The following is a 222,557-nucleotide window of genomic DNA, read 5'->3' as shown; positions in this document are numbered from 1 at the left end:
CCCAGGGTCTTAGTCCCTACAAATGACTAAGCACACAAACCTTGTGTGGTTTTAATTAAAATTTCATAAATATAAATAGTTGTACAGTCATTTCTGTGTACTTAATGAGAAAGTGCCCCTAGGGACCTGGAGGTTGTGGGTTCAAGTGACTGTCTGTGAGGAGTTTGGTGTGTTCTCCCCGTGTCTGCGTGGGTTTCCTCCGGGTGCTCCGGTTTCCTTCCACAGTCCAAAAACACATGTTGGTAGGTGGATTGGCGACTCAAGATTATCTGTAGGTGAGTAAGTGTGTGTTGCCCTGTGAAGGTCTGGCGCCCCCTCCAGTGTGTGTTCCTGCCTTGCACCCAGTGATTCTTGGTAGGCTCCGGACCCACCACGACCCTGAACTGGATAAGCGCTTACAGACAATGACTGAATAAATGAATGTTTAATTATTTGTAAAAACAACTGATTCTGTTCCATGTTGACACAATGAACATTACGTTCAGTAACTACAAATGTCATGTATAATCCTTAAAAGGATCTTTTGCCTGGTGTCTATGAACTATAAGCTGGTTCTTAGGTTTATGCTAATGTTGGGGGCTAGTAGCTCATAAAAGATAAGTGAGGAAGTCTTATCTTCAGTATGTTAATATGGAAATCAGAGTCAGAGGAATCAAGACTGCAGCTTAAATCTCACAGAAAATCCCTCTTTATACCGGTTTATACCAGTAGCGTCTATACTGGTTGATACTGTGTGTCTGAAGCCTGTGGGTGGTAATGAACCGTCTTCTCTTCAGGTGATTTGACATTAAAATGCCCTTGTGTTTGCATCTTTCCATTAGATTAATTATGTGATGAAGGGTAAAGATTATTTTATATGAGCCTGTATTTATTAAGTGAACGATGTGCTGGCCAGATCTGTACCCACTCAGGAAGTGTACTGCACTAATTTCAATCAACGAAAAACAGGCTCCAGGATCTTACTTGCTGCTGTTTGTTGATTCTGATTTTAAAAGAAATACATAAATTAATGAATAAACACACTTTGACACACATTTATTACATAAACATTACTCTGCAGTCAACATTCTCATTCAGTTCAAATCAATCAAGTTGATTTAGGTTTTAGCACCAGGGAAATGTTTTACAGAACAAGTCCACAGGACTTTTATACAAACCTTACAACTTACCTTCAAAAGTGCTTTTGCTGAGATCTGTGTTCAAGCAGCAAGAGTGGAGCACAAGTTTATGAACTTCTTGCCAATTTGATGTTGACTGTTGTGATGGCCTTGGTCGTTGTCATGGTCATTTTTGCAAGGAATTTTTGAAGATTTGGTTTCTCTTTATCTTTTAATCATTTTTAAATTCCATTGTTGGAATCTTCAGTGGTCTCTGACATTTGCACTGTAGTATATGTGAGTCTAAGTGAACTGATACTTTAATCAATATTTCCCAACAAAACACAGATTTCACAGAGATTATATGTAAGCAGACTAGCAAACAGAGAGTATCTGTGGGTGTGGTTTCTCAGACTGGCTTTTGACAAGGGGAATGTTTAAATTTGAATTATGCTGCTTGGATGGAAATTAAACAAGTTCAGTCAGGGCAGAAGAGTGCCTGGAGCTCCTGCCGCTGGTGATTAAAAGCATGTTGCTCCTTCAAGCCCTTTTACTGACTGCTGGAGAAACACACTTTTGGAATGTTAAAGCCAGCAGTTTTTAACCACTTTAAGTGCAGGCTTCCTCTGTTATTGCCCAGTAGATATTAAAATTATATTCTTCCCAAATTCTCATTCACCCCAAAAGTTGTTTGATTTTTAGATATATATTTTTTTATTTAACACGGAAGCAAAACCACAGTTGTTGCTGTAAAGTTGGGGATCTGGCAAGCGTCTGCATATCTACGTGTTAAAGACGAACTTATTGCAGAGATGAGAGCAGACATGTCCCTATTATATAAAGTTGTGTTGTTTAATGCACGTCATTGCTCGAAATATTTTAGACCTCAGGATTAGTTGCGCTGGCTGTGATTATATTCACTGGCCGTCAAATCTGTCACTTGGCTTTCTAAACTACAAAGCATCCTTAAAACGTGGCCAAAACCATGACTTAAGAACTTTGTTTTTGTTTGCTGATGTAAGTTTACTTGTATTTTTTAAAAAAGTCAACAAAAGTACTATACTTTTTAAAAGTACTAAAAGAACCAACAAGGGAGCAGTGAAAGAAAGGGACTATATATACACAAAGCATTGACAAGGAACACCTCGGATTGATAATGAGGGGGCAGGACTATAAAGGAGACACTGACGAGAGGGTGGAGCGAAGGCGGGACTAGGGCAGAGACAGGAACAATAATAAACAGAACCAAGTGCAAGAGCACATGGTGGAGAAAACATGGTGGAGAAAACCACAACACAGAAAAACATGGACAATTCAAGCTGATTGACCAGAATCTCCTGTCTGTTCAGTGTTGTGTTGAGCAACACTAATTATTTGCCAGGTAAGTTAATGCTAGCATAACCCATTGCATGTCTGTATCAGTTTATTAAACTTGTATTGGGTGGAAATTTGATTTTCTGGTTTTTAATGAATCAGGGCGCTTACGTTGCTTTATGTTGTTCTCCATATCATCCAATATGTATCCATATCTTTCAAAGGTAAAACTGCATTCCTAGTAGAAGAGGGAAAGGACAGGGTTAAAAGGAGGCAGATGACTGTTTACAATTTGCTTACTCAACAATATTGGCAGTTATGCCATTAGTTAAGAGTAGGGCTGCTCCTCTGCTATTTTTAGTAAAATATTTAATATATTTTAAGTTCAACACATTCATTTTTGGGCAGCACGGTGGCGCAGCAGGTAGTGTCGCAGTCACACAGCTCCAGGGGCCTGGAGGTTGTGGGTTCGATTCCTGCTCCGGGTGACTGTCTGTGAGGAGTTGGTGTGTTCTCCCCGTGTCCGCGTGGGTTTCCTCCGGGTGCTCCGGTTTCCTCCCACAGTCCAAAAACACACGTTGCAGGTGGATTGGCGACTCGAAAGTGTCCGTAGGTGTGAATGTGTGTGTGTGTCTGTGTTGCCCTGTGTAGGACTGGCGTCCCCTCCAGGGTGTATTCCCGCCTTGCGCCCAACGATTCCAGGTAGGCTCTGGACCCACCGCGACCCTAAAATTGGATAAGCGGTTACAGATAATGGATGGATGGATGGATGGACATTCATTTTTATATTTTCAGTTTATTTTGGGGGCACCGCAAAGTTTGGCTCCACAGTGTAGAACAGACTTGCAACGTTGCTATAACATAGCCTTCCATTACTTAGCCTTTAACCTCACAGCTGCAAAACTAAAGCAGTAAAAACTATGTCTGAGGTACAGGGAATTGTAAATTGTGTATATTGTATTTCTTGGCCAAACCGGCAGTTTAAATGTGTAGTAGAAAAAAAAAACTTGCTTTGTATATTGACTATGTTTTATTTATAACCTTGTCCATTACATATTGTACACAGACTACAGACAGAGCAAACACACAAGATCAATGATGCTGAGTTACTCTGACTTGAAGGAGCGGCTGAAGGTTGATTTGATGCCTCTAATCAAAGTATAAGCGCTCATTGTCAAGATTATTAGGAATGAATTATAATAAATGAAGTGTAACATTGTCATAAAGGTGACTGGCTAAATGAGAGGCAATAACATACTCCATAAAAATAGTGTCATCAAGTTCTACTGACGTGCTGCAATGCTAATGCGATGCTACGTGTTTAATAATAGAATGCTTAGAGGTTTGACAGAGGTTGTTATCAGAACTTGGTCTCAGGCTTAATCTCACTTAGAGCTGATTAAACCGACATGTCCTCTGTGTAAGACAGGATGGGTCCAGTGATGTACCATCCATCATACACTTCAGCCACTTGATGATGAATGTTTTAAATTCACAGCATGAGGATATTGAAGGAACTTTTACTAAATAGTATCACTGTCTCAAATTGATCGTATAAACCCTGTTTCAGGAAAAGTTGCAATACCGTGTAAAAAACAAGAATCTGTGAACGTTTATTCTCTTGAAGCTTTCTTTAACTTAAAAGAAAAACTAAAATTTCTTAAACTTAAAAGAATACATTAATAGTGTTTTCGCTGACAAATTTGATTGCATTATGTAAATATAAACACATATTCAATTTAATCATGTGGGAAATGAGGATACAAACTAAATGTTTGCTCATTCTTATTGGATACAAGGCTTCAGATGCTTAGCAGTCCGTGGACACCGTAGTTTGATTCTTCTCTTGATGACGCAGTTTAACAGACAGATCTGGACTGAATGTAGCTCAGTCAAACATATGTACTCTCTCTACAAAGCTAATGCCATGAGGCCTAGCATTTTCTTGCTGAGAGAACCATGGACTTCCCAGGAAAAGACATCATAGCCTACGTAGCACGGAATCTTCTGACCACACCACACCACACAAATCCAAACTGTAGTTTGTATGATCATTTATTGTATGGTGTATATTAGAGAATTGGAGTTTTGTGGTATGTTTCAGTTATTGCATTCTACCAAATGATATGGTAGGTAATGTGGTTCTTATTTGCAACCAATTTGGTAGGGAAAAAAACAAAAAACATTTACATATTACATATTGAGTTTGTGAGTATGTGGAGTCCTGTGATGGGAAGGTGTCCGGTTCATGGCGTGTTCCTGCCTTGAAACCATTGATTTCTTGTAAGCCCTGGACCTGAAGTGGATAAGTGCTTACTGACAATGAATGAATGAATGAATGAATGAATGAATGAATGAATGAATAACTCGTTAGGTTTGGCCTAAGCATAAAACTCACTGTATTAACCCATTGATCCACTAGGGGGCAATGTCTCTCCGAGCTTTTTTATAGACACTCTCATCTCAACCTGAATTGGAGGTTTCACACATTCTATTTTTACTCCTCTGAATAATTCACCACAGAGCCATATATGATCAGTGACATTTCCTCCCCTCCAGCTCTGTGACAGTGCGGTTGCATCACTTGATCCTTGGTCTGAAGTCTAGAAACTGATACACTGTAGAAAAAAAGTGGTCTTGCTATGAATAGTCTGTGCTGGGTCAGAGATTGACAGTGATGTATAATCTATAATGCACACTCTGACCTAAAAAGGCTCTTCTCTTATTCACTGATGTTCAGTTTGATTCGCATAATCGGAATGATGCAAAATGATGCTGTCGCAACACATTTCCTGGAGCGCACATTGTAATGGTGTGCTGCAATAATGCTGAGCACTCTCTAGATCAGTGACACTGGATTCCATGATTAAGTTCCAATTTCATATCGGCTGTATGCCAACAAGGAGGGGAATATCAATAGTAACTGTGTCTCAGGTCAAGTAGCTATGCTTTGCACTAGCCACGTGTGGCGATAGAAAGCTCCCTGTGAACACAAAGACATTAAAAAATGTAATGAACACTGGGGATGTCATAATTTTGGGTTATATTTTTAATACCTCTTTCTGTGAAGGCTCTTTGCTGTTGCATAAAAGACATCTGTTTAGAACATGGAAATCCCACTATTATGGGAACAGAAAATTCATATTTGATGGGTGTTTGAATGGTGACTAAATTTAAATGGAAACCAGACTAATGAAAACGAGTTAATTAAGTCAGGCCAGGTTGGCCCTATAATGAGTCTGGTTTGTCCTGTGCTCATGGGGTTTCCAATGGTTTGGCCTCTGGGTAAGGTGATCAGCCACAACTGATAAATATAGTGTGGAATGTTTCACAGGTGCAGCATGAAGTCACATCAGTGTTACTCCAGAGTCATCTGCATTCATGGCTCACTGTCTGTGAGGAGTTTAGCGTGTTCTCCCTGTGTCTGCATGGGTTTCCTCTGGGTGCTCTGTTTCCTCTCACTGTTCAAAAACACGTTGGTAGGTGGATTGTCTGTTAAATTGTATACAGGTGCGAGAGTGTGAGTGGCTGTGTGAGGATGTGATGCCCTGTGATAGACCGGCACCCACTTCCCAGCTGTGTCCCTGCCTTGCGCCCAATGATTTTGGGTAGGCCCCCGACCCACAGTGACCCTGAACTGGATAAATCAGTTACAGTTAAGGAATGTTTCACATGGTCAGGAATGCCAGTTACAAAATATTTTAGACCATAAATTGCTGAAACTTATATAAGCGTAATTTCGCAACAACCAATATTAGCTTCGAATTTTCAGATAGCAGAACAGCACTGACAGCTAGCCCATCAGTTTTGCCTGATTCAGTTTGGCATGTTTTTTATTTATTGCCAACTAAAATAACTTCTGCATCAGTGATTTTAAAAACATATGCTACGCATAAACATCTTGCATTTTTAAATGGCATATCTTAAAATTTATCATTACACAACAGCAAGCTGATTCTCAGGCTCTGCCATATTGATTTTGTGCTAGTTCTGGTTTAGGGTCGATACAGTTAGGGTCATGTTGTACTCCTACTGCTACAGAATAGCCAATCATAATAGGCTTAATGCACTGCCATGTAGATTTTCACCATGTGCTATTGAGATTTTGGAGGTGTGTATGCCTTGACCTCTGCCACCCTCAGTGAACTACTCATAACCATGGAGTTTTCTGTGCACATCAGTGCAGATATTCTACAATGAAGGCAGTTGTGTTTTGCTCACTATGACAACAACAATAAAAACCTCATAAATCAAGATGTAGTAACTGGACTGAAACAGTGTGAAGTACACTGAACAATCACTGGATTAAGGATACCTACCTTGTATCTACATTCATTGTCCATTTTAACAGCTCCACAGACCATACCAGAACACTTTGTAGTCCTACAATTTTTAAACACTGTAGACCACCTTTTTCTCTACATAGTTGCTAATCCCCATGCCACCCTGCTCTTCAATGGTCAGGACCACCACAGGATTACCACAGAACAGGGGCTGGATCATTTTCACCATTTAAAATATACTGACGTGACAGTGGTGTGTTGGTGTGTGTGGTGCTGGTAGAAGTGGATCAGACACAGCAGTGCTGCTAGTTTTAATGTCCTCACTATCACTGCTGATAGTGGTTCAACAACAAAAAGATCCAACCAACAGTGGGCTGTGTCCCTGTGTCTATTGATGAAGGACTAAAGATCAAGCAACACAAACTGTGCAGCAACAGATGAGCTGTCTCTGACTTTACATTGACAAGGTGGACTAACAAGGTAGAGAGGACAATGAGTGGACATAGTGTTTATAAACCTACAAATTAGCTAGACTTAACTAACTAACTAACTTGACCTGGATCCATATTTTGTGATTTTCAGCCTAAACTAGAACAAAAGCTTTTAACTTCCAGGTTTAGCAGTTGTGGGATAGAAAGGAATTATAAACTTTACTGGACTCTTTCTGACTGCATGTTATTACTTAAGAATGTTTTTTCCTTCTCCATTAAAACTCCTGTTAATTGGGGCAGCACAGTGGTGCAGCAGTCACACAGCTCCAGGGACCTGGAAGTTGTGGGTTCTAGTCCCACTCCGGGTGACTCTCTGTGAGGAGTTTGTTGTGTTCTCTCTGTGTCTACGTGGGTTTCCTCCGGGTGCTCTTGTGTTCATAGGTGTGAGTGAATGTGTGAGTGTGTGTCGCCCTGTGAAGGGCTGGCACTCCTCCAGGGTGTGTTCCTGCTTTGTGCCCAATGAATCCAGGGAGGCTCCGTTCCCACCGTGACCCTGAATTGGTAAAGCGGTTACAGATAATAATGAATAAACGAATGAATATTTTTATTGGACAGCAACAACATGTAATTTGGATGAACAGAGATGAAAATATTTTCAGGGATTAAGTCAGTGGCCCAGTTGGGACGTTAATATTACTGGTGTTTGGTAGTTAATGTCTGGTACATTTTATAAATTCAGTAGCAAGGTACATAATAATGAACCAATCAGTTTGAAATTTCAAAATGGTCGTCACACCAAAGGAGACCACCACTATGGTGTACACATGGGATTCACCTGTGTTTGTTCAAGCAGAGAATTTTGAGAGAAATTGGTGGCTGTTTGTGTGAAAACCAACTGCGTAAAATTCAATGGCACAAGGTAGTGTACTTTACTGTTTGTCATTCTCTTTTAGGGCAAAATGTCAGAGTTGAGTTTGAGACACTTCCACCATATTTGCAGGCATTAGATATTGATGTCCATTGTGTGTACACTAAGGGTACAGTGTATAGTGCCTGAATTGAGACACAGTATAAATCAGAACTCCAGAGAGGTGGAAAAGAGCTGCCGAAGCTGCTGGCTCTCTAGTTGTGGATGCATGGCTGTGGCAATGTTTTACAGAAATGACTTTAGTGAGTATCAGGGGAGTGATCCTGTGCATTAAATTTCTGCTGCCACCATCTCGCTCGTGCACGGGGTGATCCTCCGACATGTGAAGTGCTGTTGCTATGGAAACGTCACAGTTCATCAAGGTTTGGAACAATAAAAAGAGTCAAAGTCCCTGTTGAAGGGAACATGCTACCACAACCGCTTCACACACACACACACACACAAGTAATTACTCATATTATGTAATACCTGAGCAATAACAGGCTCTTTTCATTCATTGAGTCATTAATGAAAAATTACATAGACATTAGTGTACACCAATGATTTTGAACCTCTTCACTGAACTTAAGCTAATAAACTACATTCTAAGGTTTGTCGTGCTGGCTTCTGTGTACTGGGACCTGTAATGTAGCAAAACAATTTCTTAAATTAGTTTCTTACAGTTCTCTGGATAAACATTCAAATGTTAAAACATTTAGTATGATGCCAGGACATAACGCCTCCTGTCATTCCCCTCCTTGCTGAGCATCAATATGGCAAGACAATATACTTGCTGTTTTGTACAATGCTTCTTTCAAGGGTCTTTTCCAAGAAAATAACTTGGTCTATAACACCAGCCTTTTGGGAACGACCTCTATTTCCTGCACTGTAGGACACAATGAACTCTTAAATGAGACAAAAATCGAAGTAGTCATCTTCTCAGCCCTGCTCTTCACGGAGACATTAGAGTGAACCACAACAAATAGAATGGAACTGAAATATGTTACATCCTTCCACATTGTTCATAGCTATCCCTAATACCTTCAGCCTTTTAGAGCAGTAACAGGAGAAACACTGCAAAGTAATGGAACGATGAATCTGAAACTACTGCACGTGGATAATTCTACAAAACACTGTGAACGTTACATTCTCTCTAAATAAATACACAAGATATCCTAATGTTTGTAGGCACCTGTTGTCGTTAGTGAATCCAGCAAATTTATGTTCCACCTATTGTGTGCACAGAAATTCAGTTGTGCTGGGCAGCAGAACAGTGAAACTGCTTTTGCTGGAATCATTACCTTTCCATTCATACCTTTGGGTTGGCTTGGAGTGGCATTTCAGATCCAGAATCAATACCTAGTCATCCAGCATAAGGCCCTGACCTCACTTCAGTGTTTATCTGACTGAATAGATCATTTTTGTGTTTGTAAACATAGAAGATGTGTTTTATGGGCGGAGCTTAACTGGTGGCAGAAAGTCACAGTTAGCATAGCAGTGTCAAGTGTAGGAAAATGGGATGCTTTCCCCAGTTATTTTATTAGCTTACCAGTAAAAGACTGGTTGCCCTACACTAATAAGCTAACTCAGTAATAGGGTGAGATTTCCTGACCTATACTCACTGTCGGTTCAGTGGGTCAAGGTACCCACTAAATGGCCAAAGTTACAGTGGCCATCTTCATATACCTTGTGGAAAAACCCAGTGTGTATACAAAAGAATCACTCAAGGTATACAAATCTCTCAATGCCTACAATTCTGTATTTTGCGGTAATGTCCAGGACAAGTGAATACCAAGATTTAACGGATGGTTTTTGTGTTTTACGGACCGATGTACTGCCTAGCCAGTGACAAGGAAATAATACGTAGCTATACAAGACATGGGCAATTATCAACAAGTTAAACCAGTTATATTGTTTCATGCACTGCAGAGATGAGAATTTCAGATGATTTCATCAGTCCAGTCTGTCCGTTCAATAGCTTGTATCCGAAATGTCTGCACATAAAATTCTTTGATGATGGTATTCTATAAAAATGAAGATCATTTGATTTTCCATTCGGATTCTAACATCCAACACATTTGTCCTTATTTCTTGGATCTCGCCCATTTCACTACACTTGTTTATGCTGTTTTACTGCCACCACAATGTGCACGCAGCTGGCAGTGATGTAATCATGATGTCCATTCCAAATTGGTCTATGCTTTAAGATATGGACATTGTTAGACCTGTTTTCTTTCATTTTCCACAATGGTACTCTCTGCCTCCATATTAACAATGTAATGAAACTTGGGCGCACTAGGACCTGGGGAGCTGCTGCTGTTACTGCATGTCCAGTTGACCCTATTGGCTATCGGTCTGTATTGCTTTCTTGACAGAATACGCACACATAGTCAGGGGCCCCATGTGAGTGGAGGGCCCTTGAGGAGTCTAGAATATAATTTTCCTTTAAATATTTATCTTTTAAAGATCCTAATAAATTTATCTAACTTATGTTAATTTAATGTTTGGGTAAATAAATCCGTTGACTGATGGATTTAACTGTGTGTCCTAGCCTACATAGAGTGTCTGAGGACAGACACCCTCACCCCTTGCACGAAATGGTTTAGTCTGCCTTCACCAGGCTTTTTAACTAGGCACATTTAACTTGGTGTTCATTCTGCAGAAGTTGCAGTGTGCATTAATCCGTGCCAAGGCATGATGCCCAAGACAGCTAAATCCAGTTTTCAGAAAAGTAAAGAGAGGCAGGAAAGAGACAAAAAAGAAATGAGGGAAAGCATCTGCTAACAAACTTATCTTCCAAGAAAGGTGAGCCCAAATGTGAAAGCAAATGGCCTACATTAAATGAACTGAGGTTATAAAACGCTTCAATACCACCGCAATTGTCCTTGCTAAAAACCACAAAAACACAAAATTATATATAATAAAATGCCTTATCTGTAATCTGTAAGCTCTAAATACATTTAGTTTATGCAAAAGTGCTCAATTGTCATGCAGGCCTATGATGTTAGGTTACCTTTGGTGGCATTTACTGTTATAGCTTTTGATCAAATAAAACAAAAAAAAAAACAAAAAAAAAAGTCTTGTGTGATTAGGCTATTTTTTGTTATACATTTAAGATTTGTTAGATTGATGTGTGGGGGAGGGCCCATGGGCACAGCTTGTGCATAGGGCCCAGGATTTGGTGCTACGCCCCTGCACGTAGTGTTGCCAACCCTCCTGTAAAATATGCAATAGTCCTGTATTTGGACACTAAAATACGTGTTACGTATTAAACAGATATGGGACACATTTTGTTCTGTATTTTGAGGTCACACTGTTATGGCAATGGTTTGAGACAGAAACCTGCAGCTCTCCCTCACCCCCTGTTCACACTAGCAAGGGACAAAGCGTCCAGTAATTTCCTATGGAAGAGCGCAATTTGTAGCCGTGATTCAGCAACAAGCAACATGGCAACAGAGTGACAAAGTGACAAATCAAGTTGAGATTTTCTCAACTTTATGCAAATGAGTTATGATACGGTGAAGCGACATTCTAAATAATTGGCTGCAAGAAATTCTTTTAACCAATCGTAGACACAGGGTACGAAGTTTGGCCAGCTTCTGCTCTCTGAACTACCCATCCACCGAGACACCAGTAGCGGTCTCAACATACCCACAAGAGACTAACTTGGGGCAATGTAAGTGACTTGTTGCCTGCTACTGTGAACACACGGTCAGTTGGAGCGAGGGGCAGATGTTATCTCTCCATCATTCAGTGCTGCAGCCAATGGAGTCACAGTCCCTCCTACAGGGGTTTGTGTTGCTTTGGCTCTCAGAGCAGCATGTCAGTGCTGAAAAACTGGGATCTACAGCTTTGCTTTCAGATAAAACTAATGTCCTACATTTCATTCTCCCTCAACACATCACAGATGAATTTTTTTTCAAAGTAATTATTTACATAACAAGAGCAAAGGGTAACTAGGCAAGCCTAGTTTTGCAGGACTGACATTACCTATGTAGCCATTGTCACAGAGGTGTTTCTGTCATTTCAAAAGCAGGAAAGCCCAAAATAGGACTAATAAATGCAGAAATGAAAAAAGGAGAAAAAAAAAAGTTTTGGTCATAATATATTACACTGGCATCTGTGTTTTTCTTGTTCATTTTATTTAAAGAAAAATACTAGATGATCTACCATCAAAGAACAAAGAAGACCAAGAATATCTTGTTGACTTTAAGAATTACACTTATTTATTCAATGTAACTGGTTAGAGTAAACCACACGATGTTTAAGGTGGCTGTGTGCAGTTGTATGGAGATTTTTAAACACACTAATGCCACAAAATGTCTCCCCTCCACTTCCCTTTACAATATTTGAGGCAAAGACACACATTCGTGTGAAATAAGACACATGGAGTCGTGCCAAACACAGCCCCAGAAGCACACACAAATAGTGCGTGTTCCTGTTTTATTTCCTATTATTCAACCACGGTTCATGCTGAAGAACCTACTGTTCTTTGGTTCTAGCTGGGAACTCATTTTTCTGGTTCATGAACCAATTCATGTCGGTGGAAACAGACCGAATGGTCCACGAACTGGAATGTGAAATATAGCTGAACTAACAACAAACAGTGTCATAGCGCCACCTTAAGTTCTCTGTGAAATATGGTGCATGTGTGTTTCAGCACAAAGAGTCAGTCAGTAAGTGAAAATGCCTCTTCTAGGCTGGTCCGGTAGGCTGCCCAGCAAAAATCACAATCGATAATTTCATATTGATTAACAATTACATTAACAAACTATTATTAGAGTGTAAGACAATTGAGTCTTAAATAAGCAATTTATTCTATGATATTTTGACTGTAAAAAGGCAATAATATAATGAGGACGGGACTGTCTTTTAGACTCTTAGACCAATACGATTCTTTCACTTCAGATCTTATTGTAATTAATGAACAATTTAAAATAATAGTTATTTTAAACCGGCAATAGAGTATTTGCAAAATACATGGACAGATTCTACTTTGCCATTGTTCAAAAAGGCTACTGACAGTCCTCATGGCAGTTAACTTAATGAATGTCCGACAACCAAAATGTTTAATCTGGTTTACTACAGTCGAAAAGGATTTACGGAGGCATGCTGGTCCCCTGGCCTCGGCATTCCTCATTTTGATTTTAGGAAGCTGACAACCCTATGCACACGGTGTATGTGGGGAGAAGGTGTAGTGAGTTTCCTGACAGTGAGTGTCATTTTAGGACAAACATAAAGAAAAAACATTAATCGAATGCCTGTAACCATCTATAATTAACCAAATTGAAAAGCCACAGATTCACTAGTTGAAATAGCATTATGCTAGCAGAGGAAACATGATTATTGATGAATGTAAAGTAAGCCTGCTGAAAAAACAGTTAAAAGGTTCATGCATTAAACACTGCAGTATTTAGGGCAGACAGACCTGATGTTTATGTTCTTTCCTAACATTATGACTGTATATATTACAGACACCTGTATATAATGAGTAAAGGCAGCAGCTCCTTTTGGCTTTGCTTAATCTGTACCTCATCAAAGAAATTTGCTGCTATGAGGTAATTACCCCAGACCCCCCTGGTTAAAGCTTAGCCCCCCTAAACATTAATCTCTAGTGATGGCCCTGCCTCAACATGCTCACAGAAATGCTCCAAAATCTTGTCTAAATGTTTCTCTGAACAAACATGTTAAACGTGCCCTAATTTTAGTATTTCTTTTATAGTGCAGCTTACATTTATTTATTTTAAATATACACATGAACCCTGTTTCACCTGAATCTCAGTGAGCATTTTTTTTTTCAAAATGTTGTTTTCAGTGCTGTGTTCGCGTTTGCTTTCAATGCAATGATCGTTATATGATCCTTGTAGCTTGGTTGCGTATTGAGATGGAATGAGTTGAATTTTAAATACAAATGCCAGGACAAAAAAAAAGAATATTATTAGCAACAGTGACTCTGGAGGCTGAATAAATCTTGCTTGCATAATTCTCTTACCATCCATCGAATTCAAGTACACCACATTCATAGATGCCAAGCAGCTTTATGGTCCTGTTGCCAAGATTCTGCACATTATGAATGAGAATGGTTGAGAAAACTGGGTCAATAAAAGGGAGGTCAAGGATCATTCATTCAGGGTACATATGATGGAAGACCACATGCAGAAAAAAAGACTGTATAGGACTGTTATTGGATGCTGGAGAATGTATTACAGTATCTGCAAGGGCTTACACATCACATTCTGTTAATACTGCATGATAACATGTAGCAGATGTATGTGTGTATTGTTGGCACAGTATTATATTATACATTATATTGTACACTTTCTACTCAAAAAGGCAGTTGTGCATATCACCGCTCCTGTTATATTCTATTAAGCCCAGGGCTCTTCATTTGCTGCCTTAGTCCAATGAGCTGACATGAAGGTTTAATAATAAACATGAATAATCTTCATCCATTATAAATGCATGCTGTTTAATTACTGCGCACCATAATCTCCATCATGTAGTCTCACCACTATCCTCTTAGAATCACTCTCTCTCTTTCTCTCACACACACACACACGCACACACACACACGTCTGCCCTGCAGTGACCTCACTCCAGAGAGCCAGGCAGCTTTCGAGGGTGAAAGAAGAAAGAAGCAGAAGATGGATTAACTCGCACGGTCACTTTCCACAGTCGGTCCAGGGGCTCCTCTATAAAAACTCAAGTCCACCCAACCCCCCACTGCTCTCTCCATCTGTTCCACTCATCTTTCCCCCTCAGTGGGCAAATCAAAGGGTGTCTGGCCTGTGACGTGGTTTGATTCAAGAGAGAGGAGGGTGGCAGGTATGCAGAGGTTCAGGGAACTCGTCTTCGCTCTGCTATATAAATATCGATCTTCCAAACCTGAGTGTTTCTTTCTATATTTTTTAACAGTGGCACTATCATATATCAAAAACAAACATTTTGATAATGGACCATGAGGTATATCGCCTTCAGTGTATGGACCACCCTCTCCAGTTTCCACAAACTGTATGTCATCAGTTCTGTTAAACCACTGGACTGCTGGTGTCATTTAAGTGCATTACTCCAATCCATGCTAGTGGCCATCAAAAAGTGCAAATGTGTCTAAATTACACCTTAACTCTAGTATTATTCTAGAAGCAACATGTTTTACATCTCAGTAGTATATCCTCTTAATTGGCTGAAAACATTTTTCTTTATCAAAGAAATCAAAACAGGATTACAGTTTTTGCTAATTAATTGATAGATGTATCATAACTTCAAATAATGGTTGGTGGTAATACCCTAAATATTGTAGGCTATTATATAAAATAAAGTACAGTGTTTTTTCTCAAAATTTCCAGCTATATGAATGTTGTATTTAGTAGCGTACATAATTTGGTAATTTGTTAAAAATTAACTAATAATTTTAATGTAGCCTTGTCTTGAGTCACTATCTGCAAGGTGTCTGGTGTCTCCCTGTGACTGTGAAGGTTTCCTCTGGTTTCTTTGTTTTCCTCTCACAGTCCAAAGAACATATCTGTAGGTGGATTGGCTGTGTGAAATTGCCCACTGGTGTGAGTCTGTGAGTGACTGTGAGTGTGTGATGCCTCGTGATGGACTGGCTCCTTGTGATCCTGCCAACCACAACCCCAATCACAATGAAATGGATAAAGAAGATGAATGAATGAGTTTTGCAGTACTTACAGGCAATATTTGGTACATATATTGAAAATTGGACAAGAAAGTAAATTAATTCAATATAATTACATTGGAAAATCAAATACAATGCTTACGTTTGTTTTTGCACAATATTTAAACAGACTTTGTTCTCTTTCTGCATTATATTGTACCATCCCATATTTCAAGCACAAGTTGCATGGTGGGTAGTTTAACTGTTTAACAACTATGACTGAAATCAGGGTGCGAATTATACAATGACAACATCTTACAAATTTTTCTTCAGTACATAAGTCTTACAATCCTTACAGTTTTGCTTGTTACCTGTAATGTCTGTAGTACATTAATGATAAACCCATTACACCAGCTAATATGCCACATACAACACAACAACCTTTGTAGACAGGGGTCACCAACAATATATTCATTCATTCATTATCTGTAACTGCTTATCCAGTTCAGGGTCGCAGTGGGTCCAGAGCCTACCTGGAATCATTGGGCCCAAGGCGGGAATACACCCTGGAGGGGGCGCCAGTCCTTCACAGGGCAACACACACACATTCTCTTACTCACACCTACGCACACTTTTGAGCCAATCCACCTACCAATGTGTGTTTTTGGACTGTGGGAGGAAACCCACGCGGACACAGGGAGAACACACCAACTCCTCACAGACAGTCACCCGGAGCAGGAATCGAACCCACAACCTCCAGGTCCCTGGAGCTGTGTGACTGCGACACTACCTGCTGCACCACCGTGCCGCCCACCAACAATATTTTACAGAGCAAAATCACACAATGCTATTGGTTACTACCATACAAAACTTAGGCCTCTACCTGACTATAATTAAAGGCACAGGCGCAATAATCAAAATCTGTCAGCAGTTTTCTTGCCCTGAAAATGAGATTCATATTATACAGAATCTCTTCCACGGGAACCATGTGTTAATTCATTTTGAATAAATGGGAGTAATGTCACTGAAAGTCACTGTAGCTTAGGCTTTTGTCCTATCTCATCCATTCAAACTGGGAGCGATACAGCCTCTACAGTGTGAAATGTTAAGGGGAGAGTGGTGGAATGCCTTTATATAAAAGCTTGGCTATTATTAGTCTCCAAAATAAACTCTCTTTTAGTGAATCACATTAAGTGAAAAATTTTAACCAATGTGCCTCAGCCATGTACTTCAAGTTCAATGTATTGATTCACTGCAATAATATTAGTGTTGACTGTAGAGCTAATCACAGCAGCAACTAATACCTCTCTATTCATCCAACAGATTATTATTTTTTAGGTTCTTGTTCGATTTTTCCCGTCCACCTTAAAATGGTGCATACATTACATTGAGTTTGCAGTAGATGCTAAGCACCAGCTATATGAAAGTGTCAAACAAATAAATACAGTCCAATTTGAGTTTCTAACTTATGTTTATTGCTAGTCAGAAAACATGTTATTTCTTACAAATTCAAGGAATAAGGTTTAAAAGACCATTGGTGCACCCCCCGGAAACTCTAATAGGCGTCTTGCATGTGACGTAGTTGGTGGACAACAACTCCAGAAGTCACACTTAATTTAATGCAAAATGACGAAAAGGTGTGTTGTTTTTGGCTGTAATAATTCAATGTACAGAGGGACATCTGTGCACAAATGGCCCAAAGATCCCAAAATATCCAGAAAATGGACTAAATTTGTCAACTTTAAACGGGCACTTTGGAAAGGACCCTCCGCTCACTCCGTTATCTGTAGCTCATTTCACTGGCGGTTTTCCAACAATATGGGCATGTAAGGACACCAACGAAAGGTGTTCAAGAGCCTCTGTAACATGGAGGTAAACAGGGTAAGGACACTCACTTCGCCTGTTTTAGTTGGTGTTATTTAACGTTAGCTTTACTTGTTAAACTCGGTGGCTCAGATTATACTCGGCTACGTAGCTGCATTACGGAGGTTTATAGTGTTCGACTTCGATCACATTTACAAGAATAACGGTACCTCTAAATTTGAGTTTAGCTTATTGCTAGGCTATTGTCATGAATAACAGTCAGTCAAAACGGTGTTTTACCGCGGCGTTGTTTAGCTGTTGTCCACCAGTGACGTCACAGTTGCGTTCAATAATTTCCGTAGCGAGCTCGGGTTTTTCCGTCAATGTAATAAAATTGTCAGTTTTAAAGCAAATTAAACATGCTATTTTCATTTTAATTTATACTTATACATGTCAGTAACTAAACTAATGTGAAATATTCATGGAGGTCCATTAAGTGGTTCTTAGCCTTTAAGTTCTTGGTGAGTTTTATATATTTCTGCTTATGTTGAGCATTCCACATAAAAATATTAAATAAAATAAACCTGGCTTGTTATAAACCTGACGAAGTTACATTCAAAGCGCTTAAAAACACCCTGAAACCTGTGCGTCGCCGCTACAGCATTTAAGGTGGAACAGTACAATTTATCAAACTAACATCAATAACAGAGATATTCTGAAGGCAATAAAGTGTTTTTAAAAACTTAGATAGCTATCAGCTCCTTACACGTAATGTCTCCTCTGGCTTGTTCAGGTGCTACTTTAATGAGGGCCCAATCCACATGACCACGTAATCTGCCTGCCTCACACAATGAGAGGTCAAATTTAACAAGGAATATTGTGGTCCAGTGTAGGGGTGTCTGAAATCGAATTTCAAGATTCTTCCAGGCATGGATATTGTAAATGTATTGTAATTTTTAACATTATAGGTAAGAAGGATATATGTACTCATATGTGTACTGAGATTTTACTTCAGGTAATCTGTTCTTATTTTCAAGCTAAGGATGGGGTCAATCAGAACTTTTTAAGGTTATGTAACTGATTTAACTTTGCACAAAAAAGAGTAATCATTATTACAATATATTATCCCCAAGCTAAAGTGTAGTCATTTCTACCTTTTCAATAGATTATTTTTGCAAAATAAATTATATTCAGGAGTATCAGTGCCGCTTGTATTATTGTCATAGAAGTAAACAGAAGGTGATTCAATGCTTAAAGGTTATGTTCCTTTAAAAGTATGTAAAAATTTTTTTATAAAATACAGAAAATGTATGCTCACCATTTGCTAGCTCTCCACTCTGTTTGCGGGCTGGAAGTCCCACAGTCTAATGTGTTTATGAAACCCTAGTTTCAGTAAACGAATGAACAAACAAAGGGATCTCTGTCAGAAATGCTAGGCTTCCTCTCTGCTCACAGCAGAGAAACAGCAACGCCTATTGACCTCCAAACATTTGAAAGCGAAAATTGAAAAGAGATGAAGATATTGCTTTATTCCTGCTTCATAGTTCAGTTAAGTTTTTTGCTGTTTCAGATTGTTGAAGTTGGAACTGACTCTAAATTCGGAAGACTACTAACAGTATAAAAGTAAATAAAAGTGCTCGTTACAAACGAGATTGTTTAATTGAAACAATGAATAAAAACTTACAGACAAGTTAAACTTCAGTCATGTACAAACAGTTGTTTTTCTCCTCAAACATGCTGTTCCACCTTAAAAGACATAGAGCTTCTGAATGTGATCAAACCAAAGAGAACTGCAAAAAAAAAATTCCTAAAATTGAAGATGTTGACTTTTGAAGAGATATTATTTACTGCATTATAGGCCATGACTAAACACCCAATGTAGCTTATGCACCATAACAAATCTTTCAGCATGATTTGCCTCAACTTGTAAATAAAAATACATTTAATATTAACTGTAGGTAAAAGTAATTGTTTACTTTTTTGGGTAGAAAAAAGGCTTTTCAGATATATCTTATCTCAGATATCTTAGTCCCATTAGGCTGATGGACATCTGTAATCAGACTTTTATTAAAAGCATGGTATTAAATCCAGCTTGGGTTATCAGTTGCAGACAGCTACAAATACAAACAATAATGACTGTGTTGTTTTTAATTAACTTTTGTATGTTTATACAAACGAGTCACATCCAGAGTAACTTCTTGATAAATCTCAAACATGGATTAAATTAAAATATCAATAGACAGCTAAGCACCTAGCTGTTAACAGTGATAATCCAAAGTGGATGGAAGACTGGGTGACTGGTTTATAAGGGTGTTCATTTTTTTGTACATTGAAAGTGGTTTCAGATGATGAATGAATGAGTGAACGAATGAATGTATTTATTATTGTTTTTTTGTTTGTTACATGGATTCAACATCCCCTCTAAAATTATGTTTTGTGCATCCCAGATACTGTACTGATCTTTTAGAATAGACTTCAACATTTACACTAATTTCAATAAGTGAATGAATATACACTTTTATGCAGCAAAATCACAAATCATAACTGAACAATATGTACCGTGTACATTCTGTACCCAGCAATGGATATACACTTTAGATTTGAATTCATCACTGGGGATTTCATAGTGATAACTCTGTAAAATGGTTGTCATAAAATAATTCTGTATGAATTAAGTTATTTTCAGTGTGTCCTTTTGAATTATCCTTGCCATCCCATCTGTGTTTGCTCAACGGATGGTAGAGTATGTGCCAGCACAATGAGGACTTCTGGTTGTAAGGCACAGAAATAAGAACATTTGCACACATGAATAATCAAGCTGAAAGGCAGCTTCATCTCCCTTACACACATCCAGGGCAAAAAGAATGGAGATATTATTTTTTTTTTTTACATTGAGCTAACTTAAATTGCTTTGGTGAATGTGTTTTACCACCCACTGCAGTTCTGTGATGTGTCTGCAGAAATGTCACAGACACTTACATTTAATTCATAGTTTTGTAAAATGTACAACTGAATGAAACTAAACCCTGGAGATACCTGTTATATATATATATATAACAGTTCACAATAATAATACTAATAGCGTTTTGTGGAAATAGGCTCTTGAGTGCTGGTAGTCATATCAGTAGACAAGTCCGTCATTGCTTCTATTGACCAAAACCTGACCTATTTTTTCTCAGAACTACATTGTATACTGTGTAGTCTCCTCAGTCATGTGCTTAGTTTTATTAGTGGTTTGTTGTAAAAAAAAAAAAAAAATAAAGATTCTTTATAATATGTATATAGTCTACTGTTCTTTTTTTTGTTGTATTTTGCACAGCTGTCTACTGCCCTTCTGTGATAAAACAGCAAACCTCCAGGAGTAATCTCCAAGGAGTCTTGAATATTTGGCTAGTTATTTTAAATGGGAAGTGCATATCTTTTTTTACTCTCCTGTGAAGTTGGTGCATCCAAAAAAGTGTGTAAAATTCACCTGGATTTAGATTTTTTTTTGTTTTTTTGTTTTTGTTTCTGTTTTCAAATTGATTGTGAAAAACATGTTGATTTTTAATTTTTGTGATACATTTTAATGTAGAATTTGTCATAATTGGATGCTGTGTTGGAGAAAAAGCAGCTACAAAACAGTGTTTTCAACTAAGAATCATTTTCATAAACAATACATGGCCTATTTAACAATGAAAATTTTTCCTTCTACTGTACTCCCAATCCGAGTACCACTTGGAGACCTTTGAAAAATGGAATTTTCTTCTCACTTCTGATATTGGAGATTTTTACAGGAGCAGCAGAATCTCTGTATTGAGGCTTGTGTCTCTCCACAGACATGTTCACCTCCATTGCCTCTGTTCCTCTGCGGCTTGCTGGAATTGTCAGCAGCTACAAATGAAAAGCAGGGGTCACGCTTGTGTGGCAGTAAAAACAGAAGGGTAAAAAAAAAGAAGAAGCCATGGGTAAAGAGTCCCCTCGAAAGTGAGGTATAAATCTTGAAAGTGGTCCACCTTTAAACAGCATTCAGCATGCCTGGAGGCCTTTTATCTGGCCTGTCTGCCTTGGCCCATCACTTCTCATTATCTCCCTCTGAATATCACAATCTAGCCAATTCTGCCCTGAATAAGTTGCTTCCCACTCTCTCTCCCAGGGTTTATTTACCCGTCACACTTGCGAGCTGAGAAGAGGCCAGATATTGCTGGTCATTTCCTGCACTACTTTACGGACCTCAGATGTACGCAGCCTCCAGTTTTAATGAGCCCCCCGACAGCTACTGATAAATATTCTCACAGTATGAGGCCTTGCTTTGGTCCTAGAACTAATGCATAGTGTACAGATACGAGAGGAATTGCTGTGGGTTGAGGAGAAACTAATTCCAAGATGATAATTGTGCTTTGAAAACGAGCAACATGCATCCTTGTCATTAGGCAGGACTCGTGTGCATGGAGCTCAGCTTTTGCTGCCTGGAATCAATCTGGATATTTTATTAAAATGTTCAGGTCTTTTGGGTACAGTAGGCTATCGATCTGAAGTCACTTTTTGACAATGTCTGCATCTTGAGTTTGTATCTAAAACAGGCTGCCAGAGGGGGTGGGGGGGTCTTTTTTTCTTTAAGTGTGAAGGTCATCATGACCACATATTGATTCTGAAACTTTCCTGCCTCTAGCAGTTAGCTGAGGCCTACGCATTTAGCAAATGCATATTGAGCTGTTAATGGGATCCCAAGGCTTAATAACATGCACATTGACTGCTGAGGAGAGTGGCCATGAAACTTGTATGAAACCTTGTATGTTTTTTTTGTCATTCTGACCATGATTAGCAGCTAGTGTAAAGAAAGATAGCGAGTATTGTACTGGGTGGATCAGCTGCAGGTGCTCTTTAGAAACTTTGGTTAGTGCTGTTCTAGCATTGTCGAGTCTGAAAGCACTGTGGGTAGTCTGACTCTCTGAGTGAGCGGGGTCAGATAGATTAAACCCTGCTTTGAAAATCCCACTCTTCGGCAGCCATATCTGCAGGGGAAACGGCTGCCTCTCTGATAGCTAGCTTTAAATGAGATGTAAAATTAACTTCCACTCTGGCATGTGAAGGTCAGACACTTCTAGTGCTTCTTTCACTGGAACATTGTCTATTTTCACTCAAAAAGATTCCCCCTGGGCCAATGATGCAAGGAAGAGGAAGAATCCCGCTAATGTAAAAGTTTCCTTTTTGTCCACATGTAATAAATACAATGATGGATGTTACTCTGAGGAAGCTTCAGCGTTTTGTGAGAATCTGAGGCAAGGTAGCAATTCTCACTTGTTTCCTTTTCTTTCTTTTTTTGGAATATAGAATATTTTTGGCCTCTGGAGGTAGGCAAAGTGACAGTACACCAAAGGTATAATATCTGTGCTGGTAAATTGAAGTGTTATGAAGCGATAAATGTAGAAATCAAAGGGAAAAACCTGATTATGGCTGTGCATCTCAAGCAGGCACCCACTGTACAGCTCTCTGTGAAACTGTGCCAGGGGAAGATGATGCAAGCTTGGCTTTTAGAAGCCCATTGTGAATAAGTCACAGCACCTGCCAAATTCTCAGCATAAATGTATCTCAATGAGATCTGAGCAGTAAATAACATTAATCAACCCCGTAAATAAGATCATTAATGTTATGGATTTGTGTTTACATTATCTTTGATATTACAAGGCTTCAGCTGATAAAACGCATCATATCCACTGGAAATAATTGAAATATTTCTGTTTTGTTATATTTATTTTTAGAAAATGTAGTAGTAATAGTGTAAATTGGGGAAAGTAGCTTGGATTTGCTAGATCGATCCTGTGAGCAAGATTTTTCTGCACTCAACTGTACTTTCCTATGGTCTGCAAGCATTTGGCATAGTTTGAATTTAAATGAGAAAATGTATTGATTTAAAAAAAAAAAAAAAAAATCTATATATATATATATATAATATATATATAATTTAAAATACTTGAATATATACATAAGAGTGACAGTGGTGTGACAGATATATTTGTATGTTAAAATACCCATCTGCTTTAATCTGTTACGCCTATATAACATCTGCTTATCAGGTCTGTCAGCTGTATCATGTTAAGTAATGTACACTAAAGCACTGACTCTAATGATATATGACTTTTAAACTGATTACCTTCATATCCTTTTACTCTTTTCTGGATGAATATCTTGGCTTTCTGGCAGCTTCAGAGCTAATCTCACACTTCAAAGGTGCTTTTCAACAGAAATCAACCCCTTCACTCTCCACCCGGCATGTTTAAAGAGAGGGGGTTTCTCTAATGACCCTATTTGTCACCGTTTGAAATATCTTAAAGGTCAGTGTTGAAACTTCAGATTAATTGAAGATATAAATCAAGTATTTAAAAGCGAACAGAATTCATCTTCTGCTTCTGTGTAAATAGCAGAGTTCGTCCCAAAGTAATTACATGCCCTTCTCAAAACTAGTGGAACAAAATATACTATAAATTTCATTCAAATTAAAAACATGGAACTGATGTTTTTGTTGGCTGCTTGGTCAAATGAAAAAAACTACTTGTATATGGTTAAATTAGGCCTATAATGTCTATAAAGATATATAATATATGCCCAAAGGTTTGTAAAAAAAACCTGCATATCTGATGAAGGCATTTATAGATGTTTTGCTGCGGTTATTAATCTAAGGTTTTTATATTAAATGTTAAATAATTTTGTGAGGATTTGATTGCATTCTGCCATGAGGGCATGGAGTACAGATGTTGTACTGATTAATTCTAGATCGCAAATGCCACTCCAACTCATTACAAATGTATTAGAATGAGCTAGATTGCCCTAGAGAACATAGTCCCACTGCTCCACAGCCCAGTGCTGTGGAGCTTTAAAGCTTTGTCTTTGATACATCACATCCACCATCATTTGTAGTTGCTCCAGGACATTTCATTCCATTGGCAGTGCTAATATTATGCCACCACTTTTGCAGCAGTGGGTGCCCCTTAAATTCATAATTAGAAGGGGTATTCATATACTTTATGAAATATTAAGTAAATACACATTAAGTTATATTTTACATAATTTTTATATACATTTTAGTAATTGGAAATTTATATTTTGTTTTTGTTTTTTAATGCAGTAATCAAAGATTAAAGCACCCAGAATTCGTTAAATATTCACATGATTTAATATTACCATAAACACTATGGTGAACAGTTTTCCTTAGTGAGATCTGAAAGGCTGCAGGTATGAAATATACAACATTTAAGATCAAGCATGTACACTAACTGCTCCTTCTTCTGTTGAAACTCTTTATATAAGAATTCAAGTCCGGGTTACTGTAACGAGTCAACGTCCATAAGCAAGGAAGCCTGTCATCCTTTTCTGCTGTTTTTTTTTTTTTATCTTGCAGCTCGGTGGTGTTGGCCACTGTTCTTGTATTAAACCTAATGGCTGTGGGAGCACCAGGTCAAAGCAAATCAGCCAATTAAAAGAGGAACTGTTCCCTGATTGGTGGGTTTCAATATGAAAGCACATGACATTTCATTACATATTTCAGACTCTCCTTTTTTCACTCCAAAAGTAATGAGGAGCAAAAGATGTCACATAAATGAAGTGGAGTCAGAATTAAGAGATTCTACTTTGAAGAGAAATGGAGACAAAGCAAAAAACAAAAAAAAGTTTCAGAAATGAGATTCTCTAATGAACTTCACAGTGGTGAAACAAACTTAAACCATTCCACAGCTACATGTAGTTTGATCAAGGACAGTACAATATTAAATGTAGTTTTGTGTATTTCTGCTTTGGTTATATGCATCTAACACCAACTTTATTTATTTATAGTAATTATTATATTTTCCCATTTAATTTAATTACGGGTTTGTTTTGTTTAAAACTGATGATCATGCGATAAACTAAGGCTTTGTTTTTTGTTCATACTGTGGCTCAAACCTGACTTATTTTTTTGTCTTAGTGTGTCTGCACTGTAAATTACAAGTGACTAAATCTGATTTATAAGGTCTGACTATTGCTCCATTTGTTGACTTAGCCAAATTGGTTGCCATAGAAACGATGCAGATGTGAGCAACTGAACATTGGAAGACAAAAATGATGAGAAAACTAATGAAATAGGATCTGACTGGTCAAACTCACACATGACTTGAAATAGATGCAAATGTAGTTGAATCCGACTGGAAAAATGGGATGATCGATACCATCGATTTCCTTTCTGATGCGCTACTGAGTAAAATTTAGGCTGGCATTGGTGATACAGATCTGATACCAATACTTTGTGCAAATACACATTAATACAAATATTACCAACAACTACGAGAGATATAATGAGTATAAGCCTGATACAAAATGATTATGCTGAAAATTTTGTGCTGGATTAAAATTATTAACTAATTTAATTTATATAGAATAATAAAGAACCTAATGAATAAAAAAATTGTAAGTTGGACTGTTAATGGAAAAGTGCTAAAATGTGGTTTTTTTGTCTAAAATTCTGTTTAATCACTAGTTGCTTCATAAAGAATACAAGCCATGAGAGTAATTTACTTATTTATTTATTTATTTTAAACTCTGAAGTATACTGAGATAGTGACCTCATTTACAATATGGATGCGCTATAATTTAATGACACCTAATCGATGTAATTCACTTTAAACAATCAATTCTTTCCTGAATAAATCTAGGATTTTTTTGCCCATGTGAGATTACACATTATTACTGAATTCATGCAGCTATTTGTTGAAGCATGTATTTATTTTATTACTTATTTTCTTAACCATATTTATTCATTAGAACAAATCTAAAAGCAACAATGTTTAGCTCCACAGATTCTTCCTCTGTAGCTGGATAGTGCCTGCCTGCAGCACTGAAGGTCTCCACCAGAGACCGAAGAGAAACAGAGCTGTAATAGTCTACATATGACCCTGTTTACACTCTGCCACTGTGTCTGTCTACAGACTGAGTGACTGACTGACTGAGAAGTGTGCTGCTGCACTTCCACATTACACACTTACCCAGGCGGAAGAAAAAGTAGTTCCCAACAACTGCGTATCATTTAGACAAGATCTCAGTCATTTAGTTATTTTCCACTGTGTTCCTGTTAATGATACACATTACCTCAAATGGCTGAAGTATCAAAAGTATCAATATTTTTATTTGAGAATCGATTTTAGAGCATAAAGTTCTGGTATTGGAGGTATCGATATTTCAGTATCGATCCGTACATCAGTACTGGAAAATATCACATGTGGCTTTTTTGTTATTCAGTCTGCAGAAAATTTGTCCTGCTCAAAACTGCATATGCCAAAAAATGTAATCTGAGCCACCTGTCTGAACAGTGCCATTTTAATACAGATTTATGCCCATACAAACCCAGAGAAGTGTAAGAAGTGTAAAATAAAAGACATGGGCAATAACAGGTTTAAATCCATTAAGGTATTAAAACGTGTTGCTCTCCACCATTGTGCAGATAAACTGTCCTGCCAAATCATGGCCAAGTCTTTATACAGTTTTAATCTTTATTCTACATTTGTTTTTAATATGTACAGGTTTTTGGAATTTTCAGCTTCAGCAGCTTTCCCTGAAAGCTTTTTTACTACACGGCATAGCTGTCATCATCATGTGAAATACCCCCCAATTAAGCCAGCACTAACTTATTTATTTATTTTTAAGGGAAGCTGATTTGCATATTTTCTGGAAAGCTTTTTTTTTTTTTATTTTTTATCTGCAATTAGAGGGGGGTGTATTCATGAGCAGGTGGACAAAATAAAGGAAACACGGTATGAAAACCGCCTTGCAAAATGTAAGTAATTAAATATAACAGTTATATGTTCTGAGATTAATGAATATGGTCTTTATGATAGTGTAAATTCAAATGGGCTAAGACATAAATAGCACTTATGTGGACTTGTGTGTGTGTGTGTGGTTAGTTAACTCATCCTTTAACATTTTTCTTTTTTAACATTTCAAATGTTTTTAAGCTTGGAGAAAACCATGTGATGCTTTCAACACACAATGTCTGTGGCCAACTGTTAAACATGATGGCATGGACACCCGTCTCTTGGGAGTCATTAAGTCCCATGATTGCTCTGTGTGGCTGTATAACGGCCAAGGAATATGAGAACGATTTGCAGCACCAGGTGCTCCCCGTGGTGAAAACACTGCTCCCTCATCATGCTCCCATATTCCACAGTGATAATGCCCCTATACTCACCGCTTAACAAACACAACACTGAAGTCAAAACACCTTCCATCAATTCCTACCAGCTCCCGTTAGCTCCCGCCAAACCATACACCCAAACTGCACACACTAGGAGGACAGTGGAGCTCCTTCAGTCTTCAGAGAACTAGAGAATTTTATCAAGACATCATGACATCATCATCATCGAAATATTCGACTATTCCACTACTGTTCAGTACTCGTCCTAAACACTGAGCCTGAATTTTAAAGACAACAATCCACATAGGGAGACTGTCTGTGAGGAGTTTGTTGTGTTCTCCCTGTGTCCGAGTGGGTTTCCTCCCACGGTCCAAAAGCACATGTTGATAGGTGGACTGGCGACTCAAAAATGACCAAAGGGGTCTGTGTGTGTGTGTGTGTGTGTGTGTGTGTGTGTCGCCCTATGAAGGACTGGCGCCCCCTCCAGGGTGTGTTCCTACCTTGCACCCAGTGATTCTGGTTAGGCTCCGGACCCACTGTGACCCTGAAATGGATAAACAGTTACAGACAGTTCATGAATGAATGAAGATATAAACAAAATAGACAGAATATAAATGATCACTGTCAAAAACAATTCATTCATTAATTTATTATCTGTAACCGTTTATCCAATTCAGTTAAATTTATGTTGTTATATTGTTTTTTCCAATTCTAATTTCCAACTCTCTAGCATTTTATGTTGATGCATTTTAATGGATTAATTTTGATTATATTTCAGTGGTGGAACCAGATGAAAAACCTTCAGAAGAGGACCTCTTAATTATTCTTAAATGAAGAAAACAAGTTGAGTAGTGAATAGTTAAAGAATGTGGACTACAGCAGTTTCGAAGACCAAACATAAGTCTCATTCAGTAGGCCACAGAAGGTATGCCACAAGAAATGTCTACAAAGATCCTCAACAAACATAATAATAAATGTGATGAATAATGTACATGTTTAAAACATTATTAGTGCAGTGTGTGGAACTGAGATTAGGCACAGCTTTTATTTTAGATAATTAGTCATTTTATTCAGAAAGAACACTTTTTTTTCTCGGAAAGAATGTGGAGTATTATCTCTCATTGAATGTGTTCTCATTCATGATAGTTACGACTAAGAGAAAAAGAAATACAATACAGCCCCACTGTATTATAGTGGCTTTTATCTGGGGCATTTTTCTGTAGATGTTAAATATGAAAAGCTGCCATTTCCCCCTTACTGTTCCACAGTGCATTGTTGAGAACAGGATGTAAATGTAATTACAGTGGGCTTCATGCACAGTTTGATTGGATTAGAGCTATTCAAAGACCACTCCGCTGACCAATACATTAGCACCAGGCATCAGCATAGGTTTACAACCAGAAAAGCTTAAAAATCATTTTTGTACTAGGACTAGATGCTAAATATATATAGTCATGTTCAAAAGTTAGGACCGTGTATACATGTTTATTGCTTTTACTTTACAGTATTTTCTAGTAGATTTAAATCCACAGTTTCTATTTATACAAGAAACTAAATATTAAATATATCGTTCACATAGACAACATTCACTTAGACCACAAATTTATAGCAAGGGACAAATGCTCTTATCTAGATCAATTTACAGTTTTAATGAAGTTGCAAATAGTTATATTGTGAAAGTATTGCCCAAGCATTATTTTTTGTTTTAATGTGTGATATTCTTATCCATGAATCGGACAACAGACTACCACATGGAAGTGAGTGATGCAAAGCAGTAGTATGTCTGGGCACCAATATGTTAAATACATCAAATGAACAGTAACACTGAGTGCATTAGGCTTTGAAAAAGTATGGCCCTTTTAGGGGCAGGAGAATGGCACAGCAGGTAGTGTCACTGTCACACATCTCTAGGGATTGTGGGTTTGAGCCCTGCTCCAGGTGACTGTCTGTGAGGAGTTTGGTGTGTTCTCCCTGTGTCTGCATGTGTTTCCTCTAGGTGCTCTGGTTTCCTCCCATGGTCCAAAAGCACATGTTGGTACGTAGATTGGTGTAGGTGGACTGGCCATAGGTGTGAGGGTGTGAGTGAATGTGTGAATGTGTGTCCCCCTGCGAAAGACTGGCACCCCATCCAGGGTGTGTTCCTGCCATGCACCCAATGATTCCGGGTAGGCTCCAAACCAACTGTGATCCTGAACTGGATAAGCAGTTACAGACAATGAATGACTGAATGAATGAATTAATGTTCCCTTTAGAGGGCAATGGGCACCCAAAGGTTTACACATAAGGTATTGCTGATACACTTTCTGTAAATTGTAGACTTGTTAATATGCCTTTGTTTAGTTCACCATTATAAGACCACTGTAGTTAATTAATTATTTATTTAACTCTGGGCTGAATAAACGCTGCAGCACACTAATGACTAGCTGTTGGCACAGTAATTGAACAGCAAAGGCTGACTATGTAAGTTCAATTTAAATATAGTATGGAGCAAGGGGACACTGGCAGCAATTATATCTAATGACTATCAAACAATTACAACCTAACTTAGTCCTATCCAATTAAGAGAAAACACTCAACAAATACATGGCCAACCTGCTTTTTAATCACTGTCTTTTCACTAATATACTCAATATATAGTCACACAGTCAGTTATAAACAAAAAAAAAAAAACCGGCTACAGTGATAATACACAGCCAAAAAAAAAACCTTCCTGGAGGTCATGTTTTGTGATGTCACAAAACCCATTTTTATATCTTCAGCTTAGAAATGTTTAGCCCCTCCCATTTAGATTGATAAGGGTCAATCTGGTCAGAACCCAGAGACGTACCACTGTCTTAAAAGCAAAGTAACCAATAACTTTAAAAAAAAAATTTATAAATCTAAAAAGAAGTTGAAAAATGATCATTTGTGTCTTCTTTTTATATAAATATATATATATATATTTGGATTATGAAAGGGTGGCACGGTGGCGCAGCAGGTAGTGTCGCAGTCACACAGCTCCAGGGACCTAGAGGTTGTGGGTTCGATTCTCGCTAATGTAAGCGGTTACAGATAATGAATGAATGAATGGATGGATTATTAAACCACACAAAATATCATAAGCAAACCTCAGTGGGAAAATGAATTACAAGCTGTGGGATATGGCCTTTTTAAAAACAAAGAGAGGATTGTAGCAGATAAACGTGATCAGTGTGAGGTATAAACAGTAATAATTTGCAGAATTTCTTTTGAAAATCCTGCAAAAGCTGTTTTCAGTTCTGCCAATCTGGCCACATAAAGTGAAAGCAGGGAAACAGACAATGACAGTAAACAATGGAAAGCAAGTACATGAAAAAATAATGAACGCTGAGGCGACAGAGATGACAGAGTGCTTCAACAAAAGAAGGGCCAACAATCTCGCAAAATGAATTCAAGATAATGAGATAATAAGCATGTGGAAGGAAGGACGGAGTCAGGGAAAACAATAAGCATGATACTGGTTGACAACCACCTTGACCAAAGCTCTTCCAATCACAGTTCAGTGCTGTGGAACCATGCATCAGAAATTATTAGGAACGCAAGCTTGATGTATGTTTTTAAATCCACATTAGAACCACATTTGCTCAGGCTCCCATATGCCTACTGGATTGGTTATTGGGAAATTTTTATTTATTGTTTTAAATTAAACTGTAGTGTTTTAGCTTTGTAATTTGCTTATTATCTTGCTCTATGAAGCATATTAATGAAAGGTGCTATGTAAATAAAGTTTCTTACAAATTTTTAGTTATTGTCAATGCAGGTGGCAGCCTACTTTTTAGGCCTCACCCAGTCACACAGCAGCACATACGTCTTTTGGACCATATGAAGCCAACCACAGCTTCCAAAAATGTCATAGGAGAGTTCAACACACTTGCTGGAGAGCAGTGAGTGCTCAACTATGTTAGCTAATACCATGTTGAGTGATGGGTAAAAGGGAGGGCCATCCTACCCACCCAGAGAGTAAGAGTCAGACCAAAGTCAGTTTTCTACTCTTTGACTCATGGTCTATGAATGACTAAGGCATCATGGATATCCAACTTATAACCTCTAAATGATAGGACAAGTTGCCTTGATTGTTGTTGTTGTTGTTGTTGTGTTGGTGGTGGTAGCAGTAATGATGTTGCCTAGCCTAACGGTGAAATACCAGTGTACCACAGAATACCCAAGGACTGAGTATATTAGACCTAGAACATTCACAGCAACATCATCGTAAAATAGACTTTATGTTAAGCAAACAAACAAGAGCGGCCCATGCAATATGACTGTGTAATTTATAAGTACATTGTGCTGGATTTGGGGATTTTGCTTACTGTGCAAAAAAAGAGAGAAAAACTTCAAGTCACTGATGCAGAAAATTGCTTTTGCTTGTTAATACTCAACGCTGATTCATCACTGAAGGATATGTTACACAGAATGATATCTCGCATATGGTTCTCTCGTAGGATATAGGCTAAAGCATACAGTGCATACCTCATTTAATATACTTATATGTACAGAAAATGAAAGCTAATACGGAAACATTGAAAACCAGTCTGAATCTTGAATCTTGAAGTATAAAACTTACTTCCTTCTTCTGTAAAGTTATTACTTTTGAGATACAAGTTATCTGATAACCCGTGAAAATATACTCTATTAGCCACAGAGCTGTAAGATAATAAATCAGATACATATAGCAGTAGGAAATCGACCAGATGGCTAATGTGAAAATACTATAGCATACAATAATAAAACTTCTTTGGAGATCAAATGATTTATGCTCACTTAACATTTCATTTCTTGAACAAATTGACTTAAATATAGCATCTCATTTGTATTAGCAGGCTATTTTACGTTAGCCATGTTCATTATATCTGTCGCCAGAAGCTTGGTGGAGAAAATGTGGCCAATTATTTTAAAGCACTGTGTTAATTTTGCCTAGAAAAAGCCACTGAGTTGGTGAAGACCATTTTCCCCAGCACCCTGAGCTAATATTTTATGCACAGCTGATTGGCCATGGGCAGTGCACAGAATCTGAGAGTTTGAAATCCACAGGCAACCTGCACTACAAACAGAACCCACTGCCAGAGCTTCTTAAAACCTGACATTTTTTGATGAGCCAGCCATTTTCTCACACATTTGTCTAAAATTAAGAGTATTCAAAGGGAGTTTTGTGCACTTTGCTGCAGTAACACATTCTACTCTTTTTGGAAGGATTTAAAAAAATATGTTGGAACATGTCAGTGAGAATTTGGTGGCATACAGCCACAAGAGCATTATTTATGCCAGGCGCTGATGTTGAGGATTAGTTTTGGATCCCAAACACAAATCCAACACATCTAAGAGAAATGAAATTGTGCGTTAACATTAGAGAGTATAGTTCCATTGTTGATGAGGATTTAAATCTATACAACTGACACTTACCATGAAGTGTGGTGCCCTTGGGCTCATGTGCAGTTGCCCACTTTGTCTCATGGTTTTCTATAGAGATTATTCAATTATTCAATGTGCACAACTGAGCATTTGGTTCTACAGTTTCCAGTAATCTACAGGCTTAGTCTATATCTACCAGCAGCTAGTGGAATATTCAAAACTGTAAAAAGGTTGTGCCATTCCATCATGTTTAATCATCAAATTTGATCAGATTTTTAAGTCTTTTTTTTTTTAGTTATTTTGGTCACATTGCCATGAACTACATGTTTAAGAGATGCTTTGTTACTGATTAATCTATTTCCTTCTTCCTGCATGAAACATCTACCCAAGTCAGGGGATTTTTTCTCATCTTATTCTTGATAATAGTCACAGCACAAGCTGGAAACCTGGAACCATCCCTTTTCCCATATGTGTCAGATCATCTAACTGGTGTAAATGTAATAACTGCAGGCCTACAATCCAGAAGTTGTAGACCATAAAGCGTAACCAGGTCTTTCTAGTCAAAGTTATTAATATAATGAGTGGTTACAAGCATAGCAAATAGGCTATTGTAAGAGCAAGTGTGTGGTAATACTGTGTTTCCCAGTGCTGGTCCAGGAGTAATGAGCTGATCAGTGGAGTCAGGGGTGCTGGAGCTGAGGAATGTACCAGTGCAGGTGTTCTCCAGGTCCCTGACTGGGAAACACAGACAGAAAATTGAATTCACAAACTGGGATAGATGCAGCTAAATATGTCACAATTTTATTACTATACTCTTAGCTGTAAGCACAAATTAAACAAACAGACAAAGTAACTTAGTATGGGATACTTTTTCATTTGATTTCTTTACAGCTGTCAAGACAGATTTTTACAGAAAGAAGAGTCAGTGTTGTTCCGCTCAGCATTTATGGATCCTAACAGTTAGAGAGTCATTAAAAAACATTTCCAAGATACAGTGTAATTACTGTGAGAGCAATCATTGTCTATAGGATGTAAATCTGGACTCTGACCAGAAAAAAGCATCAGCCTGATTGTGGTTGAACAAATAAATAAATAAAAAAGCTGGCCATTTCTCTTTCAAAAAACAACTTTTCAGTTGTAGGAAAAAAGACATGTCAGCAGTATTTGATTCTATATGTTATGTTAATACAAAAACTGAAAGATTTACAAATTTGGCCTTGGCGTTTTGCATGGGCATGCACTCTGTGTACCAACAACAGTCATCTTGTTGTCAATTAATCAGTGAGTGCCTTCATCTATTGTCTGGTTGGGCATCTGTGCAATGTTCCAGCATCTATTTTTGTTTGCCCAGGCCAGTGTTTCACAAATGCTCCCCTGGAGGCCCACCTGCACTGTACACTCCCTTTCTCCCTGCACGTGAGACACATCATTATCTAATGATGAAGTCCTTCTGCACCTGAATAAGGAGTGTCTAGGCAGGAAACAGTGCACTGCAGGTGGGTCTCCAGCAATGAGTTGCATCCTGAAATCAAGCACTACTTACTTCTATCTATAGCAGTAGAGTGGGTGTGAAACCATGTCATAGCTAAACTTTTCATGATGAACATCATAAGCATTTCAGTTTTTGTCATAAGAAAGTGAATGCCATTTATATTGTTGTGGTATAATACCAACATGTGGAATATAATAATCACATATGCTGTGTTATTAAGAATATCTGTCATCTTTTCAAACTAAACTGACCGCTTCAACAGTCCATCTGTTCAACTGTATTATAGGATTGAACACTGTCCAGTGATTTTGTCCAGCATGTTTTATAACCACTGTAGTTTCAGACAGTAATTAGATGTGATTTCAGACAAAACCTGCACTTAGTCAGATAATTATAGGAATGTTAACTGCATATCTATATATTATGCTGATAATTTTTATATGAGGAAAACTTAAGTTTTATATATGTATTGTGATGGTGTAACCATGGTTACTATAACTCTCTAAAGGACCTGCATTTCTTGGAAGAATAATTATGCTAATTGAGTAAATAGAATAACTAATTGACTTATTGAAAAATATGCATTTTAAATGTTTAGAATTGTTTTGGATGGAAGCAATAAACAACAGGAGCCTACAATACAGTGGTATTTATTGCGGACAATTGCTTCATATACACGTAGGCTAACATTACCTAACTGCGATGATGGGACTGCTAAGCACTGGCTCTCGTGGATTTCAGGCAAATAATTGTCATTTACTAAATGTATCAATGTATTTATTTATTTCAATAATAGGCTGGTTTATGACCATCAGTCACTGCTTCTAGAATATATATATATATATATACTCAATTACTCGTTTGTGAGTCAGTGTGAAGCTATTACACAGATAATCTAAAACAAATACACGGGTGAGGAATGATGTGGAGATGTGGAGGCAGGAGTGATGACGCTGGGTTTGATTCCTCAAAGGGTTAAGTGCTCCATCGTGAGCTACAGGGAGCAGGTTGCCTGGGAAACGGCCGCCTGGCAACAGGATCAGAGCCCGGGGGGTGGTGGGGTGTGTGTGTGTGCGCGCGCTGATCTGCTCCCATTCTCCATTTCCTCACTAGATGGTGTGTGTGAGAGCCGCTGGAGAGCAGCAGAGCCCCAGCCTCGCTTCCCCGAGCTCGCACACTCACACACACACACACACACACGCGCGCGCACTCTCTATCTCTCCCTCTCCAACCAAAACAAACCTGGAAAACTACACGGAGCGCCATCCATTTTTCGGGCTTATAAGCAGAGCGCAGCGGGATTAATAAATACGTGTTTGGTCCACTTCCCATTCTCTGTTTTTATTTTTGTTTTGTTTTTTTGGACCTTTTCTGCTAACGGCGCGGAGAAGCCAGGACTCGGCGGTGATGGACGTTATGATGGCCGTGCAGGATGCGTGTGTCTCCGGTCAGTGGCTCACCGCTATCATTCTCAGTTTTTGCTGCTTTTTGCCTTCGTGCTTGCCCGCCGGACAGACAGTGGACTATGCCTCCAGTGAGAGTGTGGTCAGCAGACAAGGGGACACGGCGCTCCTGAGGTAGGAGAAACACAGCAGCCTATAACTAACACAAACTCCATAAACTTAGAGCCCAAAGCCCATCACAGCGTTAGTGCTCTCCGTCCATCAGCGTTAACTGGGTCAGCCAACACACAGCCAGCGGTCTGGAGCGGTGTTCCTCTCTCGCTTTCCTCTTTATCCCCGGGGCACTCTTCCACACTTAGCCTAACGTTAGCTTAGCCAGGGGGTGACGCGCTTGTGATAGTTGCTTCAGAGTTTGGGGGGGGGGGGGGGGTTCTTGAAAAACGAATTTGCCTCTAAATGAACAGTGTAATTTTCATCCCTGGTCATTCAGAGAACAGGTTCAGTGATTGTGTAACAGGGCTGAGTGAGGGGTTTTTTGGAAACCGCGCCAAGAAGAATGTTTTGTCCAATTCGGTTACAATGAACTCATTCATGATCTTCCCCGGATCCCCTGAAAAGAGAGCTGGACTTGCACAGAGAGCTGGACTTGATAAAGAAAGCCGGACTGGTATAGAGAGCTGCACTGGTTCAGCCCAAAGCAGATGAGCCCAGTAGATAGCGGGATATAATTGAATATTAACCCTTTAAGCTTTTTTTCTGCACGGGGATTAGTCTGTATGAAAGCTGCCCGCAGGCATCAGAGCATCGGTCGTTTTCAATCACCAGCATCATCATCATGTTGATAAGGGGCTTAATTAAGTAGCCTACGAAACTGAACTCATCAAAACCTCTCCTACACTTCTGAAGGGACAGTTTCCCTCAGATGGCAGAGAAGCAAAGAAAACAGCTGGATCTCCCACTGAGACGACAGTGTTGTCTTTTATCTCAAAGAGGCATTGGGTGTTGCCTAAATCAGGGTTTGCTTCAACTTTGCTCTCCATGGTGCCGTGACCTGCTGTCTCCAGTGTCATGCTTGCTTTTCAGTTCAATTAGGACTAACCTGAACACGTTTTGGTTCAGGTATCTACTTATTTCTCATTCTTCCAGACACTTCTGAATCTCAACAACGCTGACAAGCATCCCTTAGATTGCCACCACCCAAAAAAAAAAAAAAAAATCTGCTCTTGGCACAGCTCACCCTCATTTTGATTTATATATTACATTTCTTTATCTCTTTAAGGTTCCAAAGCATTGTTGTCAAGCCGTAACATTTCTTTTCCATAGCTCTTTGCCCAGTATTTATGTATATGTAGCAGGATAAATGCAAATAATGGAGTAGAATAGAGATCTGATAAATTCCCTGTTAAACCCCCAGTGGTTGATTGATAGCAGAAAGTCCTCTTCGTGCCTCCTGTGGTTATTTGACTTGCTAGTTGACTGACTCCTATTTGAAACCTGCTCCCCTGTCTCCCTGTGGAAGGCTTGATTCCTGTTTTAGTGATGTATAAAACATGCAAGTTGGGTTTCTGTACTATAGCTCTATTAAAGGAACGAAATAATGCAGTTATATGAAGTTTAATATCAGCTTGTGTGGTGGTATGGTGATGCTAACCTTAACCTTATAAAGTCCTATTTCTCTCAATATTTGTTCACATTTAGATATTATTTAGAATATTATTTAGATGACATGTGTATCCAGTGTTCTGGATGAATCTGGCTTTTAGAATTACCTTTCAATGTTACACTACAATGTGTAATCCTGTATTTCAAATTTGTAGTTGTTAGTTGTCAGAATAATTCACACAACGTTTTAATTTAGGTATTTACCAGGTATTTAACAAATGTTAAGACAAAAGAAAAACACAGCCCTGTCTTTCTGTAGTAATTCTATACCTATTTTAAATATGCATAAAAATCTATTATGGGTTTATGAATTTTTGAAGGCCTCTTCTGAAGGCCTGTTTCAGCATGGTCAACGTGTAGAGAAGGATCACTAATCTCTTCCTTAGGTGGTTGTAAAGATATTGCCAAACACGCTTGCAGCCCAGTTAAACATCTCAGCATGCTTGCAGGAGAACACTTAATACATGACAGCAGACACCTAACCTTACATAGATGTGGTTGAGTGAACTCCCACCGTACTTTAAACCCTCTGAGATCATTATGAGCTAGACCCTTGAGGCCCCCTGGTTATAAAAGGCCTGTTGGCACGGATCCTACTATAACGTAGGTCTCTGTTCCAGAGCTTAAAGCCCTAGGGATCCCAGATCCATGATTGCTTTATAATTAGGTTAATATTGGGCTTGTGGGCACACAATATGCATGTACAGAGTAGGCTGTGTGACTTAATTGCTGACTTCTCAATGTCTAGATGCACTTTATCAGATTTTCTCCATTGTCAGTGTAGACTGCTGGGCCCAAAAGCATCATAAGGCTGATGTTGCTTGTCGCTCCCATAGCTTTTATCAAAACTACACCTTACTGCTGGAACAGTCTCCGTTTCTTGGAGTCTATCGAGCAGCGGCTAACCTGGCCGCCATTGACTACTGCGACTAATTTAATCACTATCCATTAACACTGGTTATCTAATGTTGGATCCTCAGCCTGATTCTCAGAATCCTCCATAGGAACGTCTGAGTATAGAAATTCAACACCTTAATGGTGCAGACAGGAGTACTCCAACACTAGTGAGTATCGAAAAGTTCTGTGTCTCTCACTGCCAGATGTCAATACCTAAGTAGTCAGTCTCAGCATCCAGGAGCCAATAGGTATACTTAGTTCAAAATTTAGACTGCTGATTGCATTCTGTATGGATGTTAAGGATGTCAATATTTCTTGATTAGTCTGCAGTCCATTACAATCAGTAAATACACTCTCACTTCTAGCACCTCATTTCTTTCTGATTCAGTCACATTCCTTCATTGAAAACTGAGTTTGTTACTGAAATCAAAGGTTATATTCCCAAGTTGAGACTTATTTGAAACTTCTTTGAATCCACTTCAACATATTCAGCTAATTTTAAGCAGTGCATATCATTTTTTGTTTTGTTTTGTTTTTATTTTATAAAACTTTGCTTCACGTTCAACCCTCTTGTGTCTAAAGGCATTGGCTTGATTTGTTTGCATATGTTCTTAATTTTGCACATTCAAATGCACTTTATACCCATCTGTTTCATACCAAAGGTTCAGAACAGTCTCAGATCTTTCTGTAATGAGGCCCCAATTGACCTAGAGAACAGAGACGTATTCATTCATTCTTTTTCTGTAACTGCTTCATCGTGTTCAGGGTCGTGATGTGTCCAGAGCCTACCCACAATCACTGGGTGAAGGGCCACACTGCCAGTCCATCACAGACAGAGAAAAGAGATCATTTGGCCTTAAGGCTAAAAAGTTGAAGTCCAATTTTAGAAATCTTTTGTGACAATATACCTTTACTCACGAGAGTCCACTGGTCAGATTCACACAAAATGTCAGACACAAGATTTCACCAGTTACTCACAGCGAGAGGCAGAAGATGTGTATCTCTGCAGTTCTTTCTAGCCTCATAACGTCTGGTACAATCTCGCAATGGGCAGACGTTAGAAATTCATGTTTGAGCCATATTTCTGTGAAGTATTATCGCAATTACATTAATAAAAGCTTTGACTAATGTCAACTTTGATGTATGGATTCATGTATCTTAATGGTAAAGTACACAAAAACATTAATACTTTACACTAGAGATTACCTGACATGTGCTTTACTGCCCTTGAGAATCAGAAAAAAAGTTCACAGCTCGGGTATGTCAGGTTTCTGAAGGTCTTCATTTTACTGGTTAAATATGAGCTGTAAATTCACTGCAGATGAATGGAGTTGGACACACCCTCATGTTGTACAATTTCTTTAAGTGTTTTCAGCTTATGTTGGGCAAGAGAGGTTGTATTTAATGCAAATGATATTTTATGTAGCTAGAGAGATGTCGGTATCTGTTCTTACACTCTGGAAAGCTACATACCTCCGTGCTATAGTTTGTTTTCAGTTACATGATTCTGACAGTGCACTCAGTCCAGATGGAGGGCAGGAGGTGAAAAACAATGGAGCAGATTGAGGTGCTGAGCCTGTATTGTGCTTTGGTAGCAGGTACCTGCCTCGGCATTTAAGGTGACAGTTTACTTGGGTGTGCGGTCTGTGAGGAGTGAGTATTGTACTTCGCTTAGTTCTGTGGGTCTGCGTCTTTTTATGGATTAAAACCCAACATTATGTTAAGTAAATATCGTTAATCTTGGCATTGAATGGTTTTGTTGCTTGGTTAATTTACATTCTGCTGCACTATTTAAGGTGGAATGATAACTGTTTGTGAGGAGTTTGGTGTGTTCTTGGTGCCGGTTTCCTCACGAGATCCAAAAGCACAGATTGGAAGGTGGATTGGCTACTCAGAAGTGTTCCTTTGTGTGTGTGTATAAGCAAATGTGAGTGTGTTGCCCACTCCAAGGTGTGTTCCTGCCTTGCGCCCAGTGATTCTGAGTAGACCCACTGCGACCCTGAACTGGATAAGCGGTTACAGACAGTGAATAAATGAATCATAAAAATGGGGAATAAAAAGCTTCAGATCCATGCACTTGTGAGAAGCGAGATGTATTTTGCACAGTTCTGTTGGTGCTCTGGCTGTGTGCTGATGATAGATTTAAATCAGTGTCTACAAGGATCAGCACTAAATACGAACAAGAAACTTGTGAATTGGGAGCTGCCTTCAGTCTTGTCCTGACCATAGAAGGAAGCTCCCAAGCCAAATTTGCTGCTGTTTTTAAGTCACATTCCTGTGTATTTTCTCCCTTGTGGACAACAGCATATGGTTCATCAGTTGAAATGATTTTGAGCAACGGTAAATAATGCAAGCTACAGGCATTATCAGAGTGTGTGGTAGAGCTCCCTGTGTATTAAATCATTTCCTGCCTTCAATCTGCAGTTCGTGATGTCATTTGCAAACCACCCGTCTTATTCCCTGAAATACCTTCCCAAGCCATGAGGTCACCACCCAGGTCAGCAGGTATGCATGATGAAAGGGCAAGTTGAGCCCGGCTGATTACTCAAGCTCCAGAATATCTTTTCCCTTTCATGGTCACTAAGGTCTGTTCTCGCATTCATACAGATTAATGAGAAAGACCATCAGACCTGACCAGCATTCTTATGACCCTTATGATCCTGAATATTATTTGCTTAATTAGCAGAAGAATCACATCTGTGCCCATGGGTCATGCTTTGTAGACCTGAGCTACATATAAATGTTTGGCCACATCTCTGTCCTCTCGAGTTGGTATTCAGAAAACGTTTCTTGCTCTGTTGTGAAATATATAGCTTATTCACATGTAGGCCAGCGTGACATTTTAAAAATGATGTCATCAGGAAGGGCAATGCATTTTTGTATTCAGAAGTGTATTCACATTTGTCGCCAGAAGTGGATGATGAGTCTGGGTCTGTTCTGTGCCGCCAATATGCCAGTCACGACCGTCCCACTAGCCTAGCTGATATTAGGAGGTGGTCTCAGAGGGTGGGATGCCCTTTGGCCTGCGGTTCACGGTGATCCCACCTCAGTGCTTCATCTAAATGTGGGTGGTGTCTCCTCCCTCCTAATGCCACACCTCGCTCTGTTACTGCTGGTTAATTGGTATGGACTGTTTTCTTTATGCCTTTTACTTGTTTTCCCTAAAAATGCCAGCATAACAGTACCTCTATTAAAATCTCATATAAGCATGTTTTTATCACCGACGTTGCTCAGCTTGGAAAATATTTTGCTGCCGCACACTTTGTCATGACAAACTCTGTGAAACAAGCCGATAGACCAAGAAACAATAGTTTTGCTAGCAGCGTTCAATTTTAAATTAAAAGGAGAACTTTCAGATTGTGTCAGACGGGACCTCTCCATGCACCCGGAGGATCAAAGTGATTCAATTTTGAATGTGGAAATTTTGATTGGTATCAGGCCAGCCTCAATTTTCACCCCAATTTTCCTTCATTTCTTAAAGTGCTTGAGTGATAAGCAGGCTTGTTTCATGATTTTTTAAATGGTCTTCCAGCTGCAGTGATCACACAATGTTACAAGCGGAAATGCATTTAAAATCTGTTATTTTGCGGCTTGCTTATTTCTAACCTCAGTTGAGCTGACTGTAGGATGGCGAGTCATTCCTTCTGCAGTGGCATGTCCGCTGTACACCAAGCAAGTAGACGACTCTTGCTGCTGAACTACTTTGTATTGTATTGCAGAGACCTGTGGTGCTGTCTTCATTTGAAATGGGCAGTTGTTTTATATAATTAATAAGTACGGCCTTAATCATTAATGGAAGTAATTATGGAGTGCAATGAAAAATGCATGTTTATAGTTCAAAATACTGACCCTTTCATTAATGATTAAGAATTCATTTTGAAATGGGCATACAGCTGTGTAAAGCCCACCACAATTGTGCCTGAGCTGATAATCCAACTTTATGTAATTAACAAGGTGAAGAGTGCCTCTGATTAACCCTTTGTTCTTTCTGTAATTATCTAATGGCATTTAGCAACTTTCCAAGGTGGCCCGATGTGTACTCAGTGTGTTCCTCCATCATACTCTTCCCCCTCAGCACTGTACCTTCCCTCAAACTGACACTCCTTTTAAGTTTCACTCCCACGTGTCCTTTTCAAAAAAAGTAATAGGAGGTTTTGGCAGTGAAAGATTTGGGACAGCCTTGACCCCCACTCTGTGCACCTGTCCATCATTACTGAAAACGTGAAAGATTCCTTTTTCTGTTCAGAGGTCCACCATGGGTTCTCCAAGTGCTGTCAAGGATGTTGCATTAATATTTCACTTCTAAGAAAATCTTTGTAACAGCATTGCCTTAGTGATACTTTCTGCCTGTAATTATATGGGTATATATCACTAATTTAAAACATGATTGATATATGAAGTAATTGTCCGATGTGAGGGCAGTAACTGAGTTTTGTTATGGAAAACGATAAGGTGTTTTTGAAGAGATGACTTTGAGGTTGGGCTTAGAATTTTTTCTAGGGCACCGGAACATTAATCCCCTAATGACATCCCACAGTGCACCTCAGATATAGGGGACAAAAGTGTGCCCATCATGATCTAGTGTACCCCAGATTGTACTGAAAGCCCACCGAAGGGAAATATTACTGAAGATTAAGACAGTGGACTGTTGTGGACAGTGGAAAAAACCAAACACTACAAAATTCACACAGGCATGTAGTGATTGACCGATATGGGTTTTTTGATTGCCGCTGTTTAGACAGCAGTAGTGGCCGATATTCCTCAGGCAGTGATTAAACTAGAGGCATTATCGTGATTTATTGTTACAGAAAACCCTTCAAATTTGTAAAAGAAATCATTTAGAGGTTCTGAAATATATATGAAGTGGTCAAAAGCTTATGAAAACCACAAAAAAATGTACGCGCTTGTCTTATTTTTGAAATAAAAAAAATGTTAGTGAGTTCATGAGTCCCATTACTTTTTTCTTTTTAAAATTGTGTCTCCAGGGGTATACTTTCATCAGGTAAAATTTGGAGTTGATACCTCCTACTGATATGAGGTTATTCAAGCTGCAGCAGACAGATGGCCTCTCCAAGTGTCTCTTTAGACCCCAAGCTCTTCATAAGGAAACTGATTACTTTTACTGCAAAAATACAGTGTATATACCTTGTCTAGACCTAATGTCAACAACTTAGTGTTTTTCTTTACTTTCTATGAGAAACTCGTCTTCTGTCCCTCACCAAGTGGCCATTTACCCCTCACCAAACAGTAACAACTCTTAGTTATGGTGTGTTTTATTCTAATATACTGATTTTATTTCTGATGTTTACACTTGTTTCTCACCGACTACAGTGTTGCTTTAAATGACTGACTTGTTAAAAGGCGAGAGATGCACTCTGATTGGCTGTAGAGTAAGGCAGCCTCCCACACACCCCCTGCTGCATTTAAATGTCCTCAGTGGGGGAAATGTAAGTAGTAAAAAACATCTAAGCTTTGAAACATGTTTATTGACTTGATTATTGTTTGTGGAGCTTGTGGCTGCCAAATAGATCCGTTTGAGCCTCTCTCGCTGTGTCTGTTAAGTGCTGAAAACATATGTGCTCTGCTGCACGTTTGTCCTTCCTCCTTGGGTGCGCATTGTCATAACTCTGCCCCTGATTGGTCTACAGACTTGACTGACATGTTGTTGAAAAGCTGAGAGCCTAAGCTACGCGGCAGTAGGTGTGACATGGGTCCAAAGGGTTCATATTTTAATTATTTTTTGAAAATGTGTACTATTTTTTCGGCCAGTACTCTTGACACAAACTTGAGGATTACTCACGAACGGTTTGATGGAGAGACTCAGATTTAGTCTTGTTTTGAAGGGGACTATCTAAGGTAAGCGCTGTTGTGCTCACTTGTGTGTGAGCTGTTGTGGGCTTTTCAGGCTTCGAGAAGCAGCGGTTTTGTCATGATGAGGAAGAAACTTGAAGTTTGGATTTTCTTGTTTTCTTGGCTTTAATTCCATAGTCCTACATTTTAGCATATATCTTCATGATCCTGAGAGTCTGCCTGTTCGATCGGTGTATGATATATATACACATTACTCAAATATGGTGCCGTGAAAAATCTGAAAATCTGTACTGTCACTAATATTTTTTCATAAACATTTCCAGTAACAGCAAAAATACTTATTTATCAAGTGAGGTTATATATAAAATGATTAAATAAATGATAATCAGTGACTTTAAGCTTTAATTTGGTATATTAACTGTCAACTTTGGACCTGTAGTACTTGAGATATACTGATGGATATAACAATGAGTGATTTTTTTTTTATAGGCGCCGCCGACTAATGAGTGAAATAAGAAGCTAAATACCACTGGGTTTCTAAGTTACAACTATCAACTCGTTTATGAGCAGATTATTGAGTGTATGTTACAAAGAGCAGCCAGTAACAAATAGTGAGAGCTGAAGAAGAGAAAATAATTTGTACCGTTTTCTCTGATGAGACGGCATGCAGCTACATGTTGGAGGCTTGTACTCCTGTACTTGTGGTCAATGATGGCTGTCTGTAAGATGACAAAATGGACACAAGGGGCGCTCTAACGGCCAGAATGACGGAGCATTGCCTGTGTGCACTGTGTAAATATCGACCTCTTGCACTAATATATCGGCCGATGCCGATTATATAAAAGATGCCAAAAATCGGCCAGATTAATTGTCCGGCCGACATATTGGTTGATAACTACAGGCATGTATTTTCTATAAATCTGATTTGTGTAATAAGCTGGCAGCCTTCAGCACTCTTTTACCATAGGCTTAATGCAATGCAATGTGTCATGTAGTTTGTTAAATATTATGTATTTTCCAAAGAGTTAGAATCCCAAATTGTCCTGAAATATTCCATATTTTAATTTAGAAACCTGGGTGGGGTCATGGCACCCCAGGTCTTTGGGTCCTGGTTTTGGAGTGTTCTCCCATGTCTGCTTGGGTTTCCTCCTACAATCCAAAAATACATGTTGGTAGGTGGCTGTGCGGTGCATAATTGTCCATAGCTGTGAGTGTATGAGGAGTGACTGTGTGAGTGTGTGATCCTCCAAAAATAGACTGGCGCCCTGTCCATGTGTGTTCCAGCCTGGGGACCAGGTAGGTTCCAGACCTACCTCAACCCTGAACAGGATGAAGTGGTTACAGAAGATGAATGAATAACAAGACCGTATATTGTATACCCCACTTACCCGATACATTGTGCAGGAATATTGCTAAGAATGATTTTCTTCCAATTATGTAGTGAATTATTTAATGTTTTTAATATATTATAAAGCCTTGAAAGTGTTCTGTATGTCATCGAACAACCAATTTTGGTTCCACAAAGAACAGTTATTTTAAAGAGCCATTCTAAGTGAGTTCTGCAAGTTGAGAACCTGTTTAATATAAAAAAAACTTCCACATAATGGAAAGCTTCCGTAGCAGTTGAATTTCTTTCTGTTTTAAACAAAGACCATTGAGGAACCTTTTATTTTTAATAGTGACTGTGAGTGTGATTATAGTGTGCAAGAGCTCTGGCCATTGAGAATGACCCTCTTATCCCCTTTAAAAAGTGCTGCAGTTGCCATAATGATTTGGCAGCGTATCAGGCAACTATATATGAGCTTAATCAGGTAGACAGATATTCAGGATGAGAAGTAAATCTAGATTGCTTGATGCACTGCTGCTTCATTTATTTATTTATTATTTTATAAAAAGCAGTGCAGTTGTTGACTCAAAAAAAAGGTGTCCCTAAGTGTAAGTGAATATGTGTATGTGTGTGTCACCCTGTGAATGACTGGCACCCCCTCCAGGGTGTGTTCCTGCCTTGTGCCCAGTGTTTTCTGGTAGGCACTGGACCCACCGCCACCCTGAACTGGATAAGTGGTTACAGATAATGAATGAATGAGTGCAGTTGTTTTGCAGTTGTGTTGTTATGAAAAAAAAAAACCCTTGGCAAGACCCAACTTTCTATTCTTTGTAATAATGTGGGTAAAAGTGACAATGTGTCTATTTGTTAATTACCTTAAAATTTAAAAATAATCTAAGATTAACCTAATCCTAGCAAACATCTATTGACAAAGCAAAGCCGTTGTGACACAACGAGCGTCTGAAGGTAGATCCCTTTGCAGACAATCTCTGCCAAAATATGGCTACAGAACAGCTTGTGACAAGGAAGCTTTCATGTGTTAAGCTTATATTGTCAACTCCTGTTCACACTAATGAATCATCAGCTTTCACTCCTCTTATTTACATGCCTGTTCTGTCTCGGTGTTGGAAAGGCTATAACTTCACAGAAGATCAAGCTTTTAGTGTTATTTCACTTACAAGCCTATTTTAAGCTCTCTGCTCTGTGGGTGTGCTATCTGTTATCTGACTTGTGCTCTTGCAAAAAACCTGCAACATTCCAGTGGTTCGTGCTATGACACTCAAGATAACAGACCATCGACCATAAATAGGTATAATACATGGTGTCACATAACTGGTAAAGCCATCTATTGCTGTATAAAGTGTAGGGATGAACTGTGTGCTAGTGGTGATTTTCCCTCCTGATTCTGTTGTTGGGATATATTATTTGTATTGAGAATAGCTGTTGCCAACTCCTATAACACAGGGCCTATGGCCACATTGATTCACATTTTTGCCAAAGTCTCAAGTGTCCCAAGTTGGCACTTTAACGTGTCATGGCTTAATTTCCATTCATACACAATATACAATTTACACATTTAATAAAAAAGCCAACCTTAAGTATGGTCATGTGTGAGATCAGTTGTCCATTTCACTTGACATGGAATTAGCCGCATCAACTCAGATTTGGTCAGAACTGGCTAATAGTAACCTTACCAGCACATTTAGCAATTAGTATATAGATGTACACTTCTACAACTCAGTCTTTTTGTTGACTTCTCTGATGACTAGTTTGATATAATATAGTGTCAAATAGCAGTCCTGACAGTAAAAATGATTCAGATAATGATGACTACAAAATAATAATAACAATTATAAAAAAAGACACTGGAAGGTTTAGGGTGAAGTGAAAGAAAGAATTCCTTTGGCTCGGGTATGTTTTTGAGAGGGGTGTGATGTTCTGTCGAGCATGTCACCAGTTTCCACACAGGCATACACTACAAGCTCATTCTTCACCGGGAGCAACTCAGTGAAAAAACAATATTCAGAAACATAGCCACAGCTTTCAGCACGAGCGCTGTTACAGCACTGTGATCTGCAGCCATCCAAATAATAACCCAGAGGGGCCAGTTGATCACAGCCTCATAAAGATGGACTTGGGAGAGGCGGATCAAATGATAAAAATCTTCAGTCTGGTTTAATATACTGTGGGAAGAAACATGTAAATATTGATAGTTTGTTCTTTGGAAATACGACATATAAACTATAAATATAGTTGAGATATATTGGCCACAATTACTTAATTTTGGCTGTATTGTCGACCCCATCCTGAGGCATATGTAACATTGTGCCTGATCTGGATACTCTACATGAACAGATCATTTAAATCCAATGTCTAATGTTTCCTACCAAATTCCAGAAAGATTTCTACATGGTTGATATTGCTCTGCTACTGTACAAATTGTTTGAAAACATCTGTGCTTATGGGTGGTGGTAAGCAAAAAAGAAACAGAATTGTTAACCACTATTTTAAATTTTCCTTACCATGACTTACAATGTCCAGTCTTGCTTTTGTTGTAGTGAAGTATTTTTGTTGTAGTGCACCTCTTTACAATTTAGAGCATTACATTAGCGACGGCATGTTTTAACAATTCTCATGAAGGAAAAAATGAATGATAAATAATGTCCAAAATAGCAGTAAGAAAATGGTATTTTTTTAAAAAAAGGTAAGAATATTGCTACCTGTCTAATGCATAATTATGTATGAAGTACTGCTTTCCATTTGCTGGAGGTGAAAGGACTGTTCTTATGTGTTTGACAGTTTCTCTCTCTTTCTTTTTTTTTCTGGTGTCATTTTCATTCTGTGAACTGTTGTCTAATCCCTGGCTGGAATGACACCATTGGGGGAAAATGTGAAAGCTCTAGTGATTAACACGAGGATTGAAAGTACACACGGATGATTGGGATCGTGGTGAGGGCACAGTTGCTGAGCACTGCAGGCAGAGTGCCGCAGCTTAAACATATATTCAGCTTCCTGCATGTAAAAATATATTTTAGCTGTGGAATTAGGCCAACAGTAGGCAGGGCTGTTGTAACACTCTGCGAATGTAGGCAAGCTCTAGAGTAGTTTGACCACAAGGTGTGAACGCGTTTTGGCTTGATACAGAAATACCTACATGCGGCAGGCAGTGGGTCTCCAACCATCAAAGACAACATCTAGACTTTCCGTTAGAAGCATGAGGCTGTGTAATTAAAAAAGCAAGCAATCACATACTGAGTATGAATATATTTATATTTATAGAACACCTGCTTGTCTAATGGAGGATGTTCTTTTCATCCGTTTCTTGAAACTCTTGCCCAATTAAAGGAATTGGATTTTGCTGTGCTTTGACACGGTATGTAGATACAGTTACAGTATATGTCCTGAACTTTGCCAACACCTCTTATAATGAGTGAATTCAGCTACGTTAAGCTGTATCCTTTGAGGGCACAGATTGTCAGTACTGCACACAAAGCTTATATAATCTCCACACAAAATAATGGATTGAAATGGGTTGATCTGAAGCAGCTGTATATGAGCTTAAAGAACAACACCAGCAGCTTGTTATCTTTACCTTGTTCTCTGTAGTCCTTTAAGATTTTGGGTTAACCGGATTTTGTTAGGAGGGAAGTTACAGATTCATTCCATGACAACAGGACAAAATCGGCAGCTAAGACCCGGTGACGTGACTTAAACTAAATGCTATCAGAAGTACACAAAATTAACTACCATTTTTTTGAAAATGTCACTGGTGTTCCTTTGTAAATTAATTATGCTCAATGCCGAGGATCAGCTAGAGGGGTATAAAACCCCCAGCACTGAGCCGTGGAGAAATATTTGATAAGCAGGTGTCCAAACTTTTGGTCATATGTTTAGATTTGTATGTGTAGCAGTCGAAGGCTTTCATAAAATTCAAATCTCTCCTTCTTTAAGGGTGCATTCTCAGCTGAGTAGGGCTTCCTCTTGTAGCTGAGCATACATTATGAGAAATACTGTGATCTCCCTGGAGGGTAGTTCATGGGCTTGGTGATTGATAGTGCCTCAATTTAATAAAAATGCATAGGGAATACTGTGAGGTTTTATTTTTTTCCAAATATTATGCTCAGTTTTGTGACTTCACTGCAGCAGGATAATCTGATTTGAGGAAGGGTGGATGCTGTGAATCTTGTGTATAAGAGCTGGGGGAAATGCTAGCCCTTGCAGTACTGCAGTTCTGTAGCACTGGCTCTAAGGAGCACTTGTTTAATGGACCACTTACCTGCACAACGGCTAATATTCCTCTGAGTGTACAGTTACGTTTGAAAGCACACAGAGAGGTTCTAGCTCTCTCTCGTTAAAATGCTGCTCTGGTTAAGTTTGCTGTGTTAACAGTCAGGAGAGGCTCATCTTAGCAAAAATGCACTTTCATGCTTCCAGAGTGTGCAACACAGTGTCCAGCAGTGGTCAGCAGTCATGAGCACAATACCAAGGCTTAGTGTGGAAAACGGCTTGGACTGGTTCCAGAGTGATATGTGCTCCTTTTAAGTCCATTCTGACGAAAACTCTCGGGGGCGGGGTAGTAGTTAACTTTTCATGCATTTACATTAAAAGGAAACCCAATCTTAGTTCATACTGGTTGAGTCGCTCATGAAATGTTTGACATGTATGACGAAATCAAAAGATGCAACAAAAATATCGTATTAATGCCCATAGTTATGGAATGAGATGTCCAACAAGCTCATATAACATCGATGGTCCACATAGTTTTGTCCATATTGTGTATATCAGTGTTAAGTCATTGCGCTTCCTTAGTTGTAGTGCTTGACAGTTTTATCACAAATAAAGGCTCAGCGGAACTATTTCCTGCATCATGTGTCCTAGAACGTGATTCTCTGGCAGTGCTGAAAACTACGGCCCTCACACAAACCTTCATAAATAAACTGAATTTCATCATCAACTTTAACTTGACACCAGCTATTTAGGTTATTAGTTTGGTGACACATTGTTTCATATTCCAAAGGTATTGCTATAAAATATTTACTGTTTTCAGTGTTTTATCATCATTTCCAAAGTTTATCTTAGGAATGTGCCTAACTCAGCAGACTGTACGAAAGTATTTTTAAGCCTAACAGCTATATTGGGTGCTGTGGACAGTAATAGGTTAAGAAAAAAAAAAAGCAGAGCCCAGACCTTTCAGCTTTTCAGTGGAATGAAATGCCAGCTTTTGTTTAGGTCCTGCTACTATAAAACTTTACGATGAAAAATAGTGCAATATTGTTTTAAATATTTGATGATCCCCAAAAGCTTTGCTGACGGCATAGAGAAGTCTATGTTTGTACAGTTCTGCACTTTTGAACTGTAACTGAAACTTTTCTAGGTTTGGTCTTTACCTCCATGTGGTTCAGTGTTTCCTTATCCTAAGCCATGGGTTTTTACCGCTAGACTTTGATTCTTATTTCAGGTCCTAGATTTTTAATATTTGCATTTAGATTTTGTCAAAGATAAATGTTGTTTCAAGTCCAGGCCTGGGTGTTCATTAAAATGCACAGTCTGATCCAACTCATGAAAGAATCAGGCATTATGCTTGGTTGCCAGTGAGTTACATCAAATTTGAATCCTTCTAAGCAAGACCTCTGCAAGACTGGTGCTTTCAAGGCTCAAACAAGAATCAACGTCTTTAGCATGAATGGGCCATTTAACTGAAGTAGAAAACAGTGTAAAACAAACTTTTTAAAAATGACTCAAAAAGCATACACAAAGTACATGAGGGTATCTCGCTTAAGAGCATTTACAATATATCAGAGAAACGGTTTTTCCATCAAACTAATAAAACCTAATGAACAGAAATCAGAATGTAACTATGTTTCCAGTAGTATGCCTGGTACACACTACAAGATTTTTTAAAACCTAATTGATTATGAAAATGAGAACACTTAATACCAGATTATACCAGTTCTTCAGTCTGCAAAACTCCTGTGTTCCCCCAGAATGAACCATTATGCTCTTTTGGATTATGTCAGTGGCCCTGTCTCTAAAACAGACCTGGAAGACAACAGCAATGCACTGTGCTAATGATTGTATTAGTATTTTTCAGTGTTTTCAGGCTAAAAATATTAAATATTACTTACGTAAAAGCATCAGCATTGTCTTATTTATATGTATTGAAAAATATTTTGAAGAACATTCATTCATTCATTGTCTGTAAGCACTTATCCAGTTCAGGGTCGCGGTGGGTCCAGAGTCTACCCTGAATCACTGCGCGCAAGGCAGGAATACACCCTGGCGGGGGCGCCAGTCCTTCAAAAGGCAACACACACTCACTCATTCGCATCTAACCAATCCACTTGCCAACATGTATTTTTTAGACCGTGGGAGGAAACCCACCCAGACACGGGGAGAACACATCAAACTGTTCACAGACAGTCACCCGGAGAGGGGCTCTAACCCACAACCTAAAGGTCCCTGGAGCTGTGTGAGACCAACACTACCTACTGCACCACTGTGCCGCTTGACCATAACTCAACCATGACTCGACTATAAGCAAATTAAAGAGGGGTCAAACTTGGATTTTGCATATACTACACCACAGGATAATATGGGATGATAATCATTTCAAACCAGCCTGAAATCAGGGCACTTATTGTGAATGCAGAAAGGGGCAGTTGGGATCAGAGTCAGCATAGTTTTAAGCCATAAAGCTATCTCTGTAGTGTAAGCTACATGTAGATGCATTAGTTTAATGTAGATTACTTGTAGTCGCAGCCTTAGACACTCTGCCCAGGAGCCAGTTAGCTACTTTTTAGCACAGTCATCCAGATTCTACTGCAGTATTCCCCAAATTCAAAAGCAGGTCTTGAGCTTGGACCTGCCTGCAGCTTCTGTATATTTATATGTATTGTATTATATCACAAAAGCTCCACAACAAATTAAGCTTTTTTTTCCCATTTTACATTTTCTGGACTACAATGAAACAAAATATGACCTTATCTGGATATCGTTTCTCAATTATTACTACAGTATTGGACTGAAATGCAGTTAATTTAGTTTATTTCGATTAAAGAAGGTTGTTTTAAAAATGTTTATTTTTAAGGTATGTGCAGAGAGGGTGTTATTGAGGTCTTCAGCCACAGTCTGGTGTGCTGATAGGCCTCTGGCTCAACTTCATTTGAGAGGTGAGGCGATTTTTACGGATATTTTACAGGATATTTACGGGTTGAGGAAACGCCTGTAGGGGCTTTCAACTCACTATTGCAAATCCAGTTTCAGTTAAGTCAGAGTTGTCCAATCTCACCCGTAAAGGACCACTGTGGCTGCAGGGTTTTTATTTAAAGAAAGCAGGAGTACATATGATGACTGAGACCAGCTGATTGGAGGAGTGGAGTTTGATTGGAAACCTGCAGCCAAACTGGCCCTTTTGCAGATGAGAGCAGACACCCCAATGTTAAGTCAATGCACATTTGTTAGGTCAGTTAAATTGTCATTGTTCACTTTTTTTATCCTCTTTTACTCAGAGTCTGCCTTAGTGTTGTATTTATATGGTTTGATTCTTTCTTATTTCCTTTTTCTTTTTGGAAAGGATTTTTGGTTTCTAGAAAGCTTGGAATAGTTTATGCAGCACATTTTTGTATTTGCAATAACATTTTTGAACTCTTCTCAAATTTTCTGTTCGGTTTTGCGGTCCTTCTACATAGACCCTTTGTTGTTGACTGGTGTACAAATAGTTTTAAAGCCAGCAAAATAGATGGTATACTTTGGCAAAGCCCTGGGCGAAGAGGATCTCACATTGCTGTCCACAGAGTAGGCACGGTTGCCAGCACTGTCAGTGTGATGGACCTTTTCATTTGCTGACATCTATCTGACATGCACTCTCCGACATGTTTGAAGTCTAAACTTTACCAACACACAAGAGAGTAAAATCTGTGATAGGCCCATTCTTCTTTTTTTTTTCACCCAGAGTAAGCTCCTGCAGACAGTTGTCTCTGTCACTGAGATGGATTAAAATGCTGTCAATCCAACTGCAAAGTTTAGGTAAACGGATCCATCTTGTACCAACCGTCTGTTTTTTTTTTTTGTGGGTGGTTAAATTCCTCATTTGAGAAAAACTGAATATGAATGTCCATTGATTGTGCATTAATGGTGCTGAAATCATCTAATAAAAATACTTTACAGTGGTTAGCAGTACTATTTCTCACTAATGACTGTTATAATGGATATAATTTTGCTGAAATTGAGCCTTTACTGGCACCCAGCTGTGCTTTGCAGCACAACTGCAGAATTTAAATGGAAATTCCCAAAGTAGGCCCTCTTGCCTGTTTTAGAGAGAGGTCATGAGTCAAGATGAAACATGGAGAATAATGGTCGGAGCAGCCACAAAATTGTAGGCCTAATCTTCAGAGTAATTCAATAGGCAAGCACCACTGTGAACATTCTGGGCCAAGCATTGGTCTATTGGTATTTTAATGCTCTGTTCTAAGTTCCAGTGGTATTTTATATTTAAGAGACTGTTTCAAGTATAGGAATCACTTGGTTGCCAGAAGTTTATGTTTCATCCAGCAGTGATTCTGAAGTAAAGAGCATTAGTTGTAACACCCCCTGGTCTCTGGCAAGGCTTTCGTCTATCTGTTGGAACATTGCTGAGAGGATTTGATTTTATCCAGTAGGAGGGTCTGGTACTTGTGTTGGAGTGAAAGGTATCGGATGAATCTCCATTCCCCCAAAGAACGCAGTTCTGTTGTTCCACATTCTACCTCTTTGGTAAATATAGCCTCATGTGAAGCTACTCCAATAGGTGCACTCTGAATTATCTGAATTCACTGATTGTAAGGGGTGTCCAAATCTTATAAAACAAAGTGCAAAAAAAAAAAACTGTCTCCCTCTGCTTTAATAGCATTTCAATTCTAATGTTGAGCTGGTACTAGCAATTAAACCTGTAGCTCTTTGAAGACAGACCCCCCAAAACAAACGGAAGTTCTTTGAAAGTAGATTTAAGCTCACCTCTGCACAGTCTGTCACTGTTTTTAGTGGCTTTTGATGAAGCAAACCCTCTAAATACCAGATAAGCACCTCTGCCTTTACCCTTGCTTCCAGGCATCCGCTTTTTCTCTCACTCTGGTAATAACACTGTACACTGCCTGGCCTTCTATCCAGTCCTTTAATACCCTCAATCCGGTATTCACTGAAATGAACTTGGCCGTTTTTTTTTTTTTTTTTTTTTTTTTTTTTTTTCTCTAAACTGAAATACTGTAAGTGAATACAATGCGCTCTTGTCAGATGCTGGTCGCCTGCCGCCACTTCATATAAACTAAAACTACCTCTACTCAGCCACAAGGAAATGGCGTCTCAATTTACTTGACTGTGCATTGCCATGTCTACAAGATTCTAAATAGGGTCCCATAAGCAAGCTTTGAATTAATTCCTGTTATTTGCATAATGAATCAATGTGTGTGGATTGCACATGGTTGTAAATGTAAAAGAGCTGAGTAATTGGAAGGGCAGCAGTGGTAATTATTGGTGAATGGAATACAAAGCAGTTTAGCAAATCAATAACCATAGAGGCCCTCTTTCCTCCTCGGAGAGTTCGTTATAAGATCTCTTTATTATTATTGCCTGAAATTTTACTTGTATTATTCGGCCCATAAATGATATTCAAAATGAGTACATTACAGCGAGGGAATGCTATAACCTTTCCACAAATGAGTTCTCACCATATAGACCAAATATCATTTTTCCACCCTGTTGCTGCAGTTTATGGATTTCAGTTATATTTCAGTATGTAAAAATCACAAGGGTGAACACAATGTAAGGTGGTTTTAGGTTGGCTTGCATTATTTAGGACAATATCATTTGCATTTTCAAATGTTTAGATTGTTTATAACATGCATACGAATTCTGTGATGTCCTTCTTGTTAGAGAGCCCACACTGTGACTTTCTGCAGCATCAGTATTACAGATGTCATTGCTGTGGTAACAGTGAACACATGGTATGTTGTGACTTGAGTGTATTGACATTTCTGATAAGGCTCTGTACACTCTAACAATGGCTGTATTGTATTTTTCCTGCTTGTGTGATTTCACACTTCTTCATTGTTAGGTAGAATTACAATACACTAGATAATGCTCTTTGTTTAAGATAGGACGTTAAGCTGAAATGTGAGAAGAATGTGAATCAGAATAATTTATCCTTGTAATTAATTACATGCATTTCACTCTTGCCATTGGAAGGTAATTTATTCTAATACAGGGGGCGGTAGTTTATCGCTTGCTTCTTAAGCTTTAAATTGAAGCACTTATTAAGACCTAATTTTATTACCGCACTAAATTCTTTTGACTTGTGCACAGGCTTCTTCATTATTTGGCAATACTTCAGTATAATATGGGAAAGATATCTTAGTTAATCTCTGGCATTGTTGCCAGTCAGATACAGTTGCTTAATTTTAACCCACAGATTTGTCACAGAGATATAGTAGAACAGCATTCTCCTGCTTTATTTTATTATTTGTTTAATTAATTAATTTATTTACTTTTTATTATCATTGTTATTACTTTTTTTGCAAACATATGTTGCTGTTGCTTTAATCATAATTTATTATTTGGGTCTTTGAAGAACCAATAACAGGGGTCTTTGAGATTGAATGGCTCTATTTAGCACTGCTATTAGTGATGTGTATTCCGCATAACTTGTATATTCGAGTAAGAGTTAACAAGCGTTTAACCATTCCTACAACAGGGGGAGCCCCACAGAGGATCACTGTGGAGCAGTGTTCTTTCTGTGCAGCGTCGTTCTTCCAAAGAGTCTAACGGCAAACAGAATTTTTCACTTTATACTCACATATGTAATGACAAGTTATTAATAAGTTTCATTTTCGTGTCATTAGCTCTTTTCTTGTAGCCTTTCTAGTCTCTTTGTTATGGTAATATTCTGGCTCATTCATTGGTTTTTAAACAGCCTTCTACAAAATTGAGGGGCAGCATATCTCACTGCCATTTTTGTGATAAGTTGTTGTATTTTAGAGTGAGGGAATCACATTTTCGTGGTCTGGAAGTAAACATTGTCATTGACATATGCTTAGCTCTATTTTCTCCTTCTGCTGGATTAAGCAGGATGTTTTAGTTTTCAGTGAATGAACATAGAACTCATCAAACTGATTTAAGCAAGTTTGGTGCTCTGTAGGGTGCACATCCCACTGTGTTGTCCAAGTGCTGTCAGACATCATTTCTCTTTTTTTAACGCCATGTTTTTCTGAATGTCTTTACAATATTCATTGGTAATGGATACTCAGATAGTGATTTCATTATTCAAATACTGACACCTAAACTGTTAACCAAGTACTCGAGTACCCATGCACATCCCTAACTGCTATTATTAAAGAACCCTTAAAGAACCATTTTAATGTTATACTTAGAATCTCTAATGAAATGTAATTGTAGACAAGCATCAATTACACTGGTTGTTGAGAAGGTCTACTGTCCAGTTTTACTTGAAGCTTACACTTTCTCAAAACATGATTCAGTTAAAGGGGCTGTCTACCACTGTGTGGAAATGCTGTCTTGTCTGGTTTGTTTGCATTTAGTTCTCTGCATTTTTTAAGGTGGATTAGTATGTTTGAGGAGAAAAATGACTGTTTGTACGTGGCTGAAGTTTAATTTGTAAGTTTTTATTCACTGTTTTAGTTACCAGAGAGACAATTCTTTATTGCTCTAGTTGTTTAGTTTTATAGAAGTATGTATATTCTATGTTTACTTTCATGTTGTTAGTCCTTAAAAATCAATTGTTCTCGTCTCAACTCAGCAGTCTGCAAACATAAGTGATTGATCAGTATTTTAGATACCCAGCGTTACTTACAGTCGGCATTTGTTAATGGGAGATTTCACTTGACAATTTCATTAACAGTCCGAAAGTTAGCATTAACATTATACTTGCTAACAGCACTTTGGGGAAATGAAAGTTATGTAACATTCTACATACAATTTCTGTATTTTGCGCATGTGCGTCTGTGTTTGTGTGGGTGTGTGTGTGTTTGTGCATGCATCAGTTTTAACGAGATGCTGGAAGAACTTTCAATGATGGTGGGGCCATTTATGAGAAGACTGAAAACTTTCTTTGCTGTATTACATCTCGCTGCTGTTAACTGGGACTGTGACTGAAAACAAAGTTTTTGCTACTTCCTGGTGCTCCAGTTTCCTCCTATGGTCCAAAAACACATGTTAATGCCTGTCGGTGTGAATGTGTGAGTGTGTGTCGCCCTACAAAGGACTGGCGCCCCCTCCAGGGTATGATCCCGCCTTACGCCCAGTCATTTTGGGTAGGCTCCGGACCCACGGCGACGTTAAAATGGATAAGTGCTTACAGACAATGAATGAATAGTTTGAAGTAAATGTAATAAGCTGTATTGCTTTTAGACACTGTGACACTGGTCCCTATCACCACCCTTGTCAAGAACTGACTACAATGCAGCATTTCATCAAAGCACAGCATATTCTCAACCAGTAATTCAGATTCATAGATGTACAATGGCAAACAGTCTGTTGCTAGGTGGGTTGTTGTTGTATATTATGGAGAGTTCAGATGTACTCTTCGCAGTCTCACACATTAGCCCCAAGAATGTAAACATTTATTTCACTCCAGCTCTTCACACCTGTGTTATACACAGTGAGGAAATTACTGGCAATAGCACATTGTCTTGACATTGGTCAGGTCTTATTAATCTAGCTGTACTCAACTCCGATATAAATACACTGAATGTCTTCAATCTACAGTGCTTCGTCTGGATTCAGAAGTATTAACAGGACATTTTCAATCTGCTGCAGTAAAACTTTGAATCTTCTGAGAATGCTTTAATGTAAATATAGAAACATTGCATCAAATTGATTGTACCCAGCCACAAGTGCATTAGTGAGGTTGATTAATGATGCTGATGATTAGTTCTAGATCACAAATTGTTCTACAACTCACCCCAAAATGCTGTATGGTGCTCCATCACTCTGGAGAGCATCGTTCCTCTACGGTACCACCCAGATCTGAGGGGCTTTATACCTCTCTAATCCACACTTGGCAGTGAGCATGGTGACTATAGACTCATTTGCAGCTGCTGTAGAGCTTTTCGTTCTACAGGCAATGATTTGCAGGCACCATGGATTATGGAGACACACAATTCCATTTGAATGCCTCAGAATTGGGTGCACCTTAAGGCAGCTGAATTGCACTAATTTGAATGTTTCCAGATTCTTTTGGAAATATGGTTTATGCTCAGTGTTCTTTGATAAGTTACTAGAGAATAGAGGGCCTAGAACTTGAATCCATGAGGAGCAAAGGCTTTTTTCCCCAATGCTTTTCTATGGAGATTATACAAGCTGTTACTATGGAGTTGAACATTTGTGAATATATAAATAGCAACAGCCTGTGTATATAATGGGTGCTCCTTAAAGTATGCAGAATATTCTAATTAGAAGGTGTCTGGAAACTATATAATATACATGATGTTTTCAATGTTTAACTAGGCTATTGGCAGTAGAACTGTAGAATTGTACCAGCAGTTCAGTTATTATTTATACATGTTTGAAGTGAAAGAAATGATGTGTTGGCACCACACTCTGTCCCCAGAAAGAGCAGCAGCAAACCCTGAAGCCCGTACACCAGCATCGCAGAATTATAACATGGCTGTGAAATAAAGCTGCTATAAAGATCAGATGCTAAGCCTTTGTATACCAGCTACAGAAAGAGAGCATACAAAGGCATCTTACATGCACAGATCACATATATTAATAATCAAACCTGAATGAAGCAGATGAAAGCAAATACACCGGAGACCTTGGAAAAAAGTGCAGACCAATGTCATGAATGATAAAAGTCTTTCAGTACATGTACCTCTAACAGGGGTCTGCAGAAGCCCAATCTCAGCAGCACTGCTGGGTTATACTATTTGACAAATGAAACGAATATGCTGTTGTTTATATCTTAAATGTACAGTGTTAATGGCCCCCTTTTAAGGTCCATTTGTTAGATGTGTGTGGGTTCTGTGTGTGCAAAAATAGCCCTGATATTTTCTATGCCACCATTTTCTTTTTATGTGTATATTAATGGTCTGGTCACATTTAAATAGTAGTCTAAACGTAAACACTAAATACAGCTGGGATGGGTAGAGCTTAACTGCAGTAGGTTCAGTAGAGATATATGTAAATGCTGGTTTTCATGACATCCAAGAACTAATTTTAAATGTAAATGTATTTGTGACTGACTTTATTTAGGCTGGGGTTGAAATATCATGCTTTAAACCAGAAATGCCCTGTCTATGATTCTGGACGACAACTATTCTCACAGCAAAGCAAACTCATCTCTCCTGTCAGTGCTCCTTCAGTAGCTATGCCCCCAAAGACATTGCAAGGCCTGAGTATGCTTTTTTTTCTTTTAAGGGGGAGGGGTTAGGTTTGAGTAAGAAGCTGACTGTATCTTTTTCATAGTTGAATATGAAATTGCCTGTAAGCTTTTATACATTGTTTGAATAACCACAGAACACAAGCTGTTAAAATTATGCAAACTTAACTATGGTCCTCCGAATTGTGAGTCTGTTCCACTTTAAGTTATGTAACTAGCTACATCTGTGAAACAGCAAAAAAAAAAAAAGTCCTCATCCCTTTTGCTGTCATTTAAGGTTTGGAGGTTCGCCTCCAGATGCCGTTTCTCAGGCCGTATCTCTGATAATCCATGTAGTCCAACTCTGCCCTGGTCCTCCCCTTTCTTTGTCTGGTGCATGGTCAAGAACACCCACTGTTGCAGATTGGTTGGAGTAGTGTTTTGTTCTTTGTTCTGAGGAATTTGTTTGTTTGTTTAGTTTTTTTTCCCCCATCTACAGAGTCAGGGCTGAGTATAAACACTTGAGTTTTTTCCTGCATACGAACAGATCACAGAGCTCGCAAACTGTAAGGAAACATTCTCTGAATTTGCCTTTTGGATTGTAATCGTAGACAGTGCCTTTAACACTGTTAAAAGCCACACCACAACACTTGAAATAACAAAAATGAGGAAAAAATATGTTTTTTTTTCATTAAATAAGCCCTTTAAGTCAATTCAAATAGCATTTCAAGTAAAATCAGAAGGCATGTTTAGTGAAGCATTGAGCCAAACACAGTTAAATGGAACAGAAAATGTCTGGAAGAATATTTATTTCACAGATAAACATTCTGTCAAACATGGATAAACAATGAAATGAGTGTTTGCCTAGATCTGATCCAGTTGAACTTTAAAGCATGATGAAATTTGGATGCAATTTTTTTGTTGTTGTTGGCAACAGCAACATTTCAATCTAAACATGTCACCCTTAGAAAAATGGCAGTTACTCAGCGACTTCACAGATGCCATGAAGTCTCTAATTAGACATTTTAAAAATGTCTTTTAAAAATGTGACTTAATACCAAAAATCTGTTCTTGATTATGATGGGTCAGAATGACTGAACAGTAAATAAAAATAACTCTTTCAGGAAAAAGATTTAAGTGTTCAGTTTTCACATCTTAAAAGGATTTGTTGTTGTTGTGTTAGTAATTGTGCATTATCATGCTGTGACTAACTGGTAAAGCTTTTAAATATTGGTGTCTAATTAGCTTCATGAGTGTCTGCAATCAGCAGTAAAACAGCCTCTCAGATTGGTATTGACATTTTGTTGTATGCCTCTATTTAAGGGATAGAATTTAAGGGATCATTTTCTGCTCTCTTCTTATTGACTGGTATAATGGTATAGATATATGGAATAAGGGATTGTCCCTGCCACGTCTTTTTAAGGGAGCAGTCATTTAGCATCACTGTGCCTGTTTTTCTTTTAGCTATTTGTGTGGTTGAAACGTGATTTTATGGCATTCTGACACATCAGTCTTCGTATTGGGTAGTATTTATTTCCTTAACATTTGTGGCTGTTAATTAGACTCAAGTTGGTATTTGAATGTCACAAAGCTCAGGTTAATTATTAATAATATCCTGATTCGGGGTTAATGACTGACTTTGGGTTAATTGTTCAGTCACTGTGTTGTCCACAGTTCTGAGTTCAAAGCTTCAGATTTATAAGGCACTAGCACTCCTACTTTACTGAGTTTATTAATAATTCTGTGCATAAAGGGCTTACACAAAACTATCCACTGATTTAAAATAATTACATTGTATATGGAGAAAACATTTAGAGGAAAATATGCAATGCTCTGTCAACACAGAAATACACACTGTGGTAAATATTTTGTCGGCAGCTTTTCATCCGTTTTTTGTTCAGTGAATGGTATTAACAGGTAGTTTGTTTTTTCCTTTTCTGAAGTTTGTGCTCCCCTCGGAAGGCTTTATACTAGATGTTGGAACATTTGGCAGTGAGGATTTGATTACATTCGGCCACAAGCCACAGTGAAGTCAGCTCCTGATGTTGGAAGATTAGTTTTGAAACACAAATGCCACTCCAACTCCTCCCAAAGGTATTGGATGATGCTTCATCATTCCAGAAAAGAAAATTCACTGCTCCACAGATCTAAGCCTGGAGGCCCTTTAACCCTCTGGCCAACATTTGCTATTTGGACTGTTGGCCTTAGGCTTATATGCAGCTGCTCCAGAGCACGCCACAAAAACTTTCATGTTTTTATAAATGTGTAATATGCAAGCTGTGCATACATAACAGGTGCACTTTCAGGGGGATTAATTGAGTGATTAGAAAGGCATTCTGGACAAATACCAAAAAATATGTGCAGCAGTATTTGACCATTTTAGTGGGAAAATGAGTTCTTGGAATAAAACAGAAAAGACTTCCTGATGTCCTTCATACCTTCCAGGGTTATGCAGTGGCCTCCACGATATCTGTAATATCTAAATCGACCAGCTATTTCTGCTCATTCATTGAACAGATTCAGTTATCAGTGGCTTATATAGTGGACCATGGTCTCAGAGAAGGAATTTGCAAGGTTGTCTAATTAGCAGTGAAAAGTGTTGGGCTGTGAGTGTGTGTCAGCAGGGAAGAGGGAGCTGGTGGAGGCGTGTCATCAATCATCTCTACAGCTTTACCTCTGCTTTCCTGACAGAATGAAGGTCTGTTCAGCCGAGGAATGACTCCTCAACACCACACAACATCAATGCCCAGGGTTTTTATTTTCCTGTTAGTTTTGTGTTTTGCACTCATGTAATGTTACCCTACCCATGTTACTGTTGCAGCAGGCTTCTCAGACCAGTTTGGGCATGGTTATTGCCCAGGTGGCTCTGTAATTGGTGTATACACCAGCAGGTAGCATTTCAGAGAAAACAAAACCAGAATATAATTGCTTGAGCCTTGCACTTAAGATGTCTTTATTCAGTTTATTCAGCATTACTCTTTGCACATTAAAAACAAACGGTAAACATCTAGTTTATTTCATATTTATTCACTTATCTGATGTCTCACTTCAGTGTACTCAAGTGTTGGGCAGTGCAATGTAATACCATATACCGCAGTATTTAAAAATATGGATGGTGTCTTAAAATAAGGGCAGTATTTATAACATGTGTATGGTGTTTCTGTTCTGCTTCTTTAAGTACAATGCCAAAGAGTTAATTAATGTGCATTTAAGAGAGCTACAGAGAGGGTGCGCTGTGGGAGCTCACTGACTGGAGATGTCACTCTGAAGCTCAGTAACCCACAAAAGTTGTGAATTAGTCCTGAGTTTGGGTTAAAAGAGAGAAATGAAGCTGAAAAGAGACAAAACATGCAGAAGTAATTTCACTAATCTTTATGCTCACAGGTTTTATCTGGCTTTATCCTTTAAACATGTGTGTTTTGAGCCTCAGTTCACAGCACTGGTGTGCTAAACCACCAGTGGCTGTTAGCTGGCCAGCTATGCTTCTAAACAATGTTGAACCCATCTTATTTTGCTTATTTTCAAACATTTTTGAGCACCAGTTGCTGTAATTTGCTCTAAGAAACAGATTTTTTACTGTCAGCATGTGTCAGTGTGCACTGTTGGACTGTGCTGAGCTGAATGGCACAGCGCCGAAAACCTTTCACTCAACCGACACTCACAGATATGAATATTTTGGGACAGTATTAAAATGTGGGTACCGCCAATCCCTAATGTACACTCATGGTTGTAAACTACCTCTTATTAATGCACAATATTGCCAAAAGTTTGTGGGCACCTGCTCATTAAACATTTGTTCAAATCAAGCGTATCAAGGAAGTTTAGCAGCCACTGCTTTAGAATTGGCCTTAGGTACTGAACATTTACTGTGAGGATTTCATGGCATTCAGTTATGAGAACACTGGTACTCCCATGGTTGAATGCCATCAGGTCCTGGATGATTAGTTCCAGATCACGAACTCTACTTCAACTCATCCCAAAGGTATTGGCTTCACATATCAGTGGGTTTGGGTTTGTATCCCTTTAGCTGACTCCTAATGTTTATATACAGACTAAGAGAATTTGTCGCCCTTTGCTGCTATTAACTCTTTCCACAAGATGTTTCTAGTCGTAAGCTATGATGATTTGATTGCATTCAGCCATATAAGGTTGTTCTGCTCAGAGGTGGAACGTGTACTAAAATATTCTCCTCAAGTAAAAGTACTGTTACTCTGATGAAATGTTATTTAAGTACAAGTCAAATTACTTGCATAAAATGTACTCAAGTAAAAGTGAAAAGTAGTGCATTTGGAATTTACCCAGAATCACTGAGCAGGAACACACCTTGGAGGGACGTCAGTTTTTCACAGGGTGACACACACTTACACATGCACTCACACTCTCACACCTATGGAAACTTTTGAGTAGCCAATCCACCTACTAATGTGTCTTTGGACTGTGGGTGGAAACTCGAGCACTCGGAGGACACGGGGAGAAAACTCCTCACAGACAGTCACTCGGAGCGGGATTGGAACCCACCACCCCAGGATCCTGGAGCTGTGTGACTGCAACACTACCTGCTACGCCACTGTGCCTCCCCTATATTAAATATCATATTCCTATTAAAGGGATATTCCTGTTGTTTTGAAGTGGGTATGTATGAGGTACTTGTACCTAGTCTGTGTATTACCTACAGCAGACAGCGTTCACCTTTCTTCCAGTTCATAGTCTTCTTCCAGTCTGCTCCTGTCCTCCAAGATGGATAATACACCTACTTATATACCTCATACATACCCACAAAAATAAAAATAAACACATATATATGAAATATATTGTTATAAAATAAATGAACTACCACTTTAACTTTCACACACCAAGTCGATCCTCTATATTCTTTTGATCACGTCATGTAAAAGCATTTGCCTGATTAATAATTCATTACCAGAAGCTGCTAGCTAGATAGATAATTTTATGAATCCCTTGAGGGAAATTAAGTTGTCATAGCAGCAAGGTGCTTTTAAATATAGAGCTATAATACCTCAAATAGAGAAATGTGCAAAAGGATCACTGAAGTATGTTAATACACACTTAGAATACGAAAGTATGGGAGATAAATAAAATGAATTGGTGCAGACTGAGTCGTAACAAAAAGGCCAATAGAGGTGACAGTTTGATAATACCAACCAACACACACTGATGTATTTTTGGCTAATATGAGCCTCTTACTAAAATAGGAAAGCTTATTTTTTACTACTAATGCAATGGTACAATATATTTTTACCTACCTGTACATGCTCTACATATGCAGGTTTGATGTTTGGTTGTTATAAGCTGACATTTCTCTCTTGGCAAACACAGCTTACACTCCATTAGAAAGATGTCACCTTTCTTGCACTCGAAGCCAAAGTGGTCCCTTAAATATGGCCAGGCTTCATTTCCTTCCAGAGCAACGCAGAATTCGACCGAGTTTCGCAATCAGCTGGGTCTGCACCTGTAACAGACTTGTCCGTCTCCATATTTCTTGTGAGTTTAGTGGTAGATTGCTCTCCAGTCCATTATTCCCTCCTGTACTGAATTTATTTTTTCTTGCATTTTCATTTACATTTTTACTCAGTAATGGATGTGATTTTAAATGTAGTGAAGTACAATACTTCAAGCAAAATGCACTTAATTTAAAGTAAAATTACAGATTTTTAAAACTACTTTAAAAGTAAAAGTACACAAACTGCTCAATTACAGTAATGCGAGTAAATGTAATTCATTACTTTCCACATCTGGTTCTGCGGAACTTATACAAGCATTGCACGTGCAGTTGAACAGTTGGACAGCAGTGGATGACTCTTAAAGACACAGGGAGTAAATTAATCTGTATGTTCTTTCAAAGTAGGTTAATGTTGTTTGTGTGGGCACTAATAATACATGCATATGTCATGTGAATAACTTAATTAAAATAGCTAGTGTATTTTGAACATATGTAATCATTACCCTGACCAATCACAAAGCTGGTGTGGTTCATCCTGCGTACACAAAACTTCAACATAATAATTGTTCCTTAGAATCTCTTTGTGTAGAATTCAGAACAACATGCAGGCAGAAAGCTAATGACCTAGCAAAAACAAACCTAGCAAACATAACTGAGCTATGAAGCTAGCCCATCTGTCTGCCTGTTCTCTGTCCTTTTGTTTGTTCAGCCAGCCATGCTAGCATTCCCAGGATACAAATCCATCCCTAATGTCTATAAGAGCCTTACCTTCTTTAAGACACTGCCATATAAAAAGCTGGATAATGTTTTTTACTGAGCAAAGGATGGAATAGGGATGAATTGTGACCTATATATGTAGAGCCATTCTCTCCTGCTTATGCTGTTGGGTTTAGTTCTGCCTCAGTGGTATAGAAGGATTATGAATATTCATTAGAATATTAAGGCCACGCCCAGACAGTACTGAGATGAGTCAGATAGATGTTTTTTAAAACCCTGTATTATTACATTTATTATGCTATTATTTATATTTGTATTTATTTTACACACAAATACAAAGCCTCCTAAAACACACTGCATTTCCCCTGATGCAAAAAGGACCTGAGATATTTTAAAGAAGTATTGGACAAAAGCACCAGGAAAATGAAAATATGTAAAACCTGGTTATATGGAAGTATTCTTTGGTCTATGTAAGACATTTGAGAAAACATACGATGTACTTCAGAGAATCAGAGGGAGCTAGTATCCTGTTGGGCTAACTATCTAAATAGCCTATTTATTGTTCTGTGTAATTATCTCGTTTCTAAATTAGACTAATGTTGATCGGTCTAATTAATTTGTTTATTAATTACACTAATATAGATCCAACAAAATCGGCAGCTCTGGCCTGACTGGGATGTGCACGGTGATTGATGTCTCTAATGTGCTTGCAGCACATAAATAAACTCAAAGCAAAAAGGAATTCAGCCTCTCGTTGAACTAGATGTGTTCTGTGCTTTTCATTTGACAACACATCCAGTTCACTCACTGTTCTGTCTGCTTCAGAGCTGAAAAATGGTGTAAAATTTACCTAAAGAAGTGAATTATTACTTCTTATTTATTTATTTGACTACTATGTTGCTATTACTAGTACTACATCTACTTTTACCACTATTGCTGCTGGTGCTACTAATACTAATATTAGTTATAATTACACAAGCAACATTTGTCTTCTGACAGATTTTAGACAGCTTCTAACTCAGAAGCCCTCATGGGAGCAAGAAGAGTAATAGCAATTAGAAGCTTAATCTTGTCACATAAAAGACCATAATAAATGTGCAGTTCAGTAGAGATTGTGGATGAAACATATCGTCATCTTTGATTGGGCTAAAGTGTAATCTAGTTAACTAAACAGAATACTGAATGTAACATACGATTTACCACCTAATGCTGTAGCCCTGAACTGAGTTTGATTGTATGAGAGCTGAAAGGTGAGTGATTTCCTAAAATATAAAACTGTATAATCTGATGTTTAAATGTGGGGTTGTTGTCTGAGGATCTGCTAAAATGTTTAAAAAAAAAAAAATATATATATATATATATATATATATATATATATATATATATATATTAGGCTTGACGTATGCCAGTAACACTGATCAATTTCAAAGAGTGTAGCTCAACGGCAGCAATTTACATCAACTTTATCTATCCTGGGTGCAGAAAATGCTGAATAAACAGAGGGTAACCCATTACCCATGCTATAGTTTAAAATAAATTAATGCACAACTGCTGTTAAGTTGTGAGTTTGAGTTTTACCATCAATGGGGCTTTTACTACAAGTTAAATGTAACCAGACACAGTCCTAAATGTTTCTAATGTTCGTCCAGCAGTGACTGTCAGACCCCAGCTGGTGACGTCCCTTCAAAATAAATTAAGGCATGCGAAAAACTTAATAATGCGTGGGAATGATTTTAAAATGCTTGTATTTCATATTTTATATATTTAGATTATATATCTAATAGAATACTGAAATCTCATTCCAACATTTTACTGAGTTATTCCCATGCCTTTTTTATGTCCTTAACATGCCTTAAAAAAATCCTTCCCTCTCATAAATAAGTCATTCCCACTGCTTCATTTATTTTGAAGTGATGTCACCAGAAGTGCTCTGTACTGACCAAACTCACTCAAACCAAAGGGGAAGTAATTCTGTATCTGGACTATATTTAAAAGACAAGGTTCTGATGAAAGTAGAAGTGTGTAATATCTTTCAACTGGGATCAGGTATCTCTGGCATCTCCAGTTTTCCTCTAAGTGTTGCTTAGATGTGAGTTGCCTTGGCTACTCTGGCAGTATGCCACACTTTTTTGATGCCTGTGATGGCTGATGCATCTTTACAGTCTACTGCAGGTGGCTCTATTTCCTTGGAGTTTTACAGCCGATAATGAAAGTCCTGAAGCTCTCTACAAAGTAGTGCGTTTAAATTCAGCCTTTTCATAAGGCCACAGCCCTGCTGGGTCATTGTCTTGTTGCTTTGCATGTGAATCTTCATTTTTAATCACATTGATTACATTTTAGTGTTACTAATCCCCCTGATCTGTGCTCACATCTGATTGAAGCATGGCCCCATACAGTAGGTGGTCTATGAATGCAATTGTGCTCTCAAATCACATTTATGAATCAAAAACCTTTGTGGGACAGATGTTAAGAAGGCCATAATCCCTGCCAAATGGTCTCATTGAGAGCTTAACCCAAGAGTCCCAGCTATCAAAAAAATGTCTGTATTTTTGAAAGACAGCATTCATGGAATTCTCACCATTCATATGTTCTCTCACTGTTTTTCACTCAGACAAACATTAGTAAAGAGGGTCCTGTCCTGACTGGAACACAGTTCTTCAGCCCTTTTAGAAATGGCAAACCCATGCAGTTTTTTTTTATTTTACTTTACTACGTCACGACCCATCTGTGAGGTTGGCCACCAAACAGTGTGAACTTTCATTAGGAAGCCTCTAGGCCTGGCCTGAGTAGCATTTTATAGGCTATGAATATGCCTTGCTTTTCTAAACGTGTATTCAGATATTCGTTCCTAATACAACTAATAAAAACAACAATAGTGGCAATAATTAATTCAGTCATTTGTTTTATAAACTTTAGTTTTTGAATCAAAACATTCCCTTGTGTTTATTGTTAGAAAAACGGTTTCTACACATTGATATATTGCTTTTTACTGTGGATGTCTTAAAGGCATTGAGATACAGATGTGCTCTAACGTTATGTCAGATGAGGAGACTGACTGGATCTCTGTTACCGCAGACAGCAGCAGTGATTCAGAAGGAAATTCAAGACTGAAATCTTTTAAAGCTTTTGCTCAGTGATGTTTTTTCATACATACATATTCTTTTCCATTTCTCCACTTCAGGGTCGCGGTATGTTTTTTCATGTTAAACTAATTTACCCAATGGAGCCAAGTTAATTTTCCAGGACTAACTAAGTTCTCCAAGTTTCACAATCAGCAATTAAAGATCAGTCATGAGTGGGTGGAGGGAAGAATAAACAAAACAAATAGAAAGAGGAAAACAGAAAAACAAGTATCCTGTTCAGGACTAAAGTCTTAACAAGATGTTTAATGTTTTATGCAATATTTTTAGATATGTTCACATTTTACAGCTCCTTACACCTTAGATAATGCACTATATTGGTCATGGAGTACCATGTCAGTTTCATATTTCAAGACCTGTGTGGTGCACTATATAGAAAGTTGTTAGAGACTGGAGATTCCACCTGTTTCTCAGCCCAGCTCTCACCAGCAAACGATTAAATGTATGCCCAGGTTCTTGCCTGAATGTCCAAATAATGATTTCTTTATCATTCTGATGTCACACTCATAGTTAAGTATGTGCCTTTCTTATTATCTCATATTAATGCCACACTTTCATTAATGCTTTCATTAATTCATCTTCTGTAACCACTTTATCCTGATAATGGTTAGAATGGGTCTGGTGTCTACCCACACTGGGCGCAAGGCAGAAACACACTGTGAACAGGGCGCCAATCCATCACTTGGCATGACTCACTCAACACACTCACTTTATGACAAAATGTTTTGTTATATAATTTTGTTATATAATAACGTATTCTAGAATTGAGGGAAAAGCTTTATAAAATACTGAAAAAAAAAAAAAAGTTCACATTTGCTTTATTCACACCAGCCTTAGTAGCCCCCTGTGAGTGTGTTTACTTTCTATATTAGACTTAATTCTGAAATCACTGAAATGTCTTTAATAGAAAGTAGAGTGACAGCTTTTCCCTTTAACCTAGTTCTTCCGCTGAATTAGGTAGAAAAGAGTATGTTAGGCTCTTAGAAATGAGCTGCTTACAGAAAGTCAGCAAACACAAATAGGGCATGCAGAATATGGCAAGGTCCCAGTGGGCCCTCCTACACATAATTATTCCAATATTTGTAAAGGGGAGATAGCATTAAAGTTCAATGGGATTTGCCTATCTCTGTTAGCCAGGGTGAACAAGTGCACTTCCGTGAAGTTTGGGTTATTCTGTAGTGGAGAGGGTACCTGTTGTTTGAATGATAACTTCAAGGAAAGCACATTAAATTAGAACGATATGCTTCGGAATCACCCAGCTTGAGCTCATAAGATGGTTGCGGCAATATGCTAATGAACATAAAACTATTACTTCTAGGATATTACTTCTAAGGTTCTGTGTTATGCCTCAGCAGGTCTGGCTCTTGCCAGATTGACTTGGGTTCTCCCCATAGCTTGTATTAAGCCTGCACAAATAGATTGTTTGCAATATGCAAATAAGCCCTGTCCAATCTTGTTGTTTCGCTTGTTTTACTGATGTGAGGATCATGACCAATCACTGTTCCATACCAGTCTGTCAGTGAGGGTGGGGGAGGGGGGGACAGACTGGTATGAAACAGTAATGTCACAACATAGACTCACTAATGTGTTTTATTCACAACATGTCCAAGGTTTTAGACTAAGTTAAATTATCTAACTGAGCTTATATCTCCTTAGAAAAGCATGAAATATAATGGAATAGCGCATGCTTTATTTGAAGTGTCAGCTAGAAGGGTTGAAGCCTGATATCTTTGGGCTTTGAAACCATGGATCTATGTCCTTTATAAACATTACATTATAACACATACACATCTATATTTATATTAATAATTGGTTGTTATGTACAGTAGATATCCTCATTGGCAAATTCTTTAACTTTGTCTATGTTTATTTTTTTCTACTTCTTTTTATACATTTACATTTAATTTAATGTCAACATTATCACCAAATGACCTCTCTAATGTTCTTGTGGCTAAATGACATCAGATTCTTCATTCATTGTCTGTGTACATACACCGTTTATTCAGTTCAAGGTTGCGTTGGGTCCAGAGCATATCCAAAATCACTGCGCGCAAGGCGGGGACACACCCTGGAGTGGGCGCCAGCCCTTAACAGGGTGATACACACACATTCACTCGCACACTCACACCTATGAGTAGCCAATCCATTTACCAACGTGTGTTTTAGACTGTGGGAGGAAACCCACACGGACACAGGGAGAACACACCAAACTCCTCAGACAGTCACCTGGAGTGGGACTTGAACCCCCCAGATTCCTGGGGCTGTGTGACAGCGACAATACTTGTTGTGCCACAGTGCCATTAGATTCTTACAAAAATATAAAAGAGTCTTAAGATTAGCCAGACATTTAGAATCTGCAACTGCAGTAAAGAGAAGCAAACTCCATATTAATACTCCAATTTCAGAAGAAATGTTGGATAAGCAAGTATCCACAAGGTTTTTGCCTTATAGCTTATGTTGCCGTGGCCATATTCACCATTATCTCAACAGTTCTGTTTTTTGTGTTTTATCATGTCCTTGCTAGTATGTTGTTCATATTCTACAGGCATAGCTTACTTTATTAGAATTCGCCACAGACGTTCATATCTGATGCTACTTGCCTGTGTGTCTTCCGGAAAGTCTGACCTGAAATCAAACCTGATCCTGAGATTGTGAAGTGAGCTGCATTTAACCACATGCCCCAAAAACAAAACCCAGAGCGTCTTTGTGTAGAATTGAGTACAAAGACAGAGTTACAGCAGAGTCTCAATAAAGCTTAAATGAGTTATGCGTCCTGAATATAGGATTCAGTTCTTCTGAGATCAGACAGAAGACGGCCAGCTGAGGAATCACTTTACATGCTGATGTTAGACTTGTAGTAAACAGCTGATATAAGTGTGATTCACAGTTACTGTGCTGTTGATTTCTAAATGTCTGGTTGTTTTGGCCCAGTTTAAATCTGATGAGACAGTTTGACGTTGTGTATAAGGTAAATTACTTAGCTGCGTCTTTTTCAATCTTTTGCAGGCCTGGGAGGTTTTCAAGACACCATTCATTCATTATCTGTAACCACTTATCCAGTTCAGGGTCGCGGTGGGAATCATTGGGCGCAAGGCGGGAATACACCATGGAGGGGGCGCCAGTCCTTTACAGGGCTTTCAAGACACCGGAACTACACAAATACTACTTGAAGGGAATTAAACAAATCTATGTAATTCAGTCAATTAGATGTAGGCAAAGAATATTTGGATGTGAAATGGTGCATTACAAGCCCTATGAAGGACTGGCGCCCCCTCTAGGGTGTGTTCCTGCCTTGCACCCAATGATTCCGGGTAGGCTCCGGACCCAACGCATCCCTGAACTGGATAAGTTGTGGATAATGAATGAATGGTGCATTACAGCAGTTGTGATAGGAACCAGTGGCTGGGCTATGGTAATCTCACATATAGCCATCCAGACAGGCAAGGGAATTTACATGTGTTGTTTAAATTTGTATGTGTAATAATAAAAAAGGTAAAATAGGGGCATATCTGAGAAAACATATTATTAAACTATATTGTCCTGCAGGTACATTTCTGCCATGATTATGATTTAGGCCCAGATTTGATCTTAAACGTGATGGAATAATATTTTTCAGGAATTTGTAAACAATTTATGAAATGATTTCTGTAATGTAGTTTTAACAGATGCAAAATCATTCAGGCATTAAACTCTATGGATGGTTGTTCAATACATCTGTGAAAAATGACTCTGTACTGCCTCTGCCTCTGTGAATGTTACCTCTCTCTCTGGGCACAATTCCTCTGATTTTGTTTTCATTTTAACAGCTTAATCATTCACAATATTTGAAAAATCACTGCAGTTTCCCTCTAAAGATTAACTCAAAGATGAATAATGTGCTAGTGCCTGCTGTGTGGTCAGGTCCCAAAAGCTCTCACACTATATAAATAAATAAATAACACGCATTACTACTGACTTATTACAATCACTAGCATTAACACAGTCACACAGTTTGTTCCATTTTATCTGGGAGGCTGAATTACTTTAGGTCTGGGGTGCTCAACTGTGGTCCTGGAGGTTCAGACTCCAGGGCAGTTTGGTGAATTGTCTGCTCAAATACTTCTGCGTAAACATTGTAACAAGGCTCACTGCTGATTTGAATCAGGTATGTTTGAGCACCAAACTGTGCTGGACCGAGGCCCTCTAGGACTGTCATGAACATCCCTGCTTTAGTTATTGCCACTGCCACAGGATCACACAGTGAAACTTAAGAGAACTGCAGCCCAATTGGTGAGCTTCCATACAGCCCTGTGCTCCGGCTTAGCAAAAAGGGCACAGTTTCACAGCGGTGGTTTCTGGCCTCCAGGAGAAATGGTAAAACAGGATTGCTCCCAGAGCCTCAGACACACGGCTTATACAACAAAGTCAGAGATTCTGAATGGCTGAAGGTCCTGTAATTGTAACGGACAATGACGGCTACAGGAATTTTCTAAGGAACAGAGCTAGTGCTGCTGGCTACATTTCAAAACAGCTAGGTGAAATCGACTAGGTGTCAAAAATCCCAATTCATTCCTTTAACTTTTAACCATGTGCAAGTAAAGATGTGTTATATAAGGGATAAACCAGAGTGTGGTGTTCAGTCATATGAAAATGAAAACCGGATTATATTTGCCTGAGCGCAAGTCACGCTAACATCCACACTCAGTCTGGCAAACCCAGCCTTGTGGTGTAATCTACAGAGATTTATTGGATGAAATAGGATGTTAAGCAGACTCTATGGATGCCTGAGTGAATCTGTATGTTGCTCCACAAAGGAGAAGAGAAGAAACAATAAGATCCAAGCTTTCCCTGACGAGCATGCGTCCAATTGTGTTCCCTGAGGACCTGCAGCCGACGACAGCACAGCTGGGATTGCCAGCCATAGATAAGATGCAGTGACAAAGCTATGCAACATTTTTTGCCCTTTGCTTGCACAACCTTGGAGCCTAGATTTAAAAAAATAAATAAATTAAAAAAAGTATTCTCAGATCTGTGGAGACTGCATGTGATCTCCTGACTTGTCAGTTGTTGTAACATCTTTGACAGTTTATTCATATCAGGCTTTTGGATGCCTTAGACAGAGGATGGATCTCCACAGAGAAGCTGCTCAGTGTCTGGAGCTCAGTTCTGGAACGTCCTATTACTGCAACAAGTTCTGTATAATCTGACTCTGAGTCTTTTACAACTAATTGAGAGAAAAAAAAAACTTGGCTGCACTTTGCCAAACTACATGGCTGTATAGAGCCTGCCTAAATCAGTGTGTCTTTCCACAAAGAGGCACAAAGGAACAATAACATCCATCTGCTCCCAATGAGAATAGCAATTGCAGGCCCCAGGGTCTTACAGCTGAAGAGAAGAAAAAAATCAATTAATAAGCAAACTTTTTTTTGTATTCTGTCATAAAAAAGAAAATTTTACTCATCTTTGAAAAAAACATTTAAATGAACTACACAACCAATAAACTTAAAAGATATAATAAAAAAGTATAGAAATGTACAAATATTGAGGAAACGGCTTTTCCTATGACCACCCGTGATAAAATTTATTTTGTGAATGTGAATTTGATCAGAGACACACAGCTCCAGGGAGGTTGTGGGTTCAAGACCCACGACTGGTGATTGTCTGTGAGGAGTTGGTGTGTTCTCCCTGTGTCTGTGTGGGTTTCCTCCGGGTGCTCCGGTTTCCTCCCACGGTCCAAAAACACACGTTGGTAGGTGGATTGGTGACTCGAAAGTCTCCATAGGTGTGAGTGTGTGTCTCCCTGTGAAGGACTGGTGCCCCCTCCAGGGTGTGTTCCCGCCTTGGACCCAGTGATTCCAGATAGGCTCCGGACCCACAGTGGATACACACAATAAATGAATGATTGTAATATATGATTGAATGATAATATCGATATTGGCTACTTCAAGGTGCTAATTATGGGTTATTGTATTGGCCCAAAAAATTTAATATCAATGAATCCCTAGTCATTTAATATTTGTATTACCACATTTTATTTGCTTTTCCAAAGTGACTACAGAACCTTCACCTATTTTCTGTATAAAATAATAATAATTATAAAAATAGTACATTTTATTATATAGTGCTTATCAAGATGCTCCTATTCACTTTACCTAAATAACAAAAAACAGGGAAACCAAAGTGCGTAAGAACATTAAAAGTTTCAAATAAAAGGAGAACAATAAAACCATACATAATAAAAAATAAAAACACTAGATCAAACAATAAACAGCAAAACTGAAAAGCTAATTAGGAAAGTTAACAAAGGTACTGTATAGAAAAATATTGTCAGGTCAATCAGTTATAGGCTGCTCTAGCCTTTATGTGGTGGGAAATGTGCTTACAGCAGTGTTCTTTGTGGAAGACTGATATTCCAAGACAACCAGTCTGATCTTTACGAAAATTCCTGGAAAGCAATGAATGTTTGACCTTTATGTGGCCCACATTTGGCTTTGAATGACTCAGGGTGAGTCTGGTTGCCTCAACTTAGCAACAGGTCCATCTTATATGGGCCAAATTTCAGGTGGGTTATGGACCAAATCTGGGCCAAATCAACATGGGCCTTAACTGAGCCGTAAGTGTCAAAAGTGCTAAGGCCTAAATGTGTTGGGTTGGACCTTACCGAGCACACCCAATTTAGTCTGTTTCAGCTTCACAAAACCTAACAAATGCAACTGAGGTAAATGAAGCTGAGGTATTTTAAGATGCTGTTCCATCAGTTGGCTGTTCCTCATTTGTCAGAAGCTCACAAGTTGCCATGATGATATAACCCCACAAGAACTGACCAGGCATCATAAGACAGAAATCTAGCTTAAAGTGGCTAAGGAAGTGAACCAGAAAGGCTTCATGACACAGGCCCGGATTCTGGAACCAAAACATTTTTGATTTTATGTAACTCAGAACTAAAATTGTTTCAATTTTACTCCTGCCCAAGTCCTGCTCTCAGGTAATTATCTGAAAATCATTCCCTCAGCTTAAGTGCTTAATTTGTGGCACATTTTGGGAAGGGCTGTCTCTTACTGCATCATGAGTAAGGCTGTGAAGCCACAAACACGGTGCTACATTTCATTAAAATGGGAATAAAATGGACAGCACGGTTGCTGTGTTTTGCTTTAATTGGACTCCTCTGGAAGAAGCAACACTGACAGGTTTGGATGTGTTTCTTGAGGTGTGTGCGTTTCCTGTTTGATATGTTTTTTTAAAATCATTACAGGTTCAGATATGCATACTTTAATGGAGCTGAAATCTGAGTGCTTTAGCTGAATTTTTGATGCTTATAGCATAATCCACAGGATTAGATCCAGCTCTAGACCTTGAATTAAATTTTTAGTTCTGGATTTTGTTTATCATTAAACCAAAATCGAGGACCAAAATCTATTCACAAAATTCACAGTTGATGGTCACTGGTTTAATCTGTAAAAATCAACAAGCTAAACACATCAGGTGCATCATTAAAATTCTAATAGACAGCTCATTCCACTCGAGTTGGCAGACAGCAATTACTATGTAAAAATTTAACAGGGATAGCAGGAAAACATGCATGGCCTTTTCAGTTGTGTATTTAATTGTAACTGGAACACAATGGGCATGGGTAATCATTTTTATATATTTTTAAATGTTTTTAAAAGAGTGGGTTGTCTGATTTAGAATCGCTTTTTGCTGTTTTTCTAATTGTGGCTTTGTTCTTTAAGTAAATCCAACCATTTTCATTTTTGTGTTTTCTGTTTCTGAAGCCTTTCTAATCCCTGATAAGAACAGTGTGAAACCACAGTAACGGCAGCTGGAAACAGTGGAACTCCACTGCTTACACTGTTGTGGGTTGGCTCTGTGTAAAAAGGTCTAGGGAATGTTTTAGCCATGATAAAGAGGTGCAGACAAGCTGCCACTCCAAAAAACGTTCAATAAAAGCACAGTGTCTTTTTTTCAGAGTAGGGTGAGCTACAGAATGAGGATGACTAACCACTATTATGTACATTTAAAACTACACCCCCATATATATTTGATATTCAGCGTAGGAGCTTTCATTTAGTCAATGTGATTGTTATGACACGGATATATTGAGAGATGCCCAAAAGTCTGAGATCTTTCATTTATTTGTTGCAGAAGTGCCATTAAATACAAGTTATACAATTTTAGTGTCTGAAAAAACACTTTGCATTTATTACACTGTTTTTTAAATATTTTTTTTCCTATCTGTTTTTGTAGCATTTTAAAGTAAGTGTGCATTTACAAGGCTGCATGCCCCTTTCAAAACAAGCCTTTCATTACAACTGATGTGAAGCACCTTCTATGACAATTGCTGCTAGTTGGAATAAACCTTTATAACAGTAAGTTTATGTACTGAAAAGCGTATGTATGTTGGATATAAAAAGTCTACACACTTTGAAAATAAACCTGAAATCATTTATCATGATATGCTTTTTTACATTACAAAACTAATTTTAATATTAATGCAGTTTTAACCTGTAATCTGTGAAATTCAATTGACAAATAAGCTGAAATCATTTAGAGGAAAGAATGAAAATTAAAAACAACTAACATGGCTGAGTTCAGAATTAACCAGTCACATTCAAGCTCATATTAAATAGTAGTCAGTACACACAACTGATTCGGTTGAACCCTGCATTTATTTCAGCTGTACTAGTGGATTTTCCTGACATTTACTGCATCTTACAGCAAAAGCTATGGTCTGCAAATACATCAAAGGGATCCTCGTTGTTGAAAGGTGTCAACTAGGAGAGGAGTACTAAAAAATTCCAAGGCATCAGATAAACCATGTAACACAGTGAAGTGAAGCCATCAGTCAGTGTATAAAATATGGCACAACAGTGACTTTACTAAGAACTGGATATCTATCCAAAACTGATGTAAACACAGGAGACTGATCCGGGAGGCTGCCAAGACATCTACAGACACATTACATTTCTAGTACAGTTCTAGCAAGCACTGATTGTGTGCTACATGTGCCAACAATCATCCTTAGTCTGTACACCTGGGCTGTGGTGTACCGTGGCAAGATGGAATGGTTTTTACAAAGAAATACATCCAAGCCTCAGCTATATTTTTCAAACACCTACATCAAATCTGCCAAAAGCACATGGGGAAAATGTGTTACGGTCTGATGAGACCAAAGTTGAAAGTTTTGGCCATAATTCAGAAAGGATTTTTTTGGAGCTAAACAACACCCACAGTGAAGCATGGTGGAGGCAGCATTTTGCGTTGGGGCTGTTTTTTTTTTTTTTTCAGCTGGAACTGATGGTTTATTCAAAGGAGAGGGAATTATGAACAGTTCCAAATATTAGTAATTTCAAGAACAAAACCTTCAGGCCTCTGCCAAAAGGCTGAAGATGAAGAGAAATTTCACCTTTCAGTAAGACAGCAACCCAAAGCATACCTCCACATCAACAAAAACAGCTACATCAGAAGACGATCAAAGTTCTGGGATGGCCCAGTCGGAGCCCATTCCTGAATCCAACAGAAAATCTGTGGAGTGACCTGAAGAGGGCTGTGCAATCTGACAGGTTTTCCACAGTACTGAATATTTAAAAGATGTCAGCATGAATTTAATGAAAATCCAGGGTTGGCTCAAACTTCAATACTTCATTATCGTTTTAAAATATGGTATTTTATAACCATCACTTTCATTAAACCATGCTAAAAAAAATTAAGCTTGGAAGGATTTAGTATTGTGTTAGTGATGACTGTTATTCTAATTCATGTGAAGATCTCTTCCTGTGAATACTGCATTTCCAGCCAGTCATTACCATCTGTTCAGTGTGGACCAAGTATTTTGAACTGTGCTTCATGAACACAGTCTCAAAGATCTTTCCAGGAACATATTTAGTTTTGTGAGTCACTCAACTGTAAAATTAAAAAAAAAATCTGGGTCAAACAAAGTGGCATCCTTCTAGCTGTAATAATTATGGCTCATCACCAAATGCAAAAAATAGTCTCAATAACAAACACAATCTGGATCTTGTCAACACCATATGGTAATTAGCTTTAAACATTTTTGAATCTTTAAAAGAACCTCCCATGTATCTTCTCCTCCCATTATACATCTGTTCAAACTCTTAAAAGTAAAGATGCCAAAATGTTCTTTGGTGAAATGCTGCAGAACAACCACATTTGGTTCCATAAAAAACTGTCAGTTAAAGTGTCTTTTATTTTATTATATATTACTTTAGGGAACCAGCAGTATTTCTACTTACAAATTGTTCTTCGGGAAACAAAAGTAGTTTATTTTATGAAGGATTTGTTAGAAAATGAGAAGTGATTCTTTTACTGAAAAGTACCCATACGTTTCTTTAGGGGAACATTTTTTTTTTCTGGAACATTTTTTTTTAACCAAAGGTTGTTCTATGAAATGTTTATTTAACAACAAAAAGTGTGTCTTTTGAAAGGTTCTTTAGAGAAACAGAATAATCCTTTAGAAAGGCAAAGTAATTTCTAATAATATTATTTTGAGATTTGCAGAACCAAAAGTTTTTTTTTTTTTTAACAACAAAAGCTTCTTCAAGTAATCAAAGGTGAGTTTTTCTGTTGTACAGTGCTTTGGAAAGTAATAGTAATTCAAAATTTTTTTATTTTTTTTTTGGTAACTTCATTTTGTATGCGATAACTAGATAAATACCTGTTTTAATGACTGTTTCATCTGCAAAAAGCAGCATCTAAATATGTTCCCTGGGGTCAGTGAAACAATTAATTTAACCTCCTGTTACGCTGTGGGGAGCTCCCCTCCTACCGGCTTTCTAAAGGGAATGCAGATGAAAAAGCCCACCCTGGATATGGAGAGGCTTTGCCTTGATGAGGTTCTGAGGGCAAAGCTCTGAGGTGATGAATAAAGATGATTAAGGGAAATTCAAAGGAGTATCAGGCAAGCCTTGATTACCGTGATTTCTCTCAGTAGTTTCGGCTGCAATCCCCACAGTGCTCCAATGGTTCAAACAGTAGTTTGGCTTTAACCTTGGCATCAGAGCTTGCTTGTTTATGAATTCATTTGCCATCAGAACTGTTACAAGAAATTTTGTGATTTATTTTTTCCAGCTCCTCAGATAGGCTTGTCAGTGTAAGTCCAAATGCTAATGAAGTCAGTGACCAGCTGCCTAATTAAGAGAGACAGAGGAGACAAAGTTTTTAATAAACAGATTCCTGCGTCACAAGCTCTCTGGAATGTGCACACAGTTCATCTTCTGGAAAGCTGTTCATAAAGAGTGTATTCTGTAACTTTGGCACATGGATATATGTCCATTTTGCCTTGTGGCCCTCACTGTTATGGTATAGTATATTCTTTGTGTGATACTATGTACAGTCATAGTGTGTTATATTTATAGCTGTATTTATGTCTACTTCCTGTGTTATATCCTTTTACCTCTGTGATATCTGTGAGCTGCTGTATTCTATTCTATTCTATTCTATTCTATTCTATTCTATTCTATTGTGCCTTGTGTTGATTTCTTGTCATGCCTATTATGCATTTCAGCCTTTGGTTTAATCAGTCAGAGCTTGGGCTTGTTGTCAGAGGAACAGAATTTGGCTTGAAGTATAGGGTGAAGTTTTATGAGCCAAATCAGATTTCCAGTCCATGTGACTGTACTGGCTGAGCTGGCAGCCTTGAGCTGGCAACATTAAACACTGCTTTGTTTGCTCATCCATATGAGAGATGACTTTAATCTGTTTCAAACTTTTTTTGATGAATGCCAAAGAAGTTATTTTGACTTTATAAAACTTATAAAATGTCAAAGTTAGTCAGATCAGACAACACATTTAATAGATTATATAAAAGCCCTTTAAATGGCAGAGCAACAGAAAAAGAGTATGTAAAAAATATTAAACTGTAAATTTGGACAAAGCTTTCTAGGTTCATTCCTTCATTCATTGCCTGCAACTGTTTGTGCAGTTGAAGTTGTGGTAGGTTCAGAGCCTATACTCTATATCACTGGGCAGGAACCCCCCCTGAATGGGGTGCCAGGTTCATCATGGGGCTCTCTAGGTTTATCAATTTTGAAATTTTGCTTGCAGTACCCATTTTGTAATATTGCCTGTTGTAATATTTAATCTTTTTTTTTCCTGGGAATTTGTATAAGAATATATATCATTAAATAACAGTAGAGAGATAACAGTTGAGGAGCTCCTGAATACTTTATTAATATGATTTTATGAACACCATATGGCCAAAAATTTGTGAACACAAAACACAATATTTATTTTGAAATTAAAGATATCAATTAAACGTTTTTCCCCGTTTGCTGTAGCCCTCTACGAAGGCTTTACAAAAGCTGTTGGATTACATTCAGCCCTAAAAGCATAATAATTAGTTCTAGATAACAAACACCACTCACTTCATATCGAATGGTGCCCCATCACTCCAGAGAACACAGTGCTGCTACTCCGCCGTCCAATGCTGGGGATACTTTACCCCTGTAGACAACCCTCAGATATGTGCATGATGATCTTAAGCTTTGTGCAGCTGTTACAGAATGATTTTAAATGATAAAATTTCATTTAATGCTTTACTAAAGAGGTTATACAAGGTAGATGTACTTAGTTATGTGTTTGTGAACACAATGGATGCACCTTATAATAGCTGAATACAATAATCAGCTTTCTCTGAGCTGTTTGGTGAATATGGTCCAGTCTGACAGGGTCGCAAATATTCATGAGACTGCCAAGTTCTAGGTCAGCTGTGGAAAACTCATATTTACCATTCAGTTGATTTTTTTTGATGTGATTAGTTTTGATGTTAAACAGTAACTGTGCAAAATATTGTCATTCACTATTTAGTATTCTGTTCTACATAGGTTTGGAATAATGTGTCATAATAATAGTTAATATGTTATTGTATTTAATAATAAACTGTTGTGGTAAATAGTACAAATACAAAACTGATATTTCAGCTGTTGTGAATAAAGATATCTGTTTATGTGCTGTTGAAATTTAAAAAATACAAATGAGATGCATTTTGGATTGAAATTTTATAATAACTTCATTGATAATGTTATGTGCTTTCTTGATTACTAATAAATCTTTAAGGCTGAAATTAATTATTTTGGTAGTTGATTCATTTGTCGATTATTATTTCGATTAGCTGATTAGTCAATGACTGACAATTTCACAAAATATATAATGTGGAATGGGGAGGTGAGTTGTTGCACTGTTTAAAATTGAATGGGCTCTTGTCTGTGAAACAAACTAAACCAGCACATTTCTATAGCAATTCCGCTTTTTTACAGGAAGGCAATTTGTGTCCAAAATTGGCCAAAAATGTTATAATAGTCTGTGACAAAATATAAAGAATTTGTTTGTTTCTCTTTCTGTGATAAAATAATGTAAATGTATTATTATAAAAAGTTTTCGTCTGGGTGGGTTTCCATGCCACTGCTTCAGCAGTAGATATCCTTTACTCTGCGCACGTAGAGCACTGATACTGTTGAATGGCGCTCTCCTAGCGAGTGACCAATCACGGCTAACCGCCTGTCTTTGTTTTCGTCTGTGTCCATACTATTGTTTTACAGAGGTGTCAGTCAGTCCTCATTGGTCCAAAACAACCGCAGACTCTAAGAAGGAACACCCAATGCTTTGAATTCATGAATTGAAAAACATCAAAACTTTCCTGGTGCTAGAACCTCCGGGATGTGTCTTACCATCATGCAGGAAATAAAACCAGGAGTACAGCTCTACTCCTGTGATATGTAAGTGACTAAGACAAAAATGAGGTGATCTTCCATGTTTATAGTGTGGTGAGAGGCTGAGTTTTAAGGGGAGGTGTGCTCCAGGTGTAAGGAGTCAGGGCAGTGCAGGGTGGGTTTGGTTTGGAGTTTACCGAGAGAACGGTTGATTGTAGATGGCTGACAATAGATGTGCAGGTAGTTGAATTAGCTCTGAAAAATGGGAGTTGGTAATGTGAGCTGTGTGATAAGAACATTTATGCTATCAAGTAATTCATTTAGATTTGAGGGTCCTTCTGCGCAAACCGATTTAGAGTCGGCAGATTGGTCAGCCTGTTGTCGAATGTTTTGACTAGACTGATCAATGCAGCTTTATTTCATTTGCCGTATGAACTGACTAAAACTCCTTGCTTTTTATATCATTTAATTTCTAATTTGTCTTACTTGGGGAGGCACAGTGGTGCAGCAAGTCGCGACGCAGTCACACAGCTATAGGGACCTGGAGATTGAGGGTTCAAGATCCACTCCAGGTGACTATGGGGAGTTTGGTGTGTTCTCCCTGTGTCCGTGTGGGTTTCCTTCAATGGTCCAAAAACACATGTTGGTAGGTGGATTGGTGACTCAAAAGTGTGTGTGTGTGTGTTGCCCTGTGAAGGACTGGTGCCCCCTCCAGAGTGTGTTCCTGCCTTGTGCCCAATGATTCTGGGTAGGCTCCGGAAACACCGTGACCCTGAACTGGACAAACATAATGAATGTTGCTTACTTTGGAACAGTGGTTCCAAACTATTGAATGATTGTGTATGGTCACTTCATTTGAAGGATTTGCTATTTTGTGGAGTGCAAATAATGACAGTAAAGTCTGCTAGTTGTTTCTCAAGAGACATGCCATTATCAAGTAACCTGGCACACCGTAGAAGAGCATTGTAAAGTGTGGCCTTATATTCCAAAGGGCATATACATACAGTTCGCAACCTAGTGTTTTAGCCTATGTCTGTGAAATGTGAAAAATTTCACTGCATTCATATAAGGTACAATCCTGTTCCATAACTGAAGGTGCCTAAGACACACTTCTGAGGTCCAACACAGTTGTTTAGTTCCTTTTTTTTTTTAGCAGATGTGAAAGTCTACAGTCATAAAGAGAGTTGCAGTGGCATGGCCTTATAGAGTTTACTACTCAGTGTAAACCCCTGGCAAAACAGGAGCAGACAGGCTAGACTCGAGAATTCTTGGGCTCAAGAGTTTTTGGCCTTTTACACAGATGAGATGAAGATTAACTAGTACCAGAGTTTTAGAATGAGTGAAAGGCTGACAAAAAAAAGAATCACTCATCCAAGCAAATCAGCTCATCTGTGAAACATGGTCATATGGGCACGTATGGCTGCCAGTGAAAAGGGGCTCATTTGTCTTTATTGATGTGAATGTCGGCAGCAGCATGGTGAAATGGGAAGTGTACAGAAGCATCTTAGATTTTCGTGGCTTAAAAAGTGGAATGTTCCTCACCAGCCAAGTCAATCACTGACCTGAATCCTATTGAGCAAGCATTTGCAAAGACAAGACTGCAGGACGAAAGCCCAGAAAATGAACAGGAACTGGAAATGGCTGCATTACAGGCTGCCAGAGCAGGACCAGGAAAGACACCCAGCATCTGCTGATGTCTGAAGGTCATAGTCTTCAGGCTGACATCGATTGCTAAGCATTTTCAATTACTGACTATAACAGTTTTATTTAATGTTTTAATTATTGGTGACACAAGGGCTGTTATTCTTATATAGTTCACCAGGTTTGGATGTAAATTATCATGAACAATTCCGGATGTTCAGCACTTTACCCCATTGCACTGTTTCAGCAAATCCAGTGGGTAGATTTGAGTAACTGTTGTGTAATATCTGAACAGATGTTTATACCATGTCTTGAAGAAATTGTAATTCATTACATGAAATGTACTTGAATTTGAACTGTCTCTGTTTTGCATTTTCAGGTGCTACCTGCTGGATGGGATCTCTAAAGGAGCATGGCTGAACCGTTCCAGTATAATATTTGCAGGGAATGACAAATGGTCAGTGGATCCTCGTGTGTCCATTGTATCAAATATGGGTGATAAACATGAATACAGTCTACAAATACAGAAAGTGGATGTAACGGACGAAGGCTTGTATACCTGCTCTATACAAAGTGAACGCAATCCACGGCCAAAACTCATCCAGTTAATCGTAAAGGGTAAGTGCTTCAGATCTTTCTATCTTCAGCTCTATTACAATTAGTGATCACACGAATATATTTCATTTGTATTGTTCAAGCTGACTCATGAAACCAAAACATTATTCTGTCAATAGAGTGCCCTTCCTCTGACACTGCATTTCGAGTCATGGTGTCTCATATTTCTGTCGATTAGACAGGTCACATGAGTTATCTTTTGGATATTTTGGTCAAGGTGAGAGTTTTAGAATTGATCTTTCTTCACATGGATAGAATATGTGCCTGGTTGTTTCTTCTGATAACATATGCACAGATGCATGCTTAATGGAGGCAAGTTTATTTGCTGTAATGAAAATATTGGCCAGGATGGAAGTTTTAGAATTGATTTTCACTCACATGGATAGGAAATTCATCTTGTCTTTTATTCAGACAAAATGTACAAAGATTTATACTTTATGGATGCAGGTTGGATTGCAGTAATGGAATTATTAATGAGCTGAAATTGATCCTGTGTGAGACCTTAAAGCCAAAATAGAAACTCTTCTGTTTTAACAAAAAGTTGTCATGCAGGGCCAATTGAAATGCATATTCAATAGAATGGTGAAATAAAAGGCTTGTGACCTTTTGCAATGCTCTGTGTGAACATATCCCTAAGAACAGCTAAGGAAAGCCTAGAGAGGTTTTAAACTATATTTTGAACGTGTTAGGAAGGCCTAGCTGCAGATCTGAAATTAGAAATCAGGAGGTTATAAGCTTGGTTTGCTTGCTTTTGACTGTAAGCCATTGAAATGCCCTTTGCTTGAAGAATTATTACTAGTTTCTCCATAGAGGAAACAGTGGGCAAATACTAAAATGAAATTTTAATGAGAAATCGGGAAGCACTTACTGGGAGAATTATACCAATATATGAAATCAAGTTGGTAAAACATTTCTAAGCATTGTATCTTGGCTTTGAGAGCAGATATTAGTACAGTGAATCATTAGCTAGGCCACAGAAACTACACTGATTTTTATTGTGAGATTTTCAAACACTGAATTCATACATTGTGAGAACAAAATTCCTATAATCATCTTGTGCAAGTGGTAAGGTTACCCTAATCAATAAAATATAAGCCTCTCTGCTCTCAGAGCTCAGCGATCAATATAAAGATTAGTAGTAGCTTTTGTTTTTGCAGCGTTGTGGTGGTAAATTGCTAAAATCTCCACACTTGTCAGTGTCGATATCAGAAGAGAAGCAATATAAGGATGGTTTATACTAATGGCTGAGACTAATTCTGTCAAGCGGCTTTGTGACTACCTTCTGCTTTGGCACGTTGGTACAGCAGGTAGTGTTGCAGTCACACAGCTCCAGGGACCTGGAGGTTGTGGGTTCAAGTCCCACTCCAGGTGACTGTGAGGAGTTTGGTATGTTCTCTCTGCGTCTGCATGGGTTTCCTCTGGGTGCTCCGGTTTCCTCCCACGGTCCAAAAACAAATGTTGGTAGGTGGATTGCCTACTCAAGTGTGTGTGTGTCGCGCTGTGAAGGACTGGTGCCCCCTCCAGGGTGTGTTCCTGCCCAATGATTCCGGATACACTCCGGACCCACCGAAGTCCTGAACTGGATAAGTAGTTACAGATGATTATATAATTATATAAGGCTACATGCTTATAAGAATGGCCAACCGGGTTTTGTCATTTCACAGATATTCAATTTAATGTGCAGCAAGCACTGAAATAGTGATCACGGATGAGTTGTGGATGTTTCTGCAGTTCACTGTCTCCTGTTGTGTGGTCAGCTGTAGTTTGAAGTAGTAGTAGTCCAGTTTATTTTCAGAGGAAGGCACATCAGAGAAATACACTCTGTCCAAATGATTTTGAACACCTGAGGCATGTTCCGTTGACGAGGCACAGCTTGTATAATCCATAATATATACATAGATTATATAAGTCATTGTGTACCAAGAAGTGGGTTTGCTCTGAAGCAGCTGCAAATGAGCTTGAGACCCCATGCTTAATTGCATGTTTCAGCTAGAGTGTTATAAAGCCCTGCTATGACTGGGCAGTGGAGCAATGGAACTGAGGACGGCATTCTGCATTGGAGTGAGTGGAAGTGGCTCGTGATCCAGAACTAATAATTTCATATCAGTGCCTAACCTCACTGATGTCTTCATGGCTGAATGCCACCAAAACCTTAGTAAAATGTTCCAATATCTAGTCTAAAGCATTCTCAGCAAAATGAAATTCCCTATCTATACCCTTGATGTCAGAAGAAATGCTGGATGTGCAGGTGAGCCATATATTTGGAAGGATTGGGCTGTCTGGGGTTAGTTTTTAGCCAGGCCTCCAGCCTGCCCTCTGCTCTTCTGTTTCCTCTCAGTCTGTATACGGCACTCTCCTTGGTCAGCTACACTAATCTTAGGCCTGGTCTCACCTGCTACCAAGAATGTTTTCATAAGAATATATTATTTGTAATATCATAGATATAAGCCTTAATGTATGGAACCCACATATGACAAAAATACCATAAGAACCTCCAGTCCTGAAATATACCATAACATTATGACCACCTCCTTTTTTGTAGTTCTGATCACAATGGTCATAATGAAATGGATTATCTTTTTCTATACACTTATTCATTCATTCATTCATTCATTCATTCATTCAGTCATTCATTGTCTGTAACCACTTATCCAGTTCAGGGTCGAGGTCAGTCATACCTGGAAGCATTGGGCACAATGCAGGAACACACCCTGGAGGGGGCGCCAGTCCTTCACAGATATGCTCACTGCTCTTGGGTTCTCCCTGCATTCCGCTTTGCTTGGGTTGCCATCACTGATTGTGAAATAATTCCAGTTCACTGACATTTTGAGTCGTCTGCTCATTAGCTCAGTAACATGCACTAGTCACAATATATCGGATGTTGGTATCAGAGCCTTGTTTGCGATTACAAGTAACACAGTATCGGGCAAATACCCAATACCAGTATCAGTATTCATGTATCTTTACTGGGAAGGATTCTACCACATTTTGGAGGAAATCTTCGCCCATTCGTCCAGAAGAACATTTGTGAGGTGAGAAACTGATGTTGGACAAGAGGCCCTGCTCTGTTCTAGTTCATCCCAAAGGTGTTTGATGGGCTTGAGGTCAGAGCTCTTTGCACGCCTGTCAAGTTCTTGCATACCAAACTAGCCAAATCATGCATTTATGAACATTTTTGTTACAGTAGGACTGTGCCCCTGTGCACAAAGCAAATGGCCTACCTCTAACTGCTCCCACAAAGTCAGAATCATATGGTTGACCAAAATGTCTTTGCATGCTGAAGCATTAAGATATCCCTTCACTGGAACTAAGGAACCTAGGCAAACCCCTGAAAAATTACCCCATAGCATTGTTCCTCATTCATCAAACTTTACAGTTAGCACAGTGCAGACAGGTAGGTAATGACCTCTTGGCATTCGCCAAACCCAGATTCATCAGTCAGACTGCCAGGTAAAGAAGTGTGAATTGTTACTCCACAGAACATTTCCAGTGTGCAGTGGCACAATGTTTGTGTATACTGCTTTATCTGAAGTCTGGCAATTAGCTTTGGGATGTAAGGCTTGCGTGCAACTGCTTGTCTATTGAAGCCCATGCCAGAAGCTCCCTGTAATGTTAAAGCCAGAGGAGGAACTCATTTTTGTAAGTAAGCAGTGAGTGTGCAACTTTTATGCATATTGCGCCCCAGAATTCTGCAACCTAGTTGTGTAACATTACGTGGTCTGCCACTTTGTGGCTGAGTTGCTGTAGTTCCTAAATGCTTCCAATTTTCAATAATACCACTGACAGCTGATTGTGGATATATGGAAAGAAGAAATTTTACAAACTGACATGTTGCAACAGTGGCATCCAATTTCAGTGCAACAGTTGAATTCAGTGAACTCTTTAGAGTTTCCCATACTGTCTGAAATGTGTCTAAAGCAGAGACGTAGACAGCACTCTAACGGTCGTCTGTCCTAATGAGGCAGATTGAGACGCCCTAGTTAGAGAGCGATTGCGTCATGGCTTATTCCTGCCCATTGCACACAACCGGTGTTTACTTACCTTAGCAGCTAGCATCGCCTCAGCATTTCAGTGTGGTGGATTCTAATCTTCCTGTTTTATTGCGATTTTAATTATTTGTGCTCAGGGAGAAGAGTGAAATTGACGGACGGTTGTTCTGGCGTTGCATCCTGGGATTGCCTTCGCGGCTAAGGAAGGGTTTGATGCTGCCTTAAAATTCGGGAAAATTAAGATATCTTCGTAGACAGCATAATGAGGTATCTAAGAATTGTTACAGTCTATGTGTCGGGAGCATGCACACTGTGACGTAAAGTGCTCTCTAGTTAGACAGCTCACTAGGTTTTGGGACAGACCCATAGTGTATATGTATAAAGGGTTCAGAGAGACAAACTAAAATTATTTTATTTATGATTAATTACATCAGTAGTTGTAGTTAATGTTGTTTTATTTGCTCATATTTGACCCTAAAATGTAGAATTTCCTGTATGCTATGAAAATAAGTATAGGCAAAATGAGCTTTAGTATGCATTATTACTTTAAGAGCACAGCCTTAAGCCATTAACTTTAGCAATAAAAGTTGAAAAGGTTTTTTAGAGGAATTTATTTATGTTGTATGTTGTTGCTCCTCTGCATACAATATTTATTGTAAAATAAACCTTAAATTGGTGTTGATTTTCAAAATTGGTAATTGTTTCTACTTTAGAGCAGACATTTATGGATTTGTTTATTAATCTTTTACATTCTTTCTATAATTTCTATTTATTAATTTTTGGATATAATATTGTAATTTTTTGTGAACTGGCATGATTCCAACTTGCACGGTATTTTTGATTAATAGGCTGCAGATGCAGGTCACTAAACTTGGTGTAGCTTAGATTTGCATTCCTTCTCTATTGTGTCAGAAAAACTGTCACTGTGGTGGTGCCCTCAAGGGTACATTTCAGTACCTTTTTAATTAGGGAACATAGTTGTACCTTATTCTATTAAAACTGTAGATTTTAAAATTGTTTTGATTTCATATGCCCCATTTAATATACAGGACTTATATTATGATTTTTTTTTACACATTTAAAATGATGCTGTATTATACTATAATGAAATCTTACAAATATTCACCTCACCGTCTGGAGAACAGAATGTAATATACCTTTAGGGAACAAAACTAGACTTTAAAAACACTTTTGTACCTTTTTAAAGGTACATTTACACTGTTTGCACTTTTAGTGACCAGTAATGTACCTCTACCGTATCTTTTTTTCTGATAGTGTGTGGAGGCAGGAAGTGTGTTCACAAGGAAGCTGCATAATACCCTGCTTTTCTTCTCCACAAAGCTCTTTGTTAACACATATTATAACTAAAAGAACATTATCTGACAGTAATCAACCACTCGCACAAAATGGTGGCTGTTCAGAAAATCAGCTCATTGTCTTTTAACAGACTAATTTTTAACTGCCTTTCTCTGCCCAGTCTCCATTTGTTGAACTGTATTTGTTAGATGTTTCGTCATATTCATAGGAATAATTTATTGTAAGCACACAGCTCCAGGGTCCTGGTAACCAGCCTCAGGTAACGTCATTTTAGGTGTGTTCATAATGTGTTCTTAGGTGTGACTTACAGTGAGTGAGTGTGATGTCCAAGGTGCACTCAAAGACTCTGAGTACACTGTCAGAGAAAAATGGTACTGTATATTACTATACATTATTGTCAATAAAGGTGCAAAGAGTGTAAATGTACTTTTAAAGATACAACAATGTTTTAAAGTCCAGGTGTGTTTCTTAAAGGTTATTTACATTCTATTCTCCAGAAGGATAGTTAAATATTTGTAAGCTTCCGTTGTAGTGATGTACAAAATTGAAGAATAATAATGTATGAATCAACACAACTTAAAATCTACAATCATTGTACAATATTGTTCTATTATGTTTCCTAACTGAAAGTACTGAATATGTACCCTGGAGGGTACCCAGTGACAGTTTTTCTGAGATTGTAGGCTTTGTTTGTAGATTGTAGGGCTCTGGACCAATTATGATTTGTACAATTAAGGATTCTTGTACAATTAATGCTTATTAAATATATGTTGTATTAACATAGCACACCTGTGCAACCCCGTATCATTGGATTCAAAGTACAATCTATATTCTAGATCCTATTCGTAAATTAAAGAATCAAATTTGTACATGTTCTCAGAAAAATTAATCGATCCACACCACAGCCCATCCACACCACACATCTTGTTATTGAATGTGTTTGGTATAACTATTTCTTAGGCTGATATTTGGAGGTCTCTACAAGGGAAAAGGCTTCTTTGTGATTTTTATGTCAAATATAGTTTGATTTTTTTTAATTTAAATTCTGAAAAATGAAAATTTGTTTATTTTATTTAATGGCGGTTTGACTGTAAAACGACTAATGAAAATGAATTTTCCACAGTGCTGTATAATGTAGCACAGTTGGTAAAGCATTAAACCACAAGTTGTGCTGCATGTTTTAGTCATGAAATGTACTGTAATCTGTGGAAATAACTATGGGGAACACACTTAGACTTATGCATAGCTTATAGAACTTAAATTAAGTGATATTGTCAAGTCAGAATATTACTTGATGCTACAGGCAGTAGGGAACTCAGCTGTGCTCTCTAGCTCTGTGCAAGTCATATTCACTCATATAGGGCCAGTTTCCCAGATTAATCCTAAGCCTGGACTGAAAAGGATTTTCAACGGTGAATCACCATTGGCATTGCAATTTAGTCCAAGACTGGGTTTAATCCATGTCTGGGAAACTGGCCCATACAGATTAACAGTCAATGCTTAGCACTTATTTCCCCCCACATAAAAACTTAGCAATGAGAGCTTTGCCACTTGAATTTTGACGGGTTGATCATGGTTCATTCCTCTTTGTTAAAGCCAAAATAGTTGACGGCATAGATTAGTGTTTTGAGGGATTGATAGAGCAAACCACTTTGAAAAATCTTGTGATTTTTAAAAATTCTTGTGATTTCTGTGATTAGCTTTTGTAATGCTCTTGAGTTGCATAAGAGAATTCATTCACAGGTTGCTACGACACATGATAACATTAGTATTGTTGTGCAGATGTGTCTTTTTTATTTATTTTATTTAAACAAACTGGAAGATGCATTAATATTTAGCTTTTCTTTGTTATTCTCCAGTATTCCCCAGAATTCTAAGGGAATCAAAGAAGGAAGGCAGAAAATATCACCTCATCACTTTTAGATTGCAACTATCATTGTTTGCGTAACAGGACATTAAATTGCTAGTTTTTGTGATATGATAAGAATTCTGTTCATGCAGTCATTGCTACAATTTTAGAGGCAGGTATTTCAACACTTTGGTCAATGTGAGAAAATATGCTTTATGTAATTATTTTCTATATTATAACTAAGGCAGTGGAAATCTGGAGTATTGAATGATACAAAATGTCACACAGCTCCTGGGGCCTGGAGGTTGTGGGTTCGATTCCAGCTCCGGGTGACTGTCTGTGAGGAGTTGGTGTGTTCTCCCCGTGTCTTCGTGGGTTTCCTCCGGGTGCTCCGGTTTCCTCCCACAGTCCAAAAACGCACGTTGCAGGTGGATTGGCGACTCGAAAGTGTCCGTAGGTGTGAGTGTGTGAGTGAATGTGTGTGTTTCTGTGTTGCCCTGTGAAGGACTGGCGTCCCTTCCAGGGTGTATTCCCGCCTTGCGCCCGATGATTCCAGGTAGGCTCTGGACCCCCCGCGACCCTAAATTGGATAAGCGGTTACAGATAATGGATGGATGGAAATATCCGTAAGTTTTAATTGTGGGGCTAGGAATACACAAAATAAATGTCAAGAAAGAATGAAGTGCTATAGATTATTTAGGGGAACAATTTACTAACTGGAGCACATTATGATTAAATTATCATTTATTCTGTAATCAATTTATTAAAAAATTTGATTTTTTTACCCTATGGGCTATACAAAACATATTCATGAAGTTCTTTGCACAAAATCACTCTCACATAATCTCACCAGCTCTATTCTTGCCTGTTTTAGTCCCTTTCAGAATGAGCCGTTTAAGGGCTCTGTCACTTTTATGCAAATAATCTGTTGCTGGCCACCCAACCCATCCCATAATTATGTAGGTGAGGGCTGGTGCCAGAGTGGTTTTATGCCAATTTCCTTATTGTGACATCACAATAAGGGAGTCATCCAAACAGCTTGTAGATGCATATGATTCCCGACACCAAAATCCTTCAACTGACTCTCTGAAAACGGATGGATTTTTTTTGGCGCTTGGAGTGTTTATAGGAGCAAAGTGGAAGTACAAAAGCATGCAAAAAGTGAGTTCTGCATAATATGTCCCCTTTAAAACTACTAGGGTTCTGGATATTTCCCCAGAGGACAATTTGACAACTCTTTTGATAAGGAAAATTTAAATATTCATTGTGTCTGCATCATAACTAATGAGCCATAAAGTGACATTCTTTAGGTTTTAGGGATTCACAGACCTCTCTGGTGAGATTTGTAATTGCACTTTGGAAGATCATTTTTAAAATGTGCGTTGTAGTGTGGTCTCCTTTCAGAGCAGATAAATCTGAGGAGTAGTCAGAGAGAGCTCAGTGAATAAGAAATGTCTTCAAAGAATTTAGGGGAATTATACTTTTTGTCAATATAAATAATTGTATTTAGGGTTTAAACCATTATAAATATATATAATATATATATATTATCACTGTCTACAGAAAAACATGCATATCCTTAATAGTAACTGTTTAGCTGAAGTAAAATCATTTTTAATAAGCATAATTTAATGTAAATAAATTGCTTTGTGAAATTGTATTCCACATTTTAAGCTTTGTTTTGATTATTTTATGAGGAAATATTGAAACAACATATAGAGCGATGACCTCCAACATACATAGAAGATGAAAAAAAAAAACCAAATCAGGAAAATTGACTCCCAAGGTGTTCTCTGAGGAGCAGCAATATGGAAATAAACAGTGACATTCATGTAACAACACATAAAAACTGGCTGTAGGAGTAGATATATGGTCAGTTAAACTGTAGCATTTTAGATAGTTTGCTATCATCAGCAAAGAATATTTTTGCTACAGGCTACTTCAAAACATATATTTACATGTGTTTTTAAACCATACTTTCTGATGCAGCCTCAATTGTTTACAAGAGTGGAGTAATTAGTTACAATTAAATATTATTTCTATGGACAGCTGCTTAGCCTGCATCAAGTAGCTACATTCATTCATCCACTCTGTCACATATCTATTTAAGTTGTCCTATGGGTTGTGTTTAAAAAAAATAACATTGAATCAGTTTAGGATTAGGATTTCTGAGCCTGTCACAGTTTATCCATTACAAACACCATGTTCGAGCATAAGGGTGTCCACAAGTACACCTGGCATCAGGATAGCCTAGGACGCATTTCGATGATCGACTTTGTAGTCGTATAATTGGACCTGTGGCCATATGACCTGTGGCTATATGACCTGTGGCTGAATGGACCTGTGGCTACAAGGTTGTCAGAGCCTTTCGTGGTGGCAATCCCCGCACTCTGTGGTGGACACCCCGGGTAAGGGAGGCTGTCAAGCGAAAGAAAGAGTCCTATTGAGCCTGGTTGGGTCAAGGGACTCCAGAGACAGCTGACAGGTACCGAAGAGCCAAGCGGCTTGCGGCTTCGGCTGTCGCTGAGGCAAAAACTTGGGTGTGGGAGGAGTTCAGTGAGGACATAAAAAATGACTTTCGGACATCTCTGAGAAGATTCTGGCAAACCATCAGGCGACTCGGGAGGGTAAAGCAGTTTTCCACCAACACTGTATAAGGTGGGGGTGGGGAGTTGTTGACATTGACTGGGGACGTCATTAGGCGGTGGAGAGAATACTGTGAGGATCTTCTCAATCCCACTAGCACGTCTTCGCAGCATCGCATGGACATCGGGGGCAGTGCCTCTGGACTAGCAGACTGGGGTGGTGGCTCCCCTTTTTAAGAAGGGTGATTGGAGGGTGTGTTCCAACTATAAGGAGATCACACTCCTCAGCCTCCCCGGTAAGGAGGAATAATGCGAATTCCACCCTGGTCGTGGAACACAGGACCAGCTCTTTACCCTCGCTAGAATCCTGGAGGGTGCGTGGAAGTTTGCTCAACCAGTCTACATGTGTTTTGTGGATCTGGAGAAGGCATTCGACCGTGTCCCTTGGGATATTCTGTGGGGGTGTTCTGGGAGTATGGGGTTCTGGGCTCTTTGCTACGAGCCATCCAGTCCCTGTATAAACAGAGCAGGAGTCTGGTTTATATGGCTGGCAGTAAGTTGGACTCCGTCAGGGCTGCTCGTTGACACTGGTTCTGTTCATAATTTTTATGGACAGAATTTCTCTGTGTAGCCAAGTGGCGGAATGTGTCCGGTTCTGTGGTCTCAGGATTCTATGTCTGCTTTTTGCGGATGACGTGGTCTTGTTTGCTTCATCGAGCTGGGACCTCCAGCTCTTGCTGGACCAGTTTGCAGCTGAGTGTGAAGCAGTAGGGATGAGAATCAGCACCTCCAAATCTGAGTCCATGGTACTCAGTCGGAAAAGGGTGGAGGGCTCTCTCCAGGTTGGAAGTGAGATCCTGCCTCAAGTGGAGGAGTTCAAATACTTCGGGGTCTTGTTCACGAGTGAGGGAAAGATGGAGCGGGAGACTGACAGGCGGATCGGTGCAGCGTCTGCGGGCTCTGTACTGGTCCGTTGTGGTGAAGAGAGAGCTGAGCAGAAAATCAAAGCTCTCGATTTACCGTTCAATCTACGTCCCAACCCTCACCTATGGTCATGAGCTTTGGGTAGTGACCGAAAGAACGAGATCGCAGGTACAAGCGGCTGAAATGAGTTTTCTCCGCAGGGTGTCTGAATTATCCCTTAGAGACAGGGTTAGGAGCTCGGACATCCAGGAGAGACTCGGAGTGGAGCCGCTGCTCCTCCATGTCGAGAGGAGCAAGTTGAGGTGGTTCGGGCATCTGGTCCGGATGCCTCCTGGATGCCTTCCTGGAGAGGTGATCCAGGCATGTCCAACGGGGAGGAGGCCCCAGGGAAGACCCAGAACACACTGGAGAGACTACATGTCTTGACTGGCCTAGGAACGCCTCGGTATACCCCCAGAGGAGCTGGAAGCAGTGGCTGTGGAGAGGGAGGTCTGGGTTTCTTTACTCTGACTGCTTCCCCAGCGACCCGGACCCGGATAAGCGGTGGATAACGGATGGATGGATGGTTGGAACATTGAATGACAATATTTTTAAATAGTCTGCAAAAAGTATTACCAATCTAACTGGCTAATTTTTATACATGTATTACAACTGTACTGTACCGTAACACAGGTATGTAATACAGAAATCTACAGCAATGATAGCCTGATTGTCTGTTTTAGTAGCTAAAAAAATAAAATAACCTGTATTTGTGTAAGCTTGTGTAAACCTGCACATTTTAGATGGCAAACTCACTTTAGTAATATTCCATGTTTCTTCATTCTAATATCCTCAGGTTTACAGCAGCTCTATGTACCTCCATTAGGTTTCTCAGGAGCACATGATTCCAGATCCTCATTTAGAGAAACTGCATGTGTGGTGTAAGTATTTAAAAGTTTGTGTGACATAAAAAAACAACTCCCACGGAAAGCCTACCTGACCACGCTGTTTTTGGCCTTAATATGTTAGACTTGGTAGCACCAAGCACCATTGTCGCACCAGCACACTGTTACCATTTTATTATAATATTTGGTCCTTTAAAGACTTTTAACCTATGTTGTCTCCACTTCCTCAGTTTCATTCTTATCTGAACATTGTTTGCAACACTCAACTACATGTTCTAAACTATATGTAGCTAACAAGGTGCCCTTAACTATACGTCCTTGTCACTGTGTCCTTGGTAAGATGTTGAGGAACGTGTGTTTCAAAGTTGAATTTCACAAACCTCAGGACAACAGAATAGATATTGTTCATGAAGAAAATTATAATATTATATTTTTGCAGCATTTCCCACTCATGCTCTTAAAAGAAAAGAGAATGTTTCTACATGTATTTAGTTCTGGCTCTGGTGGCTATTTTTTGTTTAGCTAGAAAGCTCTACAGTACTTGATGGCTGTTTTAATGAATTTACTTCTATTTGAGTTTTGTAGCCTTAGTGCTCTGGCTATTATTGTAATTACAGTTGAATAATGAGAACGCAGAGAACCACTCATCCTGAAGTAGACAATGAGAAGCAAAGCATAACATGTAATTGAAATAAAGGGCAAAGTAAAAATGGCCTTTATTTTGAAACTCACAGTATTTGCTATCATACTGCTCTTAAAGCCTATTAGAACAGGATAGTTGTACTTTAGATCCTCAACTGCACCAGCACTTTTACATCAACTATACTATAGTGAGACAGAGATTAAAATAACACCTCGATTTTTAACCTGCAGCTTTATTTTCTTCAGGAACTGTAGAATGTACAGTGTTCCTTTAATAAATGGTGTAAGGCAGCTTGAAAACATCAAAAGCCAGAGACAAAAATGGGTGTTACTGTTTATTCTGACCTCTTTATTGGCCAAAATAAGAGCTCTTATGGAAGACCACATACTGTTTTGTGACCTGCTCTTCTACTGACAGTACAATACATTGGTCCACTCTGTATTGCAGACACATAACTGGACAAGTTATTATCCCTAAAAGAGTTTTCAAAGACAGTTGTTGGAATACAGTGCTCAAACTGAGGCTGCCACATATGATTATTTTACTTCAATTTTGCTACAATGCGGGGTTAGCAAACCACATGATTTGTTACAGAAACGCCACTCGACCTGCTTGTCTTTTGAAAATAAGAGTATTAATAGAGGGTTTGTTCTCCTTTTGCTGTAGTAATAGCCTCTAATCTTCTGGGAAAGCTTTAAACTTGATGTTGGAATATTGCTATGAGCATTCAGCCATTAACTCCTTCACTCCAGAGAACACAGTTCCGCTGGTTCACAGCCCAAATCCGGGGGAATATATAACTTTGTAGCTGAAGCTTGGCATTGAATATGGTGACTTTTGGCTTATGTGCAGCTGCTTCAAACTGTTAAGTTCTTTTGGGAATGTCCTCCTCTGTAGATTATACAAGCTGTGTACGTGCCTGTATCAGCTAATCCCTAATTAGAAGAGAGATGTCTGGATACTTTTGGCTGTATAGTTTATGCTCTGTGCTCTTTGATAACTTCCCAGAGATCTGAGTCACTGGAATTTGAATGCTTAAGGGGCAAAGGCTATTTTTTTTCCTTTTTTTTTTTTTTTTGTTCCTATTTATAAGGTTTATTACGAGCTAGTTATAAATGAGAGTATTTCCTTCAATATAGAGAAATCACATCTGTGCAAAAGAAAATGCATTCCTTTTGATAACAGACTAATTAATCTACACTTCTGAACCAAGTCCAGGATCACTGCCATTTCATGAAGATAATATTTCAAGACAAAATTATTCCTGTTCATTGAAGGATTGTAATATTCACCTCAAACACATGCCCACATAAATGCTGCCTATTCAAGCCATGGATATTATTTTCTGGTATTGCTTCTTACACTGGTAGATTTGCTCAGGAAAACTAATTCAAGCACCCACAGATGAATTTAAAAGGTCTAGTGATGCAATTTCTGGCACATAATTTTGACTCATACTTTTAACATCATTAGTGGTTAATCCCATGTGGCAAACCTAAAAACCAGGGCACAACCCATCATAATATCAATGATAAAACTATATAGTTTGTTTACTACTTGGCCATTATTCCTATGTACTGTGTATTCTGGAAATGCCTCATATGGTAAAGTTTATTACCACAGCACCTTTACCCACCAGCATTCATTCCCCTCTCAGATGATGAACGTAAGTGATAAACTCTGCTAATTAATTAGAGGCTGTTTACTGTAGATTGGAAATATAAATTATATGAATAGTTGTTTGTTAGTGGACAGTTAAAACTAAATTAATTAATGTAAGTAAATAAATATATTTTACATAATTTATGTTTCTACTAAGGTCTAATTAGACTTGAGTTTAGAAGCTTTAGTGTTGTTTACAGTAGGATATTTATTGAAAATGCAGTTTTACCAGAGTAAGTACATAATTGTCCCTTTATTGTTGTTGTAATATTAATCAAAAAGCTCTTTTGCATAAAGTGAAAGTAAGCATTTAAGGGACACTTAGGAGTGTTTTAGTTCCTGTTAGGCATTGATGCAAGATGGATTGGCTGCTGAGAGTAATCCACTGTCATTTCAGCACAAATACCTTATTGACGCTAAGCTGATATTTATTAATTTTGCGTCTTACTTGTTTGGTATTGCAGTCAAAACTGTCTAATCATCTTAAAGGAAAATCTCAGTTTAGAACCAGCTCATCTCTCCCTGTTTCGAATAGTTTTCTGCTTCAACATTTTGCAACAAACAGCTCAGATATCTGGTTACCATCCAGTTGAAATCCTGCAAGTGCCCCTTGGGCTTGGATTCAGTATAACCTATAGAGTGCACCTCTGCTTGTTTACACCTTTTATTTGTCTAAAAAGTTTTGAACAAGCAGAGTTCCAACCACATATCAGATGGTCTAGTGAATATATAATCAAATGGCCTGTCCTATTAGTAAGCAAAAGCCAACATAATGGATTAGTCACCTTGTCCATTTTTTTTTTTTTCTTTTTTACTTTACATGTAAACAAGACACAGGCTAAGTAGCAAAATCTCTTGTCCCAGAAAAAATAATGTCGACAAACCTTTTAAAAATCTGAATATGACCATAACTTTGTCATGCAGATGATGCTCTCTATGCTAATGCATTATTATAATAGGGGCGCTGTATGTATGCATCTGTTAGTGAGAAATTGTGTTTTTTTTTGCCCACCCTCATTAAAAGGAACTGCTTCAGGAAATAACCACTATCAGCCCTAGCTAATTAAAGTAAGTGACACCAAAGGTCAGAGTTTCTGTTTGGGTGTCCTTTTTCTGAGATGAGGTTTAAAGATAAAGTGTAAGTGCCTTAATGCATTTCTTTTTCACAAGGATGCTGGCTGTTGCTCAGGTGATAACAGTTACTTACACATACACTGCAGTGATTAAAAAAGCCTGTTTAACATAAATACCATGAGGCTTTACTGGCATTGTTAATGATTAAAAGTTCCCCTATTTAACATGGCATCACCACTTCCCACTTTCAGATTTATTTACTGAGACTTTAGCATGGGTTAGTGTTAGGAAAGCCAAGATAATCATGCTTATCTTAGAGTTATAAGGAGACTTTTATCTAAATGGTCTCCTTATTGTTAGTCCCTATTACCACCATTGCAGCAGAAACATATTACATTAAACATATTACATTGCATGAAATCTTTGGAAGAAAGTGCATCAGAATGTTAATTGATTTATTATGTATTTTAAATAATATCTTAAGGCTAGTTAAAGTAAAGATTTTATATTTTTAGTTGTCTTGCCTAAAATCATTAGCTTGTCTTTTTAATAAAATGCTTAACATTAGACATTAGTAATGGTGTTCTAAACTTAGAATAATTATAATTAAGTAGATTATATCATATGACCCAAATGCTATACCTCACTAATTCACTGATAGGGGGTTGGTGTTCTGATGCCGATATATTGTATAAATCTGTCAATGCCCGTAAACAGACTTTGATGTAGAATGTAGAATGTGGACGTATATCTGCCAGGCTTAGCATTGTGGAGATAGATATATTATTTTTACAGGGGTACCAATACAGTAAAATGAATAAACTGATGAATAATCTGGTGTACAATAAATACATAATGAAAATGTGTTATAAATATTGATCCATTAAAAAAGGCTATTATTTGCAGGTGCCAATATAAATACAAAATTTTGTATTCCTATAATATCTTCATTTTCTATACTCTGTATGCCTTTTAGAGCCTTAGCCTATGTCTATACCATTTGAATAAGCTGTCTTGGTTGCAATTTTCTTATGAAGTAACATCTTTTCAGCAGCCATGCCTTTTTTTCCGCCTGCTTTTCATTAATGAATAATTCCATTGCAGGCATTAAGGCATGCAGCAGCTTATCTAACTCTAGTGGAGTTCATATTGTGTGTTTTGCTGCAGTGTGAGCTAAGTTCATATGGAAGGCCCCATGGTGCGAGGTTTGACTCTCAGCAGCGGTAAATATGTGAAGATATGAGCTCCATTTTAACGAAGAGCACAAACCCACAGTCTTTAATTAGCCAGAGAGATATTACAGAGAGAGCTTTTTGGCCTATAAGGCATATCTGACAGAGGGCTAACTAGTATCCATAGATCGCAACTCTTCAAAGTTCATTTTTATAGAGAAAGTACATGCCATTGCTGAGTCATTTTCTCATATAACCATAATCAGCAGAATTAATACTCCCTCTCTTTTTATCCATTTACTCTTTCTTTTAGCTGAGGGCATTCTTTTGATCATGATGTATCTCTTGTCTTTAATAGAATTCATTATTTATCTGAAAATGAACAGGGTAATTGATAAGCACACTTAGGGAGTGTGCGCTTTATGTCGAGATAGTGAAGACAACGAAGAGAAAAAGACAGTGATTGAATAAAGACTGCGCTAGGAGATCGTGAGCTGTATGCCAAGTGTAGAATAGCTTTGAAAAATAAACATAGCATGTGCTATGTAATAAACACAGCATAGCAACTAACAATTAATAAATACAAGAAAAAGAATTGTAACGTAACTTATTGTTTATTTTGAATTAAAACCATTTTCAAATAAATGTAATACAAAATAATTAAGTATAAAATACAAAATAGAGCTTAGTGTGAGTAGGTACTTACATTTCTTAACACAATATTCAGTTTTAAACCAATAAAAAAATTAATTATACGTTATTTATAAATGAAGAATTTGCAGTAAATTAAATATCTTACATTTACAAATATTTCAATATTTATTGATATAGGACTGCCCCATGCCATGCATCTATGTTTAAACTGGTGACAGAGAATGTTGAATATAAGTGGTGTGTAAAACTGTGAAAATGTATTCATGTTACTAAGGAATAAATAAATAAATAATGCAATTCACTGCCAACTATATTTATAATTGATATTAATTAGTCAATTGTATGGCATGTATTACGCAGGAAGGACAAGTAACATTGCAATATTCAGGAAAAAAAATATGTTAAATAGGTAAAATACATCATTTAAAATAGACAAAACAGCAGATGTATAAGATTCAGATGAAAGGTGCCAAGAGATGAAGGTGGAAATATGCACAGAATGTGATTTGCATAAAAAAAGTAATTATTTTCACAATAATTGTGTCATAGAGTAGAGATCAAAATTAGAGAGCAACATTCCTAATTTTCAAGTTACTGCTCATCCAATTACAATGTTTCTAAAATGAATAGAAGGGATGTAATTTTAATTGTTTAAAAATATTCCATAAACACACACCCTATTTGCAGAAAAATAAAAACTGTCATTTGTTAATTCTGAAACGTTGTAAAAATAAAACTTCAGAAATTTCCACAATGAGCAGTTTAACTGGTAACTTGGGGCCATCTTGATTGAGAATAAAAGAAACACCCAACAAAAGGTGTCTTTGCAAGCAAGAATGGGTCGTGGTTCAAAACTTTGTGCCAAAAATTGAGAGAGAACTGTCAGTCCGTTCACAATGTTTCTCAGAGCAAGACTGCAAAGAATTTAGGTCTTTCGCCAACTACAGGTCATAACATCATAAAAGGATTCAGAGAGTCAGGGGAAATGACAGGCATAAAGGTCAAGGGCAGAAACCACAGCTGAATGTGTGTGACCGTTGCGCCCTCAGGGGGGTACTGTTTGAGAAGCTCTTATACTACTCTGATGCACAGAGCGACAAGGGCCCAGGAGTATTTAGAAAACTCATTGTCACTGAACATACTCTGCCGCTGCATCAAGAAATGAAACCTGGAATTATGCATCTCATCCTCATTCTGTAAAGTTACAACAGTATGACATTATAGACATTGTAGAGTGTGTGTGTGCACGCTTGACTGGCCTCATACAGTCCACACCTGTCTCCTGTTGAAAATATGTAATGCACCTGCTCTAGTCTTGTATACAGCAAGAATAGACAGTGGTAACAATGCCTCTGTCACAGCATGTTGTAAGTGAGGTGCAGGCATCAATTGCTTAATTTGTTTATATTTAACAAGTATCAATTTGCAATTGATATATTGCAATATATATATATATATATATATATATATATATATATATATATATAAACTTTAAATCAGAGCTATAACAAAAGCTTACAAAAGTGTGTTGATTACAGGTTTCAACAATTATTAGAAAGTATAGAGGCCCTTGCATTAAATGATTTTAGCACCATGAAATGATTCATCCATCCAGACTTATCCACACATCTCCAACTGTAGTGGCCAAAAGTTTGTCATCTGTAATCTTGAAAAGATTTGTGAGAGAGTTCGGATTAGGACTCTGAGCTGACTATTTTATTATTACTGGGTTAACAGCTTCAATTAAGTGCTCTACCCATTTTGCTGTTTGGCAGGGGGCATTGCTTTGCCAATAAAAAAAATCCTGTCTAATTGGAAGATGTTTGTAGGGAAAGACCTGCGTGTTGCCAAAGAAAAGGTTCTGATGAACATTAGCATTCACCTTGCCGTGTAGCTGTGTAAGAGGCAGGCCCAACAGCTGCTGTGCTGAACCGATTCCCCATGAGGGGGTCCCTGTATTATACTGTTCTCTTGCAAATTTGTCTTACTTGGACAAGCAGTGTTTTTTGGGGACTTAAATGAATTGCTGTCGTTGCAAATCATCAGTATTCTTAACCTCATGCTCTTAGAATGACCATCTGAAAGTTTTATTGTTTTGTGATTAGAGGATATTTTTAAATCATGGAATGTTTAGGATATTTCAGGAAGAATAAGAATTTTAGGAAAATATAAATGTAATTTTGATCTCTACTGTATGTAAAATTGTACCAAAGAATTACTGGAACAATATGGAGTTGCAGACTGTATAATCGTAGTGTCATTGAACCTGGTCTTTTAATAATTGGCAGCTTATATATTTCAAAGTCCTCTGAAGATACTGAAAGAAGACCTTTTGCTGGGTCACTCCTTCTAACTAACTGGTCAATGCTGGACAACATCAGAGTGTGTATGTGCGTGTTTGTGTGTGTGTGTTTGTTCCAAAGGGATCGACTAAGAGCAGCCCACACATTTTTCTGAGAATAATCACCCGTTCCTGTCACCTCTTAAATCTAGGCTTGCTTTGCCAGACACATTGTCATAGTGAGTCACCAATAAAAAAGGCAGTTTAGTAGGTTGCGGCCATGGCATTTTACTGTTTATGAAAAGTGGATTGTGCTCCTGTGTTCCTACCACACACTACATTATTTTGCCAAAATAATTCCAGGCCTAGTTTGTTGATGTGGATAGAAGTATTACACAAACTAAGGCTGTCAAAATAAATTACACTCTTTAATTTGAATGTCAATACATGAATACATTTGAATACAATTGCCATTCAAAACGCATGAGGATTGAGGTGTATTGTAGTATATTTGCAGTCTTTTAGGCCAATCCTTTATGCATAATTTTGGCTCATAATCATTGCTGGGATATATTTCTCCTTCACGCATTTTTTTACAAATCTGTCGGATGATTCTGGCATTGATTATCCCAGCAGAATCATCTGATGGAATATATTGAACATGCTGAGAACGTTATTCTATCAAACATCTCTGGAAACATTAAAAGCCTCTTGGAATATTTTGGAATTTTTCTAGCCTGCAGTTAAGATGAAAAAAATAATAATAATCAAAGTGGATATTGGCTATTCTACAACAGGGGAAGTGATTTATATTGACAGTGCTGAAATTTTTAGCAGCATATCCACAGTGATGTTTAAAATGAGCTCATACAAAATGAGTTGCTTATATTCATTCATTCATTATCTGTAACCGCTTATCCAGTTCAGGTCACGGTGGGGCCAGAGCCTACCTGGAATCATTGGGCGCAAGGCGGGAATACACCCTGGAGGGGGCACCAGTCCTTCACAGGGCAACATGCACACACTCACACATTCACACCTACGGACACTTTTGAGTCATCAATCCACCTACCAACGTGTGTTTTTGGACTGTGGGAGGAAACCAGAGCACCCGGAGGAAACCCACGCAGACACGGGGAGAACACACCAACTCCTTACAGACAGTCACCCGGAGGAAACCCACGCAGACACGGGGAGAACACACCAACTCCTCACAGACAGTCACCCGGAGCGGGAATCGAACCCACAGCCTCCAGGCCCCTGGAGCTGTGTGACTGCGACACTACCTGCTGCACCATCGTGCCGCCCCGTTGCTTATATTATATTATTATGTTTTGTATAATATAATCTCCCTATCAAAAGAGCCCTGTTCAGAATGACCGGTTTCAGCGCCTATTCCTTTAAAAAATAATCAGTCATACACATCTCACCCAGAGCTCACGCAGTAAAAAGCAGCTCTTCCTTCTCCACTCAAATGCACATAGAGTAGTTTGCAAAATGTTGTGCTATAGTCACCAAGCTGGAAGTGTTTAAACTAGTCTCCCCTGCATTTCTGCTGTGGATCAGTGGAACTGCAGTTTCAGGGCAGATAGTGCCTTTCAGTATGTTTGGGTTGAGCTTGAGGGCTATTGTCATAAATACTAACTATCAGTTACTAACCTGTTCCTGATATCACTAATGATCATCTGACAGAAATCTTCCAGCAGGTATTCTAAAGCCTTCCCTGAAGTGTAGAAGCTGTTACTGCCACAAAGTTTTACAAACTTATGCTTATAGGCTGTATAACAAGACACTTTTAAATAATACAGTTGACTTTATAAGAAATATAGGATGAGCAGGTGTCCACAGACTGGCCATATAGTGGAATAAGCTTTGTTTGCGTACTGAGGAGATAATATGACCCGATATTTCTAAATCAGTATAGTTTTATTTGCAGTTGGGTGGCACTGAAATACTCTGTCGTAATCATCAGATTTCCTGTATAAATGCATGCTTCTACGTCTGATCTTTCATTATGTTGCATTGTGTAGCATCCACTTAAGGTTGTGTACTTTATCAGTGAGTGCGTCGCAGCACTGCAAACTTCAGAAATCCCATTGGGCAAAGCAGACTGTCAGTGTTTGTGTTTTTTTTCCTGTGTCTGACACCTAATTAAGGGATTTAACTTGGTTTGTTTTTACAGCCTGCAGCTTGTATGGGGAATTGGTATCTGTAAGAATGAGCCGAGAGTCCATCTTAGCATAGAAAGTGCAATTTGCTAACCACTGGTTTATATTCTAGAAGGGATTGCATTTGTTCCAGTGGCACTGGCAGGTAAAATTTTAAGCAGTTTCACCACTGTGGTGCTAGAAAAATGATTGTAGTGGCTGTCATCCTGGTTAAAGTGGCAGTGTGCCATATTGGGGCTTTGGATTTCACTGCACTGTGGCATTTTTGCTTTATTAGGCACTGGTGGGAGGAGGACAGATGTTGCAGAATTTCACACGTTTTGCTTCGTCTTTACAGTCCTGACTGACTTAAAGGGGCCATTTTAAATTCCTCTGAAATCAGGCAACAATGAAGGTATAATAAATCAAATTTATAGAAATATAGGAATATGTTGATAAGGCTCATTCAGGCATGCTTTTTATTATTTTTTTTTCTTTTGACTAGTGATAATGAATCATACCCAATAAAGGTGAACTTTTGCTGTCTTGTCTAGCGCTTGTTACCATGGCCACCGTTGGAAATGGCTAACCACTTTGACTAGCGCTGCAGCCACCTCAGCCTTTTAGCTGCTCACAGAGCACAGTTCTCTGAGACTCAGAATGTTCTGGCACAGCTCTGGAAATGATGAACAGCCAGAATATTCTCTGGAAAACCTTGACCAGCACAGTTTGAGAGAATGAGCCTTTTGCACTTTACCAGAATAAAATTATAATATAAATTCTTAGTCATTCCGCTGTTTATTCAGAACTAATTTTGCTTGGGAAGTGTGAATGGGTGCTGACATCTCTCTGTGTGTATCTATAGGCTAGGGCTTTAGATTATAATGACTTCAGATGACTAATTTATGAATGTCTTTTTCTCAGGGACTAGCTCTTTTTATTTTTTTTAACTTTGAATAATGGAGTGATAGTGATGGGAGTTCACTCATTTAATAGAGTGGCTTAAATTACTGGCTGTTTTTCTACTGGAGAAAAAATAATTTAGGATAGTCTCTGTTGTCGGGGTGTGAACGCCTGTAAAGGTTAATAGAGGGCACACTCCTGTGTGATAGGGCGCATCTTTTTTCATTTTTTCACTGGTTACATGAGCATTTTCCCAAGAAACATTTCTGGAGACATGGCAACTAACTGTTGCATTTGGCTTATTTTACTTATGCTAAGCTAAGTGGAAGTAGTTCTGACAGGTTTTAAAACCGTGTACGGTAGATTAATGTGTCTGACTCTAGTCATGGTTAATTACCACAGCGAGTACGGCACAAAGCTGTAGCTGTAATGTTTACAGCATGTCAGCTTTGTCGAGGTTATGTGGTTTAGATACTGCCTTTAAATTTCACCTGTATAGACACAGAAATGACAAATGCGGTGTAAACAAATGAGTCCGTATCTTCATGTTCCTCGTCTCCTCTTAAGCCACTGCACGTGCTAGTCTGCATTATGACAGCAGCCCACATCTCCTTCGGCTCCGTAATTGGAATGTGGGCTGGCAGTAGGTGTGAAGTAATGGGGTCTTGGATTTGGTGGCAGGAGTCAGCTCTAGAGAAGCTGTCAGAATCCATGGAAAGGAAAGCCATGCACTCTTCTTTATGCCGAGGAAACCCTGCATTTTAATAGTGCAGCTGTAAGCGTTTCTGAATTTCAAAGTGGCGTCATTAGAAGCTTATTTATTCACTCTGGAGCTGGTAAGCAGATAACGCCTCCCCCATCAACGGTGGCAGCTCCATCTCAGCACCTCCTGCAGTGGCTGTGGGGGGTAGGGGACATGACAATCGCTCAGTACTTAAAGAATTTAGAATAGGGGAAAAATATCATGTTGATTTGACATGTTGATGAAGCCTGAGAAATAATGTTGTAATGTTTTATCTTTATTTTCCCTGTATCCCTGTTGCTGGCTATTGTATGACCAAGGCAGACATAATGGAAATAAACAAGATAAAAATAACAGCAGCTGGAGGCTTTGAAGTCGGAAGCCGGTGAGGATTCAAAGAGTCTGAGGAGCTATAGAAGAGACGGAATAATGGTAGTCCTTGAGTTAGAGATTAAGTAACATTTACTTTCATTATGTACTCTAGGAAAGGGAAAAAAAAAAAAAAGGTTGGGGTTGGTGGCTTGTTGACCTTTGCAGCTGTTTGTGATGACATAGCACTGTTCTCTTCTTCTACTCCAGCTACTTCAAAGCTGTTCAATTCAAAATATCTCGCCAAGTGTAGCTCATGAGAGTTGCATACTATGACTACAAATGAAACTGTAATTTGCCACTTTAAGTATTCTCTGTGCTATATGGTGTCCATGTTTGACTTTCCGTTTGTATGTCCTTGTTCTTCGTTGCACAGGTGAATTGAAAAAACTTCCAACATATAAAACCCTTATTCATTATTAGTTTGCTGCGTTGGTTTTCAGAATTCAATGAAAGGCAGCAAAATGATCTAAATGCCTTAAAGCAGGCCATCTCTGTCCTTGTAAACATAAATTGCAGCAAAAATTCATTTGGAAATTTGTCTGCACCTCTCTTTGCAAATGCATTTTAACAGAAGGTGGTAAGGCAAGTACTACTCAGACACGGCTCTCTACCAACGGAGATGATTTTATCACTGCGATGACTTTGAGAAAGTGGGTCATGATTAATTACTTAGCGGTCTGCTTAGGACATACAGATAAAGCTTCAAAGCCTTCCACCCATTTTTGAAAACCATTTCCCTTAAGCCATTGAATCATGAGTGACTCTTCAGCATGGACTGATAGGGGTCTTGATCCTGTTAACAAACGATATGATCAGTATACAAATGCAACATTTTCTAGTTGTGCTATCTGTTTTTGTAGCTATATGTCAATAAACATTCCTATGTGAACCAATAGGCAATAACACGAGGCTTTCAGGCTTTCAAAAAAGGGCTCAGGTACTTTGTCAGTAAATTGGATTTAGATCTGCAGTGTCATCAGGTTATTGATACATTAAGAATGTAAAATGAGCCTAATTCATTCAGTTTAAATGAGTGCTGCCAGTAGTTCTGCTTCATCGTTCATATTCAGTATGGTAACTAGTAAAGTACTTGCTGAGATTATAAAAACAATTATTAATAACAATTTTATAGGAAAAGCTTACTTTAAAAAAATGCTAGTAGAAATGATTTGCACATAAAACCAATCATCATAGGTGGAGCTGATAATAGACAATTATACAAACTGTATTATACGAATATATGTAATAGTAATTATAAAAATCAAGGAAATTTGAGACATTTTGCAAAATGTTAATAAAAACAGAATGCAATTATATGGAAATCTTAAGCAATATATTCAACTGAAAATAGTACAAAGACGGAAATGTATTGTTTTCTTTTTGAAACATTCTAAAGCGTTGACAGGGGGTGGGTTTGTTGGGGTGGTTTGCTGCAGGGATTAATTGGCAACAGGTCAGTGATATGATTAGATTATATGGGACATATACTGCAACAATTCAACTTTGCTCAACTTCAAATAGAAATGGACTTGGGATTTCATTATTTAAGGTGCATATTATTTTAAAAGATTCAGGAAGTCCAGTGAAATCTGTATATGCAAGGGACAAATCCCAAAACCAGTTTTGGGTGGCGGTGATCTTTGGACAATAAGGTTGCATGGAAAAAACACAGACACATTTCTATAGGTGACTTTACTGCACAGGCTCAGAAATACTTCCCAAAATCACTGTCTGTGAACACAGTTCATTGCTGCTCAGTTCATTCCCATGCCAAAAAGCAGAGCACTGAGTCCAGTTCAGTGAGAATGGGTGGAGCCAAATTTCTGTAGGCAGGAATAGGTTTGAAAGGATATATGTAAATTTGATGATGTTTGTGACAGTGATTCCAATACACAGACAGATACTTTTAACTCTTTTATTTATGAGGAAAATTGTTTTCTGTGATATGGACCCTTTAAAGTTTGCTTTTGCTTTTTCAGCATGACCAGATTTTTTTTCCTTTTCACAGAGCCATTTTATTGCTTTGCCATAAAAAATATAATGATGTATGATGATATTCACAAAACAACATGCTGTGCTGCTGATTATGCTCACACACAGTGAAGAAATCTGTCTGCACAAGTCATGAAAACTATTAATTGGAATTTCCAGCAGAAACAAAAGATAATTACATCTCCAGCCATTGCCCAACAAAACAAAATATATATAAAAAAAAGAAAGAAAGAAAATAAGGTATTGAAAAAGTGTCCTCTGCACTTCACTCACCACATTTGTGCTGTTTGGAATCCTGGATGGGGATAAGACGAGGAGTGAAGACTGGCCTAGTGAAGTTGGACGTGATTCAGACCACAGTGAACAAATGGTGTGGGTTTAGAGCTGTATCTCCAAAAGGCGCACAGGGATTTGTTGATTTTGCTTTCTTATGACAGTTTACAGCCTGGTTTATGTTGGAGAGCGAGATCAGGGGATGAGTCGTCTTTGACGTTGTAGACTTCTGAAGGAGCAGAGCTGGAGGGTGGAGGTGCAGTGAGACAAAAATGCAGCGTTAAGACTAAGCCACAGTAGATTGAACAGTTCTGCGCCGATGACCAGGGGGATCTGCTTTCAATCCGACACCAAAATATTAGACTTATGCAAAATAATGGGCATTAAGAATCATTAATCCGTTTGTTGAATTGCCTGTAAAACCCTTCCTAAGAACTATGTGAGGCAACAGATTTATATTTACTGGATTTCTCTCTTTGTTTTTTTTTTTTAGTTCCTCCCAAAATATATGATATTTCTTCGGATGTCACAGTAAATGAGGGTGGGACTATTACGCTCTTCTGTTTAGCCAGTGGCAAGCCAGAGCCAAAAATCACCTGGAGACACATCACTCCATCAGGTAAGTTGAAATTTCTTTATTTTTTCTATTTTTAAATGTGTAATTTTTTTTTAAATATGGGCTACATGTTTACAACAAATTGAATTATTAAACAAAATTAATGTATTGACTTGAAGGGATGTACAGATATGGAATTTCTGAGTAGATGCCAATAACCACTAATGAAAGATGGCAGACCCACATTTATTCAGTTCTGACCCTATTTCTTTATATAATTGCTGAAACTGATACAGATTCAAGGGGTCATTTTTTACTTAAATATTGAAAATATTGTGGTTGGGTTTGTGTTTTCATTTACATTATGAGGCTCAAATAGACCACACTGCAATGATTATTAAAAGAGAAAATATATATTTCATTTAATTTAAATTCATTCCAAATTTGCACTCCTCCTGTTGCATTCCCCTACACTTGGACATATTATCAGCAAGATTAATATGATTATAACATTAATAACAATGCAAACCTCCACCCCCCCCACTCACACATGCAGGGAGAGTCCTGAGATTCTGAACACGCTCTCCTAATGTAAACAGAGCTGTGCGGTTCAAACTGTGACTGTGACATATTCCAAATCTCAGTTTTGCTCGTAAACACAAGCACACTGAAAATGGACCTTTCTTAAATCTTCTCCTTGTAGAGTGTTTTTGAAAACCTCAGTTACAGTTGTGAACAGGCGGAAAGCTACAGTGCGTACAGCTCATTTACAGACTGAAGTTGCAGTGGGTAGTTGTATTTTTTCTTTTGTGGTAGTAGTCTGGTCGAATGCCTACTTTTAAGATGATTCCTCCTCATCAGTGCTCATTACCAGTGTAATCCCTCTAGATGCCAGAGCCATCTGGATGGGAGTCCAAAAGAACATAACTGTCTCTGCATGGATGGCCATCCCTCTAGCTAACATAACAGAGCTGGGCAATTAGATTTCTCCTCCAAGCATATTGAGCTGACCAGAGGCATTGTGTAAGCAGCAGTTTAAAAAGAGACACTGGTTAGCTTCACAGAAAGCATGTACTAGCCTTCATTCCAGCATGGTAGGGTTGAGTTATTAGGGGAGGCCTTGTAAATAGGTGGAATTGGAAATGACTAAAATTGGTGAGAAAAATCCAAAGAGAAAAACGTGGCTGCTGCAAAATATGATAACAGTGCAATGAAGCTGAATAGACTGTCTTTTCTGATCGCAGTATGCTTTTGAGAATGTGACATTTCATATGGATCACTGTGCTGCAGCGGAAGGGGAAAAAAACATCTAGAGAGAATGCACATTAAGCTCATCTTGCCTTTTCTCTCCATTCAGCCTTTCATAAGAAGATGTATGTACATTTCCAGACCAGTGTGGAAATTCAGTGGCTTGTCTGGCAGAGCAGCAATTTTGAGTGCTCCTCTATTTTATGAAGATGCATGTTGCACTTATCTAATAAGTCGAGACAGCTTCACTTATCTCTGTGCTGTCATATTCTTTCTCTAGTGCATTTGTGCTATCCAAATCCTTTTCTGGTTTTAAAAGTGTCAGTGAATCATAACAGCAGTATATACTAAAGTTCTTTTGAAGAATACATTTACCTTAAACTTTTGGGCAAATGGTCAGAATGAGATCTGGAGGAAGAGGTCATGCATTAGTAACGTTACAAAACAACCAAAAACTTGATATGCTATTTTTAAAAAGCTTATGGACAAAAATGTTTGTCTTTTATTTTTTATTTTTTTTAAATATTGGTTTAGACTATGGGTGTTTATAGGTGCACATCAGATAGAAGGTGCTTGAATCATCAGAAGGCAAAAAGCAGGCAAACACTGCATGGCAGACATGAAGGCACCATATAAACACTTATATTCCTGTATATGCACTAAAACACTATTGATCTTCCTTTCTCAGCACAGCTGAGAACATATCATAGTTGTAATTTTTACAGGAATGGGGGGTTTCTGCCTTCCAAATAATCATAACTATATTTACCCTGATAATTTGTGTGTATATATATATATATATATATATATATATATATATATATATAAACAAATTTCCAGGGTAAATATAGTTATGATTGGAACATTCCACCTGTTTGGAACATTCCACAGGTGGACAGGTTAATTGGAACAGCAAGAATGGGGTGAGGTTCACCACTTTGTGAACATCTGCGTGAGCAAATCGTCCACCAGTTTAGGAACAACGTTTCTCAACATACAATTGCAAGGAGTATAGGGATTTCATCGTCTATAGTCCATAATATCATCAAAAGATTCAGAGAATCTGGAGAAATCTCTGCAAGTAAGCGGCAACCAACAAGACGAAAACCAACATTGTGACCTTCGACCCCTCACTGCATTAAAAACCGACATCGTTCTGTAAAGGATATTACCATATGGGCTCAGGAACACTTCAGAAAGCCATTGTTAGTGAACACAGTTAGTTTTAGTGCAAGCTAAAACTCTACCATACAAAGTGAAAATCATATATCAACAACACCCAGAAACGCCGCTGGCTTCTCTGAGCCCGAGCTCATCTGAGATGGACTGATGCAAAGTGGATAAGTGTCCTGTATTGTGACGAGTCCACATTTCAAATTGTTTTTGGAAATCATGGACGTTGTGTCCTCCGGGCCAAAGAGGAAAAGGACTGTCCAGATTGTTATCAACGCAAAGTTCAAAAGCCAGCATCTCTGATGGTATGGGTAACTTGCACATCTGTGAAGGCACCATTAATGCTGAAAGGTACATACAGGTTTTACACCATTGTTTTTCTTGTGAAATTCCCAATACGTTTGATGTGTCACATGACCCTCTTCCCATTGAAAAAACGAAAGTTGGATCAAAAATGGCCGACTTCAAAATGGCCGCCATGGTCACCACCCATCTTGAAAATTTTTCCCACTCCCATATACTAATGTGCCACAAACAGGAAGTTAATATCACCAACCATTCCCATTTTATTAAGGTGTATCCATATAAATGGCCCACCCTGCATTCTGTTTTATGTTTTACACAATGTCCCGACTTCAGTGGAATTGGGGTGGTATAATTAAATATGTGTGAGTTCACACCAAAATATACACTTGCAATATACAACATTGTACAAAAGTCAATGATATTTCACTTATTTAATTTCCAGTCAAAGTTGCTTTTACATACTTTCGGAGATTAAAAATAATACACCCTTTTACAAGGAAGAAGAAAGTCAAGGGGAAAAAGTCAGTAAATAAATAACACAAAAAATAACTTATTAAAAAGACAATTAAATTAAAATAGATTGTTACTCCTAATAAGACCTGGTAGACTATCAAAATTCTCTCAACTGTCATCATCATTTAAACAGTACTTAAGGCCTTCATCTTTAAGAGTCTTTGAGGGACAGGAGAAAATTACTTCTTGTCAGGTTCTCAAAAACCTGCAGGTGTTTCGGTCTGTCCTTCCACTTTGACAAGACACTGTGGTCTGAAAGGATATGATGCGTTTCAAGAAGCTGTTATTGAGCAAAGATAATGTAAAAGCTGTTAATCAAAGAAGCTGCTGGTGTTTCCAGAACATATCAGACTTCATCATCACTGGTCTCTTCTGAGCCAAGATGACTGAACTTTGGAGGTATGGATTATATTCCAGCAGATTGCCATGAAAAAGAGAATGGAAGTAATAAAAATAAAGCTATGGCATTATTACAAGAATAAAATGCAAGGATAATTTATAATTTGAGTAATTTTGTTAAGCATGTATTTCTGTTTTTTCCTGTTTTTGTTCAAAAGAAGGGTTATATCTGACTTTGGTAAGAGTAGTGTAAGTTTAAATATTTGATATTCTCTGTGGGCTAAATGAATGTGCACAAACAGGTGTAGAGCAGGTTGCTTTTAATCACACAGCTGCAGACAGGGCTGTCTACTTCCTGTGTTACTGTGTGTGTCTCAGGATGGAGTTTAAAAAGCTTTGTGAACAAACTATAATATGTATGTGCTATGGATATACATTTGGATATACATGGGTTCCATTTGCGTATAAACTTTTTTTTGTTTTACTTTGTAGTTCTGGGTATTCATGTTCATATCTTACTTTAGAATATTTTTGCTGTTTTCAGCCAATATGGAGAACGGTCAATAATAGATAAAGTTCTGTTACTATTACATAGCACAGGAATGTAAAATTCCCTTTGTTTTCTCCTTTTGAAGTCAGCAGGCATATGTCTAGCAAAAACAGTAGTCTGCAAGAAGAACATGCCTTCTGGTTCCACAATATGAAAAAAAGGAATTCAGTCAGAACCGTAGTGCATTAATGCACCATGGCAAAACCAACAACTTGGAATCTCTTGAAATGACAGAAACCACTTCCTAATCAGCAGTGAAAGAGGAAAAACAGCTGCAGTCGATAATATTGGAGCTTATTAAACATGTGGAGGAAAAACATAAAAACAACTGTTGCTACAGGGGTGAAGGTGTCACCCCTCCTGTGTGGGACTGTTATTAAGGATGCAGCACAGAATACAAATCTCTTATCTGCAGGAAAACAGAATTGAAAATACATGCTACAAAATGTGAATCCCAGACCAGTGTTGTGGACAGATGTGGCAGATAAATCTTTACTGAAGTGGTGGCAGAGTGAAAGAAGGGAGGAAAGAAAAGCCGTCTGAAGGTCCAGAGTGTACTGCTGTGAAACACGGTGGAGATAGTGTCTTGACGTGGGCGTACACAACTGACACTGGACCTTGGGTTGTGAGTTTGTGTGCAGTAAACCAACATGCTATTGTGCCCCCCTGGCTATCACTGATTGATGTTTATCAGGCACGTTGGAAAACAAACAAGAGCCTAAGTGTATAAGCTAATGTACTGTTAATGTAGTCTATAATTGTTTTTAAGCTATTAGGATGGGCTATGTTTAGGACTGATAAGACAAAAATGAATAATGATGAAGATAAATTCAGCCCATTTAAGCCTTTTTTGAAGTCAAAAATTAGGCTCACAGTCTGAATTAAGGGTAACTCGTTACAAACCGAATTAAGTAGACTAGACATAGATTTGTAGTAGTTTATGGTCCGGAACTATTGCTGCTACAATGTAAGGAATATAGTCAGTTAATCAAGGAGCTTAAAGTGCCCACTTTCTAAAATCCTGAAAAAATAGGCATTGTTCTTATTCAGCAGGAAGCGATCTCAATAGGTAAAGTCTTAGAATAAATAGATTACGTTAACTAAGTCTGTGCATGGTCGTTTTTTGTATTGAATTTTGCATAACACATAGAGAGATAACTGATTTATAGTATGTTATTATAAGAATATACAATTACATATAATACATGCTATTGTGTTGGTGTTCACTAAGCAATTGGGTGGGGGGTTGTAATCCATTTGAATTTATTTGTGATCTTGCTATTTTTCAGTACTGCCTCATGTTTCTACTACTGTGCTTGTTTGAAGGTGTTTTAGACTCTGACCTATTTGTACTGGCATTATCTGACTAACCAACAGACATGAAATTAATATGTATAGTAAATTACCTCCATTTAACTAGTGGTTTCATCATGCTGCAGTACAATAAATAAAAACCTATCAACATAACTTCACTGAGAGAAAGAGTGAAGTGTCCTAGATTGGTTGCTCATTGTCGGATTTAGATCCAATTTAAAACACACATTATTGCTGTAAGAAAGACGCCTGAAACAATAAAAAAAAAGAGAGAGAGAGAGGTACAAGTGAAATTGGCTACTGCACTCAAATGAACTTACAAATTTAGCAGGTCACTGATGTGGCGCAGGAGCATTTTTGACTTGAAGACCAATGACTCAGACTTTGACTTAGACATGGACCTTATGTCTAAAAAAAAAACTCAAGGGCAGCCGACAGGATTTTTCCACGGTTGGTAATGCCAGACCTGCTTCAAAGGCATACTTGATATAGAACCATAAAAGATATTTTGTGCTAGCTACTGTGGGTATCCTATGCTTCTTTTACTTTGGAAGACAACAGGGACAAATGACATCCGAAATTGATCTCTGTAAGCTGTAAACAAACTCAATTTAAATAAATATCACCATTCCTTGCTGAAAAATTGAACTACAGCATTTCTGGAGTAAAATACCACATTATGAATAACATACCAGGTTAGCTTAGGGATGGGCAGTATCCACATCTTTCATACTGACATACGGTCTCAATTTTATCACGGTATACGGTATTATCGTGGCGGGGTGATGCATTGTCGAGCTGCACAGTGCCTTATATCTGTGAGCACAAAGTCGACCGCAGGGGTTGTTCTGTGCAGTTTCTCAGCACAGACTGACAGTGTACACCAGTGTTGACGATTAAAAAAAAAAGTTTATTAGAAAGCAAATTTCAGCGACTGGTTTTGGAGGAGGAGAAATGTTTCAAAATAAGCAAACTAAGTCGGTTCTACACTGTCTATAAGTAGAGCTGGCCAGTTAACAGGCACTTGTTTTAGCACACCAAAGCACATAATTTTCCAGCGAACAGAGGCTCAAAATGATAAAATTACACATAATTAAAAATTTTACCAAAATTAGAGGATAAAGCCTCATACGTTTGAGCACAAAGACAAGTGAAGGGTCTTCTGAGTATTTTGTGTGTTTTCATTCTTCCTCTCTTAACCCAAGCTCAGTGCTAAACTCACAGTTGCGGGGGGCTACTCGGCTTGGTTTTCTCCACCCGGTCACATCTACAATGAGTGAGCTCCCACAGCGCCCACAGTATACAGTATTATCATTTGACACTTTTGAGTAACCAATCCACTTACCAATGTGTGTTTTTGGACCATGGGAGGGAACCCACGCAGACACAGGGAGAACACATCAAACTCCTCAAAGACAGTCACTTGAACCCACAACTTCTAGGTCCCTGGAGCTGTGTGACTGTGACACTACCTGCTGCACCACTGTGCCACCCTATTGCTTGCTTGCTTGCTTATTTATTTATTTAGCCAAGTAAGGTGGCACAGAGAAGCACTTATAAGCTAAACTGCTACTTAGATAATGTTTCTTTGCTTAAAAGTCATATGCCATTATTCATAAAAAATTCATTATTAGTAGTAATATACTTCATAGCAAATATAAAGTATGAAACTATTTTACTTTACTAAACTGGTTCCTCCTTGTTTTGTATATTCTCGTTTCTGTCATGATTATACATTGGTGAAGGTTCTGGGGTTTTTTTTTTAACTGTATTTTTGTCTTCCCCTCTTATCTCCCCCTTCCCTTTGCAGGCTTTTTGGTGTTTGTGTTAATTGTACATTAAAATATTTTTAATGGACTGGCAGGCTAAATTAAAAACACAATATATCTAATAAGTATCTAATTTGGAAGGTAAAAAAGTCATAATTTGGATGCTGTCATTATATACTACAGTAAACTGTTAACAAGCGTTTTTTAAATAGTTTTCTACATCTTGTTTTAAATGCTAATATGGCATTTAATTTACTGAAGAAAGAAACGGTATTATTTTGGACTCTGGACATGATTTAGTCTTGCCTATACTGACTTAGTACGTCAATCAAGATTTGCTTAACCCTGCCTTGTTTCCACTTCTTGCTTATAATGCTTAAAGGAAGCAAAGGAAGTGGAAATTTTCTAATATATTGTAGTGTATAAAGTAAACAGCAAGAAGTAAAAGATGCTTTTACCCCATATTCATCTTTTTTACCTGAAGGCTCAATACCATGAGTGTAAAGAAAAAAGCTATTTATATTTTGCTATCCCAATACTTATGTATGAGTATGCACTGAATGCGGCCATTTCATCAATACCTGCCCAGAGGAAATTACCCTTAAAGATTGGCATCTGTTTCCTCCATCATCATGACAAGCAAAAACTATCACTTCCAGCTGTGCCGACCTTTTCTGCTGCAATCAGCCAGACCGCAAGGCAGGGTACTTCCAAAATGGGAAGCATTCATCACTTTTATTTAAAGATATTTTTTTCGACTACTCTTGATGACCAGGGGGTTTCTGTAATGGGCACACTGTGGGGTTAAAGGCAATGTATGGTCCAGCCGCTTCCTTTACGTATGCATAGCCATAGCAAAATCCAAGCATTACTGATCCTGAACATGCTTTCATAAGCTCTTTCTATTGTGAATTGAAGCCGTGGTATATACATAGCTGTGACCTTTGAAAATAGCTGACTAAAAATACTGTGAATTTGATTTTTTCAAATGATAGATGTGTGCTGGAGCGTTTACTTGTCCTGTGTCGATGCTTTGTTCAGGCCTCAAGCGCTCGAAATTGTCTTCAGTCTGAGGTGTTGTAGCTGGAACAATAGTGCTGTGCTATCCTATCTAAACACAGCAAACGCTTCTCTGAGGTTGTGATTTCCGAAGAGGTACAAAGACAGAGGTTTGGGCAATTGTTTGTTAGCGACTGGGGGCAAAGTGAGTGCTGCCAGGGTTAAGGGGATGTACAGTAAATGGTAAGAGAAAGAGAAGTGGCGTGTGTGTGGGCGGTTGTGTGTGGGATGTTCTGGGTGGTGGTGGGGGGTATGATTCATGGCTGACAGCTCAATGAATGCCTTGGGGGAAGCCACTCATACAACATTTAGACTGCTGCTGTATTCTCTCAGGGGTTAAATGTAGAAATGCATAGCGAGCCATTGCCTAGCTCCATAATGTATTCTCTAGCAGCACTCATCCTATCAGCACCAGGCAGACCTCAAGGAAATGTACTGTGTGCTCTCCACACAATGTGGGAAATTGCTTACTGTGACTGCACTTAACACAGAGCAATGTGGAATCGTAGATTAACCTTGCTCTGATTTGCCTAATTTGGTTGGAGCGGCATGTCCCTGGAGCTATGACGAGCTGCACTTGAGCTTTTCAAAATAACTCTCAACATACATTTTCCCGCACAATTCAGGGGGCATTTAAGATGGCTTATGATAAGGAGCAGGGGTCTGTGTTTGAATACATTGCTGTGAATAATCAATATTCCCTCTCCGACAGTGCATTACTTTTAAGGCACTGCGTTTGTGCACATTGTGGTTCAAACACACAGCCTGCTGTTTCTAACGTTGTGTACGTTGTTTCAGACTTTTGCTAATTTATATATCTATATATATATATATATATATATATATATATATATATATATATATGACATGCACAGAGCCCATGGTAATTTCCTCTTTTGCTCTAATGACTACGATAAGTGATGGTTCATTGTGAGTGCTCCGTAAGGGAAAAGAAAGTAACTCAATGAGCTAAAGGAAATTATACAGTGAGTTAATCACAGATAAAGATCCTGGGAGTTGAGGCCTAAAAAAACAGCGAAGGCTGTGTCAATACAAATTTTTAAAGAATGAGTATAAAATAAAATAAATACACACCTAAAATATTAAAATGGCCTATTTTGTTCTAGAATCTTGGTCCATTTTATCAGCTTCACTGACAATATAGGTGCATTGTCTAGGTCTACAATTACAGATTACAGTCCACCTGTTGCTCTGCATACTTTAACACCTTTCATCGTGCTCAACTCTCAGGACTCCCACAGGACCATCTTAAAGCAGGTATTATTTAAGTAATTAATCATTCTCAGTGCTGTAGTGACATGGACGTGGTGACGTGTTTGTGTTTTGTGCTGAAACGAGTGGATCAGACAGCAGAGCTGCAGGTTTTTTAAACACTGCCCACTCACAAGACACTCTGTTATACACAACAACCTTGTTGGCTCACCGTAAAGATTTAAAGCGAGCTAGAGTAGCTCATGAGAGTGTGGGCTATTAAAAGTAGATACAGCAAGTGGGGAAAGAAAACAAATGAATAAATAAATAATTTAAAATATACACACGGACCAATCAACCAGAACATTATGGCCACCTTGTTTCAATATTCACTGTCCATTCTCTCAGCTCCACCACCCACAGGGGCACTTTGTAATTCTATAATTACAGATTGGAGTCCATCTGTTGCTCTGTATACATTGTTTGCCCCTTTCACCCTGTTCTTCAATGGTCAGAACCACCACAGAGCAGGTGCTACTGGAGATTTTAAAGCCATCAGGGTCACTGCTGGACTGAGAATAGTCCACCAATCAAGAATGTCCAACCAACAGCGTCCTTTGGGCAGCGTCTTGTGTCCACTGATGCAGGACTAGAGGACAAGCAACACAAACTGTGCAGCAACAGATGAGTTACTCTCTCTGGCTTTACATCTGCAAGATAGACCCACAAGATGTGTGTCTAACAGAGTGTTTAAAAACCTCCAGAGCATAAATGTCAGATCCACTCATACCAGAACAACACACATTAACTCACCACCACCACTACGTCAGTGTCACTACAGCGCTGAGAATGCTCCACCGCCCTAATCATACCTACTCTGTGGGGGTCCTGACCATTGCAGAACAGGAAGAAAGAACAAGTTCTCTTGTATAGTCAGTGGAACTCAGAGTATGGACATCGAGTGTAGAAACAAGAAGTTGGTCATAATGTTGTGGTTGATATGTTGTGTATGTGTGTATGTATATGGAGGGAGGGGCAAATACTCCATGGCTCCTAGAGCCATATAGAGAGTGAGATGCCTCAACTACTTTGACTCCAATGGACCAGGTTTTAACTGCAATGGTGGATCATGGAGCCTCTCACTAGTTCCTGGACGTTAGTCGCAGACACCAGCAGCACTGTAGAGTTAAAGCAGAACAGCTGCAAGTGTTATGCGTGTTTAAAAAATGGGATTTTATATTATTAGCACATCTGATAATTTTTTGTGTGTGTGATTTAATATCCTGGCTGGATGTGATATTTTAATTTATTGTTTGTAATAGCAGATTTCCAACTTCAGAGCAGCCTGATATCATAGGTTTTACAATAGTCTTTAAGATCAGGTCCATATAGGATTACTAAAACCACTATGATGTGTTAGAAAAATAATCTTAAATGATTTATTAATCACCTCCCTCTAACTTATAAGAAAACATTAAACATTATAAAATAGTATATTTCATACTGAATACCGTCCATGCTTAAAAAGCAGTAATTATAATTTCTGCTTATTTTTAACGAAATCAACAACAGGAATATGTCTGTAACTGAGATTCATTCATTCATTCATTATCTGTAACCCCTTATCCAATTCAGGGTCGCGGTGGGTCCAGAGCCTACCTGGAATCATTGGGCGCAAGGCGGGAATACACCCTGGAGGGGGCGCCAGTCCTTCACAGGGCAACACAGACTCACTCACACATTCACACCTACGGACACTTTTGAGTCGCCAATCCACCTACCAATGTGTGTTTTTGGACTGTGGGAGGAAACCAGAGCACCCGGAGGAAACCCACGCGGACACGGGGACTCCTCACAGACAGTCACCCGGAGCAGGAATCGAACAACCTCCAGGCCCCTGGAGCTGTGTGACTGCGACACTACCTGCTGCGCCACCGTGCCACCCTTTTTTTTTATTTTAAACATATATGTAACAACATATAGAGGTCGATGTGCTGTGGAAATATTTTAGATCAATGCAATTATTGAAGACTAATTACCAAAAATGCGCAATTTTCTTTGCCTGACTCTATGCATTTAAATTGGTCGCCTAGAGCTTCCTGGAACTATTTGGAGCCTGCATGAGTCACATGACCATGGAGCATTTTGGACTTCCGTTGATGCAACTCTTTGCAGGGTTTCTATATACGGCTCTGGCGGCTCCTAATCAGACCTTGTGTCCGAAATGGCTCCCTATTCACTATTGGCTGACTACATAGTGGACTGGGAACTGAATTCAAGAGGGTAGTGAATGATTTTGAACACGGCCTCATGTGGGTTTTCACCAAACAACACAGTGGAATATGGGTAATCTGATATGTGCTAGTGTACAAGGGTTGTACATTACTTTTGCAGTGCATTGTGTGATTGTTTGAGTGTACTGAAAATTGTCCATGATGTTTTGGTCACTATTAAAAAAATGGCAGACCCCCGAAATAATGCACTGTACAGTGAATAGCTGCCAGAGTTAGCTATACATCATATAGTGCTGCGGCTAATGGAGTCACAGTGTCTTGGGAAAAAAAAAATAAAAAATTATATATATATTTATTTATTGCATGTCACTTGTAAATATTCCACAGTAAATGTGATTTGACTTTTTTGTTGTTGTAGTTTTTGTCAATAAGTCGTTTTTTGGGGGGGGAATTATAATGTTTAAAATAAACGTCAGTGAAGTTTGGAAGCATGTACCTATATGTTGGAGAAGCTGGGGGTGGAGGGCAAAAACAAACTAAAATAGGGGAACACTGCAGAAAAAGTTATGGAACTACTGCAGTAGCTCATTCATTGCTGCACAGTTTGTGTTTATATTCCTCTAGTCCTTCAACAGTGGTGACAGGATGCTGCCCACAACACATTTTTGGTGAAATATTTTTGGTTGGTAGACAACTCTCAGTCAGCAGTGACACTTAGATTTAAAACTCCAGCAGCACTGCAGCGTATGATCCACTAGTACCAGCACAATACACAGTAACATATCACTGCCACGTCAGTGTCACTCAGAATGATCCAGCAGCCAAATCATGCTAAAAAAAAAAGTATGCAGATCAATGGATGAGTTGCAGGCTGTAATTGTAGCACTACAAATTGCGCCTCTAAAGAAAATGGAGCTTATAAAATGAAAAACGAATGTAGTAACAAAGAGGTAATGTTTAACGTTTTGACTGATTGATGTGTCCATATCATCTTGTAGAAATCAAGATCTAGCAAGCCTTTAATATAAGGAATATGGTTGTAGTCTTTGAAGTGCGGAAGAAATAGATTCAAAGTCCCACTGTTGGATGCATTTTAAGGAGGATATTGCTGCTCTTGCATTTACGGATTAGCTAAGTGTTCTGTATATCACCCTGCATCTCTAATATTCACCTCTGTCTATGGATAATAATTGAACTCTCTCTTATGATACTGTATGTCTAGCCCCCTGCATTTTCTCGTTATAATGTGATCTACATGAGGGTTTTTTACATTAATACATTGTGGAAAAAGATTTGTGACAAAACTGTATTTGATTTCAGTCATTTGCAAAACCATGGACCTGAAATAGCAACTTGTCATCCAAGATAAGCATCCAGGCCAGTTCCTTAATAGTTCAGAATTGCACTAAATTGTTGTGTTTGTTTCCCTCTTTGAGGATGTCATTGTTTCATTGCAGTATACAAATATGCATGCAGATTACAGAGCTGGAAGAATAATTCAGTTCAACTTTAGTGATTTTATCATGGTGTCACAGCTACTATTCAGGAGCACCGTGGACTTCTCCCTCTCTCTGGAAGCTTTGTAATTCACTGTCAGCATTGTTTAATGTCGACAAAGATAAAACTTTCTGACAGCCTTGCAATTGTTTTCCACTGGGTCTTCCATTTAAGCGCATGACACCTTAGCGAAACATTTTCCTACAAGGCTGGGGCGTTAGGACCAAAGCAAGCCCCATCCTCAAGTAAATCCTGTAATCTTTTTATTATTTTTTAAATTATTTATTTATTTATTTTTCCAGTGGGGCTTTCGCTGACTCAGAGCTTCCTCATCTCGGTGTCAGAGTTTACCTCTTTTCACTATAAGACAGATTCTTAGTTCTGTAAAGTAGGGTATAAATAGATTCCATTGAGCAATGGTGCAATAAAGATGCCTCCTAGTCTTGGGAAACTCCAGAGAGATTTTTTTTAGTCCAGTAGCAGCGTGGCAGCCTACTGTTGTGTTATATTGCCATTCATTACTCAAGGACCTCCAGTCATATCTGCCATATTGGCACTACTCTGATTTGCTCATGGTATTTGATGCCAGTAATCTCTCTCTGTGCAAATTATGCCTCAAAGGAAAAATACTTCCCTCTGGATTTCTGGCCTACAAAGTGATTATTTATCATTTAGAAAGCTAAATTTCATTATATATAGTTTAAAGAATTAGAGTACTCATCTGTTATTATTGTCTCTTTTTATTAACTTTGTCTTGCTCCCATCTCTAGAAGAATCAAAATACTAAGAGCATAGTTCTGTTGTATGGGCACTGGCTAAAATAAATAACACAATTAGACTTTCTTTCCCAAGCTGGTGAAATGGAACAATATCCCGACCTTGAAGGGCTAAGCCAAAAATGAATGGTTTTGTGGGGAACCTCTTGTAAAAATGTCTTTAAATGTGTTGCTTTCTCTCAATTCCAGCCAAGAAGTTTGGGACCGGAGAGTATTTGAACATAACTGGTATAACTCGGGATGCAGCAGGGGACTATGAATGTGGAGCCGAGAACGACATCGCCTCTCCTGACACCAGGACTGTTAGAGTCATAGTCAACTGTGAGTATATCTCTCTACCTTTGTGCTCATCTTTCTGCAGGCTGATGCCACACATGCACAATGAATGATTTTCTTTCTCTTCTTGTGCTGTGGATACTGACTTTTTTCAAGAGGCAACAGCACTGGCTGGGGTTGGAAATTAGAATAGAATTCATTGTGTGGAAGTTTTTTAATATTTAACAAGAGAATCCCCTTTTTTTCTCTGGGCCGAGATGATTAATTTCCAGTGAGGAATGGTCTCAATGTTATAAGGACTCTTCTATTATGCAGGTAATGAGTCTCTCAAAAAGTGTGAAAAGACAGTAATGAGCACTCCACGCATTAATGAATTATACTGACTTTACTCATCACACTTATAGCCAGGATCTGGCTCCCCCAGAATGAAGGGGAAGGACACTTGACGATTTTTCTTCCCCATCTTTTTCTCTTTTAAGACGTTTCGTCTCATTTGCGGTCACAGGGATCATTAGTCTCTTTGTCTCTGTTGATACCATATGCTGAATCACAGCGGAGCAGGAGCACATAAATCAGAAATGCGGATTTCTTGTAGCTGAAAATGCACAGTGCAGGCCCATCAACTGCTGCCTCCCTTTACTATCACCCAACAAAGACTAATGGGCACATAGCCACATGGAAATGTCAGCACATCAGTGAGGGCAGGCCAATGACGGCTCTGGAGTCATAACTCACATCTCAGCTCCACCCAGTCGATTCTATTGACACGTTCTAATGAGAAACAAAGCGCAAAAGATCAGCCTCTCTGTGCCAAGCTCTCTACCTTGGCTCCACTAACAGTTCAGCCGTATTGTTTTCACTGAACATTTGCTTTCCACAGCCTGATTTTCTCGATGTGTGTGGGTTTGGTGGCACTGTGCTGAGGACTGGACATGATTTACTGCCGCAGATGACATGAACAGTACCCCCAGTCCTTTCTGCCTTTGAAACGTTCCAGTGTAAAGCAGTTCCCGTGTAGGAGCTTGCTCGAAAATCGCAATCTATCATTTGAGCAACACTGGTCCATCAAAGCAGGTTGCTTCAGGCTCTGAGAAAAAAAATAGACAAGAAAACAGGTGCCAATGCTGGAATTAGAAGAGGTGTTACCTTGCCATGTCCTGAAATACAAGCGTGAAAGAGGCTGGAAAGTCCACATCTTCCCTGACAAGTACATGGGGAGGGAAAAGCACAGAATTTACTTGACTCAGAACGGTGTACATGACTTCCACAAGAATTAAATATATCATCACAATTGGTCTTTCATTTTACATTTGCTTTTCAAAAGGTTCTTGAATGGTAATAAATGGCTTAGCTGTAGGTGTCCAGGGAAGTCTTTGAATAGGTTTATTATTGGTCATATAAAGGATTATGAATGATGTTGTTTAGCCACTCTATAATTAAAGCCTTAGGTTGGCAAAAAAGTCTCTGTTCTCTTGCAATAAAATCACTAGCTATCACAAGCATTTATTGTTATAAGGTTGTTTATGGAGTTACATTTTCAGTTGCCGTGTCCTGGGTGTGTTCCTGCCTCGAGCCCAGTGATTCTGGGTAGGCTCTGGGACACACCACATCCCTGATCAGGATGAGGAGGCTAATGAAGATAAATGAATAAATAAATGTATATTCAGTTAGGAACAAGTGTACCTTAGAAGATAATTGCAAAAAGCGTTGACATGTTTTGTTCTATTTTATTTACTAATCCAACCAAAGCATGTTACTTCACACTTGCTTTATAAGCCTAACATGTCTACAGATACTGTGACTTGGCTCTGACATTTCAAGGGTAATCATTGTAATTAAATACACAGCAAAATAATCTCATTCCCCTTTGAAAATAATTGCAGCTTTTAGGTAAGAGCAGCGCTGACCTCTGGGCTAATTGCAGATTATGACCGCTAATTGAAATAAGCAAATTTATTAGTTGAAAATAAATTATGGCCATGTGTGCATTAATGTCTTTAACCAAGTTTTGTGTTGGCATTCAGTATATTAAAGCTAGGAGAGCAAAAAAAAACAAAAAACAGCAACAACAACAACTCCCTCTTCCATTCCATGGCCATCTCTTTAATTAATGCAGCAACTGTAACACGCGAGGGGATTGTTGTAAATTTTATGGACACCAGTAGCTGTTGAGCACCAGAGGGTTCCTAGTTCTGCTATTTCTGCTGTTTCAGCCTTTCCCCTCACCACTGCTACTGTGCCCTTGGGCAAGACACTTGCACTGGAAATGTCTCTAGGGGTGTCAGAAGGGTACAGTTGGAAAAGATCTGCAAACGTTCAGCAGCCCTGTAGTGTGTGCACATGAATAGTGGCTGAAGAAAAGAGACAGAATCCATATGCAGATTGAAAGGCAGTCAGTTCTTTGCAATAAAGTGGCTTTAGATTTATTCTCGGCTAAAATCCAATCACTGCACTCTTGGTGTTACTTTGGCATTACAAAAGGCACTCTCTTGGTCCCACTGAGGGACCTCTGTAGGTCTAGAGTCAGCATATTTGGAATGTCATGTAGATCACATTGAGCTGCTGTGGCTAACATTTGCACCCAGAATGAGTAACTACTGTAAGTAAACTGAAATATTTAGTCCACCCTTTATGTATAACCTTTACCCTAGGCAAACGTTCCTTTGTCAGCCTGCAGTTGATTGCAGTAGGATGATAACGCTCTGTTCCAACAGTACTTGGCTCAGGCTGATTCAGCAAACAAACTAATTACTGAAAAGCTGGAGCTTTGTGTCTCTTCAAACACCTAAAGCCTGTTGGTGTGCCTGAGCCGAATATAATAAATGCAAAATAGAACAAACCCAGCACCTAGTTATGACCTAGTCCAAATACACCCTGCCTGTTTCTTTATACTGTAAGTTAATAGCCATTTAGATTTTGCAGAGGAACATAACACAGCCCTGTTAGTATCTCAAGAGATGCTTGTATTTACGAAAGCTTTGTCTCATTGCTGTTGCAAGTAGCACCAGATGTTTAGCTTTGTTTCCTTTCTTTCATCCAGGCCCCACTCGAGTTCTGCCGCTCCCCACATCATGGGAAATAAATATATAAACATGACGGATTAGGTGATGTCATGTAGCTCTGCAGATGGTTCCAGTGTTGATGCAAAACACAACTGCTTCAGCTTTCTAGAGGCAACACGGTGCTTTTGCTTCATATGTCATCCTGTCAGAACACATTCTGCCTTAATGCGCACCGTAACAACCACTTGGCTTAGTTAGGGAAAAGGTACCAACAGTTTGCATCTGCGCTAAACATCTCCTTCTCTTTTCTCCGCTTCGTTATGCTTGGATGAGGCCTTGAGAGCAACCAATCTGACAGATGTTATGTAAGAACCCACATTAAGTTGAAAAACCTGGAAATAGGGTTTGGATTTTAATGGACCTTAATGGAGCAATGCATAAAGCATGTATCTTTCACTTTGCTTGATGCTATATTGTCACTGTCAGGAGCAAAACCCAGCTCTGAAAAGAGCTTTTCAGAAGTGCACCTCAGCATCTTGCCCTACTGTTATTTAAGGTGTTTAGACATTACCCTTAAGCTGTCACAGCCCAGAAATATTTAAGGGTTTAAAAAGGACCCCTAGTTTTCAATAAATATGAAATAAATGTGTGTTAATGGATAGTTTCTTGATTAAAATGTTTTGTAATATTATGTTGACATATCACAGGTAACACTATAGGTGTTTGTTCATAAGCCATTACATAATTATATGTACATACATCACTATAGATGCTATTCATGACAGCATTCATAAAGCTACATAAGGCGTATTCCAAAAAGTGTCATTTAACTGCTTTAGTCTATTTCCCCCAGAAAGTTCTGTGGCAACTGATGCTTGTTGGAACGATATAGCTTTGTCATTTGTCATGAAGATGTTATGTAGGTGTCGTGTAGCTTTATGGATGAAAACCTACAAAGTCATTTTCAGAATAGTTGGGACTTTATGTGAAATGCAATAAAAACAAGAATCTGTGATTTGTTAATTCTCCCAAACATTCGTAGGGCAAGGCCAAAAGTCACAGTTGAATGTGACTAACCTTCAAGTCTTCTGACTGGCACTGTGAGTTTAGATACAATTTGGATGTATGGCAAAACAGAATCGAGAAATGAAACTCATTTGTGCAAGGAAAGCTATACATCGGTTCTATTTAGAAACGCTGCCTAGTTCTCTGGGCCTGAGCTCTTCTCAGGATTGTCTGAAAAACAGTGCAAACTCGTGTCCAGATGAGTCCACATTTCATTTTGTTTTGAGGGAAAACATATGTTGGGTTCTCTGTGCCAAAAGTTGCCATCCTGACTTTATTAAGCAGTCAACATCTGTTAAGGTTTGGGGCTGTATCAGTGCCGACAGCATGGGTGAGATGCATGTTTGTGAAGTTAGCATTGATGTGGAGGCATAAACTGTGATTTTAGAGCAACATGCTGCTATCAAGGTGGTCGTTTCCTAGGTTGTTTCAGCAGCACAATGCCTGGCCTCATTCTGCACATGCTAAAACAGCATGCTTCGTATACACAGATGATTCTCCTATGGATTGTCATAAAGAGAACAATCAAACAACAGTAACTATGGACTGTTGAGTAGCTGAAGTTGTTTATCCAGCAAGAATAGGTAAAAAGTCCACTAGAAAAATTGCAACAATTTCTATCCTCAGTTACCAAAAAGGTACCAAAATGTGCTTGTTTCAAGGATTTTTTTTGGAGTGTGTTGCAGGTAAAAATATTTAATATTTGTTTATATTTACAAAAACATATGGTCAGTGAAAATAATAGAAATATTTTTGTATATTTCTCAGTTAAATAATTGCAGAAGAATGAACAAATCACAGATTTATTGTCACGCCACTTTAGATCTAAATATTATACACATGAGAATATTCCTACAGCAGTGTTTTATTTTTCTGTTGCAACTGTCATTTTGTAACATGTTTAATGCAGTATTTAAATCTGTGCTTTTCATTTTTTCTATTTCATCCAGCCTATTGCTTATCTATTACCCTGCCCACCAAAGCTATTTCATTTTCATTTACTCCCCCACCCTTTAAAATGACACTGTAGCTGTATGATTGGTAATGTGTATAGCTATTTGTTATATTATTGAATCGATTTTCAGCTGTTTCGTATATGGTGCCCTGCTGACTCGAATGTTCATTGGATACTGGCCTCTATATAGGTCATTGTAATTTATCAGATATAAACAAAAACGCTCTGTTACTGGGCACAGTCACCCAGTGACCCTTCATTTCCATTTGACTTGAACTGTTGCTCAGATTTTGGCTGGTTTCCCAGATTGAGGGAAATAATATAGGTTTGGAGAAATGTCTCACACAGTGCATAGATGAAGTGACTGTACTGACTGTAAGGCAAGTTTTTAGATGACATTTAGAAGTGTAATTATTAATTTGAACGAAAGCTTGGTTAGAATATTTCTGTGAGAAATCCTTGCTGTTTAAAGGGCGATTAAAACAAGGTCTCTGAGCATCTTCACTTTAAAGACAGGAATGCTTCTTAGAATTATTATATTTTTCTGACCAAAAAGATCCAATATTGAAGATGATGATAAATGTAGGCTTATGCTTTAAACAATATCAGACTCTCAGAAGGACTGTAAGACACAAATCGACTGGCTTGTGTACCCCAGTGAAAAATAAATGGGGAGAAAATACCTCTGACGTAATTGCTCACAAAGCCCCTTGCACATTTTCATAAAGACCTCTGTAATTATGGCATATTGACATTGAGGCCCCACAGACAAATAACATTGTCTCGACTGTCCAGCTTTACTTCACTGTGCAAAATAGGAATATATTCTCCAATTTGATACACCAGGAGCTAATTTGTCTATTTACTAAGATTTGTGACTCTGCAGTTAATGATTTCATTCAACTGAATATATTTCTTCCTTAACCCACGATTCTCTATGGGCCTTTCTCAGCCTGTGTTTCCTCATAGCATGACTGTTATTTATAAGGATTGACTGTATTAGAGAAAGAACATGATGTTATTCTTGAAATGTAAATGGAAATCTTAATGAATTAATAAATCTTGGCTGCTAAACCCCGTGCTGGCGGACAGAATGGGACAATGAGGTAGAGACAGCAGTTGAAGCAGTTCTTTCTGTTTGTAAGCTGATAAGTCACGGACTGATGAGTCCATTCCTTAATTGTGAAGAAAACTCATTCTAGGCCATGGCTGAAGAGGTGGATTATTAATTGATCTTTTAAATAAAAAAAACACACACCCGCACACACACATCCCACACTTGTTGGTGGAATAATACTCCGAGGCAAAATAAATCTTTTTTTGCCAAGAGATGTACCAATTAATCATTTAATGTGTCAGCGAGGGAACACAACCCCAAAGCAAATGAATGGTTTGTGTCAATGCACTCGCCAAATACTGTAGCTATCAGAGTGACATTTAGGGCCCAACAAAGAGAACTGGATTAGTATATAATTTCTATTTAACCACTGACCTTTGCTATGTGGTAATGGGCCATGCCGTGCCATGCCTAAGCGCATATTAGTTCTTACTATCTAACAGATTTGCACCAAATTAGACGTTTGTCCTTGAATGATCAAGATATCATTTATGCATAACAGTTTTAATTAACTTATGTCTGGATATTTCCATAGAGTTTTCATTCATGCATATCATTATTTATTTTTATTTGAGTGCAAGAACAGATATTGCACCTGATAGCCCATTTTTTCCCAACAACGTACAAGGTGCTGTGTGCATAGGTATTTTCAGCCAGTGTTTTTGGGCTTGTCAGTTTAATTTGCATTTGTGATCAAGCTGCAACTGGCAAATTTGTCAAACAGTAAGCCCTGCAGCACACATTTTTCACAGCAACTGTGCTATTTCCAGATCCTCCCATCTGGTGGGGGCTTAGGAACTCACAGATGATTTACAATTGCACTCCTCTGTTATGGAGCCTGTAAATTGCTAGGATTATTGGGCTTTCATGATTTTTTTTTTACACTGCTACTTTGCGTTATCCAATCCTGGACCATGCTGCCAGTAGTGATGACGCCTTGGAGGACCAATATAATTGAATCTGAGAACTTATGCAATGAATTTGCATTTAACAGGGAATTTCACCACATATTCATGGCTTATATTTATTTAAAAAAAAATGATAGGTTTCTATTCTCATTTTAGGAGTTTACCGAGTTGCACACAAATATTTAATCCTTTTTGATGCTGTATAATCTCTATTAAGCATGCTCTTTATGCTGTCATGAGTCTCAGCTTGGTGTAACAGCTCAGTGTCTTCCCAGTGATATTTTTATTTATTTATTTATTATTATATTATTATTTTTTTTTTTTATTATTTTTTACATTGCTGGGTTCAATAAAATAAATTAATAAAAATCAAAGGATTACCATGACAAGAAAATACAGGAGGACTGAACAGCAGTCAAACTTTCTGTGAACTTATTTTGTTTTGCAAAAGGGTGGCCTTTGTAATGGTTTCCTTGTTAGGGCTTAAGAAATGGGATGTATGTTCAAATTAGCTCACTTTAGTCGCTTAGGTTTGCGGTTTAAGCTGTCAGATGTGTCCAAATATAAAGTAATTTGTCTTGTTGTCGCGTAATTGGAAGTGTTTGCATCCAAATCCAAGCGCCTGTTTTAAATCCCCATTTCCATTCCTCAAAGCCCAGTAAAACTACAGAGTCTCGTCTCTGCCGCTTTTTATTTCTTTGAAGTGTTGTGGCAGTTGTCACAATAGCTTTTTTCCTCCTCTCACATTGTTGTTGCTAATATGGTTAGTAATTAAGCGGATCATCCTTTAGCGCAGACAGATATGCTGGTTTGATAGAGATTGGGAGTTAGCTGTGTGAGGATATCTGTCACAGCCAGCTAGCTGTATGCTATTAGGCTTCTGCCACGACCTGCCAATACTTCACAATACAGCTGCAGTCTGGGTGATGCATGACCTGAAGAAGCACATTGCTGCCCCTCACACCTCACAGATCTCACCACTGCCTCAGCGCCGCTCACAAGCGTAGAGGGTGCAAATGGACGAGAGATTATCATGCATTTCTCTAGTGTTGAGGAGCCTTTCAGGCTTTTAGGGCTTTAAACTTCGATTTACTGCCGACACAGTAGGCACATGCCTGTTGTTCGTGCTCCTGCACACACTTGCAGAGGATCGTTTATTTCTGTCGCATGGAAAAGTGTTTCGCAATTGAAGTAAAGTAAACTCATGCTGATTAGCATTCTAGAGGAGACCTTAAATATTTTGAGTGTCCCACAGCCAAAATGTCATCCAACGCGCTAAATGTTTGATGTAAACAAGGCCTGTGGTTTTATTTATTTATTTATTTATTTATTTATTTATTTATTTATTTATCTGTTCAAGGGAGACATTCCGCAACATAATTTTAGAAAATATCACAGAAGTATCCTCTATATGGACATACTGTCATATAATGTTTTTCTGTAATCAAGGGCATTATTTGGTAGTTGGTAACTTTTTTCTGCAGTAAAAGCTTCTACTCTTCGAAGGAATTATAAGACTAGGTGTAGGACAATTTCACTTAAGAATTTGATGCTATTTTGTCACTACAACATGAGTGAGATGAGGTACTGTTTTAGTGAATAAAGCTCCATTGCTCCATTACCCCTCTTACCGACACTTAGCATTGTGTACGGTGACCTTAGGCTCACGTGCAGCTGCTCCACTTTGCCTGTTTCATTTCTTGCTTTTTATGGACTATACAAGCTGTGTGCGCAAAGGTGAACTTCAGTAGCCACAATGGGTGGAGCTTAAAGCAGCAACATGCACTAATAATAAGGGGGTTCTGAAAACATTTGGACATCAAGAGAAAAAAATAAACTACTTGGGCTTTGGAGGGTTGGAGGATTGGTTTGAAGAGCCACTTTCAATACTGGATGCTGGTAAAAAAAAAAAAAAAAAAAAAACACCCTGCTGTTACCTTTGAAATGAGTTTTACACTCAGTGCCATTTAGTCTGCTCTGATTTACCTGGAGCACAACAGCCAGCTTTACTTTCTTTTTACAAATAAGGCTTTGCAAGTAAGCTTGCTGATTGATGCAGTTTGCCAATTTTTTCCTTCAGCAGTATAAGTAGCTGCTCTGTTTTACTCTGTAGTAACCTGGACTTGATAAAGCCAGTTGGTCTGGTCACCACCCCAATGTTTAACCAAAGGAAAATTATTTCTGATAAATGTTGCATTTTGAGTCTGAGTATTTATACTTTTTGTAGAGAACAAAATGACCAGTTAAATGGAATGGGAAATGTTACTACTTTCAATTCAGCTTCTATTCACATTTTGGAAAAATACAGTTATTATTACACCAGGCATCTTTTGGCTGACAATAAAAAGGTGACAATTACCTGAGCCAACAGAGGTAACTAGATATCTGTTCTTATTAGGGAATTGAATTATTTTAAGGTGGACCCATTTCTTGCAGTAATGTTCAGTTGCCTACATATAGTATGTAATGTAATAATAATAATAATAATAATAATAATAATAATAATATCTAATCTTTGTAGAACTAGCATGTAAATAGACTGGTATGTTCTGAAGCACCAAAGCATGAGCCTAATGTCACTAATACTATGGGGCCTATGGGGCAGTGGATATTTTGTTTGTTGGACTTATATTTACATGAATGTATTGAATGTAATGTATTTCCAGTTAATTTACACTATTTCCTGAAAGAAAAAAAGTTCCCCTTATCAACAGTTAAGGTATTCTAAGGAAAAATATTAAATTAAAAGTAAAACGGATAACTGTATTAAATTTTTTTCAAATACTAAGTAATGTTAATTGTCATAACTCCCTTTTTAATGATTTAAAACTTAACTATTTAGTAATGCTTAAAAGTCATTGGTAACACTTTATAATATGGGTACATTAATTGATGCATTACTATTAACTGCTTAATAGCAATTCTTTCGTTAATTAATGTTCCTGTTACATTCCTGTCTAAGGGCCAAAAAAATTGGATAATGCAGTGGGAGTGGACAAGAAAACCACACAATGTTTTGCTTAGTTTAAAGTGTATTTACAATTATTTACAAGTATTTATATACAGCAAGCCACCTCTCCAGGGGTAAGCTAGGGCAAAATAACAAACCAAAGCCACTAATTCCACCCAAAAACCTGCTAACCTATTCATTCATTATTTGTAAGCGCTTATCCAGTTCAGGGTCCTGGTGGTTCCAGAGCCTACCTGGAATCATTGGGCACAAGGCAGGAACACACCCTGGAGGGGGCACCAGTCCTTCACAGGGCAACACACACTCACACCAATGGACACTTTTGAGTCGCCAATCCACCTACCAACTTGTGTTTTTGGACTGTGGGAGGAAACCCACGCAGACATGGGGAGAACACACCAAAGTCCTCACAGACAGTCACCCAGAGCAGGACTAGAATTTGACCCCTTTGTTTCTCTTCCAGCATTTAAAGAAGCAGAGTTTTCAGACGTGAGACAAATAAAAGGCTTTGGTCCAGAAAATTTTTTCTAATGCAAACACTGCCCCCAGTAGTCTCGTAAACTCCTAGTGAAGCCAGAACCCTGGCAGGACCCAAAATAATGTTATACGAACCTATTTTCCAATAAACGCTTAACATGGCTTCACTAAAACAATCTGTGTATGAAGCTTCCATAAACTCTCATTCAAGTTTATTCTCAGTCTGAGTTTTACGGGATGTGTTTCACTGGCTTTGATAAATGCATTGATGAAGAATGTCTTGTTTAACAGACACGGTTCAAATTACAGTGACGCTTCAAAATTTGTGAACCCTGTAGCATTTATTTTCCTATATTTCTGCATCAATGTGACCGTAAACATCATCGGATTTTCACACAAACCCTGGAGGTGGTACAAGAGAGCCCATTTAATACAAAAATATTATACATGGTCATTTAGTTATTAAGAAATAACAATATTATATATCTCTGAATGGCAAAAATGTTTGAACCTTTGCTTTCAGTATCTGTGTGACCTTCTTGTGCAACAATAACTGCGCTCAATCATTTTCGTTAACTGTTGATCATTCCTGCACATCTGCTTGGAGTAATTATAGCACATTTAGCTGTACAGAATAGCGTCAACTCTGGCATATTTGTTTGATTCTTTACAAGAACAGCTCGCTTCAGGGCCTTCCAACATATTTGTATTAGAATAAGAGTAGGGCTGACTTTGCCATTCCAAAACTTTAAATGTATTCTTGTTTAACCATTCTTTTTTTAGAACGACTTCTTTGTTTTGGGTGGTTGTTTTGCTACATGAGCCAAGTTCTCTTGACATTCACTTTCTGTCCATTTTTTTATTCAAGTAGTGGATCCAGAATTATGTGGGAATTCCTTTCTCCAGACATTACTCTGCTCATTTAAACCACAATATTCTATTTTGGACATATTTTCAGCAGACTTCTGGCTTGTCTATGTGATCTTTGGCGTACTGCACATTGCCAGAAATATTGTTTTTAGTTTTAACCAATATCTATCACTTGTATAGGAAGTGGGCCTCTTAGGTTTGGAATCACTACACTATAAAATTGATGATATTTAAAACAGTTTGTAAATTTATTGCTTAAAAAAACTGTGATATTTTGTACTAGGCAATCTGTTCCATCAAGAGAAAGTCAAGGTGCAGCAGGGTCTACTCTCCTCATTTTCATGGTTCATTAGTTTCTAATTTCCTCAGATATTTGGTGACATCATTTAAATATCAGGTTTACCATACGAAATCAATATTAAACATGATTTTATGCTTTTGTTTTTTACAGTTGGACATTTCGGTCAATGAGCTCATTTAAATGCCCACAAGAAACAAGCATGTTTTCCAGTGTGACCCGTACGTACGGATATAAGGAATGTACAGTCAACACTATATTATACAATATAAATATGTACTTCTAAAATCAAGCTGTAAACAAAATGACATTTTACCTCTTAAATCTCCTATATTATTTTATATGCAGGAAATTGAAGCATTGGTTAGTTTTAAATGTCTCAATGTTAATACCTGAACCTTTTACAGTGTATTATACACTGGTGTTTCTGGTGCATTTTCACTAGATGGGGTACCCCCCCAATAAAGGACCACCATTTTGATCCATGAAAAGAACTTAAAAATGAACGTAAATATCCTCAATTTTGTTATGAGAATAATAACTGTGCTATTGTGGCTTATGTAAATAACAGTGCCAAGCAACAAAGACGGAACTGTTGTAGGAAAGCTTTGCAAGTGTCAACATGTAACACTTTGGATTTCCTCACATTGCATTGCTATTGCACTGTGTTGCATCCTCATGGTGCCCACCTTAGATGTTGTACTGTGCAAACTGCAACATCTGTCACAGAACTGTCAGCAAAAGCCTCCCAGTGTGCATCATGTGCTTTTGAATTTTCATTATGCTCACATTAACAGTGCCAAATCAGTCCATAAAGCATTGCTGTAATCTGTTACTTTATCCATAAATCTCGGACCTGTGCATAAACAGTTTTACTTCCTCTCTGGCCTGTAAAGCCCTGTTGAGATTATGTAACGCTTCATGAGTTTTTAAATGGGCTGGTGACTGTACTGTATGTCACCCAGGCCATAGCCATCAATTGCTGCATTTTCAAAAGAGCAGAAACTCCTCTTACATATGGCAAAACTCTGCATTCATGCTGCGTTCATCTGTCGTACAGCTATTTTCAAGCTTTCCCTGGAGAGCATGCAGTGGAGAAATAATAAAAATAATCTGTTTAAACCAGGCTTTCATTCTCAGATGGAGGCTTGAGCAGAACGAGAGCGGCAAGGGAGGCATTTATACACTTTAAACGTAAAAATTGCACGGCGATTTAAGTGGCGAAACGAATGTTGCAGCACAGTTTAAGCAGTCGAATGTTTATTCTAAAACAGTTTTTCTGAGATGGATGACATTTTAAACAGCAAATAAATGGTGTGCCGCAAGCTCCTTTTGCTTTAAATCTTTGTGGTGCCGCCAAATAACAGAAAAATCGGACCAGTAGGAACTCTTATAACATGAGCATAACAAGATGTTTGTTCAGCGTCAGTGGGGAGGCCCAAGGAGATTCTTTTTGAGAATCAGATGTTAAGTAGGCACAGCAGTAGTTTTTAGCTCTGCATCCTCAGCTTCAGCTGTGAAGTTGTGGAGATGGAAATTGGAGTGGGGGTGGGGAGTCATGTGAACGCAGCCTTACACCTGAAAGACTTGCAGGTGATTTTCAAACAGTACGTTGTCTGGAATATAAATTCCCCCACTCAAATTCAGACATAGCAGGCAATTTAACGCTAGCCAGAGAGACATAAGTGGATCACCCTCCTGAAGGAAGTAGAATTGTGCCAGTTATTTTCTGCTCTTCTTTTTTTCCCCTTCATCTTTATGTTCTGCACTGTATTTGTTCGCTCCCAAAATATGGTCCGATTCTTGAGTCATTTTCTTCTCTCTGAGGGCTGTTATCGCACTGGAAAATGCCATTCTGAGGACAGAATGCATGGTTTAAAGTTCATGTTTTCTGTTCATTTGTACAGTGAAAGTTTAATATCTAAAACAAATGATTTATGTAATTAATGCATTGAAACATTCCTGTTGTTGTTCTGCTGAATGACTCGAGCTGACATACTAAAGAAATGATTTCTTGTGTACTAGTACATCTCTCTCTCGCTCTCTCTATCTCTCTCTCTCTGTGTCTTGCTCTCTCGTTCTCTCGCTCTTTCTCTCAGACTGTAATAAAGTGGCCCCTAGTTAGTGCTGGCTGTTTGACACTAGCAAAGAGACTTGCACAATGTTTGAGAACATGAAAGAACCCTCATTTCATATTCACAGAACCTGCCTCTGCTATTCAGCCTTTGAACTTCCATTAAGCAGTTTATCACTGTGCAATTCATTTTCTTTTTCTAACCCTCAGGATGAATAGTATTTCTCAGCTTTGCACTGGTAAAAAATTTTTATGCCTTGACCACTCCAAAGTACTTTGAATGTTTTTGTTATTCACTTGTAGTGTTTCTCTTTAGAGCAGATAACAGGAAAAAAATTAGGTTTTCGCATTTCATAAATTCCTGAAGTTGTAGTGCATGGATTCCAACTTTCAGCCGGATCAGAAATATTGCTCTAATAGTTGCTGTGTTCTAATAGTTTTATATATATATATAATGAAAGGAAACATTTTAAAATGATCGTACATATTTGTATTTCACGTTTAAATTTAACAGGTTCTCTTTCTGAATTCCCTTTTTTGGGTTGTATAATAGGTGTGTGAGATTGCAAGTGAAATTTCATCATCAAGTTACATTCTTCAGCCTTTTCAGGTGGTTGATGATATAGAAAAATGAGAATGGTGCAAGGGACTGGAGACACATTACCCTAGATGTCTCTCATTGCTGTGGGGTTTTGGTTGCATTTACCGACGGGTGCATTAGTGAGGTCAGGTACTGATGTTGGGTGACTAGTTCTGGAGCACAAACACCAGCCCATTTCATCCCAGAGGTATTTGATGTCACACCATCACTCTGGAGAGCAGAGTTCCTCTGAGCCACAGCTTGGCTTTAGGCACTGTAACCTTAGGTTTATGTGTGGCTGGGGTGGTCCAGGGTAGTATTTTATATGTGTGCATCTGAAGCTTGCGCCAGCACTGGTGCACTTTAATTTAGCTATGTTGTTTTCAACTCCAGTTATTAGAAGAGGTATGGGCATATTATGGACATAGAGGATATATTAGTCTTGAAGGAAGCTTGTTCAAATCCAAAGCATAAAGACTGATAAGTTTTAATAATTCTGTACAAAACATAATGACAGAACTGGATTTGAGGGTAATTTTAATTACAGCCAAAATGTAGAATATGTAGACTTCAAAGACTCATATTGGCTACTGTTGATAGGATTGTCTCCTGTCACAGAACTTAAGGCTGATGTAGGACATGAACAGCACAGATTAGGAGACATAAGAAATATATGATTTGCTCTGTCGCATTATAAATCTGCTGCAAGCACGATATTTTTCTGACATTTACTTTGTCTATCAGCATCATGATAGGATCAGTTGATGGTATAATCACATTTTACTGTCAGTTGGAAACTTTTGTTTGTGTTTTCTCTTTTTTCCAGTTCCACCATCCATTCAGGACATCAAGAGTCACAGCATCCGGCTCGGTTTTCAAGCGTTGCTGAGGTGCGAGGCAGCTGCTGTCCCGTCTCCAGTCTTCGAGTGGTACAAGGGGGAAAAGAGGTAGGAGCCAAAGGCAGGATGATAAAAAGCCTGGCTTTTATCTCTTTCTTTGTAAGCGCCGAGTTGATATATTTTTACTCATCATGCATTATCACATATTATAAGTCACTTCATCTTGATTCAAGTTGCATCCTGCAATGAAGATTTATGTCAGCAGTTTCCTCTGTTGAGTAAAGTGTGCCTTGAGGATAGTAGGCCCACGATACAATCTAATACCTGCATATATTCAGGCCATATGACTAGGTGAACAGGGGACCCAGATAAGAGAATTTCTGGCTTTCTCGCTGCAGGGAAACATGGGAGTAACACACTTCCTCTCACCCCGCCTTTTGTGGATGAATATTCATATTCAATATTTATGCTTTCGGTCTCAAGAGCATGTGCACACTATATGTTCCACATGTCCCATCGTTATTTATAGCATGTAGCTGCTATTATTCGGTTATATTCAGAAGTCATGCTATGAATTGGTGAAAGCCGCTATTAAGAATTCTTGCTCTATAAGGGTTAACCTTGAATTCTAATTAAATGTTTGTATAACTTCACCACCAGTAAAGAGCATTTCCAGTTTCTGCATCAATCAGTGTCGACTCAAGTGGCAGTTCTTGAATTTAAATACCAAATTACCCCATTACCCATCATTTACCCACTCTTACTGAGTACGATCTGAATCAGCAGTTCACACTGTGCTAATTGTAATTATAGGCTTCACTCAATTTATTCAAATTGCTAAGGAGGCATTGGCATTGGTTCTAGGGTTTGCCTAATTTAAGACTTTACATTTGCTATTCTTCATAAAGTGTCAATTTTTCTCCTTCCTTTTTTTCTAATGAAAGAAAGGAATGCATAGTTTAATATTAACCTTGCAGCTCAAATAATTATATACACAGAGCTGAACACAAAGCATTTGCTTTAATCTAAATAATAGTTTGGTGTTTAATAAATATCAAAAAATCAGTGTGATAATCTCTGCTGTTTATTCCAGTTTGAAATAGTTTATGTTGGACTGTGGTTCTCGTAGCTGTTTTTTGTGGATGTTGTGCTGTTAGGAGCCTGTAGCATTCTCCCCCTCTTGCAGTGATCATCCCTGCAAAACCTTTTGCTAACATTTGAGCAAATCTCAGTAGGAGAGCAAACAACAGCTGCTTAGGGATTTGCTGGACATAAGGTCAGGCGCATCTCCTCAGCTCCGAGAGGAACATGGATAGTCCATCAATTCAAATGTGTTTAGGGAGCTGCTGCACCGTGAGGGCAGGGGAGTTCCACCCTCTGCACGTTTCACCTTAGATTCAGAGCTTGTCAGACATGCAACCCTTGTACAACGCAGATGACAACTCAACAACATAGGATTCAAGAGACCCCTCTTGGCATCAGTGCCATTTTTTGGCTTTGTAGTCCCACTATTTTTATACAGTTCATTTACAGTGCACTCATAAAAGCTTGCTGTTTGCACAGTTGGAATTGGCCAGAAAACATAAATCAATCAGTGAGTAACAGCTTTTTTTTTCATTATTATTTACCAAATCTGTGAAGCTGTTTTATGATATAAATAATGTAAGGCAAGTACACACACTGCATTTGAGTGCTGCATGTCCATGCATGCTTTAAGCAGCCCTTCAGACCGTGTTTAATATCAGTGAATTAATTTAGCCTGCAAATACCCATTTTATTTTCTTTAAGAACCCTGTGAAATTAACACTAAAATCAGTTAATATGGCTATAGTGAAATAAAAATCAGCCAGTATAAATATATATATATATATATATATATATAGTGCACTCCTACTCATTATTCTGTCTAAAAAGTATACCCTATTCATACCACTACAGCCAAGTGCTTTGTTATTCTAATATGAGCCTGGATGATGGACACATCACTAAGGGCTGCGATGACAAAATGGATGAAACAACATTCTCTGAAGAGCAAGTGACTTAACCATGCTTTCAAACAATCACTAACATATTACATACTCATCCATAGCTAAACAACAGCTCTATCCTTATGTTGTAAAAATGCTTTAAACATGAGTATTCTTACTTCTAGTGATTTGTGAAAAATATTTGAATTTGCATCTTATTGTTAAAACAAACCTTTGTGAAAGAACCATATGAATTTAATGTTTAATTATTATTTTATAAGCCCATATTAAAAGGAAAAAAGAAGTTTATATATTTATTTGTTTAAATTGGGGGGGGGGGTTGGTGTTTGATGATTATTTCTCAGTCTCTGTATCTACAATCTTTATCAAATATTGATAAATATTGTGTCCGTGTGGTGCCCATATACGTCCAATTTCTTTCTCTTTTTTTATTTATTTTTAAACAACAGTGATAGTAAGTGTTGTTAGGGAGAACTACTGTGAAAATGCCACCTAATTCGCTGCTGGCTGAGAGTCTCTGGGAAACCCAACTGGCTAAGTTCCCATTGAGGAAATATTGGAAAGGAGGATCAGCCTCTGTCTAATCCAGAGCAATGTACTGATTCAGTCAGGGCGTCCTCACATTCATGTGGGATAGTTCAGGGATTGCCATTTTGGTCCAAGTGTGCTTTTGTGTGTGGCATGTCCTGCTCCCAAAAGGATTGGCAGCAGGAGATTTCTAAACTCTGTGAAATATAAGATGAAATATAGTTAGAAAGTACATTAAAATGGAAGAAAAAGGCCCTAAAATCTGCTCAGGACAAAGTGTGCACTATGCATATGAATATGCTAATTCTTACAAATATGCAATAAAAAATCTGACATGAACTTGCTATGCAGATGGCCTTATTGTTTATCATTATGGAGTCTCCAGGCAGACCACCCTAGCTGCATATTAGTTTGAAAATTAGTATTATAGCCACAGACTTTGCCAGTTGCATATTAGCATTAGTATGAACATTAGTATTTTACCCACAGACCATACTAGACGCATGTTAATAAAAACATTAGTATTATAACAATTACACACAGACTGTCTTAGCTGCATATTATCAGTAGGGGGGAATAGTGGTATTATATCCACTGACATCTTAGGTGACAAATCATATTATTATGACCTTTAGTAAGATAGCCCTTTACCATAGACCATCCTAGCTGCTTTTATGTATTACAATGTGCATTAGCATAAGCATTATACTTGCAGGACATCTTTGCTTCATATCAGCCTTAGATCATTATTTCAAGATTATCAGTGTTATATTAATAACTAATGCAGTGTCTTTACTATAATTCTAGGCTTAACAAGGGTAAAGATGGCATTGATATCAAGAACCTCAGCGCCAGATCAGTTCTTACAATGAGCAACATGACAGAGGATCACTATGGCAACTACACCTGTGTGGCCGCCAACCGGTTGGGAACTGCCAACGCCAGTGTCTCTCTGATTCGTAAGTAGCAAGCATCATTTCCTGTTTTTTTGACTCTCATTAAGCTCAGAGTTGCTTTTTCGCTGATGAGTTGGACACTGTTCCACATTGAGAACTGTATCCTCATTTGTCAATTAGAAAGGAAAAAATTAATGTGCTGTTTGTTTTTGTGTCTTTTGTACAATGTAAAGTGTGCCTTCTTTGTATGATCTTGAAGAGATTCAGATGAATAGATGCAACAAACAGAGCTTTCTCTTTGCAGCCATTTTGACATCCTTAGTCATCTCTTTGATTTGGAGGTTTTAGAGTCAATAATGAAAGGGGGTCTGCTAACAAGGTAAACAAATCAGCCCAGACCTGTGTAGAAAAAAATAATAAAGAAAGCAGATAGCCTTAACTCTGGCAGATGGGAAGGGCCACTCCAGTCCCCTAGTTTTAAATGAAGCACATCAAAGAGATGAGGGAGCCTGAGAAATCTTTCACGTTCTGCTGAAGACTCAGAGACTGTGATCCTGGAAAAAAGGAAGAAAAAAAAAAAAACAGTGAACAGGCCAGCAGCCTTCTTTTACTCCTCACCTCTCCCCTCTTCTCCCTTCCTCCATCTGCCCCCACTTCCTCTTCTGTCTCTCTCCTCTCACCTCCAAGCTGCTGTGCTACTCTTTATCATGAACACTAATGAAAAGGAAACCCATTCCACTGTCCTCCTAATGAGAAATGGCAAGCAATTCCTGCACAACACACACTGCCACATTTGCGCAAACTACAAATCCAAGAGGCAGCCATCATTACCAGTGACTAAATTGCTATTATAATATCAGTCAATAGGTATTGATGAACCAAAGGTGGACCCAGGGACGCATTAATATTTAATGGAGAGCTTCGACCTAGACAAGGTTTGGAGTGCGTATCAAAGTGCTGCGTAATAGTCCATGTTCTCCTCAGCGTGAGGAATCCTGTCACTGTGGGCTATTTCTAGCCTGATTCACGATCATTGCTGTCATAAGCCACGCATGGTATCAGTTTTAAGCTGTTCTAAGTGTAAAATGCAGAACCCCTGTGATGTAGTAAAATCCGTGTTGATATATTTGAAGCATGCAAATTTCTCTTTGATGCTGTCTGCCACCCCTACAATCTCCATACCCTTTATAGGAATTTCTCCTGAGTTACCTTTTTTAAAATGCCTGCAAAAGCAACCAAGAAATTGTCAGTTCAAATCCCAACAACACTAGGAATCGAAATCTGTGCTTCATGATTATGCTCTATCCACAATATAGCCAATCAGCTAGGACTCCTTCATAGCACTTTTCCACCAAAAAACTCTGGTTCTTGAATGTTTCCATTACTGATTCTTGGAACCTTGGTGCTCTCCAGCACACTGGCCCACGTTTTCATCAGCTTTGATGGTAACTGAGGATATGTCATCAGTGGGGGCTTTTCAGAATTGCTGTGGCTAAATTCAGCACCAGAGCCATAGATAAACCAACAGCCATTATTTATTCTTTGTTTACAGCAGGATCAGATCAGAGTGAGGTATGGTAAATGTGTATAAATGTTGCAGAGTTCTGAGCTGTCCTGCTGAACTCGTGAACAGCAGAGAAAAGTAGCTAACGCACCTTGTGACATGCAAAACACAGCCCCAGAAACACATGTGAATGGAGAATGTTCCTGTTTTGTTTCCTATTATTTATTTATATAACATGTTATTAATGCACCATAAAGCTTTATTTGAGACTTTATTTGCTCTTTCTGGACTTTAAGCTCAACACACCCATGAACGACTTCATGGTTCGCACTGAAGAACCATTTCTTCTTTTGTTCCTGCTGGAAACAAGCTTTTCTGGTTCGCCAGCCAGTGATGTTGGTGGAAACGTGCAAAAATGGTTCCTAATTACATTCACGAAAATGTTCACAGTCAGTCACATGATGTGATCACAGTAGAAGTATATAGGCCAGCACATGCCACCTCTGATAGATTCTGTTCAAACTGCTGCCAGTGCAACCTTATTGTGGACTGCTTAACATGTTTAAAAGAGAACACTAACTACCTCACCCTGTTATGTTAGTTAACAGTACTGAGTCATGGAGGGAGGAGAAGTGCCATCCTACTTACCCAGAGATAGCAGACCAATGGTGCCTTTTTGAATATGCATTCTCCCAATGATGGTGATGCCAACGTGCCCCTTCCAGTAAATATTCACAACTGCAAGTGAATTTCCAGGATGTGAGCCGATCGGATGTGATTGACTGAGCAAATGCTGTGGTACGTGAGAGGGGAGGCAAGTCATGCTGTTGCTTTCCAATCAAACTCAAGAGTAATTGGAAGCTTCTTGATTTTTTTCAAACACATTTGATTTTCATGGCTGAAAAAGTTCTCTGGTGTGAGATGGACAGCCACAAGTGAATGAGTGACACACAATAGCCAATGAGAGAGCCTTAAAAGAGAAAAATAGAAGGACTGTGTCTGCACAGCAGTGGAGAGGCTGCTTGTTATATACTGCCGAAGAACCAAGTGCCTTTACTTTTGCAGTGGCTTCTTAATAACTAGAACATCAAGGCACCCACTTTACAATTTCATGTCAGGTTTCCAGTTCATAGTAAAATGCTTTTCCATCTCTCACTGCGGAATAGAATAATATCCCCATTTCCCAGCCCCATATTTATCCATAGATTACATCTTTGCTGCGCTTCTTGTGTGTGAATAAAAGCACAAATGGGTCCAGTTCAGTTTGGATTTGTTTTGTGTACTGTAACAACCGTGGGATTTGCAATTCCAAGACCTCATCTTTAACAAACTCAAAATGTGTATGAAACACTCTTTTTGCGTAATGGTGCATGCCCTCATGACAACAAGTCAAGAAATTCTGTTAAGACTGACATTAAGCAAGGCCCATTTTACATAGAGCATAATTGGCCTTGTTTACTTAGTTGTATGTCTGCATATTTTGTGAAACAATGTAAAATTTTTGTATTCAGACATTTCAAATGTGGTACTGGTGATGTGGTGCATATCTCTCTACTTATAAAACCTCTGACACATTTGTGTCCTCATATATAACCTCATATTGAAACATATCTTAAGGTATGCCCTCAGGAAAAAAGGTATCATGCAGGTACATTATTGTCACTAAAGGTACAAACAGTGTAATGATGCTTGTCCACTGCAAGGCATCAGCTCGACTCGGCACGGCTCAACCAACTTTCAGCTCCCTTACATGAGTCGATGAGGTCGCAAATCTCCATCTATAATGTGAATCACAGGCTTTGAAAAAGAGTTGAAATATGCCATAAATGTACACTTAAATGTACAACAGAGTTTCTTAAATCCAAAAAATGGTACATTACATTCTAATCTCCAGTGTAAAATAAAATAACATAATGACATCCTGGAGATGAAGTGGGGCATAGGAAAAATATGCAAAAATCTATAATTACAGGTGTTGTTCATAAAATGAAAAAGTTTATTTATTTCAGTAATTCCATTGAAATGTGAAACTTGTATATTATACTCATTACACACATTATACTGATATATTTCAAGTGTTTATTTCTTTTAATTTGATGATTATAACTGACAACTAATGAAAACCCCAAATTCAGTATCTCAGAAAATTAGAATATTGTGAAATGGTTCAATATTGAGGACACCTGGTGCCACTCTAATCAGCTAATTAACTCAGAACACCTGCAAAGACCTTTAAATGGTCTCTCAGTCTAGTTCTGTAGGCTACACAATGATGATTTGACAGTTGTCCAAAAGACAACCATTGACACCTTACACAAGCAGGGCAACACACAAAAGGTCACTGCTAAAGAGGCTGGCTGTTCACAGAGCTCTGTGTCCAAGCACATTAATAGAGAGGCGAAGAGAAAGAAAAGATGTGGTAGAAAAAAGTATGCAAAAAATGTGGGGGAGATTCACAAAGACTGGACTGCAGCTGCAGCTTCAAGGACCACTACACATAGACAAATATCGTATGCAAGGCATGGGTTTCAGCTGTCGCATTCCTTGTGTCAAGCCACTCTTGAACAATAGACAGCATCAGAAGTGTCTCGTCTGGGCTAAAGACAAAAAGGACTGGAGTGCTGCTGAGTGGTCCAAAGTTATATTCTCTGATGAAAGTAAATTTTGCACTTTCTTTGGAAATCAAGGTCCCAGAGTCTGAAGGAAGAGAGGAGATGCACAGAATTCAAGTTGCTTGTGGTCCAGTGTAAATTTTCCACAGTCAGTGATGGTTTGGGGTGCCACGTCATCTTCTGGTGTTGGTCCACGCAGCCGTCTACTAGAAAGTTTTAGAGCACTTCATGCTTCCTGCTGCTGACCAACTTTATGGAGATTTAGATTTCATTTTCCTACAGGAATTGGCACCTGCGCACAGTGCCAAAGCTACCAGTACCTGGTTTAAGGACCATGGTATCCTTGTTCTTAATTGGCCAGCAAACTCTCCTGACCTTAACCCCATAGAAAATCTATGGGGTATTGTGAAGAGAAAGATGCAATAGGCCAGACCCAACAATGCGGAAGAGCTGAAGGCCACTATCAGAGCAACCTGGGTTCTCATAACACCTGAGCAGTGCCACAGACTGATCAACTCCATGCCACACCGCAATGCTGCAGCAATTCAGGCAGAAGGAGCCCCAACTAAGTATTGAGTGCTGTACATGCTCATACTTTTCATGTTCATACTTTTCAGTTGGCCAGCATTTCTAAAAATTCTTTTTTTGTATTGATCTTAAGTAATATTCAAATTTTCTGAGACACTGATTTTGTGGTTTTCATTAGATGTCAGTTAAAAAAAATCAAATTAAAAGAAATAAACACTTGAAATATATCAGTCTGTGTGTAATGAATGAGTATAATATACAAGTTGCACTTTTTGAATGGAATTACTGAATTAAATGAACTTTTTCATGATATTCTAATTTTATGACCAGCACCTGTATAATAGAAAATGGCACAGTTATGCTCCCTAATTAAAGAACTAAATATATATTCTTGAGGGTACCACCCCATGGTGAAAACATGAGTGATGGTTTGTGGATAGCTACTCATCCAACCTTTTCCCTTTTAAGAACATTATTTGATACCTTTTTCCCCCTTTGCTGCAGTAGTAGGTTACAATCTTTGGGGAAGACCCTGGAATATTTCTCTAAGAATCTGACTCACAAGAACATAAATGACATCAGGTACTGAGAACTGGTGATTAGTTCTGTATAATGTCATAGGTATATAATAATGCTCCATTACTCCAGAGGAATCTCTAGCCAGTGCATTGCATTGAGCATTTGATGATTTATTCATTCATTATCTGTAACCGCTTATCCATTTCAGGGTCGCGGTGGGTCCAGAGCCTACCTGGAATTATTGGGCGCAAGGCGGGAATACACCCTGGAGGGGGCGCCAGTCCTTCACAGGGCAACACACACACTCACACATTCACTCACACACTCACACCTACGGACACTTTTGAGTCACCAATCCATCTACCAATGTGTGTTTTTGGACTGTGAGAGGAAACTGGAGCATCCGGAGGAAACCCACGCGGACACGGGGAGAACACACCAACTCCTCACAGACAGTCACCCGGAGCGGAAATCGAACCCACAACCTCCAGGTCCCTGGAGCTGTGTGACTGCGACTCTACCTGCTGTGCCACCGTGCCGCCCCATTTGATGATTTAGATTTAGATTTAGATTTTATGCATTGTGATTTAGGTTCTCATGCATCTGCTCTGGGCTGTTCCATTTTATTTCACTCTTTCTGTGGAATTTAATCACGCTGGGTATACATTTGTATATGTGTGTATAAAATATGAGCATATTGGAATTAGTGAATTCTCAAATTATAATGAGTGTCTACAAACTTTGGGACATATAGTGTATGTGGCAGCAGCCTCAAAAAACATACCAGCGACAGTGTAATTAGCATGTTGGTTGAGTATGGAAGTTCTATTTCACAAGTTAACAGTTTTCTGCTTTCATGCTTTGGTCAAAACATAACAAGGGTGAATTACTACAATACCATCTTCACCCTGATAGAACAACCCAGTTCAGTACCTTTTCTTTTAAATAAGAATGAGCCACAACCCATTTCAGAATGAGTCCAGGAGGAGCAGAATCTCTGGTTTATAGCCATTTTTGCTTGGTTCTCTTTCTTCTCTATTGTCATTTTGCCTTATTCAATTTGTACACACATTTCTCCATGCTCGTGGTGTTTGCTTTGCCCAGTTTAATCTCACCTTTGTGCACTCACATAAACAAGGGTGTATTCAGGCACACACACACGTGGGTGTGTTTGTGTGTGTATATATATATATATATATATATATATATATATATATATATATATATATATATATATATATATATATATATATATATATGCTGTCGGTTTTGCCATACTTTTCATATACAGAAGCATATCAATAGTAGATTGTGTAATGAGTTATGTGATGTGTATATTTTGTGTATCCTCACTGGCATAATTTTATAACATGTCAAACATGTAACATGTGAAGGACATTCTTATTTTTTAGTGGGAATCAGTAGACCATTTCTGTTGGTTTATTACTCATAACATTTCCATACATTGTGAATGAATGGTGTTTTTAATTTGACATCAAAAAAAGAAAACTGGAGATACTAAGTGTTGTTTCCACAGTTTCCATATGCAATGTTATTTCTCAGCCTGAGACCCCTTACTCAACATTTCAAACCAGTCTATGAAGTGTTAACTTCTCTGAAATAATGAGCCAGGTTCAGTAAATGAGTAGCCTTCTTTAGCTCAGTAAGTCCTGTTACCTTCCCCACCCACTTTTTCCTCCTGTAGCTGAGCATAGGCTCCATCCGCCTCTCAGTGCTCTGAGCCAGAAATAGGAGAGAAGTGCTTCTGGCCTGAAGAAAGCAGCGGCTCCTCTGGTAAAGCTTCCGCACCCTCAGCAGGTTCCAACTAATGGAGGCGCTCCTTCAATTTGCCATGCTAATCAATCACAACCCTAGTGTCATCTTTTCATGTCTTCATGCCCGCTGTCGTCTTGGCTACCTCACTGGTACCCAGCCCTCAGCCATCAGGATATTGTTGTCGTGGTTACCATAGTGTGACCGTGCCTGAGTCACAGGCCAGGGACATGAAAGGAGGGATGAAATGGAAGGTGAAATAGAATAGGCATGATGTGAATTCGCTTGTGTGGATGTCGTTTTCTTTTCTTCTCATTTTTTTACCTTTTTTTCAAGGCTGGGAAAGAACCACTCACTTGTTCTCTGAATAACTCCTTGGCATGTTGCATCCATCTTAGCATGTGTGCTCCAATCCTGCTTCTATTCTCGTTTCCACATCAATCACGGATCAGATTGGCCCTGACATGCACTCGGCTGCCTTTTCGCCCTGAGCATCTTTTGGATTCTCAAAAAAAAATACTGCTGAAAAGCTATCACACACTGTTTGTATCCGTTTATTTAGAGATTGGTTTACTTCATCTTAGGCTTAATATCTACGTGCTCATGTTGGTGTTTTCAGAACATGGACTTGTTCTGATATTGGTGCCATTACGCATTTTTATTACAGTTTTCTATTATTTGCCATTCATAAACTGTAACCCTAATATCTCCATGCTGATTTCACTGGGAAGGATTTTTCCTGCTTTGTATCTTCATTTGTTGCAGATTTCAAACCTTAATAAAATCCACAGCAGCAGACAAAAAATGTCTGAACAGCAGGAGGGGTGTCATTCATCTGTCTCATTGATTCGAGCCTCATATTCCAGCACATCAGTTTGATGCGATGGTGCTTTAAAAGATACGGTTTCACTGCTTTGCAGCTGAGTGAAACTACAGTCAAGATGCTAGTGCTCATGGGGGACAGACCCACCAGAAAATGAGATATGTGACGCAAAGATGGTTTGCGCCCTGCTTTGGCTATAAAACACCTGCCATCCAATCATTAACGAGGCAAGAATTTCTAACAGCCTGGAGGAATATGTGAGTCCTAGCCATAGCGGCAGGCCATATGAATCAGTCAGTCAAGGATAAACTCAGTGTTCCTCAGTCGCCACCTTCCATTGTATTTCTAAAGACGAGAGTGAATTAGCCTCATTTAATGACTCATCACATGACCTTCACATTTTTATACCAAACATTAAGAGGCAGGCATAAGAGAAATGCATTCACTATCCAGTGCTCATTGTCACACGCTAATGCAATATTACTAAAAGAATCTGACAGCGTACAGCACACAGCACTCTTCTCCTATATTTGCAATTTATGCCACTTTGAATAGTGTGGAAGTTGCACATTTTCTATGGTCACCGCATGTTTTGGGGTGGGGGGGGGGGTGATGTTATTACAGAGTGAAACGCAATTCCTTGCTCCATAATGTCTTTTGTCTTGCAAGTGTGAACAAAGGTCGTCCAGCATCCACGCATATCCACTATTATGGAATACAGTGTTGCCTGCTCCATTGCCCTGTTCCCAGGCCTTGAGAAGATTGCGTGTCAGAAGTTTGTAGTACAGTGAAATAGGGGTTGACCACTGCAGTTTAAAGGGAATTAGCTTTTGTCAAACTTTGCAGCCATGTTTAGACAATGTTAACCAAAATATGAAGAGTGCATATAATCCATTTATAATCAAATTACTGTGATTGTTTTTTGTTTGTTTGTTTGTATTAGGCATAATCAAATGCCCATTAATTTTAGCTGACATTTAAGATGTGCTAGCCTGCCAGGTAATGGCACTGTAAAATCATATTTTAGAAATTTTCTTTTTGACCTCTCTGGTATGTGTAGCAGCCTCAGATGAAGGATGGCAAACTCAAGGAAGATTGTCATGAATACACAAGAGTTAAAAGAAAAAAAAACCAAGGAAGTGCTGCAATCATGTTTTACTTAAAATTTCTAAAAATAAATTCTAATCTTATATATATATATATATATATATATATATATATATATATATATCATCAGATATATATGTATATATAAAAAGACAAAGCTTAAATGTGAAAAAGAGTGAGAGCATTTGTTTGGAAGTGATTTTCCCCAGTATTACAACACAGACAAAAAATAAAGTTATAAATAGTACAGCTCAATAAAAAGGCTTGTATTACAGAGTGTAAGCAGGCGGTGTACTGTGGGATGTCCTGGACTGGTATCCCCACTGTGCAGCAGATAGATAGAAAAAAAATCGTTCCCTCTCAAATGAGTTCTTATGACTCAGTGAAGTTAAATGAATTTGGCATTCTCCAGAACTTTCTGCTGTATTCTTTTTGTTGCTTTATCCTAATCTTGTTTTGCACCTTCTTTAGTCTAATTTTGGCTCCAGCCTCAGTGTATTCTTCCAGAATATGTTCTTCTGCTGCATGGAGATTTAGTAGTAGTGTTGATGAAAGTGGTTAAGGCTTGGGTTATGTAACACCACACACATCTCTTTATCTTTTCAGTTGTGTAGGCTAGGTCGTATGGATAAGTGCTGCAGTTTGAAAATAACTCTTAAGATCACAATTTATAAAAGAGTTTAGTACAGAAAATCTGTTGTTAAGTTATTATTGAACTTTGCTTAATGATGTTCAAACAAAAGCACAGTTGATTCCAAAAGAGATACGTTTTAATTAGCTTGCACAAACAGACTTTACCATGTACTGAGTCCAACAGTGGGGGCACAAACCTCTTGAAGGGCTCATGATGATGATGCTTATGAAATTGATGGAATTAACGTGAATAATGATGTATGTGGAAGATGGTACAATACCACATTTTCAGTCCCTATACTAAGTCCTCAAGCCTTGGCTGCTACAAGTATTTTTTTTTTCTTTAAAATAAAAAAAAAAGCTCAATTTTTAATGTAAGCACTTCTATTACGATAGTTTGTGCAAAAGTGTGGTATTCTGCACAAACTATTTAAACGCTCTACAACAGGCTTTGGAAATGGGCAGGGAATGCACCCAGTATTCCTGGGTTTAAAGTTGGGTAGGAGGTGAACTCTGGCTCAGATGTCTAAATCGCAGAATCAGCTGTTTGCAGTAAACCAGTTAAACAAGAAAAATTTAAATACTTAAACACAACTAATATAACAAGTGTTTTTTCAAGTTCAAAACAAAATAGTTGATTTCAAAAGAACTCATAATATCCTGAAGTGGCCATCACAGTTGCCTGACTTGAACCCCATAGAAAATCTTTGGCTGGATTTTAAGGAGGTGGTTGCAGCATGTAAGTCCTGTCTATTTCAGCAGGGCAATGCCAGGCCTCATTCAGTTATAAGTTACAACAGTGCAGTTTCATAGACATAGAATGCATGTGCTTGACTGGTTTGCCTGCAGTCCAGATCTGTCTCCTATTGAAAATGTGTGATCCACCATGGAGAGGAAAATCAGACAGTAGCGACCACAGACGGTTGAGCAGCTCTAGTTGTGTATGCAGAAAGAATGGGCAAAAAATTCCACTTACAAAAACAGCAGCAATTAGTATCTTCAATTCCCAAATGGTTAAAAAGTGTATATATATAAAAAAAAGTGGTGTGACTCTATTACCATATATAAACACAAGGTGAAGTAATGGATTACACAAAGCTAGGGTATAGGGTTAGGGTTACACACAAATTATGACTTCCAGCAGCAATGATATGTCTGATCCACTCATACCAGTGCAACACACTAACACACCACAACTACATCAATGTCAGTAGTGCTGAGAATGCGCTGAGAGTGATCCACCACCCAAATCATACCTGTTCTTTTGTGGTCCTGTGGGGGTCCTGACCATTGAAGCACAAGGTAAAATGTGGATAATGGGTGAGATTACAGCAGGGAAACAGGTGGACGATGGTCTGTAATTGTAGAACTACACAATGCTCCTCTATGGTCAGTGGAGCTGAGAGAAGGGACAGTGATTATAGAAACAAGGTGGTGGTCATAATATTATGATAATCTGTGCTATTGATTTAACAAATTCATGCAATCACGGAGAATCTGAACAAAACATTTTTCAAACTCACTCACACCTACAACTTTATAGAAATAAGAATTCTTAATTGTTTTATATTATTATGTTTTTTTATTTACTGTGATTATATATAAACTTATACAAGCACCACACTTACTGAGAAGGCAATAGTTTAAGTATATATAATTATCTTAGTGACTAAAACTTCTGCACAGTACAAAGTTAGTGTTATTTCAGGCTAGAATTCTTCCAGGACTGGACCCCTCCCCACACCCCACCCCTTCCTCCAATATCCAATCCAGTGTTTTCTACTGGTATCAGGGCCATCTCTAACTCCTGGGTATAAGATCAGTCAGTTGGTAATTGATGGCTGATTGTAAGGTAGATATGGCTTAAATAGTTCAAAACAGACTACTACCTTGTAGCAGTGGTGTAACACAAATAAGTAAACATTTCTTAGACAAAAAGTGGGGAAAAAATATACTGGGCATGCTCCACTACTGAGAAGATTTTCACAGAGGGGGATATATCCTTTCTGTAGATTTCCTCCAGAGGTGGTAAAAACTGAAATTTAATCAGTGCCTAAATTGATTATGGAGCAGAAGCGATCAAAATCCAGACTGATATTTAAGCTCTGGTTTCAGAGTGTCCCTAAAGTGAAGATGGGTCAGTGGAGAGAGTGTGATATCTATTAATAAATTGAAGAAGTGGGATATTGCATAGTCATGATTAAATGGTTGTCTTCTAGGTGCAAATTTAATTCTATGGGCTAATTGAGCTGAGCTCCATTTTATTCAATTGAGAAATTGAGGGACAATCAGAATCTTTAGATTTACAGTATCATGCATCGGCAATCATAATGTGAATTGAAATTGACTCTCAGATCCCCTCTGAACACACACATATATATGTATATATATATATATATATAGTATTTTTGAACGTTAAGCTGGAGCAGAATTTATGGGATCACAGAAAAGGTCAGTCCTGTTTGAGTTTTGGAGTAAAAGGACCATTTGATGACAATGACTAGAGGACAGAAGAGCACGGCTACTGTTCGCGGGTTTCAAAAGTTGAATCAAACTCATTTTACTGATGGAGTGCTCTTTTATGTATGAGGAATTTGTGTCGGTGAAACAAGTGCTTAAGTGTGACATAAAAAGAATATAATACAACACATTGCAGATCCATGCGCCATCCTCCAGTCCACGCATGTGTTTTTTTTATTTACTTTTATTTTTTAAGTTCGTTTATTTGGATTTTATTTTCTTCTCCATTTTTTGTAATGGTTCTTTTTTCCTGATAATATATGAATGTCCTCTTTTTCCTTCTCTCCTTTTTTCCCCTGTAGTGATTATTGAACCCACCACAACTAGTGCTGTCTCAAGTCCAGGTCAGTATATGTCACCGCGCTGTACGCAACTCAGTAAGGGATTCCTCCAAAGCTACACTAACCAACAAATATTAATATTAATAATAATTATAATAATGATGATGATGATAATAACAACCTCTTCCTCATCGCAAATCTCTCCCTTTGTTGATTGGCTGGGATGCCTGCTGGCGTACAGCTTTTTATGTGTCTTCTATAATCATTTTGATTTCTTCTCATTTGTTCTGCGTCCGTTACTCATTTATTTTTATTTCTTTATTTTGACTTGTGGCCATTTGCACACTCGAGCACTGACCCCTCCTCTGGCGAGCGCTGTGGCCTAATGGTACTGTCATGTGTAGCGCTGAGGCCGAGTGGCTGACCGCTTCTCTTTCTTGGCTTCCTCATCCTCTGCTTTAGTGCAGTCTGCATGAAGGGCAGAATATTGATAATATGCCTCCTCTACTCCTTTTTTTTTCTTTATTTGGTGTCTGCGCAGCCATTTTCTTTCCAACTAAGCAGCAGACTGACTCCTACCACCTACAATATCTATCTATCTCTCTCATGCTAACTCTTTCTCTGCTCTTTATGGCGTTGCAGTGTTTTAAGTGTTGTGCTCCTTTGAAAATCACGGCTCATAGTAATCTTATTTTTGGGATGGGTTGGGGTATATGTGTTTGAGTGTGTTTTTGGATGTGGGGTATGGGATATTCTCTGAAAGCCTGTTCAAAAAAATGTAATCTCTCAAATGGGTTACATTACTGTAATATCCTGTAATGCTTCCTCTTCAGCACATTCAGCATCAGCACACACTTCAGTGATGTGCACACAAAAAAGCTACATTGTGTAAGTGTGTATGTGGTGTCAGGACCACGCTGCATCTGTGCACGCGCCCGTGTGTGTGTGTTTACTGGGCAACAGCTGTGAGTTTATCATTCCACGTCGCAGATCTGTAGACATTTTCATGCTCCATTTTACAGATATGCTACTAGGCATTAGCAGGTACTCTATGCCACTTCTTTATCTGTTTGTTTGAGATGGATATAATTAGCCATGGGATTGTGTCCCTGCTAGCAGGAATCAGTCCTTCTGCCAACGCATAGCCCCTTAACTTTGATTTGACGTAAGGCTTGCAGAACAAATGACAATTTCATGGTCCAGTGCAACAGTGGCAGTATCAATCGGCGAGATAAACTGGCTTGACGTCCTACTGTTCTTGTTTTGTTCCAAGTTCCAAATTGTATTTATAGTTAATTTTGCACTGTCTTTTATGAGCCGCCTGGCAGACGGTGGACGGTTTTACATTTCTGGCAAACAGGTAGCATAAATATGTAAATGAATTAGAAGGTGGTTAATTATCTTTTGACATCATTCTACCGCAGGCAAAGTGGATTATGGGAGCTGAAGGGCGAGTAGATCCCATGAGGGAAGTATGGAACTGTTTTTTGGGTTAAGGGACTTAATAGCTTTATGATAAAGTCCCAGGTTGTGATGTACCCATCCTATGAACAGCACTGATACAGCCTTTCGTATTAACCATTCTTTAGTTTCTTCGCACAAGCTAAAAATTACTCACCTATTTTTACTTCTATGGGTTAAGGAGAGGGGTTAATTGCTCACATAGTACAAATTAAATATGAGAAAATATAGCATATGAGCTGTTTATCATCACAACCCACATGAAATTTGTTATATCTCTAGGTCCAGTAGGAAATTATATTGCGTTTCTTTATATTGCAAGTTTTTATTTTTCATCTCTTGGATAGCATTTTGTTCACCAAAAGGTTCAACACAGTTACATTTAAGTGTGTACTGAGTCACACTTATCACATATTCCACTTAACTGTATTAAATTGGCAGTTTGGCCTAGCCTACACTCAGGTCTGAGGCTTCTAGAACTGGGAACAAAAATAGAGGCTTCATGAACTCTTGAGCTGTGAACAGATACCTGTCAGCAGCATAATTATTAACTATTTCTGAACCAGTGACCGATGGGTGAAATAGCTAGTCTTTCTCTGCATTTCACTGAAAACCACGCAGAGAGAAATTGGTTTAATAACTGTGAAAATCAATCCCTGAGCCCACACATTCACAGGTTTTCACTCGCACACCAAACATGGTCATCCATGGCCATCTCCACACACAGAGAAATGACACATACATTCACATTCTCCTGGATCCTTCTGAGCTCTGACCTGCCACTCTCTCTTATATAATCCCACTAACAAAGAGTACAGACCCTTGTAGAGCACAATTTAAACAGACTTAACCAGAGCAGGTGTGAAGGACACAGACCGTAGGGCTCTTCTCTCTGTATATTTAATGAGATATGCTGTGATGTCTCGAACAACTTGCAAAGCCGCAGTCATACTGCAGTGGTCCACTATGGTATGTTCGACCGAGAAAGTGAAACAAATAGCTGTACGTTGGCATAAATCATTCCAGAACAATCAGCATTTTGTGAATAATTGTGTTTATTTCATTATGAAGAACACATCAGCTCTTTTTCTGTCTGCCCCCCCCCCCCCCTTAATGTAATTACTGACTAATTAGACCTACATCTGTTTTAGATTAACACCATAACACACTGGCAAATGATTTCACAAAGGCTTTGCAAACCTTAGTATTATCATTTGATGGAATTCTTGTGTGTCTGCTTGAGTACTGGTTTGGCGTTTATCGGAAATTGTTTTTAAAGATTTATTTATTTATTTGACTTTTGTTCTTACAGTTAGGTTTCTTTTATTCAAGAGTATGTTGGCACCTGTTTGACTTGCTCAGATATGAATGGAATTGATTTATAAACACGGTAATAATGTGTTTTGTGCATGGCATTGTGAGAACAGCTGGATGGCATTCTGTCCACATCCAATTGTGTCCTTTACATCCTATTCTTCATACTTCCAAATGAGCTTAGTTACAGGGCTTAATCATGTTTAAGTGCAACGCTTTGGCTTTGATATTCCATCCAACTGTGTCTTATTCACCATCTCTATAAGCTATTAGCTGGATGTCATTAACTTGACATTGCGTTTTCCTCAGAGACACAAGCCACTTATGTTGTCTCGACTACTAAAGCAGATGATTACATGGATGCCGGTGCATTAGCCTGCAGAATCCTTTTTTTTTCCTGATTGTCGGAAAAAATAAATGAGAGAAAAACTTGTATTTCTGCACAAGCTCTAACTGACCTGGCAAACAAGATGGAGTGGTGTTCTTCCTGAGCCGTATAACCGTGCATACAAAAAACCCTTGCAGTAGATTCCAAACATATGGTGGAGCATATGCCAAGCATGCATGGTGCATGAATACTGATTATTATTGCAAATACTCAGGCCTTTTAGACCAAACCAAAGCATCATTGCAAAAAGAGAGCTATTGCCCATGGGCTTATGCTTGTTTAGAATGGAAATGCAGTCATAATGAGGTTGTTTGCCTATGATAGCCTCTACAAGAGAACAGGTAGTGTATGATAGTTTTTAGCCTGTTGTTTCACCTTAACTTTGATCGCTCTCATGGGGCATGGGTTGAAGGGCAGGTGCTGTATGGCGTTCGCCTCTGTCATTAGCATGCTGATGTGTTTACTACTCTCATTTTTTACACAGGATCACCAACTGGAAACACACACTGGCTCTGCTGCTGAACAAAATAAAACATAGCAAGTGTTTAGTAGGAGAGGAAAGAGACAGTGATGTACTTTCATCTTTGAACAGTCAAAGGATCATCAGTGCACTGAAAAGATGAATGCCTTGAAAATTATGTCCTATTACTATTTCTTTGCCTTTTCAGGTCTTATACAATCATGCTCAGCTAAGTGGCTCCTTTCACCATCACATCAGATATTGAAGTTTTTGTGATTTTTGCTGTTCCATCCTTTTTACTCAATTCATTAGTGTCACAAACAAATTAAGTTTTACTGAACAGTGCTTTTGTTATGTTTTTGTATTTCACAAAGTTTAAGCCTCAGAGTTATAGTCCATCTCCACATTACTGCAAGTTATTTACTCAGAATTACTGCCAGTAGTAGAAGAATTTCAGGGTTTTTTCTGGTAATTCTTTTGGATGCATCATCCATTACAATAGCTACAATAGCAATTTTGAGACAGGCTCCAACCCTGAAACAAACACAGAAACAAAGTGATAAGGTGTGAGAGAAACTTTTTCTATTAAAAATTAAAGCAAAAACAAAAAATACTACTTTTTGGACCCTATGTTAGTAATCAAAATTAAGCCTCCAATCCAAGTAGCTAGTTTGTGGATGTTAATAGACAGTTTGCATCAACACTACTCTGCTGTGATATCTTTAGACTAAATTCTGGAACATTCTGTGAGGATTTGATAGCATTCACCCACAAAAACATTGGATGGACGAGCTGCTGCTGTTGAAGTTCTCTCAAATGACAATCCACCTCATCCCAGATGGATTGGTTGAAACTCCATCTCTATACCAAACATCATTTCACTGTTCCAGAGCCCATTGCAAGGGGGCTTTAAACTTTTCTAGTTGACACTTGGCATTGAGCATGGAGTCCTTAGTTTGCTCCAGGTCACTGGCATTTCAGTGGAACTGTGTGTGTGTCATCTGTCCTCAGTGGGTCCAACTTAAAGAAGCTGAATTCCCTAAATATGTGGGGGTGTTAAACTAGCCAATATATATATATTCATTATCTGTAAGCACTTATCCAGTTCAGGGGTGCGGTGTGTCCGGAGCCTACCTGGAATCATTGGGCACAAGGTGGGAATACACCCTGGAGGGGGCGCCAGGGCAACATGCACACTCACACATTCACACCTACTTTTGAGTCACCAATCCACCTACCAACGTGTGTGGGAGGAAACCGGAGCACCCGGAGGAAACCCATGCAGACACGGGGAGAACACACCAAACTCCTCACAGACAGTCACCTGATGCGGGAATCGATCCCACAACTTCCAGGTCCCTGGAGCTGTGTGACTGTGACTGCTGCACCACCGTGCTGTTTGGACAGGTTTTTGTATGTGATTCCTTGGTGTTTAATATCAAATGTTTAAGTGCACAAATTAGTTTATATAGCAGCATGACACCAGAGATACAGTCCATCTGACAGGTGGCATAACCTCTTCCTCAGACAGATTATTTTTATTGGTAAAAGGGAGCGTGGTCTTTGGTAACCTGTGCTGTTACACTATGACAGTGATGATTAATGAATTGTCTTAGATTTTTTTTTATTTCAGAGATGCTTTAAGCTGGACAAGGCTTTAAATCATTTTAACATCCCCAACAAGCACCTTTCACATCTCTTTATTCATGATGTTTTATTTTTTGTTTTGTTTTTTTTAAAATAACCTCTCCATTAATGCACCCCATGGCCTGCTCAGAAGCTCCTCAGAATTCTGTGTCTCAGAGGGCCACATGGGGCATGGTGGCCTATCGGGCCCTAATCCTGTTTAGCAATTCTCTCAGGTGCGCTTATCAGATTTATCACATATCAGGGAGAGGAGGATCAAGAGAGGAGAACCCTCCGTATGGACCAGCCGACCTTCATTCTGCCGCACGCTGGAGTGGAAATAATAAAATAAAAAATAAAAAAACTCTGCTTGTGGATGATAAGCAGATGGTACGTCATATATCACACTTGACCTCTAGATTCTAAACAGGCATGGGGTAGCGCTCCGGTGCTTACATTCATCCTGGTCAACTGGAGGCTGCTGTGTGCTTTTGTTGAAGACATCCACAATCTAAATGATCCTGTGTTTACATGAGCCCCAGAATAGCTGAAAAATCAATAGTGCACCCTGCTCTGCATACTGATTCGTTCCATATAGATTCCAGGTTCAGCAAGTGTGCTACGGTTGAGAGTTGTGCATTACAGAACAATTAGCTCTTTTCATTAAGGTATGGCTCAAACGTTTGGAATCAGCTTTTTCAACAATATAACAAGTAAAGATAAATGTATATAGTGATTCTGATATATGAATTATGTGCAGTAGGACACAATGAAACTGAACATAAATATTATATATATGTTTAAATTAACATCATAAATGACATATACAGTTATTAAATAAAATTTTTATATTTCACATAATTTTAAATTTTTTTTTAATCCTTATATAAATCTATAAAGCCGTAAGGCCTTTGGGACGCTACATCACTCTCTCATCTCATCAGGTGAAACATATTCCATAAAAATGGTCTATGTAAATGCAATTCTTATTATTAGACAGGATTCTAAATTAAACTAGACAGGATTGAGAAATATGGCTCTATCAGAACATAAGTGTTAATGTCTCTGTTTTTGTGATTTATTTGTCTTTGTTTACCACCTCATAATAGCTTGCCTTTGTTGCCCGGAGTGTCAGTGCCATTAATTCAGTTCCGAACAATGCCCCTGTCCCAAAACCTCCCAAAGACTTTGTGATGGTTCCAGTGCTGCCTTTTTTTTTTACACCTGTTACAAATCTGCAAACAGAAACACATGCATTTTTCATGGGCTCCAAAGCACACCTCAAATCCTCCGACCACTGCCTGGGCTGCAGATTAATCTTTAGCCTTGGGCTCTTGGCATTCTCAGAGATGTCATGTACAGCTACAAATAGGCAATAGCAAAGGATCATTCAGACCAAGTTCATTCTCCCCAGCACTCTTTCACCTTTCTTTACCCCTGCCCCTCTCTCTCTCTCTCTCTCTCTCTCTCTCTATCTCTCCCCCTCTCCTACGCTCTATTATCAGTTGCTTCTCCTACATGCACTCTCACTCTGATTATCTCTCCCACTCTAGGGCTCGTTCTCTGGGCTGTCCATTAAACGCCATCTCTCTCTCTCTCTCTCTCTCTCTCTCTCTCTCACATACTCACACACACACACATCCCCCCCTCTCTCCCCACACACACACACACACCATCACACACTCCTCAGCTCAGAGCAACCCACTGAGACAGGAGCACTGGAGGCTGGACCATCGCCATCACTCTGCTTAGTTTCAGGGTGAAGGACTTCTCTTGTTCTCTCTGCTGAAACACAACTGAAATATTTTTGGTCTTGGTATAGTTACATCAATACTGATTTCTGCAGGGGTTTTGAGTGATGCTGTAAAGTGAAATGTGGTGTACTAACTCCAGTTTATTATATGATAAATAACGTACACAAATCAACCATGACATTGACCACCTCCTTGTTTCTACACTCACCGTCCATTCTCTGAACTCCACAGTTCAGAGGAGCTCCTTGTAATTCTGCAATTACAGACTGGAGTCCATCTGCTGCTCTCTTTCACCCTGTTCTTCAATGGTCAGGAACATCACAGTGCAGGTATGATTTGGGTGGCTGCAGTGACACTAACGTGGTGATAGGGTGTTAGTGTGTGTTGTGCTGATACAAGTGGATCAGACACAGCTGTGCTGATGGAGTTTTTAAAGCCCTCAGTGTCACTGCTGGACTGAGAATAACAACCTAGTATAATTATTGTATTGTATTATTGATCTACATGTCTGTCTGTAAATCGGTGTATAATGTGAGAGAGAAATGGCATTTTGATTCTCCTGTGTGTCCTAGATATATAGTGGAATTGACAATAATAAAAATCCTTGAAAGAATAGTCCACCAACAAAAAAAAAATATCTTATGGGCAGCATCCTGTGTCCACAGATGGGGGACTAGAACAGGGGTCGGCAACCTGCGGCTCTTTGATCGCTATGATGCGGCTCAGCTTTTGAAAATAATTACTGAGTATTTAATTAAAATGTATTTTATTTTGGTTCGTTCATTTTCAAAATGTAATTCTATGAAGATTATGGCGATCTTGTAACATCTAAAATATTGTAATATTTAAAATATTTTGTCACTCTTAATACACATCACAACTTCCAACGTGCGACACCCGCCAGTGTGCGGTTTCTTGAACTTTTTGACAGCTGACTGCGCGGCGCCAGTAAAAGGATGACGGCACGCAGAGAGAGGACAGCATTTTTGTTTGCTGCCAGTGGATAATTTAAGTAAAAATGTTTTTTTGCATGCAGAAATGTTATTTCATTGTTCTGCAGTCGTTCATTAATTTCATAAATGTAACACAGTATAGTTTGTTAATACAAAGCACAAAGGCAAAAAAACACCCTGTTATATGCAGTGTTATTTCATGTAAAAATTTCAAAAGGATTTTGTGGCTCCCAGTGTTTTCTTTACTGTGTGAAACGGGTCCAAATGGCTCTTTGAGTGGTAAAGGTTGCCGACCCCTGGACTAGAGGATGACCAACACAAACTGTGCAGTAACAGATGAGTTACTGTATCTGACTTTACATTTACAAGATGTACCAATGAGGTAGATGCTTCTAACAGTGTGGACAGTTGAGAACCTCCAGCAGCACTGCTGTGTCTGATGCACTCGTACCAGCACAACGTCATTGTCACTGCAACGCTGAGAATGATCCACCACCTAATTCATTCCTGCTCTGTGGTAGTCCTGTGGGGGTCTTGACCATTGAAGAACAGGGTGAAAGGAGAGAAATAAAGTATACAGAGCAACAAAATGACTATGGTCTGTAATTATAAAACTACAAAGTGCTCCTGTATGGTCTGTGGAACTCAGAAAATGAACAGTAAGTGCAGAAGCATTCAATCAAAATGTATTTATATAGCACTTGTACCACTGATTATTTCACAAAGCAGCTATACACAGTTGGTATCTGAACAGATATGTAGATCAGAAAGACCCATGCAACAGTGGCAAGGAAAAGCTTCCTTGATGCTAGAGGAAGAAACCTTGGGAGGAACCAAAACACTCAAAGGGGAGCCATCTTCCTCTGGTCAAAAAAGGAGGTGGTCATAATGATACAGTGTAGGTTTTTTGTAAAATTATTTGTGTACAATTTTTCTTTTTTGGTGGTATAGTTTCAGTCTAATTCTCACTGCTTCCAGCTTTTATATTTATCCAGTACAAAGTCAGATGCTTTAATAAATTCACAATAAAATCTCACAGGTCTTTGAAGCTGTTCCTTTTACACATGTATGGAAAGATCAGTTCTACTGCAGTCAATGAAGATGAAAGTTGGTGTATTGTAGGGATTTCTGCTGCCCTCCACACAGCTGTCTATTCATTTCCTTGCATAGTTTCAGTCTAATTCTCACTTCAAGCATTCTCCTCCTCCTCCTAGATATTACCACTTCTATAAGCACAATTCTTAATGTATTTAGATTTTGTAAACATACTGATTAGCAGGAAATATTTTACATTTAAAAACTGTTGTAAAATTGCTTTGTTCACTATTTATACACTTAGTCTTACGAAACAATTTCAGTAGCAAGAAGTTATTTTTTGCAAACTCAGGGGTACATTAAAAAAAACAAGATTTTTTAAAAGTAATTCTAAAGCCAAATCATTAAAATCATCAAAGCAAATAAATAATTGTACTTTTGTGAGATTAATAGAAAGGTAAGATTGCCCATCATAATTCACTTAGCATGTTACACTAATGTTTTTCATAGTAGCAATTTAAAGTAGTGAATTGTTTTTAAAAATCATAAAAAGTAGCCTGTTTTATACGTACACATACTTTGCATGCTTATGCCCAGTTCTTAATCAGAATACCCAGTCCATTGGTCGCCAAAACGCGAGGCAGAACTGTAGTAAAGCACTGTCCTATGTGTCATATGTGTTTCAGCAGCTCTGTGTGAGACATCAGAACACTGGACAACGTCGGCTGTTTCTCAGGCTTCTGAAGTTGCGTTAGTCTAGAGTTAGTTTTATGATAATAACATACACTTTGACATATGCTTAGATAGTCAGCCAGCAGTCTAGCATTTGAAACAAGTTTGTGTCTCACACACTGACAGTAATAACTGTGTATTTGATATACCATAAACGTCTTGAATATCTGTATCCAACCCTATTTGTTCCTGCGCCCTAAATACCTGCACTATAAGTACCAGGTGGTCCTGAAATTGTCCTTCTCCTTGCATGTCATCTGCCATAACATGGTGTCAAGAGAGCTGAATGTTAGCAGCACCCTCTCCCGCTCTTGCAGACGGCTGACGTGAAGTTGCGTGAATCGCTCTTTGTTTTGACAGGGTCCTGTCTCTTCCTTCTCTTATCTGCTAATTCCCTCCTCCCCCCTCTCATCTCCGCTCTTGATCTCAGCAACGCTTTTATCTTGTCAGTCCCATTTCAATCCCATCTCCAACATTACCTCTCGCAGTCTCTGTCTGTATATAAATATACATAATTATTTATATTACTTGACTACATGATCAAAGCGTCTGGCTTGGTCGTGTTCCATCTCATAGCAAAACTTTTATTATTATTATTATTATTATTATTATTTATTTTTGTTAAACACCCCACACCTACACCCACGCTTTCCAGATATGGCAGTAGTGTGTGAATGCAAATGTGGCAAATGATAGCCAGCAGATTTAAAATGCAAATGAGATTGTCTTTAAATGGTTTCTGAAAAGAGGGAATTTCATTAGTAAGTTGGTTCTCAGTGCTGTTTCATATGGATGAGTCAAAAGAGGAAATGATGTACTTTGGGCATGATTTGGAGAAGCAAACTAATGGCTGGGAGGGCAGTTGGTGTCTTTCAGAGTGAAAACGATGTGGGATTTTTTATTTTCATCCTGCTTGGCTCATACATGGGCCGGAACAGGTAGATAACATATTGCTGGTGCAACTTGACAGTGGAGGCAGATACTGCCTGCTACAGCACTTTATATGGCACTTAATATGATCTGCAGATTCATGAACACTCCTTAAGTAATGGCAGCTGTCTGGCTATTCCACAATCACTTATCTGAGCCTTTTAGCTGTGGGAGTAAGCCTGCCTTGTAGTTATTGATATGGGCTTCAATCGTGGATCTATTAATTGACATTTTAATTGAGATGATTTTCCTGAAAAGAGTGGCTGGTTGCGTCCCCTGAGCCTTTGGAGGAAGACTGCTCTGCCTCGTGTTCATAGGCTTGTCGTTGACAACTGGCAGCTAAGAGATTAGAGTTAAATTCAGACTTTTGGGTTGTCATGCCAACAAGGCCCTTGTTGTCTCTGTGTGTCCCTAATGGCCTCCCAACCTCAGGGCTTTTACTTACAAGAGAATCTTTTATCTACCAATTTCCATGTTCAGAAGATTGGGTTTCTGCATGCTTCAGATTGAGGGACTGTTAATGCTGTATTATTCTGTTTTGTTGTTTTTTTTCTCCTCAGCACTACTTACAAAAGAAGAAACATATTTAATGGCTGTTTTTGTAGCAGCTAATAAATGTGCTAAATGAAATCTTGTGAATGTCAGTGAATAGGACGCTTATATATTCATGCTTCTGTCCATATTATCCATTTTATCCTATTCCCCAACCAACACCCACTGCTTGATTTTTCAAAAATGGCATTCAAAACTAGTCTGCAAGATGAAATGTGGTGTGTATTTTTTTAAAAACACAAACAAACAAACAAAAACTTCCTAGCCCTGCATTACTTCATACAAATTGTTCTCACCTTGCACTTACCAAAGCATTTTGTTGTGCTCTACCTTTACGTTGTGTCAGCTTGATGTCATTAGCCTGAACTCTGGAGTGGAATAAACTCACCAGCAATAGAGCATGGCTGAGCTATTTCTTATTCTGGCACCCAATTATCCCTTACACCCATGGAGGAAAGCTGTGCTCTCCTCTGGACATGTACTAACCTCCATCACTCATCTGTTGCCTTCACTCTCTCTCGCAGTCACTCACTGTCTCGCAGCTCAAATCCTATTCACTCCCTCCAGCCCATAATAGGCTGTATTACGCCATCTGGCAATATTGCACAATCAAGGTCAGTTTTTATGATGATATCTGTTTTGCTGTTTATACTGTCAAATAAAGCCTTTAGGATTTTTAAAATCTGGTTTCAAAAGGTCATGACATTCACAAATGTCACAGTTTTTGGGGCCAGTGTAGGACAGTGTCCATTAAATCTCACAGGATCTGTGGAGCCCCCGGTTACAAATTTGCCTTTAGATTTGTTGTTAGCTTGCAAGTCTAAATTACCCAAAGTACGCAAGTTATGTAGCCAGTATTTTCAGGTTATCTCCAGGTCTGTGTACTTTCCTGCCAATTATTTACAGATTCTCTAATGCTGCCTTTGGATTTATTGATCTTTTCCTCTTTCCCCTCAGATGCGCTGTCAGCCATCTCCTTGCCTCTGTCTATCCCCCCTTCACACTCTCTGTCTCTCTCTCTCTCTCTCTCTCTGTCTCTATCTCTCTCTCTTTCTCTCTCTCTCAGACACACACACACACACACACACACACTGGGATGAAGAGAATCTCTAATCATCTCTTTAATCACACATCCCATGTCTTACCTCCTCTTGTGCTGTAAATGTATTTTTGACTTCAAATTAAGAAGCATGCCCTGGGGGACACTCCCAGAGGCCGAACATTTTCGAGCGAGTAAACGCTTCTGATGTTGCTCAGATGATGTATAGACCTTTGCAAAGCTACTTTGAGCTTTCATTTGCTCTCGCTGTGTGGGAAAGATTAAGGAGGTCAACGCGACGCCTTTGGCACAGGATCTAAGGGCGTGTACCCCAAGGCCAAACCTGCTCTGAACTTCTAAACACACATTTTACAATCCCATTAGAATTAACACCACAAAACAATCAATCCAGTTTAATAAGTCCCATCTTACATCGTGTATGCACTAAGGATGGCAATTTGTATGCAGCGGAATGGCAGGCACTTTTGTCTGAGCTGCTTTGAGAAAAGAGGATTAGTCTGTTTGCTTTGCTCTCATTTTTATAATGTTGTACTCTCGCAGAACCTTTTGAGTTTTACTGGGTTACCTCTGTGGTCCACGTTCGTAAGGCTTCCCCCGGAGTGAAACTCTGGAATATTAAATCCTTCACTTCTCCTGTCAGTGTGGGCTTGCAGGTCTGGTGAGGCATTTCTCTCTCTTTCCCCTTTTCCCCTCTTACAGAGATATATTTACTCCCTTGGTTCTTTATTTCTATCGGTTGTACATGTCTTCCTTGAGATTAGTTTTTGATAGTGTGTCCTTTGCTTTGTTTGTTGACATTTGGGTGATTGATGTGGGTTTATTCTGCAGATGAATAGCAGGTCTCACCAAGAGCTGAGATGAAAGTGTCATTTCTGTAAGTCTGGCAAAAACAGTAGGAAAAGGTGTTCGCTTAAAAGACTTTCCGTTTAAAAGAGACATGCATTTTTTAGGCTCTGGCTAAAAGTTCAATCCACTGAAACAAGGGCCATGGCATTTAGTCTGATTGTTAATCTGCTGGATGTTCGTCTTCAGTCTACCCACCAATTTATCGCCTTTAGTCATTGCTTACTGTTACTTACTTTTCTTTAGGCACTGTCGTGACTAGAGCAGTACAATGTAGTAGTTTTTGTTACGTACATTTATTTGGTTCTAACCTGTGCAATTGCATTATCATTGACAGGAATTTTACCAGTTGTTGCACATATGTTTCTAAGCAAATAATAATTTGAATGTTATGTATGGTTATATATATAGATATTTTTTTTCTTCCTCTTCCCCAGTAACAGTTTGGTGAGCTTACATAATGTTGTTTGTGAAGATTTTTTTTGACATAAACATTTTTCTCTCATCATAAATTCTAATTTTACATTTTTTAAATCTGCATAAAAGGTTTGTTAAAGTAAAACTAGAATACCAGATGTAATAAACTAATTCGTATCCCTTTCTCGGTAACATTTTCAGGTCACAATAACTACAGTCACACACAATTAAACATAAAATCAATTTATAATGTTACTTTGTATCTATGTGTAGAATTGTTTAACTTAGTTTTCAAAATAAATTCTGTGTAAATATTCATGTTCATTCATGTTCTGCTTCTACTTCCATGGAAACAACTGGCATAACTGCAACATGAAATGAGTATGTTAATAGAGAAGTGTAGGTAGTGTAGTGTGACAGGTCTCATATCAGATTTGCAAATGTTGATAAAATTTAAAGCCGTGTCAAAAAATAGAAAATAGGACGGAAGCTGTTTTTGTCTGATTTTCCTCATTTGCACTGTTCTATAAAGATTTTATGTTCTCTTTTTTGTCTTCATGTTTTGTATATTCTTGCCTTTCTGTATTTGAAGTTGTTTGTGATTTCTGCTAGACAGAGCCTAAGTGATGCATCAGAGGGTAGAATTATTGTGTATTGACATGTTAATTAGTTGCTACGTGATGTTCCTAGATGCTGGAAATGCTAAAGAGGATGGCAGCACTAATGAGGATGAGCAAACCGTAATAAGCTGACTGTAGAACAGTAGATGTATTTTTTGATCCCTGATTGATTGTAGATGTGGTTCCAGAATACGTTTGATATATTGGATAAATTGAGCATGAATATGAAATAAATTAAATCCACATATGTATTGGCAATTTCCAGTAAACATTAGGCCATCCTTTTGAAAAGAAAATAAGGAAAGTAATTTCATTCCATTTTATGATTAACATGCTTTTACTTGACCATAAAATGAGAAGAAATTATTTTTGAGTCTTGGGGAGAGGAGTAAAAAAATAAAAAAATAAAAAGATGTGGGCCAGTCATTCAAGACGGTTACAGTCAAACACGTTAGAAGCTGCTCTCTGCTGATCTTTGGCTGTAGTCATTGTGCTAGTATCATTTTCGAGTTGAAGATAGTGAAGTAGCATTCAGTGGTGCTTTCAGTCTGTAGCGTTTTCAGAGGAGTTTCTGACCAGGGAATGAGAGCTCAGAATCATTTTATCCTCATAAAATCATTTTCCAGTTTAAAAAGCTGGAAGCCTGTGCTCATTGAAAACATTGTAGAGCGAGATGATGGAATGAAATAATACGATCTTTAACCTTGTTGCAGTAATGGACTTATTTTATTTATTTTTTTCTTTTTTTAAAGGTTGCCCACAGTGATACTGGATTGTAATGAACAAATATTTTCAGAATCCCTTTTTTTTCTTCTTCTTTTTTTTTTTATGTTGGAAGGCAATTTGGCAGTTCACGAGTGACAAGTTGTATCCTTGGTCTTAAAGTGCTTTGCCATGTCTATATTACAGCACACAGGAGGAATATTAATATTTATGCTGCATATGTTAAATTGCAGTTGTACTCTACAAATCATTCTGTTGCAGATGTAAGTTTTCTGTCAGAGATTATAAAACCTTGATGTTTGATTTACGCACAGAAAGAGCATGTGAATACATCCCATGTCATGTAAACATTTTGTCATATATTTAGCCTGTGTTAATGATCCAGTTTGGACATGTTTGGACACTTGCACTGCTCCTGGTGAAGTTGTTTTGATCCACTTCAAAGCCATTTGGAGTTGGTTTGGAGACATAATACTCACTTTGGGAGGCAGTTATTGTTTTGAGTAGGCTGCGGCATCCACTGAAGATACTGCTGCCAGCACTGCTGTTATTATTTTTAATTTTGTGGTACATGGAGGAGAAACCAAGCACCAAGTTTTAATATCTGTGGTGTTATATGATGCCCTTGCACATGATCTCGACTTATTGCACTAAAGAGAAGTAGGGGTGAGAGAAAAATCAATGCAGCGTAGGGTGGTGAAATCTTATGTTTAGAAAAAAAAAACCATGATACAGGAAGGTCCAAGCATTCATAATTTATTTAGTTAATTAATATTGTAACAGATTATCAAGTCTGTTCCTATAGGATTCCCAAAGGCAGTGCTTTCCTCATCCACAAGATTGTTATTGTTTTCTTCCTCCATTCTGGTAAGAGCATGGATTCTGCTGATAATATCATTGTTAGGAAATGCTGGATGGTGTAGTGGATAATATTCTGCAGACAGAAGTGTCTGATATTTCCACCTGGACAGGTAACATCGTTATCTATGTGCCAGTTAGACTGCTGAAATATTGGTTGAATTGGTTAAATAGGTTTACACGTATTGAAATGTTGTTTAGTCTTGTTCACATAAGTTAAATATGTAAATGTATGATATATGAGAAACTATTTTCTGTGAGATGTAATCAACATAATCATGTTCATGCATCTTCTTGTAACAGCCTGATCCAGGTTGTGCTCCAGATCCTACCTGGAATCACTGGACGCAAGGCAGGAACACACCCCGGACAGGGCTGTAGTTCATCGCAGGGTATCATGCACTCATTCAGTCACTCACACACTCACACCTGGGGACAGTCTCACATAGCCAGTCCACCTACCTACATGCTTTTTTGGATCAAGAGAGGAAACTGGAGCGCGCCCACAATCCTCACAGGCTTTGACTTGAGGTGAAGATCAAATCCAGGACCCTGGAGCTGTGTGGTAGCGACATAATCTGTTGCACCACAGTGCCGCCCCAGTCCTATTGTATTTGTATGGCATATCAGAATACTAAGTATACCACAAATGCTTTTGAAAATTACAACAGATGGGTGTAGTGGCTCAAGTATTATAATATTAATGGGCTTTGACTGAACCCAAATGTACAGAGTGTGGCTTTCATAGTTCGGGCAAATTTCATTGCCTGCCTTGCTTTCACTGAGCATACAATAAAACATCCAGGTTTGGATTAGATGCTCCTTTGAATATTGCAAATTCCTGCGATATCACTGTTGTGAAAGCTGCTATCACAGTAATGAATATCAAATAATACTGCACAGCTCTGTTCAGAGTAATGGCAGGGCAGCTGTGCAAAAGCAATGACTGAAATACAATAGAAGAAATGCCATTTTCAGCTACCCTGAGAGCTGATTTCTAAACAAAAAATGTAATCTAATCAGCAAAAGCAGTGTCCCCTGGAAGTCAATTCATTATGGAGTAGCAGGTTGACAGCCTGAATGAGGCAGGTTTGGCTGGGTTGGATGGGGAAAATGTGTACTGCTGATATAAAGCTGCTGCACAGGGCTAGTAGCCCAGCCCTCTCAGAGCTAATGTTTTCCTTGAGCTGGATAGATTTCAGTCAGCACGGCAGTGTAATTTGCGTCACAGCTGCCAGAGGGGGGTCGTATAAAGGGGTCAATATCCCCTGCCTAATTTGTCAGGAATCATCAAGTAAGGCTGATCGATAATTTTTGACCCCCTGTGCCGAATGGCTGGAACACAAAGGTATAAAACACTTCCTGGCCTGAAGCAGCGGGAGCTTGACAGCATCCATATCATGCTAAAGTGCACGTGTCACTGACGGGGATTTGGTATTTATGCAGTTGTGTAAGTCCCACAGATAGTGTCAAAGTGGCTGGAAGGATGGAGCAGCTGAAGAAAGGATAGAGTGGATTTTGATGGTGATAACATTTGAAAGCGCCTTCCTTTTCCCTTTTTTTCTGTGCCAGTATGTGTGTGCCTGCCCTGAAACTTGTGGTTGAGGCCAGACAGAGAAAGAAAACTTGCATTTCTGTAAGACTGCCTGCGTTTAATAGCCTCTCTCCGCCTACTTGAGGCTGCAGTTGGCTTGATGTGAAAAATACCAGCAGGATAAATAGTGTCACCACTATGCAGAAATATATATATAAAAAAAGGAAGAGAGCGCCATTAATATGACTGTCTGTTCTCAGACACATGTGATTGCATCCTCTTTGCTAAATTACAACAGATTCAAGGTCTTTAGTGCCAATCTCAAGCCTTTAATGGTCTAATAACTGATGAGGAATTCAGAGCAATGGCAAGGAAATTTTTAATAACTCACGGCTGGTGTTTCGTGGCCACGGTGTTAAAGTACCGCTCCACGGCCTTGCACTGTTAAAAATTGTTTTTAAAATGATGCTTGGCAAAGGTGGAGAATATAGAGGCCTCATACACATATTGAATAGATTTTTAGTATTCTAGAGATGAACGTTAGCCTCAGAGCAGCACATAAAATAAGCAGGGTGCTGAATGGATATTGCTCACTCCAGGATACTATGCCTTTGCTTTGCACAACAGGTTAGTGACTACAAAACCGGACAGAATTCAGAGCCCTGGGTTATGTCTCTTTCCAATGGACGAATATTTTATGCGTGAGTAAAAATGACCTCTAGCGCACAGCAAAAGATGGTAGCATTGACTGAGTCAGAGATTGAGCTGCATAAGGCAAAACATCTGTATCTCTACAGTATATGTAGTCTTTGTGGACACCAGTTCATCAACTTTTTTAAAAATGTAAGGGTGTTTTTTTTAGGTATATGAGCTGCTGCTCCCAAGCCCTTTGGGGCCATTATACAAGCTGTGCAAGTACAACTGAACGTCTGAATCCACAGTAGACACAATTTAACGTAAAATATGTACATTTAAATAGCTATATATATATATATATATACATATACATATATACCACTCACAGTTCACTCTATTAGTGGACCTTGGATGCTGACTATAGTCTTTAATTTTATAAGTACCGAGCAAGTACTGAGAATGGAAGGCAAGCTTAAAAACAAGGAAGTGGTCATAATATTCAGATGTGACTGTGATAATTTTAATAAACATTCTTTCATTCATTATCCGTAATCGCTTATCCAGTTCAGGGTCGCGGTGTGTCCAGAGCCTACCTGGAATCATTGGGCACAAGGCAGGAATACACCCTGGAGGGGGAATTTTAATAAACAGATAAATACAATAACTTTTTGTTTATAAACTACAAATCTGTGATAAGTGTAATGCTGTTAATCACTGTGTTGAGTGCTGTTTAACACGTACTCTTATATTTTCTTGGTACAACTTCAGGAGAAATCTTTGGAAAAGCAGAGTGTTATTTCCATCTTTAGCCGATGCTGTCTTGTGACTAGCTGTGTAATGGTTATGTAAATCCTCTAAGAGCAGCAATAGCTGCTGAGGTAGTTGAAGCAGAGATGGGTGTGGGTTAGAGATCGTAACGGTCAAAATGATGCAGGGCACTTTAACCACGCAGTGGAGATGCTTTCCATTGCACCCACCACTGACCTGCCTCCAGGGGTGAAGGACAAAGACAGCTGCAGGAAGCCTCTGATATTACCGTTAACTGCATCTTGCCCAGCAGGTGTGTTTCATTTGTGTTCTTCCCTTGTGAATAATGAAGTTTCCAGGCTTTTACGGCTTAATCAAAGCCCTTCAGGCATTATGTCTTGGTGAAGCTCAGAACAAGGCTGTAATGATCAATCAATGCTTGTTTGAGTCGATTCGATTACAGGAAACAACTGAATATTTTTTTTCTCTCCCTCAGCATCGAATTAAACATGAGGAAGTAATGTGTTTCAAGAGGCATTAGCTCCCAAGAGTGTTTCACTGTGTTTTCAAGCAGCTGAAAACGTTCGATGCTGTCGAAAAGCATGTTGACATCTGTTGAAGTGAAAGGTGTCTGCCGCTTTTCTCCAGCATTTCCATTGGCTGTTGTAATTGTCTCATGTCTTCAGGCTCCCCTGCTGTGATAGTTATAAAGTGAACAACAAGGCCAGTCGGAAATACCAATGAGGTGACTTCACAACTAGTGATTCAGGAGAAATGAGCTGTATATGAAGTTTATTTCGGTATAAGATTTTAATAAACGTATTAAGTTTGAATTCACATGGCCTTGAGCTGTCTACCACCACAGTAAGTGGTTCTATGAACCACTGACTTGGCGTACCGTGCAAAAATTCTGAGATCACTATCAATTATTCAGTCACTAGTCAAAGTGACCATTAAGTACGAGTCATTTATTTTTCAGTATCGAGGGGAAAATGCAGCATGACTTTTCTTTGTTTTTTGCAAATAAATTTTCTGAGATAGTTGTCCGTGATTCCTGTTAACACCTCCTAAGTTCAGACTTAGAAACTGATTGCATTTTCTGCCTCTCATGATTCAAGTGATCTTAATTGCATGTTAATTAGACTCATCAGTCCATGACATCTTATTCCCCAGATGTCCAGTTTTAGTGTTCCAGTACAAATGTTCTTCTTTTTATTATTGTTTTATAAAGTCACAGATTTTTCTTCTTTTTTCACAGATGAATTTTCCTCTTCCTTAAGTAAGTTAGTTATCTAAACTCCATAGATATATTTATCTTTTTGCTCTTTCTCTTTAGCTACGCAGCTGAAGTGGTTTTGAGTAGATTCTTGTGTGACTGTTGTCCCTTTTTAAAGGAAGATTATTTTAGTATCACCTTTGGCAACAGATAAATCTGATATAACGCATTGCGTTGAGTTTGTCTTTTAGATACTGCATGTGTTTCATTGTGTACTTGATATCTGTTTTACCTTAATATTATATAAAGAAAGGGTTGTCTCTGGCTCTGTCCCTGAGAGTACACTTACAAATAGCAACTGCCTTATGGCAAATTTGGGTGCAAAAAGAGTATTGACAAGTGTCTAGTGCTATTCAGTATCACTCTGAGTATGTTCACAGCTGTTAGTTCCTTTTCAACTGGCCCATTTGTAAACTTGATACATTGGTTTTTGCCGGTGCATTGGAAAAATCCCATTCTTAACATTGACAATGCAGTTGTTCAGAAGGATAGAGCAAAAAATTGTAGGTCTATTTTACCTGTTCCCCCTTGATAAAGTGCACTTAATAATGATGGAGGCTTACTCAGTGCTTAGGTTAAAGAAAGCAAAAAAAAATAACAGCTTTTCCCCATGTTTGTTCCATTATAAGGTTGAGGATTGAATCTCCAGAGAGGCATGGTGTACACCTATAGAGAACAGAGTGTCTGTGAGGAGATTTAAAAGGTATATTTGTCAGATGGAATGGATGATTGTGGATGCAGGTGTTACTCCAGTTTGCCTTGGACTGGACTGAGGCTTAGTCTTGTTTGGTGAATTTTTTTTTATTTTTTTTATTCCTCTTTTTTTTGGTTTTCTCTGGAGGCAGCACGGGGAACAATAGGCCACTGATTGATGGTCAAGGACATTGAACTCTTCTCTCAAGGCCATAGAGGACCTGCCTCTTGGGGGAAGGGATGCAGCTAGCTATCGACTGTGTAGATTACCTTAAAATACAGACACAACACTAAACTAGTGTGTAGTGAGTTACATTCTTTGAGTCACATTAGCGTCTTACTGCAGAACTATGCCTGACAAGAGGAAGAATCTGATGGTAGACTAGACTGTAGAATAGTGCGGTAGGGGCAATGTGATTACATGTGCTTTAGAAGAAGTGCATAATCAGAGGTCATTTTGTTAATTATGTTATTACCAAAATTCACAAATTACCAGCAACAATAAACAATCCACTCCAGTGTGTTCATTAGTAACTTGTGCAACAACACAAATAGTTATCAGTTTTTTCGTAAATATTGTGAGAATATTGAAATGCGTACCCAGTGACAAGTATACGGTTACACCCAAGTATTATTTAATACCCTAATTTGTATTTATGAGCTTACATATTCAATTACCTAGTGAGTTATGCAATTAATAACATTTGCAGTTGCTTTGCATTTCATATAGAGAGCTTTAAATATGCACTTTACCACTTAAAATATGGAGGCTTTTTCCTTCTCTACAATAGTCCCTGAAAAAATGACACTACAACCATGTTGCCAATGTTCACAGTTTGTGGGTTGGTGGGTGCTCCAGTCGCCCAAATGAATATGCTAATGCATTGAAAAGTGATATTTTCACATGTATATCTTACGTTCAAATGATCTTCTTGTCTACATACTTCTGAATATATTAAAAGACGCTGTCAACACAGATTTCATTTTGAGTATCAGTTCTGGCAAAATTCTAATAGTTTTACTTAATAGTGCTACTAGTGAGAAATGTTAACATCTAACACCACCATGCTTTTGTTTTCACAAACAATAACTTTTAACATTAGCTTACATTATTATTTTGCTGTATGTTTGTTGGACCACATCAGTTCCTTGATTTAGATGAGATTTGGTGAGTATTCTTAGGACACATGGTGCCATATTTAAGATTTTAAACCATTTAGAAATCTTTATAAGTGTGGTCTTATTTTAAAGTTTTACTGAAAACATTTAGAGACTTAAAGGGTTATTTGTGTATTGCTAGTTTCTGTATTCCATTTCAGGCCGATATTGCCATAAACAATATAGAGCACCGGTGCAGTGTCTCAACTGAAAATGCAGTATTATATTTAAGTTTTCAAACTTAAGTAATTTTGTGTTGACCATAAAAAAAGTCAGGTTTAATATATGTACCAATAAAATGCTGACGCATATTGATGAATATAGACATAACATATAATCTGTGCTTAATGAAATCCATTTGCCCAGTGGCTCAGTAACTCAGTTTATCCATAGTGTACAGTAGAAGTCATTTGACTAGCATGGAGAAGGGAAAGGTTGAATGGAGTAGTGGAATTCATTAAGCAGCTTAACGAAGGGTCCTGTGCCAGTCAACAGGACTGGTGGGATTTAAAATAGCCCCTCTGATTGAGGAGCCGTCAGTCCTTCCTTTCATCCCTTGCTGCTTACTCTTCTGGGCCTGTCCCACAAAGACCACCATGCCTAAAATGATTTAAGTAGCTGGCTAAATGAAGCAAAACAAATATACAGGAAGGAAAGGAGATGAGGGGAAGAAGATACTTTTATACTTTTACAAGTGGAAATCCAACATTGGCTTGAATCAGCTCTTATTTGAGACATAACAATCTTCTTGTTACATAGCCTGTGTGTTGCACTTCAAATAATTTTCTCCCCAGCTTTTAGACTTCAGTGCTCATCATCCAAAAACGGATGCATTACTGTGTGAAATACGGCCATTAACATGCTGTGTAAAGGTCAGGGCATGAACCTGATTTAGACGCACGTGACTGATCTCTTTGATCTAGAAAAAATGAAGAATTTTTTTGTGCTCTTTCTTTTTGAGCATGCGTCCTCTGTCTGTCGACAGTAGAGGAGGATAAGGCACACATCAGACATATTCTGCCCTTCTATTATATACAACACTTGTTTGGGTGTGATTTCATGGTGCAATGCAAAATGCACTTCTTTTTCTCAGGCATATTAATTTAAGAAAAGGCCTTAGGAATCACAAGAGGGATTGCGGAGGTATTTTTATTTGCCGCTGATTACATAAAGTTTAAGCAACATGCAGTGGCCCATTTTGCATTTCTACGCTTTTTGAAAGCAGGCATAAATTTGCACTAGTCTCAAAAGACATGTTGTTGAGGGACTTCCTTTATAATGGCGGCAGACACATCAGTGAGACAGAGGCGCAAGACTAGAACACACACTGATAACATGTTTACCTTCAGAATAACACTGTTTAAACTTTTGAGACCACTTGTATGTATGTAGGTGAGAAGGAAATATGCTGAGATGTGACCACAATATGCACACAGTTTCCTTCGCCAAAGTAAATAGCCGAGTAGGATGTTTGTTGATGTTTCTATTATAGACCCTTGAAGTTGTCCATCATTCTGTAGTCAGTATCATGCCCCTTTTTTTTAGAATTCAGAGTCTAGGGTTGTTTTCTGAAGAGGAGAAATGAATAAGATATTTGAGAATAGCTGCTGTCAGTTGTAAACACAACTATTCAAAACCTGATGTCATAAACAGATTTTCTGCTCAGAATCCTCTGAATAACAAGGTCATTTAGGGGCTGAATTATGAATGAAGAGTTTCTAGAAGCATACTACTGCTGCCATATATTGAAATGATGTTGCACAAAATTAGTGCTGCTATTAAACATGTACAGTGCTACATGTTAGCACCAACCTTTGAAAGCAGGGCAACTCAACTATAACTAGGGCTGGGCAATAATTCAATATCAATATATATTGCAATATAAAATGTTTCAATAATACACATTTTCAATATTTTCAATATACATCATTTACAGCATCTGTCACAGACTGACATTCTTTACTGGGCACTGCCATCAGTTAATTGCACCCAATTTTAAAGTGAATTTAAATAAATAAATGCATTTAAATCGATATCTGGATTATATGGTATCGACTGAAATTAAGAAATATATTGATATATAAATTTTGGCCAGCTCTACCTAACCTGTTGGTTTGTGTTGGGTATTTTTGCGAGGTTGTCTCTTTTGGCAAGAATATCAGTTCAGTGCACAGTAGTGGTAGTGTTAGCTCATGTGAAAGAACATTCACATTGGATTCTTTAGTTTAGATGCAGATTTCCTAATAAGGGGTCCATGTGCCTACAGACTGACAACATGACTTTAGTGTGGTGTATTGCGCTGTTCACTTTAAAGTGTGGAGCTACACACAGTTTGCATGATGAACTGCAGTTGCAATAAATGTTAAATTCGGGTGCATTGTGGTTGTGTCCTGTAGTCATATCAAGGATTATTTTTCACTCCGTCTGCGCTCATACGTCCATCTGGCCCAGGAGCAATCATTAAAGTGTATTTCTTTTTCATTCAGAAATATCAGTAACATCACTGATAACCTGTATTACTAAGGAGAGGGCTTGAGTCAGTGCAGGAAAATCCATAGAAGCCTTAACCCAAGAGTATTGCAGCAGGCACTGCAATATCCCACTTTGCCCCATCTTACTTTTTACGGAGAAGGAGGTAATCAGGAGCTAGGCATTCTCTGGTGTGTGTGTGTGTGTATCTGTGTGTGTAGGGAGGGGTGAAGTTAATTAAAACAGCAAGTGCACTAACATCCTGCACCGTCACAACAACAGGGAATGATTTAGACCCAGTGGGATATTAAACAAGCCCCCAACTTCTTCACTGCATCCAAGCAGGTAATGTTGGTTCTTTCCTTAATTACTTTGAGTGCGGGATAAAAATTTCTTTCTGGCACAACCCCGATTCCACCCTCACATTAGAAGAGAAGAGACTATTCCAACGGGCATGGCTTAAAATAAAGTGGCAGCAAGGGTGAGGCAGGTTTTCCTGCTTTCCTTTTTTTGTCCTTTTCACTGGCCGTATGGGTTGGGTATTTTTGTATTTGTTTGTTTAAAATGTATTCGTTTCTTTATACACAATGAACGTGCGGTTAGATGTTGCAGCAGGTTCTTATGGCCTGAATGATTTTGTTCCATTGCTAGCACGGTGCACACTTTCCGACTCTGGCAAAGGGGCCAGTGCAGGATGTGAGTTGTTTCCATGGTTACAAGCCCTACTCCCACTGCCTAGCAAAAACTGTGTCATTATACGGAGCTATGGATAGAGGCCGAGTGAAGGCGCAGTGTGCGGGGCCGTTTCCTCTCTGCTCTCTCTCCCCGAGCCTGCCCATGCATCTTACACACATCATGCCAATTTGCTCCATTTTTCCAGGCCCCTGCTCATTTGGGTCCCTCCTCTGCACATCCCATTTCAGCCATAGCACTCGGCCCCGTAATGCTGTGTGTTTTAGAGGAGTAAAGACCACATGTAATCTGCACTGATCATTTAAGAGCCATAAAAAGCAGAAGTGGAGGTGAAAAATGGAGGTGCAGCTCGAGTGCATTTCATCTCACGGCTGAGTAGCAATTTAGGTAATTCGGCAGAGAACTTTGTACAAAGCAGTTAATGTCTGCGCAACCTGCATTTACCAGGCAGCCAGAGAAAGTCATACTGTCAGATACAAGGACTGTATAAAAGTCACTTTCATTTATTTCATTGCCACTTAATTTTCAGTGTCATTTTCAAACTCATGATCTAAGTGAACCCAAAAATACTCAGTCATACAGAGGTCTGGGCTCGAGGGGGTTCTGGAGAACTAGTAGCTTCTTTATTTGATTTGCAGGTTGTTTCTTTGAACTATTTTCTTAGCTCAGTAATTGCTTCTTAACAGCCCTGTGTCCTTTCAGACCAGTAGCATTGATTTGTCTTTTCACAGTGGAATGATGGACTCGAAACACTTGTGGATTTTTGCAAATTTTTTTAGTTTACTGTTCCTTTAAGCAAGTGGATTACTTTATATCTCCTCTGAAATATATATTTTTTTAATGAATAATTAACTTAACCCTACAGCCTTTTTGCTTATAAATATGTAGTAGTAGTGTTTGGTTTGTGTTCATATTGCACTGTAAATATCTGGCAAAAAAAAATAATCCATGCACATTATATGAACACAGGTTCATTCACATAAAACTCATCCAGTTAATGAGCGTCTCATTTCATTAGCATACACTAAGGCTGGTGGGTGTTTGTGTGTGTGTGTTCGTTCATGTGTGTGTGTAGCACTAATCTCCTTAGGTAGGGCAGTGCCTGTCATTAACAGAGCTGTGTAAACCTTTGTGAAAATGAATGCCCGTAGACTCTCACACCTGCTCTGAAGCACCTCTCTTGAGCACTACACTCAAGTAGTGTTGCTCTGGGGATACACCTGATGAGTTCTTCCATTGAGATCTGTGTCAACTCCCTGAGAAAATGTGAATGTACCTGAACTCAGCACAGGCTATTCATACACCACTGTGATTTGTAGTGTTTATCAAGACGCCAGAGACAGAGTGCTTAGACTTGATTTGAGAAACACAGGAAAACATTTTGTATGCTATTTAAAAACATACAATATATTTGTTATAATTGAATAAACCTTCAGTTCCACGTGTGCTCTCTTTAGGTTCATCTGGTTTTAAAGGACCTCTAAAGACATCATTTGAAACACATGTCAAAGAACTATCTAATCCTTGATGCTCATTAAAAATGTAATGAGCTGTCTTTCTCTACTCGTATACACTCTGCATAACGATGCGTATAGATAGATAAATGAATAGACAGACAAGGCCTTGCCTCCTTTCTCCCTTTCCATCCCTCGCCCTTTCCCCCACACTGAGCATTTACTTTTGCCAATAGGAAATACAGTCCTGTGTGGACAGCTTGAGCAGGTTAAGATGAAGCAGAGGCAAAGCAAAAATAAGCTATCATTGTAACATTTAATAACCACGAAATAAACTGTCAATTTAAAAAAAAAATGAAAATCTCCAGTTTGCAGCCGTTATATTTACGCTTATTTAAATTTTCCATTCCATCAGAAATTGTCCAGCAGTTGTATTCTTTCTCGTACACACACCACTGCTGCACCATTTTACGGTGGAATGGAAAATTTGAATAAGAAGCTTGGAAAATTCAACCTCCTCATACTGCCACATACTAAGACAGCTCTAAACTATATTCGACAGTGTATTAGGTGGAATAAAATGTGACACTGTTGTAATTTTACATTCGCATACCTTGACAAGTTCAAGCTTATTTGTGGCACACTCACATGGTTCTGAATTTACAGAGAATGGTGGTATTATCCGCGGAAAAATATAAACTCTGTGGTATAAAATATTTGATGCAGATCTAATCCTTTAGTTAGTATAATATGCTTATTTTAAAAATCCATTATTGATGCAGAGGGCTTATAAAAGTTCCAGAAACATGCTCTAGCTGATCTCTGTCATGTGACACGAGTGGCTCTTCACTGTGAGCATTGCTAAAAAGGTAAAAGGGGAAAAATTGCAAGTACTGGTTTGTGAGAGCATTACTAGCTGCCTGAAGATGAGGGAGAATCCTGTAATCAGTGTGTGTGTGTTTTCCTCTCTTGTTTACAGCCCAAAACATTGTTCCGTATGGAAGTACAGGAGGAGCGGAAGTTCTGCTGGCCTGCCCGTACCTGCTGCTGACCCTTTCCTCCCTGCTCTGCGTTTACTAGCCCTGCGGACAGCCATACACAGTGACTGTAAAGAACCCTTTCGAGCATTTGCAAATCCTTTGACATCGCCGATGACTGGATCCAATCTGGTACTGTTTGTCTGGGGAGCAGTGAGGGATTTTAATCAGCAGTACTTATGTTTGCGATGGTGTTTTTTTTTTTTTTTTTTTTCTTTCTTTCTTTCCTGTGGAATTTCTCATCATGTAAATATGCACAATTTCTGTTTTTTTTCCCTCTCTCCCTTATTTTATTTTCTTGATTGGCCACTCTGTGAATCAGCTCACATTGTCCTCTTTTGGAAAGCTTCAAAATTAGCAGCATTTGGTGGGAGGGAGGGGCGGGAATGGGCCACATTAGAGGCTTTGTTTGTTGGAAATGGCCGAGAGGATGCCCTAGTGTGCCGCCTCCATCAGAGCACCACTACATAATACTTCCAAACAGTCACAATGCAAACGCAGTCCTTTAGATCTCAAGGTTCACCTAGCTGATTTAAATCCAGTAACATTACACCAACAATCAAAAAAAGCTTTGAAAAGGGAACATTCCTAAGATGCTGAAATGATCACAATTGTGTGGCAAATGACAAGCTAAATCTGCTGAGAAAGATTGGAGGAGTAGAGCATTTGTCTGAACAAGAATTGCGATGTTTTGTGGACCAAAATTACAGCCATAATTCAATGATTTAGCGCATTGTGCTACAGAGGCTCATTTGCCCCCACACAATAAGATGAGACAGGGCTGAAGAAACTAGCACACTCTTCTTGCGTATTCACCATAATCAGAATGCCTTCTCTGCCATAATAATTTGACAGAAATACCCTGTTTGAAAACAGAGATTGAGGAACATTTCCGTTTACATTGGCTTCCCAAATAGGCAACGGGATTTGAGCTGTTCAGATCTATTTTATTAACAATGTGATGACATGAAGTATGATTTAGGTGAAACTTTCAGATAGTTACTACATGCACTGCACATTGCCACAGATTTAGATGTAAACCAGAGACCCTTTTCTGGCCAGTGTCTCAGACCGTGGAAACTATGAGCTGTGAACAAAAAATCAGTATAAGGTGTATTTAAATAAGTAAGTAATGTGAATATAATATATGTATAAAGATATTATGAGAACCTGTTTTTATGCACTATGTCAAATTTTACTGTTGTTTACAAATTGACAGTATGCAAAAATGATTACCAATCCTAATTATGATGATGGACTTTGACTCTCTGGCATTTATTGAAATTATGGGTTTAATTTTTGCCGTCCACTTAATACAGTGTGTCTCTTTAGAAAAATCATGTTCGGATGTCGTACATGATTTGGTCTGAGGAGCAGCGCTGACAACTTCTGATTGTCTGAATGCCTAATTTTTGTTTTGCTATGAATATCCATTATTTTTTGTTCAGTTTGGTTTAATGTACTGGTCTAATATTTCTTTAATTTTATAGATTAAGTTCTATTTTATTATTATAATTTGTACGGGATTTTTATAATGTATTAATGCATTACATGTACTCCCTGCTTTGCTTCAGTCAGTGTAAAATTGTTTTAAACCGGGAAGCAGAAAAAAAAAGCTCATGTTCACTTCCCTCGTGAGAACGGTATGATATGAAGTGTGGATTTTAATATGTCAATGAATATGATTTGAAAGAAGTAAGCAGGATGGCATAGTTTACAATGTTGTCTTTCAGTTTAGATGCCATATCTGTTGTTGATTCCTGTCAAAACAAATAGATTCAATTAAAAAAAAAAGTACCAACAGTTTATAATCAAATAATCTACTTTTTAACTCAGAGGGTGTGAAGCAGTTATATGATATTATAGAAGATAAGTCGTGTGTGTGTATTTGGAGAAAGTAGAGTTAATTTTATATTCCTGGTAGAGCCTGTGTCTAGGTTTAGTTTAACCTCTACCTTATTTCTCACACACGTTGTGTATTATGATGTGCAGAATTTATGATTGTGCTGCATGTCAAATGAATATGTACGTCAAGGTGGCCAATGATTATAAACCAATACCTTTTGAGTACAAAACCAGTTTCAAGACTGTTTTGACTCATTTTCACTCACTGCAATGAATAGGTTTACTGCAAGTCTTTCACATATACCTTAAATATTCTAAGATTTTCTTTTGACTTTTGAGAACACTATGGCACAATCTTCCAAAATGATTCCCAACATGGATTTTGAAATGATCTTACGTTCACATTTTTATGAATTCAGATTGTGAAAACCGATGACCCGTACCTTTGTATCTTTCTAGTTAAAAAGTTCAAATCTCGCAATTTTCCTCAAATACCTTCGGCCAAGACATGTTCAGTGTCCAGATTTTGCTTCTTTACTTCAGTCTGTAAGGTAATGTTGGCAAGCAGTACTAATGATCAAGAGTCAAAATGTCTTTTAACCTGTTCAAAGCAGACCCAGATCTTTAAGAAGGTCTTGCAGACTTGTCACTGTAGTTTAAAATGGAATTTGGCTCACTGCAAAATGCATAAAATTCCACCATGTAGCTGAATGCAGTAGTCAGCCTTTTTAAATATCTCATATATCTGTGTAACATTTATTATATTTGTGTCTGATGTAGCTTATTTATAAATAAATGTTAATGGTTAAGTTTTAAGACTAAGACATATGTCAGCAGGAATTGTGAAGATGGTTCAGCAGGTGCTCCCGCCTGCGTGTGATACCTATTGCCTAAAAAGGCTGGGTTCATTACTACACTGTAAAAATGTGTTGATGTCTAGTTCACAGTAAGACATTGAGTCCTAAACCACATTGACAGGTCTGCACAACCTTACTGTAGAGCTTAATGTGGTTTGAGCAGATTGAAGTATTAGTAGTGTTCATTAGCAACATTAGACTGCGGTGCCAGAGCAGTGCTAAAGTAAAGCAAAATTTGGACATCAGTATGTCTCAGATCATCAACTGGAGCATTTAGAGTTTTTTTGGCTGAAGCACTGTTTTTTGTTTAAATCTTAATCTTTTGCTTTATTCATTACAATTTTACATCTAATTTTTGTTGAGTTTCTTGCATAATCTGCGTAGTTCAGGTTATAAGAAATGATGCATATCTACAGCACAAACAACAGAGAGCTAATTCATATCCATAGTTTAGTTTTTTACATTTATTTACAGACTTTCTCTTGAGCTTAAGAGATTGATTGCCCTTATTTCCTCAGTTTGAGAAACCTTGACACAATCTCGCAACTATTCCCTACTTACCATGAGGCAGCATGTTTTCACTGCGGAATTTAAAGCCTCAATCTTCGGACGAAGACATGTTTTTAAAGAGGAGTCGCTTGGATCGCAGTCAAGCAACGACTTGCCTCTTAGTTTTGTGAGATTTGCAATTACAGTACTGTAGGTAACATCAAAAAACTGCACTAAACCCTAGACCACCATGAACTCTTAGATCAAGGACATTAACATTAACATAGTGGCACGTCTGAATAGCATGTGCAGTTTTATAATGGGTTCTCGGCCTATCACTGCTGCATAACTCATTTTGCTGGAGCTGAGAAATTTGCTTGTGAAAAAAACCCTGTACAATTCAGGCCCATAGAATAACATTCAGCGTGTTGAAAAATAAATAGTTTCCATTTCATTATCACTCAAGAATGAGTCACTTTGGGGAATAAGTACTGTACAAAATGTGCCTTTTAAAGTATTATCTGTTGTATACCATAGAAAAGCCTCACGTTTTAACCTGCTATAGGAACCTGCTACGCTAGGGTCATAAACCATGTTCTGCAGTAACAAGGATATTCTTTAGTATTTTTTTTTTTCATCTAGATGTGTATGCAGTGTATGGTAAAATGAGTTAGCAGACTATTTCTCACCGTTATAGATATCTCATGAAATAATTTAGCACCATAAGTGAAAATTTCATTAACATTCACCTAAGAGGATATCAAGTTATAAACAACACCAAAACAACCAGACGATACTCATGCATGCATAATTAGTGTGAAAGTTACAGGCCTCATAAAAGAGTATGTAAATAACAGGTACACGTGCAGCACATTTACATCCAGAACATCTGATGACTTGGTAATTAAATTTTGGGCATGCAATAATATTTAAAGAAGATTTTTTTTGTTTATCACTTTCATTGTTTAAGTGCTCACAATATTTTCCCTTATTAGTCCAAAATTCACAGTTCTGAATATAAAATTTGCACACTGTCTGCACACTCATCTGTGGCCTCTTTGCTGTATCCAAGTAGTCATGAAAACCTCATGAGCTCTTGCTATTTTTGAAAACACTTTAGCGCTCTGGAAACAATTCCATGTTTCTGTAATACGTCCCACATAGTTTATATAGTGCATATGGTGTGAATGATGGAGCAATGTTATGTGATAAAGTAATTTCAGTTGTGCTTGAAATGGACATTAATGTATTACACATCCTCACGTTAATATATTCTACACCTCCTAACAACTCCTAGTGATAAAGACTGGACTGCTGTTGCACACCATTAGCTTCTTTAAAAAAAAAAAAACGTTTCAGATTCACCATGTCTTACAGTCAGCTGAGCTGTTGCTGGCAAGACAGTATTAAAAACACTGTCAGCTCCATCTGGGTCTCTCTTCTCCTCCCTGTCCCAGGCATCTTTCTGCGAGTCAGTTTTCCGAAGGCTTTGTGTGTGGTCAGGAGTGGAGATTCTTCTGACCTGCCGGTTAATAAAGTCCTTCCTGTGCCTTTGTCAGTTTTTTGGTGGAGGATTTTCGATGAGTGCAGGAGAGTGCTGCCTTAACCGGCCAAGAGCTTAGACTCCCAGCAGCATCCCACACATTCCCCCATCATGGACAAATAACCCTATTATTATACTTTCCAATCCTGCAGGTTAAACTCTTGTCCTTCTCCAAGATTCAGCCTGTACACAGCGCAAAATCTAAAGTCCAATCCTCTTAGATCCAGACATTTAATGGAATATATATTATTTTTGTTGGTTCTATGAATGCAATGTTATTATTGCGGACAAAAACATTTATCTCCATTTTCATAGTTTTTTTATTCTTGCATTATTTGAAGATGGCAGTTATTTTTATGAAGGAGGGGCCAAAACAAATGGCAAAATAAACCTCTCAGTACTTCTATTTCTTTAAAAAAACAAGAATGTATTTGTTTCTTCTGTACTATTTGTTATTTTAGAGATACAAATTTTTGTTATGTCACTGATGATAAGAATATTCAACCTATACTCTTTAAAGGTGCACTATCTGAAATTTTACACATATGTATATCATTAAACGACTCATTTCAATGTAAAGGTGTAGTGGAGTTAAGGCGTCCTGAGCAGAGAAAGAAGCCACACACTGCTTTGTTTTGCTGTCCTCAAGGCCTTGTTTTCACAACCCGGATGACAGATAGCCCCACCCTCTGAAAATTGGGCCGTCCCCACATTTGTTTTGCCCTCCCCAACTAGACTGGTACTGCCCTCATAGCTTTCTCTAAGCAAGAGGACGAAGCCCACTACCGAATATTCAGAACAATTCATACGTTCCTCCACTGAAGGAAAAAATGCATTCTTCCATATAAACAGGCACGATAAGACGATAATAAATGCTGGACTGACTTTTCCAATATGGAGAACACTAAGTTCTGCTGAAAAGGTCCAGCAGGACTCTGACCTCATGGTTATTCCCCTAGAAGCGCTCTCCCGGGTCAGTGATTCCTCTCCCCACTGATGTGTGGTAATTGCGCACAGGGAATTTCTGCTTTTTCTTTTCTAACTGCCTTCGCCAGGAAAAAGCTCCTATAAATTAAACTCCTAAAGTTAAGGTTGTGCTGTGATATTTCCATTCAGTCCACTCAATTTTGTTTAACTTTATCTGTGTTAAAACACAATATTCATCTGCACCATTTAACGTGGAGAGGAAAATTCAAATGAGATGCTGACTACTGCAAAGAGGGAGAGACTGAGTTCACGGCTAACTCAGTCGCGTTATATCCCATGCTCCACACCTGTAGGAGCTTGGTTTTGTACCCTCCTGGCCGAGGGAGAACATCTGTTTTTGTCACCTACACGACAGTGAGGAGAGCTTCCTCGTGCTGGTGAACTGTGTTCATTTGCGCTGTTGCGGCACAGCTTTCACACCGACTGAAAATGACTACACTCTGCCTCCAAACAGCGAGTCCCCTGAGCACAATAACTACTCATCTTCTCCCTGGGCTCCTATATTCTGTGGTGGATTGTATCCGTTGTGTTGGTGTTTGTGGACCACTGGAAGTGGTTGGGTGATGGAAAAGCACCAAGTAAATATGATTTTTTTGTTATTATAAAGTTCCATGTCTGGTTTCTTGAGTGACTGTCATGACAATATTAGTTGATCGAGTGTGCATTTTCGAGTCTTGCTCTCACCGATGAGAAGTTAAGACTAGAGGTAGGGTTAAGGCGGGAAAGAGGGAGATGCTGAAGGGAATGGCACTGCAGAATCTGTTCATGTTTGGCTCTGAGACGCTAGTGCGATGTCTGCTGACAAAAATCTCAGGTAGTGCACCTTTCTTTTTTTGTCAACATGAAATTAAAATGACCTTTTTAATTTTGTTATTTAATGTCCCTGGTCATATTAACAGAATATTTCATATAGTGACGCTTAAAAAATAAAATTGGTTTACTGTAATTGTGTATCACAATGTACTGATTCTCGCCCACCTTGAATTCATCATCTGAGTCTTGATTACATTGCCATGCAAAATGGGCCGAGACAATTAATATTAACCAACTCCTCTCCTATCTTTAAGCAAAAATGCTCAACTAACCCAGAGACCCTCATTTATAGTGTGTTTCACTCTGGAATGTATCACTGTGTAGAAGAAATTAGTTTTTTTTTTCTTATTGCTTTAGAAAATAATGCATAACAAATTGTGACTGGTTGAATTTTCATTTAAAACTCTTGTATTCCCACACTCATCTCATTATGGAAAATGTTCTAGAAATTGGCCAGATTTAAGAGTATTTGCAGGATTTTCTGCAGTGAGTTTTGTCTATAAAAAAAAAAAAAAGAAAAAAAAACTATCATAGAGGACTGAGCCTATTCACCTTCAGCAGTTCCTGAAACACAGCTGGTTTACAGCTTTTACCTTTGTGATTTCATTGGTACTGAAAATTGTGATGACTGACTTGAATGGTATGAAGTGTTTAGATCCATTCACTGGTATTCTGTTGGTCTAAAAAGCTGCCAAATATGTGTCTTCTGGGTGTTTTTTCCTCTAGTATTTGCCACTCTGTCCCCACATTATTTTCAGTGAGGTGGAAAATAAATGAAGCCAAGCAGCAATGCGTGGTTCCTGATGTAGCTGTACCTTTTTAAACTGTGCAATCTAATCCCAACGCCATAAGACACTGATGAGGCTTTTTTGGTTTGTGTGAAAAGCTTGGGATCAATTGGCATTTTATAAGAAATGTGCAGGATTCTACAGAAACAATCAGTGGAACAGGCCGTAAAAACAGCCGCTCCCTTGGCTGAGTCATGCTCAGAGTCAGTTGGTCTATTTTGCCATTCACTCAGTAGAATGGCAGGAGGAACGTGTGTAGATGCATGTAACATCAGATATTAATCTAGGTGTTCCCAAACATTGCCCCAGAGCATGTTCAGATATTCTCCATGCTCCTAGCGCAGCAGATCAGAGTAGGTTTCCCAAAGTCTTTATAATGTTAACATCATAGTTAAATACTAGAGAAGGCATTACATTATACGTTATCTTTTTTGGGTTTCCCAAAGTCTTCATACTATTAAGATGTAACTATTGTTACATCGTAGAGTGAGCATTACATTAAACACTCTCTCTACTTAAGGCAACCTTAATGCTATGACGCTTTGGGAAACTAGGCCCAGCTCATTAACAAGCCCTTGCTGAGTTGAAAAGGCTGTGGTGAAGCAGGAAAAAAAAAATGTGCAGGACAAGTGGGTACAAGTGTTGAAAGTACCAGGGTTTTAAAAAACTGTGTCTTAACCAGTAAACACGTTTTCCTTTTTATTTTTAGTGGGGTGAAGCAAACAGTGCTATCGTTTGATTTGCTTTAAAGAGACACCCCCTGTGTCTTCAGAACCCAACAGAGAGCAGGGTCTGCTTTTCACTTGCTTTTGTACATATGTTCATTTGATTTTGTCAACTTTATTTTTTAAGGGTAGTGACCATGTGAAATGATCAGCATAAACATATCCTGGGGCTTTTTGTTTCTTTCTTTTCTTTCTTTTCTTTTCTTTTCTTTTCCACTTTCCTCAAATAATAATGCTGAAAACTTCTGTGATGAGAAATCTGAAATGGTCATCTTTACTCAAATGTGTATGGAGGTACTTTAGCCACCAGGGATATAGTTGTATATTTATAGGCTCTAGATCACTGGAATGACATATATGGCTTTAAGTGGCATTGATATATATTGATATTTGTCGAGAAATAAAAAAGAAAAAAAGAATCATATACTTTAATTACTTTAAAGCTTACATTGTGAATAGCACGTATGCAAGTTCATTTTCATCATGTTTGATGTAATTTTGTAGCAGTGGTTTGATACTAATAAATGGAAGTTGATGATGGAACTGTGAATCGTGGTTTTGCAAAATGAATTCAACAGCTTTTTTTTTGTCATTAAGCTTTCATATATCTCCAATATTTTTATTATTATTATCATCGCACACTGCAATGTGTTATTGGGATTCTGTATTATCTAAGTATTGTGATGTAAAATCAACTGTAAGCTGAGCTATAATAGCAAAATATTGTGAACGTATTTCATTTTTCCTGTAGAAAGCGTTTATTAGATTCCAACATATGAGCCCAATTTGGAGTTAGCGTTAGGTTTGAATATGCTTTCCTGGCCTCATTGGACTCATTTGAAATTAAGATTGTAATGTGCTCCTTTGAGATGCCTTGCAATTTACATCATAATGGCCAACAGTAGTTTTCTGTGTGCAGCAATATCTGAACTGATTTGCTGTTCATGTTGTTACTCTGTATTCTATTTTTCTAAAATTCAATCTCATTGAGAGAATGATTCGCTGAGAGCTGGCTTATTAAATGTTAAAGGGGCATCCCAGGCTAAAACAAGGGTTAATATGGTATTTGTTCTTTTATGCAGCATTCTGTAGCACTGCACTATATGCCAGAACATTTATATTTTATCATGTTTTGGTTAATCAGTGTTTACTCACTACAAAACCTAGTATGAATATCAGAAGTATTCCAAATAACCAAATGGGATGTAATTCACTGCTGTTAACCAAACTAGAAAATAACTTCCTCCTTCTTTGTTTTTTTTTGTCTTCTTCTAGAACAATTTCTTTTCAGATAAATAAGTCTAAGTTGCTTGTTAGCTACCTCAGGTTTTAAGTTTTGATGTTATTTCCTTTAGACCAAATAAGAAATATATTCTCTCACATATAATGATGTTTTGATGATTGCCTTGAAGTAACATTACTTGTTTCTGCCTTTTAGCAAAACAGCTTGCCCACCAAAAATCCACTGCACAGCAACTGTAGTTTATCAGAAGTTCCTCCTACCTTCAAGATGCATCGTCAGAATGGTCCTTTTGAAGTCTTTAAACCAGAACATTTTCCTCTAGAGACTAAAGCTGTAGGATATGAGCAGGTGTATTTACATGAATGTAGCCGTGGTTACATTTTTCATTTAGGCCCGAGTGTCACTTATTTTTGCCACAAGACTTTAACTTCCAGCAGCAGCCTTAGAGCACAGTCCACTGTTTTGGCAGTCGGAGTCTCTTGGGAGCCAGCTCTGTAGACACTGTGCACTGCTGGAGGAGAATTGGCTATGTTCTGGTTTGCTTTACCCCTACATTTATACAAAGGTTTTCAAGTTCACAAGCAGCTTCCATTTTGCCATCAGACTGTACAGCATCTTTTCAGTTGTCAGAATAACTTTGTCTTCCTCAGCTGTACCACATGACCTCACCATGATCTCAAGATAATTCATTTATTTCAGGTTTGGAGAAACATGATTTAGTGCTCCAAGCCCACCACTGCCTCCGAGGGGTGGCCTGACTGCAGGTTATTTATTTTTCATTTGAAGATGTGCCCAGGTCATTGTCAACGGCCCTCTAAAAGGATGATTTAATGGACCACATCATGGGTGTTGCTCCAGCCTAAGAAAATAGAAAAAAATAAATAAATAAAATTGAAAAGGGCTTATCTGGCTGCAACCAGTACTTCTCCATTCACAATAATAGCGGCATAGTGGCCATTTACTTACCCAAAATAAATAATACAAGGCTTCCTAAAAGTAGTGTTTTCCCAGAAGTTTCACCACTAATCCATATTTGAAGCACAAAAAACAAACAAACAAAAACCTGGGTTCTAGGTTCTACAGGAACCTAAACTGGGTTCAGTTTAGGTTCCTGTAGGCATGTCAATTTTTATATATCAGTGAAAATTAACACATTCTCCACATGATGCATATTTTTGGAGGGAGTGGGGAGTAAAACACAATTTGGACTATACAAATAACAATGCATATTGACATTTTTTTCAATATAATAAATTAATCAAAAAATGGAAATAGTTCAATAAATGAGCAAACATATATATATATATATATAATGTATGTATGTATGTATGTGTGTGTGTGTGTGTGTGTAGTTTATTTTTTACCTAGAATAATAAAGAAATGCCATTGTCTCGGAGTGTTCAAGATTTTGCTTATAACTGTATATTAATTTCTGTGAACATCACTTGACTTAATAAACTGATCTAATATCAATTCATGGTTAGTTGTCACGTTCTACAAAGGAAAAACTGCACTATAATTTTCAGGTGCTGGACCTGGAACTATAGAATCATCACTGCTTTTCCGTACAGAAAGACACATTACCCTGTGTCAAGGGACAAAGCTAAACAGCCTGTGGGCAATTAGAAGAAGCACTGAATAAATGCATTGTTTGGAGCCTAGCTGAGTCTTTGTCCAGGAGATGCTGCTTTAGCTCTGAGTCAATTATTCTCTCTCTCCCAGGACAAAAGGCAGGACAACAGGACATTTTCTGGACACTGAAAGCTTACTGTTTAATGCAAGGATGTACAACATTGAAAGGAATCAACTTTTGCTCAATATGATATTTTCTCTATTGGTGGCTAATTGCTCAGTAGCATATTTTCTCTCTTGGTGGCTAATAACTTTGCTCACTCACATACAGAAAGTTAGCAAAAATCCCATTTAACCTAATGAGAAACCATGGGAGTGAGTTAATAAATGAGTGTGTTAAATTAAAATAATTATTTGTATGTATGTGAAAGTTTCAGATGCTATGACATCATCTGTAGCTTTGTGTATTCAAACTAAAATCAGCATGGTGATCAGTATTTCTTATTATGTTTTGGTTTTAATACTCCCTACAGTTGTTCATGACTTTGAATTGAATTTTTATTCTGTCCACTCTGTCATAGTTCACTGGAAAATATGTAATTGTTAGTGAAACATAAAATCAATTTGGCCATTCTGACACTCCCAGCTCAGGTCACAAGGTAACACCTGTAGCCCATATGCTACAAACCAATATGTTTAGTAAAACCGGAAGCACAAGAGCAGTCCAGCACTATGTATTTGTGCCATTCCAGGTTATCATCAAAGGCACTTGTATTTAGCAGTATCTATTAGCTGTACTATTATTTGTTCTGTCCAAAATGCATTTGTAAACAACAAAAAATTACATAAATAAATTACATTAATTAAATCTAATGTCATTGTTTTGAAACAGTAGGTCATAAGATAATTTGAGATATTTATAACTATGAGATGCTAATATAAAATATAGGTTGCTATGTCAAGTTTATCAAGTTTGTCAAGTTTGAATATCAAGGGAGTGTCTATGGGTTCAATTTACACCTGTCATTATAATGAATCCCCAGCCTGAGATCAGATAAGATCAGAGTTTACTTTCCCATTTGAGGACAATGGTGAAAACAATATTTCTGTTTTGCTTCTAACAGGCTGTAAACATGGTTTCTGATATGCTACTATCAGTGAATTATATGTTCTGAAACCTCAGAAATACATATTTGAAACAGTGAATCGTCTGCATCGGTGAAGGAAAAGTCTGTCTTGCAGCCACTGTGATTTCTGCAGTGGTCAGCACCACAAAATGTCCAGATAAATTTCTGGAAGTGACAGAGCAAACTGGTGGGAAAGAATCCTGTTTTTACTTCACGTATGACAACGGACACTAAAGTTGTGGTGTCTGCTGAAGCATCAGAAATGCACTCAGTTAGGAGGCTGCTTCAGCTTTGTAAGACTAGGAACCTGCCTTTTTGCAAGAACAAAAAAAAGAATGGCAAAATATTTCAAATTTTGCTGCAAAGGATTCTGACATGCCGGCACATCAATCAACAGAAGCAACAGTGGACAGGACACAGGCATATGACTGAAAATCCAAAATGGATGGCAGTCTATAATCAGTGCAGTGAATTCTTTCCCAACTGTATGATGCCAGATTGGTAGAATATAAAGGTTTACTTTGTCATTCTTACATTCCTATATCATCGTGAAGGTGGGTCAAGCAACTGTCAATCCTGGCTGCCCAAACAGTGTGCATGATGCTGCTGGTTTTGTGTTCCAAAAAGAAGAAATACAACTGTGGACATGTTCCTGGATGTCACATAGAGGACAGTATGGGCTGTCTATCCTACAAAGAGAACTTGAGGTAATGTGATAACATTTCGAGGACCTCCCAGCTACAGCAGTAGTGCTCTTTCCCTTCTTATATTCTTCTTCCTGTTTACATATGTCATAGAGTGTGCTCTGTCCTTCAAATGGTCAGTGTCAAAGAACATTTCCCAGATGTCATCAGATTGGCTGAAAATAAAATCCACATTGCTGTCTTATTGTCACACTACTTGTCATGTTCCTTGTGTCCGACATTAAACGTTTGTCAGGTACTACAAAATCATGTCAAGATTGGGTTAAATTTGTGTAGTCTGATCCTGGAATTAAACGTGTACATGATCCTTCTCTCTGATCACAAAAAAAAAAATGGATGCCAGGCCCATAATAGGGAAAAACCCTGATAAACAAATAAAGAACTCAGAGTGAATGGGGAGAAAACTGGGAGTATTTCACAAACTCTGGTATACCAACTGTACACACTTGATGGTTGTCAAAGAAAATGGTTCTGTATAGAACTCTGAACACTTTGAAGATTCTTTTGCATGATTAAAGGTTCCTTTGCATCATGAAAATGTTCTTCGGATTGATGGAGAATGTGCTATGAATTGGTTATATACATTACCTTTTAGAAAAGGGTACTACGTGGCACCAAAAACAACCTGAATTGTTACTATGTCACGCCTGTTACAATAGAGAAACCATTTTTGGTGTCATATAGAATCCTTTTCTAAAAGGTGCTATAGAAACATAGCACATTCTCTATCAGTCTCAAGAGTTCTGTGCAGAACCATTTTCTTTACAAAAGAACCCTTGGAGAACCATGCTTTTGAAGTGTATACGTTTGTGTTTGTGGTTGGTTGGTGAACTGGGGCCTTAAAGCTGAAGAAGCTTTAGCAGAAACGTGGCAGCTCGCTAGTTGTATAATTTCTCAATTTCTGTGTTAAGTGCAGTCTGGTTTCTTTTGTGTTGTTTCTGTTTGTAGCACGTTCCCCGCTGCCCTCAACTGGAGCCCCTCTCTGAGGCGGGCTGAGCCGAGTGTTAATCAGATTGAGTCGGTGTGGGCTCGCTGCTCGTCGATCTTTCTCCGCGAGCGGACGGACTGAGGGGAGAGGAGAGTGGCAGCAGAACACCTGCGCGCGGATTAATGAAGGAGAGCTCGCACTCCGCGCCGCCCGTCCTCCTCGCGCTAATTAATCCTGCTGGTCATTAGCGCTAACGGGAAGCCTCGCGGCTAACGCCAAGCCTCGTCCAACCGCTAAAAGACCGCGTCTCGAGCGAGCCTTATCCTGAACTTAATGTTTCGAGCTCAGCGAGGAAACACCTCTGAGAACTGAGCTCGTGAGAGACAGAGACGGGTCTAGTAGCTTTTAATTTTGAGAAGAGATATGTGCGAGGCTCGTGATGGGATGGGGCTTATCATTTATTTATGTGTTATCAGGGACCCACACGATTTAAATAGATCTTTGCTTTCCGCCCCAATTGCATCTCTCTCTCTCTCTCTCTCTCTCTCTCTCTCTGTCTGTCTCTCTGTCTCTCTCTCTCTCTGTCTCTCTCTGTGTCACTGTGACTTCACTGTCATGTTCCTGGGAGATGAGAGAGTCATCAACACACCAGAGGGAGAGAGACAGAACAGAGAGAGAGAGAGAACTTGAGTGTGAAGTGTGAGAGAGCTGGTGGGGGGTGTGGCAGAAGACTGTCATACAGCGTGTATCTTCACATCCTAAGAAAGAGTGAGAGGAAAGAGGAAGTATGAAAGGGAGGGCAGGGAGAGAGAGAAGGTGCTTGTGGAGAGAAAAAGCATTTAGTGTGTGGGGAGGGTGAAGTGAGAGTGCACAGAAAATGGAGAGAGCTCGGGTGAAGACTGAAAGAGAAAAGGAGGAGCGATGGGAGGAGAGAAAAGGGAGTGAGAGAAACAGAGTAAGAGAAAGGTAAAAAGTGGGGGTGATGAGAGAAGGAGTGAGAGGCTGTCACACAGTGTGTGTCCTCAAATCATGTTAGTGTGTCATTATCCAACCTCTGCTCCCTTCCCGGCAATCACATTTGGAGAACATCTTTCAGCAGCTCTCAGTGCCACAACAACTGGTAAGCATGGCTAATGGAAATTTAATCAGTGACAAGAGTGGAGAATCAGTCATAATACATGTCAGAGCGAATGTGGCGCGATAAGGAATAACAGAAAGATACAAATAGCGTTTTAGGGAGGGTATTTATTTATTTATTTATTTGTCTGACAGGTTGATCATGCCCTGGTGCTCCCTGCAGCAAGCCCTGTTAGCTATTTCATGCTTCTGATCCTTTTTATTTAAAGAACTGTGGTATTTATGAAACATTTTTGCTTCATTTCTTCTTTTTTATGCAAGTCGCTTATTCCTCTGGTGGAAATCCCAGCGCAGAGCAGAGAATATGAGCAGAAAAGAAACACTTGTGTATTTTTCCTTTTATGCTGCGACAGGCAGTCAAAGGATAGGCCCAAAGGCAAGAGTTCATGACTTAACTTGCCTCTCTTTTCTGCTGTGTTTTTGCTGGCACATTCACAGACATGTTTAAGGCTGAATCTGTAAGTAGAGGCCAAAAGTGTGGGTTACATGGTGCTTTCTGGAGCTGAAGTGTTTAAACATGATGAAACCCAGACAAATTCCCTATATCCCATCCCAACTTCCCCCACTTGTAAATAGAGAGCTATCTTGTTCTTCCAAAAGAATGCCACAAGCAAGGCAGAATACAAAAACATAATCTACAAAGGCACAAAAAACTGGGATGCTCCAGCAGCAAATCATATATTTGCCATATTTAAGCAGTGCCATGAAACAGATTTCTCGGGGCATGAATCTTGTTCCAGTTGGCCTTTAATGTCAAAGATCTTACAGTTTCAGGAAAATAAAGGCCACTAAGTTTTTGTCTGCCAGTCTGTTGAAAGGCGTCCTGTGGGTTTTCTTGGCTCCTGTGAAAAATCTGAGCAATTAGATACATTTGAAATTCTGCAAAAAAGAAAGCACATGCAGAGAGTTGCACTTCAGTCTTTTGCTCTTCTCTCTGTGATGAGGCGACAGTTAAAGCCAGTTAAGTTTCTGCTGTTGAAATATGAAGCATATACTGTGTTTGTGTGCACATGTGTGTGCTCCTGCCGCTCTGCTTATCCCACCTCTCTGCCCATCACATTATGTAACCTACACTTCAGTCTCTGTCAAGCACCACAGGCTCAAAACTAGCTGTGCATAAAATCATGCTTATGACAACTGTGCAAAAATGTTTGGCTTGGCGCTGTCAAGTGTCATTCATAATTTCTCCTCACCAAGTTCCACCATTTGTGGCCCTGGTGAAAAATACTGAATGCACTTCTGCAGATTGTCAGCTTCTGGCACAGCACAAGCTCATTCATGACATCTTTCATCAGAGCACACTTTCATTCACTGACGCATTGGCCCTGGGCTCCCAGTTTTCTTAAAATAAGAACATTGCACACACAGAACTTTCCTAGATACTAAGCCAAAAGGTATTTCCCCGAGACAGATAGAGTTCACTCTCGGTTTACTTCACTAAATATGTACATCATTTGAACTGTTCAATTATTCCATGGAATAGAGCCATTTGAGTCCATATCATATAGAAGATTAAAATATGCTAGTAGTTTCTCCAACCAATAAATGTAGCTGGATGCAAAACAGCACAGGAAAACTAATACATGTCATTTGACCGGACGAATCCAATCTTGTGAATATTGTTATTAAAACAATGTATGTGCAAAAAAGCTGTGTTTGTGCATTCATCATCTGTAACCACTTCATCCTGACCAGGGTCATCAACAGCCCAGATCTTTCCCAGAAATCTTTGGATGCAAGACAGGAACACACCCTGGACAGGGCCCTGGTCAACACAAGACACCCTGTCCTACACTCCCCCAAAAGCTATAGTGCAGTTTCTGCAGTTCTCAACCTGGAGTAACATCAACAGGGGGTCTATTCTCTTTATTACAGGGCAGTGTAATTTCAAGGGAAATATACTTAATGTTCTTTTACGTTAAGAATACAGGCATTTTTACCACTTAAATTCCATCACAAATATTAAAATGAATAAAATGTAGTTTTGTGGGTTTTTTTCCTCAGCAAATTCATAAGTGGAATGAAATTTTTTCGATTTTCAGCTTCAGGCAACACATATACTAATGACATCTTTTCATCAAAGCATACTTTCTTTGACATTGATTTTTTTCCAGAAAGGAATAGTGCACACAGATAACATTCCAGCCATAAGGTAATTCTCCATGCTCGTTTAGGCATTCACACTCTTTAAATAAACCTGTCATCCAGGTAACTGGACTGCACTTATCTAAATTATGTGCTGGATAGTTAACACATTCATTAGCTGTGGTTAATATAGAAAAGTTCACTACACACATATCTGTTAGTATGAAGCAGTTTAACTCTTAAAAACAATCTAGTCGTCTTACCCACTGAAGATTATCTCTGTGGAAGATGTGCTCAGTGGAGTGTTCTCCTCCATCATTGTTGTTGATGTTACTTCTCCTTCCCAGGTATAGTTGTTTCAGGGAGTATCACACTCTGTCATTAACGCTAATGGAGCTGTCACACTGACTACAAAAGTGCTTCTTGAATCAGCAGGCTATTCTCTGCTGCCTCTTACGCCTGTCTGCCATTTATTGTCTTTTTGCCCCAGACTCAGAATTAGTTACAGACTTCCTGTCAAGCAGTGTGTACATATTTACACAACTGCATGTGTGGTGCCACAGTGGCATCAATAATCCATAAAAGCTCTGGTTTCTATATCCTTCTCCTGCTACCAAAAACTGTACTTCTGTTAGTCTTGTATTTTTCAGGTTTTTGTCATCTGTTCTTCTCTCCCTCTATCCCCCCACTGAGAAAACTGCTGAGTTTACATTGAGCTCGAATTAAGATATGAACAACATTTACACAGTAATCAAGTATACAACACTGTTCAAATGTTTGGATTACTTTTCATATTAATGACGTCTGTCTTTTTATACAGCATGGTGCAAAAGTCAGAGACCACTTTTATTTAGTAATAAGTCACTTAAACAACTATGTGCCCAAACTGCCATACTAGATAAGCAGTACTTAAAGCATTCATCTTCAGAAGGTAGGGAAAAAATCAATAGGTGTTTTATTCACTATTCCACTGTAAGTAAATGATTCAGTGTTTTGGGTCTGAAAGAATGTGTAGCTGTCAAGCCATTACTGAAAAAATGAAATTGATAAAAATGATGACAATAAAAAAAAATTGTTGATGTTCTAAGAACAATGGACTGGTCAACCAAGTACCTGTTATTGAGGCATGTGTGATATGCACATTTTTCCTGACACTGAAGAAGAAGAAATATATTTCATTCATTCATTCATTATCTGTAACTGCTTATCCAGTTCAGAGTCACGGTAGGTCCGGAGCCCACCTGGAATCACTGGGCACAAGGCGGGAACACACCCTGGTGGGGGTGCCAGTCCTTCACAGGCGACACACATTCAATCACACACTCACACCTGAATGTTCAGCTTTGTTAATCATTGTGGAATACATTTTGAACCCTTTAAAGTTGTCCATGAGGGTATAGCATAATTTTTAATCTTTAAAGAATCTTTAAAGAATTAATTTTTATGTTGTTTTATGAAAAACATTGTTTCTTAAGATTTCAACTGTATTGTACATGAAGAAGATTTCTGCCAACAGTAAACTCAAATTGTGCTGGAATATATATATTATGAAAACTAGGAAATGATGAACATAGTTGAATGTATTCGATTTAAAGCGGTAGTCTTTGCAAACCACCTTCAACAACAACACCTCCCCCAATAACACCAGTAAATCCTATCAAAGCATATATCACTAGATCTTAGGGTCCAGTGCAATCTACTTCCTGACAACTGGCAAAACCTGGGTGGCTTCAAGGCGGCTCATATTGATTTTGTTTTCTAATAAAACCCTGAATTCTCTGTGAATCCAGACTTTCACAGCGTCCCAAAAGCACCATTGCCTTCAGCTAAAAGAAGCCTTACAGCTGAGATTAGATGAGCAGCCTTGAATCATCCAGTTTATAAATACTACAGCAAAGAATTAACCAAAATTAAAGCCCTAACAAGGTTAAAACCTCTAAATGAAGATGAACTTTCTGGCAACCTAACCACTGAAGCATCATTAGTATAGAAACAAAAACATCACTCCGTAGCTGATACGGACTCTCCTCGGTTTGTGTGATAGCAGAAGAGGACAAACTCACATGGTAAGAAGTACAAGTTGAAACATGTTTCTGAACAGATGCATCTGTCTTTTGTCTTGAAGCCATTTCCAGTATCCCTGCTATTTATTTTTGATTTGTAGAGACATCAAATCCTAAAATTTGTATGCTATTGGAGAAATAGGACAGAATTTAAACCAGCTCGCCCACAAATGAGCTGAGTAAAATACATTATCGAGTTGCTTAATCTCCAGATAAAATAATGGTAATGATATTTAAATTTTTTTCAGCAAAATTATTGTATCATGCCTTCAGGGGAATCCCTCATCCACTCCATCAGTGACACAGAAATCATTCTTGGTAATTTATTTCAGGAATGTCTGGGGGGGATTCTCAAAATGACTGCGTCTCCCCTCACCACTGTGGCTCCGTGTTGATTGGGAAGTCATCCATTTCAATGGTTTTATTTTTCTCACTGTTGACTTAGGGCATCTGTATGCAGGAAAACACCGAGAAATAAATGTCACACTTTAATGAAAGATAAAGGCTTAAAGTAGTGAAACAATAAGATCCATCATTGTGACAGATGAGAAAGAGAGTGATTAACATTCTCCGCTGAAGAATTGCATCATGCTAGAGGAAATGTGGCATGCTATTTTAAACAGTCCTTTATTTCTCTCTTCTTTCTCTAAGAAACAGAGTAAACGTGCTGTGGTATGAATAAGCAAAATTGAGTAAAGTTACAGTTCCTCCAGTACATTAGCAAAACATTTCCTCAAATATTTTCAGTACAGTTTACTAATGTAAATTTGCTATTGTTGTAATTTCAGAAAACGCAGCAAAATTGCGCATTTTTGCACAGTTAACATACTCACATACAAACACAATAATGCACTACTATGAGCATAGCACACACACACAAACACAGATTAGCAGTTGAGGAACTTTCATGAACCCCACTAAATGGATATTATAAGTAAAAATATTTGCTACTTTTGGGGGTTAAAGTTAAAAAAAATACCAAACTTTATGACTGAAATCTTTATGACTATTCTTCTCTGTGGATTATTTAGGTGTAAAAACATGCTAGAAAATGTAAATTAGGTAATATACTCATTTAAATATTTTTAGTTACAAATACTCATCAGAGTACAGCTATCAGTATTTTCCTTAAGTTTCATGATTTTGACCAAAAGTAACTTTTTACTACCTGCCTCATTTTTAAAATCAATTATATTTAGTCATTTAGCATCTGTTACTTTTACTGTAACCAAAGTAACTGTACTTTGACCGGAGCATGGATTAAGGCAAACTGTACCTTGTTTTGTGAATAGAGGCCTTGTGGAGAATTTTAGCAGTGGCCTGTCAGTCATTGATCTGTGGTCAGTTCGATACTGTTATCATTTCATTCCATTTAATCTGGTTTCGGAGTGGCCGATAGCCATCTGAAACACTTCCATACACATCCAGTTCGCACTCTCCTGTCGCCACAAATATTTCCCAAGGTCATCTCTTTTAAACAGACATTTGGTATTTGCTTTGCTGGGGAAACACTCACTGCAGGAAATATTAATGCGACTACAGTGGAGTAAAGGCATATCCAAATCAATTTGTGAACAGGCGCTCTCCTCAGTCTGAAGTGTAATGCATTTGACCTGGCAGACAGCTCCTAAAGAAAAAGGGCCATGCACAAGCTTCTATCAGCTGCAGCAAGATCCAAAATATAGATAGAGACATACTATAACATAAGAGCGTTGCCACAAGTCCTAATATATACAGAATAGGCCAGAGTGCTTTTATCTACCCCAAGGGATTATAGTAATATCAGTACAGCTTTATATATATGAGACTGGAACATCAGGATCAGAAGAGAAGGCACCACACTCAAACATTCTACTGTAAGCATGGGATTTTTTACTCCTGAAGGAGTGGGTAAAGTTCACTGCCACTGACAGAATGGATTTACTTTATTCAAATTTGTGTTTTTCTCTGTGTATAAAAATATATCAGTGCAAAAAATCTGTGGTTTAGTTTACTTATGCTGGCACCAACTGTGACACATGCCAAATACGTGCCATGTGCCACATGCCAAATAATACCTGCTCGTTGGTGGTCATGTGAGGGTCCTGAGCATTAAATAAAAGAGTTAATGAGGGCTAGCACTGTTAGCAGAGCCACATATGGACTACAGTCTGCAAATGTAGAACAACAGTGTGCAACCATATGGTCAGTGGAGCTGATGAAAGAGACAATGAGTGTAAAAAAAGAGGCCTGCCTACACATTTGAATTTATATTTATATTTAAAATGTTGAAATGTTAGAAATGCAAATGAAAATTAGAGAAAGAATTACTGTAAATACTTTACAGTAGACTGTATATTGGGAGCCATTTACTTGCAGTTAAGCTGCCAGTAGTCTCAGTCACAGAAAGTCTGCACGCAAGTTCAAAGTGAGTCTGATACTTTCATTGCACTAACCTGGTCTCACTGTCAGGATTCTGCCTGTTGCATATATATATATATATATATATATATATATATATATATATATATATATGTTCTGCCTGTTGGCTGCCTGTACATCCGCATATACGCACGGGGTCCCACGCGAATATTAGCAGACTTGTGATTGGTCCTTTTGCGTGTTAGTCAAATTTATTTTCCTGGAGTAGTAGGCAGTTATTGGCTAAATGGAGAAAAGCTCTCCATAGAGAATCTGGCAATGCGAGACTAAGCTACCAGTATCTTATTGTAAATTTGATGTGGTTATTAATAGTGCATTTACAATCCGTATGCAGTTATTTAGATACCTTATATACGTGCCAGTAATTATGTCAAATAATTTGAAACCTGTGACAAGATTTTTTTTTTTTTCATTTTTTTATGATTTAAATCTCACTCCAGCTGCTGTGGTCATATGTATATGAAGATCAGTAGTTGGCAGCACAGCTCATTTTAACAAAATTAATTTATTCCTCTGAACCTGATCAAACTGCAACCTGCCCAGAAACAGCCCCTCTCTACCATGTAAATTAGTTTGGATTTATTTCAAGTATGGTTGAATTGTTAACACATTGGCCTTTTCTAGACCAATTATAATTTTTGTGAACTGAACCCTTCATCCTCTCACCACCACTATCTCATAAAAGCATATTTCTGTTTAAAAAGACAAAGGTATTACACAGACATAAAAATGGCTTCTTTAAGAGTTGAGCAAATCACAATGTAAATCTGACCATTGTCATCATGGTATATATGAGGAAAATCGAGAGCAACTTGTCTGCAATGGTCAATTTATAGCTGTGTGAAAAGGTTTGGGGGCCCCTGATGTGATATTGTTCCAAAATTACTTTATACTACTAGAAAGGAAGAGACATCATTTTGACATTTTTGAATTTTTGAGATATAATAACTTTCACATAATAAACTCCCATGTCCAAAGAGCTGTGAATTTTATTATATTGGAGCATATTTTAGTCTAACATTGTTTTGAAATTAATTTTACAAATCACAGAAGTGTTCTGAGCACATAAACTTTGAATGACCAGGTAATTTTGACCATTCAATTATGAACAATATTGTCTCCCAAAGCCAGCTGTTTTTATTGCTCTTCCAGCGCGGCAGTCATTACCTTGACAACGTGGCTAGTTTACCTCAGAAAGAAAGCATCCTGTAAAAACATTGCTCTGTTGAATTAGCTACAAAAAGAGCAAATCAAATGAAAGCAAAGAATGCGCATGTAGTGCTCCACTCCACCATTTAGGCATTAGATACATATTAAAAAACTTTCAGATTGTTGTGCAAACCGTATTATTGTTCTTTATATTTGCCAGTAATTTTTAAAAGATTTTTGCTGTTATTGCTTTTATTTCACGTTATATCATCATATATCCATATATTGCAATAGTATATTGACTAGAACTGCACAATAAATTATCAATAAATAAATAGTCATTAATACAGTTTATGTGCCACGGTGGTGCAGCAGGTAGTGTTGCAGTCACAGAGCTCCCGGGCCTTGGAGGTTGTGGGATCAAGTCCTGCTCCAGGTGACTGTCTGTGAGATGTTTGCTGTGTTCTCTCTGTGTCTGCGTGGGTTTACTCTGGGTGCTCCTTTTTCCTCCCACAGTCCAAAAACACACACTAATAGGTAGAATCAGTGACTCAAAAAAATGTCAGTGAGTGTGTGCCACCCTGTGAAGGACTGGCGCCCCCTCCAGGGTGTGTTCCCGCCTTGCGCCCAGTGGTTCCGGGTACGCCCTAAACTGGATAAGCGGTTACAGACAATGAATGAATGAATAATACAATATATTATTGTCTTTCTGACATTTTATGACCTATTGTAACAAGATGAATTTATTCATGTATTTATGTATACGGTATGTTATCATCAATACGCATGCAAATATTAGATAGTCAAAATGACCATGAAAAATACTTTAGAAACACAAATTTTAAAAGTGTTTCCTCAAAATTATGAACAAGTTTTGAGCAGTTCTATGTTGACTTTGCCTCTGCACTGGATAGACACAGCCTGTCGAAAACTGAACATTTAATGAATGTTCTTAGGTACAGGGTTATGAAGTACTAGTTCTAAAGGTTTTGGGGAAACCCACCCCTGTGCTGTAACTGATCATTTATTATCATTTTGGAAAAATCATCAAAACTATTCAATCTTCCTGAGGTGTTCACAGTTTTGCAGACATCTGTATGGACAATTGGTATATAATAGTGTGAAACACCTCAGCCTCCCACAGCCAGACTGGGCTTTGACCTCCAGCTTGGGCAAGAACACCATGCTGCATTAGTAAGAGTAAATGTTAGGATAATTCTAAAAGCTGTGACTGACAGGGGCCCTAAAAATGTATCACAACATTTACATCACTTATTTATTTTTTTCCTTTGTCCAAATGTATACATCCAATGCCTCTGTATTTTCTGATTTTCCTCCCCTGTTCTATTTACTTGACATAGAAACAGGTGTGAGTTGTACTTGTGAGCAGTGCAGTGTGACTTGGGAATAATAGTTGCAATTAAAGAAATTCTGGTTACCAGAAAGGCAAAAATTTCAGACAGGAGAAATAAAGTCATGGGCCACAAAATCTCACCAATTGTTTTCATGAAGGAATATTCAGGTAATCTGTGAGTGGTGGAAATTCATTCATTCATTCATTCATTCATTATCTGTAACCGCTTATCCAATTCAGGGTTGGTGGAAATTAATCTGTTAATTTAATCCATATTGAAAGAGCCTAACGTTAATTTTCTTAATATGTTCACAAAAAATGTCAGAGTTAACATTAACAGGGTTAACAGCCTAGACAACTGGTCAAAGTAGGTGAGCAGGAGACCCTGACATTTAGTCTTTCACAGGAGGAGAGTCATTAACTAAGAGAGATGTATATCTCTCTAAATAAAATAAATATGATCAGAGTGTGGCTAGCTACTCCAGCAGATCTAAAAGCAGTATCATGCAGATGGGCTCAGATAAACAGTCATAATTCAAGTAGAGCTGATGTTAACCCTTGCCTTTCTTGACCAGTGCTATTATATTTGAGAATTGAACCCTTCACTTCTTTCACCACCTCCATCACATAAATATGACTAACCAAGAGCAAAGCCCTTGAAGGCAAAGGCACCATCATGAAACAAGCAGAGCCTTCACTGGAGCTGTGTTTCTGCCTGACTTCTGTCCTTTCTCCATCTTTCACAGCTGCACTCCCTCGCCATCGCAGGACTTGACATTTGCACAGGTAATATAATGAGGCCTGTTCCTGTTATTGGGAAACGAACACATTTTATGGTAGGGCTATTTTTCACTTGACATTTACATACATTAATACCTGATTAGCTCACATTTTAGCGGCAGATTTCATTTTGAGCTTGTAGGGAAGCTTTCCTGCACATGGCAGTGTGGGAACACTTTTACCACGTAAACTGCAGGAGCTCACAGACAGGAAAGCTTTGTGACGTGTTTATGTGTTACAGTTTAAAAAAGATTCTTACAGAGGGAGATTAGCTATGCCAAATTACTAATCACACCATCTGAACTCTGATCTCTGTTTACAGACTGGGACTGTTTTAAGTCTAATCCGTGTTTTTTAAGATGTAGCAGCGATAATGATCAGGTTCCTGCTCTGAAAAACTGCTCTTAAGAATCTCAGTGCTGTATCTGCAATCAGAACACTTCCACTTTTCTGAAATGCTTCTTATGTAGAGTGATGCGATTTTTATTTCCTTTTGACAAACATATAACCTCACATTATTTGATGTAGATTTAAAATGAGACTGTTAAGAACAAGATGCGTGGCTTCTCAGGATGTCTGCACGTATGCTCTATTCACTAAATAATGCATTGTTTTTGGAGACTGCTGTTTCAAAATGCTTTTCAAAAACATCCGTTTTGAACCATTGATAAATATGTATTATGTGATAGTATGTTCATATATGAAATATGATAATTAAGACATCACTACAAGAATACAAAGAATAGTGAAGCCACATGGCTGCTATTATTGATATTCCTTCTCCTAAAAGTACAACGAATGCTCATCTAAACCATAATGACATATTCCCAATAAAGCAAATATAACAAAAATTCTGAGATGTACTGCATATTCCAGATATAATAGTCAGTTATCGTGATATTCAGGTATGTGTGAGTTAGTATTTCGAATTCTGCCTGCAGATACACTATATGCAAACAGGCAAACCTTATTAATGGAGCTACTTTGAGGGACATCTATTGTGGACATATATCAAATGGTGCACATAAAACTTGTATAATCTATGCAGAAACATGGCATGAAATAGAACCTTCTGGAACAGTTGCACATAAGTATATGGTTACCATGCTCAGTCTCAAGGGTGGGATAGAGTATAATAAATTTCCCTAGTGCTGGGCTGTAGACCTGTTCTGTTGAGTGATGGAGCCCCATGTCGCTTGAGTGGCTTTTTCATCAGAACTAAACAGTCAACATCAGTATTTGACCTCACAGTGGCTTGGGGTTGAATAATGTCATCTGATCCTCCCAACAAATGTTCCAGCATCTAATTTAAAGACTTCCCAGAAAAATAGAGACTCCTTACCCTATAGGTTAAAAACGTCTTATAAATTTATTTCCGAAGATATTTTTTTATAGGTAAGTAGTGTTATTCTGTAAATATTTTAATCTTTCTTCTCCTCTGGCATAAAGACTGCTATTGACAATTTTGTTATCACAGTAGCATAGTGCCAATGATGTAAATTACATCTTGAAAATGTTCTCCTCACCTGACACCTAACTAGTTTGGCTAAAAACACACTTTATGACAAATGATTCTTAATGGATTAATTGTTTGTATTATAATACACATATTTAGGCAGGTCTATGTCTGTCTATTTTCTTGAAGGGCTTATGTAGTTGTCATGAAGCCTTAGGACACTGTCCTACTGTAACTTGTTAACAACACATTTTTTGTGTATGCAGCTAAAGTCTGGATGGAGCCCAGAATTCACAGTTATAATCTAATCATTATTTTACTTAAATGGCAAGTGCTATTCTCTCTGGTTTGTTTATGTTCCAAAACTTAGCATCTTTTAAAGTGGAATGGTATGCTTAAGGAAAAACCTACTATTACGTGTATGTGTCTGAAATTTAATTTGTCTGGTGTGTCTGTTTTTATTCACCATTTGAATTACCAGAGAAACTCATTTGTAACTTGAGTTGTTTACATTTGTTTCACATTCAGTCCATGCTCACTTTCATGCAGTTACCCATCTCCCAAATTTAGAGTGATTTAAGTTCCAGAAACAGCAAAAATAAGTCAAACTTAGCCACCAATGCAACAGGAATACAGCAAAATCCTCATCTTGGTTCATGCTTTTTCAAACTTTAGAGGTCTAAAAATCTCCAGATGCCTTTTCTGAGCAGAGAGAGAAAAGCCTAGAAAAGCCTTTTTTTTTACACTGGGGCTTTGTAAACACATTTGATTGGTTTCCAGCATGTAAACAGATTTAAGAGCTAACAAATGAAAATGAAACATCCTCAGAAAATGTTTATTTACTTAAATCACAAACGTCTCCTTTAATAAATTTCACATTAAATTCATTCAAATGATGCTGAAAGAATTTAATTCACTGGAGTTAAGTGAGTCATGAAACAGAACATTGTTCGGTTAACTGTGTACTTTTAAAAATCTTAAAAACAAACACAATTTCCTGTCATGTTTTACTGTATTTATATATGTAAATCTCATATTTGACAAAATGAGAAGTTTTTAAAAGGTGAAAACTTTAATTTGAACAGGATTTAAAATGACAATATGTTTAGAGATTTGTAGAACTGTCACAGGTTACAGTGACTGGGTGAGAGTGTGTTTTGTGCCATGCACTGTCAACTCTGTACCAAATAGTCGATGTGTTGTGATTGAGTTGGTGTACACCATAAATGTAAAATGCTGGACACTGGTGATGGTTGAGGTGACTCCCTAATCTTCCAAGGAAAGTAAAAAGCTCTGAGATAAAAAAATTGTTTTTAAAAATGATTCCTCTGCATAAACATCTATGCAAAAATATCAATTGATATATTTCCATAGAATAAAAATACTGACAAACTAAAGATTAGAAGTCATCAGGGAGAAGATTGGTGTTTGTCTTTACTCTTGTTTCCTCTAGCTACTTGTAGATTATCCTCGAGTAATAAGTAATGAACACAGTCCAAATATTATTTTCATCTGTTACCCATCTAAGACTATGTATTCCCATTAGACAGCCATACATTTGATGCTTTTAAATATCTTTCCAATAATCTCGAAAGCAACCCAAGTAGAAGAATGTACTCATTTGCTCCTTGCATGGGCCCCATGCACTGATCTGTTTTAATTAGTGCATAATTGGTGGTTAATGTGTTTTAATAGGGGAGCCAGTTGATGGAGCACAATGAAAAGAGAGTGAGAATTCCATTCAGCATGAATGAATAATACTATTAATACATCAGACCTTGGGAAATGCAAGTGACAGGCAGTTGGTTTAGGCAAAGGAATCTTAACAGTCCTTGTTTACATGGCAATGGTGAGTTTCAAGTGTGGAGCTTATGATCAAGAGAATTCACCTAATTAATTGTTTTATTTTATTTATTTATTTTTGTTGGTTTAAAAGCTTATAGATGCATGAAACAGAAGTGTGGTGTTGGATCCCAGCGTTCCCGTGAAGTATGTGAAGGTTATGCAATGTTCCCAACACAGGCACTGTGGGAAATCCTCGGTGCTCTCCCTCTCCCAAACAGCACTGGGTAAACACCATTGACTGAAATGCTAATTTACTGCATCAGATGACTCATTCAGCTCACGACTGACACTTTGAAGTCATCGTCCGTGCTCCATTTTTCACTAGGCCTGTGTTTGTCTTCACATACAACACATAATGGTAATGAAATACGTTAACACAAGGCTAAAGGGCGTGTTATTGAAGATCCCTTCACTTTGCACATATAGACAATTGTTTACTTACTGCCCTACTCCTCACCCCTTTACAATTTCCTTCTATTTGGGGGGGGGGGGCTTTTTATTTGGCTCCCTGTTATTCCCGGCTGAAAGAACGAAGGCAGAGACAGAAAGGGTCCAGGTAATGATTTTGACATGATAGGAGGATAATGAAGGCCCTTGGACCCCGTGATCTTGCTCTGGTGGAATGTGTTCCCATAATAAGAGGCTAATCTTTTTCTCTCCTCCACTCACTCCAGGGCAAGATGACCTGTCGAATCTCCCCGAGCCTGCCACCTGACAATATAATTTATACCTCTGAATGGTAATTTCTCCTGCTCCCATACCTAAGCCTGCAAATACAAATGAGGAGTGGAGTGGAGGCACTGAGTTTAACTCCAATCAAGAAGCTCTTGTCTAAAGCGGGGGTCTAAAATACCCCCTAAGAACTGCACCGCATCATCATCTCACTGCGCAGTACTATAAGCCCTTCCATGGTCTTTTGACTGTGCCAAGGAACAAAGTATGTTAATGAAGGTGGAAGGTATGAAACCATTCATTAAAGGCGGGTTGTGTAGCCTCTTCGTCTGTCCGTCAGATCTGTCTGCCTCTGTGGGGGGTGCTTTAATGGTGGTGTCTAACCACCAGAAAGAGCACAGAGCTTCTTCTAAGGTGTCTCCCAGTGCCCTTGCTCTCTCAGCTCCATTAAAGGCAAATAGTGAGGTGGTGAAGGCTCTTGTTTTCATCATGTGGCCTGTGCAGACTGAAGGAGAGAGGGACATTCTGCTGTCCTCATGGAGGTCTTTAGTATGGAGGAGGAAGGAGGCTTAAATATGCAGTAAATCAGAATGGCAATTACGTGTATGAAATATAGTTGAACTGAATTATATTAATGCTACTTATGGAGCAGCCTATGTTTTGTTTTCATTTTTTTATAAAAAAAGATTTGTAGGCACCTGCTCATGCAAAATTTCTTCTGAAATTAAGAATACTAATAAATAGTCAGCCATTAGTTAATTAGTTCTGGATTGGATCACAAATGCCACTCCAACTCATCACAAAATGTTGTCTGAAGCCCTGTCCCTTCAATGAAAGCAGTTTTTCCCAAATATGCTCAAGTATTATGCTCATGTCATTGCTTGGATACCTTCATAATTATGTATTTAGTACCTTAATTTAGGGAAACAAATTGTACTATATTGCTTACTTGCTTTTTAAAAGAGTTTCTTGTTTAAAACCATTAAGGTACAAATATGTACCATTCTCCACATTTAAACTTCTTTGGACCATGCAGCTGGACCTTACAGGATCTTTGTACTTTAAACAATACATTTGTTTCTGACAGAGTAGTGTTAGGCCATTATTTTTTTGTGTTTATTCATTTATGAAATCCAGTCCAATTCTACTAAATATATTCAGTCCCAAACTGTGCTATTACACAGTCCAGTCCATTATTCCGTGTTGCCATTTGTGGATGTGCCATAGCAGCGTTTGAAGAATCCGAGGGCATAAATCTTTTAAGATGCTTTCATAGCCTGTGACACGAATCTGTAGAAACTCCTACACAGACGAGGGAAATAGAAAGAAAAGACAGACTGCATGTGTGCCTGCCTGTGCTGGAGACACTCATTACAATATCAATGTGAAAGAAAATTCAATGTGGTAATAAGAAGAAGACAGAGAAAAATAATGCTATTCCCAGATGAATAATCGATGCTTAGCTTGAAGATAAACCATGCTATTGTTTATGGTGAAACCATGCTTCGACACTCACTGCAGCTCCAGAGAGCTAAACAATCTGACACCATTCACCCAGCCAATTACTGTCTTTAACTTTTAATAACCTCTGATTTCTTAGCACACACCAAACAGCTGCAGTACAGCTTCCATGTGCAATTAACCTATTTGAAACATGTTAAAAATAATGAATCAATGTGAAAAAAATCTGTGTCTATTTACATAAAAAGCATCACCCTCATATCCAGGCTTTTTCCACTAACCCCACCTAGTAAATGACATGACTGTAGAACACCAACACCCTTATTTTTGCTGTCATTTTTATATTTCCCATGAACAAAAATAAAGCAGCATTGAAAGTAGTTATGGTCGTTTTTAATAGAAATCATAATTAAAAGTGAATTCTACTTATTTTGAAAAGATTCACTATTATTATTCAACACAGTTGAATTGATGAGAACTATTTCACCATAGTAATTAACTATAGCTGTTGCTTAACATTTTTGTGGAGAAATTTTGTAAAATGTTTTAAAAGGGGACATGTGAAAAAATTAATTTTTCAGTGCATCAGCACATTATTTGGGGATCAAATTGTGTCATCCAGATTTTGTGCTGCATATTTCCTAGAGTGCTGAGACTTTAGAAATGTCCCATTTCCTCGTCTGCGTCTCTACAATCACAGCTCTGGACGTATGTTTATGTGAGAGCGCAAAGACAAAATTAAGCAAAACAAACACAATCACCATGGAGAAATATCCACACTAAGTAAATATGGAGAGCAAAGAGAACCATGAAAAAATGTCTAATAATGCTGTTTCTCCTTCCTCACTCCTGGGCTCTCGCACTGAAAGGAGTTGTAGCTGTAGCATGTAGTTGAAAGGAGTTTATTGTCTTTTAAAGGAACGAAGACTGAAACACGTCATTCTGAACAGGGCTGTTTAGACAGGGTATGAAAGGTGTTGTGTTGTTTTATCATTGTGGTGTTATTATGTACTACTATAATTCTGTTACCGCTTGTCTAGATACATAAATCGTATTTGCATATAAAATTGACTTATGTATAGAAACTGTATACACAATATGTGTATAGTAGCACAGAATCAGGAGTAAACATACATCCATGTAAATTTAACATGGTCATTTTGGCCTAAAGTTGAGAAGAGTTCATAGTTTGTTACTGATTAATGAGAATTATTGAGAACATAACACAGAACATTATGTCTCTCACAGCAGTGTCAATGCAAGCCAGTCCAGACTATAACAATGTTGATATTTTCATTGGTTTATTGTACAGTAGTCATTGTTTATCACTGACTAATCTATAGATTACTGTTTATATAATAGACTCTTTATATATTATCTGTAAGCTCTTATCCAGTTTAGGGTCGCAGTGGGTCCAGAGCCTACCTGGAATCATTGGGCGCAAGGCAGGAATACACCCTGGAGGGGGCGCCAGTCCTTCACAGGGCAACACAGACACACATTCACACCTACGGACACTTTTGAGTCTCCAATCCACCAAAACATGTGTTTTTGGACTGTGGGAGGAAACTGGAGCACCCGGAGGAAACCCACGTGGACAACACACCAACTCCTCACAGACAGTCACCCGGAGCGGGAATCGAACCCACAACCTCCAGGTCCCTGGAGCTGTGTGACTGCAACACTACCTGCTGCGCCACCGTGTCGTCCTACTCATTATGTAAAAGACTTCTATTCTTTTGGTGTGTATCCACTATTGTACACACGAGCACTCATTGTAAATCCGTGCATCTTAATACTACTTTTAAGCTCCCATGCTGAACAGAGGCGAATGGGATTCCTATTTGAGTCTTGATTCTGTAAATAATGTTTAATTGAATTGAAAAAGAAGCAGTAGCACACCTTGACTATATATTATAAATCATCATCATCATCATCATCATCTTTTGCGTTTATCTATTCTAGGGTCGCAGTGTATATTATAAATGCAGCTGTGAATTATATTATGATCATTTCATCAACTTGGCCAAAATGGTTAGTAGTTTTTCTGTACTCTGCCATCTATCATTATGTGAGGTAGTTTAGTACATTTATAACAAATCATACAAAGTCCTTTAATAACTGAATGGAAAAACATAAACTGCTACTGTAATAGGCAAAAAATGTCTTGGAATCTTCTGTGTTGTACAGCAGTCTAAGCATTGGCCCTATCATCAGGAGCTTGCAGGTCTTATTCCTGGTCATGGCTCAGCAATCCAAGGCCAGGAGTTTTAAGAGAGCACAATTCGCTTCCCTTTCTGAATGGGTTGGATGACCACTCTCTGATCATATCACAAGCACAGTGCTAGCCAGTATGGCATATGTTTGCTTACATAACAGATCTGTGCATCCGATACTCCTCCAGCACGATGAGCTTGTTCCTGTGTCTTGGAGGAAGCAGATGCTTGCCAGGTTAGTGGCATTGTGCGTGATCAGGAGTACTATTTAGGAATAGGTCAAATTGGTGACAATTAATGATTGGTGAGAAACCTGGGAGAAGATTAAAGAAAAGTACTCACCCTCTATATGGAATACTTAACAGACACATTTTGATGCTGTTGCTGACATATACGTACAATATGGACAGATGTTTGTAAACACCCCCTCACATTTCTTTTGAAATATACACTTGTTCTCTGGAATAACAGCCTCTAGTTTTCTGCAAATACTTTACATTAGATGTTGTAATATTTCAGTAATGATATGAAAATGTTAATTGATTTTTAATTAAATTGGGTTCATGTGCAGCTGCTTCAGAGCATCACATTTTATTGGTGAGTGCTATTCTATGGGAATTATATAAGCTGTGTATAGAATTAAACCCCAGTGACAGAACTGGGTAGACGTTAAAACATGGCAAAATCATTCAGTTGAAAAGGCGTCAAAAACCTTTGCATTTACAATGACCATAATAAAGAGGTTTAGACGTCTAATTGTTGGTTTTACACTAGTTCACATTTACATTATAGTATACTGACTTTGCCCCCCAGGCCCACTTTCAACAAATACCAGACCACATTATTCCAATTACACCTATTCAACTGTCTGTGTACTAAAAACAATATTAAACCTGGTGGTTCCATTTGAGGATACAGACACTCTCCAAACCCCTCTTAATGCAGGAAAGAGTTAAATGCTTTTCATTTTCCTATAGAATAATAATAGCTAAAACAAAAGGAGAGTAACACGTTTTAGCAATTTTCTGCCTCACCTCTCTCCCGCCTCAAAGGGATTAAAACAATGTCATTTGTTGTAGTAAATCTATATTATTTCATGTCATCATCCTAACACCTCATTAATTTCAGCCAATAGGCTCCTGCTATGAACCTGTGCAACTGTGCTGATAACTTCAAACTCGCCTCTCTCCTGAAAGCACAAGGCAGACAGTTTCTGGTGGTTTCTAGTCTGCACCATCAGTCTTAGAGTCATCACAGAGAAAATAAACCCACATATGTCAGCGATTGGTTTAAGGTGATGGAATGGTATTGTTTAGTGTGACAGGATAAAAAATGACGTTATGACACAGGGCTTTCTATCCTCTGGTGGATAATTAAAAAGTGTGCACTATAGTTGGACAAATTAAAATAAATAAATAAGTGGAGGGAAGAGGCTCGGCACGGGTCCCCGGGGGATCCATTAAAGGATGTTTTCTTGAATTGAGGTTAGGTGCATTGATCTCTGTCGAGCCTGCCGGTGCTGGGAGTTAACGTTCCTGGCTGCAAGCGTGACTCATTTCATACATTATTCCAATTAAATCACTGTGAATCACAGCCTCTTGGGCCCAAAACCTGCACAACTCATCACAATACAACCCCCCCCCCCTCCATATCATATTACAGCCTTGTATTAAACATGGAAAGACAGTTGAGAAAATGAAGACAAGCACCAAGAAAGATAGGGTCTGTATTCTTTCCAAACAATATGTGTCAGCTCTGCAGGGCCCAGCCCTGGAAAATGTCCAGTTGGATCACATAAACATCACTTTCTGCCAAGATGGATGTCTTTTCATGCAACACTGACATATAATTTGTAATAAATGATGCAACATGGTTATTTAGTGCACAACTCCTGCTTAGTGTTTTGTATTCTACGATAGTGAAAAAACAGTACATGCTACAAGGTGAAGGTATTGATCAAGTTCTTTGCATTAATTAATTCTATGCGAATGTGTAGAGTTAAAAAAATAACAGGAATTTTCTCAAGCAACCAGCTGCCTTTCACTTCATATGCAGATAGGAGCAGTGTTTACCGACTTGAAAAATTTGCAGTAAACACTGGCGCAGATTCAGGTGGGAACACCCTCTCCCAGCACTCACTAATTATGCAAGACATAATATATTATTGATGACACATTTTTGAGATTTAATAACTCTCCCTCATGCTGTTATTGCAGGCTAAGACAATGTATGGTATATCATAGCGGGTAAAACAACTGCTCATTATACAGCAGACTGGGGTTTGATTCCCAGCTTGGGCAAGAACTATAAATAATGCTACACCATTTAAATCTTTGGGCAAGACTGAGACTAAGACTTCATTAAAGGAGCAATCTGTATGATATTTACTCTACTTAGTCATAAAATGTCCAGGGTGTGCGATCATAGATTAAGGAAACAGCCATAGCTAAAACACTGCTGCCTCTCACAGCATTGCTAAAGTGGAGCTGCTAAGATCCCACTCTCCGAGGTCCTGCCTGTGTCCCGCCCTCTGTCCAATCATTTTACAGTCCATCGTGTGGATAGATGTACAAACAGTGTCTCGCAGCCATGAAATGACCAAGTGAACAGAGATAATGTTATATTTTACGGGATCCAGAAAGCCCCACTGCCCCTCTAAAAATCTCCATGACCAGAGACGGAGTAAAATGAGAGGAAATATTGACCTTGTGTTTGAAAAGTGGAGGCAGTTTACAAGCAGCAACACTAGATACACAGCAGAGCCAGATCTGGCAAATAATTTCTGAAAAAATATAGAAGTACAGACGCCTATTTATAGATTAAAAGGAGTAAAGGCCATAGATTTTGTATTTTATATAAAGAAAGTGAGGTATAGCGACATTTGAATGATGTCAGGTCTGTGTTTTGTATGTTTTATACGAAGAAGGTGAAAAACACCATGATTGAAAGGTATAAATACCAATACTTGTTTGTTTTAAAGAAACTGATGCATATTCACATGGATTTCTCCATGTGTTTAAACAAATTAAGGAGTAAAAATTGTGTTTGACTCCTCACATATTGACCTTTTTAAGGTGAAACGGGGAAATCAAGCTTGGTAGTACATACGCGTTTCTTTAGTAGGTAGATGCACTTAAGATGGAACAGAGAATTCAAGAACCTGCCGAATAACGGCATTAGGACTCGTAAACCGACACATAAGGTGGAACAAAATGTTTGACGACGAAAATTGTGGATAAGAAGATCTGCTTCCTAAACGACATTTATGGTGGAAAGGTCTAATAATATGATTTACTAGCTTAATAGACTTGTCATACAGTACCCTCAGATAAAAAATATTTCTGCTTATTATTGTTTAATTCAACATCTAAAATACATATATAAATATAACAGCTGTCAGATGCTTTCTTTATTGACATTAATAAACATTGACATTTGACACATAATATATATATATATATTTATGTGTTTTAGATATGCCACAACAGATATTTATATCAAACAGACAAACACATTAATCTTGTGCAAGGTGTCCATGACCCAGCTGCTTGTTTACCAACTGTCCTTCCCTTGGACCACTTTTAGGTGCTAACCACTGCATCCAGGCAATACCTCGAAAGACCTCTAGTTTTGGAGGTGCCCTGACCCAGTAATCTGACTGTCACAATTTGGTCCATTGTAATTAAATACTTATGTTATTAATTTCACTTGTCAGTGGTTTTAATGTTGTGGTTGATCAGTGCATTGACTTACACTTGTAGGCTCATGTAGAGTGAGTGATTAGAACCTAAGCTGCAGCGATTCTTTTTCATGTGATTTTGGATAATTTTATGTATTATTATTAAAATAATAAGAATTATTAACAGTTGTTGTGTTCTTTAAACACTCACTGGAAAAAATAACTACAGCAGGATTTTTTCCCCATTTCTTTGTATTTTATCACAGTTGTTTTGAGTAGAGAGTCTAAACTATTTGATTCTATTACAGAGATTTGTGTAACTTACATGAACCTGGGACCCAGCCCTTAATATATTTGGGTTATTGAAGGGGTTACATGACTGATGACTTACAGCAATTGTGCTCAATAGCTGGACTCCAGGTCCAGGTCTGGGTCCAGACCTAAATTCAATTCATTACAGACAAACAACAAAACACCAGTTTTGTTCTTTTTGCACTCTGTATAAATTCTGCAGTTTGTTTTGTTTCTTGTGGTCCAACCACAGATTTCCTTTACAACAATGACATCTCTCATTGTTTTTGATTAGTTTTTGTTTTAGCTGTATTAATTCAAAAGATGCTGAGCAAATAATAAAATGTAGACATAAAATCACATCCAAAAACTAAAATGGTGTCAGAAATGAAGGATGATTGGACTGAAAAATCTCCATTAATTTGTCTCAATTATTTGACCACTCTGTGGACCTTTGGTGACTGGACCTTTAATATTAATATTAGATTACACCTGATATACAATAAAATGTTACGCATTCATGATATTTTGTCATACCCTTAAAGAGCTGCAGTTGCTTGAGAGCTGTTTGGCAGTGACATGAGTGTCAGCTTTGTCGATAGTAGCTCAAAGCTGCATTGTGTCTCAGTCTGAAAGCTCTGTTTATGGTTATGTGCTTCTAAAATCTGAGGTGGAATCTCCCTCATGCTTTGCCAGTGACATACAAATTTAACAGAAAAATGCCCCAAGTAGCAGTTTTATAGAGCAAGCCGTGGTGTCTGTCTGGAGGAGATAAGTGTCTAGGTAATGTTCCTTTTTTCTTTTTTTCACTAACTCAAGTCTTACTTTTACATAACACTTGCTGCACTAGTTTCAAATATTTAATACTCCTCGTATAACACAGTAAATAAAACTATTCCCACGTTTGTCTCATGATTCTCAAAGTAAAGGACAAAATGAGAATGAGCACTTGCATGTCTATGTACGTATGTCCAGATTTATTCAACAACAATTTGTCCAAAATATTAAAACCCTGTATTTGATTTATAACAGTACAAAATCAGATCAGATCAGCTTTAGATTTTAAATATATATATTTTTTGTGCAAAAGATCTAGGGATGAAGGTTAGGTTAGGCCTAGGTTTCTAACCTCAAATTCATTATGTTTAATCAAGTTGAATTTAGGGTGAAATTTATGTTCTCATAATTGCATTTGATTTAATTTACATTTTTACAGTGTAAAAATGTTTAAGAAACAGGGTTGTATATTTGAAAATTAGTTACTTAAAACATAAAAAGGGTTAATTGAAACCCTGTTCTTAATGTTCTATACATTCTCAAAAAAAAAACAAAAAACTAATTATTAAAATAAAAGTTAAGTATTATTATTCATTCATTCATTATCTGTAACCGCTTATCCAATTCAGGGTCGCAGTGGGTCCAGAGCCTACCTGGAATCATTGGGCGCAAGGCGTGAATACACCCTGGAGGGGGCGCCAGTCCTTCACAGGGCAACACAGACACACACACCTACGGACACTTTTGAGTCGCTAATCCACCTACCAACGTGTGTTTTTGGACTGTGGGCGGAAACCGGAGCACCCAGAGGAAACCCACGCGGACACGGGGAGAACACACCAACTCCTCACAGACAGTCACTCGGAGCGGGAATCGAACCCACAACCTCCAGGTTCCTGGAGCTGTGTTAATTATTATTAACTTTATTTCATTATTAAAAAATTAAAATAAAAAAACTAAAAAAGCTTAATATCACCAATTTAAATTGAATTGAAATAAATTAAGAGACACTTTGCTGGCCATGTCTGAGTTTCTGACATGAAGGTGTATATATAAAATAGGCTAACGCTTATTAAAACACTTGTATGGCCTAATATTATTTAAGTAGTGCAATATCAGCCCCTTTTCTGTTAATGTGCTAAATATAACTGTTAAAAAGGTAACTCCACCATAAAAGAAGTTTCAACTTAGCAAGAGGTATTCAACAGAAAGATACTGTTACTGTGAATTAAAGCACATTTTCTGGTAAAATATAACTGAGTATTAAAAGTAAAAAGTATTAGAAATAAAATCAACCGTATCTCAGAAAAACTGAACTGGCTCTTGATGTTATGTGACATAAAGCTAAACCAGTACACAAAATACTGTATGGCTTCAGTAAGCATATGAAGCACTGATATGTAATATAATTATATATTTATGTATATATTATGTATGTACCTTCTTTGATCTTCTTTGATCTACTGAGGATCAATGTTTCTGGTTTTCTGCTTTTTTTTCTAGACTAAAGTTCACCAACTGAAGTTCTGGGGAACCATGGAAACGGCTCTGCATTTTTTTATGTATCTAGCATAACTGAGTCAGTACTTGATATTATGTTAATGAATTGAATTTGATGTTTTAATAAACTACAGAAAATATTCTGTGGTTGTCCTGGATGGGAGCTGAGACCCTGTTCGAGATCATTCAGATCTCGTTGATGTCCTGAATCATAATGATATAAAAACAGCATTATGATTCTGAGGATGCTTCACTTGTCCAAATTATTCAGGAACAGTCTGTCTGAAGAGGTAATCAGGTCTTCAGCAGAACATTAGCTTTTAGCACATTTGAATTCTGAGAGGAGAATAATTTATTATGACT

General features: G+C 38.4%; 1 protein-coding gene across 3 annotated transcripts; it reads left to right on the top strand.

Moving 5' to 3' along the window:
- Nucleotides 1-35,529: 35,529 nt before the first annotated feature.
- Nucleotides 35,530-192,584, top strand: negr1 (neuronal growth regulator 1). 3 transcript variants are annotated; one of them, XM_066663881.1, is made up of 8 exons: nucleotides 35,534-36,024; nucleotides 84,876-85,114; nucleotides 111,068-111,193; nucleotides 125,310-125,441; nucleotides 140,540-140,660; nucleotides 143,876-144,027; nucleotides 156,286-156,327; nucleotides 183,630-192,584. In XM_066663881.1, the coding sequence occupies exons 1-8, from the start codon at nucleotides 35,855-35,857 to the stop codon at nucleotides 183,728-183,730; spliced, it is 1,083 nt and encodes a 360-aa protein (XP_066519978.1). In that variant the 5' UTR covers nucleotides 35,534-35,854; the 3' UTR covers nucleotides 183,731-192,584. The 3 variants fall into 3 exon arrangements, with proteins under 3 accessions (XP_066519977.1, XP_066519978.1, XP_066519979.1); XM_066663880.1 differs by lacking the exons at nucleotides 156,286-156,327; nucleotides 183,630-192,584 and adding an exon at nucleotides 149,336-150,174 and having other exon boundaries at nucleotides 35,530-36,024; XM_066663882.1 differs by lacking the exon at nucleotides 156,286-156,327 and having other exon boundaries at nucleotides 35,544-36,024.
- The last annotated feature ends 29,973 nt before the right edge of the window (nucleotides 192,585-222,557 follow it).

The sequence above is a fragment of the Hoplias malabaricus genome, chromosome 3 (assembly GCF_029633855.1).
Source record: "Hoplias malabaricus isolate fHopMal1 chromosome 3, fHopMal1.hap1, whole genome shotgun sequence".
Lineage (NCBI taxonomy): Eukaryota > Metazoa > Chordata > Actinopteri > Characiformes > Erythrinidae > Hoplias > Hoplias malabaricus.
This window is presented reverse-complemented; position numbering and strand designations above follow the sequence as displayed.

What these genes read in the sequence shown, in the direction of transcription:
- negr1 (XM_066663880.1), top strand. Translation starts at nt 35,855, where the DNA reads ATGGACGTTATGATGGCCGTGCAGGATGCGTGTGTCTCCGGTCAGTGG. An exon ending in GGGGACACGGCGCTCCTGAG is followed by an intron (nt 36,025 to 84,875) that starts GTAGGAGAAACA and finishes TTGCATTTTCAG; the next exon opens with GTGCTACCTGCTGGATGGGA. An exon ending in CGCCAGTGTCTCTCTGATTC is followed by an intron (nt 144,028 to 149,335) that starts GTAAGTAGCAAG and finishes TATCCATTTCAG; the next exon opens with GGTCGCGGTGGGTCCAGAGC.